The following is a 288,358-nucleotide window of genomic DNA, read 5'->3' as shown; positions in this document are numbered from 1 at the left end:
TCATTCAAATTAGATCTCTTAACTTGTGACTATATACTTCAAAATAATGAAGGGTAAGCTTGGAAGTAGCTTTAGAGTGTATTTATTTGCTTTAATTATGATTTCCAGGCTGTAAACTTCCACGGTCCCTATGTGAATGTTTGATGAGATTTTTGTAGTGCTTATCTACTTCTCTTTTTCTTGCATCACTGGAAAGATTTAAAGTTACCCTGGGTAGCTAAAGAGTGAAAGAGATTGCTTAGCTATTGTAACAAGCTCAGTTTAGAGTCTCCTTCATCCCTCATGGGGTCTCCTCTAGTCACGTAATGATAGGAGGTCAGCCTGCTGCCTTACAAAACAAAAACATAACAGTTCAGAAAGTCAAAGAAAAGCTGGATCCTAATAATCATTTATGTGAAGGATGGGTCCAACTACAGGGTATATAATGTCAGGATGGCAAAAAAAGAGAGGGTGGTGAGGGCTGGGGTGGTAGCACTTATTCATTGTCTACAGCAGACTAAATAGACAAAAGAGCTTTTAGTGAATGGTCACTGGCTCTTTCTGGGGCTCGTCTACACTTAAAAATTTACCAAAATAGCAACTCCAGAATAATTATTTCAGAAGGGTTATTTATTTCAGTAGAAACCCTCTGTGGACACTTATTCCAGAATATGAGTGCCTTTTTTCCACTGCACTTACTCCATTTTGGAAGTGATCTTTATCGGGGAGGGATTACAGGGGGTAAGTCACACTCCAAAGATGCCTATATGTGCAGGCTATAGGAGTAGCTGCTAGAGATAATGCATTTGGTATTTATCCACAGGTAGGGGCCATGGGTCTCAGCAGTAGACCACAAATAGAGACTTTTCTGTTTATCTTCTGATTACAAATTGTTTTACTTTCTTAAGTAAAAGACAATGCTGGTTGCACCTCTTTTCCCTCTCACCTCTGTCTCCCCCAGTTCAATCATTCAATCAGAAGAAGAATAAACCAGATACCTAAAAGAAAAGAGCTAGATGTCACGAAAGACAGATGTCAAATTTTGTGTCATTCTCCTTTTGGTATATTTTCTATCTTTATCTTTTTAAAAATTACCCAGTTTCTTTGTACTCATTTTTTAACGTTATATGCTTTCACGCATCACTCCCCCCCCCTCCGCGTTTCTTCACCACAGCTACTAGCCTGACTCTACTTACAGCATGGGCAAAGATTTTGTGTGTGGATATGTTCTTCTTTTAAAGTAACAGAGCCAGATCTTCAGCCAGTATAATGGATTTATGCTGATTTACAGCAGCTGATGGTGTGGCCCAGAGTCTTGAACCACAAGCTGTTTTGTTATTGTAACAGAAAATATGACAGAAAACCAGGAGACATTTAAGAAAAGAGCCCATGCACTGTTCACCAAAGCTAAGTTGGAATGGTTTGCTGATCCAAAAGAACAATGGTCTTTCCTCGGGTCTCTCTTTTTCTGCTGTACTGTGTTCACAACAGTGGGTAAGTTCTGAGGTAAAGTACACTTAACATTTGATGCTAATCTCTGCATTTAACTCATGGGTTTCATCCAATGAATTCACAAAGGAACAAACTGTATTTGTAGTGAGTAATTCAGGTTAAAATGTTATCCAGAGCTCTGTAACCCTCTTCCAATGCATTTTAGCTCTTAGATTTTTGTAATTGCACATGCAAATTAGATGCTCAGTTGCATGCACACATGGTCCTCATGACTTAATGAAACTTTTTTGTAAAAAAAAACCAAACAAGTTTTCTCTATTGTTTTGGGTCAAAATGTGCTCTTGCCCTCCCCACTGTTGTGTATTATTCTGGGTGTTGCCCTCCACCTGTGAGGATGTGATCTGATTTTAAAGAGCTTCACAGTTGTTTAGGTTGTAAAGTGTGTTATAAATATAAGGCATTATAATTAATTCTTTCTTGCGTATCCACCGAGACATATTGAGAATGGCTAGTCAAGCTTCTATTAAGTACTCCTGAAATTTTCCATTCCAGCTCCAGGTGTAGACGGATGACCTATATACAAACAAAAATGACCTGTTGTAGTCCCTTCTCTACAACACTACCAGGTGCTACTTTCCATGTGCTCCTGCTGTTCTTCTTGACACCACTCTCACACGCTGGCAAACGCAGGTGGTGACTAAGTCTTCCACATAGAACCATTCAGTTAGAATGTGCATGCCTGAGACAATGACCAAAGCCACCTTTTGTGAGGGAAGGTCAGGAGGCAGCAAGCAGCAATCCAGAGAGGCTAACAAGGAAAGGGACAGAGATAGAAGATTTCTAGGGTGGACATGTGTTTTTTTAAAGAAGGTAACGTGGTCAGATATCCAGCTGAAACCTGCATTTATTCAACTGACCAAAATTCAGTTAGACTAAATATGGGTATGAAAAGTTATCTGACATAATCCTTCAGCATAAGATATGACAGAATCCATAGTTTCCAAAAAACGCGCACACCCATTCCTCTAAAAGTGCTTGTACTCAGAATTCATCCTCATGTATAACCTCAGCTATACTCCTCCCTATTCAATTTTGCTATTAAGAAATCAGTTTCAAGATCTTAAGTTGTGTGGTTAAAGTTCCTTGCCACTCCTCAGTCCAGAGGTTCTCAAGCTGTGGTCTGCGGACCACCAGTGGTCCGCGAGCTCCATTCAGGTGGTCAGCGGATAGTTCCCTCTAAGGTGCGCTCTTGGGTGGCCACACACGAGAGAATGAAGGGCCACCCACCTAATTAGTGGAGCCGTGTAGGCGTGGCTCCACTAATTAGATGCCTGGACCCCGCAGAAGACACACATGTAAGGTGAGGTGGTGGCCTCAGGGGGAATAGGGAGTAGGTGGGAAGGGGCAGTGGAGTTAGAAGAGGGGGTGGGGGAAATGTGGGACATGCAGGGCTGTGGCAGCCAGAGAAAGAGGTGACTTTCCTCAGCTCCAGAGCTGCAGCTACCAGGGAGAGATGGCCCTCCTTCCCAGCCTCAGCTCTGTGGCTGCTGTGGCGGGGGAGCGACCCCCATCCTTTCCAGTCCCAGCTCAGGGGCTGCTGAGGTGGGGGACAGAGGGAGAGACCCCTCTCGTTCCCAGCCTCAGTTCACAGGCTACTATGGCGGGGGAGAGAGGGCACATCCATCGCATTAGAAAGGTAAGACTGCTGATATTAAAATATGAGTTGTGTGCTTTTATCTGTAGAACAAAAAAACGTTAATTATTATTAAGGTGGCTTTTTTATATAGTGCTTTTATCCAAAGCGCTTTACAATAGTTAGCTAATGGTACAAACATTTGGAAAGATCATTAAGTGATCTGCCAAGACCCTCAGCAATTTTCAAGTGGTCCACGAAAAAAAAGTTTGAGACCCACTGCCTTAGACTATTTTCTTTGGTTACCCCTTTCTGCCCTTCCCTGGCTGTTAATCTTCCTCTCTGTTACATTTTAAAAAAAAAAATCCATCTGTTTTCTTTACAGCACAGAACCAGCATGAAATCACACCAGGGTGGTTATTATACATGCAATGTCCTGCACCATTGGTTTTCTAGATATGACTGAACTACCCCACAAGTACCTCTGCGTATTAGGCAGCGGATGAGCTACAACCAGAGATGGGTGTGTCTACACCTGCACCTTTGCTTATGGGACTTCTGTGAGAGAGGCATCAGGGTTTTATTTATTTATTTTACTGACTCAGGCAAAATCCCGCCTGACTTCAATATAAGAGCTGATTTGTGGAATGGGTCTACATGGAAGTTTGGTTCGCTTCCATCTCTGCAATTTCATGTTCTTCCACAGAGAATATTTTGCTATTGCAAATGATTTAAAAAGGAAGACAAACCATAGTTTAAACTAGAAGCCATTAATTTCAATGGGAGTTTTGCTTGAGTAAGGACCAAAGGATCAGTTAAGGACACATTTTGCTTAACCATCAAACCAAACTGGCTAAGGATATAATCTAGTAAGTGCTGTAGCTGATGTTATTTTTGGAGGGAGTGCAACTTAAGAGGGTCTCGCACTAGGAATGCAAAATAGTTTCCTCTCTGGCGAGAAATGAGGAAGAAGAGGTAGCAGGTGCTAGTAAGTAGTAGTAAACATTTATGACAGGTAAATGTGTCCAAATCACTTACGTGATTTAGGATCTTAAGCCTTATTTTCAGAAGTGAGTTAGGCACCTAGAAGCACTCCTACTCCCCTCCAATGGGCTTGATCCAAAATAAGCCCTATTTGTCGACCTCCCCAGGAAGCTATATACCACATCTGTTTGCTTAGGCTCTTTGGGAGGTCTAAGATGCTTGGGGGTTTAGAGGAGGTGAGGAGCCAGGGATATTCATTTTTGTTGTTGATTGACAGCCATTTGTGTGGGGTGAGATCAGCTGTTGATTTGTTATTTGGCTGGATTATATCTGTAATAAATGTTAAAGCAACTATAACCTGTGACAGGCACTTTTATGTATATGAATCAGAATGAAAAAAGAAATCACTCTCTACATATTAATTATGGTAAATAATCCTCATCACTTACCTCTGCAGAGTAATAATTAGCATCCCCATTTCACAGATGTGGGAATGGAGACACACAGGATAAATAACGTGCCAAAGGCCACATATTGAGTTAGTGGCAGAGGCTGGATTAGAACATAAAGACTATAGCTATCTTTAGTAAGAATGAAGGTGACCTGGCAATTATACTCCAGTATTTGGTGTAATAATCTTAAAGGCAGCCCCCCAAAGTCATCTAAGAGGAAACAGTGTTCACTAAGGAAGAGAAAAGCATTTTTAAAAAAGGATTCTTTATGCCTTTTTGGAGGACAAAGAAGAGAACTTCCATTAAAAACTTTAATACAGTTTCTCTCTTATCTTTTCCCTAATGGAAATGCATTAACTTAGGGTTAGGGTTTTAACTTCACAGCCGAAGAAGCAATGGCATAACTGCAGGAAAGGAGTCCTATGTCCTAATTTAATTTGCAGTTGTATATTTTAGACTACCATTTTGTTACTTAAAATGATCATTTGGCAGTGGAAGTCTGGTAATACTTTTGCATTAGTTACATTTGATATTGGCACTTTTTAGATCATTAGAGTAAAGTGTTATTGGTTTCCAGCCATACTCTTCAATGGAGAAAATGTGTGTCCCCTAAAGCCCAGTTTTACAACTCTCCATATGTCAAATGCAACTCCTGTCATTAAAACCAGTTCTAACAAACTGTAAACAGTTTCAAATCATTGACAGTGACAATTATGATCAACAATGGCCCCGAGTCATAAGGTTTGAGGGTGTTGGGATTCATTGTTCCAAGTTATTAAACAGAATAACCAGTTGCAAAAATTCAGATTAGAATCCAGATCTGAATTTACCAAAATTCAGGGAGTTTTGATCTGGTGCTCCATTCTGGGTCAGTTTCTACATATGAGTTACCACATGCACAACTGTCTGCTTTCAGGTAAGTTTTATCGTTTGTGCATATGCTCTTTCAGAAGGAATACAGTGAAGGTCCTTCTGCTCTAAGTCACAACCACATACAACCCCCTCGCCCCTCCAGCCTAAGATGTTTTAAAAAGGATTGAGATAAATGTTAAAAAAAAAAAAAAAAGACCATACACACGATTGACTAAAATATCATCACACAAACTATTGATTTAAAACTGACAGTATTAAAAGTTCAATGTTTTGATTACAAAATAAATTGCAGTGTTCTATTTTTGTTTTGTTTTTAGGTTATGGCCATAGCTACCCTGTAACAAAGTTTGGAAAATATCTGTGTATGCTATATGCATTATTTGGCATACCTCTGATGTTCTTGGTTCTCACAGACCTGGGAGACATCCTTGCAACTATCTTATCCAAGTCTTACAATGAATTTAGAAAACTTCAGTCAAAAATGTTAGCCTCTAAACCAGCTAAACTGTGTTCTGGATGCATCTGTAAGAAAAACAAGGATATAAAAACTGGATCATCATTGCTTATGCAACACAAAATAGTCATCCAGGAACCTTTAAGTATCACGGAAGTGCTGAAAAGCCAATCTTCTGTTAAAAGGAAGTCACTGCAATACCGGAATGCTGAAATATTTGAAATGCTAATTGCAAGAGAAAATCAATACCTTATGCCACCAAGAATTAAAAAATTTGAAAGATGGAGTTCATGTCCCGAACTAGATTCAGGGAAGATGACCTGTGTCATCGAAAACTTTGGCAAAGAACTCGAAAAGCTAGATGTGCCCATCTTGCTAATGGCACTAATTGTCTTTGCATACATCTCCTGTGCAGCAGCTATTCTTCCAAATTGGGAAAACCACATGGATTTTGAGGAGGCTTTCTATTTTTGTTTTATTACCTTGACAACAATTGGGTTTGGTGATATTCACTTGCAACATCCCAACTTTTTCTTGTTTTTTTCCCTCTATATTGTCATTGGTATGGAAATAGTCGTCATTGCTTTTAAGCTGGGACAAGATCGATTGATTGGCTTGTACAAAAAGGTGATTTCATATGTTAGTAAGAAGACGTCAACACAGTATGAGAAGTATCCAGGTAAAAAATAGCCATCATTCCTCCCTGTCACATTCACTGGCGATTGCAGTCAGATGAAATTGTTCGTATGTTTTCTATTCCCTGCTTTATGGAAGGCTTAGAGGGGGCCATATTTCCCCCGCATTTACATGAGCTCCACTCGTCCTGAAATCAGTAGGAACGTGCTGTAAACTGGCGGAAGGCCTCAGGAGAAAATAGACAGGTGCAGTCAGGAAGGGTTTTCCTCAAGGGATATTATTTGTAACCAGAAAAAATAAAAAAACCCAAAACTAACATTTAAAAAACCCTCCCCCAGCTGGGATTCAGCTCTATCTTATAAGCCCTGGTAGTGGAGGTCTGTCTACCCACACGCAGTCTCTCCTCTCTGCCTCCCAAAGCGCTAAATTATGGTTCTTCCCCACAGCACCTGCAGAAGCTGAGCTAAGGCTAACCTCTAGTTCACCAGGACCAGACAGTGGCCCTGTCCCCTGTTACACACATACCCACTTTTCAATGGCAGAACTTGGCCTGAGATAATTAAGCATGATTAAGGTATGCACCCAACTAGCTGTTCATTCATGATATTAACACATCTAAGTTTCTTAATGGTCAGTGTAAGGTTAAAATTTAAAAAGGCCACATTTTCTCAAAACCCCTCCCCCCTCCAGCTGTTTTGTAGTGTTCAGGCAGTGCAAAGCAGACAGAAAACTGCTCCTAAATGGGTAGCTGGGGATTCCCCTTGGGTAGGGGAACCTGTGGGTGACACAAAGCCAGCCAGCATAGCTGGCTCCAGGGTGCCCACTTCCTGCTCCAGCACAGGGAGGAGTACACTGGACTCTGGTGATCTCTGACTGACAAAGCAGCCACTAGATGATCATTCTAGCTGATGTAACTAGTAGCAGTCTTAGGATGCTCTAAGTTATGCCTGGAGCCAAATGGGCTCTTGGCTGGCCCCAGGATCACAGAAGTGAAAAAACGGCTTAGCCATCTTTATCCCCTCATTCACTGCTCAGCCAGACCTGAGGATCTAGCCCAAAGTTTGTTACTTTGAGAATAATATTTCTTCTATAATGTTCAACATGTTTTTCCAGTTAGGAAGAGGATATTTGAAATCAAAGTTACATAAATATCATAGGTTTCAGAGTAGCAGCCGTGTTAGTCTGTATCCGCAAAAAGAACAGGAGTACTTGTGGCACCTTAGAGACTAACTATGCTCAAATAAATTTGTTAGTCTCTAAGGTGCCACAAGTACTCCTGTTCTTTTTATAAATATCATAGCTTTAGAAACTTTACTGTCTTGCACAGTGAAGCATTCTACTATAAATCAGTTCCCTGTATTAAGGATCAGCATTCGTATCCTTTCAACTCTTTGTAATCAGCGTAGTGTACATATGTTTATGGTGTTCATCAATAACATGCAGCTGCTAATCACAGTTTCTATTCTAGAGATAGCAATTTGTGGGAATGCATGCAACAAATCTGAGACTGTGTTATAACTTATGAACCTAGCTACTGGTATATTATTAGTGGGACAGTATGGTGTAAACTGACTGAGTTTGGGACTGGAACCCTAGAAGCCCTGAGTTCCAATCCCAACTTTGCCACTGACTTGCAGTGTGCCCTTGGGCAAGTCACTTCACCTCTGTCACTTCCCCATCTGTAAATAGGGAAACACCACTTACCATAGCCAAGGGTGTTGTGCAACTTACTTAGTTAATGCTTGTTGAATACTCTGAACCTGTAAAGCACAATATGTGTGCCAAGTATTAGTAATAATAGTTTTACTGAACAAAGATCCTATCATGCTAACTATATATCTTTTTATGTTTCAAAACTAGATACACACTCTATAAAGGAACTACTGCATTTAACCAACTCTATCTTAGCTTGTAAACTATAAGCATAAAACTTGAATTTGAATGAAGACTGTAAATATTATAGTGCATTTTGACCATTATGTGATGAACGTTATTTTTATTAGCAGGTTTGCCCTTTAAAGTTGATATTTTCTGAATATTTATATGGCATCTCTTGTAATCTCAATGAAGAATGGTGATTTATATTCAGTACTAATTCATAATGGTTATTAGTGGTAATTAAACACAGATGATGTACAAAATACATGCACAGATATAGAAAAATGTGTTGTATAATAAAATTAATAATAATAATAAAGAGCATGCAATTCCTGGTTAACTGTTTAAACATTAGCTCAGTTCAGGCTTCAGTGTAAAGTAGCTTCCATTCAAACAATTCTCATCTTGTGTCCGCAGAATTAAATGTGTCAGGATTAAGGTCTTGGACCTGATCCAAAGCACTCCGAAGCTCAGCAGAAAGACTCCTATTGACTTAATGGGCTTTGTATCATACCTGGACTGGCCTTTTTGTTTTTTCCTGACATTTTCTTTATGTTAGGGCTCAGTGCTGCAACTCTCACTCACAACTCTCCTTCCTCATGTGACTTGTCCCACTGACATCAAAGGGGATAACCTGTATACATAAGGATGGGCCCAGGATTAGGCCCGTATTGTTTTCTCACTAATAGAGTGCACTTGCATTTTGGCGTTTACTTTTTGTACTGATTCAGGAGCAGTTTGGCAGAGCACAATGCATGAGTCAATTGAACAGGACATGAGAAGAGATTCTAAGCGCCCAAATGCTCTGTTCACAGCACAAAGACTTGACTATATTGAGCCCTTTCATCTCTAGATCACCGGTTCAGATCTAGCCAAGATTTTAGTGGGGTAAGTGTTGATCACATCAGATGTGATCACCTTTTCAGCTTTCCATCTAGTTCCAGGAGGATGTGCATCTACTTCCTAAAAAACCACCTGTACAATTAACTCCACCAGGCACTCTTTACGGTAGCCTCAGCAAAGGCAAGAGCCTGAGAATTTCAGGTGGGAGAATTACTCTCTGACCCCTTACCTTCCATTTCCTAGAAGTACTTTCAGACCCCTGAACTCCCAGATTAGTGGGGAGGGGGGGTGGATGTTTTGTTCCACTATAACAGAGCTTTGTTCTTCAGGGCTTGTGGTTTTCACTTTTCTATTGAGAAGGACACATGATGGACACTGCATGCTGCTGGATAAATTACTACATTTTAAAGAGCCTCTACCGAACATGTTGTTAGTCTAACTTTCCCATTCCTTATTCCCCAACCCCCACACGTGGTGTAAAAAAACAAAAAACAAAACAACAACAACAAAACCATGTGCTGCAACACCAGAAACTGTATGTGTTGCTTTACACACACAGGGAAGGGGGCTCAAATTGTTCAGGATAAATTCCACTCATGTTTCTTAAAATCCACAGGCACAGCTGGTGAGAGAAATGTTGGGAATCTGGCTTCCTCACTCCCAGCAAATAATATGTGTCAGCAGCCAAAAGAACTCCTATCTACTGGACCACTTTTTTTTTTTTTTGGAGAGCAAGGGGGCTGACATCTAAATGTAAAAAGTTAGTGCACAGTTAGTCAAATTGCATCTGGAAATCAAGTTATTGCGCATGCCACTAACTAGCCATTTGACCATTCAATTGTTTGCGAAATTTTAGTAAGTATATACACAGATGTTTCTGTGCACAGTGGCTCACAGTCTTGCACATGGACCTTGGGCTCCCTTTTTAAATAATCAGTGCACTGTCTCAATCATCTCTTGAGCTCAGACCAAGTTGACACCAGCTGAAGACACTGTGGTGTTGGTAATGGTATATGGGTAGAATAAGAGCCACAGAACTTGATTTATAAATTCCTTCAAGCTGACATGACAAATTGTTGCAGTTTTAGGAAAGCAGGTGTCATATCAGCCAATGGAATTTTAGAAACAAAATACAAGGGTTACCAATGTCATGAAGAAAAGAGTTGATAGTTAAAAATTAATATTTCCATGTCAAAGATCTATTGATGAGAATTCAGGATGATGAAGTTAGTCTAATGACATTACTGTCTTACACAGGTACTTCCACAAAATCCTATATAAACAGGAAAGCTGAGGCAGGGTATACTGTAGATCAGCATATAAAACTGCTAATGCACTTGATGCTCCATTGGAAGTGAGTTTATCTACTGAACACTGATGCCTGCCATCAGGCTTTATGCTGCAAGATCTGAAAGAGAAACCCGCTGGTCTGTTAAAATAAGTGAGCTTTGACATTGCAGTCTACTTCACATATGACAAGAGAGACTTGAGAAGCAATCTAAGGTTTGGGAGCTGACACATGGTACAGGATACTCATCCTACAGGTTTGCCGTGATATTCTTTCCTTACGAGGAGTCAAGTAGATTTTGACTGAAAGAGGGATTAAAGTGGTGCAGCATGTATTCAGAAGGAAGTCTTTCACTCTTCAGACTTGTCTTATACTTGTTCCTACAGCTGTCTGAATATAGGAAAACACTTAATCACATTGGAGAATGTTCACCCACAAAAAGGAGATTATTGACCCCCATTGCTGGGTGAATTCCACCCAGCAAAAGGCATCCCTCCAAAATGACAGTGACTGCACACCTTTTCAGATATACATGATGTGAATGGCTGACATACCATAACTTACAGGGAAGTATGTTTTCTAAAAATGTTAAAAAAAAAAAAAAAGTGTGTCTACTTACTGAGATTTATAAACAAGCAAGAACCATGACACAACAGAGTCACTATATGTGTATATAGATATAAAGACGTATCTAGAACAGAGGTCCCCAAGCTGTGCGGCACGCCCCTCTAGGGGGCACAGAGGAATGTTCAGGATTGCGACGGGGGAAGGCTGGCCCCCACAGGGGAAAGGAGGGAGCACCACTCAGCCCTGCTCTGCTCCCAGTTCTGCTCTGGCCCCACCTCCAGCTGTGGCTCAGATCCCGGCCCCATGTCCTGCCTGCCCCCAGCCTCGGCCCCTGGCTGCGGCTCCGTTCCCAGCCCCACTCCCAGTCCCAGACCTGCCCCCAGCTGCGGCCCCAGCCTCCTTACCCCTGGCCGCATCCTTCCCTCTCCCAAAGCTTCAGCCCCACTCCTGGCCCTGGCCCCAGCCCCGGCGGGGAGGCGTGGACAAGGATAAGGGGGGCACAACCCTGAAAAGTTGGGGGCCACTGATCTAGAATCATGCATGGATGGAAAAATATACATTGCAAAAGATGTGAAAAGAGAAGACAAGTCTGATCCATTCTCATACAAGGTTATGCTAAAGCACTGGCAGCAGAAGCCCCATTCTCAGCAAAGTTGCAAATCTTTTACCATGCTATGCAGTAGGGCAAAAATAGCTTTCACCATAGCATCTGCAAAAGTCTGATCAGAGGGATTCAGAATGTTTTTGGCATTCTAACTGCCTGCCTGTGCACTTCATCTGATATTCTTGGTCCGTGTGGGGGGAGGGACAGCTTGGGGTGAAGGACTCAATAGTATGGAACAACAGGCAATCATACTGCAGTACTAAATCATGGACACCTGGGTCTTGTATCTGGAGTTTGTTCTCCTAGGTCAAGTTTAAAACCTAAAAAGTTGAGAAATCTTCAAGGGCAAACCTGCTTTGGCTGCTAAACTACCCTGGTGGAGAGGAGGAAAGGCTCCGATTGCTGCCTGGACGAGGTAGCGATCAGACCAGGAGACTGGTGTGTTGGACGTCTCCAATATGCAGTCCTAGGCCAAAGACAGGATCCGACATATGTCTGTCTGCATGTGTAGGTCCAGAGATTGCCTGGGGGAATCTGATGGTTTCCATGTAGGCCATGAGCTCAAGTACTACTGTATCATTGTGGATTGTCTATGTGAGGTTGAGGTCACTAAGGACTAGAAATCTGGAGGATTCCAGAATCCTAGTGGGCATTAGCTCTGTAATCCTCCAGGGGTGACAGGGTTTCCCTCTGGAGGTCTGTAAAGCACCAGGAGTCCAAGGTTCTCCTTATTCTTCACCTCACAGATAAAATGCTTTAGTTTCTTGGGTGGAACATCTTCTGCCCCTGAGGCTGGAGGAGAAGGGGAGACTGCTGTTCCACATCCTCACTTCTTTTTCCTGATGCATTCTGGAGTCTGTCTTGACTTGTTACATACAGAGTATCCCTGTGAGACCAGCTGTAAACTTGGGTTTGAGGTAGCACTGAACTAGGTCTCAGTGGTGCAGGCAAGGCCAGGTACTCCATCCAAAATGGGATCATGGATGGTGCTGGTTTTGTAGATGGATGACCTTGCATTCATTTAGTATAAAGTCACTAATTGCTAATTGGAGAGCGAATAGGTAGCTGTTGGGAAATGAACTAGTAGCCTCAGTTCAGTCCCTAGCAGACAGGGATCAACAGCAGCACAAAACACACTGACACTGTTACGGCACTCAGGCTCTACATGCACTGAAACATTCCTTATAAAGTCCTTGGGAGTTTTGCCTATATAAAGACTACAGAGCTGGGGGGCCTGCTGGGCAAAAGCACTGGTTGAAATTTTTGATTAAAAACTTTGATATCATTTTTGGTTAAAAGTATTGTCAAAATTTTGACTTTTGATGAAAAAAACCCAGGGAAAAACTTAGTTAACATTTTTGCAGAATGTTTCCAGCCAAATTAACTTTTTTAATTTCTACATTAATTTTTTTATGAAAACACAAGGGGGGAATTCATTTGGGGGTGCTAACTTTGCTTCCTCTTTTTTGACCAGTTTAATCCTAGAGGCCAGGAAATGGCAGAGAGAATAAAGTACCTTGTTTCTCAGTGGCTGTCTCTGTAGATCCAGCTTGTGACACAATGGTAATGCAGTGGCATACCTACTCTGTGGCTAAATAAGATTCTCTTATTCTCTCAGGGCCTGATCTAAAGCCACTGAAATTAATGGGAGTCTTTCTTTAGACTCCAACGGGCTTTGGATCAAACACTTGTTTTGGATTATTTCACACACACATTGATAATGATCACCTTGATTTAGAAGATGACATCAGAAATCCTAGTTTTTATTGATGGGTTTTCATGGGACTCCACAGACCAATTTGAGAAGAACAACGCTAACAGCACTGGCCACAGAGCCATTTACCGAGTTATGTTCATTAAGCTGCATGTTGTTTCCGTGCTTCGCGCAGAGCTTCCAGCTGCTCCACCTGACTCTTCTCAAAGTTGCAGACACACACCTTTACAGTGCGGCGCCATGTAACACAATCATACAACTGATTGTGCAAACACTAAAATATTTCCTTATTTAACCATAAAATCAAAGTTTAATATTTTTCTTAGTTGCTGCAAAATATCTGGAAGCAAACTATTGCTTGTGAACTGGAGCTGAAAGGAAGCACATGATAAGCTATACTCAAAAGATTAATTTCCTGTGAATAAAAATCACATGCTGTGTTAATGCTTCCTGCTAACAAAGCTTCTTTTCAAATCACCCTGCAAGGAAAAGTTAAATTGTTCCTATTGCAATTTGTTTCAGCAATGAAACAAATAAACTTTGTCCTGGATGTGATTATGGGACTATATATGTAGATATGTTTTTTCCTTTTTCAAGGAAAACAGAATAGAGGGCTGAATCCTGGTCCCATTGGAGTCAATGGCAAAACTCCCAATGGAACCAGTTGAAAACAAATGAAGAACAGAATATGTGATGACAGGAATCCATTTGATCCTAGTTTTAAGTAGCATTTGAAATTTCACTAGAAGGTCTGTTCTCAGTTTTGCAGACCTAAGGATTTGAGATGGCTTAGGTCAACAAACAGAACTTTTGGGAGCTCACCTGCGGTGAACATCTAAAACTTTTGTTAGCACCAACCATACCACCAATATGCAGCACACACTTATCGATCAGCAAAATCTTTGCAATGATTAGAGATTTGAGGCATGATTCCAATCTCACTTTCTCTATTGTAAATCAGGAGTAACTAGTGCAGGCTCTTTGAATAGTCCTGTTAATAATTAATTATTATTATTTTCATTGCGGTGACATATGGGAGTCACCCATCATGGAGCAGGACCCTTAAGTAGCTATTACCCACTCTCTAACCATTAGTTTCTAGCTGCACTTCTGCTGTAGCAGGCATCTTCTCATTTGCAAATATAGCTCAGTTCCTATCACTTTTTGTCTTTGCTGATTGGGCATGAAAGAAAAAAACTCTTTATAGCTAGTTTAAAAATATATTCAATAACCTCAAAGTCATATATATCTGGGTAATAACTGTGGTCTATCTCCAGAATGAAGAAGTCAAGTGAAATAGAGGCTCTGATCATCCCACAAACATGCAAGCCTTATGCCACACAACTGAATATTACAAATAAAGCCTATGCACAGTGATAAGTTTATGGAGGAGATGGTATGATAGGATAACATCATTTTGGTAATTAATTGATCTTTAAATATTCATGGTAAATAGGCCTAATGGCCTGTGATGGGATGTTAGATGGGGTGTGATCTGAGTTACCCAGGAAAGAATTTTCTGTAGTGTCTGGCTGGTGAATCTTGCCCATATGCTCAGGGTTTAGCTGATCGCCATATTTGGGGTCGGGAAGGAATTTTCCTCCAGGGCAGATTGGAAGAGGCCCTGGAGGTTTTTTGCCTTCCTCTGTAGCATGGGGCACGGGTCACTTGCTGGAGGATTCTCTGCTCCTTGGAGTCTTTAATCCACGATTTGAGGACTTCAATAGCTCAGATATAGGTGAGGTTTTTCGCAGGAGTGAGTGGGTGAGATTCTGTGGCCTGCGTTATGCAGGAGGTCAGACTAGATGATCATAATGGTCCCTTCTGACCTTAGTATCTATGAATCTATAAATGGTGTGTTCCAGCTGTGTTGCCTTTATCCTGCAAATTACAGTCTGGCGCATAGCCATTTGATTGGTATTTTACCTAGGGGCCAATGTCCGATAACTTGTCTGTCTATGGTCATAAATAGACATTATCATCTCTGCATAAACCTGCAGGAGCTCTCCAACTAAAACTGGGGAGAAGAATGCAAAAAGCTTATACTGTGCCACTTTCTGCATGATCTGAATCTCTCTCTCTCTTCCCCCAGGTGTTTATAAGAGTCTACCTGGATAGGAGAGCAGGGTAATTTAACAGAGAAAGAACACATGATGAGGATATATTCAGTGACATATATTTCCCTTTGCTAGCGTGGCAAAAGTAATTAGAGAAATGTGAAACATTTGTACAAATGTAAATCACACTGGGCATATTTTCCAACACTGGAGTCCAAAGTCTGTGTAGCAAGGGTGTGTGTGCACAAGTGCATCCATGATTGTACCAGATATCATCATGATTACACATGTGCGTCACTCGTTAGGTGGTAAGTGAACCTGCATTCATGAGTACCTGAGCATGGTTTGCTAAAGCATGGACCTGGTTCTCCACGTTTTGAAAATCTGCCCTGTCGTTTTGTGAGGATGAGTAAATGAAGACCATTCTTTGGCATTATTTGTATCTGAATTTCATATTAAAATGTGATCCAACAGGGAAGACGTGAAAACTGAGAAGATGGAAGCTTATTTTAAGCTCTCTCCCTCCCCCAGTTGTATAGACTGGAGAGGAACAAATGAGTGAGAATTGAGGCAAAGTGCCCTAAGCCTGGGGAAGGGAGCAGAGCAAACATGGCACGTAGACAGTCCTCTTCACCCAAACCCATGGATGCCCCAGTAGGCCTAGTCTGGCATTCAGGCCTCCATTAGGACTCTCCATTTATGCATCTGGCTTAAAGTTTTGTAAGTGGATATCTGTTAAAAAGCAGCATTAAATCTCACAGATTCCCCCTTTGGCCTTTGCATAACAGCATGGACATACTCTAGCTTCCAATGGTCCCCAGGAAGCTATATTGGGGTGAGAGTACTATAATGATCCAAAGACCAGGGTCATGAGGCATATTGTTTGCATGACATACTGGGATGGGTCCTGCTTTCCCAGCAGATACTGGTGCTCTATGCAGTTTGGAGCACGCACGCCCCTAATCCCTTCTACAAGGCTGACATGGGGAGAATATCTTTAGATTAATTATCTATTTTAACTTTGTTTTCGCCCACCAACCCCCATTGGTTTTGCTGCAGGAGGCATGCACAGATTCCTAAATTTGCATTACAAATACACCGCAACATACTCAAAACATTTCCCACTTGATTAGTCTTGTACTCTCTCTCCCATTTGCAATTAGAAGAGGAGTATTTGTGGCACCTTAGAGACTAACCAATTTATTTGAGCATGAGCTTTCGTGAACTACAGCTCACTTCATCGGATGCATACTGTGGAATTTGCAATTGTTTCTCTTTTAGCTTGCAGTATAATGTGAACCTTGGTTATTTCACTCTGCCTCAAAACATCACCATTTCAAATTGAAATCCCGGGACTACTTAGTGTGGTGCAGCATCAGTGTAATCATTAGCCTTCAGACTGTGAGAAGCTATTCTATTTTAGTTGCACTAGGTAATTGTGAGAGTTTGGAATTGCAGTGAAGAACTGTGAAAGGATTCTGTATAAAAGTTCTCTTTACTCTGAAAATTAAGAGAAAAAAAAACTACCCCTCAATTTAAGACGCTACCTTCTCAATTAACACACAAATGAGCACTAACACCCCTAAGCATTTTGCTGTAACACTAAAATTTCTGCCCTGTCTTGGCAGGTTAACTCAGCCCTTTTTATAAAGGATTACCCACAATGCTTCACTCAAAAGAATTAAAATCTATCTCTGTTTAAAAAACCTGCCAATTAACTGACATGAGCAGTCTACAGACAGTTAATTCATCTTCAGCCTTTAATGTCAGAATGTCCACAGTAAAACCACATTCATTAATCAGACAAATTACAAACATGCCTTCAACAAAATGGCCACCCAGCTACTAAACTACATTTCCCAAAAGGCTTTAGTCTAGCCTCGGAGATTATGCCTCTGAGATTTAAACAGCCTCATTGTGCAGCCACTTCATTACAAGCAGCTTCGTATTTCGCTGATCGTACTATTACATCAATTAGCCTGCAAGACAGGATACTTTTAACAATACGCAAGTCATTCCTTTGTAAACTATCCTTCTCTGCACTGCATAATATTACATTGATTTTATCATTGTATTTAATTGCTCTTACACAGAAGGATCAAACCATTTCTTCTAAGATTAAAAGTACTCAGAGGTACAGAGACCTTTAAACATTCCCTTTAACAAATATGCTATGTAAAACTTGCACAGAACAAATGGAAACAAAAAGTTCTGCTGAACAGCAAAAACAAATTAGCTATTTACACCCCTCCATTCACATACATGCCACACTGACACTGACACACACTTGCATTTCCTAGCACTTTTATCCAGGACCCCAGCAGTTACTGAACACTATAATAAAGGCAATCATCTGAACTTGCAAACCCTTACTCATGCAAGTCAGCTTCTTGTATGTATTTATATGTATACATACTCCTCCTAATCACCACAGCGTTTTCCTCCACATTTACGTGGGGCTGGGAAGTATCCTCAGTTTTACAGATGAGGAACTGAGACATGGAGCTTCAATGACCTGATTATAGTCATATAGGAAATCACAGAAACAGGAACTGAGCCCCGATCATATGAGTTCTAGTGCTGTGCCTTAAACTCAAAGCCATCCTTCCTCCCAAGTAGCCAATGGGACGAACTGCATAAGTAAAGGATGCCACTGTGCATATGAATTTGCAGAAGAATATTATTTGATCACAAGCAAATGATAGCTAGCTGATGAGCAGCTCCTGTGCCTCACAGTAATATGTGATGTCATCATATATTTTATACCTATTAGGGCAAACACTGTAAAGACTTATATTTCAGGAATTATGCAAAATTAATATTCCCTTGCTCATATCTTGTTAATAATTACTTCCACATTTTAAAAACATTTGACAGATTAATCATAATTTTTTTTATTATAGTAATGCGTAGAAGCCAAGATCAGGGCCTCAGTGTGCTAGGCACCATACAAACACATATAAAGAAGCACTCCTGCTCTAAAGAGTTTACAGTGTAAATGGACAAGGCTGTCTTGTGTCACCCTTCTTAACTTACCTTTTGTTTTTTTTAATAAGGAATAGACTAGGATTCCATTATTCTAAGCTATTACTAAATGCAACATTTCATCAATGTACTTAGATATTGAGAAGATTATTTTGAGTGAGGTGCAATAATTTATCTTATGTTGTCTATAAAATTGGGTTTGCTCAATTTATTTATTGGGTTGAACTCCTGGACTGTGAAATAGATGTGGTCCTGAGTATCAAAACATAATTATCGTGAATGTATGTCAGTATCGGGGAAAGTTAGCCTTCTCTCACTTTACCCTCTCTCTTTGATCTTGCCCAGAATGATTACAAGGGACCCCAGAATGCTGACAACATGCTTTTGTTTATCCCCAGTGCCCTGTAGTACATGACATTCTATACCTCGGGGGAGCGCCCTGTAACCCCCATAATACACATATTATGTATAATTATGATGTTGTATATAAAGCATGCCATGTAAGGTATCAGGGGAAAGGTTATGATCTGCCGAAAGTCATGGTTCTATCTAAATAGCAGTATTTCATCAACGCTTATGAAATTATAAGAATTGTGTTGTATGGTTTTCACTAAAATATGCTGTGGGTTTGGGAAGTGCCAGATACTAGCTCTCCAGAGACAACAAGGGAGGTAACCAACGCCCGGGTGGGTACCGAACAGACATCACCAGCCATTGTCCAGCAGAGAAGTTGCAATTCAATGACTCACTCACAGGAGACACACCAGGACTTGCTTGGACATGGACTAAGGGTATAAAACAGAACACAGTAGCCCCATGATTCACCTTTTCTCCTTCCCACACCTATGCTGCGAGCAACAAGGACACTGAGAAGACTGAAGACTCCAACATTGGAGACTGGCCCAGGTTTCAAGGGTGAAACCTATGTACTATGAACTGCAATATCCAGTGGGGTGAGAAAAACTGCTTAATCTAGATGTTGCCCAGTCTAATAGAGTTGAGAGTTTAGACTGCGGGCTTATGTTTTATTTTATTTTGGTAACTACTCTGACTTCTTGACTCTCACTTATAATCACTTAAAATCTATCTTTTGGAGTCAATAAATTTGTTTAACTGTTTATCTTTACCAGTGAGTTTGCCTGAAGTGTTTGGTAAATCTGCTCAGGTTTACTAAGGCTGGTGTAGATCCACTTTCCATTGATGAAGTGGTGAACCAATTAATAAACTTGCACTGCTCATCTTGAGCAGTGCAAGATGGTATATTCCCGAAGTACAAGGCTGGGAGCTGGGGGGATTTGGCTGTTGCCTTGCTCTGTGTGATTCACGAGTGGCTCTGGGAGCATACATGCAAGCTAGCTGGGTGTGGGGCTCCACATACGGTTGTGCTGAGTGATAAAGTGCCTGGAGGGGGTTGCTGCTTGTCACTAGCAAAGAACTGTGAGAGACAGCCCAGGCTGGAGAGTTAAGGGGGCACAGTGTTCCCACAGTCCCAGGCTGCACCCCAGGGATCCCGTCACAATACAGTCTCTAATTTATTGAAACTGATCCATATCTGGCTTATCAGGATGCAAGTCTGGATTATTACCTCTGTCCCATGGATGTTTTAAATCTTTATTTGGTCAGTGGAACGTTAAGTGGTTTTCTAATGGACTGAAGTCCTTCTCTCTTTATGTACCACCTTGACTCAATGATGCGATCAATTTTAACTTGAAACATCTATTGGCACCCATTAAACATGACTTGGAATTTTGCAGCCATCTCTCTCTCTCACTGTATTCTTTAAATTTATAGCACCCAACTGGGTTTCCTTTTACCCTTACTTGTCCCCTTTGTGCATGGCTAAGATTCTTCTACCAGGTGAGGGCATAAGACTATCTCCTAGTAAGGATTTGTATCTTTCAGCTAAGAGCCCATGCTATCTGTCACTGACGTTAATAATAACACTCCCATTCTCTTCAAAGGATGTGGGCTCAACCACTAAATGGGACCTCACCCCCTAAATAATACGTCTGTCATTTTACTCAAAGTCTTAAGTGAAGGTTCAGTCCTGAAGTCATTGTGTAGACAATATTCCTACTCAAGCCAATAGGAAAATTTCCTCTGTAAAGTCTTCAGGATCGGGGCCTTTATTAGTATTCTTCCCTTCATCCCCTTTAATCACATATGCAAAGGGATCCTGGCATTTCTAAACCATGGGCAGCTCTACAAGTGTGTTTCATTGCCCATAGTAGGGTTAATAAAAGCATTTGCTCCAGAAAAATATGTAGCACTTAGAAATTTCACCTGTAGATTTCAGAACTCTCCTCAAAGGTGAATAAGTATAATTATTTTAGTGAGGTATAAAGACATGAAGTGATTTACCTACGGTCACACAGCAGCAGGGCCGGGACTAAAATCCAGAGCACTCACCCCCTTGTCCTGAGCCCCATGTACTGTACCTTGGTATAGACAAGACAGGAATCTAGATCTTTGGGTTTGGCTAACCTCTACTTAACGCAGGCCTTAAGGGCTCTAGGCCTCCTTTCTGCTCCCCCAATCTTGGGGCTGACTGTGGGGAGGGCGGTGGTCCATCCTCCTGTGTAATTTAGAGACCTAAGGGATGCTCTAAATTAGGTTGGTCCCCTAGGGCAAGACACTCCTCCACACCCCTAGCCAGCTCCTTATAAGAGGGAGCTGGATGCAGGTGCCATTGAGCCAGCTGTAATAGTTTTATGCCAGCTGGAGAGTCTCCTTTGTTAGATCTATCCTCACCTTCCCCATGAGAGCAGCCTTCTGGTTGCTCTGCAGCGTCTATGTGGTGCAAAGCAGCCAGCTGGGGGGGGATTTGGCCTAATGTCTGTAAGACTGAGGAAGGGAAGCAATCCAGTGGAGGCTCTTCAGGGTAGCGTTTGGCTTGCCTGTTTGAATCAGATACAACATGCTCTTGATTGCGTGCTAGAAACTACCTCTGACAATGTTTTATCTATTCACCACTTTCAGGTGTCATCAACCACCACTAAATCAGTCTCTTCCCCCACTTTTCTATTCTCAGCTACATAAGCAGCGGGCAAATGAAGCACAGACTGATGAATACAGAACCTGTAACACTGTGGCTGCAGAATATGTATGAATACATGCCCAAAGAACATGCTAAAAACTTGCTTTGACCGTGGTGTTGCAGGTTACTCTATGCTGGCTCTGTTATACTGGCTACTATATATCACACTTGGGTTGGGCCAGTCTAATGGCCAGATTCTCAGTGAGAGATGAACATTTTTGGAAATCTGGCCCCCCAGGTGTAGCTGAGAAGGAACTCAAGTACTATGGTGATGGGCAGAAGTATAGAAACCTAAGACAAGATATTTATTTTATCACAATAAGCTGACATTTTCCTAATCCTACCACAAAATGTTAAGGAGAGGTGGGCTCCAAGCTGTGAGATACAAAAGATACACATTCTGAAATCATAATTACCCCTGTATCTCCTGCCAGAACATGTCTGATGCAATTTGAACCTCCAATAAATCAAATTTAAAAGGAGAAACTGAGAGGCTAGTCCTGATACTGTGCTGACCCTGCAGCCCTAGAATAATGTATTAATCATAAGACTATGCACTAATAGCACCTACTATAAGAGGCTCATAAAGCACTTTACCAATGATGGGTATCATTCAACCCTCGAATGCATATACAAGCACATGGGACAACTCCACCTCATGCATCAATACAAAGCACATACAGTCCCTCCTACTCCAGGGCATTGTGGCCACCAGATGTGGTTCCAAACATGGGCATGGCATGGCTAAATTGCCTATGCTGGAAGGGTTTTCATGGACTTGAAGATTTGGCCTTATATTGTCTGTTATGGTACAGGCCTGATCCAAAGCCCATTGAAGTCTATGGGAGCCTTCTGAGTACCTTAACAAATATATTCAGTAATGGCTATAACTGATGTTCTTGTGTGTCTTTCAATAGTTTTTTCCCTGAAAAATTAATGCATCTATTTAAGGTACTTATATATGGTTTCATTACCATTGTATCTGAGCCCATAACAATCTTTAGTGTATTTATCCTCACAACACCCTTGTGAGGTAGGGAAGTGCTGTTATCCCCATTTTACAGATAGGGAACCGAGGGACAGAGACTAAATGACTTGCCCAAGGTCTCACAGGTAGTCTGTGATAGAACAGAGAACTCAAACTGAGTCTCCCAAGTTCCCAGCCAGCTGTCTGGACCACCCTTCCTTTCTACACTTTTCTAGAAATGTGGTTTTCCATAAGTGCCCATCTTCACCTCTGGAGAGTGGCTGTTGACACACAAGGTAAAGAAATCAGATGGATGTAGTCTGGGGGGCAGGGGGCAGTATTGCCCCCCCAAACTGCAAGCCTCAGGCAGGCACGGTGTGGCGCTGGCCGGGTCTGTGCTTCATGGCAGGGGAGCTGATCACTGTTATCAGCTTCCCCGCCGTGAAGTGCAGCAACTGCCGGCATCGTTCCGCGTCTGTCTGAGGCTTGCAGTTTTGGGGGCGAGTGGGGCAATGCTGCCCCCTGCCCTCCAACCTATGCCCATGTTAAAAAGTGTGGGGCATGGCCCCTTGGCCCCCCTGGTTCCAGTGCCCCCCCTTCTACAACGGTTCTGGCGCCTTTCCCAGGGATGGCATGTGGCCAGAACAGCCACAGGATACAGGATCAGGTGCCCATTGTGCTAGGCATTGTACAAAGAGAGCTGAAGAGAAAGTCCCTGCCCTACAGAGCTCACAGACCTAAGAGATGAAAGGTGGGAACCGAGAAATCACACATCCATGAATGAACATGCTGATGACTGGCAACATAGGCACCAACTCCGTGGGTGCTCTGAGCCTCAAGCACCCATGGGAAAAAATAGTGGATGCTCAGCACCGAGGACTCAAAGCTTGAGTGTGGAATGTGATGAGTTCTGTGCTGCTAACAACTTCCGCCCTTGGGGCAGGGAGTTTGTTTATAAACAAAGGCAGGGTATTTAAGATAACAAAATGCTTGTCAATAAATTAAATTAAGGATCGTTATTTGTTCCTGAAAGCATTCCCAGACAATCCAGTTAAAAGATCCGCAACAAATTAATGGTCCATTTTCAGAATGGAGAGAAGTAAATGGTGGTGTCCCCCAGGGGTTTGTACTAGGACCAGTGCTGTTCAACATATTCATAAATGATCTGGAAAAAGGGATAAACAGTGAGGTAATACCAATAATACAAAATTATTCAAGATAGTTAAGTCCAAAACAGACTGCAAAGAGTTACAAAGGGATCTCACAAAACTGGGTGACTTGGCAACAAAATGGCAGATGAAATTCAATGTTAAATACAAAGTAATGCACAGGGCAAAATATAATCCCAACTATACATACAAAATGGTGCCTAAATTAGCTGTTACCCACCAAGAAAGATCTTGGAGTCATTCGCAGTACTCTGGAAGCACTATGTTTCCAGAATACTGCAAATATATAAGAATCCTTCTCACTGTGCCTGTATCATCCTGAATTCACTCTCCAGGTTCAGAAAACATAAAAATTATCTCCAGTCATCAATGAGATAGATGCAACTGAATAATGTAGTCGTCCTTAACATTACTTCTGGGGGAATTCTGCGCCACTGTGCATGCACAGAATTAATGTCTCTGCAGATATCTTTGTTTCCCCACAGAAAAATGACTTTCTGACAAGAGCAGTCATGCACCACTCCTTAGCAGCAGGTAAATTATTTCAGGCACCCGGAGGAGCCAGCCAGAGAGTAAATCACCGTGGAGCTAGGGACACCCCAGCCATGGCTCCTACCCTGAGCCTGGTTAGCTGCTAGTCCCGGCTGGGCTGGAGGCAGGAAAGGACAGGACTTCCTCTTCCCCTGCGAGCAGTGGCTGGGGCTGTTTCAGACCCACCGCCAGACACCTCCCCCAGCTGCAGGAAACTCAGCATCCTCCCCTGCTTCCTGCCCCCATCGCTCCTCAGCTGCGTGGGGAGGAGTCACTGTATGGGGACATCTGCTTTCTGTAGAAAATACTGATTTTGGGGGGGAGGGGAGTCACTGCTCCCCCATCCGCCCAACCCCCATGCATCTGGACCTCACCGCCAATCCTCATCCCATATACCCAGAACCTCCCTAGCCCTCCATACCCAAACCCCACCCCACTGAACCTCAACCCCTGCATCTGGAGCCCCCTTGCACCCAGACCCAAACCCCTGCACCCAGACCACCCCCACTCAAACCTACACCCTGATGAGCCCTCCCACATACACCACCCTGAGCCCCCACATCCAGACCCCCATGCCACTGATTCCCAACTAGCTGCACCCAGACCCCTACCCCACCAAACCCAACTCCTCCAGCACCCACACTCCCCCACTGAGACCCCCACACCCAGATCCCTTCCGCTGAGCCCCGACCACCATCACCTGGAAGCCCCTACAGACTCCCATTGCCCCTGCACTTGGAACCCCCAGTGAGCCTCTGTGCATCCAGATCCCGCCACGCCTAGACCCACACCCACACCCACACCTCTTCAAAAGCGCCCACCAGCAGAAAAAAAAGTCAGCACCTATGACCGGCAGAGTTCTGTTACTTACCAGTTTTGTTGGGTCTTGTGTTCACTTAATTTTTGTCATTGGGGTGGAGGTTAGGGTGAGAGGACATTGGGCAGATGTGGGGTACTGAGAAGAGCAAGTGAGTATAGGGAAGGACAGTCACACCTCACTATCTGCCTAACAGTGTTGGTTAAAAAAATTTAATCAAAAGCCTTTTTGATGGAAAATTGGGTATTTGACAAAAATCTGACATCTGCTTTCTTAGAAAATACTGATTTGTTGTTGTTGTTGTTGAAAAACAAAATGCCCCAAACCATTTTAGCTGAAAACCAAAAATATTACAGCTTTTGGACAAAATTTTTCAGTTTTGCTGCTCCCATCGCCCCCCAAAAAACTGAAACAAATCAATAATTTAATAGAAAACTTAGACAAAAATTTTTTTTCCATGGAGAACCCTTCCTCATCCCTCCATTTTTGACCAGCTCTACTGCCTAACCACGTTCTGCTAGCTGAACTGATGGGAGGTAAAGGCTGGGTGTGTTAGCAGAGTGAAGGAGCATCCCCCCCACTTGCAGGGCTTCTATGGAGGGAATTAAAGCTGCCCTCATGCAGTGGAAAACCAAAGGAATGGCAGGTGACAACGCAACCTGCCCTTCTGGGGTTTAAATCCCTCCCCTCAGCACCCAGGCTGACCATGGGAGCAGACACGTCCAGTTCTCTATACCACTGAGAGTGAACCTTGCTCCCTCAAATTTATTTTTCTCTTTAGGATCGTGCTTTTATTTAAATGGCAAGCTAGTCTATTTACTGATAGCTAAAAACTCCAGGAACGGAGCTATGACTATGAACTTCGGTGCATTTTTATTATTCAGCACTAGCTTATCAAATCAAATGTGTTGCTTCTGGTAAAATTATTTCTCTCAAACTACAATGAAGCCACTAGATGGTGCAGCTAGACCTGGTTTCTTTGAAAGAACAGATACCACCAGAGGGCATTTCAGAAACCTGTAAATGTTGTACAAAGATAAGTGCAGTTGTGTCTTTCTATTTAAGCCGATACGTAGAGCCAAATGCTCTGCTGTTGGGCCTCTGCTGCCAATGCACACTAGCAGACATTTTGGCCCATAGACTTCTGTAATGTTATTTTGGTAGATGGGGAAAAGTTAGAAAATTTAATGTAAAGATAGACATGGGGTTTTGTATAAGCAAAGCTAAGATATTAGTGGCCTAGTAGAGTATGGAGGGCTCATGAGGAGAAGCAGATATTGGAAGGGAAAGGTATAATAATACTTAGTCCTTACAAAGCACTTTTCATCTGTAGACCTCAAAAGAAAGTGGGTGTCATTCCCCCCATTTTACAAACAAGGAAACTGAAGCACAGAGGAAGCAGAGGGACTTGCCTAAAACTCACACAGCAGGTCAGATGTAGGTACAAGAACAGAATTCAGCTCTCCTTCCTCCGGCTCTCATGCCCCATCACCCACACCACACTGCTCCTCCTCTCCCTTTTGTGGGGGAACAGCCATGTTTGGTTTTGGGGCAATGTTTGTGGATATAGCAGATAGACTACGGAGAGTGGTGGAGGAGCAGGTATTGGGGGAAGGGGATATCAAGAATGTGGAGAGGAGGCACAATCAGTAGTTTAAGAAACAAATAAATGCAAAAAGGGACAAATTTCAAATGGACATTTTTCTCGTGGTGTGTTTGACAAACAAGCTACTATGTTGATTTATAATGTGCTATAAGTGATGCAGTTAATAAATTACCCATGATAAATTCTGAGAGCTGTTTGTGCAGTTTATATTTTATTAATGAACAACTTTTCAGTATAGCTTTTATGGTGTAGAGTTTTCACATGCAATTATAAAGTATAACTTCTATTATCTGAATGTTAGTAGGGAGGGGGCGCTGAGGAATCATTGTTTTTCAAACCAAAGTGTTTGATAAGGGAGAGATTTCTCCATAGAATTAATAAACATAGGGGAACACAACCATGCTTTGGGGGAATGGGGGCTTTTGCATAACTGAGGTCTGGATTATTGAGATTGAACTGTGTCCCCAACACCCTATATATTAGGAAATATGGGACCCATGTTACAAGAGGGACATTGGGCCTTGGCAGTGGGAGATGCTAGGACAATGGTAATAGGAAATAAGGTTTCAGAGTACAGTACCATCACATTTACCCCTACTTCCAACCCATCCTTACACACCTCTCACTGATCCCCTTTTAGGCCCATATTTGGTGTCAGCGTGTCTATTCAAATCCTTGCCTTTAACTGTCACTGTGTTATGCAAGAACATTTTGCCCTTATGTAGCACTTTTCATACACAGATTTCATAGCGCTTTTTTAGTACAGTAGAACCTCAGAGTTATGAGCACCTCGGGAATGGAGATTGTTCCTAACTCTGAAATGTCATAATTCTGAACAAATCGTTACTATGGTTCTTTCAGAAGTTTACGACTGAACATTGACTTAATACAACTTTGAAACTTTACTATGCAGAAGAAAAAAAATGCTGCTTTTAACCATTTAGTATAAATAAAACAAGCACAGAAACAGTTTCCTTACCTTGTCAAATCTTTTTAAAAGTTTCCCTTCATTTTTTTAGCCATTTACTTTTAACACAGCACTCTACTATATTTGCTTTTTTTGTCTCTGCTCCTGCCTGATTGTGATCTTCCGGCTCCAAATGAGGTGTGTGGTTGACTGCTCAGTTTGTAACTGTGTTGTGCATAACTCTGAGGTTCAACTGTACATATTATTATCCCCACTTTACAGATAGGGAAACAAATGCAGAGAGAAGCTGAATTAACTATACGCTTCCCCCCACCCCATCCCGCCCCATGACAGTATTGGAAATAGAACCCAGGTTATCTGCATCCACATTTCCTGCTCCATCCAGTAAATTATGGTGACTCGGGGGACCTGTGTTCAAGTCCAGGATTGGGCCAGGCTTCCTTTGTGACTGTAATCTCTACAGCATCAATCTTGGAAGTAGCTCTGAATAGGCAGACCCCTGCATCCATGCAGAGCCCCACTCACTTCAAGGGTCTGCCCATGTGGCTGCTTCAGGACTGGTGCTTTTACCTCTGTGCCTCAGTTCCCCATCTATAAAATAGGAATAATGATACCTCCTTTCTCCATTATATCTGTTGTGTCTGTTTCAATTGTAATAGCTTCAAAGCAGTGACTGTCTCTTGCTATGCGTCTGTGCAGTGCTCAGCACAATAGGCAGTGGCAGATTAGCCACTGGGCCAACAGGGCCCGTGCCCAGGGTCCCTGGCCAATTGGGGGGCCCAGGAAAATGGGCCCTGTGCCCTGACCTGCTCTGCTCGCTAGGCCCTCCTGCCGGGATGAGGGATCGAGGCGCCGGGGCTTACCTGAGTTAAAATTGCTGTGTCTTCACTGTTATTCAAACCAGAGTTAGCTAATCTGAGTTACTCCTGGGGGAATTCTGAGCCAAAAAATTAAAAATTCTGCACACAATATTTTAAAGTTCTGCATATTTTGTCAAAACAACGGTCTATAATCACTCAAATTTCAAATTATTTTGGTAATTTATTTCAAAATACCTGTCAGCAACTATGTCTGTTTTGTGTCTGTATTGTTACAGTTCCCCCAGGAGTAAAGGGTTAAAGAAACCCCTGTTTCTCTGCCTTCTCCCCCTCAGAGCTCAGCAGGGGGCCCAGACACCCACACCCCCTAACCCTCAGAACCCAGCTGCAGGGCCCCTCCAGACCAAACACTTATAACCCCTCCTCCCCCCAGAACCCAGCTGCAGAGCCCCCCGCCCAGACACCTGCACCCCCTACCCTCCAGCGCCCAGCCATGGGGGCACCCAGCCAAGACACCCCCCACACCAGCCCACATACTTGCACCCCCCTCTTTCTCAGAGCCGAGGAATCCAGAGGGAGAAACAGACTGATGCTGGGTCCCAGGTTTGCACGGAGTTTCTTGCACTGCTGCCTCCTTCCCTCAGGGCATGCTAGGAACTGCAGCTGCCCAGAACCCTCCAGCTCCCTCTCCCTCCGACATGCAGTGTCTTCTATTTGAGAGCTGGGCTCTGCCAGGTCCAGCAGCCCCTAGTAGCGGCCAGCAGCTCTGCAGCCCATTTCTCGGGGCAGGGGGGGCGGGGTAGAGGGGTGGACGACGACAGGGGGAGAGGGAATTCTGGGTGCACAACATTAATTTCTGCACAAATTCTGCATGTGCCGTGGTGCAGAATTCCCCTAGGAGTACCAAGTTAACACTTTCCCCCTCTACCATATAGGCATATCTTTTGCGTACTAGACATTTCAGAGTCAAAACGAGCTGTTGCAAATACCCTGTTTGATATGTAAAGAGACAAGATGGGTGAGATATCTTTTATTGGACCAACTTCTGTTGGTGAGAGAGACAAGCTTTTGAGCCACACAGAGCTCTTCTTCAGGTCTTCTTCCCAAGCCACAGAAAAATGAAAGGTGGAACAGATTGTTTAGCATCAGTAGTTAGCAAATATTGTAAAGGACTATTGAAAGTAGAGTGGCTGTTAACACCTCTTCGTAGGACAAAAATAAAGGGTTATGGGTTACCCCCATATTGTAATAAGTTATTATTGTAGTGGTTATTGTAATAAGTCATAAATCCAGTGTCTCTGTTCAGTCCTTGATTTTTGGTGTCTAGCAGAGTAATAAATGCAAGCACCCAGGCTTGTCTTTTGAAAGTGTTGTGCAGGTTTCCTTTGAGGATGAGGACTGATAGGTCAGATATAGAGTGGTCACTTTGTGAAAAGTGTTCACCCACAGCAAGCAGGGTGTTTTTGTCTTATTTTCCTGTGAGAGTTCATTCGAGAGCGTGGGTGTAGGTGTAGCATGTTCCATACTCTCAACCATCTCAAAAGGCTTCCTAATTCCGAAAACATGCAGAGAAGCTGGAAACAAACTTGCAAAACCATGGGCAACAGAAACAAAAGCCTGTGGCCGAAAAGAGAGCCCCATGGTCATTTTATTCCTTCTATTTAAATAAAGGTAATGCTGGTTGCAATGATGGACTGCCGGCAAAGAGATCCTATTTCTGTTCAGAAATGGTATGGCAAGAGTAGCAACCTATGGTTGCTCCCCATTTATTATTGTTTTATAGATGCACCTAAACCCGATTTTTTTTGGGGGGGGGTGTATTACAAAGCAAATCAAGAGCCTTGGCATGCTCCCTGCCCCAGTGACCTTGCAATCTAATTTTAGACATGATACAATTATTGATCGTAAAGGGGATAGGGATGGACGAGAGATCACACTGTTACTCAGGCTTGGTATGCACACAGCTTGATGGTCCCATTAAATTAGGAATGCTTTTAAACAAGTCAGCTCACTTCCTATGGGCCCTTTTGTCATCAGCGCTAGGGACAGAACGTACCGTCACTGCCAGCGTGGGCTGCGTTTAAACTGGTGAACCATTAAATGTCTTCAGTTTTCTTTAATATTTTTCTTGAATTTAAGCTGAATGGTGTCTTGAATAACTGTTTCACCCAATAACACAGTTCATGGCCATGGCAGCTGATTATAACTGCACCAGGCATTTCAGATGTAAACACGTTAAATGTCATGTCTTGTAAAAGAGCCTAATTGCTGAATAACAATGGCCTGACCACCCCTTTAAATACTAGTGTGACCACTGAACTCTTCCTGCCCTGAATACTCAGGACTACGCATACAAGGCACCACATTAGCTATTTTTCTGTGTGTTGAACACATTCTGGATGGTTCCTTTGAAACCAGACAACAAAAGGGACCACTGCTAGCCTAGCAGAGAAGCACTTTCCAGCTCTTCTTGAGTTTCAGAACACAGCATACAAATGTGGGACCTTGTGATACCAGTGGTGAAAAAATGGGCAGACAACATTCAAGTATCTCTGGTCGTCAGATGCTAGGCAGCATGCTCCCCCTTCTTCCCCCCAACCCCTCTCCAGCTGAATGCTGGATGTTTGAGGCTCTCTACAAGGCTTTTTTGTGGGGGGCTGAGCAGTTGCAAGGGGGTACAGAGCCGGGAAAAACGCATAGATTAAGCTATGATTTCAGAATCTAGGCTGTGTCACTTGCTAAGTAATACCAGCAGTGACAAAGAGATTGAAATATCCATGTTAAGATGTTTAAAAGAAAACAGGGTAAGCCAGTACCAGAGGGAGGAATGAAGTCAGAAGGAACTCCAACTTCACCTTTTGTTAAAGAAATTACACCTTTTAAACAAATCCTTCAAAAATTTGGGCACAGTCCTTGGACTAAACAAGCCCTAGCTGATGTCTGCACTATTTCGGACCTGGAGGATAGATTGGCTCAGTATATCCTCATATACAAACCTTCTAGTGCTGCCAAAAGAGAAGCAGCAGCAATTTGGTTGTTGTGGGAGGCATGTAAGGATTCTTCCCTCTGCTTGTCTTCATGAAAAGAGGAAAAGGCACAAATGGAAAAGGGAGCCACAATAAGTTGGGTTTTCTTTTTTTAGATTGCTGTGTGTTTTGGAAGCAGAAGTTTAAAAAGTGACCAAAACTCTGGTGAAAGTTGATTGTGTTCCTTTTAAGATAGTCTCTGAGCTGCTGATGGCTTTAAATCCAAAAGCAGGAAGCGTCTGTGAAAATGCAAATTATCTAAATGATAAAGGAAGGAAAGAACCAGCAGCACAAAGAAGCTGCAGATAAAGGACACACCTGGTCAGCAAACAAATTGTCTAAATAAAAGGCATGGGATAACTAGATAATTTTAATAAATTTAATGATAATAAGTATCCCTGTAACAACGTATAGTGTGTATGATTTTTGGAAAAACCCTTTAAGGTCGTATGGTAATGATGCTTCTCAGTTATTACCTGTAAATAAAACTTAAAGCTTAACACAGCGGAAAAACATTATAAACTTGGTCTGCTGTATAAGAAGGAAAACTCAGGGATTTAATGACTAAACAGTGGGATAATTTCCCCATAACCCTTAAAAGATAAAAGCCATTAAAACCTGGCCTGCCTATAGAACAAAAACAGGAAAATGTGGGGGCAATTCCTCTGTTTTGCCTGCAATCAGCAAGGGTATTTGTAAAAGAAATATTTTAAGCAATAATCTGCCACCCCAAAAATGGGTAGAAACATGTTCTTTTTGTCTTTCAGAAAATCAGGAAAAGCTGATGCCAGCTGAAAAGCAACCCAATACCATGAATCTACTGTCACAATAGAAATTGTGTTTTGTGTTCTATGTTTTGTCTTGTGTTTTGTCTTGTTGCTAGCACTGTTGTGTGTTTAAAAAAAAAATACTGAAGACCTGCAGGAACTTAAAAATAAATTAAGCTTTCTGTCCCAGCTACAGGACAGCCTGATACAAAAACAAGTACATGCCAACGTAGACTTGGTCCAAATTGGTCTGGGTAACCTAAAAGGCCAATGGAATCTTTGGTAATGGCTTAATACTACCACATGGCTTATCCATTAAAAAAAAAAATTAGAAATAGGAAACTACACAGCCATAGCTATGGGATGCACTGAAATGCAGATACTTGCCCTAGCTACTCTGGAACACAAAATGTTCTGGGTCATACTGGGAAATATTAAGGGTTTGATGCATTTGTTAAAAAAGAAAGAGATCATTGTTTGACACTTATCAATATGAATGGATGCAATATGTTTCCAGTATTGTAAACCAGACTTGTTAATGGGAGAAATTGTTGTCAGAATTGCACACCAACAGTCCCTGGAGGCAAAGGTATTGAAGGTTAACCCACTCCCCATATTACACATGGGATCCTTCTGGCTACCCTGGACCTTGAGCCAGTGGGCTGGGGAGGGAGGGAAGCTATTGGACACTAGAGGTTGTACCGAATGGACTCCTCAAAAGTGGGTGTACCTCACCTTGCCTATTGCCCCAGAACCTTGTCGTAAAGATACATCACTAGGATCATGTATGTGGCATGAATTGGAATCGCAAACTCAAATTGCCTCACAGTACCTTCTCTTGAATAGGCTACATAGAAAGTGACACTGATGATTATAAATCTTAGTGTCAGAAGGGGGATTATGCTGGATCATATTAAAGAAGTTCTGTATTAAAATCACAAATGAGTTTGATTCCCCATAGTTTAAATTCCAGGGTATTACTAATTAAGAGATCTCTTGGTTTTTGGTACTGTTTCTCTCCCTCTATGTGTGAAACTTGCAAGCTGCTAATTGCGTTAGTACATTCTAAGACAGAGTCTGTTCTCAAAGCAATTCACACAGAGAGAGACTCAAAGCAATACTCTGTAACAACAGAAACAGCACCAGAGACTCCCCGTCCTTTTGTTGTATTAACAATTGTGATTAAAATAGAGCTAGAGGATGTATGTGGATGGATGCTTGGTGTGGATAATAACTGAATGATCAGGGAGGTGCCAGCCTAAGAATCCAGTGTCCATCGGCTGAAGAAGGCGTCAAGTGGAAATAACCAGAGGACCCCTGGAGGGCAGACTGAAATCCACCCAACAGCCTCAAGAATGGGAGAACCAAAGAACAAGATAACATCTAGCAGCACGGAGCCATCAGGAATGTGCTATCCGCTGATTGATTCAGCAACAGCATGATGAAGCAATTCCCATAGATTGGCATAGGAAGAAATTCCTGTAAAAATAGACTTTAAAAAGTGAGAACTTTGGGGGGTCTGATTCTGCAAACCAACTTCCAGGACCATCAGATGAGCATCTGACAAGGCCCTGCTCCCTCCTCATGTCCAGGCCACCTGGCCAGTGGCTTGGCATGAGCAACTCTAAGGCTGGTAACTATGACAACAACCTTGCAGAACCTCTGTGTGTGTGTGTGTGTTTGTATGAATGAATGTGTGAATAAATATGAGATTGAATGGAATGTTATAACTATAACTAACTGCTTACTATGATTCTTTCTGTATTCACAATAAATGTGGTATTTTGCCTTTTTCCCTTTAATAAGATCCTGCTGGTTTTTAATTTATTGGTATAACACGTGGTAACCTGGCAAAACCCACATATTTCACACAGAAATTACTTAAAGCAGAATTAACTTCTGATCCAACGCTTCTCCCACTTCAGAGAAGGGCGGAGTACTGTGAAAATGTGGACTATCGAGACTACTGACAGCATGACCTCTGAGCTGATCATGGTGCCATAGAGCAAGGGAGCTCAGGACAGCACATGGAGGGGTAAAAACTATGGACTTGATTATTCTCCCCCTCACACTAGTTAATTCTATGGACTTCAGTGGCATTAATCCGGATTTACACTGGTGCCAGTGAGAAGAAAATCATGCCTTCTGTGGATTGGAGTTGATAAGGGGCCATGATTTCTCATGGATTCACCACAGAAAAGGAAGCCACCTTATTGAATATTTGGCCTACAGGTACTGTCAAAGTAAATCATGGAAGTGTGAATGTATCCATTACATGTGCTAAATGAAATGTAACCTAGAGAAGGTCCTCAAGGAATCCATTTTGAAGCATTTGGAGGAGAGGAAGGTGATCAGGAACAGTCAACATGGATTCACCAAGGGCAAATCATGCCTGACCAAACTGATTGCCTGCTATGATGAGAAAGCTGGCTCTGTAGATATGGGGAAAGCGGTGGACGTGATATATCTTGACTTTAGCAAAGCTTTTGATATAGTCTCCCACAGTATTCTTGCCAGCAAGTTAAAGAAGTATGGATTGGGTGAATGGACTATAAGGTGCATAGAAAGCTAGATCATCGGTCTCAATGGGTAGTGATCAATGGCTTGATGTCTAGTTGGCAACCGGTATCAAGTGGAGTGCCCCAGGGGTGGGTTCTAGGGCTGGTTTTGTTCAGCATCTTCATTAATCATCTGGATGATGGGATGGATTGCACCCTCAGCAAGTTTGCGGATGACATTAAACTGCAGGGGAGAGGTAGATATGCTGGAGGGTAGGGATAGGGTACAGAGTGACCCAGACAAATTGGAGATTGGGCCAAAAGAAATCTGATGAGGTTCAATAAGGACAAGTGCAGAGTCCTGCACTTAGGATGGAAGAATCCCATGTACTACTACAGGCTAGGGACCGACTGGCTAAGCGGCAGTTCTGCAGAAAAGGACCTGGGGATTACAGTGGATGAGAAGCTGGATATGAGTCAGTGTGCCCTTGTTGCCAAGAAGGCAAATGGCATTTTGGGCTGCATTAGTAGGAGCAAAAAGAAAAGGAGTACTTGTGGCACCTTAGAGACTAACAAATTTATTTGAGCATAAGCTTTCGTGAGCTACAGCTCGGCTGCTACTCTGAAACCTGTCATTAGTAGGAGTGTTGCCAGCAGATCGAGGGAAGTGATTATTCCCCTCTATTTGGCACTGGTGAGGCCACATCTGGAGTATTGCATCCAGTTTTGGGGCCCCCACTACAAAAAGGATGTGGGCAAATTGGAGAGAGTCCAGTGGAGGTCAACAAAAATGATTAGGGGGCTGGGGCACATGACTTACGAGGAGAGGCTGAGGGCTTATTTAGTCTGCAGAAGAGAAGAGTGAGGAGGGATTTGATAGCAGCCTTCAACTACCTGAAGGGTGGCTCCAAAGAGGATGGAGCTAGGCTGTTCTCAGTGGTGGAAGATGACAGAACAAGGAGCAATGGTCTCAAGTTGCAGTGGGGGAGGTCTAGGTTGGATATTAGGAAAATCTATTTCACTAGGAGGATGGTGAAGCACTGGAATGGGTTACCTAGGAGGTGGTGGAATCTGCATCCTTAGAGGTTTTTAAGGCCCGACTTGACAAAACGCTGGCTGGGATGATTTAGTTGGTGTTGGTCCTGCTTTGAGCAGGGGGTTGGACTAGATGACCTCCTGAGGTCTCTTCCAACCCTAATCTTCTATGAGTCTACATATCTACATCAGTATGGTATGCTAGGGAAGGCTGAGAGCTTCTTAACAAGGCTTTGAACCCTAATCCCTTTAGGATCTGTTAATCATGGGGTGGGGCTACTTCAGGGGAACAGGGATTTAAAAAGCCAGCTCCTATATGACCAGAGCAGCTAATGAACAGGAGCAGCAAACAGGAGAGGTTTCGGAGAGTGTGAGAGCCAGATACACCTAACAATCTCTAAATTTAGGACCATAAGTACCCTTCCCCCCCCCCCCCCACACACACAAAAAACCCCCAAAACAAAACCAAAACAAAAAAGTTGTAGGAGTAAAAATAATGCGGGCAGGAGGCCAGCAACAGAGTGGGGGCTATCCAGTTTATTGCACCGAATGCAGCATGTATGATTACCTGCCTTATACGTAAGTGATGTAGGTGTACACTCAGTGCAAGCAGCTCATGGCCCGCAGACTGACTACGGGCTCTTGCGGCCAGAGTGGCTGAACTGGAGGAGCTAAGGGAGACAGAGGTACATAGACAGGACTTTACATGATACAGCTGAGCGGTCCCACCCCAGTCTGACAGCCTCTGTGCTGCTGAGTATGAAAGTCTCAGGGACTGAGACCATCGACCTGGAGCAGAGAGAAATGATCCCATAGTTGAGACCCACTATATAAATCAATGGTACACCCACACCTTGAATATCACGTGCAGTTCTGGTCACCCCATCTCATCTTGTCGGGCTCAACGGGTAATGATCAATGGCTCCATGTCTAGTTGGCAGCCGGTGTCAAGTGGAGTGCCCCAAAGGTCGGTCCTGGGGCCGGTTTTGTTCAATATCTTCATAAATGATCTAGAGGATGGTGTGGATTGCACCCTCAGCAAGTTTGCAGATGACACTAAACGGGGAGGAGAGGTAGATACGCTGGAAGGTAGGGATAGGATACAGAGGGACCTAGACAAATTGGAGGATTGGGCCAAAAGAAATCTGATGAGGTTCAACAAGGACAAGTGCAGAGTCCTGCACTTAGGACGGAAGAATCCCATGCACCGTTACAGACTAGGGACCGAATGGCTCAGCAGCAGTTCTGCAGAAAAGGACTTAGGGGTTACAGTGGACCAGAAGCTGGATATGAGTCAACAGTGTGCCCTTGTTGCCAAGAAGGCCAATGGCATTTTGGGATGTATAAGTAGGGGCATTGCTAGCAGATCAAGGGACGTGATCGTTCCCCTGTATTCGACACTGGTGAGGCCTCATCTGGAGTACTGTGTCCAGTTTTGGGCCCCACACTACAAGAAGGATGTGGAAAAATTGGAAAGAGTCCAGCGGAGGGCAACAAAAATGATTAGGGGACTGGAACACATGAGTTATGAGGAGAGGCTGAGGGAACTGGGAATGTTTAGTCTACGGAAGAGAAGAATGAAGGGGGATTTGATAGCTGCTTTCAACTACCTGAAAGGGGGTTCCAGAGAGGATGGCTCTAGACTGTTCTCAGTGGTAGCAGATGACAGAACAAGGAGTAATGGTCTCAAGTTGCAGTGGGGGAGATTTAGGTTGGATATTAGGAAAAACTTTTTCACTAGGAGGGTGGTGAAACACTGGAATGCGTAACATAGGGGGGGGGTGGAATCGCCTTCCTTAGAAGTTTTTAAGGTCAGGCTTGACAAAGCCCTGGCTGGGATGATTTAATTGGGGATTGGTCCTGCTTTGAGCAGGGTGTTGGACTAGATGACCTCCTGAGGTCCCTTCCAACCCTGATATTCTATGATTCTATGAAAAAAGATATATTACAAATGGAAAAAATACAGAGAAGGGCAACAAATGACTAGAGGTATGGAATAGCTTCCTCATGGAGGAGACATTAAAAAGATGGGACTGTTTAGCTTACACAAAAGATGACTAATGAGGACTATGATAGAGGTCTATAAAATCATGAATGGTGTGGAGAAAGTGAGTGTTATTTACTCCTTCACATAACACAAGAATGAGGGGTTGCCCAATGAAATTAATAGGCAATAGGTTTAAAACAAACATAAGTACTTCTTCACAGAACCCACCGTCGACCTGTGGAACTCGTTGCCAGGGGATGCTGTGAAGGGCAAAAGTATAAATGGGTTCAAAAAAGAATTAGAGAAGTTCATGGAGGGTAGGTCCATCAATGGTCAACGATTCAACTCCATGCTCTGTCTGAAGCATCTGGCCTTGGCAACTGTCAGAAGACAGAATTCTGGGCTAGATGGATCATTGATCTGACCCAGTATGGTGATTCTTATGTGTTTATGTTCATATAGAATGATAGAGTGTAAGTGTAAATGATAGTACAGATCCCAGGCACAAATAATTTTGCTACCTTTGTTACATATAATCATAAGTGACAGTGAGAAATACTTATGATCACTATCAATGCCGGGCAAATTCTGCCAAGCATTTTCCACAAACGTTCACTCACTTTTAAAAATGAATTTTGGCCACATTCATGCCCCTCTAGCTTTAAAGGTCCTCTGAGCATTAAAACCAGCAAGTTCTACCCATGTAAAGTGATGTTTGAATCTTCTCGTCCAGTATCCAGTATTAAAAAAGGGAAGAAGGAGGATCCTGGGAACTACAGGCCAGTCAGCCTCACCTCAGTCCCTGGAAAAATCATGGAGCAGGTCCTCAAAGAATCAATCCTGAAGCACTTGCATGAGAGGAAAGTGATCGGGAACAGCCAGCATGGATTCACCAAGGGAAGGTCATGCCTGACTAATCTAATCGCCTTTTATGATGAGATTACTGGTTCTGTGGATGAAGGGAAAGCAGTGGATGTATTGTTTCTTGACTTTAGCAAAGCTTTTGACACGGTCTCCCACAGTATTCTTGTCAGCAAGTTAAGGAAGTATGGGCTGGATGAATGCACTATAAGGTGGGTAGAAAGTTGGCTAGATTGTCGGGCTCAACGGGTAGTGATCAATGGCTCCATGTCTAGTTGGCAGCCGGTGTCAAGTGGAGTGCCCCAGGGGTCGGTCCTGGGGCCGGTTTTGTTCAATATCTTCATAAAATGATCTGGAGGATGGTGTGGATTGCACTCTCAGCAAATTTGCGGATGATACTAAACTGGGAGGAGTGGTAGATACGCTGGAGGGGAGGGATAGGATACAGAAGGACCTAGATAAATTGGAGGATTGGGCCAAAAGAAATCTGATGAGGTTCAATAAGGATAAGTGCAGGGTCCTGCACTTAGGACGGAAGAATCCAATGCACCGCTACAGACTAGGGACCGAATGGCTAGGCAGCAGTTCTGCGGAAAAGGACCTAGGGGTGACAGTGGACGACAAGCTGGATATGAGTCAGCAGTGTGCCCTTGTTGCCAAAAAGGCCAATGGCATTTTGGGATGTATAAGTAGGGGCATAGCGAGCAGATCGAGGGACGTGATCGTTCCCCTCTATTCGACATTGGTGAGGCCTCATCTGGAGTACTGTGTCCAGTTTTGGGCCCCACACTAGAAGAAGGATGTGGATAAATTGGAGAGAGTCCAGCGAAGGGCAACAAAAATGATTAGGGGTCTAGAACACATGACTTATGGGGAGAGGCTGAGGGAGCTGGGATTGTTTAGTCTACAGAAGAGAAGAATGAGGGGGGATTTGATAGCTGCTTTCAACTACCTGAAAGGGGGTTCCAAAGAGGATGGCTCTAGACTGTTCTCAATGGTAGCAGATGACAGAACGAGGAGTAATGGTCTCAAGTTGCAGTGGGGGAGGTTTAGATTGGATATTAGGAAAAACTTTTTCACTAAGAGGGTGGTGAAACACTGGAATGCGTTACCTAGGGAGGTGGTAGAATCTCCTTCCTTAGAGGTTTTTAAGGTCAGGCTTGACAAAGCCCTGGCTGGGATGATTTAACTGGGACTTGGTCCTGCTTCGAGCAGGGGGTTGGACTAGATGACCTTCTGAGGTCCCTTCCAACCCTGATATTCTATGATTCTATCTGGACTGTAAATGGTACATTCTGTCTAAAAAATATCAACCTCTCTGGGGAGGCCTGTGTGCCCAATAAGGTTTAACATTTTCTGAATTTCCCTAATTCTGTTTATCCAATGGGGCCCGTGCACAGGGGCCCTGGTCAATTAGAGGACCCCAGAAAAATGGATGTTGGGGCTTTTCCCGCTCTGCCTGCCTACCCAGCACTCCTGCTGGAGAGTAGAGGAAGTTCCCACGCTCCAAATCCCGGCAGGAGCACTGGGCAGGTGGGACAAGCCCCTGCACCCTGACCCTATTTCCCCAGCAGGAGCGCCGGGGAGGGACTGCAGGTGGAAGGGGTAAGGAGGGGCCCCCCACTTGCTCTGTCCCAGGGCCCCTGAACACTGTAATCCACTCTGCTACAGAGCTGTTTAGTTGTGGTGTAGACATTTGGGATCAAGCTGCAGCTGGAGCTCAGAGTAGTACCCAATTCGGCTTTCATTAACAGTACTATGTTTCTATGTATAAATATTGTTTACTGTGGTATTCAGGTACAATTCAGTTCCTTTGAGCAATGAGAGAGACAATTTGTTGCTATGGATAGTGAAGTGATCCTCTGTTTAAAATCTAACTTTGAAGTTGACTTTAGCTATCTGGAGAACAAAGATACTTTGAGTTAACTATGCATGCAAATTATTTCTTTTATCCCTAATTTCTCTTTTATTACTTTGCTTTTGTCCCTTTTATTTAGTCCTGCAAGGAGAGAATCTACTCAGATATTGAGAGTTAAAAATGTAGGCAATGAAGTGAACCTATTGAAGTTTCCTTTCATATAGGTGGAAGCTCCAGCAGAGCTAAATTATGTCTTTTTTTTTTTTTTTTTTTTGCAGGAGGTAGAGGTTGCAGAATTTAAAGTGGTTATTTTTTTGTCAGAAAACAAGTGAAATATATCTGCATGTCACAAGGTACATGATCATAACACTTATTAATTGTAGCTGAAGTTAGAGATGGATTCAAGTCACAACAACTGGATGCTGAGCCAGATTCTGAACACCCCAAAATTCCAGGGATGTTCAGCCCACTCTAAAAATAAGGGCTATTTGTAAACAACTAGCTCTGGGTTTTGGATTTCAACCAAAGCTCATGTGGTTTGATTGTAGGATTTCGATTTGGGTCCTGTGAACGGGTCCACTCATCAGAAGTGCACCTCCTTTTGGCTGGATCTGGGACTTAGCTCTCACCCCATCTGCTGCTCCCTTCCATCAGTTGCTTGTGTTGTGGCCCATCCCTCTGTGACTCAGGGTATTCCTCCAGCCAGGTCACTATATAGTCTCCCCATTCTGAGGTAACGAAGTCCTGCTGGACAAGCTGTCCATATACCATTTCTTCTGTTCCAACTCCAGCTCTGGTGCCACTGTGCCCCTGGCTGGTATGGGGACCAAACACCCACCCACTACTCCAGGTACCACCCCAGCTGGCTTCATCTGCCATTAGTGCTTATCAACTCCTGGCTTCCCTCCAGGTGCAGTATGTAAGGTTAATTGGCCCCTTCTGGCCCACATTAACCCACTCAGGGCTTGTGTGGAATGGATACCGCAGCACAGGCCCCCATCTCTATCTGAAATTGTATGGGATCCAGTGGGAAGTAGTTATCTGAAAAAAAGAGAAGAGTCCCCAAAATAGCAGATACACATGTCAGGGCTGACAGCAGTGTATGCTGCTATCCTGAGACAGCCACATTTCTCAGGAGCATGGTAAAGTACTAGACCAAAGGCTGAGTGCTTGCAGCACCAACAAAATGTCATTATTTCACTACAGCTAGATGCCTAGGGCTAGGGGCTGGGGGTTGTATCTGATATACTAGCATTTAATGCTAAGTACTGTGTTATTGCAGGGCAGGTCAGATCTTTCCAAAGTGGTGGGAAAAATCCCACTATTTATCTAGGGCCTGATCCAATGTCCATTGAAATCCATGGAAGGCCTAGTCAGGGATATTAATACTGTCGGCATTACCCACTATCTACTTCCCGCTTTCCAATAGCTTTAGCAATACATCACATTGTAAGGGGGAAAGTGAAGGAAAAGATGCTGGGTCTCTTGCTTTAACCATTAGGCCACATTGCCCAGGAAAATAAAGGAATCACACAGTATTTGCTGTTGGGTTACAAACTGAGAATTAATGGAACAATTTAGTTTGATTGACAAATAGAGGGAAGCAGTGTGGAGAATTAAAGGAAGAAGGCATCGATGGTCACTGAGACCTACGTTTTCAGAAGTGGTCTCTAAGTTTGGGACTTAAGTCTGATACAGCTTCCAGTTTTAATTTCATTGATCATAGAATCATAGAATAACAGAGTTGGAAGGGACCTCTGGAGGCCATCAAGTCCAACCCCCTGCCCAGAGCAGGACCAATCCCAACTAAATCATCCCAGCCAGGGCTTTGTCAAGCCTGACCTTAAAAACTTCTAAGGAAGGTGTCAAGGTTCCTCCCCCACTCTGAACTCTAGGGTACAGATGTGGGGACCTGCATGAAAAACCTCCTAAGCTTATCTTTACCAGCTTAGGTCAAAACTTCCCCAAGGTACAAAATATTCCACCCTTTTGTCCTTGGATTGGCCGCTACCACCACCAAACAATTACTGGTTACTGGGGAAGAGCTGTTTGGACACGTCTTTCCCCCCAAAATACTTCCCAAAACCTTGCACCCCACTTCCTGGACAAGGTTTGGTAAAAAGCCTCACCAATTTGCCTAGGTGACTACAGACCCAGACCCTTGGATCTTAAGAACAATGAACAATCCTCCCAACACTTGCACCCCCCCCTTTCCAGGGAAATGTTGGATAAAAAGCCTCACCAATTTGCATAGGTGACCACAGACCCAAACCCTTGGATCTGAGAACAATGAAAAAGCATTCAGTTTTCTTACAAGAAGACTTTTAATAGAAATAGAAGTAATTAGAAATAAGAAATCCCCCCTGTAAAATCAGGATGGTAGATACCTTACAGGGTAATTAGATTCAAAACATAGAGAACCCCTCTAGGCAAAAACCTTAAGTTACAAAAAAGATACACAGACAGAAATAGTTATTCTATTCAGCACAATTCTTTTCTCAGCCATTTAAAGAAATCATAATCTAACACGTACCTAGCTAGATTACTTACTAAAAGTTCTAAGGCTTCATTCCTGGTCTATCCCCGGCAAAGACAAAATATAGACAGACACACATACCCTTTGTTTCTCTCCCTCCTCCCAGCTTTTGAAATTATCTTGTCTCCTCATTGGTCATTTTGGTCAGGTGCCAGCGAGGTTACCTTTAGCTTCTTAACCCTTTACAGGTGAGAGGAGATTTCCTCTGGCCAGGAGGGATTTTAAAGGGGTTTACCCTTCCCTTTCTATTTATGACACGCCCCCCAAATCTCAGCTAGGGTGAAACACTGGCTGGGATTTCTTCCTGGAGCTCTAGGAAAACAGAGTTAATAAGACACATGCATCTCTAAATATGCTACCAAGTACATAAAGACTAACAATATTTTCCACATCTCAAGGACGATTTTAACCAGTTGAGTCTGGGAAACTTTCACGTGAGAGTGCATCAGCCACTTTGTTAGAAGCTCCTGAGATGTGTTGGATGTCGAAATCAAAATCTTGGAGAGCTAAACTCCACCGAAGAAGTTTTTTGTTATTTTCTTTGACGGTGTGAAGCCACTTCAGTGCAGCATGGTCGGTTTGCAGGTGGAAACGCCGTCCCCAAACATATGGGCGTAGCTTTTCCAGAGCGTAGACAATGGCGTAACATTCTTTTTCAGTGATTGACCAGTTGCTTTCCCTCTCAGACAGTTTTTTGCTGAGGAACACTACAGGGTGGAATTCTTGATCAGGTCCTTTCTGCATTAAAACTGCTCCCACACCACGCTCGGACGCATCTGTGGTTACTAGGAACGGTTTGTCAAAGTCTGGGGCCCTTAGTACAGGGTCAGACATGAGTGTCGCTTTTAGCTTGTTAAAGGCCTTCTGACACTTTTCGGTCCACTGAACAGCATTTGGCTGTTTCTTTTTGGTTAGGTCTGTCAGTGGGGCGGCGATTTGGCTGTAGTGCGGTACAAATCGTCTGTAATAACCGGCCAAGCCTAAGAAGGATTGAACCTGTTTCTTTGACTTTGGGACAGGCCACTTTTGGATAGCATCCACTTTGGCCTGTAGGGGGCTGATAGTTCCTTGACCCACCTGGTGTCCAAGGTAAGTCACTCTGTTTAGGCCTATTTGACACTTCTTAGCCTTAACAGTTAGTCCTGCCTCCCTTATGCGCTCAAGGACTTTTTGTAGATGTTCCAGGTGGTCTGCCCAGGAATCCGAAAATATGGCCACATCGTCAAGGTAGGCGACTGCATATTCTCCTAATCCCGCTAGGAGACCATCTACAAGTCTTTGGAAGGTGGCGGGTGCATTTCGCAGCCCGAAAGGGAGTACATTAAATTCATACAGCCCGAGATGTGTGGTGAAGGCTGACCTTTCCTTGGCAGATTCATCTAGCGGTACCTGCCAGTACCCCTTGGTTAAGTCCAAGGTAGAGATGAACTGGGCCCGTCCCAGTTTCTCTAATAGTTCATCTGTGCGTGGCATTGGATAGTTGTCTGGGCGAGTTACAGCATTTAGCTTACGGTAGTCCACGCAAAAACGTATTTCCCCATCTGGTTTGGGAACTAGAACCACTGGAGATGCCCATGCACTTTCAGAGGGGCGGATTACACCCATCTGTAACATATCCTGGATCTCCCGTTCTATAGCAGTTTTAGCTTGAGGAGACACCCGGTAAGGTTGGACTCTAATTGGGCGAGCATTACCTGTGTCAATGGAGTGGTATGCCCGTTCAGTCAGTCCTGGGGTGGCTGAGAACGTTGGCGCGTAGCTAGTGCACAGCTCCTGGATCTGCTGTCGCTGCATACGCCCAAGGGTCATGGAGAGGTTCACCTCTTCCACACCACCAGCACATTTCCCTTCGTAGTAGACACCTTCAGGCCACTCAGCGTCGTCTCCTCCCTGGGCTGTAAACTGACAAACCTTTAATTCTCTGGAATAAAAGGGCTTTAGAGAATTAATATGGTACACCTTAGGCTTTCGATTGGAGGTGGGGAATGCTATGAGATAATTAACAGCTCCCAGGCGCTCCTGGACCGTGAATGGCCCTTCCCACGATGCTTCCATTTTATGGGCCTGGAGCGCCTTTAAGACCATGACCTGGTCCCCTACTTTGAAGGAACGCTCTCTGGCATGTTTATCATACCAGGCTTTTTGTTCTTTTTGAGTATCCTGTAAGTTTTCTTTAGCAAGGGCTAAAGAGGTTCGGAGGGTGTTTTGTAGGTTGGTTACAAAGTCCAGAATGTTAGTTCCTGGAGAAGGTGTAAATCCCTCCCATTGCTGCTTCACCAACTGCAATGGCCCCTTAACCTCACGGCCATATACAAGTTCAAATGGGGAAAACCCTAAACTGGGGTGTGGTACAGCTCTGTAGGCAAAGAGCAACTGCTGCAACACTAGGTCCCAATCATTGGAGTGCTCATTTACGAATTTACGTATCATGGCCCCCAAAGTTCCATTAAACTTCTCCACCATGCCATTTGTTTGATGGTGGTAAGGAGTGGCAACCAAGTGATTTACCCCATGAGCTTCCCAAAGGTTTTTCATAGTTCCTGCCAGGAAATTAGTCCCTGCATCTGTGAGGATGTCGGAGGGCCAACCTACCCTGGCAAAAATGTCTGCTAGTGCCTGGCACACACTTTTAGCCCTGGTGTTGCTTAGAGCTACTGCTTCCGGCCATCGGGTGGCAAAATCCATGAAAGTCAGTATGTACTGCTTTCCTCTGGGTGTCTTTTTCGGAAAAGGACCCAGAATATCCACAGCTACTCGCTGAAATGGAACTTCAATGATGGGGAGTGGCTGGAGAGGGGCTTTGACCTGGTCTTGGGGCTTTCCCACTCTTTGGCACACCTCACAAGACTGGACATAGGTAGAAACATCCTTGCCCATTCCCTCCCAGTGGAATGACCCCCCCAAACGGTCTTTGGTCCTGTTCACCCCAGCATGGCCACTAGGGTGATCATGGGCTAAGCTCAAGAGCTTGGCCCGGTATTTAGTTGGAACTACCAACTGTCTCTGAGGATGCCAGTCTTCCTGGTGTCCACCAGAAAGAGTTTCCTTGTATAAAAGTCCTCTTTCTACAACAAACCTGGATCGATTAGAAGAGCTGAGAGGCGGTGGGTTGCTCCGTGCCGCCGTCCAAGCTCTCTGGAGGCTTTCATCTGCTTCCTGTTCGGTCTGGAACTGTTCCCTTGATGCTGGAGACATCAGTTCCTCATTGGATTGTGGACCTAGGCTTGGTCCCTCTGGAAGCGATATAGGGGATGGAGCTGTTTCTGTTGACTGTGAACCGCTCTCTGCTGGTGCACTATGTTGGGATTCAGGCTCCGGCTGAGCCTCTTGTGTCGGGTTATCGGCTGCTGCCGGTTCAGGGTCGGTGGGGCCCTCTAGTGTTGAGGTTGCAAGTACTGGATTCAGGGCTGACAATGGGTCTGGTGTTGGTTGTTCAGCTGGTTCCGGTTCTGGGACTGGTTCCATCTGGGTCTCTGGGACTGGATCCACTACTGCTGTTGCAGACATTGGTCTGGGGTCCAGGTCCATCACCTCTGACCGGGTCCTGATAGAAGTTTCCGGAACAGAGCTAGGCCTCACGGCTTGTTTAGCCTGGCTGCGGGTGACCGTTGCCACCCTCTTGGCCTGCTTCACATGATTGGCCAAGTCTTCCCCCAACAGCATGGGGATGGGATAATCATCATAGACTGCAAAAGTCCACATTCCTGACCAGCCCTTGTACTGGACAGGCAACTTGGCTGTAGGCAAATCGAAAGAGTTGGACTTGAAGGGTTGAATCGTCACTTGGATCTCTGGGTTGATTAAATTGGGGTCCACTAAGGAAGCATGGATAGCTGACACTTGTGCTCCGGTGTCCCTCCACGCGGTGACCTTCTTCCCGCCCACACTCACAGTTTCCCTCCGCTCCAAGGGTATCTGGGAGGTATCTGGGCCTGTGGACCTCTGGTGCGATTCCGGTGCAATGAACTGTAATCTGTTGGGGTTCTTGGGGCAGTTGGCCTTTACATGCCCCAGCTCATTACATTTAAAACATCGTCCAGCTGACTGGTCACTGGGGCGAGGAGGGTTGCTGGAGAACGGGGTGGAGGGACGATAAGGGGTCTGGAGGGTTCTTTGGGAGGTAGGTGGGGCTTTGGGCGGCCCCCGGTAATAGGGTGTGGTCTGGGGTTGTCCCTTCTGGTCTCCGCTCCAACTGCGACCAGTTTTCTTCTTCTCTGCCACCTCCACCCATCTGGCTCCAATCTCTCCTGCCTCGATTACAGTTTTGGGCTTCCCATCTAGGATGTATCTTTCTATTTCCTCAGGAACACCCTCTAAGAATTGTTCCATTTGCATTAGGAAGGGCAAATTTACTGGAGATTCAACACTTGCTCCGGATATCCAGGCATCCCAATGCTTCACAATGTGGTAGGCATGTCGGGTAAATGACACATCTGGTTTCCACCTTAGGGCTCTGAACCTCCGACGAGACTGCTCGGGTGTTATCCCCATTCTGACTCTTGCCTTGGATTTAAACAGTTCATACTTGTTCATGTGTTCTTTAGGCATTTCAGCTGCCACCTCAGCTAAGGGTCCACTGAGCTGCGGCCTCAGCTCTACCATGTATTGGTCAGTAGAGATGTTGTACCCAAGGCAGGCCCTTTCGAAGTTTTCTAAGAAGGCCTCAGTATCATCACCTGCCTTGTAGGTGGGGAACTTTCTGGGATGGGGAGTGGTACCTGGAGAAGGATTGCTAGGGTTTGTTGGTATATTCTGCTGAGCCTTTACCTTCTCCATCTCCAGTGCATGCTTCCTCTCTTTTTCGTTCTCCTCCTCCACATGCTTCCTCTCTTTTTCCTTCTCCTCCTCCACATGCTTCCTCTCTTTTTCCTTCTCCTCCTCCACATGCTTCCTCTCTTTTTCCTTCTCCTCCTCCACATGCTTCCTTGCCTCCATTTCCCTCCTGTGGGCAGCCTCCTGTACCTCCTTCTCCAGCCGCATGAGTTCTATCTGTCTTTCATGTTCCTTTTGTTTTTCCTCAGCCTGAAATCTGGCTAATTCCATCTTTTGTTGTGCCGTGGATTCTGTCATCCTAAACTCTCTGTTTTTAACTAACTTTACACCCGAGGTTTAGAAATAAACAAACAAAACTTGGCTGTAAAATTTTGCTGTGCTGGAATAGAATACCTATTCTCTGATAGTGATTGTCAGCCTACAAAAAAAAAAAAAGGACAATTCCCTTGTCTCTGCTCTGGGCCCAAATCAAAGCAAAAACTTCCAGCTACTTTGAAACCTGTTTACCCAGCCCAAAGAAAAACCAAGTTTCCTTTTTAAACTTGTGCTCCTTGTAAAAAATCAAAATCCAAAAAAAAAACCTGCCCCTTTTGTCTCCAGGCAAATGGGTAGAACACCCCCCCTTCTATTTACTTTTAGGGAAAAAAAAAAAACTCTGGGTTGGAAGACTGTGAATTTCCCTGCAGGAGTTAAGTACCCTGCCTCCAGGCAAAGAAAACCTGCAATTCACAAAGATAATCCCCTTTTGTCTCTGCTTGGCCACAAAGCAGAGAAAAAAACAAGCTGCTTTCAGTTTCAGCTGCTTCTGGACTTCCTTTTTTTAAAATATGTATTTCTAGTTCAAAAAAATCTCAACTGGATCTCAAAATGATTTCAGGTTAATCCCACCACTATGCCACCATGTCAAGGTTCCTCCCCCACTCTGAACTCTAGGGTACAGATGTGGGGACCTGCATGAAAAACCTCCTAAGCTTATCTTTACCAGCTTAGGTCAAAACTTCCCCAAGGTACAAAATATTCCACCCTTTTGTCCTTGGATTGGCCGCTACCACCACCAAACAATTACTGGTTACTGGGGAAGAGCTGTTTGGACACGTCTTTCCCCCCAAAATACTTCCCAAAACCTTGCACCCCACTTCCTGGACAAGGTTTGGTAAAAAGCCTCACCAATTTGCCTAGGTGACTACAGACCCAGACCCTTGGATCTTAAGAACAATGAACAATCCTCCCAACACTTGCACCCCCCCCTTTCCAGGGAAATGTTGGATAAAAAGCCTCACCAATTTGCATAGGTGACCACAGACCCAAACCCTTGGATCTGAGAACAATGAAAAAGCATTCAGTTTTCTTACAAGAAGACTTTTAATAGAAATAGAAGTAATTAGAAATAAGAAATCCCCCCTGTAAAATCAGGATGGTAGATACCTTACAGGGTAATTAGATTCAAAACATAGAGAACCCCTCTAGGCAAAAACCTTAAGTTACAAAAAAGATACACAGACAGAAATAGTTATTCTATTCAGCACAATTCTTTTCTCAGCCATTTAAAGAAATCATAATCTAACACGTACCTAGCTAGATTACTTACTAAAAGTTCTAAGGCTTCATTCCTGGTCTATCCCCGGCAAAGACAAAATATAGACAGACACACATACCCTTTGTTTCTCTCCCTCCTCCCAGCTTTTGAAATTATCTTGTCTCCTCATTGGTCATTTTGGTCAGGTGCCAGCGAGGTTACCTTTAGCTTCTTAACCCTTTACAGGTGAGAGGAGATTTCCTCTGGCCAGGAGGGATTTTAAAGGGGTTTACCCTTCCCTTTCTATTTATGACAGAAGGGGATTCCACCACCTCCCTAGGTAATGCATTCCAGTGTTTCACCACGCTCCTAGTGAAAAAGTTTTTCCTAATATCCAACCTAAACCTCCCCCACTGCAACTTGAGACCATTACTCCTTGTCCTGTCATCTGCTATCACTGAGAATAGTCTAGATCCATCCTCTTTGGATTAAAAGCAGCTATCAAATCCCCCCTCATTCTTCTCTTCTGTAGACTAAACAATCCCAGTTCCCCCAGCCTCTCCTCATAACTCATGTGTTCCAGTCCCCCAATCATTTTTGTTGCCCTTCACTGGACTCTCTCCAATTTTTCCACATCCTTCTTGTAGTGTGGGGCCCAAAACTGGACACAGTACTCCAGATGAGGCCTCACCAATGTCGAATAGAGGGGAATGATCACATCCCTCGATCTGCTGGCAATGCCCCTACTTATACACCCCAAAATGCCATTGGCCTTCTTGGCAACAAGGGCACACTGTCAACTCATATCCAGCTTCTCGTCCACTGTCACCCCTAGGTCCTTCTCTGCTGAACTCTTCTCCAGAACTGCTGCCTAGCCATTCGGTCCCTAGTCTGTAGCGGTGCATGGGATTCTTCTGTCCTAAGTGCAGGACTCTGCACTTGTCCTTGTTGAACCTCATCAGATTTCTTTTGGCCCAATCCTCCAATTATGTCTAGGTCCCTCTGTATCCTATCCCTACCCTCAGCGTATCTACCACTCCTCCCAGTTTAGTGTCATCCGCAAACTTGCTGAGGGTGCAATCCATACCATCCTCCAGATCATTTATGAAGATATTGAACAAAACCGGCCCCAGGACCGACCCTTGGGGCACTCCGCTAGATACCGGCTGCCAACTAGACTTGGAGCCATTGATCACTACCCGTTGAGCCCGACAATCTAGCCAACTTTCTACCCACCTTGTAGTGCATCCATCCAGCCCATACTTCTTTAACTTGCTGACAAGAATACTGTGGGAGACCGTGTCAAAAGCTTTGCTAAAGTCGAGGAATAACATGTCCACTGCTTTCCCTTCATCCACAGAACTAGTTATCTCATCATAGAAGGCAATTAGATTAGTCAGGCATGACTTTCCCTTGGTGAATCCATGCTGACTGTTCCTGATCACTTTCCTCTCATCTAAGTGCTTCAGAATTGATTCCTTGAGGACATGCTCCGTGATTTTTCCAGGGACTGAAGTGAGGCTGACTGGCCTGTACTCTGTTCTGTTAATGTTTTGGGAGTACAGGGGAGATTCACATTTTTGATTATACGCTTCTTCAGAGCGGGATTGTTCAGACCATACTATTTAAAGCAGCCTACATTTCACAAGAAGCATTTTTAATAACACTGCCAGGCAGTTATTTGAAAACCACGGCATGGAAGCCAATTAGTTCCTTCATCAGTTTTCCCTCCTTCCTTACTCCAGGTAGTCTAGATATAATTAGTTAGAATTACAGTTATGGCTAGTTATAATTTGCCTGCTTTCAACAGACGGCTCAGATGAAAAAGGTACAGAAAGAGAAGATACAAAAAGCAGCTTTTAATTTTAACAAGCTTGGTTTTCACCTTGACGGGTAACTAAATAGTGGACAAGAACAGACTCAGGTATTAGATGTTCCTAAATAGTGGAATCCATCCTTGTGTATGGGGACTGAACAAGTTCATGCTTCCTGTAAGTCCTGCGTAAGGCCTTAAAAAGGGTCATAAGTCTGCATTGTTCTTGTGTGAGATCTCTACAGCGGCAGGAATTTCACTCATATTGAACATGACCATTTCCAAAAGCACAAAACCCTTTTTTTAATCTGACAATTCCCTTTATTAAAAAAAGGGAACAAATATTGGCCCCAGTCCTGCAAGTACTTATGCAGTATGGTTAACTTTAAGCATTTCATTAATGCCACTAAAGTCAATGGGACTACTTATGTGCTAAAAATTAAGCACGTGTAAATATTTGCAGAATAGGGACCATAAAGGCCAAAGAAAGACCTGAAGGTTGCAAGGAGAGAAGTTATGAAAATGTTTTTCATATAATTTGCTTTACTGAATGAAGCAAAGAAACAAACTTCTGTAAATGAAGACAAGGAAATCACAAAATAATTACCTACGATACCTCAGTCATTAGGACCTGAATGTGCTTCTCTCAAAATTATGGTTGATATAATTTAACTAAGCGTCACTGAAGGGCTGGAAACTCATATCTTTTACTTCTTCTGCCGTGTCATCTGAAGCTCTCACAATGCTTTGCAGACATTGATTCTGACCAACACTTCCTGCAGGAAAAACATGGGAAATGTGAATGTCTCTACAGAACAGGTAACTGAATGACAAAACAACACTAAGATACAAAGCAATGGACATGGGTGGAGCCATTTATAACTAAATAATAATTCTAAGGACTCCATTTCAGCAAAGACCGCAAGCACATCTGTAAATTTTGAGGACATGTGAGCACAGCCACTGGACTACTCATATTCTTAAAGTTATGCATATGCTTCAGTGCTTTGCTGGATCAAAGCCTAAGAAAGCAAAGATACTCTACTGCCATAGGTAGTATGCCCCTACAGGTGCTGACTTCTGTTTTTGCCAGTAATTGTTCCTCTCTGTCCCACCCCCTATCCCCCCCCATCCCCCTCCAGGGCGGGGCCTCGGGGGGAAGAGGCCAAGCAAGGGCAGAGCGGCAGGCATGGCCTCAGGGGGGAAGAGGCCAAATGGGGAATGGAGCCATGGTCCGGGCACCGGTGCCCACCAAAGATTTATTCGGCTCTGCGAGGGCTGAGCACCCCCTATTTTTTTTGGTGGGTGCTTGAGCCCGGAGCACCCATGGAGTCAGCACCTATGTGCCCCCCCCCCCGATTTCTGCCAAGAGGGGAGTCCAACTGAGCCCGGTGGAAGGGATGTGTGTGGGAAAGGCAACAGCAGCTAGCACTTCCGCTGAGCCCCACTAGTGACACCCAGAGCAGCACAGCTCTCTGATAGAGGGGGCACAGGGAAGCCTGCTGACTCCCATCCCCTCCTTGCCAGCAGCTGCAGTTACCTGCTCCAGTACATGTCTGGACTAGCCTGACTAGGGTGTGCAGAAGGGAGCTCGGGGAGTAAGGGCAATGCAGGGGGGAGACAGGAGGGCCCGGGGGCACCAGGGGTGGGGTGTGGAACCCAGGGACGCAGTGGTGGCCAGGGGCAATGTGAGGGGTTGGAGGAGATAGTGGGGCCCAGGGGTGATGGGGGGGGGGGGGATGGCTGGGGGTGGGGGAGGCATGACATCAAAAGCAACTCTAGAAATCAAGTTTCAGAGTAGCAGCCGTGTTAGTCTGTATTCGCAAAAAGAAAAGGAGGACTTGTGGCACCTTAGAGAGACTAACAAATTTATTTGAGCATAAGCTTTCCTGAGCTACAGCTCACTTCATCGCATCCAATGAAGTGAGCTGTAGCTCACGAAAGCTTATGCTCAAATAAATTTGTTAGTCTCTCTAAGGTGCCACAAGTACTCCTTTTCTTTCTAGAAATCAAAACTCCTTTGTCTCTTGAGTACCTGCCTTGAAACCTGCTGCATACTACCTTAACCTTTAAATTGTGCCCCCTCCCCCGGACTCTCAGCAGTTACCAGTTGCTTGTCTACTGCTGTGTCACTACTGAACTATCAGCTTTATTGACCATGTTGGTATTACTGACACATCACCCAATACTGACCTTTAAACTGCAAAGTCTGCTCCTACAATGCATAGGACTCAGTGTTAAAACTGGGACTGGTTATTTCTTGGCAGTCCCTCCAGGTGCTCCAAAGTCCTAATAAGGAATCTAAAGGGCATCATGCCAGGAAACTGCATTGAACACAGCTGATGCCACTTGTCTTCAGGTTGGACCTGCCAAGATGCATTAGTGTTTGCTTTTCAACAAAAGGTAACACAATGCTTAAGTGTACTATTGCTAGAGTCTAGACCAGAGGTGGGCAAACTACAGCCCGCAGGCCACATACGGCCTGCGGGACGGCTCGCCCCTGGCCCGTCCCCTGCTGTTCCCCTTCCCCCATAGACATGCCGCTGCGCAGCCAGCGCTCTGGGTGGTGGAGTTGTGTGCTCCTGCAGGGCAGCGTGGCAAGGTGTCTGGCTCGGTGTCTGGCTCCGACCAAGCGGCGCGGCTGTCAGGTTCTGAGTGGCATGGTAAGGGGGTCGGGGGGTTGGATAAGGGACAGGGGGTTCCAGGGGGCAGTCAGGGGGCGGGAAGTGGGAGGGGGTTGGATAGAGGGCCGGGTCCAGGCTGTTTGCGGAGACACAGCCTTCCCTACCCGGCCCTCCATACAGTTTTGCACCCCAATGTGGCCCTTGGGTCAAAAAGTTTGCCCACCCCTGGTCTAGACCAACTTTTACATTATCTTTGATTTCAGAACACTAAAGGTATTGTAAAAAGTAAAAAGCCTGATCAGACCAAGTGCATTTGTATATTAAGTGTGCACTTGGATCTCAGTATTAAAAGAAAAATACCAAATCCATTACCCATAACCTCTCAAACTTTAACAGGATATTGATTTACTAAGTTATAATGAGCCAACATTTCCGCTGCTGTGAACTGACATTTATATCAGATGAGGATGTGGCTCAAAAGTGTTGACAAGTGTCTGATTCAGTTTTTCTAAACTAACTGACTTTTGTTCAGTTAGAAGGTATAAAAAACCAGGATTACGTAACAAGGAAAATATTTTCCCTGCTTTTTGAAAAGAAATAAAGTCATAATACAGGTTTAATACCTTTGTTGCCATCCATTGAAAACTCCTTTTGATTCCTCCAGAGAAAACCCAACTCGCCAGCTAGTCCCAATAGCCACAGGAAATTGTGTGTTCTTGTGGGTTGCTCAATCAAGTTTAAGTCAATAAACATTTCATGACAGAAAATCTAACCTGAATCTTTTGAGAATGATCCAACAAGTTCTTAATCACTTTTTAAAGTAGATGGATAAACTACAGGCCTTTAAAATATAGTGTTTGGCAAGCCACATATTTTGAATTTAAAGGTTTCTATAGTCCCATCAGTCACATTGCATTTTGTTACATTAAAAAACCTCTACTTTAGAACTCTAGTTTAGAAAACCAAGCACCTTTAAGGATGGAGGGGGAAGACCTTTAAAGATTTAGGTTCAGGGCAGCCTTTAAGCTTTGCGGGGCCCTATGCAAATTAATGTTACCTGTTTGGCCCAAGTGATTAGCCGTATTCAAGGCCTTGCAGGGTGTTTCCACTAGGGTGAGAAATTGACTGTATCATCCAGATGTATTCTTTAGTATAATCTTGTTTATTTAAAAGAAGTCCAGAAAGTCCTGTTTCCCTGAACACCATAGAAACAAATGGCAGGCAGTTTCCTTGTTCAGAAATCCTCAGATATGCCACTCCAATGAGCTCTGTGCCCAAGAAGCTCTGTCTCAGGGTCATGCTCACAACTGCTTCTAAAGGATTTCACTGGCATTCTCCCCTAACTCACACAGGCTGCAAAACCAATATCCTAGCCCCAGTATTTGCAACCAGGGAAATCTCTCAACCCACATGGCTTAACTCTAACCTGCCATGTGCCTTGGGCAGTCCCTCTTTTGTTTGTAGGCATCTTTTCTACATTAAAGGGGTTTAATTTATCTTTTAAATCTGAAAGACCTGCTTGACTTTGGCTATGTCTATGGATTGTCTTTGGATCAAAGAACCACCTGATGGCAGCCATTTCAACAGAACAGTAACTAAAATGCAAGTTTCTGAGTAGGGAAGGGCAGTTATAGAATTCAGGGGCTGACTTTTAGAAGTACTTAGGCACCTAAAGAAGCAGAGTAGCTTCCTAATGGGATTTTCAAAGCAGCTAGACCAGTGGTTCTCAATCTGCGGCCCAATCATCAGAGCTGCAGCCCATGTGACATCCTCAGGGCCATGATACAGGTAGTATTGGATGCAGCCCACAATAGTAAATAGGTTGAGAACCACTGATCTAGACATTTAGCCCTCAATCTCTACCCATGACATACAGGTACTAGCTCAGATGGAACCGCAGATGAGAAAGCAGGGTAGGTGCTATGGATAGTGGGTTAGAGGTGGACATGGCTGCATATCATGGACAAGCCTAAATCACCACTGTTTTCCTTTAATACCATTATATATGTTCCTAGAAAATTCAGTTTGGTTGTTCAGTAATCAACCCTTTCAGTAAGTAGCCAGATAATCAGCTGTTGATTGTTTAGAAGGTCTGTGTTTGGGGTCACTAGAATCCCTGTAATTAGCTTTCTACTGGTAACTGTAGTGAGATTCATCTATTTCTTGTTTATTCCAAGTGAAGGCAGCTTTGCTTGTGCAATAACATAAGCAATGAAACACAGGGTTGCTATTGTTTCTAGTCACTGACTTTATAGGTATCATGGGCTGCTGCACAAGGTGTGAAAAATTGCATGCCACATCATGCCACCAAACAAGAAAATGTATATCACCCACCACTGTAAAAGCTCAATACACTGATAGAGAACAGAAAGTAACAGAGCAAATTCCTGTTACCTTAGCATGATATTTTAACCCCTATTTTCTCTATCATATCGGGAAAAGACAGCCTTGGTGGGAGTGGGTAAACCCCACTGAAGTTAATGGAGTAACATCCACTTAAACCAATTTTAATTTGGCTCAGTGTAGTTCATATAAGGCAAAAATCAGAGAAGGAACATAGCATATTTTAAGATTATGCTGAAAGAATATGCATTTTCATACTGGATACCTGGAATAAATTCTGATCCGAATTTCTGGTTCTACAAACAGGTAGGTATCCACTAGGGCACCAATCATGCAACGAGCTTTGAACAGGAGAAGGGTCCACCTGTGTGGGCTTCATTGAAGGACTGGGGCCTTGATTTGTATAAAATAAATGCTGGAAAAATCTAGCACACACTCAGCTCAATCAGATATGTTCCCCACAGAATATAGAGTTAATTAATCCCTGTGCAATCCTTACATAGTTTGCTCATGGCTTCATTCCTGTCAACCTAAGAGCTCTAGTTAAAAATTAACATTTATGTTTTTTCTCCCACATTTGTTTTTCATTATCAAAGTTAGACACTAATAAAATGTATTGAAAGATAATGTGTCATTTCCCTAAGAAAATCTTGATAGCTTGTAATAAACTTATTAAAACAACCCCCCACTTCCCCAAAAAATCACCATAAACACCAGATGGCCAAATTCCTTACTCAATTTTAAATCTCTGACTTCAATAAGAGTAAGAAGGATAAGTAAGGGCTTCAGAATTTGGCCCCCAAATGTCCTATGTGTGGGTCCCATGCTGAACACACTACTGGGTATAGGGCTTATCATCATGTATAAATAGTCTCATTGACTTCAATAGATTGCTCACGGTAGCCAATGGGATTACTCACAATATTACTATCTCCAGTAGTAAAGTATTTTCAGAGTCAGGACAAATTTGTTTTAGGACCCAGTTCAACAAAACATGTATGCTCCTTAACTGGGCATACATGCATAGTCTCACTCGAGTCAATGGGACTACTTCTATGTTAAATGTTAAGCACATGTGTATCAGAGCCTAAGTTTCCATTATTTCCTCCAGTTTTAATTTCCTAGTTTCCTTGGTCTCTCTTTCCTCCTACTTTGGTTGCCGTTTCAATAACCATAAAAGGGAGGAGATAAAAGGGCTTTCTATGGATAAGCGTTAGCAGGGCATATTCTCTGACATTTGCAGCCGCCGGGCACTGCCTTGAGATCAAGTCTTACATTTGTGTTATAAACTCAGACGCCTGATTCTCTTTTCTATTCAGGCTGACAGTACATTTCCTCTTCAGCTGAGCAATACAGCCAGCCAGCTGTAAAAAATTACAGGATGCTGAAATCTCACTGTGCCATTCCCTTTGCTAAGACCAAGGATATGATGTAGCTGAGCTCCCTTCCTATTCTATAAACTACCTTCCCCAGGAAACCTCTAGTTAACTGTACCCTAAACAGCTACTGTGGATTACTCATAACCATTAAAGAGATTTTCTTCAAATAAACATGTTTAGGATTTTCTAATAGCAATTTAAACCTAATCTGAGAATGTCTGGAAGTGGAAAATGACTTCTACGTGCTGAGGATAGTGTTCCATTACCAGTAATTTATTGTCTTTAAGAGCATCACTGGAACATTTATTAACACAACAAAACACAGACGTTTCCAGTTTATTGTAAAATCTCATTGCCTTTGTCCATTTGTGACTAAGTACAGTAGTGCAATTTATATTCCTAGACAGTTTTCCATTTTTAAAAAAGTGTACTTAGAACTCACATGAAGATTTCAAAATCCAAAAGTCAGAAAAAGCCTCCCCACATGGAAGCCAAGATGCAAAAAATGGAAACAGGTTTAGCTGAAGAAAAGTGAGTACATGAAAAATGCATTAGCTAAAGACTTCTTGATTATAATGTTTATAGTAATATATGTACTTACCTAAGAGATTATAGTCACATTTGATTCAACAGAGGATATTTCACAATCCTCCTAGGACACGTCTCATGTTTATGAGTTATGAATTTCAATTTAACTAGCTCTGTTTTGTTTGTATTTATTCACTCTACCCTAGAATTGTAAACGACATAAGGACATTCAAAAGGACACCATTAAAACATGGATTTTAAAAACATCCTTATCATTGTTACTAGCAACATTTTAGGACCCAGTCCCACAAACTCTTATACTTTGAAGTTAATGGGATTGTGTGCGCGAATGAAGGCTTGGGCCACCACAGTATTATGGCCTGATCCTGGCCCCAACTCCATCCTCTAATGGAGCATCCAGGAGTAAGTCCCTGGGTGAGTAAAGCCAGTGTGGCCACCTCTGTGTCATCTAATCTCTACTCCAGGCATAGGAGACATTTCTGCGTAGGTCAGAGGCATGGCTGGGGGTGGAGCCAGAGCACACTGCATTCCAGTGATTCCCTGCTGGTAGACTGGTCCCTGCAGGGCTACTCTAGCCAATGTAATTTAGAGTAGCCCACAGATGCAGCTGGGCCAAGGACCAAGGGAGTAGAAAGGTGACTGAGAGCCACCTTTCTTCCCACACCCTGGGTCCAATACTGGACCTGGGTTCTGGTCCCTTAAAATTAAATAATTAAAAATATAGTTTACTTTTCACCCTTTTTTCTGCTTTGTTCACTTTCTACACTTGATTCAGTTTAGACAATGAGGCTAGTTCTGAACTCCAGCCTGAGCCACAACATCTACACAGCTATTTTTAGTGTGCTAGTGAAAGCCCTGCTGGCTGCCACAAATCTGTGTACCTGGGCTGGGAGGTTTGCTCCCAGATGCAGTGTAGACATACCCATAGAGGGCAGCTGGTCTCTATAAAGAGCCATAGGGGAACAGAAGACAGGAGGCTGTGGCAGAGGCTGCAACAAGCTGGAAGCTTCTGAAGAAGACCCTTGACCGGGGGCAAGAGTTTGGGTCTGGAAGCCAGAAACGAAGGCAGAGAGTGAGAGGCTCCTGCAGAGGACACCCTGAGATCAGGGGAGATGCTCCAGCTAGGAAGGCCTGGGAGTAAGCCTGCTGCAGGGAAAACTGAGACACTGGGGTGTTTTCAGACAGCACCTCAGCAAGAAGGGGCTGTGCCCAGCTTAATGCTGGGCGGGCGGGGAAAGAGATGTTTTTGTGTTTATTTTGAACTTTATGGCCATAAAAAACAGATCATAAGGAGGGTTATTACTGAATAGAGAGAAGCCTTTTATGGGTTACTGAGGAATAGTTGGGGCCATGAGGGGGCACCTAGTGCCAGCTCTGTTCCAGGCCCCCAAGAGAAGCTGTCTTCAGTCTCTTGTATATCAAGTCTCACATTTATAATTAAGTATATTGTGCTTTTAAAATAAGTGTATTGCATTATAAAATATACAGACACTTAATCAAGACCTTTTATTGAAGGTCTTGTACTTTAGCAAAGGTGTGACTATGCCTCTTTACCTAGCAGTGTACGTTTCTTTGTGTTTACAGTTCGCACATTTCATAGCGGGCTAAAGAAAACTTTATTTATGCTAGTAATATAAATAAAAAGCCACAAAAGCTTTTAATCTCAAAGCTAGTCTAGCGTCTTTGTTGCCGCGTTACAGCTGTTTGATTTCCCTCATGCTCTGAATGCATCTTTGTGCTCTTATACCATAATTATTCTATTAGTATCCATAAGGCTACTGTATCAGCGGAATAGTATTCGGCACAGGTGTTGCTCTAATGCTAACACAGTTGGAACAATCACAGTGTCCAACAGCCTGCAAATCCCACTTGCCCCATACAGCTGGTTTGTTTTTCACCATTAATTTTACAATGGATTTAATCCAGGATAAAACATGTAGGTGTTGCCCTGATAGTTGATTACAGGATGCTAGTATGGATTCACAGATCACGGTGAATGGAGATTTTTTTTTTTTTTTTTTTTTTTTTTTGGAGAACACTGCTGTCAGCTGCCTTCCTGGGCCCATCTACATTAGATAAAGCAGCTGTATTAGGGAATTATGTTATAACTTGATAGTCATAGAATCATAGAATATCAGGGTTGGAAGGGACCTCAGGAGGTCATCTAGTCCAACCCCCTGCTCAAAGCAGGACCTATCCCCAATCAAATCATCCCAGCCAAGGCTTTGTCAAGCCTGACCTTAAAAACTTCCAAGGAAGGAGATTCTATCACCTCCCTAGGTAACGCATTCCAGTGTTTCACCACCCTCCTAGTGAAAAAGTTTTTCCTAATATCCAACCTAAACCTCCCCCACTTCCATCACAATACCACACATATATAAAGGAGACTATACAGTATTATAACCATGTCACACCCTGATCTTTATGATTTGATCCTTTCTACACAGACAGAACCAAACCCTGTTATAACAATGTTAGAGAACAGAAGCCACTGACTTCATGGTGTTACACCCTCTTACACAAGGGCTGAATTGGGCCTTTCATTCTATAAGATTACTTAGTTCCATACTTACAGTGTTATGTTTCAGAGTAACAGCTGTGTTAGTCTGTATTCGCAAAAAGAAAAGGAGTACTTGTGGCACCTTAGAGACTAACCAATTTATTTGAGCATAAGCTTTCGTGAGCTACAGCTCACTTCATCGGATGCATACTGTGGAAAGTACAGAAGATCTTTTTATACACACAAAGCATGAAAAAATGGGTGTTTACCACTACAAAAGGTTTTCTCTCCCCCCACCCCACTCTCCTACTGGTAATAGCTTATCTAAAGTGATCACTCTCCTTACAATGTGTACGATAATCAAGTTGGGCCTTCTCCCCCCCCTGCCCCCCAAACCCACTCTCCTGTTGGTAATGTTGAATCCTGGGCTGGAATTTTAACTTGTTTAAAGTGGATGTGTGATGGGGTGGGACTCACCACTCCAGCACCTCCTCGTGGCCAATATGGGAATTAGCTCTGGTAGCCAGTGCACCTTGCTCTGGTGGTGCTCTGCCTGTCACCTCTTCTGCTCCTGGATCCACATCCCTCCAAGGACTGCAATGTCCTCTTCAATGCCACAGCCCTCCAGCTGTGCCACACTTGATGTCTCCTGGAATGGGGGAGTACCACTGTCCAGCCACTTCTCTCAGTGGTGACTGCAGTCTACTGTTTAGCCACTTCCCCAGTGGCAAAGAGTGGGGTGGGGGAGAAGGGGACCCGAGCCTGCCCCCTACTCCAGGTCCTGGACCAGGGACCCTGTAGATAGCAGCCACTTTCTGTGTCCCCTCCAACTGCTCAGACTATTTTCGTGGGCCACTTCTCTGTGGCCCTAGCACCTCCTTCACCCTTACCTCAGGGCCTCAACATGCTAGTCTGAGCAGCCAGCCAGGAGCTCGCTCTTACTTCCCTTATCCTGCCCCACCAAGCATGATAAAGGGAAGGTGGATTATTTTAATCAATAAACATGTTATGGAAAACTACTGTTGAAAGGAATCATGAGGCAGAGTAAATACTTGTCAAGTGAGCTAAAAGAACTGCTAGTTACAGGTTTTCAAGACTTCTAGTGAAGTTACAGATTGCCACAACAGATTAGACTCTTCTGAAGAGGAAAGGAAAGGCCCCATATATGTACCATCAGAAACCTGGGTTTAATGCAGTATTTGAGGGAGCAAGTGTGTTGCCCTTTTTGGATATTTCTTCCTAGAAGCACTTGACAATTTCCACATCATCCCAAAGTGGTAGGAAGATTGGAGCATGGCCATCATTAGCATTAGCCTCACACACATGGTTGGTACCATCCCAACAACCCAGCAGGACCAGGACTTTACTGAAAGATATTCTGACCAGACAGAATCAGCTCCATCATTGACTGCTGAGATGTGAACCAAAGGTTCATGCTACTCCCCTGTCCCTGTGTGTTTCCTCTCACCTCGTTTCTATCTAATAAGTGTCCAACATAGCCATTTAGGACAAATCTAACCTTGCAACACTTTACTGTGATCAGTTTGGGCAGCTAAAAGCTAGTCCTGGCCTTGCTTCCCATAAACTAGCCAGATGAAAAACAACCACCACCTAGCTAAATATTTTCCCAAGCCAGGGGTGCATAGCTTATGTCCCAGAATGGCTAATAGGGTCTTGCATCATATGCTGGGGCTAAGATTGTCCAGCAACAGAAACTAGTACAACCTAGAGACAGGAAGTGCATTCTTATCTTTTTTGCCATTTTCTCTTACCCCCCCCCCCCCCCCGCCACCCCCGCAAAATGCATTTGTCTTGTTTTGTCTTCAGAAGAGACAGGATTAGACTTTAACAATAGACTCTGAGGACCTGAGATCTACCAAGTAAAAGTGACTTCTCTTCTTTCCCACCAAGGACAGGAGACACTATCTGAGAAACTGAAAAGTACAGGGTTTTTATACTTTAAAATGCAAACACGGAGAGAGGCCAGAAGGAATTTGTTTAAAATGAAAAGTTGCTTGACCTTCTTCACAGTAAATTTTTTACCTTTTCTCTTTTATGTGTGTTTTAATAACTACTAGCAATAAATTTTCATTTGGTGGTGTGCCACAAGCAAAATAAAGTCCCTGCATCAAAACTCTGATCCCAAAACGTCTGATGTGGCATAAAAGTAACAAATAGGGAAGCTTAAGAATTATAACATCCGGAAAGCCCATCCAATCCTTACAGCAACAGGCAAGTCCAACACATATGATATCAGAGTCGGGGGACTAGTGTGTTACATTCTACCATTTCTAGAGGTTGATCACATAAGGGGTTAATGAGTCTGTTATAGCTGGCAGCTAATGAACTTAGGCCCAAATCTGCAAAGACATTTAGGCTCCAAACTTCCATTGATTTTGTAGAAGTTAGGAGCCTAAATACCTTTGTGGATCTGTGCCTATGTCTAGCTCAAGTGGTGGAACTTTATGGTTGTAGGAAGGGATTTTCAAAGGCAGCTCATAAATTAATCTTACTTAAGAAGCTAAACTGGGAGTTGGCTATTAGCTAAACTTTTAGATAGCTGACAAAATTTAAACAAGACCAGTTACTTACAGTAAGTTTAATTTGAAGTCTCTGCTCCATTTTTTGGATACTGCTCAGCACTGCGTCTACTGTTACAGATTTGGCAGGCTCTCCATGCAGGGTGGCCACCAGATTGCTGAGAAAAGAAGTCCGGACTGTGCATCCCCAGGTGTTTTAAGGCTCCAAAGTTTGAACGGACCTCAGGCTCTGCTACAGTCTTGGGGTCCCTAGGTATACTTGGAGTGAAGACCTTCTGTTTAACATTCCCTCCTGAGAATTTCAATCACATGGCCCACTGCAGCACTTGTCTCTGAAGTTCAGATCCTGAAGGAAGAGAAACTACTGCTTCCCTTCTCCAGCCTGCCCAGCACCCAGTTTGGCTCGATGTCTCACAATGTACCCAGAGAGTACCCCAATATATAACTAATGCATGCGATAATGTGGCTTACTGCTATATACATAAGAGTGGCCATTCTTTATATTTGTTATAATGCAAACTATATAATGGCTTTACATACATTAATGTGAACTTCCTAACATGCCTGAAGGGCAGTGTTTGTTGCAAAGCCAGATAAAGGGCAACAATTTCAAGAGAAAACAAGCAGTCTATATTAACACAGTTTGCATGTAATGACTGGATTCCTCTAAGCTCCAGGGATGGGAAAGATTATTTGTCAGATGCCTTTTAGTTACAGACAAATTTCTGGAGAAATAATTAGGTTTGTAACACTGTGGCCAGCTTGTCCTCCCATTGATCAGGGAGCTAACACTGGATTGCCTTCAGGGCTGTCAAATGCAAACAGAATAGTAGCTCAGAAAGGACAGATAAAATAAGGTGTTATTTAGCGTGGTCATTATCCAGCTTTTATTGTGCTTGGCAGATCTTTTTGTTAGATCAACTAAAGATGTCAAAACTAGCCCTTACTTTCACTGAACTGTGGTACGCGACATCAGAGTGTATAGACAATACCTGCCACCAACAGTATCTGCCATCAACATCTAGCTCTCTAATGGCTTTCCTGACAGATTCTAAAGATACCCATGTTAAATCCCATAATAATGCGCCTCTTATTAGCCCTCAGTCTCAGAAGAAAAAATGTTTGGGGCACCCAAAAGCTTGCAGTGAAAGTACCCAGGTGTCATAAAGCTTCACTTGATTATACCAGGGGTAGGGAGAAAAATACTCGAGAGTCCAAAAATGGCATAACAACAATTGAAATGTTTTTGACAAGCATTTCCGCAATGATTCGTTTCTAGGGGACAGCCTGACCATAACCTTTTGCCAGAAAATGTTTAGAGTTTGAAGTCTTTAATGTAGTTCTAAGCAGGTCAGCAAAGTATAATGGCAAACCAAACAGTTTTTGATAATTGTTCCTTTAAAAAAAAATACAGTTCTAAGTTATAGCATACGTTCTCGGAAAGGTTATCTGTACTTCAAAGCAGCAAATCCTTGCAACCAATTTTCAGTGGATATTACTGGAAATAGGTCAGTTAATTCAGTGTCTGAATTATTAAGACTGAGCTTCTGTGCTTGTCTTAATTTCAATGAGAGCCTGCAAAACATTACACAAATGAATTGGGATTTATTCTGTCATTAGCCGTTATTCAGACAGGAAGCACTATATTGTTTACATAGTATAATATGCTACCTTAAATACTAGGGATCATATGTTTTTTTCAGGGACAGAGTTGCTGAATGTTTTGGCTAAAATGAACAGCAGAAAAATAGCTTAAAATTTTAACTTTAAATTGTCATCATTATAGTGCAGAGTGAAGGTTTCCTATTTCTTATATACTCAAAGAATTTCTGACTCTGCTGTAAACCTTTCCCCTAAACATCTGAAGGGTTAGCTACATGGTAGATAGAACTGGGGGGAAAAAGAAACAACTTGGTTATAATTAACACCTTTAGTTATTTCGGTTCAAGTCTGCATGTGGATACTCCTATTTCATAATAAGGGTGCTCTGTTTCAAAATAACTTAATATAGTAACAAGTGAAATTGTTAGTTTGAAGTATTCTGAAATAGGAGGGTCCATACTCAGACTTGAACTAAAATAACTAAAGGTGTGAATTACAACTGATTTAGTTATTTTGGTTCTATTTACTGTACAAGCCCGAGTTTTGCTTTAGGAGCCCTTTCATGTGAGTATGTTTTGTGAGCACAGGCTCCTCTCCAGAATGCATTAGAAGTTTACTAGATGTCTCCATAAGTCACATCACAGAATGGTTCTCACAATCACCAATTCCCTAACTACCAATTTTTTCCCTAACATTCTAGTCCCCTTTCACCACAGCCTGTCTGCATCTCTCATCTGCATCCCCACCTCTTTCAATGGCCTCCTCAGGGCATGAGAAAGGATAGACCCACTCTAATTTTACTGGAATGTACATCCCATCTAAGGGAATTTGTTACACTCTGGTCTTCCCTCCTTATGACACTGGCCTGCTCAACTGGAAGATTGGGGCAGTTGAAGATAGACCCTACTGCAATGTCTCTAGATTCTGCCTGTATACGTATGTAACCCTTCTGCCCATCAGAGTTGGCAGCAACGAGGGCTGGGTTCAGTATCTAGGGGTTCCGTTTTAATAACGCAACGCAAAACCAGCTCGAGCCCCCACCGAGTGACCTGGGACAATTACATACCACCCCCCTGGGCACCTCTGAGAGGCAATACTTCCTCTCTCGCAAGCACAGAGTCTGAGTGCAGCAAAAGCCTTTTAATAAAGGAGGGAGACAATGCGGCATTATGTTGGGGAAACACAGCAAACAGGGATTCATAACACAAACCACGAGCAAAAGACCCACCCCCAAAGTAAGTTTGACAGTGTCCTTTTCCCCTCAGGGTCTTAAGTCCAGCAACCCACCAGTCACCCCACCCACAGTCTTCTGACTGTGGTCGGTGTAACCCCCAGAGTTCAGAAGTTCCTCCACAGAGTTTACCTCCCAGCCTAGGTAGAAGTGTGGGGAGGTATTGGGGGGGGCATCTCACATGCTCCACTACTCAGGTCTACGGCCGATTGCCACGCCTCTCCATGTGACTCTGCTATAGTCTTCACCGCCCGCTGCTCCTCTCCACCAGCCGCCCTGCTATCCTCTCCACCTGCTGTCCTGCCGGCCACACCTCTCCACCAGCCACCGTGCTCTCTGCTCCTCCAGCTGTCCCATGAGCTGCTCCAGCCGTCCCACGAGCTGCTCCACTCCACCAGCCACTCCAGCCGTCCCACAAACTGTCTGATCCACCAGCCACTCAGCAACATATCTTCAGGCCCCCTCACTACTTAACACAGCACTCAGTGATTTCAGCTTGTAGTAGGGGAGCCTCAGTGCTGGTGCAGCATGGGCCCAAAGTGAATTCAGCTCAGCAGCCTGTAACTAGACTCCCAATGAAATCAAAATTAGCTCTGTTATTCCAATGAGAGAAGATGTAATTGGTGTTTCAGGCCCTCAAAAGCAGCCCACACCACCAGGCACAAATACTTCTCTCTACCCTCTTCCCCCAATCCCTGGGTTTTGGAACCCATGTCCCTTGTCTAGCAAGTGCTACTAAGTTGATGGTGAGTCCCTCTGTCATAAAACAGTTTCATTGTCCTTGATTAACACTTTATTCTTCCTGTCCCAATAACAGAGAAACTGGGGATCCCACAGCAGCCAAAGTGACCATTTGGGCTGCTGTGGGCTCATGCTAGGCTGGGTGGGTGTGCCTATGCAAACAAGATCAGACCCTGAAGTTCTTTTCCACAACTCGCCACAATTCACCACCAGATGTCAGGGTAGAGCTCTTCCTGACTCTGCACACGTAAACCTGCCTCTTCCTGCTCATCCAGTTCAGCAATTCTGGCCTCAGGATGCGGGACTTATGTTTTGAGGACTGTGAGCTGCTTGCGTCAGTTGTATACATACACCTACACAGTTGTACATTACAGACTTTGTGCAGTAAATTGGGTAGCCCACATATTGATCTGTTGTTGATCTTTAACGTCCATAGTTACCCTGGGATTTCTATTCTGTGACTGAGGACTAGATTGAACTAGTTTTTCTCTTTAAATATAAAGATGTTTGTGTATTTGTTTGTTCTGTGATTTTACTTTACTCCACTATCTACTAACTGAGCAGCCCTTCAGTGCCCAACTTCCACAGTAGTATAAACTGATTCTGTAGAAATAAATGCTCATTCTGCCAGTGCCTCTCTAGATTTGTGGATGAGCTGTGACTAGCTGGCTAGCTCTGTATTTATACCTCTCCAGCCCAAAGCAAAAGGACTTTATCCCTCCCATCCACACAATTATGATCAATTGCCACACAAGACAGTTTTTACCTTTGACTCATTCACTTCAAACCCTCACACACTCACAGTCTTCAAAGAGAGTACCCCCAAAGAGACTAGTTCAAAGAGACTGGTTTTATTAGCTGGCTCTTACAGCAGTTACATCCCTAATAATTAGATTCCTTTTGTCCAAGGGACAGTGCTAATATAAAATGTATGTATTTTCAAAAAGTCGCCTTGTCTCTGTTACTGGCATCATTTAAGAGATTTGCAGTTACAAATGAAAGCTACTGCAATATGCTGTTTGTCTAATTTTGCATTATAGTTGGTTTCGCATCTCACGCAATATGTGACAATGCTCTGCTGCACAGGTGTGCTAGTTAAGGGAAGAGAGTGTGAGGAACCTTCCTTCTCCACAGGAAGGGTTTCTAACAAAGTAAATTTCCTCATAGTAAAAATAATTGCAAATGACTAATTACTACAATAGACTCAGATAATTATGAATTATTGTAAATGCAACACACAGTATAGAAATAACTGTAAAAGATAAAGAGTGGGATCTTAAACTCAATAGAAAGATGAGGAGTGTATTTATGGATATACCCTGGGGCCACATTTCTCAAAAATATGTGCCTAAAGTAGGTTCCTCATCTGATACTTAAATAGACAAAATGACAACAGATGCAAGATGCTGCAGCAAAAAAAATGACATGAAAACACCATACAACATCATTAGATAGTTGTCAGGAAGAATAAATAAATACCAACATGCAGTTCAAGACAAAAGCAACTTAACAATGAAGACATCAGAACAATTAAATATACGGAGGCAGTACTTTAGTCAATTTCTGCATGGCGAGCCAGTGGCCAATCCCCCATATATAGCGGAAGGAGAAAATCTGGATGTTGAACTAGGACCTATCACCAGAGTGGAAGTAGAGACTGGGTAGTGAATCTGTTAAAAAGTGGAAAAGCACCAGGTCCAGAGAACATTCCAATGGACATTCTTAAGGTGGACTTGAAGAACACAGTAGACATTTTGACAGGCCCCTTATAAAAGATACAGGATGAAGAAAAAATACCAGATGAGTGGGGACAGGGTCATATAGTGAAACTGAAAAAGAAAGGAGACTTCAGTCAGTGTAAAAACTGGAGGGACAGTCAATTGCTGTCAATCCCAAGTAAGGTAAGGTAAGGGATTTACATGTATTATAGAGAAAAAAAGAAAGGTAGATTCAAGGTTACAACAAGAACAGGTAGGATTCAGGCAGAAGAAATTATGTACAGATCAACTAGTAACCCCACATATCATCATAGAACTGTTGACTGAATGGGAGTCACCACTTTATATGCTTTTTATAGATTTTCGACAAGCTTTTGATACAGTGGATAGAACAATTTTATGCTAGTTTCTTTGCCATGCCTCCAAGTTTTCTGAGCATCATTCTGAGCTTCTATGAAAATATGACATGTCAAATAATACATAACAGCAAACTAACTTTAACCATTCAAAGTTACTATGGACATCAGACAAAAATGTCACCCATGATCTTTTTATTTGTAGTGGATTGGGTCATGAGAAAGACCACAGAACAGCCAAGGGGCATATAATGGACCTTCACAAAGCAGTTAGAGGACCTTGACTTTAAAGATGACATCAGCTTATTAGCCCATACCCACAGAGACATGCAAGCCAAAACAAGATCTCCAGGCCTTTGTACAATTAATAGAGTTGAAAATCAACACCAAGACAGCTATATACCATGGGAATCACCACACAACAGAAATCACCAATAACACTTTCTGGGACTGACATAGAAGAGATCCAATATTTCACATATCTTGGCAGCTTTGTAAGTACAACAGGCAGATCAAATGAAGACGTTCAAGCCAGAATAGCCTTTGTAACTCTAAAACTAATCTGGAGAAACAGAAATCTTGCCCTCCAAACTAAACTGTGAATGTTTAACACAATTGTAAAGTTGATCTTACTATATGGCAATGAAACTTGGAGAGTTATTAAGACCTTACTCTCTGAACTCCAAGTTTTCAAAAAACAGCTGCCTTAGACAAATCCTCAATATCAGATGGCCACCCTATAACACTTCCGTGAGTAATTCTGTTTATTTCAGTGGGATTAACTGTAGGATCATGGGGTGCAGGACTTGGTTCTCATATACAGTTATTACAAATAGCCTCTCTCCTTTGTCCGGCCTCCATCTCTCCACCTGCATTTGCCCACTTCACTATACACTAGACACACAGACCAACATTTGCAAAATGGGTGCTTATAGTTAAGACTCTAATGGGGCAGGACTCACCACCGTGGTGCCTCCTGCTGGTTGCTCTGGGAATTAGCTCCTTCCAGCCCTCAGAGTGCCTCCTGCTGGCTGGTGTCTCACCCATTGTCTGCTCTGCTGTGTTGTCTCCACCACCGCGACACACGTCCCTTTCTGGACCATGATGTCCTCTTCGGGACGCTGCCTCCAGCAGTGCCCACTACTTCATTCTCTCCCCTTCCGGGGGTATATCAGCAGTCCTAGTCCACACCTGCCTTCATGGCCACCTGCCACCCTAAAGACTAGTCCCTTGCCTCAGGGACAAGGTGCAGTCCATGGGCCACACTCCCTCGTGGCAAGGTGCGGTGCAAGGGGGGAGGACCCAGGACCGCCCACTACTCTAAGCCCCAGCCCAGTGACCCTTTAGCAGCAGCCACTTGCTGTCTTCCTCCACTCCCCATCACTGCCTGCCTTCCTTGGGCCACTTCCCCATAGCCCTAGCACCCACTCAGACCTTGTTTCAAGGCCTGCAGTCTGACAGGACCAGGACCAGGACCAGGACCAGGACCAGGACCAGGACCAGGACCAGGACCAGGACCAGGACCAGGACCAGGACCAGGACCAGGACCAGGACCAGGACCAGGACCAGGACCAGGACCAGGACCAGGACCAGGACCAGGACCAGGACCAACCCCTCTTTCTACTAGGAGCCAGTCCTGCTCCCTTGCTGTCAGGGAGAAACTGTGCTCTCTGCTGTGCTGCAGCCTTTATATAGGACTCGGCCTGGCCCTGATTGGCTGTCCACAAGCCCTTTCTGATTGGCTGCTCATCTGCACAGCCTCTCTGGCCTACTTTAACCCATTTTCTCCTGGAGTGGGGCAACCATCCCACTACAGACTCCTAATACCATATTTCAGCACCTAAATTAGTGTCCTAATTTTTAAAAATTGCTGAGCACCCTGCAGCTCCCAATGACTTCTGTGTGAGCTTCAGGGTGGTCAGAACTTCTGAAAATCTGTCTTCTTATTAGGTGCCAAAATATGGACCTAAGAGCCTACTTTCTCTTCTCTTCTCTCTTATGCCTTTCTATTCCAAGCAGAACATAGGGCCTTCATCATCTTTGCTGATATCCTGCTTCAGTCTTAACTTCTTCCCATGTCATTTTGTGAGCTTTCAATTCTGCTTCTATTGTGTATTTCCATGTTATCCTTGGTCTACCTCATAGCCTCTTGCCTGGGGTTCCACTCCAATGCCTGTCTTGTTATGCTATTCAGGTCTTTCCTCCACGTATGTCCTAGCCCTCTCCTGTTTTGTTCTGTAATTTCCTGTTCTATTGGTTTCCTCCTGAATTCTTCATTTGTGACTTTTTCTGGCCTTCAGTGACTTCTTGCCTTGACATGTGTGCTACCGTGGGATTTCCCTACTTTGAAACAGAATTAGATCTCCTGGAAGAAACTAGCTTCAGACAGGACAACATTCTCCACACTTATATAATTAATAATAACTGGAGGTATTTGGGTCAGAACTGGGAAAATGCGCTGATTTCAGATCCCAAGTGTGATACACACTTATAGAATCCATAAAACACAGGCATATTTGAAATGTTGATAGGAAATTAAGAGGAATGCAAAGCACTAAAGTAATGCTTCATGATGATCCAAAATTTACCAGTTAGGCTGCTTGAATCTGTGCTGCCTTTGGGGATCCAGGGTGAACTTTAGCTACCAGAGAGGAATGACGAGAGACATGGCTGTAATATACTCCATTTTCTTTCCTTTTTTAGTTGTAACAGTTAAATAAGCCATAGGAAATAACTCAGCAAAATGACACTGCACACTAAATGTGGAAACAGCATGCCCATTGCCTAGGGCAACATCTGGCTATGCATGGATGATATGTTGCTGCAGACAAATCTTCATCTATTGTTGAAATCTTGACTACTAAATAATTAGCAATGTCAATGCCATTGCTAGCTAGGTGCTTATCTTCAGCAGCAGTTACATCTTCAGTAGCAGTAACACTGACTCTTTTCTTTGGCTTTGCTACTTTATTTGACTATTCTAACTCTATGACACTATCTGTCAAAGTCCAGGTGTGAAACCCAATGTGAGAGTTGAGGCTTAAATGCCCTTGACATCTTGGTCTTTGACTTTGTGATATCCAACCTACCTTTAGCCCACACTGTAATGACTTATGAGGTGCTGTACACATCCTCCATGTTAAACTGGTGACTCAACAGTTAATCTCTTTCCTACCACTACTTTCCTCTGCAATAAAGGAAAGGGTAAAATTTTCATAACCACTTACGTCATTGAGGAATGTAGATCCCATTGACTTACACTGAGACTTAGGCACTCTCTCAAAAATTTTATCCTGAATCTTACTGAAAGTCAATGGACTTAGGAGCCTAAGTGCCCCAGTCACTTTTGAAAATGAGACTCTTCAGTTACTTAGGTGCTTTTGAAAGTTCTACCCAAGGTATATAAACATTTTTAATAATTCATTGAATAATATTATTCAATCTGGATTGCAAAAACATACCTATTTTAATACCTTTTATTTTTTCTATTATATCTTAAGTGATAGATATTACAAAAGAGTAGAGCTAATCAAAATATTTCAAAATATGAGATTTTGACTAAATGTTTTGTTGACATTTCAAATACCAACAACTGGAGGAAAAATTCATGAAATTTTGCCCCACATTTTTCAGCCAAGCACTTCACTAAGCAGTTGCATAACTATCAAAATCTTAACAGTAAAACCTAGTCACAAACACATTCACAAATTCCTCATACCCCGTCAGTTCAACTTGGCTGTCATATTCCTTTTTGCTTGGTTTTCAGTGAAAAATGATGGCATATCCACCTTTATATTCATTGGTATTGAGTGTCTGGCAGTCAGAGTGTTAGTTGTCTGGAGGCAGGGAGAGAGTAGGAGAGTGAGAAGGGCTGTCATTTATACTCTATCAAAACTGAGTGGTCAGATGTTGTCAAGTGTGAAGAGCAGCACAGAAACGGCAGAGAGAGAAAGAGGGGGAAATGTTCTAGTACAAGAAATGTCTTTTATTTGGAGATGTTTATAACATGGTCTCATTAGAGCTTATTAAAGAAGCATCTTTCCTTCTCTCTCTATCATCCATATGACATGCAACACTGTGGGGAAAGGTCTACTTGAAGATTACGTAGGACAGCACTGCTAGAAATTAATTGTCTTTTGTATTCACAGAATTTCAGAGAAGGTCCAACTCCGCTTCTTCCTGATGTAATATTCCCATTAACATATCATTAAAATTTATCCCTTATTAATGCCATTCTCTGCTACTCGCAATACCTATAACACGTATTTCCCTTTCCCTACTCAGTTCAATGGGACTTCTCAAATGAGTAATGTTACTTGCATGTGTGTTTGCAGGACAGGATTCAGTAACTGGAGGGCACCCTCTTTCTCCTCACTAAAGTAAATTATGCTGTTTAATTTATCACAAGGGCAGAGAAGTCATTACCCCTTGTTGGAAGGCTAGGATTTTAGTCCTAAGTGTAAATGTGACTGAGTCCTGGAGTTTCTAGTTAGAAAAGCCATGTAAATATGCACAAAACATCTCCAACATCTTATACAACAATAGGAAGACTTATTGATATTCATGATCTAATAGTAGAATATATCAATTCATTCATACATCAGAATATACGTTTTGTACAAGGTACTGATAGAATATCTCAGTGTAAAATAAAAATGACTTATGTAGGGACAGAAAAAAATTGCTGGAATACTTTGAACACTATTCCATTATTATTAATTATTAGAAGAAGCTATGAATGTATAGTAAATAATATGCTTTACTAAAATTTACCCCTAACTACTGAAACCACCTAGATTTATTTTCATTTACTTCAGTGGCAGCTGGATGGTGGCCCAAGATGGCCCAATTTAGACCAAATGCATTTTCACCCTCAGTTACCTACATGAGCAAAATTTCCATCCCACGATGGAAACGTCCTTCACTGAAATATGAAACTGTATTCCTAGAAACTCCCTGATATAGAGGCACCAGCAGAAGCTTAAAACCCAAAGGATTTTGTTCAACAAAATTTCCAGCAAAATCTGCAAAATTTATAAAGACTCATCTGGTCAGAAAGGGGCACAACTTGATCAATTAACTTTGTAAACCTTGAACAGCTGAAGTGTGCAACACAGCCTAAGAAATAAACTGCTTTTCCAGTAATGCCACCAGTTTAAGTTAACTAGGGTCTGATCCAAATCACATTGAAATCAATGGAGACTCCCACTGAATTAACTGGATTTGAAACAGATACCTTGTGAAGAATAATTGGAAAAGTATATGAAAGTCCAGTAGAGTTGTTTTTTTTAAAGCAGAATATGTTATGCAGCTCAGACAGCAGTGCTACATGAAAATGCAACTATTTAACTTCTGCTGCTTGATCAGTACAATGTACAGCTGCACTGGTTAGTCTCTTAAGGTGCCACAAGTACTCCTTTTCTTTTTACTTGTATAACTGCCAACCTTTACATCTTCTCTAATATAAGATACAAAGGATCTTGAAATAAATTCCTAATTATCGTAAATAAATGCAGCAGTTTGAGAAGAAACATGCAGATGTGCCAGGGAAGTGGGTCATTTAATCTCAGATCGTACAAGTTGATCAAAGTATTTAAGAAAAGAACTTAAAATCATGGAATTTGGTCTGCATAGCCTTCCCAGCAGAGGCTGCTCGAGCTATAGGCAGAGTAGGCAACTGCTTTGGGCCGTAGAGGCAGCTGGGCCAAACCTGAGTGTGACACTGCGTGCCAGTCAGGACACAATGCCACTCACTGAGAATTAGCCCACCTGCAACCCCGTCCTGAAGTAGGGGTGGCCAGGTCAAATCTGAGGGGTGTGCTCCCCACTTCTGACATAATCACGGAACCATCAAAAGGCTTGCTGCACTGCCCCCCCACCCCCCCCAACATCTGACATCCCTGCCCAGGGGGCAATCCCCAGTTGAAAAGCTGTTTTCCACGGGAAGAGGGGTTGGGGGGAGAGGGTACACTGAAATTTTGCCTGTGGGGGCAGATTGTCTTTGAGTGCTTCCCAGGCATGCAGGGAATTTGAAGTGTTGGAAAGGTTTACCGAAAACAAACAAACACATCTCTGTGAAGCTTATTAAGGGTATTCAATTTCGCTCACTCTTCCAAGTTAATGAGGAACATGTGCCTCTTCTATGGGGATATACTTAACTATATCCTGTAATAGACTAGCTTCCCTGCCGTGACACCCACGTCCTGGGATAGATGATTCTTCCTACGCCCATGTGTCTGGTAGTTGTCTCCTTCCCAGTGGAGCACAGGCCAGCCTACCTTACCGAACCAGTTCCAGGGAGGACGAGTCCAGCCCAGTCCGCATTCCCCTCGCCTGCAAAAATGGGTCCGGTTCACACCAACTCCCACCCCCCCAGTACCGAGGGAACTTTGAGTTTTACGCACACGCGGATTTAATGAAGGGTCCGGAAAGGTCCCTTGTGCGCTAACCGTCCACATGCTGTGCCCGGAGTCTATGCCACGGATCCTGCGGGCGCCTTGCTGGACACTGGCCATAAAATCCCGGAGCCTTGCTCAGTCCCAGCCCCACCAGTAGCCCCCAGCAGGCTAAAGAAGCACCTCGCCTTCCCCTTTGTCCGTCCGCGGGGCTCCCGGCCTCCGCCAGGGCGTTAGGGGGCATCTGCAGGGAGAAAAGCGGCTGACTCTGCTCCCGGGCGTCGCGCTAGCTGGGCAGGAGCAGTCAGCAGCACGCGGTGCCTCGCCCGGGCAGGCGCTCGCTCGCTCCCCGGGGCGCTGGGGTCGAAGGGGCTGGGTGGGAGGCAGAGGCAGGGGGGCTGCGGCAGGGGCTTGGGTTGGCGGCGGGGCTGCCTGGGGCAGGGCGCGCTGCAGCCCTTGCCCCAGAGGCGCCTGGGGGGCGATAAGCATCTGGCGTGACGTCAGGGAGGAGGCTGGTAAGTGGCGCTGCCCAGAGGCGCTCGGGGCTCTCGTCGCGGCTCCCCCGGCCCAGCAGGACGCCAGAGCGGAGCCCAGGCGGGCAGGACCCGCGGAGGGCGGACAGAGACCGGCAGCAAAAGAGCCGCGCCGGGTAAGCGCCACAGCAGCGGGGGCGCCCCGCCAGGCTCGCCCGCCGGTCCCAGGCGGGGAGCGAGAGATAATGGGCGGGAGCCGAAAGTTGGGGGGAGTGTGAGGGGGGGAGGGAGCAAGGGCACAGAGTGGGGGCAGTGGCAGAGACGGGGAGCGGTGATAACGGGGGGCAGGAGGCTGTGGGGGGCAGTGATAGTGGTGGGGGGTAAGGGGAATGTGGGGGGCAGTGATAGTGGGGGTCTGTGGAGCGTGAGGGGGGCAATGGCAGAGACGGGGCACAATGATAGCTGGGGCAGGGATAATGTGAGGGGGCAGTGACAGTAGTGGGCTGTGAGGTCTGTGCTAGTGGGGAGCTGTGGAGCATGAGGGGGACGGGGAATGTGGGGGGCAGTGATAGTGGGGACCTGGGGGGGCAGGGGGCTCTGCTAGTGGGGAGCTGTGGAGCATGAGGGGGACGGGGAGTGTGGGGGGCAGTGATAGTGGGGACCTGGGGGGCAGGGGGCTGTGCTCGTGGGGAGCTGTGGAGCATGAGGGGGACGGGGAATGTGGGGGGCAGTGATAGTGGGGACCCGGGGGGGGCAGGGGGCTGTGCTAGTGGGGAGCTGTGGAGCATGAGGGGGACGGGGAATGTGGGGGGGGGCAGTGGGCTGTGCTAGTGGGGAGCTGTGGAGCATGAGGGGGACGGGGAATGTGGGGGGGCAGTGGGCTGTGCTAGTGGGGAGCTGTGGAGCATGAGGGGGACGGGGAATGTGGGGGGCAGTGATAGTGGGGACCTGGGGGGCAGGGGGCTCTGCTAGTGGGGAGCTGTGGAGCATGAGGGGGACGGGGAGTGTGGGGGGCAGTGATAGTGGGGACCTGGGGGGCAGGGGGCTGTGCTCGTGGGGAGCTGTGGAGCATGAGGGGGACGGGGAATGTGGGGGGCAGTGATAGTGGGGACCTGGGGGGCAGGGGGCTGTGCTAGTGGGGAGCTGTGGAGCATGAGGGGGACGGGGTATGTGGGGGGCAGTGATAGTGTGGGACTGTGGAGCATGAGGGAGCACTGGCAGAGACAGGAGCAGTGGTAGCAGAGGACCGTTGGGGGCCGTGATAATGGCGGGGGGGGGCTGTGGAGCGTGAGAGGGGCAGTGGCAGAGACGGGGACCAGTGGCAGATGGGGAGTAAGGCGAAGGTGAGGGAGCAGTGATAGTGTGGGGTGGGGGCGGTGACAGCGGGGGGTTGGGGACTGTGGGGGGCAGTGATAGTGGGGGGAGGGGGGCTCTGGGAGCCTGAGGGGAGCAGTGACAGCGGGGGCAGAGACGGATTACTGGCCAGCGAGTGCTGTCCTTTCAATGAGACTGTCACATCTTTTGCAAACCTCCAGCCTCCCATCTGCCTGGTGGTTCAGAATCGTGAGCGAAGCGCGAGTTGAGCCCTGGCAGCAGCAGCAGCAGCTCCTGGTGAGAGTAAAGCATTTGACCCTTTGATGGGAAGGGCCGAGTTCCCATCTATAACTCAGCCGTAGGACAGTGAATTGGGGCAGCTGAGTGAGACAGAACACTTGGAAAGGGGGAAGTTTGCTAGACGTTCTTGTTTTACTGCAGATTCACGCCAGGTGCTGCCTTCCCTCCTGAGGCGGGGCTCCCAAGAACAGTTCGGCCGCACTGTATTTGGAGGGAGGCAGGCCTGGGACGGATTGAGCCCGGTCACGGCGGTACAATGTACCAGCCTGGCTGAAATGGCCCCGTCAGTCCTTGCAGAATCTAAGCTTCCTTTAAAAAAATAAGTTTCTAGCCCTTAAGGTTAAGAAGTTCTTGTAAACATGAACCAGTGCAGGGATGAGTTTGCAAGGGGAGAGAAGGAAACCGCGCTGTACCACCTCTGTTTGTGGGGAAGATCCCAAACCCAGCGGAATGGCTGCGATTCCTTTGTGCAGAACCGGTGGCTGGGGTGTAAAGGGCACAAGGCGGGGAAACGGGAGTGAAAGGCTGAGTAGATTTGCTCCATTTCTCTGCAGCAAGAGGATACAGAGGACTAATCCTCCTCCACGTGTTGGGGGCAGTTGTGCCAAGCTGTTGGGTTGCATGAGGTGGGAATTTCTTTCACTTTATGACACATAATAATGACAATTTGAAGCCAGGATTTAAATGATCATTTTGAGAGAAACATCAGACTAGTCTAAGATTGTGGGTAGAGATCTAACTACGCCTCTGCCGCCCACCCCTGAGTAAGAAAGAAACTAAACACGGTCTACAAAATTCCCCTATTGCTGGAAATGGGGAAACAAACCTGCGCCAACTAAGTGGGTCATGAAAGCAACAGGGAGACAGGCAAATCCAGGAAAAGCTAACTCTCCTTTATATGTTTCAGCGTAGCAGCCATGTTAGTCTGTATTCGCAAAAAGAAAATAATAAAAAATGCTTATTATATATCCTTTATATGTTTGCAGTGTAAGTCATTGCCTGAGGGAGCCTGAGCCATGGCTTGGAATGAATTCAGTGTCCTCAGCTGGCTCAGAGAGAGTCGGCAGTCCCGAAAACTAATTCTGCTTATTGTTTTCATTGCATTACTCCTGGACAACATGCTGCTTACTGTAGTGGGTATGTGGAACCTTTTCTTTCCAACTTATTTTAACAATAAAACCCCCTCAATGGATGCACTGAACAGTCTGTGTATCTTCTGCAAGTTTAATTGGTGTTTCTTTCTAAATAATACGTTATCTACAATACATTTTTTCAAATTATATGAGATATTCTAGATACTGCACAAATACATACCCACTCACCTCAGTTTTGGTTTAGTTTATATTTATTTAAAAATACATGATAATTGTCTAAAAAGTTCTTCACAGAGTATCAATTACAGGTATCAGTAATTTCTAGTCAGAAAAAATTATCTGTCATTTTCTAAATTATTTTTAACTGTGCAGCATTTTCTTTCCTCTGTGGTCATGCAAACCAGAAGGACAGGCTAGATAACACTTGAGAAATATGTTTTCTCATGATAATTCTTGTCCACTCACCCCCATCATCATTGTTCTTATGAGATGATTTTGGTGGCAAAGCAATATCATTGAGTCAGACTAATATGAAGGCCTTTTAGATTGATTTCAGTGTTGTTCTGATCAAAGTTGATTTTACTAAACCAAGTTGTGAGTTATTTATCAATGGCAAAAGTTCCATGGTATATAGGAAGGACCTAACCTAATATTAGGATAGAATACTTACAGTTAAAAATGCATTTAGATTTCAAGTTTTTGAACATTTTTAACTGGTTGTTTTAGAGGTCCTCATATTAATATAAATTTGGATACAAAGATGCAAATAAAAAAAAGTCAAAAACAAGGGGAAAAGGGGAAAATACCAGTTTGTGTTCACATACTTGTATTGCATAGATATACACATTTAGCTTCTACAGATTTGACACCTTGGGCTATACCATGGCAGTTTTTAAACTAAACTCCTTATTGATTTCATTAGGGAGTTCAAATTAAAAAAGAAAAAACATGATGGCACAATATGGCCTCTAATGAAAGGCTAATATATATTTTTGGCAAGTACTTTTTTTTTAAAGGAAAATTGTTCTCTATGCATTTCATTGTTTGTTCACTAATTATGTTAGAAGACCTTTTATGTAATCTCAGTTTGCAGGTTTGCTGAAAAAATATATTTCATAACCATATATAGTTTCAGACTTTTGCAAGAGGCAATACACGTTAACAGCTGTTGATTTTGTCACTAATATTTCCTGATAAAAATTACTGTCTCACCTGCTTTTACTATTTTAAAAATACTAATTTTCCTTTATTATATATTAATCCAGTTAGGATACAGCTAATACCTTAAAACATGTACAGAATTTTACTTTTAAATTACTTCCTTTTATGTGAACTTAAAAACCCCCCACCAGTGAACAGCGTGAACATCTTAGATCTCTATTTATTTATTTATTTAATATAAAAATAATATGAAATCTTTCCCCTCTTAATAGTGTTATTCCCAGCAACATTTATTGAACATAATATATTTTTATTGGAATTTTCCTTGGTTTAAATGCCTTCTTATTGCAGTAAATGTTCTTTGTAAAAGCATCAGCCGACAAGACTACACAAATAATGTCTTGGGGCTCCTCACATGTTTTGCCCTTAAATAGTACTTGTGTAGACAGATAGTCATGCCTGTCAACATAAACTGAATATTTATGGAAAAGGCTTGCAGAAGTTGCTTATAACTACACTTCCTAATTATAATTCAGTACAGTCAGTATTTTTTTCCTGGAATAACGTTTGTTGTTCTAATTCTTTGCTGAAGGCACAAAAAAAAAAAATCAACAAACTCTTTAGCACTGTTCTATATAGCAAAGCCCTATTTTTATTTGTTCTGATGATACATTTTCTGTGATAAAGTATGCAAGCTAATGAAATTATGGCATTTACATACAACAGATGCTAAGTTACTTACATATTGTGTTTGCTTTTCCAGTGCCAATAATTCCCAGTTACCTGTACAGCGTTAAACACCAGAAAAATGAAACAGAAATCCAGACTATGAGACCTGAGATAACTACATCAACTGTGGCCAGTTTTCAAAGCATCTTCTCCTATTATGACAACTCCACAATGGATGCTGGAAGTCAGTCTGATAGGACAAGATCAAGAGATTTGTATCATACTCAGACAGAGCAAATGGTGGTAAATGTGACTAATATACCATCCGATTGCCCCACGGCAGACAAGGACTTGCTAAATGAAAATGTCCAAGTTGGTTTATTGTTCGCTTCCAAAGCCACTGTGCAGCTAATCACAAACCCTTTCATAGGGCCAATGACAAACAGGTATGTTATTGCTTTTATATTGTTAGCATTTTATACTAAGATTTTACTATAATCAGTATTTCAAACAAAGATTTATTTTCTTTTTCCCCCAACTCCCTGGAGTTCTCATTTCATTTATAGCCCCTGGAATATGTTTGACTATCCTATCTGCTTTATAATTAAAGCTTTTTCAAAGTAAACTGGTGTATTATGCTTGAACCATTTTGCTACTTTAATCATCATCCAGTTTCTTTTCTCTTCAACTCCTTGGTCTGCATATCTTTATAGAAGCTTTTACTGAAAGGGTTAGTCAAGTTCTTTGAGTACTGCTAACAAAAATACTACATTACTGGGCCAGAAAGTCAAGATGGTTCAGTAACTAAAACAGCCAGATCATTGTGAGTAAACCTATAACGTGAGAATTTGATGTTGAAGTTGTAGGCAGCATTCAGAATTTTTTCCTTGCATGTGCTGTAGAGTATTTATAGTGCATCTTGAGAATCTAGGACTCTGGTTAATGTTCCATGAGCATATAGCGAGGAAAAAAAATGCAAAGCTGTGCTTGACCTCAGTGGGAAAGGGAGCAAGACTATTGTATATATAGTTGATGCTTTGCTGTTCCATCACTGAACTACAATATAGGCTGCTAGATCCTCAGCTGCTTGAGGATCATTGAAATCAATGGTGTCACATTGATTTACGTTAGCTGATGTTCTGGTCCAATGTCTTCATACAAAATGTGCTTTTGTAGATGTCATATATATGGAAATATTGAAAGGAAGTGTGTTTAAAGGGGGCATTGCTGAAAATGTATTTGAATGGAATTAGAATCACAGCTATAGTATTCATACTATTAGTATTTATTCAATGAAATTCAAAAAGAAAATAAATGAAGCACTGGTGTTCTTTGTTTGGAGATAGTGCATTTATAAATTTAGTTTATTTTAAGCGTTTGGTGTAAGTGGAACAGACTAGAGGTTATTTTATTGATGATAGCTCAAGTAGTACAGAAATGACAGTATCATAATAAGTGACATGATGAATATGTGGACAGGAGTTCCATGTGCACAAAGTACAATACTTGTAAACTTGATAGATTTTTTTTTAAACAATTGTGGGAGTTACATTTTTAATTATAAAAATGAACATCATTTTAAAGCCCTGTTTTAATGTTAATGATTTGTATGCGTGTTCCCATTGAAGCAATTTCTTTCAATCCCTGGGCATAACACAGTGACATGTTACCTAATCAGTAAGATGTATGAGAATATAGGATCCCTGTGTACAAGGTTACTTCCGATTTTGTTTAAAGACAAAGCATTATTTTTTGTGTTTTAGATGTAAGCTGTTCTTTCAACAAACAGTTTTCTCTCTGGAAAGTGGTCTTTGGCTAGCTCTCTATTATGTTATCCTGGTCAGATGGTTTTCTTTTGTTGGAGCATGCAATGCTTATCATGCATGCCAGTTATACAAACAATCAAAACATTGGAAGTACTAGATATTTCTGCTGCTGAAGTCAAAACTGATATCCCTCTTAAATCTTTGTGCTTGTCTGTACACAGAAGATGTAACAGTTTAACTAAATTTTTAGTTTTAAACTGATATAGCGATATATAGTACAGTGGGGTTTGCACTGGTCAAATCTTCCATTAAATCTGTGCAAGTTTGTGTTTAGACTAACCTTTAAACAAGATTCTCTCTTATCTCATCTCAGACCCCCTTGCAAAATTTTTATGTAAATGCCTAGTGGATGTAAGGGATTTTTTGTTGCTCATCAGCAACTCCTATCAATTTATTCATCAACAGTCATAATTATGATAAAGATGGCATGTAGATTATTTGCCTAGATTGATACATTTTAATTATAATTTTGAAAGGATATATCCCACACACAGACACTTTCATATAAAAATAGTAATCTTTTAATAATATGCCATTTACAAGTATTCTATTGATTTTGTTAGTGGTCAATTTAAGTGGTCACACTGGTAATACAGTTTATGTAGTTTCTTCAGAAAAAATACACATGGAAGTGCCTGGAAGCAAGGGTGTGTGCGTAATTATGGGTTCATATCTGTTTGTATTTTATGAACAAAGTCCTGATGCAGCTGTGTCTTGGGAGGGGGGACATTGCTCCTGTGGAGCTGTGCTCTGGAGAGGATACTGGATGTGGTCACTGCCGGGGCACAAAACCTCCACACAGATGGCCCTGAGCTCCTATGGATCTCTAGGGATCTGTGTGGATCTCTGGGATCCACTATGTTTGAGAATGGTCCGCCTTGCTTATTATTATTATTATTATTTTTTAAACATGGCTATCCCCTCCTTCCCATCAGGCTGATGTCGGGAGAGCTTTCTGAGAGGTTGCACACTGAGATTTCCTCCCGGACACTTCCTGGACATTTTTCCAATGGGAGGGAGTGTTGTGAGCCATTTTATTACCTATCATATTGTATGCAGGCAGTGTAAAATTCATGTTGTCCTTAACTATTAATTTCCTGTTTAAGTGTTTGAGCCTTGTAAACAAACAGTATATTCTTTTTAAATATACAGAAAAGAATGTGATCGTGACACAATAACCCTAACTTTAATCCATTGAGTGTTGTGGTTTAATGTATAATTTTTACCTTGACCTCAGTATCTAAATACTTTCTTTTGAGGGATGTTTTAAGGAAAATATCATCAATTAATATATTCATCACCTCACAGCAGAGTTTTTTGGTGAGGAACTTATAATAGCTATTTCTCTCTCTCTCTCTCTCTGTAGGTTAAATAGAAAGTGTAACAATATTGATTTATTATAGGTGGAACTGGTAGCACTTCCTATAGTTGCCACAGACTTCTCCTTATAAATATCCTGTTTTCAGTTGTTAATAACTTTGCCAAACTAAATTGTTCAGCCTGAGCTTTTCCACACTGGGTGTCGTCTTCAAGTTGAATTTTTTTTGGAAAGTTTAAATAAAAATGGTTCTGCTATTTCCAAGAACGGGATTGGGGAAAAAATAAGTTTTGTCCATGTTAAAAAAAGTCTTATAACCTTTTGGTGAGAAGCTCAGCATGTTTCTTTCTCAAAAGAGTTGCATGTTATGTTTTTGTTTTTAGATTTCTGGGGAGAATGATATTTATTTTGGGTTATTGTTCAGATTGTATGAAGAAATGTGCCCTTGTAAGCACTCAAGTTTGTACTTGATGCAACAGATAATTACATTAATTTCACTTTGCAGCTGTAACTGGCTCTCTTTTGACTTGTTTTTAGAGTTTTTCAGGATTTTTTTCCATCTTTTTTCTTTTGTGTAGTTAGAGATGGTTTTAATTTTAATTACTAGATTAGTGAATTAAAGGAGTGAGTGATGCTAACTAATGGCTGTTGTACATTCCAGCATCATTCAGTGGACAGCTGACAAAATATGGATATTCCTTAGAGAACTAGGGGTATGTCTACACAGAAAAAACTGTACCTGGACTAGCTTACCTGAGCTAGTTTACATCCAGCTAGTTTGGGAAACAGTAACAGTGCAGACAGTGCAATGCAGTCAGGATAAGCCCTGTATGGATCTTGGGTACATATTCTGTTCACTAGCCTGCTCCAAAGCCTGCACTGAGCTGTCTTACCTGAAGTTGTGTCTACAATACATTATGCTTGCCTCTGTGCTCCCAGAAGGGAGCCAGGGGGAAGCCGCCCAGGGCTTCTTGCCTCAGGCAGGGAGATCCACACCCGGAGTCAGGTCAGCTGCCATGCTCCCGGCAGGAAGCTGGAACTCCGAGGGGCAGCAGGGCTCCAAACAGAGAGTGGGCTGGGAGTCTGGTGGCAGCCCAGTTTGGAGTGGAGACCCAGAGACAGCTTTCTTGTCAATTTCAGGGCTCCAGAGGAGCCCAGAAATTGACAAGAATAACATCCAACAGTGGATCTAAAGAACACAGTGTCTACACCAGTGGTCTCCAAACTTTTTACGCCCAAGATCACTTTTTGAATTTAAGGGCAACCCAGGATCTATCCTGCCCCTTCCCCGAGGCCCTGCCCTTTCCCCAAAGCATCGCCCTGCTCACTCCATTCCCCCCCTTCTCTCTGTCACTTGCTCTTCCCCACCCTCACTCATTTTCACCAGACTGGGGTAGGGGTTTGGGAGGGGGTGTGGGCTCTTGGCTGGGACTGAGGGGTTTGCAGTGTGGGAGGGGGCTCTGGACTGAGCCTGGGTCAGAGGGTTGGGGTGCAGGAGGGGGTGAGGGGTGCAAGCTTTGGGAGGGAGTTTGGGTGCTGGGGGGCTCCAGACTGGGACAGAGGGTTGGAGTGCAGGAGGGGCCTTGGGGTGCTGGCTCTGGGAGGGGGTTCAGGGCTGGGGCTTGGGGTGCAGGATGGAGGTCAGGGTGCAGGAGGGGTATGGGGTGCTGGCTTCAGGAGGGGGCTCAGGGCTGGGGTGTAGCCTCCTGCCGGGCAGCACTTACCTCCGGCAGTCCTGGTCTGCAGTGCAGCGTGGCTGCCGCTAAGGCAGGCTCCCTGCCTACCCTGGCCCCACGCCGCTCCCGAAAGGGGTTAACGTGCCCCTGCAGCCCCTGGGGGTGGGAGAGGGGGCATGTGATTCCGCGTGCTGCCCCTCTCTGCAAACACCACCCCGCAGCTCCCATTGGCCACTACTCCCTGTTCCCGGCCAATTGGAAGTGCGGGGGGCAGTGTTTGCAGGCAGGAGCAGCGTGTGGAGGGAGACCCCTGCCACGCACACTGCCTTGGGGCTGCGCTGGCCGCTTCCGGGAGTGGCGTGGGGCTGGAGCAGGCAGGGAGCCTTAGCGGCAGCCCCGTTGCACTCCAGAGATCGTGATTGACTGGGAGATCCTCTAGGATTGACCCGTGGATTGTGATCAACTGGTTGGTGACCACTGGTCTACACATACACACTGTGTCGCCCTAACTACACCAACATAAGTCCTTCGCCTCTTATCGAGGTGGTTTTATTATGTTGGCACAGTAGGGGAGTAACATTGGTGGAAGGAACATTTGAATATGTACACCTCCACTGTTTTGTCCTCGAAAGCTGACTTTTGTCAACAAACTGTGTGTAGGCCTCATACTAATACCTGTGCTAGTTAGATTCAAGCTAGCTTGGATAGGCTAGCCCAGTGGTTCTCAAACTTTTGTACTGGTGACCCCTTTCACACAGCAAGCCTCTGAGTGCAACCCCCCCTTATAAATTAAAAACACTTTTTTTATATTTAACACTATTATAAATGCTGGAGGTGAAGTGGGGCTTGGGGTGGAGGCTGACAGCTCACGACCCCCCATGGAATAACCTTGCGACATCCTGAGGAGTCATGACCCCCAGTCTGAGAACCCCAGCCCATGTGCTGCTTGTGTTGTGTAGGCATACCCATTGTTTGCCATGCAAGAGTGAATAGCGCAGTCTGCTTTCAGTCTAAATCAGGGATATCAAACTCGAATCACCACGGGGGTCACATGACGACTAATACATTGGCCCAAGAGCGGCATCAGTGACACCCCTCCACCCGCCTGCCCTGGCTCCGCCCCCACTCCACCCCTTCCATGAGGCCCTGCCCCTTCCCCACCTCCAGTCCAACCCCTTCCCCAAAGTCCCCAGCCCAACTCTACCCCCTCCCTGCCCCTATTCCAACACCTTCCCCTAATCCCCAACCCTGACCCGCCTCTTCTCCACCTCCTCCCCTGAGCTGCTCCCCGCTTCTCCTCCCCTCCTGGAAAGCGCTAAGCGCCGCCAAACAGCTGTTTGGTGGCGGGAAGTGCCTGGAGGTAGGCAGAGGAGCGGGGACGCGGCACGATGGGGGAAGGGGAGCGGTGGGAAGGGGAGCTTGGAGGCCGACAGGAAATAACTCGCGGGGGGGGGGGAGCTTGGCGGGCTGCAGGAAATAACTCTGTGGGCCATGTGTTTGAGACCCCTGCTCTAAATATTGGTAAAAGTCACTTTAAAAAAGCAAATATAGAGCTAGATTGTGGCTTTTCCATAAGCCCACAGGCAGAATCTAGTCACGCTACCTCAGGAGCAGACCAGGGATCATATAACTCAGTCACAATTGATCCCTGCTTCCTCACCTGGGTTTGGAGTGGAGTGGGTAGGGAGTCATCTGCTGCAACAGGTTTACCAGATCTGGTGGGGTTTCACCGCCCCCCCTCCTCCACCCCCTCGACTTTTGAAAAGAAGCCTAGACTGGTTTGGACATAGATGATGAAAATATTCTCCTTTGCCATGATGTTCCCGCTTCATAGACAGTGAATCATGTCCAGCTTCCACATAGTGGCAATTTCAAGTATTTTACTATTTCTTCCCTTGAAAACAGGCTCCTGCACAAGCCAATGTCAAAATCTATCTAGGATTTAAATATGACAGTATAATTTGACTTCATTTAGCAGATAGAGGGACAGAAACAAACATTAGACACCTACTGAATGTTTCAGAAAGCAGCCATTTTGAAGTCTTGCAATCTCTAACTGTTAGAATTTTAGATTTTATATAGAATTTTCTGCTGGGAAATTTCACACTTAAAATCCTGCCCTATGCTGGACAAGACAAGTTCAGGGCCTCATTAATATCCTTAGTGAAATAACACAAACTCATACACAAGATTGATAAACAAATAGCACTTGACATATTTGCAACTAACATCAACTTTTGATATATTGAACATCCACAAGTCAAGAAAGTTAAAAGTACGTGACCAGGCTATACTTATCCCTCAATGATTGCAGCTTGAAGTCAGTGTGACTTGTGTTCCGAAGTGACTTCAGAGTTGGATTCTCTAAAGCTCCTAGGGGCGTAACTTTAGGCTCCTAATTTTTGAAAAATTTGGCCCATGTGTATAACAAAATGTTTGTGAACTTTTCAAATGTATTGAAGTATAAATAATTTTTCATTGTTAATACGGAAGCAATTTTGTTTTGAAGTGACAAAGGTTTTAACGCCACCAGGTCAAAGATTTTAATGCCACTAAGAGAAAAAATGTATACGAGTCAGTTTTAGCCCCTGTTGCTTCATATAGATATGTACTGTGCTTAACTTTAAAGACAAGTAATTATTTTTAAGTCAGGGGAATTATTCTTGTGAATAAAATTACATACCTGCCTAAGTATTTGCAGGCTGAGAGCCTTAATTTTCAGTATTTTGTTTTGCCCTGTAGCAGTTTTGTAAAATTCAGGTAAGATACCTTTAGCAGTAGTAGCATTTAACCTCCCACTCCCTAGTCTTTATAAAATGTAGTACATTATAAATTTTAATCTAAAATTGCAATAGCACAAATCATCAAATTAGATTTACAAAGTCTCAACCTGAATTAAATACATGATTTTAAAAATAAGTAATTTAATCATCCCACACTGTCAAAACCAGGGTGATAAGTACTTGAAACCTTAATTATGGAGAAACCATCTACTTTCTACAACAAAGCAACATCAGGCCAAAGACTGAAACCTTTGTCCTTTAGCTCCCAAACCACAGCTCCCTAGTCCTTGAGCTGAAGGAAGTCACCATTAGCTGTCTGTTATAGAAGTGCTTTTATGTTCTTTTTAAGTTATAGGCAGCGATTATAGGGTAGTGTTCTCTCTCTCTCTCACCCACCCAGCCACCCACACCAGTATTTTCAAAAAGGGCATCAAATACTCAGTGCTTCAGTTTCTGTTTGCCCAATGAGTTAAGCACCCAAAATAAGTGGACATTTTGGAAAATCTTGGTTGTAGGAGCTCATCTTGTTCCAATTTAAAATAACAGAAACCCCAGGTCGTTCCCCACTCCCCCCCTCAAATTGACATTAATGGCAGCAGGATGGATCCCTGCAGCTATCACTTATGTTCTTTTAGTATAGCTCATGCATGGGATTTAACTATTTGGAAAAGGTAGTAGCAAGCTGTATTTGAACTAAAAAGAGAAAATGAAATGTTAAACAAAAGCCAGAACATCTCAGATCTGGATAAGTTTTTAATTACATGGTATTAACTCTAACTTAAATTTTCTTTAACTTTGTAGAAAGTCTCCTTTGCATCTGATGCACATCTAGCAATTTTCAATCCAAAACATACTTTCCAAGACAAAATTACAGGAGAAATAAAACAGGGCTTAATAATAATGGAAGCTTGTTGCTACCTTAGCTATGCAGAGTGACAGTTTGTTGGAAGAGGTAAGACCCTTAACAATATTTGGGTTTGCTTCCTGCTGCCTTATGTAGTCATTTACATAGATGTAAAGTGGGTGCAAAACAGCATTTTATATTTAGTTTACACACAGATTCATAGATTCTAAGGCCAGAAGGGACCACTGTGGTCATCTAGTCTGATCTCCTTCATAATATATGGTCACGGAACTTGCCCAAAATAATTCCTTTGGAACTATACCATCCATTCTCGATTTAAAGATTGTTAATGATGGAGAATCCACCACAAGCCTTGGTAAATTGTTGTAATGATTAATTACCCTCACTGGTGAAAAATTTATATATTATTTCCATTCTGAATTTATCTAGCTTCAATTTCCAGCCATTGGATCTTGTTATACCTTTGTCTGCTAGGGTGAAGAGCCTATTATCAAATATTTGTTCCACCACATGCATATGTATGGGCTAATCAAGTCATCCTTAACCTTCTATTTGTAAGCTAAATAGATTGAGCTCTGTCACTGTAAGGCATGTTTTCTAATGCTTTAATAATTCTTGTGGCTCTTCTCTGGCCACAGCATCACAGGAATCATGTTCAGCTGATGATCTACCATTTACATGTGTAAATGACTACAGAAGGCGTAAGGAGGTTAAGAATCAGGCCCATTCACCTAGACCAAGAGAACAGAAGTATTAGGTAACAGGGCAGCAGTGAGATGATAGACTAAATTTTCTTTGCTGAAAATGGCAGAATTCTCAGAGTAAACATGTCAAAACGCAGAACACAGACAGCCTATTCTCAGTTACACCAATACTTCTCTGGAATAATGGCACTGAAATCAAAGTATTTGCACCAGTGGGAGTAACAAAAAACACTGTTTCTGCTAGCTTTGCCTTGTTTCAATTTTATTTCATTGCAACACAAAACCCATCAATGGTTTATCTCACTACCATAAGGTAATTTCGTTAATTAGTGTAAACCAGGATCTGAATGAACTCTTTCCTGCTATCTGTTGATGAATTGGGGGGGAACCTCCCTCGGAGCAAACCAAATTTGCACAGACGCACCTGCTTTGCCTAGGTGATCAGTAGACAGACCTGCATTGCCAAAGTGATCATTTTGGGCTGTTGTGGGTTAAAATTTACTTTAGTGTTGGATGCAGGGGCAAGGAAATGTTATTTTCTTTATTGTATGACTAAAGGGCAGGAAAAAAAATAATTAAATTCATGGAGGTAAATGGTACAGGGAATGTAATGTAACATGAGTTTACCGAAAATAGATCATGCCAGAGTGACCTGTTTTCCTCCTTTGAGAAAATAACAGATTTTTTAGATAAGGGGAAATGCAGTAGATCTAATATACTTGGATTTCAGTAAAGCATTTGGCATGGTACCACATGGGAAATTATTAGTTAAATTAGGAAAGATGGGGATCAGTACAACAATTGTAAGGTGGAAAAGGAACTGGCTAAAAGGGAGAAGGCAACGGGTTGTGCTGAAAGGTGAATTATCAGACTGGAAGGAAGTTACTAATGGAGTTACTCAAGGATTGGTCTTGGGACCGGTTTTATTCAATATTTTTATTAATGACCTTGGCACAGATTGGAGGAGCTAATGATACTACATTGGGAGGCATCATCAATACAGAGGAGGACTGGAATATTCTATCGGTAGATCTGGATGACGTTGAAGACTGGAGTGACAGAAATAGGATGAAATTCAATAGTACAAAGTGAAAGAATATGCACTTAAGGTCTAATAAGAAGAATTTGTGCTACAGCCTGGAGGCTGATCAGTTGGAAGCAACAGAGGAAGGGAAATACCTGGGTGTTGGGGTGTTGATCATAGGATGACAATGAGCCACCAATGTGATGTGGCTGTGAAAAAGACAAATGCAATGTAGGATGTATCAGCTCAGGCATTTCCAGTAGAAATAGAGAAGTATTAATGCCATTGTGGTAAGGAACTGGTAAGACCACATTTGGAATACCGTGTACCGTTCTGGTCACCCACATGTGTGAAAGATGAATTTAAACTGGAATAGGTGTAGAGAAGCGCTACTAAGATAGCCTACCTGATGAGAGGAGACTGGAAGAGCTTGGCTTGTTTAGTTTAGCAAAAAGAAGGCTGAGAGGGGAATACGATTGCTCTCCATAAATACATTAGGTGGTAAATACCAGGGAGGGTGAAGAGATGTTTAAGCTAAAGGACAATGCTGGCACAAGAATAAATGGATATAAACTGGTCACGAACAAATTCAGGCTGTAAATTAGAAGATTTCTAACCATCAGAGGAGTGAGGTTCTGGAACAGCCTTCCAATAGGAGTTGTGGAGGCAAACAACATAATTAGTTTTAAGAGACAACTGGGCAAATTTATGAGTGGAATTGCATGGTGGTGTTGCTTGTGATGGCAGAGGGCAGGGCTCAAGAGGCCCTAGGGCTCACTTTCTGGTTTATGTCTTAGGTTCCAAAAAGCTCATGCTTTAGGGTTTCAGCTTGTCACCTACAGGGGTCAGGAAGAGATCCTCCCCCACCATGAATTCTGGGTGGGGGCTGACCTTCTTCTTCTGATGTATCTGGTATGGCCATGGTTGGAGATAGCTCATTGGATGGGATGGGCCATGGCTCTAATGTGGCACCGAGGAGTCTCTCTCCCAGGTGCTTGGCTGGTTGATTCTTGCTCATATGCTCAGGGGCAGGAGGCAAACCCATGTGAATGCTCCTCTGAATTCTGGCACTTCACTGAGCTAGGACAACCAACTGTGAGGGGGATGCAGCAGAGGGAAGTGGCATGTTAAAGGGACATTCACCCATTGGACTTTCACTCTGCAAGGTGAGAAACTGAAGCAAAGGACTTGTGTTCAAGATACTATGGGGCACATGTTTTACTTATTGTTACTTCACTATTGTGTACTTACTTTTGAGTCATTATTGTGGAGTTTTCCCAAATTAATAAGTTTCCTTTGGCTCTTAATAAAAGTTTTCTTTTGTCATACACAGATTTGGTACTTGTGAGCAAGAAAGTATTACTTCTTGGCACCTAGGGGTGTTTAGTTCTTTCAGATTTCTGGGTGGGGGCTTGAGCTGGATTTGTCTTGTACTGTTAAAAGGAACCCCTAGATATGGAACCTTGTTGCTGACGATGCCACCTGGCAGAAGGGTTACATGAGTGTAATCACTACCAGACAATTCTGTAATATTGGCTCCATCTTGTCACTGAATCTCAGCAATTTATACATACTTTATCCATAGCTGCCTTCCCACACTGATTAATGATAGGTATTTTTCCTGAAGTCAGAAATACTTCCGAAAGCTTTTCTAGCTGCAGAGAGCCCTTTGAAACATATTGGATTTTGTCTCAGATTTACCACTGAGCAAGTAATTCCCTACTTGTGGAATTAAAAAGAGAGTGAAAGCAAAAGGAGCAGTAGAGATAGAAGAGATTTACGGGTCTCAGGGTTTTCCTCTGCTGTATGGTGTAGAGATATCACAAATCTGGGGAGAAAAGTCATGGGAAGGGAACAGAAGCTACATGAAATGTTCTAACCCTTTGCATAGTCACAACATTTCCCTGTACACAAAGCACAACAGAGCAACGAGGGGGAGTGGCCCAGGAGAAAGGGGGAGGAGTAATTAAAATAGTTGCTATGTGGGCTTATTTACATGTTAAAAAAAAGTTTAGTAACTGATCTGATTGGAGCACATACTCCTAATCTGTGCATTGTAAACTCTATTGGAGGCGTAAGAAAACACTGCTACAGACCAGGACCTAATGGTTGCACAACAGCCAACTAATCAGTGCTGCTATTTTAGGAGGATGTGCAGGTGTATTAAGAGAGGAACAAACAGGAAGAGACACTGCACATCTGTAAGGTATGGATGAGGGTTTCCCCAAGCTTATTTGTTACCCAGCCCTTGCCTTCTAGTGAATCAGGAGCCCCATGCCGAGTTGGTGATGCTGCATCAGATCAATATCTCCCCAAACCCTGGGCAAGATTTCAGGCAAGCCTTTCCTTTCCCTGTGTAATTTCCATAGTGGAGGGATCCAGGGTTATAGTAACTTGAGCCAGCAAACACATCTTTCTTCACTGATCATCCAAACATGTTTTTCTTAGAACAACTAGTGTTGGCTTCTTATATATGGATTTCCTTCCCATCTATTCCCTTTCCTTACCTTTTTTCTTATTGCAGTACCACCAAGGAAGCTGGTGTTCAGACCACCAGCTAGGGATAGAAAAATAAAGTCCAAATCATAGGTTTTTTCACAAACTTTTGTTCAGGGCTTGCTTTATTTCCAGAAAATGTAAACTCAAAATCAGAATAAAACTCAGACTAATAGCTAATAACCCTTTCTACCTTCAGTCAGCTGGGAAAGAATAGGGGACACACCCTCCCCTGCCCAGATCAGCCTGATGGTAGACAACAACCCAGTAGCATACCAGAGCACCTATATACCTTGTCACTCTTCCAGAGACCCCATTGGACAGTGTCTGGTACTTGCACATACTGCAAAATGGTGCCTGCCCTGAAAAGCTTACAATCTAAGTAGACAAGACAGAAAAAAGGAGTATTATTCTCATTTTACAGATGGGAAACTGAGACAGAGATAGATTAAGTGACTTGTTCAAAGTCATACATGAAGCCTGTGGCAGAACTAGGAATTGAACTCAGATTTTCTGAGTCCCAGTCCTGTTACCTAATCCTAAAACTAACCAATTTGCTTTAATTGTTATCTTAATACCTAAATAATTGTGCCATATTATTTTTAATATAGGAGAAGCACTTAGAGCAAATCTCCCCCTTCCAATCCCCATTGCAGATTTTTATTTCATATTCTACATTTCTTGCATATACAGAACTCCCACGGATGCTAATGGGAGTTCTGCACATGAGTGAGTGCAGCATTTGCCTTTCTAAGACAGGTGTATTTTCTGCAGTCCTTAATTAAGGAAGATTCCTATTAACAATTAGAGTTTCATTTAATTCAGGGCCATGCCATTTGGTCCATATAACTCAGCAGCATTCTATTACTTAAAAATACAACACACCGACTGAAGGAAGTTCTACAGTAGCTGAATGAGCCTTTTAAATGCATGGCCTCTCCCTATCGCCTTTCCATCTTCTCTGCCCACTTCCTTTTCTCCTTGTCCCTTTCCCCCTTCTCTGAAGTTTGCTTCTGTTCTTTATCTTATTTTAAAAAATCAGTTTGTACATAAAATAAGGATAAGGCAGAATAAGATTTAAAACTATTTGAATTTGTATAAGCAATTTTTTGTAAACTGTAATACAAATAATTGATATTTATTTTAACTACTCATATTATATACAATCAAATGTTTCAAGTAGAGTTAAGGTTAGGTAGCAAATGGTTAACATTATGAGAAGTTTAAGTATAGTTCATTGTGTTTGTTTTCCCCCTATATATTAAAAGATTTAATAAATAGTTAATAGGAACAAAAGTTCTACAATAGAAATTCTTCCACTGTTTTGCTTGCAGTGCTAAACTGATCAAGCCTACCAGTTTAAGGACCTGATCCTTGCAAGTCATTGGAAGGGTCATTCAGCACTCCTTAAGAAACAATCAGCACTGTGAGGTTTTGGAGACCTTAAAGGATTTCTTTACAAATACATTTGAGGCTCACATAACAAGGCTCACATACCATGGAAATACTCATTTTGATGAAAAAGCCATTTCTTTGTAGCAAAACATTGCCAATGAAGAGTTTTGACCAGCTGTATTTGTATTCCTGAAGCCTCAGGAGAAGCAAAGTGTTATTTTAAGTCTCTTTGAGCCCAATCCTGCAGTTCTAGTGTAGGCAAAACTCCTGATGAAGTCAATGGAAATTTTTCCCAGGTAAGGGTTAGTAGACTGAGTCTGTCATTGGCCTGACCATATCTCACTGCAGTTAGTGGGACTGTTCTATGTGTTCTTTGTAGTCTAGTTTCAGTGTATAGAGAAGAACAGAATAGTTTCTTAACCAACAGTGAGATATTAGTAGAATATTTCAGAGTTCAATATGCAGAGCCAAATTCTGCCAGGCTTACACTCCATGCAACGTCTCTGAAGCCCAGGGGGATTGCAGAGGATATAAATATAGCAGAGTTAGACCAATAGAATTATAAGGGGCAAGTCATTTGAGATTTCTAATACAGAATACAATCTATTGAATGAGAAGGTTTGTATGTGGCCAGCATACATTGATTCAAATCCAAAACCCACAAACCGAGCTGCTAAGTTTTTGCAATTTTCTTAATACATAAAAGCAACCGTCCTTTGCCTTCAGCAAGGAATTTACCTCAACAAACCTGTTTTAAAGTGTGCATGAAAAAGTACCATTCTTAAATATATTTGTGTTGACTTTGTTTTCCAGAATAGGTTACCAGATTCCAATGTTTGCTGGCTTCTGCATCATGTTTGTGTCGACAATTAGTAAGTGCCTGTTTTTTGCATACTTCGATGCAGATGCTGCATTTTTCATAAATGATCCAGCAGACCTGTCTCTCTCAGAAGACTCCATGTTTATATGCCGGGGGAGAGGGGGACCTTATTTTCAAAGTAAAATACTGGGATGCCTGTTACAGGAAGAAGTTGGTGCCAAGATTTGAATGCATGTCTGGAGGGATTTTGGTAGGCATCAAGTAAGTGTACATGAGCTGGTAGGAGAAAAGGATGCCTATTCTTTCTCTTCATCTGAGAAACTCACCTGACTTGTTTTCTGCCACCCTGTGGATTAGACTATGGCTCACGCTAGCACAAATCATCAGTAACTCTATCAAAGTCAGTGAAAACTGGTGAAAGTACAGAATAAGGCCATAAGTGCACAGGAGGGCTGGTTCAAGGGCTTGTGCAAGGTCAGGGGAGGAGGTACTTGAGACTCATGTGCGTTCAGCCAGCAAGTTGTCAGCTTCATCAGCTCAGTGGTTGGGTACTCCTTCAAGTGGCCAACTTGCAGATTTTGTAAAACTGACACAGGAACAGGCCCTGAAAGAGTACATTCCTTGTTTTCAGGGACAAGTGTTCACCCTACACTAATGTCAGTGGGGAGTCTTTCCAGAGTAGAGTGTAGGATCCGGTGCAATACCCAAGAGGCTAGACAGTGCCTTTAAATACAGCCTTATGCAAGGGGCAGTGCACAGATGCAGTCGTCCAGGGGCAGCACTGGGAGGCACGGTGCCTCACAGACACAGTTTCTCTGGTTCTCCCCTATTAGGAGGAGCTGTAAGTTGCTAGAGCCCTTACAGGGGTGCCACACATTCCTCAGCATGTCCAGCCAACTATGTGAGGCAGAACACGGTGGGAAGCAGAGTAGAGCCATTGCTAAGCCTCCCTTTGCCCACTTACTTGTGGGAAGGAGCATCTGGGGTACAGCCCCTGCTCTCCCCAATGCTCGGAGCTGCAAATTGGGCCATGCTAATGCAGCAGTGCAGGGAGATGGGGTGAAGGCAGGGGCAGTTGCATTAGACCAGTGCATATTCTAACCCTTACTCATTAGTAAAGATAGCTTGTATACATTTTTTTTCTGTGTTACCAGGAGGCTTAGATGTGGAGAAACGATTCAACACTGACAAATCTAAATGTAATAAGAGAAAATAATGTGGTTAGCATTGAAAGTGACAACAGTGACAGAAAACACTTGGCTGAATGGTGTTTTCATGATTGTTAAAATATCTTTAACTTTTTAACCTCGTTAGATTTAACCTGATTTTTAAAATCTACCTCGTCCTTTTCTGCAGTGTTTGCCTTCTCAGGAAGCTATACATTACTGTTCATAGCAAGATCTCTTCAAGGAGTGGGTTCTTCCTGTTCTTCTGTGGCTGGTAAGAATGAAAGTGTATATGATAGATTAAATTAACTGTATTTTAGCCTGTCATTCTAGTGACAGTCATTTCCTTAATTGTGTATTTTGTCTGGCAGTTTCAATAATTAATGTAGAATTCAATTACATTCATTTTACTTTATATGCAAGAGGCTGGCTGAAAGTATCTCAGAGAAATGTCACTTCTAAATTCTTTGGTATTTGGGTCACGTTACTGTAGAAGACTAAAGATCTATGCTTTTTCGGATACTTGTGTACAAGTGTCTTTAGATTTTTTAATTCTTTTTATCAATGTAAAAGGTCAGCAAGAACAGATGTCTGCACTGAAGGCTGGTAGCTTGCCACTTCCCATTATAAGACCTTGTTTTCAGTTGCTTATAAATTTGCCAAACCTTAACTGTTTGGGCTGAGATTTCTATGCTAGGAGTCTGCCTAAGGCTGAATTTATTTATTTATTTATTTATTTAGAAAATTTTGCATCAAAATAGTGCAGAGAATGAGGGTCTGAATAAGAATGAGGCTAGGGAAAAACACATTGTTTTGACCATTTAAAAAAAAATCACGTCATCAATTTTTTAAATTTTTTTTTGTTACGAAAAGCCTCCATGCTTTGGAACAGGGACTTGAAATTTAGCAGTGAGTGGCCTTTGTGTCAGGGATGTGCCTTTTGCCATCTTCATGAAAGCCCACACAAATTTAGTCAATTTAAGTCTTTGCAAAATTGCAGTACGCACATGCTTAGCAAAGACTTGTTAAGAGGTTGGCAGCTAAATTCCATGAAGACTCCATCTGCACTGGGCATGCTTTCCTGCAGCTCTGGGCTGCTTGGGTGTTCAGGGCCAAAGTCTGGGCATGTGAATCAATGGCAGGGAAAACCATCTTTTTTATACTTTCAGTGATGCCAGCAACATCAATTGGATGAGGAGTCCAGGGGGAGGGGCACTAGGACTTGCTGGGCAAGAAGACTAGGAATGGGAGGAGAAGCCTAAGAAAGGGCTGTCTATGTGAGGAGAATGTAACTGTGATTAAGATCAAGGGATAGAAAAGAGACAGGACTGGGAGAGGAACAGGTTGGAGAGGACAGAAAGGGTCATGGTTGGCGAGGAATGAGAAGAATAGTCTATGCCAACTACAGTATACTCCCCCTCCAGAGCCTGGAACAGAATCAGCAATTCCCAGTCTCACCATTCATCTGCTGTCAGCAAATGTCTGTGAAATCCAGTGGCAAAGTGTCCCATCTGCCTTTAGTGTTGGTCTACATAGACTCTCTATCAGTTAGCTCAAGTGGCAGAAGTCTGTACAGTGGCTCTAAAGGTTCCAGCCTTGCTGGTGACCCCTTTGCTTGTCACATGCCACTTGACTCATGAAGGAATTTGTTTTTTTTTCAGTTTGCTTTTATAAAGGAAATTAGAGAAAAAGAACATTAAGATTGCAAAATCACACTCAAAAAATTAGGAAATGACAGAATTAAGATTGCCTGCATGTAAATGCTTTATGATACAGTCTTTAAGTTACATGATCACATACTATTTTTTCCACAGAAACCCTACCACATTCAGTATACAGGATTGACCTACTCTGACCCCAGCCTCACTTGTTGCAGAAGTTAGAAAATGTAGTGAATCAGACAAAGGATTTCAGGCAGACAAAGAATAGACTCATGAGTAAAGTAGTTGAATGCTGCCCTAGAGAATTGAATTCTACCCCAGCTTTTGCCACACAGTTCCTATGTGATGCTAGTCAAGTCACTTAAACCAGACTTTTCACAAGTGGTCACCAATTGTGTGTTCCTCATTTTCTGAGCACCTGACTTGAGACTCTGGGGTCTGATCTAAAGTACTGCTGAACACTGGCAGCTGCAACAGAATTCAGTGGGAGCTGTGCATTGAACATATCAACTGCTGTATAGTGCTAAGTACTCTGAAAAAGTCAGGTCCTAGGCATCTCAATTTGGGCACCCAAAATTAGCAGATACTATTGACCACAGAACAGAGGTCAGTATCCCCTCATTTTAAAGGGGTGTTCTGAAACTATATGCATTAATGTTTGTGAATTCTATAATGATGAGCACCCTTGAAAAGTCCATGAAGAAATTAGTAATTCTGTCTTCAGTCAGGATTTGAATTGTGTACAGTAAATAAGGCCGAGGACCACACATTGAACAAGGAGTAAACAACATATTGACTAGCTGCTCATTCAGTGAGCACTTGCCATGCAGTGCACTACATGGAAAAAAGTAGTATCTGATCATGTAATTAGTGACTGTATCATAATGAATACATAGAAGGGGTCCAAAGTAAGGTTGCACAGGCAGCCTTTGTTCTGGCATTTCCCATGAGTGCTTGATTTTGCAACCTAATAATGTTCTTTTAATATAGTTTTGGTGTGTGTAATGGCATATATAATGAGGCATAACCTTATAAGCCATCTATGCTTGCAGGACTTCCTTTGACTTCAGTGGGAGTTACACGTGGAGGCATGCATATATATACACACACACAGTAAATGTCTAATATCACATCTTTCTAATATTCAATAAACTGGTGTATAATGAAAATAAGTTATATTATAGAACTGCCTAATTTTTTTTTTTTAAATTTTAGGGATGGGTATGCTGGCCAGTGTTTATACAGATGATGAAGAGAGAGGCAATGCAATGGGAATTGCATTAGGAGGACTGGCTATGGGAGTATTAGGTCAGTGAGATGAAATATTAATGGGAACAAAAACAAACAAAAAAACCCCCAAACCAACCAACTACCTGCCCCAAATCCAAAAAACCCACAATGCACATCTGTAGTATATGGATGTTATAGGAGATTCCACTTGGTATCTCCCTTCTATGAAACAGGATTTTGTCATCCTATCTCCAGATTATATTAACAGTGCACACTAAAAATAGTTTTAAAAAGTTAAAATAAATTTAATATGCAGATACATTTTGCTAAAGGAAGACAAATCTTGTAACTTTCAAAGTCTGTCACCAATCATCTTCTCTGATTCAGAATGCCTCCCCTTAGCTGTGTGCTGGAGAATAGTGATTAACATCCAGAGATATTATTGTTCATTCTCAGTTACATAGGTGGCTTTTAAGCGGTGCAGCTGCAGTTTGTTTGGAAAAGCCTTTGAAGTTAGAAATACAACCACTATGGGCTATGTTCTCATCCACATAAATCTATCTTTAAATGCAAGAGTTGAACATAGATCCGCCAAAGGTTTGGGCCCATCCTGTTCCAATTAAAGTCAGTGGCAAAAAATCTTCCTGACTGCACCATGAACAGGCTCTATGATCAGTATTTCTACCAAACTCATCCTCATGAGCACCTTTCAGACCCTTTGTCAGGTTTCTAGCATTCTTACTTCCATAGGGACAAAATCCTGCTTTCCTTATTCACACAGATACTACTAGGGAAATTAGTGGACCTGACTGTGTGAGTAAAGCTAGTGGGATCTGGCCCATGCTTGACATTTTTTGTTTGAGCAATGTTTGTAGACTGCAGACAACAATCCCTGGGAAATTATCTAATCTAATCTATTCTATCTAAATATGTTCCTTATACTGAGTTACAGTGCTTTGGTTATTTTAATTAATGACCATTAAGACGGATGGGAATTTTAGCATTGAATTTCAGTGTTAAGAGAACTGGTTCTCCAATGTGCTGAAATCTTAAAAGAAAAAGGACCATGAATGTTTTCCTTGTTTTTCTTTCCTAGTGGGTCCACCTTTTGGGAGTGTGATGTATGAGTTTGTGGGAAAGACAGCACCTTTCCTTGTGCTGGCAGCATTAGCTCTGTTAGATGGAGGTCAGTAAATACTAACATTCATAATTCTGTTTAATTCATTCATTCATTTTTACTGTGTAGTATAGCCACCATCTTAAACAACAGCTACAGCATTGATTTCTTTTTGCAGCTGTTCAGTTATTTATTCTACAACCATCCAGAGCACAACCAGAAGTAAGTACCACCATAAAAAACGACTTTATATAATGGGTGATGTTTTGCCCTTCCTAACCCTGCGATTTTGTTATTTGTCTGACAGACTCAAAAAGGGACACCATTACTGACTCTCTTGAGAGATCCATATATCATTATTGCTGCAGGTACAGTTTAATTCTTATAGAGTTTAATTCTGACTGTGCTTTTTTGCTGTACCTTGAATCCCGGACTGCCTTACTCTGGCCCTGGTTACGAATAAGTTTCTACCAGTGCATCACAATTATTTGCAATGTTAATTTAAAACAAGGTTCCAGGAACAAAATAATTCATGGACGTTCAGATGGGCTTAAGATGCAAGTCTTGGATTCACGTCGGACTTTGACCTTCCTAAAGAGCAGAGATTATGGTTCACATCCATCTCTGTGTAGGACTATGTAAAGCATGCATTGTTCACCTGAGAAACTTGAAGGAAAAAATACTTATATCAGTTAGGCTTATGTCAATACACACTTCTGGTCAGCTAAACACATATGTAACTCTTTTTCAAAGCCTATTATTTACTACGATAAATGCTTTGCAATAAGGAAAACTCTAATGGAATTGCAACAGACTTGTAGATTGGAAACACTCCAACCTGTTAACAGGTGTTGGTTTTGCTGGGAAGGGGTTAAGTGAGTTCTGCTGACTCACTGAGGGTATGTCTACATTGCAACCAGGGATATGAATGGCAGCTTGTGTAGACATACCTGCATTAGCTGTACTCTAGCTAGCTCATGAAAAAATAGAAGTGAGGATGCCACATGTGGGCTTCTGTACTAGCTCCATAAGCAAGTACATACCCAAGGGGGTCAGGGTACGTTTACATGAGATGCTATTCACAATCTCATACACAATGTAGGTGAATCTTGAGTCAAGAGACAATTGTGCCACCTTGATATATGTGAAGTGTGGCTGTCTGGGGAGAAAGAAGATCCAGCATGTTGCTGAGCAGTTGTGAGGGAAGATTTATCAGAGCATCCAAGCCTGGGGAAAAGGATTAAGATGAACTTTGTTTTCATTAGAAACGGTGTGAGTTTGGATTGTACCTAGAGAATGAACTATGTTTATAGGATTTTGGGAGAGGCGCCTGCTCGCAGATAGCTCAGGGTCTAATGGTAAGTGTCATTTGCTATTACAGACATTATTGATTTGATTAACTTTCCCACAGGAAGCTATATAGCTGGCTGATATAGCTATATAGGCCACACCTTAGGCTCAAATAAGTTTGAATTTTCCATTCTCTCTCTCAGGGTGCTATCCTAGGCGGAATTGGGTGGGGATGCCACTGTTCATTGTGAGCCTACTGGGAACTGTCAGGCTTGCAATGTACAGGAAGCTTATGGAGTATAACCGACTTGTAATCAGAATTACAGAATTAGCTACCAAGGCAAACCTTTCACTGCAGCTCCAGTGGGAAGCCTTGCTAACCACAAGTAAAAGTCATGAGCATTTTAGGAGTTATAAATGTACTGACACTTTTAAAATGTTTTCTGCATTCTCATTTTGGAGGTATTAGTTTCACAGTTATAAGTTCAGACTCCAGGGCCTCTGCATGTAGGTCAAATTCTTGATTCGTAATTGTCTACTTTATAGTCAAAGGTATATGCATTTCTCTAACTAGTTTGGCTTATCTGTAGCAAGAGGCTCTATGAAAAGATCTCTTGATATTTCTAAGAGGTGCTTCTTGTGCCTTGGTTTACATCCAACAGAGCTTAAGCTCAAACATGGAAAGCTTCTCCTTGCTCCCGTTGCTGTAACTTATTCCTTTATATATCATATATTCATTTATCACTCCTTGTTGCTGGTGGGTTCAGCGCTTCTATTCTAATAAATGTCACAGCAAATAGGATGCCAATGCAGTCACTGGAGCACTGGTACAATATGGTCCTTATGGCCAGCTCTGATAAGCAACTGGGCTGTAGCAATTGAATGATTGTCAAGTCCCATGTAGAATGCATGCAAACAGTCCAGTCTGGAGATCATAAAGGCACGGATAACTGTGGTAGGGCCCACAGAGAGAAATGGTCACAATTTTATGCCAAATAAAAATGATAAAAGGCACTTCTGGGTCCCTAATTGCTTCTGAAGCTCCAGGTGGCTTAGGTAGCCAGAAGTACCTCCGGAGTACACACCCCATTAATGTGAGTTGGGTAGATCCTCTCAATCATGAGGGCAGACGCTATCTAGATGCTTTCTTCAGCTAACATTTCCATCTTGTCTGGATTAAGCCTCAGTGAGCTCATTCTATTTTGAATCCCTATTTTGGTCAGCAGCCAGGAAAGCATGAACAGTCTATACCATTGGGGTTTAAAGAAAGATCTAGAATTCTGTGTCATCCCAATACTGGTGACATCGCACCTCAAACTGCCTCAATATTTCCTGCAGTAGCTTTCACACATGGACAGTATATAGCACATTCAGGGATGACAAATTAGAGTCATATCATGAGAAAGCCCTGAAGAAGAGGGGTGTGTGTGTGTGTGTGTGTGTGAAAAAGCAAATAGATACCACCTTCTGGTATCTGTGTCAGAAGCAAAAGACTGGAACCAGACAACTATCAGATGGTCTGCAGTCAAGCAAAAAAAACTTCCTGGTCAATTATATCAATGGCTACTGACAGATGATAAAGAAACATCCATGGATGTCATTGCTTGGAAGAGATCAGCCAACACGGGAAGTGCAATCCCTGTATCATATCCAGATCTAAAACCTGATTAAAAGGGATCAAAGAAAACTGAGCACTCCAGGTGGATGAAGTTGCCTTGACAAAGTCAAGTTGCCTTAAATAACCTGGTCCAAAACCAAAATAAATGAAATACCATGATAGTAAAATTTTAACATCAAGATGTGGTTCCTTGAGCAGGGGTCTGACAATTTTCCATTTGCGGAAAGTATCTTTAGGAGGGCGTTAATGGTCTCCACCAATAATGCACCCAGTGCATCCCTACTTGATTTTGTCAGCCATGAGGAGCCAGGGTCCAAATGAATGGTAGCAGTTTGAAGTTCTCCCATCACCTACAGGAACTTTGCAAGGCCAACAGGAAATAATTCAGGAAGAATGTGGCATATGTCTTGTCCAAATATGAATCTCACCTCACCTCATGAAAGAGGTCAGTTCAGTACTGTAGAGAGATACGGATGACAAACGTTTATTATCTGCCTCCTGATAATAAGGGATCAGTAAGTTGGCATGTAAGTCTTTACTAGACCTTGCAGAATACCAGCTCAGACTCCTATTGTTGTGCTGGAATATGTCCTACCTGCGTAATAAAGATATGAAGTACCATGGTCATAAAGTAATTACAAGGTTGTTACAAGTGCTGGGTTGTGGCAAACCCTAGAGCAGCCATTCTCAAACTGTGGGTTGGGACCCTAAAAGGGGTTGCGACCCTGTTTTAATGGGGTAGCCAGGACTGACTTAGACTTGCTGGGGACTGGGGCCAAAGCCCAAGCCACACCGCCCAGGACCCAAGCCCAAGGGCTTTAGTCCTGCGTGGCGTGGCTCAGGTTACAGGCTCCTTGACTGGGGCTGAAGTACTTGGGCTTCAGCTTTGAGCCCCCTGCCCAGGGCGGTGGGGTCAGGCTTTGGGTTTGGCCCCCCCATCCAGCGTGGCAAGAGTTGGGTGGGCTAAGGCTTCGGTCCCCTCTCCTGGGGTCGTGTGGTAATTTTTGTTGTTGGAAGGGGGTCACGGTGCAATGAAGTTTGAGAACCCCTCTCCTAGAGACATTTTCTGTCATGTATTGTTAGGGAAATGGACTCAACTCCTTTATACCCATCTGTATTTTTGAATTCGATCTTTGGGTAAGTTTATGAAGACCTGAATAAGAATTTTGTTACTTGAGCTCTTCTTTGATTCTAAGGGTAGGTCTACACTACCCACCAGATCGGTGGGTAGCGATCGATATATCGGGAGTCGATTTATCGTGTCTAGTCTAGATGCTCTCCCGTCGACTCTGGAACTCCAGTTCTGCTAGAGGCGCAAGTGGAGTCAACGGGGGAGCGGCGGCAGTCGACTCACTGCCATGAAGACGCTGCGGTAAGTCGATCTAGGTACGTCAACTTCGGCTACGCTATTCTCGTAGCTGAAGTTGCGTCCCTTACATTGACTGCCCCCCAAGTGTAGACCAGGGCTAAGATAGAATAGAATTCATTCCTCCAGCTGCATTTTGTATGAGATGAAGTGGTTTTCCAGCATCAAGGTGTTCTTTCAGGCTCAGCTGACTTCTGGTTTTGGACAGGGCATCCTTTTGTATTTAATTGAAACTGCTCATAGACATTTGAAGGTTCCAAGAGCACAAAATGTAGCGGAAAGTTTACTTTAGCCGTTGTTGCTTGCCCCAGGAATGTATGGGTAGTGAGTCTACAAGTTTGTCTTAGGGGTCTTAGATGTGTAGTCTAATACACCTTGGCATTTTTGAACAAAGAATGACCGTGGTGCTCATTTTGTGCTGAACTGTGTGATGAGAGATTTCTTTCAGGAGAAATAATTTCTCTATGATGTCAGACAAATTAGACTTGAGTTTTTAAAGGTAAAAATTGACTGGTAAACTACCGTAGAGACACTTGAATGTTTCTGAATACCAGTCCAAGACTGTAAGTATCAGAAAGACTTGAGGATTACATATCTAAGGGTACTCGTTACAACCATGGCTTTAAAACTTTGTTGAAGCTCACTTTGTGGTGTATCAGCAGATAGGCATATACCTGTCTCACTATCCTGCTCTTACCCCTCACCCCCCAGATTGTGCAGGTTTTCTTGAGCAAAATGGGGTAGGCTCCTCTTGTCAGGGAATCAGAAAAAAATACCTTGTGACTTCAACCATGTAACTAGGAAAAATTTGGTGAAGATGCAGATAAGTGTGATTGGGAAATCTGGAAAGAAACTGAGTCATTCTGGCTCCTTGAATTCAACAGGTAAATTTACCACATGTTAAATTTCATAAAACATTCCACTTGGCTGTAGCTGAGGCATATTGTAACACGGTTTGGGGATGTTTGAAATACCACCACCTGCACTAGATCTCCTTTGAGCATAGACGATTTACATCTCCAAGGCTGTAAGTCCAGCCCTTATACAAAATACTAGAGGGTTCCACAGTAATGGTCAAAAGCACTGTAGCTTGAACAGTGCTATGACAGAACTTTATAATATTATGGTAGAATACTTCTGATAAGGGTTCAGAGTAACAGCCGTGTTAGTCTGTATTTGCAAAAAGAAAAGGAGTACTTGTGGCACCTTAGAGACTAACCAATTTATTTGAGCATAAGCTTTCGTGAGCTACAGCTCACTTCATCGGATGCACTTCAGAATATTTGAGACTACAGGGAGTGCCACATTTATAAGAGGCCAAGTTCTGGTCTTCTCTTACTATGGATGAAGCGTGTCACTAGTCTTTCATAGAATCACAGGACTCAAAGGAACCTTGAGAGGTCATCTAGTCCAGTCCCCTGCACTCATGGCAGGACTAAGTATTATCTACATGCACACCCATGTTGGCTTTGCAGAGAGGGTTGGAGAGGAGAGATCCTTGCATCTGATTGGGATACATTGAGCCTCTCGAGGTGTGGATAACCCATAATAATGAGCACTCCTGCTTCCTATAGAAGCCCTCAATAGATCTTGGACCTTTTCCTTCACTGTGCTGCATCTGCAAAGTTAATTGCAGCCCCTGCTGAGCTGCTGCAGTGGGAGAGTGGGGCCAAGATGGGCCCAAGTTTTACAAAGTAATAATAAATGAAAAACATATCTCTTTTCTGGAAGTGAGTAGGATGCTGTTGAAGAAAGGGGAGATTAACTTTCTATCCTCCCCAATATCCTGGCGGGAGTAGAGGGCATCCCCCATGATCACAGCTACTTTTTGCTTTAAGGGATACACAGCTCCTTTAAGGTTCTCTGTGGCTGACAGAATTATGGGGACATCACACCACCTACTGAGCCCGGAAGGGACACAGTGCCTCCTCTTAATCATCCTCAAGTACCTAGGGAATGGAGTCAGAGGCCATGCCTTGTACACAATAGGGCTAGGATTTAGCCCCAAGAGAACAGATGTAAAGACCAAAAGATTATAGTTATAACTTATCATTTGTACAACAGTCAGACCTAGTGCACTTTCTAAATGTCACCAACCTCACTGAAATCTTTGTCTCCCCCCACCCCATTATGAAAATAGCTTAACCTTTATTGTACAATTCCCTCGGAGAACTGAAATAAATAAGAAGTTGGAGACTTACGTGATCCCCCTCTCCACCATTTAAAGTTAATCAATATTTGGTGTATGACAAACAGGGCTACAATTGTTTCTATAATTGCACATTGTTTCTATAAACACTGCCCTTCTCTGTTCAGCTTTTGGTGTTAACATCCAAGTGATATAATCCCTGCATTTCCCTCCCCCAACCCCTCCTCTCTTTAAGGATCAATCTGCTTTGCAAACATGGCTATTGCTATGCTGGAACCAGCATTGCCTATCTGGATGATGGAGACCATGTGTTCAAGAAAATGGCAACTTGGTAAAGTAGAGTGCAATATATTTTACTTGAGTCTTGTATATTGTAGCATGAGGCTGTTCCAAGTGTGGTTTTGTTAGCAGTGGTCTTCTTGGGTGCTTTGATGATAGATGGCAAGATGATCATTTTTTTCGTCTTTTGGTCAACATCGTACTTAATTGTGTGATTATGTACACATATTTAGAGGTTGTCTGTTTGTGAGATATACACACTACAGAATTCAGTTTTAATTTTTTTATAATTTCAATGGATAATAGATTTTTTTATTGAAGCATTTGTTATTTTTATCCATTTAAACTGCGGGAAATTATGGAGGGTCATAATTATTTAATGAAAGTAGACATTGAGAATCAAAAGTTAAAGATTATAACTGTTAGAACACAATCTGTCAACATATGTTGAAGTTTCAGCCTAGCAGTAAATTTTTCTTACTTTGCCTAGCAGTAAATTTCAGTTATCACTGACAAATATTTTTTTCATCAGTTTGTGCGTATATGGTGAAATCAATGTTTATTGACACTTACCGATAAAAAATTAATCGTTCCAAGTCTATATATCAGCATGATGGAAGAGCATGCCAGCTATCATAATTTTAGTACGAGTATTGCAATATTTGATGTTTGACTTGAAGCCCGAGCTCCTGGAGACCAATGAGTATACAAATATCTCAATTTCATTTAAAAATAAAGTTTCTGGCTCTTGTGGTTACAGAGAAAAGTATCAAAATGTGACTTGAGTGCACCATAAATGCTCAAAAACCAGAAGACAAATAAAAAGAACCCAAGATTATTTTTTATTAAAGTCTCATGATTTAAGCCAAGATGATGGTTTGGGGGCACTTGATTCATAGTTTTGAATGGTTGGGACTGGCAGTACTACATATGTATCTGCACTGTATGTAGTACACACATGTTTATAGACATCCCAGGACTAACAGTTTACAGCAGTAATGCTGAGGGAGCTCTCGGCCCTTGTTAAAATTTTGCAACCAAATTGAAGGGAGGATTGGGAGGACCTCCCTGAGTCTGAAGGATTTCATCCTCTTCTATTACTATTAAATCATCTTTGTCAAAGGGCTTCTCCATGGAGCTCCTAATACTTCCTAAGAGCAAGGGCAAAATCCTGGCCCTACTGAGGTCAATGGGAATTCTGTAATTGAGATCAGTGGGGCCAGGGTTTCACGCCAAGTTCTTTGCCTTTGGGATGAACAAGCCTGCACCAAAAAACCAAAGTATTCAATAATGAGGACTCTGCCAAGATACCAAGCACAGTGCTCCTTCGTTCTCCTCTATATTTAGGACACATTATGAGCATTCATGGCAATATCTTGTTTTATTTTTAATACCTTTGCATTTTCTTTATCCCATCCCATCCCCTGGTGTTATTTATCATGTTTATTACACTAGTGCCTACATAGAAACTGAGAATGGGGTGGGCCCCATTATAATTAGTACTGTACAGAGATAGATTAAGAGACAGTCTTGCCTCAAAGTCTAAGTAGACAAGACAGACAAATGGATAGAGCATACAAGCAGAGCGAACAATATGATGGCAGCAAACGTATTCATTACACAATAGTTTTTTCTTTTCTTTTAAGTTATTTTATTTAAATCATTTCAGTGGAGTTATTTTAGGAGGGGATTAGCTATATGGATTGATTTACCTGTTCATTTATCTGGGCTAGTTTGCTTTCTGGAGAGCATGTTGTGTCTGACGGAGTTGTTTGCATGTCTGAGAAGGGTGAAATGATGAATCAGATTCCCTTTTCACATCACTGAAAGTCAGGAGTTATTTCATGATCTATTCAGGGAGAGGGAGGGGAAGAGAATGTGTGCAGGGGATATTGTAGAAAGATGTGCAAGCATGTGCATTTAGCTGGAGGTGGAAACTGGCTAGTACAATCTGATTATTTTGTGATGCTCCAGAGTGGGGTAAAGCAGTCAGAGTTTACAGCTTAATCTGGCCTATAAAGTAAACATTTTAAGAGGCTGAAAGTATGTATCTTCACATTATCTGAGTTATCACATGGTAACATTCTTTGTGTTTCCTCTTTAGTGTTAATATGTGACATTTTAATTAAACAGGTAATTTTCTAGTCAAACTTTGTTAAACTGTAGTTAACATTGAGCATGTTGCAGTAGCTGAAGGATAACGTTAAAGGGATGTTATAATTATCCCAAATACTATTATCTACAAACAATATTATGCACTCATAATTGTATTATTTTAGATCATCACCACAGATGACATGCAAACTATAGTTCTAAAAAAAGCACCCTCAGGAAGCCAGAAATCGAATTAGGCATCAATAATTAAAAGATTGCCAAACCATCAACCATCACAAAAAGTGCTATATTGTAATGTGAGCACATTAATATATAAGATTGGGGATTTTAAAGCCTCCCTTACAGAAAAAAACAGAATCCATCTAGTGGAAAGTTGCTTGTTTATCTGCCTCCCTCAACCAGAACATATTATTGATGTCAAAGAAATGAGGTTTGAGAACTTCCTATTTGAATAAAGATTGTTTGGAAGAGAATATCCATTCTAATTAATACTAGTTTTATCCCCTAATGATAAAAGCAGTTGATTCCATCCTGCTTTGTCTGATTTGATGGCATTAGCAGTTGAAAGTGTTTACAATCTATCTTGAACTGGAAGCTTTGAAAATGATGATTTTTATACGATTTAGAGTCTAGTTGTTTGAAGTACAATCTTGCAGTTCCTTCAGAAATCCTGATTTTGATCAGTTGGTTTTATACTCCATAAAACGTAGAAAAGGGAAAACTGGTGATTCAGTATTTCACAGCTTACCCATTGCCTTACATAGCTAACTGCAAGTCTTGGCTAAGTTCAGTAAAATTTTTGTAGTTTTCCAGTTCTCCTATAGTAAGTAGAATGATGTAGAAATTCAGCTCACAACAGGACTAGGGTAATGTTAGCCATTTATTATACGCAAAAATGGCATGTTTTTCATTGTGACCTCTGTGTGTGTGTGTATAGGGGGGTTAGTCATAAGATGCTACGGCTAAAAATTCTCTCTAAATTTTGTTTATGAACACCAAAGAGAATGATATAGGCAAGAAAAATATATGCTGGCTCCAGAGGAGAGGCTGTGGTGTACTTTAAGGGAATTATTTGAACACATACCACTCTGATTTACTTGAGTGTGAAATGATTGACTAGAATGCTAGGCATGGTCTGCATTGAATTGTCATACACTTGTTGGTTTGGTTTCAAAAGAGGTAAACAAAACAATAAATTCACAGCAACAGTTCTGCAATCCTCTACTATGTGGAAGTTAGAAATAAGGTCAGGAAATAAAAAAGGATTCACCCTAGGGGAGGAGCAACAACGAAAAAAAATGCAATGAGTATATCTGGGGAAAGCTAATCCAAAAAGCAGATATTCAGATAAGAGAAAGAAACCCGAGGAGCAATAATATCAAGAGAAACCTAGACGTGATAGCAGAGAGCAATGAAATATGAATTTGAAGGTCATATGTAAAGGCCAGATGATTTTTAGATACTTACAGTGACATCAAATAATAGGGCAGTATGTGACCATGGTGAAATTGCATTTGGAATAAGACCATCAGTTTTTAGTTCATTATTAGGAACATATAAAGAAATGGGAGAGAGCTTAGAGAATAATCAGGAGTGACAGAATTGCTTCAATTCTTCTATCCTTTCCTAAGTGGCCTTTGACAGTTACCAGGACCCTCATCTCACCTATCTACAGATATTTGAAGAATGTAAAAATACCAGAACAAAGGATAGAAAGGAATTACTAAGCCTTGTAGAAGGGGGCATAACTAGAAGTAATGAAATAGAATTATTAGAAACTTCAGGCTGAATATTAGAAAAAGCTTCTTCATAGTGAAGTTTATTAGGCTGTGGTATTACCTTTCCAGGGACATGTTGGAAGCTCCCTTGCTTGGGATAGCTGTGAATGCGTAAGATACTAATAAGTTGTTATTGTCCCTTGTACATGGAAGATTGTCCCTGAACAGATCCATAAGTACAATAGACTCTCCTTCCTTACATCCTTCCTTAAGGTCCCCTTCTGCTGTGACATCTACAAGGAGTCAGACAATTAATGTTAGGTATGTTGTGACAGTCAATGAGAGTTCAGTGTTGGGGCACTTGGCATTAAATGAGGTTAGTTTATATTTTAAAAATTAATGATTTGGAACCAAGAAATTGTGTGCAGATTTTCCTAAGTAATAGCATGAATATATTAGTTAGCCTTGTCCTCTCTATTTCCCTTTTCTTGTTTAAAATGTAACTAGTATGTCTTAAATTAGGCTCAAGTTCTGGAATTGGCTCCATATGGGTGGTGAATCCTGGGCCCAAGAGGAGTGCAGGGAAAGTTCAGACCCTTAAATTGTAAATTCTTTAGGGTGGAGGGCTGTCTTCCTATGCCAGAATTCCCCAAACTGTGAGGCATGCCCCTCTAGGGGGGTGTGGAGGAATGTTTTGGGGGGGTGATGTGGATCCAGGTCAGTCCCCATGTGGGGCGGGGAGGGAGTGGCACCCAGACCTGATCCACCCCCAGCTCTGCTCCAGCCCCACCCCCAGCCATGGCCCCGGTTCCCAGCCCTGCAGCTGGTCCCACCCAGAGTCCCCAGACTCAGATCCACACCTGGCCAAGGCTTGGCTGCCAGCCCACCACCACGGCCCAGCTGTGGCTCTGTTCCCACCCCCAATCTCAGCTCCGTCCCCACCCCCAGTCTCAGCCTCAGCCTCGTGATCAGGGCCTTTACGTGCTACTATCATGATAGGGATTAATACTGTGGATAACACTCATGTCCTGGCAGGTGGGTAAATAAATGTTACATTTTAGTCAGATATTTTCACAAACGTACTCAGGAAAAAAAATCCCACACTATTTCACCATACAAAAACCTGAGAGAAATAATAGATAGTCAATATAATCCAATTATTACCCCCCACATATAATCTCAGTATACTCCTCCTCCTCAAACCCAGGTTCTAGAGTCTCACAATGTCTAAAAGAGATAGGGTTCTGGATGAAGATGAGCTGGGTTATCACTCAGCCTGGATAAGATGAAAGTAATACTGCTCTAGATATTTCCCTATGCTGACAAGTGTTTCTCAGCCAATGGGTCACAAAATACAAATCGAGGGGTTTGTGAGGCATTGAAAATTTTGTTATAATCTAAAGCAAAGAAAAATCTCACTCTGCCACTTCCTGCACACTCTTGCCCAGCACTTATTCTCTGTCCATCTCAAAACACACACACACACACAAAAATTATGTATGGGGTTACTGTTATAATTGATACATTAATTATAAAAGTAAGTAAAAATGGAAGGGGGGTCACAAAGATATTTGACTTTGAATAAGGACCCAGCAACATGCAACAGTTGAGAAACACAAATCTAGAGGGATAGGTCAAAGATAATGGCTGTGCAGTGTATTACAAACACATACCCGACTTTGACCAACATAGTTTGCAGTCTTGGGGTCCTACTGGGTCTTTGCTGGTCCTGGAGCCCCAGACAGTACTGGTGGCCTATGATGCTCGTTATCATCTCTGAATGGCTAAGAGATTGCAGCCATTTCTATCTGATGCAGACTTTCATTCACCCTTTTTCATCCAGTCTGCACTATTGTATTGTGCACTGCTTAGAGCAATCTAAGTCTTTCTGGAACCTCCAGCTAGTTCAGAATACAGCTGACCCCCCTCCTGAATAGTGTGGACCATCATGAATACATAGCACCTGTGCTTGAATCTCTGTACTGGCTTCCTGCTTGCTTCCAAATACAGTTCAAGTATTGATTGTCCATCTGGAAGCTCCAAATAGCATAGAAAGCAGCAGTCCACCTGTTGAGGTTAGTCTATCTCTGATAGGAAATCTTCTACTGTACTCTGTAATACAATCAATCAGGTACATTTGAATACTCCATGTTTGGTGAGAAGGCTGCCTCAATTAAGAGCCCTTGTCTTTAGCACTTTTTCCCTGCAACAGACCAGTAGAGTCAGACTCTGGTCACCTTCAGACAATACTAGGCACATTCGTTTTCATTTATTATTGGATTTACTTTTTGTGCCTCCTTTTTTTTTAAAGTTATATTTGTTTATTTAAAGAGTTTAACTACCAAGGCAATAACTGCTCTAGACGTTATTAACAACTACCAAATGAAAGTAGTGTACTATACAGCTGCAATGTTCATCTTCTATATTCTCCAGCCAATGAAATATTTTCTTTCCTTATTTGTTCCAAGTCTAGAGATATGGAAAAAAAAATATATATAAAAAAAGACACAGGCAAGATATTGCAAAGGAAATCCCATTGAGCTTTCAGTGTTTCAAGCTCTGTAGGAGTGTGTCATACAGATTAATATGGAACATTTTCCCTGTTTTTTCAGCTGCCCCAGAGGGAGCCTTGGCAGAGAGCTTATGTTTTTCTGAGGCACAATTCTCTCCCTGATCTTTCTGGTATACAGGGAAACTGCTCCCCCCAGCTGGCTGGCCAATCAGAAAGGGGATGGTGCCATGGTTCCTCCTCCCCCCACCCCTTTGAACAATGTGCACGCTTCACTGCACTCCCTGGCATTGAAGAACTGCTGTAATTCCTGATCCTTGCATGGGGCCTGCAAGTTTTGTTTTTTGAGGGGCTGCATGCAAGGGGCAATGGTGAAGCAATTTTTTGCCTCCATCCACCTCATCCACTCGCCTTCCTAAGTGTCCAGGACAATCTCCCCCTAAATGTCTTCTGACTCTTTCCAGTTTATCCCCGAATTCCTGATAAAAATTTTACAAGCACATTACAGTTAAAAAATATACAGAGTTAAGATTAAACATGTCAAAGAAACTCAAAGATCTTCATGTATGAAAAGGCAGTTAGGCATCCAAACCATCTTAAACTTTATTCTCGTAGCAGTGTCTTGGAAAGAGGCCAGACATTAAGCAGCCTTACTGTTCCATAACAGACAGATCCATCCCTTCAATAATCACAAAACTAGGACACTTTACACAGTCTGATAGCAACTCTGGTGTTTATGGCTGTACGCACTTCAGAAAGAAGTGCAAATGTCCACTTAGGTGAACATCATTCTCACTCCCATTCACAAAGATACCACTTGTCATGAGCTATAAGAGTGCCATTAGATACAGACCTAGTATATCTACCCACACAAGCCTCCTAAGTTTACAGCATGATGTTATAACACTCACATGAAAAACAAAGGTTAGCACAGTCACAAAACACTACCCTGTCCTGGGTACCTACCCAGAGAAGTCAGATTTTCCCCTAACTCCCCCAGCTCCCTGCCTCTGTGGTGCAGTGGAGAGAGCCGGCTCTATAAAGCTGCTATTCCCCACTTGTGGGCAGAGAAGGGTGAAGCTGAGTTGATGCAGAGGGAGAAGTAATCTGCTAATATGAGTCAGCAGCAGATTACTCCTCCCCCTTGCTCAGGAACGGAGATCAGGGAACAGGCTTCTGGGATGCTCTTCTGGGAGCAGGGCAGTTGCACACCACTCCTTGTTCAGGGTTAGAAGGAGAGCAACAGTCTAGCTCTTAAATATCAGACTCAAATACGAAAAACATTTTAAGAACATAGCTTTCTGGTTCATGTTCAGTGCTCCACGCACAGTATGGGCAAAATACAGCATATTCCTCATGTGTACTGCAGCCACAGTCTGGACTTTTTAAAACTCTTTTGAAAAAATAAAATGGGGATGGTACATTAACTTTACTGTATCCATATAGTTGCATAGCAGCAGCTTACCTTAATCCAACATCAGGATGAATGCACTACCTCAGCTTCTGACCTGAGGCCTCAGTTGTTCTGGGATTGTTGATAACTTGCTGTTTTGGCTAGAGGACTAAAGCAAGAACCGTTCCAGGACAAACTAAGAGTCCTGTAACCCTCCTCCTCTCCTCCGCACAGCATTTTCCTCATCATCTCTCCAGGCAGCTCATGTCCTCCCTACTACAGTCTTTGGGACTCTGAATTGGGGACAATCACCTGTCCTAAGGCCAACTGTCCTGTTCCACTGGTTCCCAGAGCCAGTTCCTACAGCACCTTTTTCTCTGACTCTTCTCCTGCCTTCTTCCACAAACAACCTTCCCCAGTGTCCTTCACCAGGAAAACATCGATCCTTCAAGCATGGTACTATTTCTACCAGTTTTCCTCTCCTACTGAGGGCAGGCTTCCTCTTATCTTTCCCAGCAGGCCTGGTTCTCAGTCACCTGCTCTCTGTCATGTGGTGCAGGGGAAGAGGGCTGGAATCACCAGGCCCACTTGAACCTCTTAAAATCCCAGTTTACCCTCTAACACAGCGGTTCTCAAACTGTAGGTCAGGATCCCAAAGTGGGTCGTGACCCCATTTTAATGGGGTTGCCAGGGCTGGCTCAGACTTGTTGGAGCCTGGGGCCGGGGCCAAAGCCAAAGCCTGAGCCCCACCACCTGGGACCAAAGCCAAAGACCAATGGCTTCAGCCCTGGGTGGTGGGGCCTAGGTTACAGGCCCCTTGCCTGGGCTGAAGCCCTTGGGCTTCAGCTTTGCCCCCCCCCCCGCCACCTGGGACAGTGGGGCTTGGGCTTTGGCCCTGCCATCCGGGGCAGCTGGGCTCAGGCTTTGGTCCTCCCTGCTGGGGTCATGTAATAATTTTTGTTGTCAGAAGGGGGTCGCGGTGCAATGAAGTTTGAGAAAGCCCTGGTCTAACAAATAGTGAGTGCAAATTCAAAATTCCACAGTCATAGTCTGTGGATTGCTCAAGCCTTTAGAAAAAGTCTTTGATCAAAAATAACATATCTTATAAAGTAAGTTTGAGGGGAGATAGGAGGCTAGTGTTATTGGTTGGGTGACCTTAACTGCAAATTGCCTTAGATGACTCAGATGATTTTGTTTTTAAGATTAACTTTAACTCTGAATATATTAGCTCTCTAAATGACTTTTTAAAAAACCCGTAGTGTTCTTTTAAGATTTTTTTTACCTTTAAGTTACTGAGATGTACTCTTAACTTTAATTCCTGCCTAACAAAGGGCTAGGTTTTGGCAGGAGAGAGAGGCGCCTTGACTCTGCCCCTTCAATGTGCCTCTTCCTGCCCACCTGCAGAAGGGGGTGATGTAGCAGCTCTGTAAAGATGGCAGTTCCCTGCCTGGCGGAAGCAGCAGTAAGGCACATTGGTGTAAGGAAGTTGGAGGGAGGCACCCCCTTGCACCCTTTTACCCCTTGCTGTGGCACGCAGAATTGGCCATGATTTGGCCCAAAGTTTATTATATTTATTCTGAATATAATTTTGTTGTCTCTTTCTCACACACATACAGAGATTCTTATAGCTGATACTGAAATACTCTTTTTGAAGGCGTCACAATGGTACTGCGTTTGATGGATAATCTTGTTAGATTCCATGAAAGGGCTGGAACAAACCGGATATTTAATGCTTTGGTACAGGCACCAGGATTCCATTAGATTGTTTTAATCACAGTTGCTGTGTCTGAACTTATTAGTTTTTCACTTCACTGAAATCATTGTTGATAAAATGTTTTTTTCATATTTTCCAGGCGTTGCTTTCCTTCCAGCTAGTATCTCTTATCTTATCGGAACTAATATTTTTGGGGTACTTGCACACAAAATGGGAAGGTATGCTTAATTAAAAAACCATAATCCTTCAGCATATTCATATAGCATTTCCAGTTTTTCCTCAGGCAATTACTTGATAATAGAAATCATTAGATTTTATTAGATATTATTAACCTGAAATTTCATTTAAATAAATCATGTTACGTATTTGGTTACATAACCCTGCACTACTACTTTAGAAATAGCATTGAAAAATTCCAGACCATCTCTAACAAATCTGCATTTGTTTGATGTCTAAGAGAGAACATTTCTCCTTTGATAGGTGGCTTTGTGCTCTACTTGGGATGATAATCGTGGGAATAAGCATTTTATGTGTGAGTAAAAATTGACATGTCAGCAGAATGAACTACAAATTCCACTCAGCTCAAAAATGTATATATTAACTTTGAGTATGTATTTTGCTCGTGAGATTTTATTGAAGTTTCTGCTTGTGGTGCATTTTTAAACATCAATTTGTTAATCAATCCTGAGTGCTTTCAACAAAAATTGCCTTCTAGAGAGTGCTTATCATGTTGCAGGAGGTGATCAAAGAGTTGAAGAATATGAACTATAATTTCTTACAGTTCTCTCCTAATCAACAGCTATTATAAGCTGTAATTAAATGCAATAAGTATTTTTTATGACACAATCATGCAAAACAGTTACAATGTTTTCATCTATATTTCTGTACAAACTGCTCCATGCTTCCATACTAAACAATTAAATGAATTGTTTTGAGGATTTATTTGCGAAAAAGACAAATGATCCCATTAGCAAGATGTGATGGGTTATACTTAAATCTCTGAAATTTAATTTGCAGGTACCATTTGCCAAAAACATATATGGGCTCATAGCACCAAATTTTGGGGTTGGGTTTGCCATTGGTAAGTAAAATTACTTGTATATACATATTTTGCTGTTTATTTAGAAAAATAACGTTACTACAGAATTACATAAAAGATTCTTTTTGTTGCCATTCTCAGTGGGCAAAGCCCAAGGTTACACTCTGAAACAAATTTGGCAGTAGACTAGCAGTAGTTTTAAGGCCTGAACTCAAGGGTGTTCAACCTAGACTTTCAGCAACTGGACTAGATTCTGACCTCTGTTACCTGGGAATAACTCCATTGACCTCAATGGATCTTTTAAGATGTCCCAGAATTCTAGCAATGCATTGTTAAAAAAACAAAACAAAACAAAACAAAAAACCCCAGCACTTTACTGTTGCCTGACGTTTACATAGAAACAAACACACTCGACTTACTGCTGACCCAGCGTAAATCCCCTACCATACACATGTGCCCTCTCGTCACAGTACACATGAATGTGTTTGCTTATAATGGGCCATGTAGTGAAACTTGAGTGGGATTTTTTAATGATTACAGGGTACAGAGGTTGACAGATGGTTTAGTAATTTGATATTTAGCAGGTATTCTGAAGTGTCTGCAAACACAAAGAACTGTTAGTAAGTGTAGAAATTACAGTATGTTTATAAACCACAAATATCATGCAGCTTTTTGATCTGATAACTAATGTGGCTTTTGTATTCACAGTGAAAACAGCTCACAAATCATGCATGTGAAGTACAGCATAATAATAATGACAGACTTGAAACCAGTACAATCCTTTATGCTTATAGGCATAAGCAAAGATGTATAAGCCTGGACTGAATAGTTTGTTTTCTAAATGAATATGTTATTAAAAGCTTCTTTATATTAACAATTCTTCTAGTTTCATTTACATCTTTTTAGATCATATGAGGTTGATATATTAAGAGAGAAAAATGAAAGCTGTTTCATGAAATACAATTTTCCTCCTATCATCATAATCAGGAATGGTGGATTCCTCAATGATGCCAATTATGGGCTACCTTGTAGATCTGCGTCATGTTTCAGTCTATGGCAGTGTGTATGCAATAGCTGATGTTGCCTTCTGCATGGGGTTTGCATTAGGTAAGGGCTTAATTTTCTCCTGTTTGTAACGCATCTAATAGACGTGAAAAGAGAAACTAAAAAAAGGCTTGGGGCAAATACCCAGAGCACTATAGGCTCTATAAACTGCAAAGCTCGTGTGATTCTGCTGCATTAGTTTGGTAGGGGAACAGAATGCTGGCAACCTATATGGAGATTCCACACCTCCTATATGCCACGATGGGGAAGGGCAGGCGCTAGCCAAGAAAGTTAGGTCCCCAGTGTGGGGGCATTATAGTACCCGAAGCTAAAGCACTGGTTTCTCCTTTGCCTGGCTGGGGAAGGAAAGGACTCCATTGTCTTCCCCTCAGTGTACTGTGCCATGAAACCTTGTGTCTAGCCTATTTACTTAGGTGTGGTGCAAGAACAGTGTAAAAGAGTTCTGATCCATGGCCATTGAAACCCGTATAGGATCTCCAATTACTTCAGTGGACATAGGATTGGTACCTAACAGCATTTTGTGCTTAAACATGAATTTTAAATGCATATTTACTTTTCTTAAATGGATTTTTAGACCATGAATTTTGTATTTAAAAAATATGTTTGCCCCCAGTCATTATCATAAATATTTTGCAGTATTTAGAAAGAGCTTTTTATTTCCAAAAGGTCCCTCTGCTGGTGGTGCCATTGCAAAGGCAATTGGATTTCCATGGCTCATGACAATTATAGGGATTGTGGATATTCTCTTTGCTCCTCTATGTTTTTTCCTTCGAAGTCCACCTGCCAAGGAGGAAAAAATGGTAAGCAGAAAATGTTGTTTTGCAGTAAAATGAACAATGCCTTATTTATACTTCTCTAGCACTAATTATCCAGAAAACCAAAGGACCCAGGGATTTTCTGCCATCTCTGCCCCTCCTCTTTAGAGTAGTAACTCCACTGTTTAACTGGAACTGTATTTCCTGAGCCCCTCTACAGTATTTTAGCACTCCCTCCTTTTGTTTTTGCAATAAAATGCTTTCTTTGACTCAGAGCAATAAGGGCCCAAAAGTTGTTCCTCAACAGTGTAATGGCTGGACTCAGTATAAAATGCTGCAGCGCCTCTGGTGTGGAAACCCCAAACTCAGATTTGCTCTATCTGCTTTCCTCCTAACTCCAGAAAAGTGTTTTGCTGAGGCTCATCAAGTCCTTATTTCTTTGTGTCATTTCTACTGTACTCTTCGGGTATGTCTACACTGTAGTGAAAAAGCCATGCCAGCTGACGCAGGCTCATGGGACTGTTTAATTATGGTGTTGACATTCAAGCTTGGGCTGAAGCCCAGGCTCTAGGACCACGCCAGGTGGGAGCGTCCCAGAGCTTGGGCTGCAGCTGGAGCCCAAATTTCTGCATCACAATTAAACAGCCCCTGACCTGAGCCCAAGTCAGCTGGCACAGGCCGGCTGAGTGTGTGTAATTGCAGTATAGACATACCCTTAAAGGCCCTTTACAATGTATTTTGCTCCATCTCCATCTCCTCTTTATTCCTCCTTTTTGCAGCCCCTCTTACAAGTTAATTGCTCCACTTTTCCTGGCTGTAGCTGCGGCCTTCTCTTGAGTTTCCTTTTGCTTCTTTTTTCTCACATTATCTTATGCCTTAATCTTATCATGTACATTATCTTCAGCCTTGTTTTCTTCCAAGGCAGTTGTTGCTGGTTTCCCCCCTGCCTTCTTGTGCCGTGGCCTGCTTCTTGTTCGCCTCATTCTTTCACTGCTCTCCTATTCCTCTTGCCCTTCCACAGCTCTCTGCTCCTTGAAATCTGCTGCTCCCTCTCCCTTCCCTCCATCACTCCCTCTTCTACTGCCCCTTCCCATTATCTCCTTTCTCCAGTCACCTACATTCCTTCTGCTTGGTCCAAGCCCAAAGATCCTCTTACCACTGGGGCTGATGTACTGCTCTGCTCTTATGCTTCTTCCAGCTGTCTGGCAAGAGGTTAGGAAGGTGCAGCTGCCTGGCTACCATAGGAGACATGATACATCCCCATCATTAGCCCGAACAATGTAGAATTACCAGTATTCTGGTTCCAAGACCCAGACAACCCTACAAACCCAGTATGATACTGGCTACATCATCTCTCCAAGCCCCATGGAACTGCAGGTCTAGCCCAGTACTTCCTCCTAGGGGCCCTGGGTCCTTCCCAACGTGGAAGAATGCTGGCTCTCACCCAAGATGTACTCCTTAAGTGCAGGTGCAGTCACTTTTGCACTTAGGATAGCAAAACGTAATTATGCATGGGCCCTTGTGTTCCATGTGCAGTGACGTCTCTCTGAAAGGTAAGAAGAGAACCACCTGACGTGACTCTGTCACACTTAGTATAGGCACATGCAGAACAGAAAATACTTGCAGAAAATCTGCCAACTGTGGATTCAGCTTACATACAGTTGTACGCAGATTCTGAAGGCAATTCTCCAGAAATTTCTGCAGACTACTCATCATGACCTTTTTAGACTGCAATGATCATTTTGTACAGTGATTAGAGATAGGGACAGGCGAGGAGAAATAACTAAGAACTACTGTTGTTTGCCAGAGATACAAACTGGCAAAGCTCTATAGCTTTGTTTCAGTCTTTGTTACATGAAGATACTTGTTTCTTGGAAAATCTGTTTGAAAGGCAGTAGAAGATTTGGTGAGAGGAAACATAAGAGGGACATTTCCTATCAAAAAGAGAGCCAGCCAAGAAGAGAAAATTCAGGCACTTCAAGAGCAGGAGAGCCTAGTTGCAGCTATGAAAAAAAAACAAAACAAACACCTGGGGTTCCCAAAAAGTGGCCTGAGGAAGGAAGAATAAGCCAGAAGCCAGGGAAGTACGCAGTTTGGAGAAAAACGTATCCTTGGTGAAAGTGATTCAGCTCAGAAAACAGCCAAAGCTTAATTGCTGGAGCGTATCCATGAGGATTGTCGCCACTAGGGTAGTTATAGAACAATGGGGGGCAATTGCCCTTGTCGGTAGTTTTAGGTTCATGTATTTAAACTTACGGATGGTTTTGTTTTTATAAAACATGGATTTTTCATCCCATAAAATTACATTCTTCATGCAAGCCAGGATAGGTGATACATTTTTTTAGTTCAGTTGCCACATTAAACGGATTAAACCACATTAAAGGAAAATGAAAACAGAATTCAAACATAACATGGACAAGCAGCACTTTCCTTCTCTCTGGTCCCTTTTCCCCTTTACTCTTCTCCACTGATCTATTTGGTAAAGCAGTAAGGAGCAGATTATAATGGATGAAAAATCCAAGACTGATGAAGATATATGGAATGACACCATTTTTTCCCATTCAAGTTCGGATATTTGAAGCACTCAAAATGAAATGGAAAATGTAGCTACTCCATCACCATTAGTAAAACTACCCATCATTCATTATAACTTGTGGCATTCCACTAGAATTCAATAGAAGGGGGGGTTGGCATTTAGTTCTGCTTTTGTGAACTCATCATGACCCCGAGTACACATGTAACTAGCAGACTGACCTGTGAATGGCCTATAACCAGCAACCAGGAAACCCAAGAAAAAACAGAACTATTTTTGGGAGCAAAGAAACATTCACTGTACCTTTTAAAAATATATATATATATATACTGTGTAATTTCTAACTAAACTGAGGAAACTTTTAACATTGTATGTAGGCAAGAAATTCTTATAGCTATATTGCTCTAGTTTGATATACAAAGTCTTCCCAAAATGCAGTTTAAAAAAAATCTCAGGGACAACAAGACAAACCACAAAGATAAGCCTTGACACTAATTTGAATTTAACTCTCTTGCAATATATTTAGGAATCTTTTGTATATAAGCAGTTAGACAACTGCACCTTTTTCTTCAGAAATTATATTACTCTCTTGTCAGTAAGTAGCTGCAGTGAAACCATAGGTCAAGTACAGCATCATTGATTGGACCATTTCGTTTTCCTGTGGCAAGAACAGTAGACGAGTAGAAAACACTGTTCATGCATGAGTGCTCAAAGCCAGTTTCCATCTGCCTGTGCTATAGGTGAGCTTTAAAAAAAACAAAAAAAACCCAAAACATCCCACTGTGAAGACAACCAGCTTACTGTTAGCTGTCTTGTTAAGGGCAAAAGGCCAATTTTGGGTTGGAGTAATCCTCACACAACTATTTATACTGATGTAAAAATAGAGGGTCCCTTACCCTCAAAGGCCTTAAAGTCTTGTGTGCAGATTGCTATTTTGCAATTCTATGGAGTGAAATCCTAACCCTATTGCAGTCAAGGGGAGTTTTGTCACTGACTTCAATGAGGCCCGGATTACACCTATGATGTTTAAGTTCTTCAATCAGACATTAATACAGCACCTCATGAGGGGCCCAACCTTGATTGGGGCCTATAAGTGCTACCATAATTCAAATTAAAACTGCATAGTTCACTGTTCTCTAAGTAACTTGTTGCATGTTACTGATCTGGCACTGCTCTGCTTTCAGTTTTGATGAAGAGGACAGAAAGCCGATATCCTACCTTATTAACTTTGCATGATTAATAAAAACCATAATCAATAGAATATCATGTCAATGGTTTGTAGTGGGCTGGCCTTGCATTGCAATAACTGGATTTTTCTAGGCTAGCATTAAATACAAATAAACAGGCCACCAAACTCTGTTCTCACAGACAAGGCCTGATATTACAGTTGCAACTCACAGTGATATTACAGTTGCCACTCACAGCGGCCCAACTTCAGTCAATAAAATTTACACTGGGATATTCCAGGGATTAATTTGGGCTACCAGTTTCACTGGTAACTAAAGGTATGTCTACACTGCAATTAACCCCCACTGGCTGGCCTGTGGCAGCTGACTCAGGATCATGGGGCTGTAGAATTGAAGTGTAGACGTTTGAGCTTGAGCCCAGCCTCTGGGTTCCTCCCCTCTTGCAAGGTCACGGAGCTTGGGTTCCAGCCCGAGCCCCATGGGCCTGTGTCAGCTGACACGTCAGCTGTGGTATTTAATTGCAGTGTAGACATACCTTAAGAGCAGAATTTGGTCCACTGTATAAGACTAGAATAAATGCTACAAGTTTGAATTAGTTTCTGAAACCAGAAAGGAAAATTTTCTCCATGTGTAGGGGGTAACTGGTAATATTATGAACAGTAGTCATGGTGTGGATTATTCATATTGATTTGATGCGTCAGAAGTGGTGGGGAAATCAAGTGACCCAGGATAGAACCATTCCTTAAAGCAATGGTATTCTGCCCTCTTGTGATTCAGATTATTAACAGATGATGATGCAAAATGTAGCTGTAAATTCACTATCTGTAACATACTGGAAAGATAACTCACCTTTCAAGTTAGTGACATAGGGTGAAATCCTGGTCCCACTGAAGTCCTATATATAGAAGTTTTGCCATTGACTTCAATGGGGTCAGGCTTTCACCTATATTCTTTATGGGCTTGATCCTACTCTAGTTGAACTCAAAGGTTTTGCCACTGACTTTAATGAAAGAAGAATCAGTCCCTAAAACAGTGGCTGAAGTTGTGTGGCTTTTTGTGAAAAACAGGCAGCTGCAGACATCATTAAAATGTTTAGCAGATATGCTAATACCCCTGCTCTTTTTTCTTTTAGGCAATACTCATGGATCATAACTGTCCCCTTAAAACAAAAATGTATACTCAGAACACCGTCCAGTCATATCCAATAGGTGATGATGAAGAATCTGAAAGTGATGAATAATATTAAAAGCCATATTATTTTGGTGTACACAATGCAGTGTTTCCTGTGAAACATCTCATACAGAAATATGTTTTAGGTGTACTGTACTTTTAATGGTGAAATAGTAAAGAAACCAAAGGTATATTATTTATTTCCCATGGTTATAACGTAGATTGCCAACTGCCTTATAAAGAGAAAATAACTTTTATAGGGGTTTGTATAGTGTTGAAAATTTTATTTTATGTATTTAATTTTATTAAATATTATACAGTATATTTTTGATTAACTGTGTAGTTAAATCTGTATAAACATTTTAATCCAAACTATAATTTTCTAAATCTTATTCATGGACACTGACATAAGATTTCATAGTTTGGACTCATTAGTGGTAATGAGTTCTTGACAGTAAAATGCTTCTATTAATTATTCCTCTGATTAAAAAAAAGTGAAGTTCAAAGAACACACAACCTATCCAACTCTCAGCTCTTTTAAATGTACTGTGTTCTTTGAAGCACATTCACAAGAGATAAAGTCTAGAATTAAGACAGCACTTTATTACCAGTTGTTCAGCTCAGGGTCATACAGTGCCATCAATTTTGGTTTCTTTGCAGAGCTTCCCTGATGATTCCAAAGGTGAGCTCTGCATAAAATTGATGGCATACTGAGACCTTACGGTAAAAAAATAAAACTTTATTTTTAAAAACAAAAATTGTTTTCAGACATATCAGTGTATTGCTAAAAAAGTTAAAATGTGTTTCTGAAGGATGGGTACTGCTCTAACTCCAGTGACTCTCGCTGGCTCATCCACTAAAGGGTATTGTCACTGGCTTTAGAAGAAACTGTATATTTGCTCTCACACAGGAGATACTATGGTTTCCATCTGATGTGTGAAGGAACGCTGGGCAAATTTCAAGGCAGGAACACACTTTGGATATATAGGGATGAATTGAGAGGCCGGTGTTTGTTGGCTATTAATCTAAAATAGCACTAGGTCAACTAAAGAAATAAAAGATAAGAGTCAAGATTTGTCCTCACATGTATGCTCCCCCTTTCGAGGATTACAGTTGTATCAGAATGAAATTGGGTTTTAAAACTACAGCTGATGTAAATACAGATGTAGCTCCACTGAAATCAGTTCAGCTATGCCAATTTACACCAGCTGAGGATCTGGCCAAGGATATGTAAATGTACAACAAAACCAAAGTTAAAACATTGCCATTACTTTTTCGCCCTGTAATGTAGTCTTAGTTAACCATATATTCTAGGTGCTGGGAAAACTGGATAGAAGAGTATTTGATATCTCCTGCTAAAATTATTTATGTACAAGTGGGCTATTGTACCTTCAAGAGAGAAGGGGCAGCATGAAGCTTTGACATTTACAATTTTTATATTCAGAAGTTTTATTTTTGTCATCTCAACTTTATTTCAGGTACTTCTTACACATTCGTTTCAGGATTTTTATGATTAGTTAAGATCATTGCAGTACCACAGTATTTACATTTAACATCTTACTTAAAGGACTCCACTTTGGTAGCTTTAACTAAAAACTATTTTACACTGATTTGCCTACACTTCTAGAAATTTTGTTTGTATGTTTCTTTTATTTGAAAATGAAGTCAAATGATAAATTTAGCCAAAATAATGGAAAAGTAACAGATAGCTCATTATCAATACCTCTAGTTATTTGATGAGACTAAATCTAATGCAATGAAAGTACTGCATTAGACACTCTAGTTATCTGCACTGAGAAAAATCAAACTGTTAAAGTAAACACAACAAAAAACTGAAGTGTTTTTATCTAGTGTTGTGTACATGTAGTTTTTGTTTGTAAATGAAAATCTTTATGTGCCTTCTTTCATGTATCAGCAGATGTTTCATGTACTACAGCAGATACTCTATGTTTACATATGGTTTTGTAAAGCATATATAGTATGGTCAGAAAGTATGGAAATGCTGTGAATCAAATCTCAAGTATTGCTTTGTTGATAATTATGCAGTAAGACTACATAAAATAAATAAAAAGTAATGTGAAATAAATTCATGATTTATTGCAACAATACGGTAACTATCTCACCATTTTCTATGCTGTTATGGTTTGCACACACCAAGAAGTGGAAAGAAGGTAATCAGAATTGATCAACCTCCTTGGAAAGGTTTCAGAGGAGCAGCCATGTTAGTCTGTATCCGCAAAAAGAACAGGAGTACTTGTGGCACCTTAGAGACTAACAAATTTATTTGAGCATAAGTACTCCTTTTCTCTTAGGAAAGCAACATTTAACTCATACCTAGTCTATTTATGATTTCTAACAGGCAGGTTAAACGTTTCCACACCAGGAGACAAGAGGCCTGTGTATAACCTGCTAATGTAAAATGAGCTCCCAAGCAATCTGACAAATGACTTTCGATTCAAATTTTAATTTTTGTAAACTGTTCTAATAAATAATGCAGAAAGATGTAGAAGGGATTACAAGGCATACAGGAGCCTGTTCATTCCTGAATGGACATGTGTAAGTAAATAGTTATAAGACCACACCACAGCAGGAATCGACTTATTACAAAGTATGAAGGATCACAGCAGAGTCTGAAAACTGACTTATGCTAGTAACTACTTTTGCATGTGGCTGTCTTCTATTATATTTTATTGATGCAATAGGTTTGACAGCATTTCTGTAGCTTCCAATTCTCTTACAATACAAGAAAATGATTCTTTTCATGCCCCACAAAGTATCTGGAAGACAAACATTTTTAATACAACAGAGACGGAGATTTGGCAAGTCTGTCAACAGTTCCTTCAGTCCACTGCATTGGTTGCAACATCAACTATATGTAAAACTGCCATGCAGCGCAATATCCTTTCTACAGTTTTCTTTAATAGAAGCAGTTTGTATTTTCAAGTTTAGCATTTTTTTAAAATAGCTTCAACTGTGAGATTTATCAATGAATCTAGTTGCATGACTAGGTAATGGTACATATGAAATTCATGTTTTGATGAGTGAAATGAGTGAGAAATGTGGTCTTCATATATGACTGCGTGTGTTTGGGATTTGGATTTTTCAGTGTGCAACAGGGCAGTAAAATAGATTATTAGAATTTGTCATGACCTTGAAATTTGTTTCCAAACAATTCTCTGCCTTAAAATGTTTACATCATACAAATTTGTAGATCAATTTAAAAAAAAAAAAATCAAATGTCAGTAAGTCTTTTACTTTGTTTTTGTGAACATCTCTGGTTGATATCAATTGTTCAGTGGAATTTATTGCCCTGAAGTTGGATCTATAATACTAACATTTAAATTTTAATTAGCATACCGTATATTCACCTGGATGAAGTGCAATCACCAATTGCATTAATCAGTGTATTTTTTATGTTCATATTTAGAAACATAAGTTGCTACATTTAGAAGGGCCTATCAAGAAAAAGGTAGAATGTCCTGTTCACTGGATTTATTTTTGCATTTTTCTTGATCAATTAAGAATTTGTTTTAAAATGAAAATTAAGGGAGACATTCACATTGCTACACAAATCCCAAGTAAATGAGCTTTGTGAGAGAGACCCTCGAGGAGAGATTCAGGGGGTCAGCTCAGTCCTCTTCAAGCGAGGGGCAGAGTGCAGAACAAGTGGACTGTGGCTCTATGTATCCCCTCTCTGTGGGGTTTCTAGTCAGCGTATCCAAACATATCATAGCCCAGCTGGCTGTGCCCTATCACTCTGCCCCCAACCCACCCACATACCATGGAGACAATGGGCACAGTGAAGACCCCCTGTATGGCCTCTCTCCCTTCCTTCCCCCCCCCCGCCCATCCCCGATCCATGCCATAGAACCATGAAAATTCTGCTGTACTTTGGGTCTTCTGTGGCCATGGAGGAACAGGTGGATTTCATCTAAAATCAGTATTAACAACCCAATGGTACGGCATGGCTGTAATTATATTTACCTTTAACCACATGGGAAACTTTGAAAAACATTCTGTTTAGGAATAACTCTGCTGCTGTCATTTAGTGTATTTTTCTATCCCTATTTCCCCTAAAAAATATTTGCTGCTTAATAGCTTACGTGCTTTGCTACTCCTCCTCCTCCTGTAGTTACAAATGTCTATTTATGACAAAGTACACATTGCAGGAGAATACAGATAGGGAATTGGCAGGAGGAACAGATAAAGTGAGTTAGTAAACTGCAAGGATTCTATTTTTAAAAAAAATGTTACAGGGAATAAAAAAATAAAGCACAAGGAAGAAAAAATATAGGATAGATCAGAATTATTCTTAAACAGAGTGAGTCAGATTGTTCCCTGGTGTAACTCCATTGACAGTCATTATTACCATCATTAGAAGTAGTAGTATTTGTACAGTGCCCAGAAGTCTTAATCAAGGATGTGAGTCCTGCTGTTCTAGGCACTCTGCAAACACTGACAGAGTTACACCATGTATTTATTTGGCCCAATGTTTTTGAAAAACTTCCATACTTTTTAAATTGTGCTGAGTGTAATAAAAATGCATATGCTAAATACAGAGAATGCATTAAAGGCTTACACAGCAATCAGTAATTTTACTTTTCTATAAACATATATTCTCTTCCCCCCCCAAAGGTACTGTGCTTTCTAAATTATCATACCTTAAATAGTAATATTTTTAAAATATTGCATTGCAGTAGTTTAACAGTGCAAAGAAGTAACTGATCATTTAGCAAAACTATTTTATTAAAGCTTGTTCTCATGATAAAATCATAGCCAACAAAATCATCAGGCAGAGTTTCTGTAACTATGTGTAGCTGCCACCTAGCTACATATCACTAAATCAAATATATTCTCATTTTCTGTGGTATTCTTTATTTTCAGCTATTTACAGGAAAGCAAAGATTACATTAGGAATGCAGTATTACAGCTTTTCCTCAAAAGTCAGTGTTTATTGTAATTAATGCCAGATAAGATTTTTATGTTTTCCTTATCACTCAAATACAGCTATTTCCCCTCCCCATTCAACATATTTAAAAATATTGCACTACATTTTTTGTTTTACAATCATTATTAGCACTGTTATATGAAGAAAATTATATCCAGCTTTTCATATCCATTGTATTACACAATTATAGAATTTAAAATATGGAATATGTTTTTGTGAAAAAACAAAACTTATGTTATTTCTGCAGCTTCTTCATGCCTGGCAGAGTTTAATGATGTACTTGGATATACCTGAAAGCTCTTATGGTAATCAGATCATCACCAATGGTGAGCTACTCAAAAATAAAATGTGAAAGACATACTATGCATTTTAATCAGGTAGATGGTTAAACAACTATTTTAGTCATTAAAAGGATTTTATTCTGAAGCAGAATTTTAAAAAGTGTAATACATGCCTATTTGAGCATGGACAGTGTTTTCCACACATCAGCTAAATAATCATCAGGTGCCCCAAAACTTCACAAAAAAAAAGGGTGAGTAGTTGCATGAGTGCAAGTAAATGACTTTACTTAAAAGTACAAATAGGTTTTTCCTGCTAAAACTATTGTTTTTTGTTTTTGTCTATCACAAAATAAATTGAGACATAAATTGAACAGAATACTATGTTAGTGTCTGCCTGCCAATTAAAATCATTAAAAAAAAAAAAAAAAAAAAAAAAACAATGTAACTGTATTAGCTTCACTGTTGTTTGCACAAAGGCCTATTTGCTACAATCCATGATACAATACAGTACCTAAAAGAAAGATGAAAACAATATATCGTCTATCTACATATACAAGATGAAGCCTCAAGACACATTTATAATAAATGAATAGGAATATCATACTTAGCCAGACGATGCTAGAATCCAAAACTTCACCCAACACAAGACCAGATGGTTCTTTTCAAAAAGTGCTGGCCAAATTCCGCCTCACCTCTATTGGACTTATTTGTTTTGATCCAATGCAAAGATGTTATACTTTGCTGAATAAGATGGTCTTTTTACTCAGACTGTTTCTTCTGGTTGAGTGGCTGAATGCAGTTCAGTAATGCATGGTGACACCAGAAGTGTTGAGACATGTAGCATATAGTGATTCTGTTTAAATATGAAATTTATTTTGCACTTAGAATCTGTGGGTGGCAAAATAAATCTTAAACCTTTTGAAATCTTAAACATCCTTGCATGCCTTTGCAAGGAGAGTGGTAATGCTAATTCTAAGAATCCACATTTTAGAACTGCAATTTTCCTTTAATAGGTTAAAATGTTATAACATTTAAAAATGTGATTATATTCTATAAGGCTGCCAGCTATTTTTATCTTAATAAAAATAATATTGCTACTTTTGCGGGACTAGTCCAATAAAATTACTAAACAGTATTGGTACATACTTATGTATTATATTCAAACAGGGTTTAATATCCCAAAGGTCTAAGGAGGAAATATTTTGTTTGGTACAGCATAACTACATATCGGATTAGCCACAACTTTTCAAAAGTTATCTGTGTTTAACAAAAGTATAGAAAGCAAGCAACTTGATATGTAATACCACCTTTACTGGACAGTTATTATAAACAGACAAAATAAAAGCCACAGTGTTTGTTTTCATGATACATTTGGCAAAAAATATACATCTATTCAGAAGACATAAATCAATGCAACATGATCAAAATTTCAAAACCTGGTCCCTCAATGATTGCTGTGTTGTCATCAGTTTAGGCATGCAGCAAGCTCGCAAATGTTTTCATCATATAATGGAAATCAAACATTTCAAAAATCCTGACAATTTCCTGTTTAAATCACTAATTCAAAAACAAAAAAGGTCAATAATGCACAAAGGACACCACATATACATTAACATGAAATGTTAGCTTACATAATTTGAAAAAAGTTAAAAATAAATTATTAAAAATAAACTCCCAGTATAAACCCAAAAATGTAGTTTTAACACAACTTGAACCAGCCAGTTTAACAAAATGGTGGTACTGTAGCTGGAAAAATACCTCTGCTAACCTTACTCTTACACAGGCAAATAACTGTGGTGAAGCAGGTCATGTACATTGTACCAGTGTTTAATTAAATTTTGACTTATCTGATTTTTTTTTTTATTAAGTGCAAAGTATTCTTTTCAATCCATTCTTCCGAAAGCCAAATATGCAACTATCAGTCAACTGAATGAGGAGTATCAAGCGGTTCTTCTGATATGCTGTTGAATGTTGGGGCCTCTGTCACACTGACATCTTCATGATCCATTTCTTCTGTAGTACTAGAGTCTTCTGCATATTTAGTCATTTTCCTGGATTGCTGGTCTAAAGGTGTATTTTCCAAAGATTCTATATCCTCAATGCCTGCTCTGTAGTGGATCATAAGCAGTGTAAGGGCTTGCAGTCTTTCACCTGATTTAGCCAATGCAGCAGAAATTAGTGCTTTTTTCCTTGCATCACTTGTCTCTTTTTCTTCTCGAATGAGTGAATTATTATTTTCCAATTCTTGGTCTATTTCATTCTGCAGCTTATCCAACATGAACTCTAATTTCTGGAACCTTTCCTCTGTAGGCAAGCTTTTATAGAGATCACGGCCAATTTCTTTTACTGCAACGAAGACATTGTCATCTAGTCCTCCCTCCTTTTTTGCTAACTTTATCCCTGTGCTAGCTGCACGTTTTGAGGGACTATTTGTACTGCAAATTTCAGTGTCACTGCTTTCATTATCTGAAGTGTTTGGAGTGTGCTTTGGTGAAGGTTCTACAATGTCCATCCCTGGCTCAACAAGGCGAGCTTTAGGGACTTGACGAAGATTTAACAAACGGGTACTTGTGTTGATGATATGTCTTGTTAAACCTGTGGTTTTGTTCACAGATTTAGATTCTGAATCAACACGAGAGGATACAGCTTGAGGAGCTTCCTGCCCCTCCATCCTATAACTTCCCATAATTCGGTCAAGTCTCCTTTCAGCTCCTACACAAAATGGGGTTTCAGTTAGACATTTTTCTTGACATTTTTTATGACAAACATAAGCACAGAGCATGCACTGGGAAGCTGCTTTAGTCCAAACCTTCTTTTTGCAGTAGTCACACCAGGTTGGATTCTGGAACTGAGTATCTTGAAAATTATGCTTGTTTTCTGTAAAAATCATTTGTCCCAGATAAGGATCCTCTTTCTGAAGTGCATGAACTTCTTCTACCAAATTATATTCCTTTTCTTTCTCCAGCAGAAAACTTGAGTCTTCTGGTTCCCCTTCTTTTAGATATTTAAAGTGTAAAGTTATATCGCCATAGCAAAACTTTTCATTGAATCCCTTATGCACTGTCAAATTGCGCAAAGCAGTTCTAGTGACTGCTGCTTTCGGCGCAGGAGCGTTTAATCTAAGTGTTCTAAGGTATTCCATGGATGATGTAGCTATACAATCTAAAGCAATTTCTTCAAGTTTTATACTTACGTGTCCTAAACAGATAAGACCACCCATTTTGAAAGGGTCTCTGCACCAAAGTGCAATATTAAGGTACTTATGGTATCCTTCCACTTCAAATATACAGGAGGATGCCCTTATCCTTGCCCATCGACCTTGTCGATTGCGATAAGGAATTTCTGGTGATTCCCATGAATGATGGTCATCTCCACTTTCCTTAGAACTACGTGAATTTTCTGAAATTGTATCTTTTACTATTTCTGGTTTTGTTACTGGTGGTTTTGATATCACTGGGTCTTCCACTTGATCATTATTTTTTGTTACCTTTTCTGTGCATTTATCTCCATTGTTTGCAGGTGGAGGAGGCCTCTCTGGTTTTTCGGAAGATATGTCTCCTGTTTCTAACAGATTTTGAGTTTCACTAGAAGGCAAAGTAAGTTTAATTTGTGGCCTAGGTGGGACAGGAGGTTTAGTACTGCTCCCCTGAGGTGGTCTAACTGATTGCTGTGATGTGTCCTGACCCTCGGAACTTTTGGGCACGACCAGTTTGACTCCATCTTTTGGTTGTGTTTTTAAAGTTGTCTGATAATTTCCTAAATGTAGCTTGCGATTTAGAATTGGAGATATTGTTCCAAGTGGTTTAGTAGCAAATGTTACTACAGAACGTTTGGGACTCTGAGTTGTTGGCATCTCTTCTTTGAACTCAGGTGACTTTATCTCACAAGCTAAATCTTCAAATTCTGAATCCAGTTCTTTGTTATCAGCATCTGTTGAAACACTAGCTTGTTCCTCTTCGGGGTGTGCCAGAAAAGCAGGGTCTTCGAACTGTCCAAAACCATCCTGCAGGGCTGCACCATGCTGATTATAACCAACGGGCCTTTCATAGAACACTAAAACTCTGTCGCCAGCCTGCTTAATAAGCTTTAGCACTTGAACAGTCGATGTGATTTTAACTCCTATAAAAAAAAAAAAAAAGGAAAAGAAAAATTAGCAAACGTGAAAGAAAAAAGACACCAGTGTCCAAAATCAATACACAAATTCATTCAAATCTGTAATATTGAATAATAATATTGTTATTAATAAAGGGGAACAGTAAAGCTATTATGATAAAAAGATCCCAACTGGAAGGTAATAATAGTGGGATTCTTTTAATTATTCTTACCGAAGTAGAACAGTATTGGTGTGGGGGAAAAAGAATAATTGATAAAAAACATTTTACTATGAAACTAAAAATGAATGGGTGCACACTGTGGATTTTTAGTAGTATTTAGCACCCAGACACTAGAAGGATGGGTACCTGCCTTAGAAATATGCATAACTCAAATAATAAAGGTAGCGTTAGGCTAACAAACAAATCAGCACCAGTACATTAACAGCAGCATGTAGGCACAGTGGCCAAGAATCTCAGCTGGGCTCAGTGGTGGGAGGAGGTGAAGATGGCTCTAAGCCAGAGGTGGGTGAACTACGGCCCGTGGGCCACATCCGGGCCACGGGACCCTCCTTCCTGCCCGGCCCCTGAGCTCCTGGCCCAGAAGGCTAGCCCCCGGTGTTCCCCTTCCCCCGCAGCCTCAGCTCACTGCGGTGGCGGGGCTGCGAGCTCCTGGGGCAGCGCAGCTGCAGAGCCTGGCCTGACCCGGTGCTCTGTGCTGCGCGGTGTGTGGCTGGCTCCAGCTGGTGGCACGGCTGTAGCGCCGCCAGCCACCGGTGCTCCAGGCAGTGCGGTAAGGGGGCAGGGAGCTGGGCGGTAAAGAGGGCAGGGGAGGTGGTCAGGGGCTGGGGGTGTGGATAAGGGTCAGGGTGGTTAGAGGGTGGGGAACAGGGGGGTTGAATGGGGGCAGGGGTCCCGGGGTCAGTCAGGAAGGAGGGGGGTTTGGATGGGGGCAGCGGGGGGCGGTCAGGAGACTGGGAGCGGGGGGTTGGATGGGGCAGGAGTCCCGGGGCGGTGGGGGGGAAGGGGCCAGGCCACACCTGGCTGTTTGGGGAGGCACAGCCTCCCCTAACCGGCCCACCATACAATTTCCAAAACCCGATGTGGCCCACCCCTGCTCTAAGCAATCTATTTTCCTGATCCTGACCCCCAGGCATAGCCTAGACTGATACCTAAGCATCGCTCTAAGGCCCTTATTCAGCCAGGTACTTAAGGATGTGCTTAATTTAACTATGTAAATAGTTAAATGAAGTCAATGAAGTCCATGGGTGATGTAAGGCGGGCGATACCAGCTTCATGCCAGCCAAGAATTCTGTTGGGGTAATCCTCAGCTGCCTGTCCGAGTCAGCTTGAAATCCCTTTTAGACCGCTAGAGCAATGCAATGAGAATTTAGGCAGGGCCCAGGATCTGGCCCATTCTGTCATTCAGTTTAACACTATAATGTAAATCTGTTTATTGCTAGAGTTCCATGGGGTCACGAACAGAAGTAGACTCTGTGGTCTGAATCACTGGATGTCTTTCCTGCACCTGAGTACACGGGCATTTGATTCAGGGTTTGGCCCTGTTTGAAACCCTAGCATGCCCTCCTGCTGAAGCATGGAACTGCATTATTGGTGACCTGAAATGGTTTAAATAATTGTCTGACTTATTCGGTGAGTCTCAGGAAAAGAGTAGATGGTGACTCATGATCTGGCTCTGTGAACAAGGCCTTGTCCTGCTTGCCATAGCAATCTGAACAATTCAGCATATTATTTTACCATAACTGGATACTTCATTTTCACTTCAATGAGACATGACATTTACACATCTATTTAGAGACAACTGTAACAGCTGTATCTTCTTAATTTTCATATTGGTAATTATGAAGATAATAAATATGCAAAAGAAATGGACCGTTTTTAGATTTTCAATCAACTGCTAACAAAAACAGCATCTAGTAAACTATTTTAAAAAGAAATAGAGAGGTTACTAGAATCAGTGGTTGACCACGGTTTAATACCACAGTAGTCTCTGTTGGACAAAGAGCAGCTATACACTCCATATAGATATGGTCCATATAGCGTCAAAATCTTCCTGTTGAGAGAGTTGAATTCCATTTTTAACTATGGTCTGTGAGCCCAGGTGTCATTTTAGGACAACATACTACACTCAGTCCACACCAGGATTTCCAGTGATGTCAAGGGAGGTTTGCACAAAGATCAAGGATACGTCATGGCTTTTATGCAGCAACTAAACTTTCAATTAACATTAGCCAAAATTTGCAAATCTGGGTACCTAAAGTACTCTTAAGTAATATTTCAGCTCCAAAATAAAAGTGGGCAGAGGGTCAGACGTGATGAGAACCTACAGCTCCCAATATGGAAATGGTACTTTCATACTCAACAAATCTCCTTGGGTCACATTTGAGTTGTATGTGATTATTTTACAGTCAGAAATAACTTCACGCTCCTGTTAGCACTTCAGAGCCAACACTGGGTTTGCAGGCCTGGGAGACAGAAATACTCTATTTTGCTTTTTAAGTAAGCAGATGTTATAGTAAAAAAACATTAAAAGATGATGAACAGGGAACCCCACAATGCTGTTTTTAGAGCTGTGAAGAGCATAACTACACTTCAAATGTTTCTTCAACTGTTTGGATTTACATCAAGTATAGAATAAATGTTTTAATACGCAAGTAAATGGGTCACAGTTAAATTATACACCTTAGGTGGCCATAAATACACAAAAGCTAATGTAACAATAGGAGACTGGTTTTTGTTGTTGTTGTTTTAAACAGCATTTTACTTGAATAAAACTGATTACTGCTCTTTTGTAACAACAAACTACTGGTTTTTTAAAAAACAAACAAACAAATGACGTGATTGCTCACCTCCAATCGCTATAAGTCTATCTCCTCGTTGGAGATCAGCAGCTGCGGCAGGTGAGTTTGGTGTAACAGTTTCAACAACAACATATCCTCCATCCTCTTCCTTAGACGGCACTAGACGGAGAGTGAGTCCAACACTTTGTAAATTCCCTTTAATTAGTTCTGCCTGGAAAGAAAAGACGTTAAGTTTATTGGAATTCAGTGGCTAACTGACAATGTTTCAATAGTTAGTTACAATCAATCATATATTTATAGAATGAAAATAATTATAAAAATAGGCATTATGAAACACAGAATATAAATCATTTTTTTGACTGTATAGGGATCCACTTGACTTCAAGAGGCACTGGATCAGGTCCTATATTCACCATTTGCTAAGCCAGTTAATAGTTGGGGGAAAAGAAATAAAACCTCACCAATTCTCAAGACTATATGTACTGTAACTTCTACATTAAAAGGTAGTATAAGAAATTCCCATTTATACATATTGTACAAAAAATTAAAAATATTATACAGATATATACACACTCATGTGTCAGATCCTCAACAGCTAAACTGTACAAATGCAATTCAGGAGGGAAATGGAGCTTAAAGATCACCTTTGCAATGCTCTGATCCGGCTGAAGCTGCATGTAGGCTGCTCCCCCGTACTTATTTCTATATATATTTTAGTATGGCTTCAAGGTTTTGGTAACAGAGCATCAAAACCATTCACTTTTAGGATGCTATTTTGTATGTAACACATTATATTTGAACCATTTGGCTATCTACTGTACTTCTGCCAAAGTACTTTTCTATCCATTTGAGACATTGCAAGTTCCCCTATGTCTAGTCTCTCAGCTTGAAGGAGTGAAATTTAATTTGCTTTTTTCGAGACATTGAGACACACTGAGGACTGCTGTTTTCAGAAATCCTCTAAAGGAAACTTTTTATTTGCTTTCAATTTACTGAGTTTAGGTAAGCAGTTTCCCCCCCTTCCCTGAGCCACTATTCAATTGTCTATGTTTGAACTGTCTGGAGTTTATCCTCCTCTTTTGAGTGTGTGTTGGTTTGCTCAATATCATAAGATGACTTTTGTATATGAAGCAGATTACTTACAAGACCCTTTCCCTGACCATACCTGGCTTTATCAATGTCCCTTTGCTATAGTCATGACACTCAGGGCAGTCTTGTTTTTTGATGAATAGTTAAGTTTTGTACCATACTTTGTAGATATAAAAGTGCTATGAACTACAATTAATTTTCTTCTTTTACCTAAAAATGGTCTTGTGGTTAAGGCAGGAGATCTGGGTTTACTTCCCAGCTCTGAGGCAGACTTTCTGTGTGAACCTGGGCAAAGCATGTAATCTCTCTGTGCTTCAGGTCTCCATCTATATAATGGGGATAATATTTTCTTTCAGGTTTCAGAGTAACAGCCGTGTTAGTCTGTATTCGCAAAAAGAAAAGGAGTACTTGTGGCACCTTAGAGACTAACCAATTTATTTGAGCATGAGCTTTCGTGAGCTACAGCTCACTTCATCGGATGCATCGCTGTAGCTCACGAAAGCTTATGCTCAAATAAATGTGTTAGTCTCAAAGGTGCCACAAGTCCTCCTTTTCTTTTTTCAATTTCTTAGCTCCTCCTATTCCATTCTATGTCAGAGACAACTCTAGTATTAGTGTTGCTTAGCAACAGGCTATTCAGTTAGGATTAAAAAACAAATAGAAAAGTTTATTAGAAATATTTTTGGAAGAAAGTATAGACGTTTTATAAAAGGCCTATTACACGGAAAGAGACTCTTGACACAGTAATACACTTTTCACTTCATCAAGTTCATAGAGTGACTTTAGGTTATGTAGCTTTGCATATGACAGGATTAGAAGACTACTATTGATGGCAAGAGACTGACAAGAAAGAACTGTGTCTTTGATAAGAAAGTGACAGGAAAAAACAGGATGATTCCCATCTTATCTGCATTAGGGTTAGCAAGTTTTTAAAATTTAATTGCACTGTATTAATACTTCTTTGGAGCCTTTCTGCCATCTATTGTAATGGTCTACAGTCCTTTATTAAATCTAATTCAAAATAATGAACCTCAGTCCATGGAGTCTGGAATCAATTAACAAAATGGGATATTTCGATGTCATGGTAAGGAGGAAAAGGCTGGGGTCTGGTCTGTCAGTTTTGCGATATCTAAGGAGAAGAGTTCTGTTACCCTAGTCACAGGCGCTGGCTTCTAATTTTCCCTGAGGGTGCTCAACCCCTGCTCAGCTCCAGGCCCTGCCGCCACGCCACCCCTTCCCCCAAGACCCCAAGCCACCCCTTCCTCCAAGCCCCCCCGACCTCCCAGTGCCTCCTGCATGCTGCGGAACACCTGTTCTGCAGCCTGTAGGAGGCACTCGGAGGGAGGGAGGGGGAGGAGTTGATCGGCGGGGGCCACAGGCGGGTGGGAGTGGGGGGAGGGAGGGTAGCTTGGCTGACAGTGGGTGCTAAGCACCTGCTAATTTTTCTTCGTGGGTGCTCCAGTCCTGGAGCACCCATGGAGTCGGCACCTATGATCCTAGTCCTGAATTCCCTGATCATTGAGGTAACTGCTCAGAAAGCTTGGCTTTCGTAATATTTTGAGAGTTGCTTTTCCAACAGGGTCAAAGTGTGGATGGACAAACGTCTCAGGATTATTTCTAAGTTCATTTTGAAGACAGTAATAACTTATTTGAAAACTAGTACCTGACAAGATGGCCTCTAATACAGTGCCTTTTGGTGTGAGGTAGCAATGACCACTAAATGGACTTAATATTAGTTCTGAGCAGTTAAAATATGTGGATGGGGAGGAATGGAAATGGAGGTAACTGACTACAGTGCCTAGCACAACAAGCCCCAGTCCAGATCATGGCATTTGGACACTAGCCTCATAACAATAAAAATATACACTAATAATAATGTGTGATAAATGTTTGAAAAAAATAATTACCAATAACTCTAGCTCTTAGAGAGCTTGTCAGCACAGATCCCCATTTCTGGAAGGGGCACTCTAAAGCACTGAGTTGGAACCTTCTAGAAAGCGCTGAGCATTAGGATCACACATGCACTTCCTGGAAAAAACGGTTACCTACCTGTACATAACTGTTGTTCTTTGAAATGTGGGTGCAGACATGTATTCCACTCAGATGCTCAGCGCAGCAAAGCCAGAGAACTTTGCCTTGCAGTACCCCATAAGATGGCGCTGGTGACCTATGACTCCTAAACCCCTCCCTGGCTATTTACGGGTAGCATTGCCCTACCTGCTCAGGTCCTTCACACCAAACTTCAGAGTTGAGATTCCAGAGCAGAGTGGATGGAGGATGGGTTGTGGAATACATAACTACACATGTAGAAAAACAACAGTTACTGTACAGGCAGGAAACCATCTTTTCCTCTTCCAGTGGGTTGCAGATGTGTATTCCACTCAGGTGACTCACTAGCAGTATCAGAAGGAGATGGGGCTCGGAGTCTCCTTAAAGACTAACTGCAGGACTGCTTTCCCTGTAAGAGGAAAATCAGGTTGAACTGGCTCAGGAAGAATGAACTCAGAGTATGTCTGCAATGGAGATGGCTTGGGAAGAAAGACTGCAGCTGGGATTGGAGATCTTGCCCTGGGCTGGGTTGAAGAACTGGATCTTGCAGACTGAGAAATATCCCAGGGATTCCAAGGAAGCCATTGAGAATAAGGGTAGGGCACTGATGGCCAGCAGGTACTAGGCCAGGAGCCCCTATATCTACTGCAGCAAAGGTGACAATCTCTGTACTGATGGTGGTCCAAGGACAGTTGCAACGACTTCTGAGAGTGTTGCTTGGAAGGCAAGGGAGAGGAAGATAATTATCCTGAACTCGATCCCGATGAGCCCTGGAAGTGCCTGATGGTAGCAGAGGAGCCACTCCTGACAGAGAAAGCAAATGACCAGTCTTGTCCGAAAACGAATATGGAGATGGCATCAGTACTGAGGATGGATGAGCAGTTGACGCCTTCAGTGTCAAAACAGGCATAGCACTTCCGTGCAGTATCACAACAAAATATGGTAACCAGAGCTGAGGCCAGTACCACCTAAGATGAGGTCTGCAGTTAAGATACCTTCAGTGCCAAAGATAGCATCTGCACTGATGGACCAGTCAGTGCTGAAAAGGCAGCTGACCACCCCCCAGCCTCCACAACTCTGCACTCTGAGTCTTAGGGAATGCAGAACATGGTGCCGACAAATGAGACGACTGTGACCAGACCACTTGGTGCCAAGGGCACAGCGGCAGCAGTAGGCGTGGCAGCTGAATGTTCCTGAATTACTGGGGAATCTGAAACAGAGAGGCAATGCAGGTCTGATGCCACCTGCTATGCCAACGACATAGGGACAGTTGGTACTAACACTGACGTCAGTACTGGACTCAATGGATGCCCTGTTACTGGAGTCACTGGTACAGTATCCAACTGATCTCTGTGTGGTACTGGGGAGCAGTAAGATGGCCCCACTCCATCCTGAATATTAGAAGAATCACAGTGCCGGTCAGCACTCCTCTTAGAAGATGAAGAGGAATCTCTCAGAGTCCTAGAATGGCCTTGGTTTGTCTCGTGGGAACTCTTCCTCAGAGAGCCAGAGGCTACAAAAGGCTCTGCCGGAGCAGATGATCTGCAGAGGCGTCTGATGCTGAAGCTGGTCTTATGGCCTGCTCCAGAAGGTGCTGTTTAAGGTGTAAGTCCCTCACCGCTTGCATTCCCTTCTTGAACTACCTGCAGATGGAGTACCTTTCCTTAATGTGCCCCTCTCCCAGGAACAATAAGCAGAAAATGTGTGGGGGTCATTATTAGGAATTGCCAGCCCACTTAATGGGCAATGTTTAAAACCTGGGGAGGGCATTCCACCAGGCTAAAACTAGGCTAAAAACGGTTACTAACTACTTCTAACAAAAACCTAAGAATACTACTAAACTGCTAACTATACACACACCACAAAAATTCAGAAACACTAGACAGAAAGCAGCAAGAGGTAAACACCACAAAGAATCCTCCTACTCAAGCTGCAGGCAGTGCGAAGGAACTGAGGGGAATTTAGGTGGTACCATCCTTATATAGCTAGGGAAGGAGTTAAGGGGCCAGAAGGTGTAAGTGCTGCTCATAGGGGTACTGCTAGGCAAAGTTCTCTGGCTTTAATGAACTGGGTATGACACATCTGAGTGGAACACGTCTGCAACCACTTAAAGAAGAACTGAACATTTGGACCAAGGAGTTTATAAGGGACCAAATCAATCCCTTATCTATTGCCAAGGAGAAAATAGGTGATGCAGAGGTGACTGGGTATCCTTCCTCTTAAGTTTCTTTGAATCCAAGGACATCTCTGAGCTAGTCTTCAAGGTAGCCTTCAACAATGAAAAAGATCCCAACTGTTAATGACCAGGTCTCCACAAGGTGGATGCCAGCAAATCCTTTTTCCAAAAGCTAGACTCAGAGCTAGGGCTTCCACTCCTGGCAAGTGCAAGGGGTGAAAGCCCAAAAGACAGTACTGCTTTGTAGAGTGACTTTTACCAAGCAACTACTAGCACCAGGAACGCTAATGAGTTATAGATATCTTGGCTCAGCAAAATACGCACCACTTCTACCCAGATTTTTTTTTAAACTAGGATCTGCCATAATGAAAGACACTAAAAAGCTGAACAAGGCAGAGTATCAGAGCCAATGAACCTGCACCAAACCAAACATGGGAGCAGAATCAACCACTGAGACTTAACTTAATATCAATGTAACACTCCACCTATTAGAGAAAATTTCAAGAGAACAACCAAAAGAAGTTTGAAAGGAAAGAACTGGGGGGTTCTGATCTTCAGCTGACCACAATAAAAGGGAACTGAGGAATGTCTGGGACCCAGATATGCTTACATACAATCAGGTCTGAACAGCTGTTTTCCATGAGGGGCCGTCCACTGATTTCTAGAGGGTTCTGATTCTATTAGAATGTACATAGACTACTGATGGACCTACAGGATTCTAATAATACAGTAAAAGCTGTGTTATCTGGCACTTTACCATCTGAAAAGCTCTATAAACCAGCATTTCTGATCTTCATTGAAAGTCCTGTTTAGTCCAGTTGGCACGGGGCTGGCAGGCTCCCTACCTGGCTCCGGGAGGCTCTCTGCAATCTGTGACATGTCCCTGCTGCTCATAGATGGAGGCGCGGCTAGGAGGCTCTGCGTGCTGGCCCCGCCCCGAGTGCTGGCTCTGCAGCTCCGCTTGGGAAGGAACCACGGCCAATGGGAGTTGCAGGGGCAGCGCCTGCAGGTGGAGGCTGTAAGCCTACCCATGCCTCTGCCTAGGAGCAGCAGGGACATGTTGCTGCTTGCGGGGAGCCTCCCGAGGTGAGCACCGCCTGGATCCGGTGCCCTACACCTTCTCCCGCACCCAAACTCCCTCCCAGAGCCCAGGCCCCGCATCCTCTCCCATTCCCCAACCCCCAGCCCACTCCCAAACTCCCTCTCTCTTAGTTAACTGGAATTTTTGACTTACCAGCACCCCCTCATACCCCCAACATGCCGGATAACAAAGTTTTTACTGTACTTGAAAGAGTTATTTGAAAAGGAGAGATCCTTGGAACATGAATCAAGCTCATCCTTGGTGTGACTGCATTGAAGTTGATAAATACTTCTCATGAAGACATTAAACTGCTCTCATTTACCAAACTAAACCAGATGAATGGATTTCTTTCTGGCAACTTTGAGATTTTCAGAAAATCTAAGCAGCTCTAATGTTTCTGAATTTTTCTTTCAAGATGATACAGGTTATCATCTTGAAGACTTGATCAAGGCAGCTTTCCATCTTGGCTCATCCATTTGGGCACTTAAGAACTGATGGGTGTCTACATTTTAACTTTCTCTTCAGTACCAGGGAAGTGTAAGATATTTCTTGTTGTGGAACAATGTTAAATGTTTCAAAGGGGAAATATAATCTCTAGAGAAAACACAAGAAAGATAACTTTTAATCAGGAGGTTGATTTATATCTCTTCCCAATTTTTCTACAACTCTGAACTTACACTATAGGTATTTCTCTCACTCAAAAATGGAAAACAAGTATTTAAGGAACACCTGTTTCCAGTTTTACAAGTTTGCCAGAGAGGTCTTGTTGTCAATGCAGATTATTGCTCAAATGAGTGAGGGATGGTTCTTAAATTGTGAATAATTAATGCAAAGCACTTTCAGATGGTCCCAAAGACACAATGGTGTAGCATCCACCAAAATACCAACAGTGACACTTCCTGCTAGTTATAGCACAGACCAGTGCTCTTTCAGAGTTCCCAGGGATTTTTTAATCAACTGAACTCCCATACCGCTGTGCCTTACACGTAGCTGCTTCATGTCTTTTTTTGTTATGCACGTTTTTTGGTGTAAATTAAACTGAGATCAAATTTGTGGATGACAGCAAATTTAGAAGGATAGGAAACACTCAAAGATGGAATCAACTTGCTAAATGACAGAGCAGTTAGAACAACGAGGCTGCAGGTAACGCAAGGAAATTACATTTTTTTTTTTTTTTTTTTACTAATAAGTCTTACACCAGGGAGAAAAAATAAACTGCAGATTCTCAAAACCCATTACAGCCAAAAGTAGCTGCACTCCTCATATTAAAGTGAGTTTATTTTCATTTGGTGTCATTAAATATTAGATCTACCATTACTTTTTTTTTCATGTAACCAAACACTATAGTTCCTTAAGTAATGCATGGGATTAGATGGTAGGGAGGGGAGGTTGTCAATGAGAGTATCTCTATATTCGGAAATGGTTCACAGCATGAAAAAGTTAGAGAACCACTGCACTAAATTGTGGTATATCCTGGAATATACCATAAAAAGAGGGGCATGAATGTAAAACAGCCTCTCAAGCATCATCTTGCATATTGTTCATGAAACAATCTGATGATTAGGCGTACATTGGGATGGGAATAAAGAACTGAAAAAGAAATACACCATAAAAAGCCAAATAAAACTTGTTCCTTTTGGTTTTTTTAAATATATATAACAAAGGACACAAACTTTTTATTCAGCTTGGAATTAATAAAGCATTGTGATGTGGTGTCACAAACAAAATTTAATGGGATATAAAAGTGTATGAACATTGATTTCCCTATAAGGGTTTTGGAAGCTCATCATTACTACTACCATATGTGCATTTAAATACATCATGGAACATAACCCTAACTATCACTATTCAGTTTAATAATAGGTCTTTGTTCTGGAAGTAAATTGAAGGAGAAAAATACATTCCTTGTGACTCATAGCTTTCCCCACCCCAGTCTTGTCATTTTGAAAGTCTAACAGATGTTAGCTGCAAGTGAAAATCAAAGTGTTTAATCTTTATGAATCTGAAGAATGCATTTCTCATGCTTAACTTCATAGCTACACATTTACAGCTTAGAAATGCATAGCTTGCCAATATCATTAAAAATATTTTCAAAAGGTGTTAACCAGGATCTTATTTATATTTGCAAATACCTGCACCTATAATTTTGAACACACAATAAACTGCAGATACAAATGGAAGCTACTGGACATCTACCTCCTTGATTTACACCTGTAAAAATGTAGGTAGATGTCTATGTGCTACCATCTCAGCTGCAATTTGTTATAGGGGCAAAACCTGCGCCACTTCTGAGAAGGTGAGGAAAAATGTTTTCAGTATTACTGTAATAGCATAAGTAGGACATAAACTAACCATGTCTTTTAAAGACTCAGTTTATGAATTAAAATTGGGTACAGCTACATAGTTAAGCATCTCTATGTAAGGAATGTAAATAATGCTCACTCACAAAGGTGGACTTGGAAAACTACCTAATCTAATAAGGGCAGTAATATTAGACTTTTGCAGGCATAGTGGTGTTGTCATTTTGACTAGGCTTCCAGAATATCAAACTACACCAAAATGATATACTATGACATACTCAGAAAAAAAGAGAATTTAATTTTCAGTAACTGAAGAATTCCTGTCTCTCTTCAGTTTTACCCTATTTACATCTCTCTCTCTCTCTCTCTCTCACACACACACACACACACACACACACACGAATGACCAGTGGTACAAATTCTTTTAAGACAAAAATCAATGTAAAAAAATATGTCTGGCTTCAACCTACGTGGAGAGAGGCTCTGAAAAATCCCTCTTCAGTGGCTCTGTATAGGTTTCCTGGAAACTTGACATTTTCTTTTGTTGCTATATTGGCCCTTTAGGCTAAATAATCAGCTTTTACAAATGGTGGACATTTGAAATTAACAAAGGTGTTGTTCATTGCAGATCTGATTTTTTTTAACCTCATATAGAAAGATAGGAGCATTTTTACAAATAATTCCTATTAACTAGCCAATGGAATAAGTATTGATTGTTAACTATGTGGCATTTACTGTAATTAGAGGTAATTATAGCTTAGCTGTTATCACTACTGTGGCAAATGTGTATGTCACAAATTGTCCAAACATAGCTATCACTTTCCTTAATTTATGTCAGCTGAAAGCATTTAAGAGATTTCAAAAACTTGTTAACAGTATTACAGCTGATTCCTCTAACTACTGTTAGCATTGATAGGTGCAGCATAATGTAGTTTTAGGGAAAAAAGTAAAGAAATGTGTATAAAGAAGTCTGTAAAACTAGCATTTCTGAATGCAGAGCTGACATGGGGGAATCATATACAGAATCATATACAAGGATTTTATACTAATCATTACTATTGAAGGTCACTATTTGAGAGGCAGTTCCTTGTCTTTTGCTGCCTCAGAAATAATTGTCGGAATAAATTATTAAAGACTGTTGCAGCACATCACCCTATAAAATAAATTGTGGATTGAAACTACCATTTCTTCATCCCTATGCGTGAGTGCAGTCATCCTGGGTCCATCTGCTTTTGTGAATATATTAGAAACTTATATTTCTGGGCCAGAATGGGCTGTGGAAAGGATCAGGGAATGTGAAGCCAATGGCATACTCTCAGATTCCACTACAGCCCACAAAGTCCCTCTAACAGATGCTCTGTTGGGGTCCTGATATACAAGTTAGGAGGGAGTACAGGCTCTCCTCTCTCTGTGGCATGCTCCCAAATCTATGGGGCAAAGAGATATGAATCACTGTTGTTAGAGTCTGAAGTCCTCCTCTGCACTACAGAACACCCCTTGAGGGGGATCCAGTCTGCATGGATAAAGAAGATCCACAAGTTTAGACACGTGAGCCCCCTTCCTTTTCCAAATTGGAGAAAACTCCCCCTGAAAGAAGAACAAGGAGGAAACTACCAACATTTGACTAAATCCTGAGGGCCAAATTCAGCTCTCAAAACACTCACTTTATAGAAAACTATTTAGTACAATTTTTAGAAATAAGTTGGTTATTAGTTTATTAGGCTGAGATTTCCAAAACAGTATATGAGAGTTAGGTGCCCACATCCTACCCAAATTCAACAGCAATTGGCCACTTAACTCCAATTTGTGCCTTTCAAAAACATCCCCTTAATCTTTATATTTCCTTTAATATGTCAACAGATATTTTGTGAAAATATGCTTATAAAAATGTAATTGAAAAGAAAAAAAATGAAAACAGAAAATAAGCAATATATTTTATCTGATTGTTTTATGTATTTTATCTTATAAATTGTACCAAGATTTCTCTTCAGTTTCTGTAATAAAATGATTAATTCGAGCTAACACTTCTGTATCTTTTCTAAATCCCATTCTTTCCATTAAAAACATACATATGATAATTAGTCCGTAGTTTTAGCATACACAATGTTTGATTATTTAATACAATAGATGGTACACAAATGTTATAAAAATTAAGTATACTTTAATTGAAACTGCAGTTAGAAACCAGAGCATACTCAGAGAAAGCAAAGTGTACGGGTAACATATATGAACTCAGCAGGTAACTGAACTGTGCTTATTAAATAGGCTGTTAACAGATGATGATAAAAACCAGGCTCAATTATATGAAGCAATAACAGTGAGTCTGAAAAACAAAGGCACAAAGATATGATCAAAGCTTTCATTTTAAAATAAGGCTTAATGAGCAACTCATGACTGTGCTCTTATACTAGGCTCTTGAACTCCCTTTAGGCTGAGGTAAGAATGCCGATTCCAATATATACAGAGAATTTTCAATTTCCTCTTGTGGGTTCATGATACTAAAATAGCTTAGATTAGCCTTACAGGTATATGATGCAACTTCTACTTGCACAAGTTTCATATCAGTTGGCTATTCCAACTCAGATTTGAAAGTAACTAAACGCTGATCAGAATGAGTTAAATGCCCCAAAACATCAAAAACTAATTTCACTCGCGTATTCAACCACCACTGAAGATGAAACTGAAATGAGAGATTCCCCCATCAAGAAAAAAAAAAAAGGAAAAAGACCCAAACCTTTAAAACTCAGTTCAAGCATTATTATTATATCATTTATCTATTGTTATTCTAAAGGATATGTTCTCACATTTACTTTAACTGTACACTTAGGAACAAAGGAGACAAATCTTGGAAATACTCATCAAGGAAAATGGGACAGAGTAATGTAATGAGTCTTTCACTATTTTTGATGGCTAGGCAAGGGCAAGAAAATGGGAATTCTCCCATAATTTCTAAGATACAGCTGGCTGTGATGTTTTAAAAATATATAGAAAAAATAACTAACGTGCTTTTCTGGTTAAATGTTTCACTTCACCTGATTACTATGGGAATAAGCATCTTAGAAATATGAACAACAACAACTTCATTTTTTAATCCTCTCTTTTAGATTTGAACTCAATTCCTAAATAAGTGCAGAATAGTAAGGATCAGACACAATGCCACACAAGACTGCTACCTCTCTTGTGGCCCACTAAGATTGAATATTTTATTTAAACCAACAGTTTTAGCCCTACTAGTTGCCAGGATAAGCTTCTTCAATGTAAACCAATTCAATGCTGTCTGAATGAACTGAGAACAGAACAACTGTTAGATGGCGATCTGCTCCATTGCCCACTGGTGTTGTACAAATAAATGATACAATAAGCCCATTGAATTAAAATATCATTTTTATCTATCTCACTACTGATCATTTTAGCAGAAATATCCATCTATTTATGGTCAGAGGTTGAGTATAGAGTTCCACACTTTTCACCATGGTAGAATGTTGCATTTGAGCAGGCTAAGGAAATTAAAATTACATTATTCACTTTTAAAATTGTGAATAAACTTCATGTTAATTCATTGCAACACTAGTTTATAGGTCATAAATAATTAATAAACTGTATCTATGGAATATGTTCATAAAGTTTCTTGACTAAAAAGCTTGAAACTTTCCTTGTTTCTATGATTGGGCCCAAATCTCCAAAAGTAGAATTTTTTGTGCTAAATATTTTTTCAGGACCCATGGAACAAAGATCCACATGCTCAGGTTGCTGGACAATTCTCCCTCCATACCAAGGAAACTGACATTTGCAGTATTATAGTTGGTAGAAAATTTTCCATCAGAAAATGTCAATTCATCAAATTGAAATGTTCTTTGAGAACATGATTTTTTTCTAAATGGAAGTTAGTCAAAACCAGCAATATCAAGTGTTTCGAACTGATAGGAATAAGAATTTGGAGTTTTTGTTTCAAAATGAAAAGTCATTTTGAAATATTTATATTGGTTTATTTTATTTATTTCATACTTAATTTTAATTTTAGATTAAAATTCATATGCCTATGTTGTGGCAGAATAAAAATTATAAAATAATGTGAAAAAAGAAGATGGAAAATGTTTGTTCTTCATGTCTAAGGGAATCCCATTGTCTGTTTGCTGGGAAATTAGAGGTTCCAATGACCTTGGAATTACTTGTAAAATAAATTCTCCAATATACAAGTGGGGGGTAGCCTGAAGTAGACTCTCCTGCCCATTCTGCTTAGTGCAGAGAAAGTTTGATCAATAAGAAGAAAACCAAAATTAAAGTGCAAAGCCAACTGGCTTGTGGAAAACTAAAAATTGGGGACTACATTTTCAATTTAACTAGACTTCAGCAGTAAGAGGCATAAAAATTCATGCCAGTACTGAACTCCAGTGAATGTAAAACACCATTTAAAAAAATCAACTTATCAAGCAAGTCTTTTTCGGAAGAAATACTGTGGAATTTCTCTTGGTGCATTATTGCTCTCTTAACAATTTTCCCAATGGTACTTTCTTGTTTAACATTTTAATACACAACTGTGCATGATCCGTTATTCCATACAGTGGCAGAGTCATATTGAATCTCTGGACCATAACCACCATTCATACTTTAGCCCTTAGTGCATTGCCCTTTTGCTTTATTTTGGGGCCATGCCTTCCGTCAGTTCAGCCCTTACTCTGACTCCTGGATTAGATTCAGTGGCTCTAGAGAGGTTCTTCAATGTTCACATTAATATCCTCTGCAGATATGCATCTACCTAATCTGTCATCCACTAACACTTGAGGAAAATTAACACTTTTTGTTCACTCCCCTCCATCTAACTAGCAATCTCAGACACCACAGCAACATCTCGTATCTTCACTGGTCATAAATGAAGGGAGCAAATAACAAAACATTCAAACCCAGTAGTTAACGAGCAATACAGCACAGACCTTCTCTCTCTCTCTCTCTCTCACACACCCCCCCACCCCCGACATGGGGGGGGGGGGGAATCCACCATCAAATCATAATTTTTTAATTTATGTTTTTATACTATATAGTATTTTACATATTAGATTTATTTGGTGTCATTTTTATATATGAGGAGAGCTACAAAAATGCTAAAAGGTTTAGAAAACTTGACCTATAAGGGAAGATTTAAAAAGCCAGCATGTTTAGCCTTGAGAAAAAGACGATTTGAGGGGGTACCTGATAACAGTCTTCAAATCTGTTAAAGGCGGTTATTGAAGACGACAGTGATCAATTGTTCTCTATGTCTCCATGAGAAGTAATTCTTCCACTCTACTCTGCACGGATAAAGCTCAACTGGAATATTGTGTCCAATTCTGGGCACTAAATTTCAGGAAAAGATATGGACAAACTGGAGGAAGTCCAGAGGAGAGCAACAAAAACTATTAAAGGTCTAGAAACATGACCTATGAGGAAAGATTGGAAAAAATTGGGTTTGTTTAGTCTGGAAGAGAGAAGACTGAGGGGGACCAGATAACAGTTTTCAAGTGCATAAAAGGTTGTTACAAGAAGGAAGGTGGAAAATTGATCTCTTTAACCTTTGAGGATAGGACAAGAAGCAATGGGCTTAAATTGCAGCAAGGGAGGTTTAGGTGGGACATCAGGAAAAATTTCCTGTCAATGTAGTGAAGCACTAGAACAAATTGCCGAGGGAGGTTGTGGAATCTCCATCACTGGGTTTTTTTAAGAGCAAGTTAGACAAACACCTATCAGGAATGGTATAGTTATTACTTAGTCCTGCCTTGAGCACAAGGGACTAGACTGGATGATCCCTTCCAGCCTTACATTTCCATGATTCTACCAACTGCAATACCGATTATCCATTAGAATATCAATAAAAAAAATGACCAGTTATGCCAGTTACCAAAGAGCTAACCAAGCAGCCACCAGCAAACCAGTTAGAATACAAATTACCAATTAGAATGCCATTTACCAATTACAATACCAGTCACCAATTACAGTATTTTAATTTTATTTTATATTTTTATAATTTAAAAATGATTAAATCCTAATTTTCCAATAAAAATAAAATACAAATACAGAATAAAAATAAAGTCAAATAAAAATATGCAGTTGACATTTAAAAATATAAAAGTCAAAATAAAATTTTTTTTTATTGAAATGAAACATTTTGATTAACCCAAAATGATTTTCCCCCAGGAAATTTCTAAATTTTTGCTTTTGTTTTCCTCCTGATTTGCAACTTTTTTTTTAATGCTGGAATTTCTGTTCCATGGGAATTCTGAGTTTTGACCAACTCTATTCAGTACCACGGAATAAAAGTTGTGATATTCTTAAAGTACTGTATGTGTCCAGGCTTAAATTTAATTAAACAATTACATGACAACATTAATGGAATAAAAGTTCGTACAGTACTTATGGTTTACTGCCAATAAAGAAATACCGGGTGAAGACAAGACAGTTTTAGAACAAACTATCAAAGCACAAACCCAGATTTCATTAACACTGTTACACCAAATACAAAGAAAAGAGTAAGCTTTCAAAAGTGGCACCTTGGGTTTCTCTGAGATAGGAAGCAATCCAAGACAGCGGCCAGGCTCACTTCGTGTGGGACATTAGGAAAAATTAGAAAAGTTTTATTTTTCAACGTCTTTATTGTTTCATTAACAAGATGAGATGTTACACTCTTATCCTGTAATTGATAGCACATGGGTAGCCTTGCCCATGAAGAGTCCCACTGATATCAATTAAAGGATCAAGGCCTTTTTCTTTCTTTTACTTTTCTTTACTTTTATGAAAACTCTATTTTGTGGTCAATTAATTTTTATATTTTTAAAAACTGATCAGGACAGCTATGCAGTACATCACCATAAATTATAATGTCCTATAAAACTACAGTACAAAGAGGAACAGGAGTACTTGTAGCACCTTAGAGACGAACAAATTTATAAGCTTTCGTGGGCTACAGCCCACTTCATTGTATGCGTAGAATGGAACATATAGTAAGAAGATATATATATATATACACACACACACACGCACATACATATACAGAGAAGATGGAAGTTGCCATACAAACTGTAAGAGGCCAATTAGTCAAGATGAGCTATTATCAGCAGTAGAAAAAAAACTTTTGTAGTGATAGTCAAGATGGCCCATTTAGACAGTTGAGAACGAGGTGTGAGGATACTTAACTTAGAAAAATAGATTCAATAAGTGTAATGACCCAGTCTAAATGGGCCATCTTGACTATCACTACAAAAGTTTTTTTCTCCTGCTGATAAAAGCTCATCTTAACTAATTAGCCTCTTACAGTTTGTATGGCAACTTCCACCTTCTCTGTACGTATATATATCTATATCTTCTTACTATATGTTCCATTCTATGCATCCGATGAAGTGGGCTGTAGCCCACAAAAGCTTATGCTCTAATAAATTTGTTAGTCTCTAAGGTGCCACAGGTACTCCTGTTCTTTTTGCGGATACAGACCAACACGGCTGCTACTCTGAAACAGTACAAAGTAGTGCATATTACAAAATAAGCAGGTACAATTCCACTCTGGAATGTGTTTTATGCTTTAGATTGAGATTTATAGAAGCAATAATTCACCAAAACCCTAATTCCTACAAATGTTTATGGACATGCTTAATTTTTCTACTGAGAGTTGTTCCCTCGAAATCAATGTGACTACTCATGGTAATAAAATCAAACATCTGCAGGATAAGGACCTAACCAAATAAAATACGGACAGACTAGTCAGGCTGATTGGTCTACCATTAAGCAAAAAAAGGGTCTGCAAATTATTTTTTCTCAATATTTCTGACAAGCTTGCAGTAGCAGTCTCAGCTTTACTGAACACTATAAAATTGTACAGAAAAACAGTTTCTGTGACATGAAAAAAATAACTCGTTTAGCAATTATCATGAATTGCTGACACACTCTAAACAGCAATTACAGGAGTTGAATGGAGGAGTTAAAGACAAACCAGGAAGCAGGCAACCTGCATTTAACTTCACAATAATGTCAGAAGCAGGTAAAAAGCAAACCTTCAGTTTTACATGCAGCTCTTCCATGGAGAGCAATTTAGCAGAAACACCAATGTAGCTCTTCTTAAAATGCTCTTACGCATTGACATCCTTTTAGTGTTTATTAAACCCCACTGTGATGATTTCCCTCAGCCCTGAAAAATGGAAAACATTGATTTTTTCCAACTCTGATATCACCTTTTATGTATTTGACAGAAAGAAGGCTTCCTCTAATATTACTTGAACATGACTCAGCTATTATACGAATATTTTGTAAAAACCTCAGGCAAATAGTCTAACAACGAATATTGAGACAGGTTTATTGACACTGGGTATTGAGAAGAGGAAGAAAGTTGAGGGAATCACTTTGGACCACTAATATTATGTGTAAGACAGGACAACTAAATTTGGCCTACTAGGAATTCTTCTTGAAATGAACTTCTTGTGGACTCTCGTGATGGAAAATGTTGATGCAGCAGCTAATTACAGGGGACATCAGAAACCCTTTCGGAAAAAAAAAACTGAGATGGAGAAGGAAAACACGTTCAAGTACATATACAATAAAAATCAGTATAAATTTCAACCCATCCAAACATAGCTTGTAACTGTCCTGATCTAAGAACCATTCATTTTCCAGAAAGAGAATTCCAAAGTCCTCATACATTCAAATCTACTAGAAATATGAAGTCAATACGCTGTACTATGAAATTCTAAGCGACTCAGACAGGAATCAGCACATTTTTCTTTCTACACAGGTAAAATACATTGGTTGAAAATTTTGCCCATACACTTCAGTAGTGAGAATATATATCCTGATCACTCACAGAGGCTTTATTTCAATAGGTCTATTTTTAATAAGGTATTTAGTTACCATTGTCATTATACCAGCATGTGACACAGATACAACTTTCCAAAGAAAAACTCACCAAAGCAGCATTGTGAATTTTTAAAAATAGCTTTAATAGTAAACAGATTTCCAAATGCCCTTGAATTTTTCTACTTTGTTTCTGTTGCTATATATAAACCCTTTCCTTTGTATGTATAAGAACATAAGAATGGCCATACTGGGTCAGGCAGAAGGTCCATCTAGCTCAGCATCCTATCCTCCGACAGTGGCCAGCACCAGGTGCCCCAGAGGGAATGAACAGAACAGGTCATCAAGTGATCCATTCCTTGTCGCCCATTCCCAGCTTCTGGGAAACAGAGGCTAGGGACATCATCCCTGCCCATTCTGGCTAAAGCCATTGATGGACCTATCCTCCATTAATTTACCTAGTTCTTTTTTGAACCCTCTTTATAGTCTTGGACATCACAACATCCTCTGGCAAGGAGTTCCACAGGTTGACTGTACACTGTGTGAAAAAATACTTTCTTTTGTTTGTTTTAAACCTGCTGCATATTAATTTCATTTGGTGACTCCTAGTTCTTGTGTTATGAAGAACAAACAACACTTCCTTATTTACTTTCTCCACACCAGTCATGATTTTATAGACCTCAATCATATCCCCGCTTAGTTGTCTCTTTTCCGAGCTGAAAATTCCAAGTCTTATTCATCTCTCCTCATATGGCATTTGCTCCATACCCCTAAACATTTTTGTTGCCCTTTTCTGAACCTTTTCCAATTCCAAGATATCTTTTTTGAGATGGGGCAACCACATCTGCACACAGTATTCAAGATGTGGGCATACCATGGATTTATATAGAGGCAATATGATATTTTCTGTCTTATTACTATCCCTTTCTTAATGATTTCCAATATTCTGTTCGCTTTTTTACTGCTGCTGCAAATTGAGTGGATATTTTCAGAGAACTATTCACAATGACTCCAAGATCTCTTTCTTGAGCGGTAACAGCTAATTTGAATCCCATCATTTTATATGTATACTTGGGATTATGTTTTCCAATGTGCATTACTTTGCAGTTATCAACACTGAATTTCATCTGCCATTTTGTTGCCCAATCACTCAGTTTTGAGGGATCCTTTTGTAGTTCTTTACAGTCTGCCTGGGACTTAACGATCTTGAGTAGTTTTGTATCATCAGCAAATTTTGCCATCTTACTGTTTACCCCTTTTTCCAGATCATTTATGAATATGTTGAATAGGACCGGTCAGCACAGAGCCCTGGGGGACACCATTATTTACCTCTCTCCATTCTGAAAACTGACCATTTATTCCTACCCTTTGTTTCCTATCTTTTAACCAGTTAGCAATCCATGAGAGGACCTTCTCTCTTATCCCAAGACAGTTTACTTTGCTTCAGAGCCTTTGGTGAGGGATCGTGTCTAAGGCTTTCTGAAAATCTAAATGCACTATATCCACTGGATTCCCCCTTGTCCACATGCTTGTTGACTCCCTCAAAGAATTCTAGTAGACTGGTGACAGAGTAGCTCAAATAAATGTGTTAGTCTCTAAGGTGCCACAAGTACTCCTTTTCTTTTTTTAGTAGATTGGTGAGGCATGATTTCCCTTTACAAAAACCATGTTGACTCTTCCTCAACAAATTATGTTTCGATCAGTTTGCCCGGTACTGAAGTCAGGCTTACTGGCCTGTAACTGCTTCGATTGCCTCTAGAGCCTTTTAAAAAATTGGCATCCCATTAGCTATCATCCAGTCATGTGATACAGAAGCTGATTTCAAGGATAGATTACATACCACAGTTGTGCAATTTTATGTTTGAGTTCCTTCAGAACTCTTGGGTGAATACCATATGGACCTGGTGAATTATTACTGTTTAGTTCATCAATTTGTTCCAAAACCTCCTCTAAGGACACCCTAATCTGGGACAGATCCTCAGATTTGTCACTTAAAAAGAATGGCTCAGGTTTCGGACTTTCCCGCACATCCATGAAGACCGATGCAAAGAATTAATTTAGTTTCTCCGCAATGGCCTTATTGTCCTCGAGTGCTCCTTTAGCATCTCGATTGTCCAGTGGCCCCACTGGTTGTTTAACAGGCTTCCTGCTTCTGATGTACTTAAAAAGTAATAGCAAAAAAAATTTTTTGAGTCTTTGGCTAGCTGTTCTTCAAATTCTTTTTTGGCCTTCCTAATTATATTTTTACACTTTATTTGCCAGAGTTTATGCTCCTTTCTATTTTCCTCACAAGGGCCAAGTCTACACTACCCGCCGGATTGGATCTATCGCGATAAATCGATAAATCGATCCCCGATCGCTCTGCTGTCAACTCTGGAACTCCACCAGGGTGAGAGGCGGAAGTGGAGTCGATGGGGGAGCGGCGGCCGCCGATCCCGTGCTGCGAGGACGCGAAATAAGTGATTCTAAGTCGATCTAAGATACGTCGATTTCAGCTATGCTAGTCTCGTAGCTGAAGTTGCGTATCTTAGATTGATCCCCCCCTCCAGTGTACACCAGGCCTAGGATTTAATTTCCACTTTTTAAAGGATCCCTTTTTGCCTCTCACTGCTTCTCTTACTTTGTTGTTTAGCTACGGTGGCACTTTTTTGGTTCTTTTACGATGTTTTTTAATTTGGGGTATACATGTAAGTTATATCTAAGTATATTTAAGTATATCTTACTAAGGGGCTTAAAATTGCTTTTATGAAGAAGAGGATAAAGTGGATTCAAAGAATAGCTTGAATATATGCTAGTTCAATTTTATTTTGTACCACTAATGTTTTTGTTATACTACTAACATTGCTTTCAGGAGGTTGTTTAATTACTGTAAATTCTTCTCTTTTAAAAAGTAGCTTTACAGATTTTGCTTCCCTGAGAGCCTTCACACAAACCCACCACTCTTTTCGAGGTCCCAGTCATGCACCCATTCAGACCAATAGGAATTTTGCCATTACATTCAATAAGATTGTGGACAGAGCTGACTCTCAACTTGAGCCCATCTATTTCATGTGACAAGCCATAACTACCAACGGTGTTATCAATTCAAATGGTTGAGTACCACTGGTCTCGGACATTTCATGTATTAATAATCTCATTAAGCATTTGTGACAGTTCATTTACTTCTAAAACTTATACGGTGCCATGAAAGAGCTTGAACACGGGAACAAAATGTTCCCTGGTAAAAACAACATTTTTCAGCAATTCATAGGAATAAAATTCTCAGCAGTGTGGTAGTCAAAGTAATGATCTGCCTACATCTGTAAGAGAGAGGCAACATGACTATACAAGTTAATACTGTACACCACTGATTAATACTGTTTTTGTGATTTTTACAGTACACACATCCTACTTTCTCACCTCCCGATGAAAAGCTGCACTCTACTATAAATAATGAAATAGCCACAGTAATACTATAGAAAATAAAGCAGCAAACCTAAATCTCCAACTGACCTGATGATTTTTGCATACTGTTAAATTCATACTGAACTAGTCACTATCAAAAGTAATGAAAACATGTTTAATAAAATTAATCAACATTATTATGATATTAGAAAGTCTATCAATAAACACTGGGTATCAAAATGAATAGTAACTTTAAAAGCTTTTCAAAAAAAGAATAAAATACCCCGACTTTTGAAATTTTGCATGGCTAAAATGACCATAATTATAACTGACATTCTGAAGACTTATATCTAACTATACTTTCAATAATTACTGTTAAAAGGTCAAGATTTGCAATAAACTGTTCACTTTGCATCAATTCAAAAAAGAAAAGACAGAGACCAATGAGTTTCTGAAGATCTTGACTTGATACATACTGCAGTATATATACACACACACAGTAAGAGGTATCTTAGTCAATGGTTGTGTGCCTATTTTTGGTTATTTCATCAAATACAACATGTCAAATCAATTTGCTTATGGTTATAGAGCACAAGTTGCAGCCAGGCAATGAAACAGCAGCTCGCTGTCACTTTTAATTAGAAGCAACCAGAAACAACACACCTGGGGCCAGAGTTTCATATTGTTACTGTCTGTCACTTATAAAAGTTGCAACAACTATATTTGACCTTTACGTCAATCCAATCCTGAAAATTCATTATGTGATGAACAGATTACAATCCATATGAATATTTGCTTTAAAATGCCTTAAAGCATATTTTGGTAGCCATTTCAGAAATTTATTTCCAGACATAAAAAGCACCCTCCAAATTATCAGAAAAACTATTTAAAAATCGAACTTCACATTGGCTATAAATCAATACGCTGTCAAACTTTCTGCCTAACTTCTACAAATACAACCTGAAGAGTTGAAGACTTGCACCCTTGATTTCCCTTGCACAAGTGGATCTTTCTTTCTGAATCATCCATTTCACTGTATAACTTGATAAACAGAAATTAGTTCCCCATAGCGAGAAGTCTGACTGGCAAGAAAACAAAGCTGACATAACTTCAATGTGTTTGAACAGCTGAATGTCATACATATCTAGGATATAGAAAACATTTATTTCAATACACAATCAAAAAAACCCAACTATGTCACAAACTGTACAACCTTTTTTACTTGGGTGTGGGACAGGGCATAACCCTGAAGCTGAACAACCTGAGTTCTGGAAGGAATTCTAAAATAAATATCATATTTACACCACCAATAACCTGTCAAAATAAACCTCTGGAAGTGGTGGAGAAAGGCTATGTTCAGGAATCCCTTCTATGACCCAGATTGTTAGAGCTAAAGGGCACAGAAGGTGGTCAGAGAAGCAAGAAAAGTGAATCTTTCAAGAATATCCTAATCAAGGAAACCCCCAAATCCTAAATCTGCCTACAGCGAAAGTAATCATTCATCCATTATGACTTTTTTTTGCAGTACATATGGGCTCAGGTAGAGTGCAAGGGTATGTCTACACTATATTGTAAGCCCTGGCTCAGACTCAGGTTTGCATCCAAACCCCCTACCATCCACATACAAACATTTTTTACTTGGGCCAGTAAGCTCTCAGGACCAGAGTCCTAGGACCTGCTGGGGGGAGGGTGGGTCTGAGTCCAAGTCCTACTGGGATTTGGGTTCAAGTCCTATTTTTCTGCAGCATGAAAGCAGCTCAAGCTTTGGTCCCTAGATTCGTGTCCGGAGACTCCACCAAGACTATCTTACAACCCCCTTGGCCAGTGTTTCTCAAGCCTTTCTACCCCCAAACTACCCACTTGATTTCTAGGAACTGAAGCAACCCATCCAAGCATTCCAAATGCTGGAAACAAAGTTTACCATCTCCTGCATTAGCTACGGCCTGCAACAAGAAGTGGTCCTACGCCAAACGTGCTGTTAGCTAGCCACAGGAACGCAGCCAGACTCTGGTTGATCTCTGGTGTGAGGCAAGACAGACACTTCAGCAAAAGCACCAGAAAGTATGTTTACCAGGAAATCTCAGAGACAGCTTGTGGCATTGGGGATTCACCGGACCGCTGATCAATGCAGAGAGCCAATCAAGCAGCTCAAGACCAACTACTCTGAAGTTAGGGATAACTACCACACTTCTGGAAACTTCCCATATACCTGCCCCTTCGATGAGGAATATGACTGGGTGCAGGGAACCAGGACAAGCATTGAGCCCACAGTAGTTCACGACTATCTGCTGACCAGAGCTGGCACCCTTATAAACCGCAGGTCACAATTAGCACTGGAAGAGAGCCAGCAGCTGTTAGATCAAGCTCAGGAAGTGACTCTGGTGCTCATGCCAGTCCCTGAGGAGGCTCTGCCAGTGGAGCAGCTACAGCACATCCTAGGTCCATACTCACAGGAGCTGTTTAAGGATGCCCCGGGGGAAGCAGCCCACAGTGAAACAGGCAGCAGACGCAGAAGAAGTGTCTGAGCCTGGTAGGTTTCTACTTCCATATTTGTTAATATACAGATGGGACGGATTTCCAGTTTATGACCCAATGATATTATTAATACAAGCCCCCTGCCACCACTACCATGTGGAATTCCAAATGGATACAGGAAAGCGAAAACAAAAGTTAAACAAGCAGTTAAGAAGGAATTTTTGTCACTCACCCATTGTTAGAAAGATGTGTGTGCGTGTGTGGGGGAAGGGGGTGTTAAAATTAAGAGCCTTATATTGCTTTCCCTGATAGTACACTGTACAAATCAGCCTCGCCAGAGAGTCAGGACTCTAAACTGTAATGGAGGGAAGGGGAGAGATAGGAATATAGTCCACGCGTGCTGTATTAAACATCTGAAATGCACTGGGGGGTTGTATGTCGTCCATGAATACCATATAACGTGTCCAGAAATGTGCTGGGGACGAGGGTGCTCTGTAGTCCTTTATTACAGAAGTATGATCCCAGGGGAGAAAGAAGGGGGTGGTTATTTAGGTGATCGATGCCCTATTATGAGATCTAGCTGTCCCTCAGATCTATATATAGAGCATGGATGCTGTATTATGAGTCCAAATTGTCCAAGAGTATATAGTCAATGGGGGCTGCATTATAGGCCCAAGCTGCATCAGGTCACTGCATGAATGCAGGGACCTATCAGGAAGGCTGTAATACATCTGCAGGCTAACACACCATCCTGCTGATTCTCCCACAAATTTTCAGCCAATCCTATTTGCTGATGATTGCAAACTTTTCCTGAAGCAGGAACTCCAGATGGATGGTCACATTTCTGGGCACTGCCTTCTTATTAGGGCTTCCTCTGTACCTCACTAGACTCCTTGATTAATAGATGTGCTGGTCAGTCACTATAAACCTAAAAAGCTCTTTAGTATACATGACTGGGGTTGCCCCTGCTAGCTTGCGGCAGAAGATCCCTTTGCCATTCAGGAATCTCTTGAACTGTTAGGTTCTCCAGAAAGTTGACTCTTTGAAAGGATTTTAAGACCATAGATAGTAAAACCACAGCAAGTTGTACGCCCCAAGCGGGAAATGGTTTGGAATTTTATAAATAATTTAAATTGATTTTGTAAATTGGACCTTACCATAATGCCTGATGGCTTCCTGCTCTGCCTCTCAGCAGCATCCAAGGTGTGTCTGAGAACTGAATTATTTTTCTCAGAAAATAAAACCAAATGATAGAAAACATCATCTTTTGACCTTGAGATTCCATAGCTACTTTTGCTACAAATAAGTCAAACTTCTTTTTGACATTACTTAGACAACAATGTATTCTTTCATTTGTCTCGGCAGGCCCTTCCACCTCAGCAGGCACTGTCAACCAGGAGCCTGGGGCAGCAGGGGGTGGGAGTTATTCACATATAGTGATCAAGGAAGAAGGGGGTATGTGAAGAATTAATAGTGGACAGCCTGGATAAAGCCAACCAACAACAGCAATACCAACAGGAGGAGGATGCCGGCCAGGCTGATAGACACAGGATGGTGAGTGTAAGGAGAGGCTGGCAGTGCAGTTTCTGGGAAACGAGCAGTGCTTGATGAAGGAAGACCGCACAACAAAAATAAATGATTGAGAGGCTGCTTGTGCTCATGGCAGCAAGACTGCAGGCTCCAGACCCAGCTCCACCTGAAGCTCCCACTCCAGCCTCTGAGTTCCCACCATGCTACCCTGTCCTGAACCATTTGAACAATTTTGTGGTTGGGTGGTCTATGCCACAAGGAATAACACTAGATGGAATGGGCAAATGTACCCTGTTAATTCCTCCACTCCAGTGCCACAGTGTGCTTAAAATATGCTCAAAGGGCCAAAGAGAAGAGGAGCAGGTGACATTCAGAATTAGTTAAACAGAGCTAGAGTGTTTTACATGTACTGTTCACTGTTTTTGTAGTGATTTCACAAGCACTGTTCACTATTTGATGTTTGTAATAATATTTTTTTTCTGTCTTGGGAGTTTGATGGCAGCTGGCCTGGCTATCAGCTTTTCAATATCTCAGTTTTTATTAAATGCATGTCTAGAAATGAAGTGTTTTGTTCACACACAGGTATGGTGTCCGGAGAGCTGTTTACTACAGCTGAACTCCATAACAGCTATCCATAAACAGTGGTTTGAAGCACATGCCCATTTTACAGAACAAAGATAAAAAGTGCCTACAAGGCTCAATATATTCCATCACATCCATAAGTTCAAATTAACAAGAACCATCACCTCTGGTGGGAGGGTGAATGGACACCCCCCTCCCCCCCAAACTGGTAGTATTTTACCCACTCTGTTTTACTGTATTCGTACATGCATCATACATGTACTTTCCCCCCTCATCCATGGGGCCAGGCAAGCACATGATGTGGGTGCACAAAGCACCCTTGATTTCCCTTGCACAAGTGGATCTTTCTCCAATTATGACGTGCACTTTCTGGCTGTGCACTGGTCTAGCAACCCTGCAGTGTCCTGAGCCCACTTCTGACAAAATGGCTCACCTTTGTCCTTGAAGACATTGTGCAGACACAGCAGGCCACAATAATGTGGATGGCATTGATAACACTGGAATCCCAATGGTTCTGCAAACAGCACCACTGGGATTTGAATCTGCCAAATGCCCAACCAACCACCATTCTACAGCTATTGAGGGTGTAACTAAACCTTCTTTTGCCAGGCCCTCTGAGATCAAGGTACAGTTTCATAAGTCATGACAAAAGGGAATACACAGCGTCCCCTATAACAACACTGGGAATTCCATTTATAATACTGTATTTCAGTGGGAACAGCATCCCAGACTGTCCATGAAGGTAAAGTCCCAATCCTCTGAAAACGCTGGCATCAGCTCTTTGCCAATACAGCCCATATTAGTGTCCACGAATTGGCCTCCGTGTCTGACCAAGGTCTGCATAATAATGGAGCAGTACCCTTTAAGGTTTATATATTCATGTGCTCCTTAAGGAGAGCAAACTATGGGCACGAGTCCCACTGATGGCCCTGGAACGCGTTGGAAAGCCCATTTTCTCAAAATCAACAATTACTTCAGAGACACTATTTATATCCACTACCTTTGAGTAAATCACAGCCCTGTTTGCCTCACAAACCTATGCTCCCACAGCCCTCACATTGACTTGCCAACACCAAACTGGTTAGCTATAGACATGTAGCAATCAGGGGTAGACAGCTTCCAAACGGCAATAGCAGCTTGCTTCTGGACAGGTATGGCCTTTCTCACATGTTTGTCCAGATGCTCACAAAGCTCCACAAACATCTGCCTCTTTATGCAAAAGTTCTGGAGCCACTGTTGGTCATCCCAAGTCCACATGATGAAGTGATCTCACCAGTTTGTGCTCATGGACCTACATATAGGTAATGAAGTATCAGCCTACTTATAGGTAATCTGTGGTTATAGCAAGAGTCATGAGCAGGATCAGCTGGTTGGAATCAGACTATCCTCTCCGAGAGGTGCCTTTGGTCAGAAATTAACACTGAAATGTACACCAGCATCTCAAGGATATTCTGTCTGTTTCCTGAAACAGGAGTGTAAGTGCAAGCTGGACAAGTTCTTCCAATAGTGCTTCATCCATGTTCCTGACTCTGGTTGCTGGGAGTGTAAGGACCCAGAGATTGCCTGGCTGGCTCAGATAACTTCCAGTCAAGTGCATCAGGATGGACATTCAGTTTTCCCACAATACACCATGAACCAAGGCCTAGAGAGGCTACAGCTGAGGAGGGCACTGTCATAGTTTCAGGATTAATTGCACTTTTGACCCTTCTCTTGGTCTTCCTCAAGGCCATCCTCTTAAGATTTCCAGATCCCTGCCATCACCTCTCTCGGGTGGAAACCTGTCCCTTTCTTCCTCCAGACTGGGGGCTTAGGCTTACAGTTGCTCTGCATCTCACTATGGTTTTCCCAGCAGGTCTGACCACGGTCCAGCTCCTGTGATTTAACCTCTCTTCAAGGGCTACTACAGTGTACACCAGTTATCAATCAGCCCTTCAACAAAGCAAACTGCATTTATTCTTAAGGTAAAAGCATTACAGAGGAAACACAGAAGAGACAATAAAAGTTTCTACACATGCTAAAAGCTTACCAGAGGTCACCACAACTCCAGCCTAGGCCTCTGGTAGGTGTCAGTCTTTCAAACCTCAAAACTAGGTTTGCCCACTTGGTTACAAGTCCACGTCAGCTTTTAGATCAGGATCAAGAACCCCAATTGGACAGTTCAGCTGTCTTTTTATACAGCTTGGGCCTTTGCATTCTAGTCTCTGAGAACAAGTAATCACCAGTCAATCATCCTCTCCTTGGGGCGTAGCCTCAAAAGGCTGGGTTTCTGCATAATTGGAGTTGTGGAATTTGCCTTAACACACCCCACAGATTCCCCCACTTTAACACTTGTTGTCCCAAAAGTCCATTCCTGTCTGGCACATCTCAATATTGTCTTTTGAACTCTTTACACTTCCTTGCATCCGTGACAGATGTGAGTACAAGGAAGTCTGGGATATGCCCCCACAACCAGGTTTGACTTGTGTCTGTGTAGTGCACCATGGATCTGTTAGTAAGGTTGAGACACCCAGGTCCAGAACCTGTAAACCTGGCCTCACTATACAGCGTGGATGCAAAAGTGTGCATTTAGAAGCACCAAGTCTGCAGACTAGTGTCTCACAGACCAGGGTTTACAAAGCAGTGCAGACATACCTGAGGTTGCACGCTCCAAGACCTTGAAACACTGTACCCAGGCAAAACTGAAAGAGTAGGAAAACCGTGCCGGATTTAAGACAGATGTCCTTTTTTTGTTTTAGTACTTAACCACTGTTTCGTATAATCTAGTCTATGAATATTATCCTTAAAGTAGCAACAACTCTATTGATGATTGTCACATTTCAGGGTGCAATCCAGACCAGTGAGGGCTTATGTCACCACCTGCCCCACAACCTGGAGTGCCTCACAATGCTTTGCTATTGTAGCTCCCAACCTGGGCTGCTCACAAACAGCTCACCAGCATTCAGGTCACACCCTAAGTGTCTGTGTATAGCTGTAGCCCTGGTCCAGCAGTTATGACCCCAGCAGCCTGTCAGCATCACACCAGTCACAGTTTGGCTTCCACCAACCACGTTTACTACTTATAGGGTGACCCCACATGCTCCCAGTCCCGAATTTTCCCCAAAACATGTGTTTTTTCCACTGTCCAGCCCTTTCCTGGACAATTCAGATATGAAAGGTCCATTGCCTCTGTAAAGGGTCAATATTCAACAGTTTGCTGCTTTAACTAGAGTTACCAAACGGTTCAGTTTAAACATAACTCTGGGTTTGTTTAGATTAAAAATCAAATGAGTTTATTTAACTACACAGAGATCGGTTTTTAGTGAGTATAAGTATAAGGTATTATAGTCAGAAATGGTTACAGGAAAAATAAAGATAAAAACATTTTCTAGTAGCTATAACTTAACAAGTTAGACTTGGTTCAAGGTAAAATCCTTCCCACAGGTTCCCAGCAACATGGCTGACCAAATTCTCAGGTCAGGATCTCCCCGCAAAGTCAAAGCACTGGTTCCTTTGTCTTCTGAGGTAGACTAGAGAGAGTGCAAGTATCCTTGGGCTGTTTTTGCCCTTCACTTTTATAGTCCAGTCACCCTTTCAAATGCATTTCTGAGGGTTACCCCTAGATAAAATTCATTCCAGCTGTGAGGATGGGCACAGAGTCTCATAGTGAAAGAGGTTCCATGTTGCTGTTTGCTAAACTGTAGATTGATCTGTTCCTGCCTCCTTTGTTGCCAAAGAATGGCCACTTGACAAGTGTTTGCCAATCAACTTTGATGACATCTGGCTAGAGGTGTCGACTTGTCCTTTTTCTTTGAGAAACAGGCTTAATCCCCTACCCCGACTTGTCTAGTAAACACATTTTAGTCATAATTTCAGCTTATGTTCACAACTCTTAATATGCATTTGTCATAAATATAAAGGGAAGGGTAACCACTTTTCTGTATACAGAACTATAAAATCCCTCCTGGCCAGAGGCAAAACCCTTTCACCTGTAAAGGGTTAAGAAGCTAGGATAACCTCGCTGGCACCTGACCAAAATGACCAATGAGGAGACAAGTTACTTTCAAAGCTGGAGAGGGGGAAACAAAGGGTTTGTCTGTGTGTGTGTGTGATGCTTTTGCCAGGAACAGAAAAGGAATGGAGTCTTAGAACTTAGTAAGTAATCTAGCTAGATATGTGTTAGATTTCTGTTTTGTTTAAATGGCTGGTAAAATAAGTTGTGCTGAATTGGATGTATATTCCTGTTTTTGTGTCTTTTTGTAACTTAAGGTTTTGCCTAGAGGGAATCTCTATGTTCTAAATCTGATTACATCCTGATTACAGAGGTGATTCTTTTACTTTTTCTTTAATTAAAATTTTTCTTTTAAGAACCTGATTGCTTTTTCATTGTTCTTAAGATCCAAGAGTTTGGGTCTGTGTTCACCTACGCAAATTGGTGAGGATTTTAATCAAGTCTTCCCCAGGAAAGGGAGTGTAGGGCTTGGGGGGATATTTTTTGGGGGGAAGACGTCTCCAAGTGGGCTCTTTCCCTGTTCTCTGTTTAACACGCTTGGTGGTGGCAGCATAGGGTTCAAGGAAAAGACAAAGTTTGTACCTTGAGGAAGTTTTTAACTTAAGCTGGTAAGAATAAGATTAGGGGGTCTTTCATGCAGGTCCCCACATCTGTACCCTAGAGTTCAGAGTGAGGAAGGAACCTTGACAGCATTTCATACTTAAAATATGCAAGAACATTAACGATAAGTGTGTTGTTTTAAAGGATACTTCACAAGGCATATTTTGCACAAAGATTATTACAATAACATGCAGAGTGTGACTAAAGGGGTGCTTTCAGTCACAATGATACCCAAGGAAAACGTAATAAAAATAACTACAATACTATGAAGGTTCAATAGCAAAGTGTTCCGATTTAAAACATCTTTTCATTTCTGATTTTTTTTCAGATAGAACCAGGACTTCATAGCTATTATTGACTAACTCAATTACAAAGATTCATTTTTCAAAACTAAGTCATTTTGGGGCTAGCTTGTGATAAAATTCAAATGGAAACATGAGAAATTACCTTAATCAATGTATCATTTAAATCCTAACTCCATCACTTAAGTCATTTTAAAATGATCAAAGTAGTAGTAAAGATACTCTAAGGATAACCTGCAATGAGGAGTCTGATTTGAAGGTTTAAGAGATTACCTCCCTCAATTTCTAAGCGCTACAGTCTGGTCTCAGTTACACAAGTACAAATCTAGATGAAGCCCACTAAATCAAGGATTTACCCCAGTGTGCCTGAGAACAGAATCTTGCTCATACAATTCAGTTATACAACACAAGATTGTGCACAAGTAATAAAAAGGAGAGCTGTCAAATTACATTAGAAAAGTATCTACATGTATGTATTGCTAAGTTTAAAAGCAAGCATAATTTTAGTATTTATTGTTCCAAATATCACAGGACTGATATCTGTATCAGTTCTCAAGCCACTATTTGCTTTATGTCTTGGTTTGAACAGTTCAATTTATCATCTTTTGATTGCAAGACCTTTATCAAAGAAAAACAAAACAAAATATGCTTGTGGCTTGCTTTTATTTTTATGCTGAACCTCAGGCTGATGGTTGATCATCTCTGCAAGTGTGCCTGTTGACATTTAAGGGGGCAGACAAAGTCAACAATACAGCTCCAGCATCAGTCTAAAAGGCCCAGGTTGCACCTGTCCCATTTTTGTCATAAGCTAAAGGTTGCAAATTTGCAAAACGTTGCTATGTGCTTAAATTGCTGTCTTTACAAAGTCCTGAACTGCAGCCCTGAAATACTCTCTCTTTCAAAACAAACATGATTCATAGTTCTTGGATATACAATATATTCAGGTTTTAAATATCTGCTCTTGCTCACTTATAATACACTAAGGTAAAATAATTTCTGTTTTTAAAAACATTCAGGATAGTATGCTTGGTAAAAAAACATGTATAAGGTGCCTAAAATATAATATAAACCACAAAAAAATTGATCTGGGGCTTCTGAATTCAAAATGAACTTTTTTCTGTGTGATTTTCCTGTAAACAACAGTTTTAATACATTTTTGACACCAAAAATTGTGCTATTAAAACTCTTAATTAATAATATAAAAATGTGTTGATAAACCCTGCAAACTGATCTTGGAATGCTACATCTCTAACAAAGATATGCTTCTACAATGTAATTAATATTGAAGAACTCCTGCAGTCAAACTTCAAGATACACAATTAGACAGGATCACTCACCAACTTTCCCGTAACTAGTTATACAACTGCCCATTCCCCCATGGTGATTTTGGGAGAACAAGAGTTGTGTAGGTTAGAGTCTGGACAACTGGGGTCAGTTCTTCTACAAAGCAATCCTTTTCAACACAGTCTGAAACACACTGAAGAACTAGTAAAAAGAAAGTATTTGAAAATGACAGAGATAATAAGAGTTCAGAGGAAAAAAAGATGGTAAGGACAGTGTAGGGGAAAATTCCCAGAATCATCTGGGAAAATTTTGCAAGCCACTCTTCTCACTATTCTGTCCCCAACTCCTTCAGTCATTAAAATTTGCCAATTACATCCTAAAAAGAAGAGACAACCCCACCTCTGACAGCCGGAAAAGTCATAGTTGGGAGTGCACACAGATTTTTAGACTATGGATTTATGTAGAGGGATATGCTTAGTCTCTGAGGTGATGACAGCTATAAAACATACTCTCCTGGATAAGGTAGGAAGCAGCACTTGTGTTTGTGCTGTTAAGATAAAAACAGCTTGAGATTTAAGAATTAAATATTAAACACAAATCCAATTCCTATTTACCATCAAGTTAATCAGAGACACGATAGTAAATTGTCTCACTTAAAAAAAAATCTGAACAGAAAAAATAGAGAAAGTGGATGTATAACAGATGAGTATGCTTTGTAGAAAAAGTACAGAAACCCAAATTTGTTCGGTTAAATTCTAAAGTTAAGGCAAAAATATAGTATCTTTGTAGTTAGGCAGATGTACAATACAATACAGCCAGTTGGACTGTGCACAGCACAGAAAATATAACTATATAAGAATACTTTTTAGACCCTTAAGGGAAGTTGTAACAATGATCACATCATTGCTATCTGAGCTCAAAAGCCTGTGAGGGGGAAAAATTGTATTTTAATGATTGCCCTGCAATACACTCATATTTCATCTTTCATCTTTTTAAATCCTATTGAAGTCTCATTTTGGCTTTTTGATTTGCAGCTAATTTAAATTTTATGTGAGGAAAGGATATAGAGGCTGGGGTTGTTATGGAGACAATAGAGTACTGCTTTTGCCCCTTTTTTGTTTCTACTCCCAATCAGAAAAAGCTCTATGTTCCTGTATCATCTAAACAACACTCATCTCTGTAGGTTACCATAATGCATCAGTAAGGGGTTTTACTTCCTACTGAAGAAGTTTGCTAGCCTTCAAATGTCAGCAGTAAATCATGAAGAGTAAACCCATGTTTTCATCATGCAGAGCCTTTCCTTCTCGCTGAACTCTTGGGGTTCATAAAAATATCCATTGACTTACATACTTTAATACCATCTAAACAACAGCACTGTAAGACAATAAAACTGAAAATTCTACGTTATATTGTATTTAGATATTTATATGATTTAGTGGCTTAAAACCTCTGAGTGAGGACAGGAATGTATGTTTATGACTTTTTACTGCAAAGACTCGTTTCTGGGTTGAACGAGAAACATTAATGTTTTGCATATAGTGTGGCAAGGTTAATGGCAGTGTGTAGCATCAGGTTTTTTTTGCATATATTGATGTGATGGAGAAGTGCTTTGTTAATAATTATTTGTACAGCTACAATTGAATTTAATTTTATGTAGAGCATATGGCCCATCTAAATGTCTCTCTCAACAGTAATTGGTTGTATTGTACTTAAATGCTTACATTTCTATTTACCGAACTATATTTGGTATAGTTTTATGATTCACCCCACTTTGCTTCCTCTTCAAAATGTGATTAGATATTTATATTATGGCTGTCAATTAATTGCAGTTAACTCACGCAATAAACTCAAAAAAATTGTGATTAAAAAATTAATCACAATTAATCGCAGTTTTAATCGCACTGTTAAACATTAGACTACCAATTGAAATTTATTAAATATTTTTGGTTTTTTACATTTTCAAATATATTGATTTCAATTACAACACAGAATACAAAGTGTACAGTGCTAACTTTATATTATTTTTATTACAAATATTTGCACTGTAAAAGTGACAAACAAAAGAAATAGTATTTTTCAATTCACCTCATACTAGTGCCGTAATACACTTTATCGTGAAAGTGCAACTTACAAATGTAGAATTTTTTTGTGACAGAACTTCACTCAAAAACAAAACAATGTAAAACTTTAGAGCCTACAAGTCCACTCAGTCCTACTTCTTGTTCAGCCAATCGCTAAGACAAACAAGTTGGTTTATATTTATAGGAGATAATGCTGCCCGCTTCTTATTTACAATGTCACCTGAAAATGAGAGCAGGCATTCGTATGGCACTTTTGTAGCTGGCATTGCAAGGTATTTACATGCCAGAAATGCTAAACATTTCTATGCTCCTTCATGCTTCAGCCACCAGTCCAGAGGACATGCTTCCATGCTGCTCATGCTCATTTAAAAAAAAAAAAAAAAGCGTTAATTAAATTTTGACTAAACTCCTTGGGGAGGAAGAGTATGTTTCCTGCTCTGTTTTACCCGCATTCTGCCATATATTTTGTGATGATGACTCAGCACATTTTCGTTTTAATAACACTTTCACTGCAGATTTGACAAAATGCAAAGAAGGTACCAATGTGAGGTTTCTAAAGATAGCTACAGCACTCAACCCAAGGTTTAAGAATCTGAAGTGCCTTCCAAAATCTGAGAGGGACGAGGTGTGGAGAATGTTTTAAGTCTTAATAGAGCAACATTCCAATGTGGAAACTATAGAACCCAAACCACCAAAACAGAAAATCAACCTTCTGCTGGTGGCATCTGACTCAGATGATGAAAGTGAACATGTGCCGGTCTGCACTGCTCTGGATCATTATCAAGCAGAACCCACCATCAGCATGGACACATGTCCTCTGGAGTGGTGGTTGAAGCATGAAGGGACATATGAATCTTGAGCACATCTGGCACATAAATATCTTGCGATGCTGGATACAACAGTGCCATGCAAATGCCTGTTTTCACTTTCAGGTGACATTGTAAACAAGTGGGCAGCATTATCTCCTACAAATGTAAACAAACTTGTTTGTGACTGGCTGAACAAGCAGGACTGACTTGTAGGCTCTAAAGTTTTACATTGTTTTGTTTCTGAATGCAGATTTTTTTGTACATAATTCTACATTTGTAAGTTCAACTTTAATAAGGAAATTGCATTACAGTACTTGAATGAGGTGAATTGAAAAAAATTTATTTTTACACCACAAATATTTGTAATAAAAATAAAATGAGCACTGTACTGTGTTGTAATTGAAATCAATATATTTGAAAATATAGAAAACATCCAAAATATTTAAATAAATGGTATTCTATTGTTTAATAGTGTGATTAATAGTTCAATTAATCAAAATTAATTTTTAATCACTTGACAGCCCTAATTTATATAGATATCAAGAATATTCAGAGTTGTCATAAATAAATCATAACAAATATGGTACAAGGGGTGCTAAACCCCATGCTTCAGGGCCCAAGCCAATCTCTGACTGTTAGAGATCAGGATGAGACCTAACTCGGGGACGGGGGAGGTAGAGCAAGAGGCAGATTATCCTATATTAGTCTGTGGTGGCGTTTTTACGCCTTCCTCTGAAGTACCTGCTAGTGGCCACTGCCATTGACTACAGGACTAGATGGACTTTGGGTCTAATCCAGTAAGACAATAATGATCCACTATGGCAGTGGTTCTCCATCTATTTACCATTTTGGGCTGCATATGCAGCTCTCTCTGCGTTATGTGGGTCACATCCACAGAATATACCTGTATGGCCTGAGGCTGTCACATGAGCCACAGCTGTTAGCTGATTAGGCCGCAAGCAGCCCACCTATTAAGAACCACTGCACTACAGCAATACTCCCATATTTAGGTTCCACATTTAAGATGGCCTGGAAAAGTCTAATCACCCAATTATTCACAGTAATATATATTTTGCTGGCTAGGTGACAGTATATATAATTATTTTCATTATCCTCATTATGGGGCATGGGGTGAGAGTCTATTTTGGGCTTAGGCTGGTCAGTTTTCATATTGCTCAATTAACTGACTCAATAAGGGAAAATAGGGTATTCATTTTTCAAAATGTTAAGATGACTACGTTGTGCATTTTTAAAAATCAAGGACCTGAAACCCAAGATTTACAACTTCTTCCTTTAGAGTAGTTACTGGAGCCCACTATGGCAACTTGCTTTCTTCCTTGGAATGTTACTGTACTCCAGCTGTAGATGGCAGCTGAAGGTACAATGTAGGAAATGAAGGTATTGTCATTGTAATTTGTTCAGTCTTTGTATTGCTAGACTTTCGATATTATGTTTAATTAAAATTCAAACCAAAATGTCAAAAAAAATGTAGATATCATAAGAGTGCACAAGATACTTAAACATATCAGCACTGGAAATAAATATAGCTAAACTTTTACAGGTCAAATATTCAAGGGACTGTCATACAGCTTCTGTTCATGAATGCACAATTTTTGCCCACTCATTTTTGCACAGAAATTATGGCTTTTGTGTGTATGAAGTCTATTTGTTCTCAGCTGCTGGATGCCAAGCATGCTACCTTTGCACAGCATGCACCATTTTGAAATGTCTGTCAGCAATACGTCATCAAATGCCTTGCTCATTCTAAAAGCTTAATAGTGTTCTTCACTGCTGTTCTTTTCTCCACATAGTCACCAGACAGTATGGTGCAGATTATTATGTACCACATAATCAAAGAATACAACTACATTTTGTGCCCTTTACATGCATAGTTTTATTTAGTAATTTACTTGCCATTCTTTTACAGTATAAACAAGGGTCACTAATCAATGCTTTCTTATTTTGGCTTTCCACTCTTATTAGGAATTAAATTGCTTTTATTGAAATCAAATTGTTCAAATCAAAATAGATGATTTTTCTTTTGCTTCATCCAAAATGAGATGGGGAGCAGTTCGGTCCTTTCCCCAAGCCGTCTTCCCCCCACCGGGTCTCCCTCGCTCTCAGTCTCTTCCACACACTACATCGGACAGCTCTGTCCCATTCTGTGCACAGGTTGCCCCATGGGAACCCAGCCGTTAATGCAAGGAGGGTTCATCTTTGTTTTTTTCTCCTGCCAGGGAAAACCTCTGCCTGAGGCAAATAAATCAAGGAGCCGGAATCAGAGGGCTTGGGAATCACCCCCACGGGAAACTTCCTGTCTCTCTCTGCCGGGGAGAGGTCCGTGGCAAGCCATGGCTGCTCACACTTTATCACAAGCCTGTGCCCTGGACCTGAGACAGGGCGCATCTTCTCATGGGTGAGCGGGGCTGGCTCTCTGGCTACCTGCCTCGGTTGCATTTCCCAGGCACTTCCCTTGTCTCTGGCGAAGCAGGAAAACGCTGGAGGAGGAGGAGGGAAGGGGGGAGAGGATGCAGGGGACAGGGAACGTGGGGAGGGAAGGGGAGAGGTGGAGCGTGCAAGGCTGACCCTCCAGGTGCGCCTCTATTCCCCCCCACTCACCTGGCCTTCCCTCCCCCTGGCGCTCTGCTTCTCTCTATTTCAGCAGCACTTCTGTCCCCCCGCCCCCTCCTGCCTGGAGCTCCCCAATGTGAGGGGAAGAGCCTCTCTAAAGCGAGGGAGCCGCTGAGGTCCCTGCGCCTTGTCATGGGCTTCCCCTCTCTCTGCCAGGGCGCTGCACTCCATCCAATCCTGCTTCGCGTCCAGCCCGCCCTCGCTGCTGCTGCAATCTTGCCAGGAGAGGGAGAGGGAGTGTGTGAGAGAGTGCTTGCCTGCCTGGGCTCCTCAGCATGACGACACTTAAATTTGGTGATTTGTGTGTAATCAACAGCACAAGCACTAACCACCACTGCCTCTCCCCGCGACCCCTCTCCCCCTTCACCGCACGGCCAAGCAAAGTTCTCTGGAGAGGCTGCACTGCGCGGTTCTGAGCGCTCCCTTTACTACTGCAGCTCTCCGGGGCGCAAGGTGGAAGTTTCACCTAGGGCGCAAAATATCCTTGCACTGGCCCTGCCTGGCAGTAGAGGGGAGAAAAAGCATATAATGACTGGCTTTCAAAACCAGATGATCTGGCAGCTTTTCATGTCAGCAGAGAAATTCCTTTAATAAATTCATGAAGTTCCTGTGAAATAAAACACATAAGCCAATGTTCATCCCAGCTTCCTCCATCATATAAAAATGTATTTTCTAACGGTATGGAAGACAGGCAGTTGATAAATTAATACTTTTTCCCTTTGTAAAGATTCTTTGATCAAATAAAAAAGGAGTACTTGTGGCACCTTAGAGACTAACCAATTTATTTGAGCATAAGCTTTCGTGAGCTACAGCTCACTTCATCGGATGCATATGAAGTGAGCTGTAGCTCACGAAAGCTTATGCTCAAATAAATTGGTTAGTCTCTAAGGTGCCACAAGTACTCCTTTTCTTTTTGCGAATACAGACTAACACGGCTGTTACTCTGAAACCTTTGATCAAATACTCTTCCAAAACTATAGCAATGTAGCTGGCTATCTAAGGTAATGCTAAGATTCCTAACACCATGGTATTTAAACAAATCAGTTTGATTCATTTAGATCTTGTCACAACACAGGAGTTCTTAGCATGTAGGAGAGCTCATGCTTGTACTTTCTATTTAAATGACATGATAATCCACAATATAGATGAAACAGTCACAATTTGTAAATACATACAGTAGACCCAATGCAGGGACATAGATGAAGTGCCACTGTTTTGCTGGTGCTGGGGGCCCATTGTGCAGGCAGACCAGAGTAACCTTGGGGCTATATTAGCCTGTCCCTCCTTCAGCCATAGCCCAAAGGGGTCCTGCATCAAGAGGGAATTGCCAGTGTGCTGGTATGTCCTAACCATTCTTCTCTCTCTTCCTACATGTCCTGCTCTACTCCATCTACTCTACCTCTGGTCCTCTGCCGCCCTGCCCTAGAATGCCCACTCCACCATGGTTTCAGTGGCACAAGTTATGCACTGGTAATGGACCCATGGAGAATCTACCAGGGCTGGCTGACTGGCCCCTTTGTGCCAGCTATGATATTTCTTGAATTTGCAGAAGGATGGATTCGGTCGGTATGTCTTTTTCTCTATCTACTGTTAAACGATATAGTCCCACAATTCCAGCTACCAAAAGAAGTCCAACAGAGACACTAATTTCTGTGAAAGTAAGAGGGAGGTGCAGCAACATGGCTAAAAACTGATAGTTTATTTTATGTTGGCAGTTTACTGATGAGAGGATAAGTCTTTAATGAGCTTTTTGTATTTTCTGGTAGCTGTATTTAAAGTCTGTAAATTAGTGATGTTAAAGTAGCCCTACAGCATGTAAGCAGATTGTTGTGCCTAAACTTTAATACAGCTCAAATGATAAGAGTTTGAAGCCTGATGCCTATGGTTAATTGCGAGCAAGGCAATTTTTACAAGCTTATTTAAAAAAAAATATTGCAGGCTCTCCTTGCGATCTTTGAAGCAATAACTAATGCAGCACAAATATGGGTAAACTCTATTCTAGGTGGAGTTAAGAAATTTATTACAGGCAATACAGCATATTTTATTGTCTTACACTGAGCAACAGCCAGTTGTATAACACTTGGCATCATACTATGACTAAAAATTATGAGGTATTCAAATAGACAGATTACTTGATGAATCTTCAGTTCCAGAGCTTCTGAGAACTAAATGTAATACAAAGCATCTCTGTAGTTAACTACATTTATAGGACAGTGGAAGAAATTACTCACCTTGTGCAGTAATGATGATTCTTCGAGATGTGTCCCCCTATGGGTGCTCTGCTGCAGGTGTGCTTGCATCCCTGCGCTGCTGATCGTAGAACTTTGGCAGCAGCGTCTACTGGGCCCACAAATGCGCTGTCTTTCCTCATGCTGCGCCGCGAGGCCTGCCAGCATGCATGGGCTAACCCCCTCAGTTCCTTCTATACCGCAGAGTCATTGACAAGAACTCTGAAGTAGAGGGGAGGAGGGCAGATTGTGGAACACCTATGGGGGACACATCTCAAAGAACCATCATTACTGCACTAGGTGAGTAACTTCGAGTAATGTCCCTATGGGTTCTACACTGTAAGTAACTCCCGAGCAGTACCCCTTCAGGAGGCTGGGACTTTGGAGTTGGGTCAGATACAGATGACAGTACTGGGGAGCCAAAGATGTCATCGGAGGTGGAGTCCCCAGTAATCGCATAATGTTATGCGAAAGTGTGGGCTGACGCCCATGTCACCACTTTACAGATCTCTGAGATAGGAACACACTTGAAGAAGGCGACAGATGAGGAAACTGACCTTGTAGAGTGTGTACGAACAGAGTCTGAAGGGGACATATTGTGAGCTTGGTAACACTATTGGATGCAAATCGAGACGCACTTGGAAAGCCTTTGGGATGATATTGCTGAGCCCTTGGATCTTTCTGCAATGGAGAGGAAAAATCTATGGGATTTCCTGAAGGACTTTAGTTGGAATCCCCCACATTTCAGAGTTACGAACAACTTCTGTTCCCGAAGTGTCCGTAACTCTGAGGTTCTACTGTAAAAGGATCCTATTACTAAATACTCTGTGAAACTCTGGCTTAATGTCTTAAGTAATAACTCTAAATTTCTACTATTTCTTTGAAACATAAGAAAGAATAAAACCAAAATATCTCAAAAAATATAGACCCCTCACTATTGCACAGGGATGGAGTAACTGGAAAAGACTGCAAAAGCAGAATCATTAACAGTCTGACAAACTGTTCATAATTGGTGATTCCTTAAAATACCCGGAAAAAAGATTATGACTTATACTTGTGGAAATGAACAGTTTACTTACACATTATTTTTATCTAGCCATCATCTTGAGTGTATCTGCAGTGTAAGCAATTTTATATAAAACAGACTGTGGCATGATGAAGGGGATAATTCTCAAGATGCCGCTGATTATCTTCTAACATGGAAAATTATTTTACTATTTCTTATAAGAAATTCTTGCAAGTGTTTGTGACAAATCCATAAAACAAAAAGACACATTGAGTGTTGCCAACTCTTGTAATTTGATTGTGAATTTCACAATATTATGAGTTTTTCTTAATGCACCATCTCCTGGAGTTCTGTGAATGCATGAGAATCTCATCTTTCCTTTTTCTAAAAAAAGGTTTTAGTCCTCATGGTTGTGAAGAAAAATTTGAAAATGTGACCTGACTGCACACTAAAAAAGATAAAATCCAGGAAACCATGTTTTATAAGGGTCCTGACAGGATTTTTGAATGATTGGTGTTGGCAATACTTTCAAATTTCACTACTGCAGGTCAGCGCCAACACTTTTCTAGCCACATTTTGGACAACTTGTGTTGTAATATATAAGATGTTCTGGTCACGAGAATAACTTTCCAGCACGAAAGAAAGTAAAAGTCACCAACTTTTTGCTGTTCTGCTTCCTTCTCTTGATCATGCTGAATTTAATAACCAAGTAGCTAAATTCCATAAAATTTTACTGTCTTTTGTGAACTTAGTGGTTCTCCTATTTAAATCTTATTTATAATTTACATATAAGCACCTTGAGACAATTATTTAACATTTGTAACCAACACTTGTCATACTTTATAGCTGGAATTAAATAATCACATATTTTTTCCTATGATTTTCAAAAGAAAGTTAGATAATCTGACTGCTAAAAGATTTCATGTTAATTGAAAAGTTAGTTGCTCTACTCCTATGACCTTATTACCCAAGTGACTTTGTTGGCAGTGACAATTATCCATGTTAGATATTCTCTTTCTGTTTACACTACTAAATTAATGCAATCTTTCTCCATCATCACTCCTGGTCTTCAGTGCCAAGTTCATAATCGGTATTTGACTTTCCTTCCCACATTCCCCTCCACCTCTCCTTTAATAATTAACAGATTTTAGATAAATTAAGTAAGTGCTGCTGGTAAGAGGTGATTTGGTTAAACACCAAATCTCATGCCATCTAGTTTATTTTACTTAATACATAATAAGCATATTCATTTTGATTAACATGTAAATCTTGAACAGATATTCTTATTCTTACTGAACTCCGCATCAAACAAGGCTTTATACTATGTGTTCATGCACATACAGATTAATTTCATTTGTGTCAGTGCATAGGTCTTAATTCCAAAATATAGAGATGACTACATGTTGTGCAAGTTGTGATAGGTCTTCTCTAACAAGCTGAATACAAATAAATTTTCACTATCCAGATACAGAGTATTCTGTTTATGTCAGAAAGTAATTGTTATGCTAGGTTTTTCATTTTAATCCTGCAGATTTTTTCATGCCCCCTAGAAACAGGCTGTGCAGATCACAAAGGGATTCTCATTGCAAGTTTCACAGCAAAATTATTTGGTCCAACAGCAGTTGATAATGTTGGTGAGCTGCTTGTTATGAATGTGGATTTAGTAGTGTACATAAAGTGACAGATTTATGAATAAATGTATTTTTGTCTTTAATTACTGAATGTGTAACAGACTTGAGGAAACAGAATTGTTTTGTAGATATCACTGATGGGTTGGAGAATGTGTGTTTGTGCAAGAAAAGAATAAAAATATTAGATTGCTAGTTGTCCCTTCATTCAAAATTCACCCTGTGTCTAGGTTCTTCTCCTCCCCACCCTACCTTTTTAGTACAGTGAGAAAAGGACATTTCCAACAATAGGGAACTTGAGGCATTCTGGTGCTGTCTTTTTCTCTTCTGTCACAATTAACCCCTCCCCTCCCCTCTTCCACGATATACCAAAACTAGTGGCGAACATGGTCACTGGCTTATATTAATTCTAGAAGCCCTTGCAAACCACATTAGATGATATTCCCAGAGAATAACAGAAAAATAGATTACTCTTCTAACTGGCATCATTGCCACATTTTAGAGGGATAATTCTGAATACTTCAGCACAGAAGGATGGTTTGCTATTGCTATTCATATGTCAACCATGAGATCTGCACTAAGCTTCAATGGAAGTGATCTGGTAAAGCTAAGTGGGTGTAGCCCAAGGTCCAGTGTGCTTCAACAGCAGCCATGGGAACAACAAGTTGTGGAATACAAACTGTGGCATGTTGGGAGAACTTCCTGGTTCCTGCTAGGATGTATCCTCTGCTCTCCCAGCAGGAGGTCTCAGCACTGTCTGAGCTGGGAGCACGTAGCAGGCAAGCAGAGAGGAGGCTGCTGGACTGTAATCCTGTTCTATGTTATTTACACATAGGACCAAAAAGGGCTTAAAGAGCCCCCTGAAAGGAGTTTAAATGACATAAAAAGAGAACATGGGCTTGTTTGTTTTGGGGTTTAGTTATTGTGGGAATTAGAATATGTTTGTAAGGCGGGGGAGGGGGAGGAGTGTTGTACAGTATACCCTCTACTCTCCCAGGAGGAGGTCTCAGCACTGACGGAGCAAGGAGCACGTAGCGGGCAAGCAGAGGAGGTGGCTGGTGGACTGTAATCCTACTCTATGTTCTTTGCAGAATAAAGCCTTGTTCATGGTGGTTTGTCTGAGTGGGTCTGGTGCGAGGTGAACACAAGCTGACACACAATGCAGAGCACACAAAGGAGCCTCAGGCCCAGTTCCCCAAAGTTGTATAAAAAGTCGCAAGGCAGGTTTCCCCTATCTTGAACAACCTCATACTGGGCCAGTGAATGGGGTGTGGGGGGGGGGGGGGGGGGGGCTATATATGTTGAGAGGAAAGTAAACCAATAGTGAGGGAAGAAATGAGAAAAAACATACACAGAAGGAACACACCTGCACCAATGACAAGTCCCAGAATTTTCGAGTGCAGCACTAAGAGCCAGCTGGGGGATTACTCAAAGAGAGCTGCTAGTTTAAAGGACAAAATTTTCAAAATGGTTCTACTAATTATGAGCACCTCTGTTTTTGAATGGCCGTCCAATTTTTTTAGACCTATTTTTAATTAGGGTCTGAGGTTTTCAGAAGTACTGAAGATATATTGCTCCCATTAATTTCAGATGGAGCTGGGAGTGTTCAGTCATTATGGAAATCAGACTACAGCTGTTTTAAGTTGGGCATCTAGAAATAAGGGCACCCAAAATTAGTGGACACTTTTGAAAAATTCAACTAAAGTACTTGTGAAAGTGATTCAATTTATCTGCCTGGAAGCTAGGGGAGACAGCTTTCTGAGAGCATAAGGCAAATGCTCCATTTTCTCTCTCTATTCACTATACACACAGGTTTCTTTTACATAACCATCAGTTGTCCTAGCTCCAGCCCTACTACTCTGGAACAGACTTTTACCCATCCATTTGCACTGGAGGTATCAATCTGTCATTCAAATTTCTGACTCCAAAAGTTTTCCCAGGGTACCAGCTACACACACACACACTCTCTCTCTCTCTCTCTCCCCCCCCCCCGTTTGGCACAATTGTAGAAGATCCCAAGAAACATGCACCCTAACTTCACTGACAAATGCCTGATTACACAGACTGAAATATGTATTAGTCTGTGACTATCTTAAATACTTATAAAATGTCTGGCATCCTTCCGTATCTTTAACTCCATGAAAAAACGGGTTGGTAGATCATCGTAGCCTTGTGAAAAATTTACCAATCACTAATACACGGGATGGATTTCTGACTGCACACTGTAGCTAACATCCAGTGATACTTCCCTTCTGCTTTTCTCCACAGACAGAACAGCCACAGAGTTCCAGCTGGTGAAAATGACACTGATAGAAAATACTTCAAACACAATCCTCTCTCTGTTTCCTCTATTCTGTATGTCTCTCTAAATGTTGACTTCATCCCCCAAGAACAAAGTGAACAGAAATTAACCTCAGGTTGCTGTTTCACATAATGGTTAAATAGGGAAAGGCAAAGAGAAAAGTGAATAGTTTCCTTCACCAGATAAGATTAGTTAAACCATCAGCATGTTTGAATTGATCGGCTGTGACAATGAGTCTACTTTTTTTTTTTAAATTACATTAGTTTAACTCTGCAGAAGGGTAAGATCCAAGCCCTGCAACAGCACTGTATTACCTGGGTTTCGGGAATCAGAAATAGATTATTTAATTAACTGAACTAATTTTTTTTGTGTTACAGAAAAACAAACACTCTGAAAAGGCAGGCAAATAACTACTTGTAAAGAGAAATTTAGATTAAAAGTGGTTCTAAAGATTCTTATCAGAAAATGCCAGGATCACTATAGAATAAGGCATTCTCCCTATTAAGTTTACATTTTTCTTCCCAATCAGAAAAATTGAAGTTTTTCCAATAGTTTATACCTCAGTACTTAGGACCAATACTGGACATAGTGACTTTTCATTGTTATAAACACTACCTGAAGAAAAAAATCTAACACCATAGGTTACAAATCATTCTGCTGCGTCATGGTCAGTGTCAATAGGACTGATTTCTCTCCAGCTGTACAGCAGGAAATACGTATATTAAGAACTGATGATATCTGGATTAAGAATAAGACAGAGATCCTATGGATCAAGCTTATCCCCGAGGTAAATTCACTTGTGCTGATGATGCTTTCACTTACAGCAACATAAATTTACATTTGTGCCAGTGTAAATCAGCAATAAGTGAGAGAAGAATCAGTTCCAAGTACAGGTCAATTCCACTTATCCAAACAGCCCTAGTTATCCAAATCAACAGTGTCTCCCCCATGTAGTTATGTTAAATACCAACTGATTAACTAACATTAAGGCTATGGGAAACTGTGATTTGAAAGGATTTCCAGAGTTAAGGATGAAGAAATGAGGAAGGGAAACCAAGGAAGGCAAACAGGAGAGTGGAAGAGAGAAACGGGGAAGGAAAGGTGGAAGAAGACACAGGAGACAGGTGTCTCCTTGGTGCTACTTGATTGCTTCCCAGCACTGACAGCCCCGGGTCCTGCAAGTGTCAGTACGAATAGCTGGCTGGCTCTCTCCCCCAAAGAAGGCTCCTGTCTCCTGCAACTCCTCCTCCTCCTCTCCTTCTCCTTTCCTTCCTCTTTTCTCTTTTCCATCATTGGGAGCCAGCATCATGAAACAAACTGCAGCTTAAAATCACTCTTCCATTTATCCAAAAGCCTGGTTATCCAAAAGGTATTGGACAGCCCCCAGGCTATTTAAATAAAATTATACCATACTTGAAACTTGTACTACCAGTATAAAAAAAACCCAAACAGCTGGAAAAGATATTGACAGTATAGATATTCACTTCTAGCTGCAATCCTAAATAATTTGTGTCATTAAAACCTACTGAGCAGCAAGTTCATTATTTAATATCCATCAATATGAAATAAATGTTAAAGAAATCATAAAATTCTTTCAAAAAATTCACCAAAAGTAGTGTAGCGGGCAATCATTGATGAAATACAGGCAGAAATACAACTACTGTATGTAGGGCCATCGATATGAAGATGAGAAGACTGAGGCCATGTCTACACTTACAGCAGCATGTACAGTACAGGCACCAGAAGTGTAGCTACACCATCCAGCAAAAGGCAGGCTGGGTCCACACTTGTCACTGTGGTGTGTAGCTACAAGCCTCAGTGAAAGGCTCCGGCAGTAGGGAGGCAGCTGGGAAAGGTCCAAGCTGCGGTGAGCCGCTGGAACCTTTCCTTGCTGCCTTGTCCCTATTGGAACTTTCCCTGCTGGAACTTTCCCTGCTGCTGGAGTCTTTCACCATGGCAGGGAAAGGCTCTAGCAGCAAGAGGCAGTGGGTCACTACACTGCTAAAAATAGCAGTGTAGATAGCCATGTAGGGTATATATGCAGGGTGTTTGGGCATGTAGGGCACCCTAATCTACTCACCTAAACTGTGCCTCACCATCTACACTGCTATTTATATCCAAGCTAGCTGGGCATGCATTGTCTGTACTCAACACACCATCGTAAGTGTAGACGTATCTTGAAGCTGATACATGGCTAGAAAAGGGACTCTTGAGGTTTGTCTATCTTTAAAATTGATTTAGTTAAATGGTGCAAGTTTTCTAATGAAGATCAAGCCTTTACTACATTATACACACACACACACTGCAAAAACAGTTTTGTAGGTAGTGCCATCTTGCCTTCAGTAGACCAAGGGCACATTCCACTATCATTCTGCACAGTGTGCAAGAACATAAGAATGGCCATATGGCATCAGACCAATGATTCATCTAGCCCAGTATCCCATCTTCTAACAGTGGGTGGTATCAGATGTTTCAGAGAGAATGAACACAACAGGGCAATTTATCAAGTGAGAAATTGTTGTTCAATCCCAGCTTTTAGCAGTCAGAAGTTTAGGGACACCATAGCATGGGGTTCCATCCCTGACCATCTTGGATAATAGCCACTGATAGACCTATCCTCCCTGAACTTATTTCATTATTTTTGGAACCCAGTTGTACTTTTGGCCTTCACAACACCTCCTGGAAATGAGTTACACAAGTTGATTGTGCATTGTCTGCCTATTAATTTCATTGGGTGAGCCAATGAACAGTTAAACAGTCTTCTGCCAGGAGCCTGCAAATCATGGTAGGACTTTAGGACCCAGGGAAGTAGATAGGTTGCCAAAATACCAGTGGGGATGGACACCCCATTGATATAATTATTTTTAGGTAAGAACAAAGTGCCTCGTTGTCATATTCAGATAGGCTGGTTCTCTGGAATACATCTGCATGGTGTTCTTTGCTGGTGCATCCAATGTAGATTGTCCATGTACCTCCCTTTATGGTCCCCCAAGGCTTGCATAATGAGTGAATAATATCTTTTCTTGTTTATATACTCATGTGTACCTTGGGGGATGTAGGCGTAGGCAAGATAATGAGCAGACTGATGCTACTGAAGAACTCACCAGAATTTAGGAAGCCTATTAGCTGAAACCCTGAAATTATTTTGGGCACAGTGGATCATCCATGGTAGTGAAGATGGTCAAAGCAATAATTAACTTGCAAATATCCATAATTACAAAACTGGTGTTGACAAGTCAATTGTCAAATTGATCACTACATATCTGGGGTAGCTAGTTTGCAGAGGGCTACAGGAACCCACTTCCATACTGGTATGGCCTTTCTCATCCTCATTCTTGGTGTTGAAAGGCCAAGGAAAGCTCTTCAAGCAACTCAAGGGACGTGATTTTCCTTATACAAAAGTTCTGAACCCACTGCTGGTCATCCCACATCTGAATGATGGTGTAGTGCCACCATATTGCGCCTGTGGACCTGGTCTAGATCACTTGGCATAGGGCGATTCATCTGCCATAAGAAAATCAATCAGCTGTCCCCACTCCATCTTTGCATGTCGCTTGTGTACTCTTCTTAAAACATGCTGCTGCTTTCTCATGGCACTAAGCAGCTGTTCTGGGCTCACAATTTACCTCTTGAAGGGGCATGTGAATAGTGCGATACATATAAAACCATTGCTCTTTACTTAATTGCAACAAGAAATACTCAAATTGATACAAATTTAACAAGTCCTTCAGCCATTTCCCTGTTTCCTCACCATTTCAGAACATTCACTGGATTAGGGTCAGTGTCATCTGGGGCCATTCTGAGTCCTTTTGCAGCCATGCATGGCTTGTGTTCCTCCCACATTTCACTGCAAGGACATTCATAGAGCAACGTAACTTAATATAGTGCTACAAACCATTTGATAATCCCTCAGAAGTCTTGGTATGCCTACACTGAAATAAAAAACGCATGGCTGGTCTGGGTCAGCTGACTTGGGCTCAGATTGCAGACCTACAGAACTGCAATGTACCTTAGGCTTGACCTTGTGGGGTCTGAGAGCCTGGACTCCAGCCCAAGCCTCTACGCTGGAGTTTTATAGCCTCACAGCCAGAGTCCCGCAAACCCGAGTCAGACGACCCAGGTCAGCTGTGGGTCTTACCGCAGAGTAGACGTACTCCTAGTGCCACACAAGGATTAGTAGTGTGGACGTGGGACATTAGTGCAATCACTGCACCACTCCATTAATATTCTGTATTGTGGCTGCTCTTCTGCGTGATAGGCTGACTTGAAGGAAGTAACTCGGTAATGCTGGAGAACAGATGCATCTTTTAGACCTTGTCTTCACTAGGAGAAATGGTGTATTGTTAACTCAAGTTAAAATTCTAGTGAAGACAAGGCAGTCTGTAATTTTCACGTGAGTTAAAGATTAGAATCCCCTGCAGTTTCTGACTCAAGTCTTTTCAGTGAACATGAACACACACACACACCCACCCCTCTAGATTTAAAATAAAAAATAAAAATAAAGAGGCAACATTTTAAAGTGTGATTGTATCCTGATGAAGTGCAACAGTTTCTTACAATAGTCTTACAACTCTTATAGATGGCAAAAAAGACTGAGCTTATACCTCAAGCCCTGTATCTGCCAGCCTTACTCACATTAAATATTTCTTTACTCCACGATTAGTCCCATTGACTTCAATTGGGCTATTCATGGAGCAAGAGGTTCAATACATGTAAGGAGAGAGAATGGGCCCACAAGTAGCAATACTCCCCCTAAATTACCTTGGAATGGTTTCTTCTAGATGTGTCAGTATTTCAGCAAGAAAAGAGATTTCTGATGGGAGAAATTCGGGAACATGAAATTCATGGACAAATATTAATTAGAGGAGAGAAACTGAATTTGGGGGAAAGGGGAGTTAAAAAGGCTAGCACTGTTTGCTGATCATTCTATGGCATGACAGGTAGGGAATCTACTTAGAATCCTAACCCTGCCACCTTTCCCCTGAACTAGACTGTAATGGTGGCACCATGATCAAAGTTGTGGGAAAGCAACGGAATAAGATTTATATTATCATATTTACTGCTGTTGGCTGAAAAGTTATCAAAGGTCTAAGCTACCCGTCAACTAAGTCAGAAAGTAACTGTGATGTTATCTTAAAGCAAGCAACATTGAGTCAGTGGTGGAAAGGGAGGCAGAGTATTTAACCAAGCACACCCATTTAATAGACCATGGATTTTTAATTTAATTGCAATGTTTCCCAAAGCTCTACACAGAAAAGAGGCTTAAGTGAATCAGAAACAGAAGGCATTATCTTTCTGACCTGAAAATAATGGGTCATTTGCTTGGTAATTCAGGGTCAGCTTTACAAAATGTTTTGTTTTCCAAACTGATGAACTGGCATACTGCTATGGGTTTTTAGTGAATACCTGAATTGAATCTCTTCCATAGAAGTGTTTCTGTATTAATGTTTTTAAAGAGTAAAATGTGCATGTTTCTAAATAAAAATAAAAGTGACGTCTATGCTAACTCACCTGTCCTAACAAACAGAAAAACCTCAATCTGCACAAGCTTTCATTTTAATTGCATGATGTGGAAACCTGGTGTAGCACCTTTCTGCCCCACCCCCCAAAAATCCTTATGGCCCTTGTATTGTTTCGATAAAAGAAAGCAATCTAACCCTTTAAGGGTTTCAGGATTACAATTATAGCATTATTCCATAAAGTTTTCTTATCTGATTTAAATGCTACATACAGTTAAAATCATTTAAAGAAACCTGATGCTTATTACTAATTAAAAGTTAACCTGGTATTCCCCATTCGCTAAACACAGAGTACTGCAATTACTGTATAAGGTAAATACTGTTGTGCAATAAATATTAAGATTAAAGGCACACACTGAAATGTTGTATTACTACTACTTAAAAACAAGGCAGTTCTATTAATTTTATTTAAATAGCTACTGTGGCTCAATAGATACAAGTAACTAAGGGTATGTCTACACTGGCAGAGTTACATCGCCAGCAGTTACATCGCCACTCAGAGAGCGCTGAAGGGAAACTGCTGTTGTGTGTTCACACGGTCAGCTGCCTGCACAATAGCATGTTCACACTCGTGGCACTTGCAGCCGTATTCAAAGCAGTGCACTCCGGGCAGCTATCCCACAGAGTATCTCTTCCTCTTCTGCTGCTAAGAGTTGTGGGAAGGTGGAGGGAGTCATGGGGCATCTTGGGTCTTGTTCCAATGCCCTATGATGCATTGCTTCACACCCCAGAAATCCCTGTGCTTCCGTCAGCATTTGGCGCCATCTTTCAATGGTTTGTGTACTGCGCGCTCTGCCTCTTCGGTGTGCAGGAACGGATTCCACACTGTTGACCAATACGCTGCTCACTCTCACTAACACGTCACAAGTGGCAGTGGAGCTATTCCTTAAACTACAAAGGCAAGAGGAGTTTGACATTGATCTCGCCACGCGTAGCAGCTACGACTTGAGATTGCTTGTGGCATTCCTGGAGGTGCTGACCACAGTGGAATGCTGCTTTTGGGCTTGGGAGACAAGCACTGAGTGGTGGGATTGAATCATGATGCACGTCTGGGATGACGAGCAGTGGCTGCAGAACTCTCGGATGAGGAAAGCCACATTCATGGGACTGTGGGATGAGCTCGCCCCAGCCCTGTGGCGCAAGGACACAAGAACGAGAGTTGCCCTGTTGTTGGAGAAGTGCGTGGCGATTGCACTGTGAAAGCTAGCTATTCCAAACTGCTACAGATCGGTCGCTAACTGGTTCGGAGTGGGAAAGTCAAACGTTGGACATGTGTTGACGGAAGTGTGCAGGGCCACTAATCGCATCCTGCTCCAAAAGACCATGACTCTGGGCAACGTGCGAGACATTGTGGATGGCTTTGCACAAATGGGCTTCCCTAACTGCGGAGGGGAGGGGTACGCATATTCCAGTTCTGGCACCAGACAACCTAGCCATCGCGTACATTAATCGGAAGGGGTATTTCGGTATGGTTCTCCCGGTACTTGTGGATCACCATGGGCGTGTCACGGACATTAACACAGGCTGGTCTGGAAAGGGGTATGACGCATGCATTTTTTGGAATACTGCCCTGTTCAGGAAGCTGCAAGCAGGGACTTTCTTCTTGGACCAGAAGATCACCGTAGGGAAAGCTGAAATGATCATTGTGATCCTGAGAGACCATGCCTACCCCTTAATGCCATGGTTTATGAAGCCATACATGGGGAACCTTGACAGCAGCAAGGAGCGGTTCAACAACAGGCTGAGCAAGTGCAGAATGACTGTTGAGTGTACTTTTGGCCATTTAAAGGCCCACTGGCTCTGCCAATATGGGAGGCTGGACCTGGTGGATGACAATATTCTTATGCTTATAGCCGCGTGGTGTACGCTCCATAATATTTGTGAAGGGAAGAGTAAAAGCTTTACTCAGGGCTGGACAGCTGAGGCTCAGTGCCTGAATGTTGAATTTGAACAGCCAGAGACCAGGGCTATTAAAGGGGCATAGCATAGGGCCATAAGGATCAGGGATGCCTTGAGGCAGCAATTTGAAGCTGAAAGCCACTAATATTTGTTGCTATGCTCAGGAGTGCAGTGCTTGTAATACTGGGAGGTGACTGTGATTGGTGCAAACGATGCACTATGAAGGTTTAAGAAAAGTGCCTGTTGCTTTGCAGGGCTCTGTGTGCTTTCAATTAATGGAGTAAAGATTGCTTTCAAACCAAAACAGTTATTTTATTAAAAAAACAACCCGAGGAGAGAGAGAGACAAACAAAAACCCCCCCACATCATCGCTGAGGGGGATGGGGGAAGGGAGGGGCCCAGGAGGAGGTGGGTCCTGGGATGGTTAAAGATTTGTGTATGTCCAGGTATCATATGCAACCTTGTCCTCTGGAGTACAGTGCAGCGGGTACTGTACTCCAGCAGGGCTAAACTGCAGAGGGACGGGTGCTGAGCGCAGTGGGTACTGGGAGTCCGCAGAGCTGGACTGTGATGGCACAGAACTGCTCAGTTTATAGTGCTAGCAGTGTCTGGAGCGTGTCCATTTGGAGATCCATAACGTTTAAGAGCCACTCTGTCACTTCATTCTGGCGTTCCGCATTCTCCTTTCAATCCCTCTAGTCGCTGTCCAGCCACTCCTTCAATTCTTGTTTTTCGGCCACAGAGTGCATCATGACATCAAGCAGAAAGTCCTCTTTAGTTCTTTGTGGACGCTTTCTAATTTTGCGCAGCCTTTCAGCCGGAAACAACAAAGAGGGAGGCTGGGCTCCCAAGTTCATATCTGTGAAGCCAAAATGCAACATTTTACTGAAGCAGTATTGTTTGAAACACACAGACCACTGATTCAGTGATTTAAAACACTGCCACTATTCACATACCTGTCACTAACTGGCTGACCCCAGGCAAGCACACGTGAGCCACAAGACCCCCAAAATGGTGAGTACCCGCAGAAGCAGGGGAAATCAGTGTTCCAGGGCCTTCCTGTACACTGGGCACGTGGCTCTTGGGGAGAGCCAGCACTGTAGAAGGGGCCTTATAATCATTACTGTCCCCACATTTTCCACAGGCTGTGTTAATTATGGAAGATATCTCACTGCTGAGGCTGAGCAGGGAATCAAGGGAGGGTCTTCTCAAGACTGCAGCTTCCGCCCTGGCCCTTACGTGGCTCGCCTGTGTGCAGTAATGCCCCCCACAGCGATGGCAGAGTGGCGCGGGAAACTTACCCTTAACGGGGCAAGAAACAAAGCAGCTCTGCTGAAGAACCTGCAGCAGCGGATTGCCCAGTATCTCCATGAGAGTTTCGTGGAGATCTCTGAGGGAGATTCCCGTGGAGAGGGGGAGTCAATCAACACCCTGTTCCGCCGCTCAGACTAGGCATGTGTTGGTACGCGCATCATACACACACAAGCCTGCTTTCTGCAACCCTCCTGCCCCCAACAACTCGCTTCAGCGATTCCCAAAATCAAAGACACTCACCAGGGGCTTCCTCTCCTGTTTGTGCTTTGCCAAGCTCCGACAGCTGTGACTGACTAGCCTCTTCTGGGATACAGAAGAGCTCCTGGCTGGATGCATCTCTGACCTCCAAGTCGTCCTCTGTATCTGGGTTCCCCTCCCCATCATCATCCAAGATCTCCTCCTCCTGGCTAGTCTACTCTCAACTGGCATGTGAACCACTGAAGTATCCACAGTGGCCTTCGCAGTGGAGATGGGGTCGCCACTGAATAACGCGTCCAGCTCTTTGTAGAACCAGCAGCTCGTGGGCCCAGCACCGGAGTGGCGGTTTGCCTCCTGTGCCTTGTGGTAGGCGTTCTGCAGCTTCTTCACTTTGACCCTACATTGCAGTGTGTCCCAGTCATGGCCCCTTTCTGTCATGCATCGTGAAATCTGTCCGTTGGTATCATAATTCCTATGGCTGGAGCGCAGCTGGGACTGCACAGCCTCCTCTCCCCAAATGCTGATGAGGTCCAGCAGCTTGGCACTGCTCCAAGCGGGGGATCGCCTGGTGCGTGGAGCAGGCATGGTCACCTGGAAAGATGCGCTGAGACCACTGCACGTGTCACCGAGCAATCAGGAAGGGGACTTTCAAAATTCCCAAGGAATTTAAGGAGTGGGGCTCACCGTTGGTCACCTGTTGGCAGGACACTGGAGTTCAAACCGATGACCAGAGAGGTGAGAACAGGCATTGTGGGACACCTCCCGGAGGCCTATCGCAGCGCTGTAATCGACCAGGGTGTCTACACTGGCACCATAGCGCTGTAGCCCCAGCGCAGAAAGCTGTACGCCTCTCGTCAGGGTGGGTTTTTTTTACAGCACTGCAACTGCGCAGTTTCTGCGCACTAAGTGGCTAGGCAGCGTGTACACCCCGGGAGTTACACCGCAGAAAGATTCTTTACTGCGCAGAAACTTGCCAGTGTAGACAAGGCCTAAGATAGTTTTAAGGTCTTTAATACCAAGCAGAGGGTTTTGTGGTGCAACTATAAAAGGTGCCAGGTTTCAGAGTGGTAGCCGTGTTAGTCTGTATTAGCAAAAACAACGAGGAATACTCGTGGTACCTTAAAGACTAACAAATTTATTTGGGCATCTCTAAGGTGCCACAAGTACTCCTTGTTTTTTTTTAAATAAAAGGTCGATAAGTCAATACAGTAAAAAATTGACAAGATCTTAAAATTACTTCTCTCCAATGAGCTATTCCAATGTTTGTTTTCACTAACTGATAATGAGATTTCACAGTTATTGGGTACAGACTTTATTTATTTATTTACTTACATTTGACAGTGAAGCCTCAATGGAGTGAATTAACTGGTGGTCTCTCTCCTCTCTTTAAGACAGATGCGGATGGGGTTAAATTCTTTGTTTTTGCCTATTGTACTCTACTATTCAATCACACCTATAAAAGCTGATGATCAATGCACTACTGTACAATAGAATTTTAACATGTCATGATCTTCACAGTGTTTGGACTGTCAAGATAACAGTCTTCATTTGTGTCATGGCACAAAATGCATATTTCATTACCTTCAGATACTGAATATGGATGGTTGCAAGGGTAACTTGTTAATATTTTACTATTTAAAAAGGTTTCTTGTACCTTCAGTAATGCACAAAGTCTTAAAAAAAAAATCAGACTATGAACCAAGGTCACACAAACAGTGTGGTGTCAAGTGACTCCCTGCTCATACATACAAGTATGACCCACTTTCAGCAAAGGCAGACAAAGGCCAATACTGCAGAAACAGGCTTCTCTGTAGCAGTAAGTTTGATTAAAAGTTCAGTGGTGTGGGGGCTGTTGTGGATGGTTGTCTTCTGACAATAAAACAACAGAAGGACCATACTTTGATGTGGAGTTTAACAAACTGGAACTTACAAACTGGCAGTGTATCTGTCATTTTTTTTTATTATGACACCAATTTTATTTATATGTATTAATTTCCTAGCTCGTGAAGATGGCAAATACAAAAATCTTGATTTTGAATTCACAGGATTTCATGAACAAGAGTACATAGAAGTGAGTAAAAGAAAAAAATGTTGGATCATACAGAGAGGTGAGGTGGGGGCAGGGAGGGCAGACTAGCACTATAACAGCCATGTTCCTTTATTTTTTGTTAGGTACTTATACTTGTGGCTGACTGTCCCTACTCAGATCTCTTTTGTATTTATCTTGATTTGACGCTTTTCTTATTTGACTGAGCTTTTTCAATCAGATGGGGAGGAGGTGCTTGGGGAGGAGGGTAGGGAGATATAAATTACTTGCAACAGAAGCCACCAGTCTCATTCATGGCTATTAGGGTCTGTTTGGTCAGGTTCTGATGTAGTAAGGGAGCACTGCCGACAGTTAAATTCTGTCATGGTGGTTGGTTAGTCTCCCTTGCGCATCATAGCTTTGACACACTGGGTATTTCAGAGACTCTTCTGAAATCTCTTTATAGAGCTGACAGCAATTGAATTGATGGGAAAATGGTTCAAGAGCAAGTGGATGCATTTGCACCATAAGTATCAAGGTTTGAGAATATAATGAAAGACAATGAGGAAAAGCTATTCCTAAAGCACGTTTATAAATTTAAATACTGTCATGATTAGCACACTAATACATAAGTACAGACTAAGGAAAACAGGCCTGATTCTGATCTCATGTACACCAATGTACTAAGGAATAACTCCACTATAGTCAACCGAGTTACATCAGTTCATATGAAATCAGAATCAGTTCAATGTGTTATTTAACATCAATACTGAATATACAGCTAATCAAATTAAATCTAAAACTTTGATTGTGTGCAACTGTGAAAATGAACAGGTGGAAACACTCGGAAATTAAGATTACATTTAGGAATAGTGTGGCATGGTAATCACTCTGCTTGTGGATTGGCAATTTTAGATGGAGTGATTCTAGCATCAGGCCCTAATTCTGAACTGTTTTTGTGCACTGAAACGATTTTTCATATTTCTTCTAAAATCCATAGAAATTGATCTAAGATTAGCAATAAATTTTTCATTCAAAATGCAGAACTATTTTCTCATTTACAGGCAACAAATAAGTTCATGATTTGATAAAGAAAACAGAATTCTCACTTTAATAAGAGATTAATGTTCCCAGCGGTGACCAGGAAAATGCAGCTAAAAGGTAGCAAGTTAGAAGCCCTGAAGCTGAAAATGCACACATGGGCTTTGATGTTGTCATTTTACCTCACAACGTGAATGACTTTGATATTTTATATGTCTGCTGAAGAAGAAGAAGAAAAAAGGAACCCAAAAATATGAGACTTTTGTTTTTGGATAAGAACTGTTAAATGCTTGGCTAAGATGAAGAATTTTTTTAAAATTCATGTCAAAACTTATATGAAAGGACTTTAAAAAAAATATTCCAGCCTTGCAGTATTGTAATTAATGCTTAAAGAGATTTCTTTATTGGGTAATTTAGCTAGCTAAAATTCTCCAGTAATTAGGAGGCTTTCTAAAACTAGATACATTTATAGTTTATGGATTTAATCCAAGTGTTTCTGATTTGGATATTTTTGGTATATAAGAAGAGTTAAACATTTGCTGAGTGGTTATTTTTTGATCCCCTTGCTCCATAATTGAGCACTGTATACAGAGAAGTTTTACATCTACTCTACCCTTATCAGCAGCACTGAGAGAGAGAGTCTCAAAGAGACCATATAAGTTGTTTGTTTTATCTTGATATTAAAAAAACAGAAGTGTTTCTTTCCTAAAATATATAATAAGCTATACATGAATTCTACCTCTCTCTCCAGTACTCCCTTGTAAATAAGTAATTATGCCAGATCTTAAACTGGTATAAATCAGCATAGTTCCCTTCACTTCAATGGAAGTGCGACAATTTATACGATCTGAAGATCTGGCCCATTGTGACTCAAGTATTTCTTATTAGACACCCAAAAAGCCACAATCCCACACTCAAGGAAGAGAGCCATATTGCTTAAAAAACCAACCTGGTTTAGAGGGGAAGTGAAGGCAGCTATAAAAAAAATAAAAATAATAATATACAACAAATGGAAGAAAGGGGAAGTTGATAATAATGAATATAAATCAGAATTTATTTTTCTAAAATTCCTGAGGGAAGCAAAGGGACACACAAGGAGCAATCTATGGCCATCAGAGTTAAGGACAATATGTTAGGAACAAGAAGAATCCTGACAATAATATTGGCTAATTACTATCTGGAAATAGTAGAATCATCAATAGTAATACAGAAAAGGCAGAAATGTTCAACAAATATTTCAGCTCTGCATTTGGCGGGGGGGAAAAACAGATTATATTTCATCATATGGGGATAACATTTCATCTTTCCATTCCACTAATATCTCTGGAGGATATTAAACTACTAAAGTCAGGCATTTTAAAAATCAGCCGATCCACATAACTTGCGTCGAAGAGTTTTAAAAGAACAGGCTGATGATCTCGATGGACCATTGATGCGGATTTTCAGTAAGTCTTCGAGCACTGGTGGAGTTCTGGAAGAAAGCTAATGTGCCAATTTTTAAAAAGGGGTAAACTAAATGATCAGTGTAATTATAGGCCTGTCCGCCTTACAGTGATTCTTGGCACAATAATAAAGCAGCTGATACAGGACTCGATTAATAAAACATTAAATGTAATTAATGCAAATCAATAGGAAAATAGATCATGACAAAACTAACTTTATATCCTTTTTAGGCGAGATTACAAGTTTGGTTGATGAAGGGAACAGTGTTGATGTAATAGACAGACTCATGTAAAGCATTTGACTGGGTACCACATGACATTTTGATTAAAAATAGAACATAAAATTGACATGGAACACATTAAATGGATTTAAACTAGTTAACTAATGGGTCTCAAAATATTACTGTAAATGGGGAATCGTCATTGAGTGGGGGTATTTTCAGTGGGATCTCACAGCAATTGGTTCTGTGTCCTACGCTACTTAACATTTTTATTTATGACCTGGAAGAGAACATAAAATCGTCACTGATAAAGTCAGCAGCTGACGAAAACTGGGGGAGGGGTTAAAAATGAAGAGGACAGGTCACTAATTCAAAGTGATCTGGATTGCTTGGTAAACTGGGCACAAGCAAATAATATGCATTTTAATACCGCTAAATGTAAATGTATACATGTAGAAAAGAATGTAGGCCACACTTCCACAATGGGGGACTCTATCTTGGGAAGCAGTGACTCTGAAGAAAACTTAGAGGTCATGATGAATAATTAGCTGAACATGAGCTCAGAGTGTGACATTTGGCCAAAAGAGCTAATGTGATCCCGGGATGCATAAACAGGAGAATCTCGAGTAGGAGTAGAGAAGTTATTTTACCTCTATATTTGACACTGGTGCAACTGCGACTGAAATACTGTGTTCCGTTCTGGTGCCCACAATTCAAGAAAGATGTTAAGGGGTGACCTGATTAGTCTATAAAGTATCTACACACAGAGGCGGACTAATATTTTTTGGGGCCCTGGGCACAAAATATTTGGGCCCCCAACACCACCAGGCTCTGCCCCCCAAAACCCTGCCCCCTGGCCAGGCCAGAAGGGGCTGTGGTAAGAGCTTTCCAGGGAGCCCTGGAACATCCACCCGCCTAGGTGGTGTGCCCCAGGGGGCAGGGACATGGGTTGGGGGCTGCTCTCAGGCACCATGGCTCCCTGCCCAAGGCAGGTGGAGGGGCTGGGGCTCCCCACAGCGGCCTAGTCGCCCTGGGTGGCTCTTACCAAAGCCTAGGATAATCATCCTGTTTTGGCCGGTACAGTCCCCTTTTTAAGCCCTGCCTGGACATACTGACTTGTTTGGCAAAACTGATGATCAGCTGGCAACAACAAATAGGATAAATGCCTAGTTTTGCCAAAAAGGGGCTTTGGGGGTGAGCAACGGGGCTCGGGCCAAGTCCACGCGCGGGTTGGGGGTATAAGAGGGGCATGGGCTAGGTCCATGAGGGGATATGATCAGCCTACCATAGCCCGGCTTCTGGCCTGACCAGGGGGTGGGGTCTCAGGGGAAAGAGGAAGAGCATGGCGGTGGACCCCGAGGGGGAGAGAAGAGGCAGGGGACATGGCTACAGGTCTGGTACCTGTGGCCTCCTGCTGACAGGGGCTCCCAAATAGGCCGGGGCCCATGCCCTGCCACTCTACCCATGGGGAACAAATATTTAATAGCAGGCTTTTCAGTGTATCAGAGAAAGAAATAACATGATCCAACAGCTGGAAGTTGAAGCTAGACAAATTCAGACTGGAAATAAGGCATACATTTTTTAAAGGTGAGTAATTAACAATTAGAACAAATTACCAACAGTTGTGATAGATTCTCTATCACTGACAATTTTTAAATCTAGATGTGATGTATTTATAATATATATGCTCAAGCAATTATTTTGGGGAAGTTCTATGGCCCGTTTTATACAGGAGGTCTGTCTAGACGATCACAGTGGTCCCTTCAGACCTTGGAATCCATCAACCTATGAAAGTGTTAGACAATTTGGCCAAGATTTTCAGAAGTGACTAGTGATTTTGGGTGCCTAACTTGACACATTTCAGAGGCTGTGATTTTCAGAAAGTGCTCAGCACCCACTCTGATCTAAGGTGTTTCACATTGAATGCTCCAAAATTGAAGCACCCAGAAAAAATCATTTTTTGAAAATCTTGGCCTTTATAAACAAACATGGAATATAGGGGCACTAAGGGGAAGTGTGGGTGACAACTACTTTTTTAAAAAGATTGTTTTGTTAGAATGTATTTGGAAAGGTTTTTTCTCATTTCAACTACAAACAACAGACATCAATTTGAGTACAATGGCTGCAGCACTTCACAGTAGGACACCACACAAATAGTTTGGAAAGTCATTCCAGAAATGAACCAAATTACCCAGAAACCATCTGTTTACCCTGGTCAATAAAACACTGTTATCTCTCTTACAATAGGCCATACTGTTTATATAAACAAAGTTAGCTTTCATGCCTGGGCCACCTATTTATTTAGTGAGATCAGCTATCACTGTAAATCAATTTCTTTGCAAATGAGAAACACAGCTGTCTGCAAAACCTACTTAAAACTCCTTCCTGTGTCCAATATTTGTACGTGTAGCAGAGCAGATTACCATGAGAATACAAAAAGGATTGTCAGCAGAATACATCTGTGGAAGCTAAAATAGAACAGCTCTTCTTGGGTTTTACATCTGCTTCAAGGGGAAAGATCATGTTCAATTTACTTGCCTTTTTGTATTGCTTTATGAGAAACTTGATTTGTTTATACTATTTGCATAATGACAACTTAAAAATTTGACCAGGAAAACCGTTACATTTGCTATTCAGAAAAGGAGCCTTCAGAAAGACTTAATTAAATCAGTCATTAAAAATGCAAAATATAGAACTTAAAGATTTACAAAAAAAATTGTCATCATGTCACTGACCTTTATAAAGTGTAGCTGCATTGTTAGCATGGATTTTGCCTTTAATGAGTTTAACAGAAGTATTAAAAGAACAGAAGGCCCAAACTACCCATCTGTAAGAAGCCTCTGCAAGGTTTTCCTCATGGAATACTCAGAGGAATCATCTCCAAGTGGAAGACCACTTACCTCAACCCCATAAAGAAGAGATGGCACAACTCTCACCCCCAGAGACCTCACAGATGTGTTTGGAACATATATGCTTCTTGTGGGATCAGTGAGAGGCCAGTGCCATCCTTGCAGAGAATGTAGCACTATGAAGCATGGGCTATACAAGATCCCATCACCTTTTGTAATGACAACATGAGCAGCAGCAGCAACCCATTAGGGTACATAATCCCTTAAGCCCCCACGTATTTTCAGTTGCTTATGAACTTTGACTCTTTCACTATTTGGGCTGAGCAATTTTTATTCGCTTTGTTTTTGGCTGGAAATGCATTTTCTTCTCAGATGCTGAGTAAAACTTGAGTTTCGTTGATAGCGTATATGGAGTTTTTTTTTTTTAAAGTACACTTTTCCCACTAGAAGATTTTCTAACTTCTGAGTGCTTCACTTCACAATATTAATTTTAATTCAGTTTTTGTGTGGCATATTATTTTTCAAATCTAACAGGCTAGATTGTAACCTAAAAAGCCCTTGGTTTGGGGTTGTATAGAGCTGCAGCAGGGAAAATCTTGGAAGGACTCTGCCTCAGAGATTGGGTTTCATGACACATGAGGGAAGGGGGGGGGGGGGAATTACATATTTGCACATGATGCAGCTGTCCTGTTCTGCCAGCTAGTGTGGAAACTGAAAGACACAGCCATGGAACCTGCCTCCTCCCCTTCGGGCAATGTTTGTCCTCAAAACAATGAGGAAGTATCCCCAACATGCCCAAGCACAGGGTCTGCAATTGTCCCTGATCCTGTCATAGGAGGGCAGAGGAGGCAAAGGTTTCTCCAGTCACAATATGGCCTAATGTAATCATATTAAAAACTATCCTAAAGTGCATATTCAAGAAGGTAGACATAAGTTTGGACATGCATGAAAAAAAAAACTAGTTCCAACATTGTTACAGAAAAATATATACATACAGTAGAATTTTATGGAAAATCTCTGGTTAAGCAGTAGAAAAGCTATCTGAAGCCTGAAGTTAAAAATGTTTAATGCTCAAGAGTAGAGGAAAAAAACCTGATGGCCTTCAAGTTTATTTGAAAGACAGATTACAGAATATTACGTAAAGCGCAAATCTCAGACCTATTCCCCATTGTATTTACAAATATTATCAAACTTTATAAGACCATGAATTTTCATAAAAAGTGACATTTTCAAAAACCTTTACTTACTTTAATCCTCCTCTTTTCTTTTGATAGGATTAAACTCTCAAATGGCAGACTGTTAAATAAGCACACCAAAATGCTAACTGTGAGGCATTTGGCTTTATATATTTATAAATTAGTGTTTCACAGCCACTTCAAATTTGACATTACGGTTCAGTATCTCCAGGCAACTCATTTCAATGGGTGTTGAATGTGATTTATATGATTTTTCTCATTTTAATATCCACATGTTCCTATGCCAGATACCTTTAAATATAATTTTTTTTAAAAAAAAATCTATAATTTATTTAAATGAAGCTCCACAAAAAGATATGGCCTGTTATTTTTAAAGCACATCAACTGTCTTGCCTAAAACAATTTTTAAAATTGCATACAGATAATTCACCGAAGGCCCTATTCAGCCATAAAATCTACCAGAAAGGCTGCAAATCTTGACAAATCCATTCAACTGAAAGATTAGCTTGCTTTGAAGCCCCTAATTGCAGAGCCTTTTCCCTGCTATAGTAATCCTAGAAGGTATCTATTTGCCAGGTAAGAGGACAAGACCTGCACACTGAAGCAGCTAATCTTCTTCCCTAAATATGTAAGTGTTCAGAGGACTGACTCCCCGAATGCTCAGTAGAGTAAGTGCTTGCTGGTGTCTCTTTGGAAGATGAGGATGCTGGAAAATTTACCCAAATAAATTTGCAGTTTTCTCCACGGCTGTCCTGTCTAAAACTCACAGAAACCTTGTGAAACCGCTGGAAATACAAAATTCTGCTGGATGGGGTATTCTAAATGCATTTCTTTAACTGAAAGTATTTATTTAGCGAAACATAAAATAGGAACTCTGTGCTGCTTAAATTTATACATACCGTAGGGATTTGTTGTTTATATGTTTTGGGACTTGTGACAGGGTTGGGACTCATCACCGCAGCACCTCCTCCTGTTCACTCTGGGAATTAGCTCAGTCCATGTGGAGAGCCCTCTGCTTGTGGTGTCCCGTCCGTCTCTTGCCCTCCATTGGTGTCTGGACCCACGTTGCTCCCCGCTCAGCGGCGTCCTCTTCAGGACACTGCCCTCTGGCCGCGCCCACTGCTCCGGTCTCAATCCCTTCTGGGGGTTTGGTGTGGTCAGCAGTCCTTTTTGCCCCAACCACAATGGCCAAACACACCCCAAAGTTTAACCCCTTTTGGCAGGGGTCTGGTGCAGTCCGTGATGGCCACTCCGAATGGCCAGGTGGAAGTGCAAGGGGGGGGACCCAGGCCTGCCCTCTACTCTGGGTCCCGACCCAGGGACCCTTTGGCAGCTGCCTTCCTGCCTGCCCCCCTTCTCGCCCTTTGTCCGTCTCTCTCCCTGGACGTTTCCCCTTCGGCCCCTTTGCATCGGCTAGGCCCTTTTTCTCAGGGCTTGCAGCTCAGCAGGTACCAGGCAGGAGTTCCCTTCTGCTCCCCAAGCCTGCCCAGGATTACGCTGTCCCTGGTGCTAGTCTCCTCATGCAGGAAGCAGACCTTCACCTTCTGAATGCCTGGGAGAGACTGCCTGCTCCCTTCCTGGGCAGCCATTATATAGGGCCTAGCCTAGCCCTGATTGGCTCTCTAACAGGCTCTCCCTGATTGGTTGCCACCCTGCACAGCCGCTCTGGCCTATTGTAGCCCAATCTGGCATGGGGGTGGGGCACCGCCCCACCACAGGACTCAATGGTCAGATGCAAATTCCTCTCCTAGCCTATTAGGAGAAAAACTATTCCTTTATTAATACAAGCACACAGGCATACTAAGTATTGTCTGGACCTCACTGTTGGCTGAAAATAGAGCTTTCAAATTATCTACTTAACTATTTTCAGAACAACAACTGTCTTCTCTTTTCTGTGGTGTTTGACCTTTAAATTAGAAGTCTGCTTTTTAATCATGGAAACAGTGGATAGGCCAAGATGAATTTCTTTCTACAAGTCTTTAAAACAGCGTATATACCCCAGTAAGTCAATACTTTTATACAATTCATAATGCCAGTAACAGCTGAGTATTTGGTGACATGCAGATTATGAAATACAATCAAAACAGGAGGAGACAGGCACAAGCTAGTCTCTAGATTCCAGAGGCACTGAATCCAATTTGTAAAAGTCCCAAGAAAAATGGAGGAGGTATTAGTCTATCTACATTTCCCCCACATTTGGCATTATTTAATAAGTTAATAAAATTGGCAGTCTCACTCAAAAGGTCCAGTACTACAACAACAGCAGAAAAATATGTAGATAGTAACTGAACTAATGATGCACACTACTATTTCTATTATTTTACTTTCAAACAAACAGCAAATGCAAAAGTTATCCAGTTTAAAGTTTCCATGCTCATATTGGGCATGAGACACCTAGAAGACAACAATCTATAGTGGTTATACATAGGCTGAACTATTCAGCCTAAAGACTGTGCAAAGAAAGAGAAAACACTATTTCCCTCCCTCCCCCCACGAAGTGTTGCAGAATTACTTATATTAACAAATCCTAACATCCTAGGAACTTCAAAGCTCAGTTCTAGGTTTGTCCTGCTCTACTCTGCTGGGAGCAGGCACAGAAATGCTGCTATTCTTAGAAAGGTGTGGTGGTACTATATGGCCATTTCTGGGGGTTGGGAAGGATACCCACTCAGAAAAGGCATTCATCTCCACAGCTGATTTTGAACTAACAAAACTCTATGGAATAAAAACCTAACACTTTAGGGTCCATTTCTGTAACTCATACACTTGTTATCCGGAGTTATTTTCATTTTATTTCATAAGATAATTAAAAGTCTGGATAGAAAAAAAACTTTGCTAATCTTACACATTACTGTGGGTAAAATTCTGGCACTAATGAAGTCAGGGGCAAAATTCCCATTGATTTCAATGAGGCCAGGATTTCACACTACGTGGACAAGATAAAATGTAGCATAGGACAAATTTTTCTTTTAGTATGTACCCACCTAATTGAAAAAGCTAGTTTCCCTTTTAGTGGACAACTTTCAAAACATCTATATAAAAAGCTATGACCCTTACACCCCATACAAGGTACAGCTTCTAGTTAATATCTGTATACTAAAAATAAAATAAATAAATGTGTGAAGTGTCGCAAGACACCCATCTTTAATGATCTTCCCTTCTAAGGTACAGAATACTATTTATGTATAATTATGACGCTACAATACTATTTATCCATAATTATGACATTCAGAAATTAACATTAATTCCACCAGTCTGTACTATTCATGTTTTTAGTAATGTGTGGATTTTGTATGGGAATGTGCCAAATCATTGCTCAAATTATTAATTTGAGCTATGAACATCATCTGATAAATACCTTGGAGGCATCAGACCCCTTTCTATTATAACAGACATTTCAGTAACACACTGGATATGTTTAATAACAGCATCATTTTTCAAAACTAATTGTGACACCTACTAATATTCCATAAATAAAGGGATCAGATTAGAGTCTCACCACCATTCATTATGAAGTATTAAAGCTGTCTAATCTCTTATCACTGCTAACATAAAGAATGAAAATGCCAATAACTACAGAATATGAGTATTTTTCTTATGAAAACAGTAGAACATAATTCACAGTCCAAATCAGATGCTGTGCCTTCATGTGGTTATAAAGCTCTTCTGAATTAAACAATTCTAAAATTGAACATATGTAATTTTTTCATTTGCCCTAAGTTGTCTATTTTCATTTTTTAAGATTTCTGGACTCTTGGATATACATTCTAACAATTTTATCTCAGTTGCTACTGGATTGACTGGAATTAAGAGGAGGCTTAAATGTTAAAGAGAACCTAGGAGTAATACAAAATCCTCAACTTACCAATGAATAATATCTCCCCAATACAGCCAAAAGTCAACTGCATAGACTAATGTTGGAGCTCAGGAAGCTTCTCTTGTTCGGAGGAGCAAGCAATTCTGAGTTACAACTTCCCATCCAAATATTCAATCAATTATTCCTATTGAGTGACTTGTCATTACTATATGTTAAGAGATTTAAGTATACTGAATAAATTCGTGTTATTTGTTTTATTGTGTTGTCAACTCTTACGATTTTATCATTATTCTTGCAATAATCTGGTGTTTTTCTTAAGGCGACAACTCCTAAAGGCGTTTGATTAGGCGAGATTTTTTTTTTTTTTTTTAAAGTAGTATCTAGCCCTCAAGGTTGTGGAGAAAATTCTGACCTGAGCAAACCCTAAAGACTCTACCAAAAAAACCCAACCCCCCCCCCCACAAAAAAAAAAAAAAACAACACCACACAGCAAATCAATAAAGAGCCAAATTTTTTAAATTAAAATAAATCTCATGATGTTTTGTTGTGTGATTCATGATTTTTGCAGGCTTGGGGTTGGCAATACTGGCTTTCATCGTGCCAAATTCTAGCCAAGTCTCAGGAGTACACAATGGAAGGAAGGGTGCAACAAGCCTTTCCTTGACTCTTGCATTTCTGAACAGGGGTTGGCCAGAATTTGACTGAGCATTACAGTTCCTCCTTGTGTTCTCTTTAGGCCAGCCTTGAGGAACCCCACCACCTTCACAAATGATCTGCAGATCTGGCTGAGCGACAAGCATGCTACACTCTTCAAGGGTACTGGAGCAACTGTTCTGATGTGTACTCCCAGGAATCCTCAATTGGCATTCTGACTGCTTCACCCAGAATTTTTACTGTGGGCTCGAGCCACACCACAGAGCCTCAGGGCATGTCTACCCTACAATAAAAAACTCACAGGTCCAAGTCTCAGAGCACTAGTCACCTGACTTGGGCCATGGGGCTATAAAACTTGAGTGCTGACACTGGGGCCAGAGCCTTAGCTCTGAGATTCACCCCACTTGTGGGGTCTCAGAGCCTGGGCTCCTGCCTAAGGGTTTACACTGCATTTTATTAGATTCACAGCCTGAGCCCCGTGAGCCCAAGTCAGCTAACCTGGGCCAGCTGTGTTGCAGGTCTTTTATTTCAGTGTACACATACCCTCAGTCCCTCCTCTGGCATGCACAGTAGAAACTGGTACTTCACATCTAGTCTTTTCTTAATCTGTCTTGTCTACACTACAAATCCATTACTAGTTTAGCTATACTGGCAGAGCCTCAGTGTTGATGCAGCATATGCCAACAGGAGTTTCACTGTCAGCATAACACCACCACCTTCCCAAACACCAGATATGCTAACAAAGGAGCATTCTTCTTAGAGCGTGCGCCATATTTGTCCACGCCTTGTATTAGTATACAGCTATATAACTCACTTACAGTATGTGTCCAAGATCCAAGTCTCACGAAGTCACTGAATTTTATTCCTCTTCCCATGTATCCTTTGGAATTTTGATGATGAGAGAAATTCACCCCACAATAGTACCTCCCAACTGAATTAAGAAGCAAGTTTTATTAGGAATATTTTCTATCCAAGCCATTACTTTGTCAATTAAAATAGCTTACTTTAAAACAAGCAACAACAGGTTACTAACTGTTCTGTAACTGATGTTCTTTGAGATGTGTTGCGTATGTCCATTCCACGTTAGTTGTGTTTATGCCCAGTGCACTAGAATTGGAGATTCCTCTTAGCAGTACCACTCAGGACAGCGCACACACCCTCTGTTGCCTCGTGCTGTTGAGTGATGGTATAAAGTGTGGAGCCAGCCCCAACTGCTGCCCCCGACCCCCCAGTCCTTTTTATGGGACAGACTCTGATATAGAGGGGTAGGAGGGTGGGTTGTGAAATAGACAGGTGTAAAATATCAAAGAACAACTATTACAGAACAGGTCAGTAACTGTTTTTCTTCTTCAGGCGATTGCACATGGCCATTCCACTTCAGGTGACTCACAAGCAGTTCAAGCCGGAGATGTGTTTCGGATTCCAGTCATTGTTCAGGTAAAGGACTACTTGTCCAAACTTGGCAACAGTCTCTTCTGGAATGCTGATATGGCATAAGGAGTTATAAAGGTACATATTGATGACCAAGCTGCAGTCCTACAAGTTTCTGACACAGACAATTGAGCTAAAAATGCTGCAGAAGCTGCATGAGACCTTGCTGAGTGTGCTACCATCCTGTTTGGCAGGGCTATGATGGCAATTTCATAGCACAGGTATATACAGGAGGAAATCCAGGACAAGATCTTCTGCGCTGAGGTAGAAAGGCCCTTCATCCTGTCTGCAACTACCACAAGAAGTTGAAAGAAGAACAGGAGTACTTGTGGCACCTTAGAGACTAAAATTTATTTGAGCATAAGCTTTCGTGGGGTACAGCCCACTTCATCGGATGCATAGGAGGGAACATATAGTAGGAAGATGTATATATACACACATACAGAGAACATGAAAAGGTGGAGTAAGAGGCTAATTAATTGAGATGAGCTATTATCAGCAGGAGAAAAAAAAACTTTTGTAGTGATAATCAAGATGGCCCATGTAGAGACAGTTGACAAGAAGGTGTGCGGATACTTAACATCGGGAAATAGATTCATGACCTGGATCAGGAGAGCCAACACCCTTCTAACATCCAACATATGGAGCCTCTCCACATTCTTATGAGAACGGGGCTTAGGAAGAGAGTCAATTAGTATACTGTTTGATTGTAGTGGAAGTCCAACACTAAACCAAAAATCTTGGATGTGGACTTAAGTATACTTTGTCCCTATAAAAGACTGTGTAAGGAGGTTCAGCTACCACCGGCCTTAATTCCCCCACTCTTCTCGCAGAGGTAATGAATACCAAAAATTTATAGATTAAGAGGGGAGAAATAGCATCTGCCATCTGGGGATATAAACTGACCAAATGGTTTAAGAACCTAATTGACACTGACCAACAACTAGAGGGTGGAAAGCAGAGATAGGTGAACTCTGATAGAGCTAATAAGATAGGACTTGTTATTTCAGGTAGAACAAAAACAGTCCAGAATATGTTGTATACAGGCCCAGACTGGCAAAATACTCCTTTGCTGTGACCATATGGAAAATAGTCTTACCTGTTGAAGTGGAAATTATCTAATTAAAAGGCTGTCTATTCCCAGAATAGTCTACCTTCTGAGGCATTAACCCTGGAGCATCCAGGCTGTACGACGAAGAGCATCTGGACTACGATTTAACAAGTGACCGTGGTCCGGGAGATCAGGTCTGGCTCTGGAGATAGTGTCAAAGGAGCCTTGGCTGAGAGAATCAGCAGACTGGAAAAACAATACTGTCAAGGCCACACTGGTACTATGAGGATCATGTGAGCATGATCCTCAGCAACACTCTGAAAAGGAGGGTAAACATAAATCAGATTGTCTTTCTGGGATAACATGAAAGCATCCGTCAGAGATCCCTGACTGTGACCTGCCCTTTAACAAAAGGGTTAGAATTTCTTGTTGTGGCAAGTAGCAACCAGGTCTATTTGAGAGACCCTCAACACCAGGTCTGAAAAATAAGCCTTAACTGTATGTGCCCTGAGAGACTACTTGCAATCTTTGTTGAGAAATCTGCCAAAAATTGTTCTGAATCCCCAGGACGCTTTGAAATGAATTGCATTGGTGACACAAAATACCCAAAGCTGTATTGCACCTTGACAGAGACTGTCCTACCTGGCCCCTCCCTATCTCTATCCTCCATCTTGTTTGCTTGAGGACTGTTCCAAGGACATTGATTTCTTGGAGGAGGTTGGCTCCTTGGAAGCATGCTACCTATGCTTTTTCCTTGGTACTGAAGAAGGGCACAGAGTCCCTGCAATGTTTGAATGGGCACTTCTGACAGGGGCAGAAGTGCTCAGTACCCATCCTAAGTGGGAAGGCTTTGGCAGTGGACACCAGGCTGCCTCCATGAGGAGATGATGCAGTCTTACCTCTCTATCTTTCTTAATCGGGGCTTGAAGTCTTTACATATTTGATACCTGTCCTGGATGTAACCCTCACCTAAGCACTTCAGACACTGAAAAGAAGGTCACTTAATGGCACAGACTTCTCAAAGCCAGTGCAAGGCTTAAAAGTCTGGAGACAGAGGATTTCTCGGTACCAAGAGTTGGTAACCAGAACAAACAACAGCTCTCTAAGTAAAACCAATTAAATTAAAAAAGCAACTTATTCTAAAGCTCTAACCAACTATTGATGAGTACACTAACTATAATAAAAATAAACTAACACCCCAACTACCAATCACAGACAGTAAGAAGAATCTGAGGGAGATCGGTGGCAACTGAACGCTTTATACCATTTAGCAGCAACACAAGGCAGCAGAGAGCGCATATACTATCCCAATGAGCACCTGTGACAATTCTCATGGTACACAGGACTGTCACCTTGTTACCCACTGCCTCTAGCAAGGAGTAGACCTGCCTGTGGTAACTGGGTGTTAGGGAGCTAACACCACCAGCCTAACCTACCTGTTAGCCACTCAAACACTCTCCTCTGGGCTACATGGGCCCTGTCTGTGTCTTTCAGGTTAACAATAAATGCACTCGAGTCCCTTTGAATCATTCCCACATAATATCCAGCCCCTGACATTGGCTACTCACAGAAATCCCAGACCCTCTGTCCCCAAAGGAGCAGTGTGCCCCAGTTTACTAGCTTTACCTTAAATCACCACTCTTGTAAAAAATCATACAGCACTTGTGAGCAGTTAAAACAAAAACAGGTTTAAGAAAGAACGGAGTTTAGATTCAAGAAAGTGGTAAAAACAAATGGTTATAATACAACACAAAATCATAACACACAAACCTGGATCTACAGTTATTACTAGTTATCTTTCCTATCTAATAAAGTGGGTTTCCCTGCCCAAAGTTCAGTCTCTGCTGCAGAGCTGGCTGGCTTCACAGGAACCAAGATCCAATTTTTCCATTTGAACATCCCTGTTCACCAAGATGTCTCCTCAGTGAAAGGATTCAGAGTGCTTTTCCCCACCCTGTGTTACAATGAAACAGTCTTTCGTCACTATTCATAGACAGGGCAAACCTGTCTTGTTGCAATGTTCCTTTACCACCTCCCAGTGGTTTTGATGGTTTGCAGTGGTCTCTGATAATTTTGGAGTGGAGCAAGGCTAGACCACTGAGGGGTAACAACTCTCTCATACTTGAATGGGCCCATAATGAGACATTTTATCCCCTGGTGACTAACTTTTACTCCAATATCATAAAATGTACTTTCAATAAATTTGATATTCCTGAAACTATAACCTGTACATACTACTTGCAATGATTCTGAGTCTTGCTAAGTTACAAGCTTTCTGTAGGAACCTTACAACACAATATCCATTATGGATAGTCTGTAAGACATGTGTTTGATGTAGTGATTTTGTCACGTCTGAGACACGAGTTATTTGCAAAGAACAGGGACCCTTTGCCAAAGGGTCTCCATGTGACAATACTGCAAAGGGAAAAATCTGACTGGCGCACTAGACGTGCACATACCTGAAGTGGAATAGACGTTCTATCACCCAAAGAACATGTGGTTCTTACCTTACAGACTTGTAATATACACACACCGAGAACATACTTCAGTTAAATTAATAGATTTCATAAACTAGCTAAGTTGTGTGAAATTTCTCAAAGTTAAATTGCTGTGTGCAGTATTTTATGTTGAAAGCCATACAATACTGCACACAGCAGTTTAACTTTGAGAAATTCCACACATAAAAACGTTTAAAGAGCTTCCAGTGCTACGATATGTGCTCTCTAACATACATCACCTCCACCTTACGTGACAAAAAATGTTCCTAGTTTATGCCAACACTAGTATTGTTCCAATAGAGTTCTTTTCGTATTTATCTTGTTTAACATTCAAAGGATTGCTATCAATGTACCAGAAACATTTTAACAGCTCAGCTGTAGGTAATTCACAGTTTGCACTGTGTTTACTATGGCACTGAAAGTTATCTACATAAATTTTTTTTTAAACACATTATGGGACAAAATTTCCAAAAGTGTTCAGGTGCTTAAGTATGAACAGAGCTCTTTTGAAAATCTGAGGTCCGAAACTATTTCTCTCTCTCAAACTGGCCATCAGTTTCACTATACTGCCACCTGCTGTCAAAAATGAACTACTGCAATGAGAATTAGTCATTTTCAACTTCTACAGCTAATGAAGAAGCACGAGAAAGGCAGGCATAACAATATTGCTGCCCATACCGATTTTAAAGAAAATATTTATTCTTTGAAAAGGGCATGAATTTGAATGTCCTTATTACCACATGCTGTCAGCATAATTTTGTGTAAAATCAATGTAGACACAATTGCTAAGGCATAGATCAGGCAAATGTCATGCAACTTTATACATATCAACAAGACCATGCAGATAAGGACCTACTGGCAATATTGGGTCCAATCCTGCAATCTCCTCACACAAATATGGTACAACTCACTTCACAAGGAATTCTGCCCGCAGAACTTCTAAGGAAGTATATTAGCAGTTATGAAGAGATGCAAGATGGGTTTACTGCTTGCTCATATTGGAAAAAATATTGATAAGCAAAGATCAGTAGTACTGAAGAAGCAGAATGTACTATTCTTGTTGAGCAGAAAGGAGAGGGGAGAGGATTGGAGCACCTTAACCTTCTTCTCCCCCCTGCCGCCCCGAACAAGTACCACTGGGCTCTAAACATAACAGAGAAAGATATTTAAACAACTTTTACAAATATTTATTAAAATGAAGGTTTTTTAAAAATTCACTTTTTCAGCAGAATCCCAACACAGTTTGATTACTACTATCATCATAGTATCTGAAATTACGACTGTTTCCATTTTTTGAAGGCAATATATATTTCAAAGACACTATATGTTTGAGAAACTCTTCCTGACAAGAAGAAAAAGTAGTTTGTGGACTGTGTGCTGCTAAACTAACAGAATAGCTCAAATAGGATACATGATTCTACATTACCTTAAAAGTCAGGAGTACTTCTGTTACCCAAACTCTTATTAATTTGCAGACTCTTATTAATTAGTTCTTTAGGCATGTAATGTCTTCATCACTTTTCCTGTACATTTGGACTGTTAAGCATTTCAACGGTCCAATTTTTAACGAATGCATATGCACAGTTGTGCACTTCATTTGTGTGTTGAAATTGGGTATTATATGAACAAGCAGCACTGTGGTGGTAATTGCTCATGGAAGTCATTTATGTGCGTCTTTTTTGATAAGCAGGCCTTTAGCGACAAAAGTTGGTATCTAGCAGTCCCTGACTGCACTTGATGTACCAGTTATGAATAATGAACATATATAGTCTAGAAAGAGTATATGAGAGTTTAAGTCATATAGTAATACAATATGTATGCATCTTACCGTTTTAATGGAACTCCGAGATTTTTCTTCCCAGACATTACTGCTCAGCTCAAACGTGCAATGAACATTTGTTTCTCTTTCATAGGATCCAAAAATCAGTAATCTGAAATACAGAAGTAGTAATTATTTTTAATAATAATCTGGGCTGTGTAATCTGTAGGGTATATATTTATTACAGAATCACATCTTTTCTTTTTAAACTCATTCATCCTTTTTATATACACTGCAATATGAAACCAGGAGTTCTCCCGTATTAAAATTCTCTCTCTCTCTCTCACACACTCACTCACTCACTCTTCTTCTACAATTCAAGCACAGCTCTCACTCAAAAGGGAGGTTTATAGAACACTTGCACCCTCTAGTGGAAGAATTAAGTAAATAAAATTGGCCAGAATTCTTATTTCCGTCTATAAATATTTTTTCCTGTAAAATGAATAGAAAAACAATCTGTATTTACAGATAAATGTTTTGAGTCTCCTGACTTCATTTCTCCCCCCCAGCCCCACCCCAGCCCACTCTCGACTTGCTTGATTCAAATAGCAGACCATTATTACAACATCTAGGATAAGATTTTGTTTTGTAGCGATTTGTTTCATTACACAGAAGTTCTATCACCCTTGTGACTTTTCTTTACAATAGTACTAACACACACCTATTTCATGTATCACATCTTAAAGCAAAAGATGATGAAGAGCTTCTCAAACTTGATAACATGCACAATAAATGAAATTCAGTGACCTCTGGGGTGGAGTACAGCACTCAAGCCTGCTACACGAGAGCTTACAGATGGGACATTTTGGGACGGAAATTGGAGCTGTCTTCTGAAGAGAACGATGGATGTTTACGGTTTGTGCAGAGCTGACAAGAACGCTGTCTCCAAGGTCTCATCCAACAGATCTTACTTATAGTAAGCTTCAGAACCCTCAATATATACGTATCTAAAGGATGGACAGCTCAAACAATCCTGGGATGCCAGCCTGTTCTAGGAAGTGTAGGTACTTCTGATCTAGGGTTGCCAGGTGTCCGGTTTTCGACAGGAACGCACAGCTGACTGGACCATTAAAAGTCTGGTTGGCAGGGCTGGCAGGCTCCCTACCTGGCTCCACAGAAGCTGTGACAAGTCACTCAGCTCCTACTGGTAGGTGCAGCCAGGGGGTCTCCACATGCTGCCCTCACCCCAAGCGCCAGCTCCGCAGCTCTCATTGGCCAGGAATCACAGCCAATGGGAGTTGTAGGGGCGGTGCCTGTGGACAGAGGCAGCATGCAGAGCCCCATGGCCGCCCCTCCGCCTAGGGACTTGTTGCCACTTCCAGGGAGCCGTCAGAGGTAAGTGCTGCCCGGAGCCTGCACCCCTCACCCCTCTAGTGCCCCAAACCCCTGCCCCAGCCCTGAGCCCCCTCCCACACCCAAACTCTCTCCCAGAGCTCACACCCCACACCCCCTTCCATACCCCAACACCCTGCCCAGAGCCCCCTCCTGCAGCCCAAACCTGTCATCCCCAGTCCTACCCCAGAGCCCGCACCCTGAACCCCTCATTTCTGGTCCCACTCCAGAGTCTGCACCTAGAGCCTGTACCCCAACCCCTGCCCAAGCTCTGAGCCCTCTCCCAGAACCCAACCCCCGCCTCAGCCCAGAGCTCCTTCCTACACTCTGTACTCCTCAGACCCACCCTCCCAGACCAGAGCCCCCTCCTGCACCCCAAACATCTCATCCTCAGCTCCATCTCAGAGCCTGCACCTCCAGCTGGAGCCCTCACCCCCTCCCATGCCCCAACCCCCTGCCCCAGATCAGTAAAAATGAGCAAGTGAGGGTGGGGGAGAGCGAGTGACAGAGGGAGGGTGGATGGAGCAAGTGGGGTGTGGCCTCGGAGCAGCGTGCCCCTGAATGTACCTGCATCTCAAAGAAGGTACCTGCATTTTAAATTAGTGAACTGTGTAACACACACACACACATCTTGGATTTTGATCAATGCAATCTTGAAGTTGGTGAAAGATACACAAACGTAACGTTTTAAGTGCAAGTGGGGAGGAAGGGGAACAAGAATGAAGACAAAGGAAGTTAGAAACCCACAGCGGAAGTTATTTCATAGCTAAAATTAATATTTTACCACATTCACATATCTCCACTCATCCTGAACAACCAACACTTCTGAACCATGGTTATCGGTTAAACAGTCATGTTCAAGAAAGTGTCTAAAAAGCACCTCTCTGTCTGAAAGCTAAACTACATTCTCCTAAAGCCAAAAACCTGTTAGAAAGGGTCTCACTAATAACTATTCGTATCTGAATGGCCCTTGTGCACCAATCCCAGAAAAACCCTCTCTAGCTAACCTCTGAGCCACAACTTTTAAATTGGCACTCATTTTCCAATACCTTTAATAGTAATAACTTTATTACAGCTTCTTCATATGAAGAATAAGCTTACGAATCTTATCAGGATCTGGGGAGGGGTGAAGGGGGGCGGGGAAGATGTGAGTAGCACTACATAGGATAATAATATTTCATCTTTTTACCCCGTAATAGTGCTATACATTGCCAGATATCACTTCTTGCAGTTAGTCTGTAACAGTCTCTCACATGTTAAGTTTGCTTCATACTTCTCTCTCTTCTGGGCAAGAATTCTAATCTTTATTTCAGGGACAAGAGGATGACATCAGGACACTGGTTTACTTGCTGATATTGCTCTTCTATCTCCTTATTCTTAAATAATGTATGTATACATGTCAGCACTGACACTTTCACACAAACTTTTATCAACCAAAAATACCCTCAAAATGAAAACACAAAGAGAAATGTAACATTGAGCAATGCCAACTTTTTAATGAGGAATGCCAGTTATTAAAAATATAACACATTTAGCTTATAAAATTGCAAATATAGAAATAAAAGAGTTGAATATGGCTCTAATTTACCACCGGAATAGATTTAGAGTAATGCCATTAAAGCCAGTATTACCCTATTGCAATAGAGCACAATGCCGTCACAAAATGACAATTTCTTAAGTAACAGATGCTGAATTACTTCAGTAACCAGGCTATCGGAACATAACCCAACACTGCATATGATACATTTGTTAATAGGTTCTAATAATTTAGATGTGGAAAGAAAGTTAAGATCTGGACCAAGGTCAGCCCTGGTGTAACCAGTCATAATTCCCATTTGCTTCAATGGGAGGTTCACATGCATACATCCAAGCTCATTTTGGTCTGTAATCTTGTTTCTGTAAACAGTGAGGCAAAGAAAATTTAAAAAAAAAGATAATTCTGCTAGAGATTTAGGAAAAGCAAAGAAATTTTCAGCTAACAAAATAATGTTTCGGTAACTAGCCAGTACCTTCAATATAATAATCACATAGAGCATATTATTTATTGGAAACTAACACCTCCTCCACTTTAACAAACATTTACTTAATTCACGAACTTCTCCCTTTCACAAAAGAAAGTCAGTTTACCAAGTCCAGATTTCTGTTTGAGTGAACAGGTATGCCATTATTTCAAAGATATATAAATACCAATCATTACAGCTATTCTTGAAGCCTCCGGTATCAAAACAGATTTGGTTGTTTCCTTTAAGTTACAGATTTATTAGGTGGCTTAAAATAAGTGATGAATGAAAAAAACATTTTAACCCTTTATAGATCACTTTTATTTGGTATTATTTATAAGCAAAGGAGTTCAAACGTGTTTGTGCTGTGTTCATCCACCACAATTTTTCCCCAACTGCCTGTTTATGTCTAGCAACTGTTGTCATAACTCACTTGGAGTTCAACTTTAACACTCACTTGTCTAGACACCACTGATTTGATTACCTCCCCTGCTCCCACGCCCAAAGTTCAGTTGATTAGTCCTCCTTTGATTACACAATACCCAGTTTATATCTGGGCAAAGGATTACCTAGACCCATGAAGTCATGCCTTGTTTGCCCCCCCCCCTTTTTTTTCCTTAAAGCCATCCAAAGTAAATCATTGTGTTTGTCTTCTGTTCCCGTTTCTAACTTCAGACGTTAGTGGATATTACAGGATCTTAGTCCTTTTTTGCTACTTGTTAACTGTTAAAAGCTGAAGATATATTTTGATACTAAAGCTTTTTTTTAAAAAAAAAATCAGACTTAAAAATCTGAGCCACTGTCAACAACTGAAAAGTATTAGGAACTTACAGAGAAGTCAACTGTGAGTTTAAGTAGAGAGTCAGAGTCATACAACAGGAGCCAAGCCCATTCCTACTGTCTTTGGAGTGCTTCGTTATTTGTACAGGCCAATATTTTTTGAATATGAATGCCTAAATTCAGCACTTGAATATATAAATCTTATTTTTCAGAGGAAACAAGCACCACAACTTCCGTCACAGGGTGGCTGGGTCTTTAAGAGCAATCTATGCCCAACACTTGCCTATATATTTCCTCCCAAGTTATACACTTGTAAGCCACAAAGATTGATGGGAAGAGGAAAACAAGATATAAAGGGCAGGTCCAGTTCCCTCACTGTGGGGAGTGATTGGCTCTTCACTTGAGGTTTGTCTACACTTCAATAAAAAACCCGTAGCACTGAGTCTCAGAGCCTTTGTCAGCTCACTCATTCTCACAGGGCTCAGACTCTGGGACTAAAAATAGTGTAGACATTCGAGCTCAGGCTGCAACCTAGGCTTTGAGACTCTCCCCCCATCACACAGGGTCTCAGAGCCCAGGCTCCAGCCTAAACATCTACACTGCACTTTTAAAAAACCACAGCCCGAGTCAACTGATGTGGGCCAGCTGCGGGTCTTTTATTGCAGTGAAGACATACCCTAAGGTATGCTTTCAAACACCTGCGTTTGGCCCATGTCAGTTGACTTGTGCAGCTGGGCTGTAAAACTGCAGTGTAGGCATTCAGGCTCAAGCTAGAGCCTGGGCTCTGGGATCCTCCCTCCTCACGGGGTCCCAGAGCTTGGGCTCCAGCCCAAGCATCTACACCTCTACTTTACAGCCCCACAGCCTGAGCCCACGTCAGCTGACAAGGGCCAGCTGGGGGTGTTTACTTGCAGTATAGACATACCCTTAGAAGCCTGAAGGAGAACAGCAGTGGCTAAGGTTTCTCTAGAGAAAAGCTTAGGGTTAGGTTTAGGATTAGGGACAGTGACTGCCTGGAACCTCTGTGCCAAGAAGTGGACTTCTAAAACATAGGAAAAGGTATTGGGGAAACCATAATAACAATGTGAAAATTAGTAAATACTTGTATAAGTTTTGTTTAGAAGAAATTTTTGTAGTCCCTAACGAGGGTCAAATGGGACAGTTATCCTACAAAGATGTTGGGATATATTTTGTACATTAGGCATTAAACCAGACCTAAGGAAGGAAGACTGGTTTGGAACTTCAGTCTGTGTCTGTGATTGATTACAAATGCAGGAGGTAAAGGCACAGCCACATCCAAATGTCAGAGAGAGGAGTAGCCCCCTCACTCCTGCTGACTTTGAAAATTTTGACCATGGTGTCTAACATGTCATAGGTGCTTTGCAGGAGGGAGAGAGGGGAAAAAAAAGTTATGTCCCTTCCCCAAATATCTCACAACTGCAGTTCAATACAGCACAGCAAGGGAAAGTGGGAGACAGGGATGGAGCTAGGGAGAATGAAGTTGCAAACTTTTTCTTAAAAATAGGAAGGTTAGGTTTTGTTTTATTTTCATAGGCAAGGCTGGTAGCACTGCCTATTTTTAAAGTTACCCAACACTTCCCAATTTAAGACCCTGTTACCAGTTGCTCATAACTTTGCCACACTAGCCATTTGGTCTGAAGTTTTCCATACCTGGTGTCTTCTTCAGTAGAATTTTTTTGGAAAATTTCAGCCAAAACAATTCAGCATTTCAAAGAATGAAGACAGAGAAATGTAAGTTTTGCCCATGTTAAGTTCTGGCAACTTCTTTATTGAAAAGCTCCCGCCCACGACCACCCCATGCTTTGAAGAAGGGATTTGAAATTTGGCAGGAGGTGCCATGTGTGAGGTTGAGCTCTTTGCTGTCCCTGTGAAATCCACCCAGATTTGGCCAAGTTATAGGCCTCTGAAAAACTGCAGTTTCAGTAGAGATTTCAGATTTTTAGCAGCTAAAATCTCCAAAGATTCCATCCTCACTAAGCATTCTACATCCCCTCACAGCTCCTACACAGTTAACCAGTTTGTACATGTGCCACCTCAACAGAGTAATTGAGAATGTTCCCTCCAGCCCAGGCCTAAAGGGGTGAGGCTTGACCTTCCTTGTAATGGCTGCTCTGGGCTGGGGTGGAGCCTGGCATTGAAACTGAGAGCAGGCAGTCTGTCCTATGGTACCAATGACCTCTTCCTAGCAGCCTGGCAAGGTGGAGGAGAAAACGTATAATCAGTATAGGTTTACTGGTTGTTGACTGAACATGTGGAACATATAAAAGTTTGTAGATATTTCTTTTTTATTTTCCTAATTTTCAGCTACAGTAACTTTTAAACCCATAATATTTTAGAAATAGTAGAATATTCCTTGGATTATAATAGTTTCAAAGTAGATTCAATTTTTGTTCTAAATTCTTTAAAAAGAAGAACTAACATGTACTTTGTATTGATGCCACATGCTACTGTGTTTTTCCATTGTGGGGCTGTTTTGTCAAATAGGCCCATCCAAGGGTCATATACTTTAAACAACTATTTTACATAGCATTATATATATTCCAAGATAATGAAAGGTAATCATTTAATCCTGTTTGCTTTACAAAGGTGACCCTATGTAGATAAATGTTATGTTTAGCAGATAAGTCTAAAAAGATTATTTTCCCTATAATAAAATCAAGTTAATATGTCTTACTCGTAAACTAGTCTCTACAGTTTAACATGAAAATATTCACAGTTGGAGAATTAGAGTTGCTTTTCACCCTCCAAAGAAAATATAAAAATAATTATGAAGTAGTCAGTGACTTATTTGCTCTTCCAATTCTTTGAGAACATACTCAAACATAGATAACACACTGTTGGTAATCTTGCTTTAGTCTTAAAACATTAACTAGAATGTTTATCAAGAATATATTATTTTTGCAGTAGTAAAAGATTGTATTGCCCTGTAAACATTAATTTACAACTTTTATTATCTATTACCTAGCACCTAGGATTCCCATTTACTGAAGTATTTTTATAAGCAATGCTTAAATTGGGGAAAAATAATCTTGCATATTACTACTACAACTTTGGCCCCTCCTCTCTTCTTTGGCCTCTCCTTTTTTAAAAAAAATGCAACATTTAAAAAATGCAATTTTTTTATGCGCCTTTCAAGTGTTTCGGGGGGGTGAATACTAAGCTCAGCTCTAAATGGAGTGCATAAGTGCACACACACACACATAAAAAACTAATTTGGATGAAAGCAGTGTTAATTACTAATCTGCAGTAGAGAACAAAAATCCTTTGATTTGCAAAATGTCATCCCAAAACTTTATTAATGTAGTTTAAAGATCCAATTCTTACTAATACGTAAAGAAAACTAAACATTACTGATCTGTCACTAGTAATAAGAGGGTTCTTTTAAAATTTGATGGAACTGCATCTCTCAGAGAATTGGTAATGAGGACAACAGCATTCTGTGTTTGAATGTGATCAAGATTGGTAAAGACCTGTATCACGGATGCCAGGCAGCGTTCAGCACTGAAGCCAAGCGACTGTTAATAAGGCTCGGGGTCACAGCCAAACTAACAGAGAGGGAAGGTGAGGAGAGCAATGGTTCAAGCAGGCAGGTTTTAGCTAATGAAACAACCTAGGATGGGACACTTAACACATGTCTTCACATGACAAGCTGAACAATTTTGGAAAAAGCAAAAAATAAAAAAATTTAAAAAAGCGTTCTGAGCATTCCATACAAACTGAGACTGAATTTGGAGCGTTCCTGACCCCACTACAGTGTTAAATAAAATTCAAAAGGGTGGCTCTAAACAGAGACCTGCCGCAGAAGAGAATCATTCATCTTGCAATAAATGTTATTCTTTGAGACACTCTGTCCTTGTGGATCCCACTACTGGTGTGCTTGTGACCTTTGCACAGGAGTTGGGAAGTTGTGTCCCATGAAAGTTACGCATATGCCCTTCATGTCCTCTCTCTCCCCTGAAGGGAATAAAAGGCAGAGCGACACTGTCCACCATTCAAATTTCCTTTGTCATCCAAAGATCCCAAGAGAAGTCTCTGAGCTGTGGGGACTGAGAGTAGGCTGTAGGATCCGTATGCACAGAACATCCCAAAGAACAACAATTACTGCAAACCGAGTAACTGATTTCTCTCCTTTAAATTCCTGTGCATCTGTTTCCCACTTATGGTGATTAGCCAGTAGTTCGACATTCCAGGCAGTGGGGACTAGGAGCCTCATCTTAAATTACTGCAGGACTGTTCAGCCAACCGGTGCGTTAATTCTAGAAGTTGATATTAGCAAATAATGGTTGGTGAACAAGTACACTGAGGACCATGTTGCCTCTCTACAATCTCTGTGATCAGAACTCTAGTGAAGCATGCCACCGACGAGGCCTGCATTCTGGTGGAATGGGCAGTAACCTGATCAGGGAGTTGCAATTTGTTAATAATCGGAAGTTACCCTGATACAGTCTACAGTGCATTTCAAAATTCTTGAAGTAGAAAGAGGTCTACCTGTAGATGAACTGCCATATGCAATAAAAAGTCTAGGAGATCTTTAGCCAGTCTTTGTCTATTAAGGCAGTACAAAAAAGTGTCCTTTTCACATCTAGGATATGCAATTTTGTTTCATCAGGAGAAAAGCGACGTCTTGGAAAAAATACAGGTAACTGGATATGAAAGTCCATAAATACTTTCAGAATAAATTTTGGGTGAAGTCTCAGTTCCCCTTACACAATTTTTCATATAGACAGTGTGGTTTGTCATGACAGCCTGGATTTCGATTACTCCGCATGCAGAGGTAATAGCCACCAAAATTAAATCTCAATTGAAAGTGGTCGAGGGAGCAGGATGATAGGAGTTTGAAGGAAGGTACCATTAGAGGTAAGGACTAGATTCATGTTTCAAGAAGGTGGTATTTTCCTTACCAGTGGAAACACTCAGTAGGACTCAAACATTTTGAGCACTGGGTGAGAAAAACTGAAAAACCATGAATATGAGAATGAAAGGCTGAAATTCCTGTCAAGTGAATTTTAATGGAGCTGTGAGAAAGGCCAGATTGTTTAAGAGATAATGGGTAGTCCAAAATTACCAAAACAGATGCATGAAAAGGGTCATAATGTCGTCATCTTCTGCCATAATGAGAAGCACTTCCACTGAGCAATATACGTCGTCTTAGTGGAATGCTTCTTGCTTTCCATAAAGATTCTCTATACATCACTTGAGCATCCCCTAGCTGCTGGCATCAGCCAGAGTGTCTCCATGATATCAGAGGAAAGGATGTGGGATCTGGATGAAGTATATGACTGGCATGCTAGGATATTATGTCCACCTGAGGTGGTAGGGTTATGGGTTGTTGACTGGAGAAAGGTAACAGGTCTGAAAACCAAAACTGATGTGATGGAGCCACTAGGACCATCTGTGCCTTGTCTTGCTTTACCTTCTACAATACTCTTGGGATCAATGAAACTGAGGGAATGCATAAACTAGATGGCCTGACAATGGAATCAGAAAGACGTTTGCCACTGAACCTTGTCCCAGCCAAAAAGAACAAAAACAGGGTGTGCACATCCTGGTCACAAAAAGGTCTATCCATGGAAATCTCCACATCTGAAAAATCTGCATTAGACTGACATACTCCAGAGACCATCCAGGACAGTATGAAATTTTCATGTTTAGTTGATCTGCTAAGACACTTGTCTCTCATGGGAGATGTAAAGCTATGAGATCTGTGTGATGTAGAATGCACCACCTCCCATAGTGAAATGGCCTCTTGGAAAGGGGAGCCAATCTTGCCTCCCTTGGCCTATAAATTCATGGCTGTAGAACTGTTCATTTAAATTGGTACTAGAAGAGGAAGAAAGAACTTAAGAGCCAGACCATTACCTTCAGTTCCAGAACATTTATGTGAGCCAACAAGTCTGCTCTTGACCAAAGGCCATGAGTTCAGAATTGGTCCAAGTGAGGCTTCCCAGCCTCTCCTGGATGTATTGGTAACTAAATGTCCTGGTGGGAGCTGGTGGAGTGAAGGGTATCCCCCGATGAATACTGTCTGGGCCTAACCATCACTGGAGGGAAAACAGGACTGTCTGGTGAACAGCAACTCACTGATTCACCCACTGAGTGCTTGGGTGATATTCTGATTTGATCCAGGATTGAAGAAGTCGTAGTCTGAGTCTGGTGAAGGGAATAACTCGAATACATGAACCCATGTGACCCAGTAATTTTAGGCAGATCCTTATTGATGTATGTAGGTGCAACTGGAGCTCTGATATTAGGTAACATATTCTGGAACCACTTTTCTGGAAAATAGACTTTTGCAGTTCTGGAGTTCAGTCACACCCCTGTGAATCTGACAGACTAAATCAGAATCAAATGTGATTTCTTTTGGTTGATTTTGAGGCCTAATTTCAAAAACAGACAGAACCAGCACTCTCGAACCTGAGACCTGCTTGCTGATTTGCTTGGATTCTTCCCATACCTCAACAATTATATACCCTGATACCCTAAATAAACTGTTACCACAGACATATAGTTTGTGAATACATGAGGTACAGCTGAAAGGCTGAATGGGAGGACTCTGAATTGAAGGTGGTTGCCCAGAAGCTTCCCTTGTGACGGATGTATCAATACATGGAAGTATGAATCCTTTAGGTAGAGGGTATTGAACCCAGTGAGGGGATTATAGAGGCAAGAGTCACCATGAGAAGCTGGCATTGGAAGCATACACACTGACAAGTCAGATCTACTGTAGGCATCAGTCCTCCTTTTTTGGTATGAAGTAGTAAAGGGAGTAAAATCCTTTCCCGCTGAAAGTTGGTGGACCTACTTCTATTGCTCCCAGCTCCAGTAGAGAATTTCTTTCTTGTTGCATGTGACTCGTGTGAGATTGGTCCCTAAAAAGGGACAGGGAGGATATGGTATATAATTGAAGGGCATACCCCTCTTGGAAACCCAGCAAAAATCACCATCAGTCCGATGAAATTATAGTGCAAGCTTTTCTGAAGAAGAGAGGTAGGAACCAAACAAGGGAAGAAAGGTATAAATGCACATACAATCTCTCAAAATTGCTGCTTCTGTGACTGAGATAGACAATGAGGATGGCTCTAACCAGTCATTTTATGGAACCTCAATCTCTTAACTTATCTAAATGCTTGCAATGCAAGGAACATGAGGAAAATTCCAGTTGAGATCTTTGTCTGGAACTAAACAGGTCTATAATGCTTCCTCTAACAAAAAATGGTTAGTTACTTTCTCATAACTGTTGTTCTTCGAGATGTGTTGTTCACATCCATTCCACATTAGGTGTGCGCGCGCCGCATGCATGAGCATCGGAAACTTTTTCCCTTAGCGGCTCCCGGTGGGCCCCCCGAGTGGCGCCACTGCATGCATATATACCCCTACCAGCCCGACCCCCTCCAGATCCTTCTTGCCGGCGACTCCGACAGAGGGGTAGGAGGGTGGGTGGTGGAATGGACATGAACACCACATCTCGAAGAACAACAGTTACGAGAAAGTAAGTAACCGTTTTTTCTTCAAGCACTTGTTCACGTCCATTCCACATTAGGTGAATTACAAGCTTACCTCTGGAAGAGGGTAGGAGTCACAGAACAACTGCTCGGAGGACTGCTCTGCCAACTGCCACGTCCTCTCTGGCCTGCTGGTTGACCACATAGTGGGTCGTGAAGGCGTGCACCGAGGACCAGGTGGCTGCTCTTCAGATCTTGTCACAGGTCCCAATCCAGGAGAACGCTGTGGAAGTTACCTGCGCCCTGGCTGAGTTGGCCGTGACCAGAACACCTGCAAGCTCATAGCACGCCTGGATGCAGCTTGTAATCCAAGACGAAATCCGCTGCGCCGACACTGGGAGGCCTTTTATCCTCTTGGCTACAGCCACAAACAGCTGTGTGGATTTGCAAAAGGGCTTGGTGCGCTCCAAATAGAACGCCAGCACTCAACTCACATCCAGGGTGTGCAAGCTGCGGTGACTAGGGTCCGTACGGGATTTCGGGAAGAACACCGGTAGACAAATGTCCTGGCCCAGAAGGAATTGGGAGATCACCTTAGGGAGGAACTTGGGGTGCAGCCAGAGCTGCACCTTCTCCTTGTGAAATACTGTGTACGGTGGCTCAGAAGTGAGGGTCCTCAGCTCAGACACCCTTCTGGCCAAGGTAACGGCAACCAGAAATGCCACCTTCCAGGAAAGGTGGAGGAGAGAACAGGTAGCGAGGGCCTCCACGCCGTCAGGTGCAGCAACTGCAGGTCGGGGTGGAGAAGCCGCCCACCGTCCTATGTAATGAGGTCCCAGTGTAGGGGCAGGACTACCAGGGCCTCCACCGACAGCTCTAGGAGGGATGTGTACCAGTGTTGGCGGGCCCAGGCTAGGGCGATGAGGATCACCGTCACCCTGTCCCTGCGCACCTTGAGCACCAAGGGGAGCAGGGGAGAAGGCATACATCAAGTCCTCTCTCCACGGGATCGCAAATGCATCCGTGAGTGAGCCCGGGCTGCGGCCCTGGAACGAGCAGAACCGCAGGCACTGGGCTTTGGCCCTGGTGGCAAACAGATCTACCTGGGGAAACCCCCACCTGCAGAAGAGCAAACGCACGACGTCCGCCCTGAGAATCCACTTGTGCCTGCGGTACGACCTGCTGAGGGAGTCTGCCAGTTCGTTCCGCACCCCTGGGAGATAAGATGCCTTGAGGTGAATTGCACGGGATATGCAAAGGTCCCAGAGAAGGAGAGCCTTGCAACAGAGTGGCGAGAAACGAGCCCCGCCCTGCTTATTTATATAAACATGGCAGTAGTGTTGTCCATCAGAACTGTCATGCTGTGACCACTCAGAGTGGTGTGAAAGGTCTGGCAGGCGAGACGAATCACCCGGAGCTCCTTCACATTGATATGGAGCGACTGCTCTACCTCAGACCACAACCCCTGTGTCATGAGGTCCCCCAGGTGAGCCCCACATCCGTGGTCTGACGCATCCGCTACCAGCATCAGGTCCGGAAGTGGGATGGCAAAGGGATGCCTTCGCAAACCACAGGCTGGGACTGCCACCACAGCAGGGAGTCCAGCACATCCCTTGGGGCTGTCACTACCAAGTCCAAGGGGTCCCTGCCTGGGCAGTACACCCGAGCGAGCCTCGCCTGCAGAGTCCTGAGTCTCAGTCTGGCATGCCTGACCATGTGCGTGCATGCTGCCATGTGGCCCAGGAGCTGCAGGCAGCACCTGGCTGTTGTCATTGGAAACTGGCGCAGGGAGGCCACCGTTTGCTGGATAGCCCGGAATCGGGATACTGGAAGGCTTGCACCGCGTCCAGGACCGCCCCTATGAATTCCACTCTCTGCATGGGTACAAGCGTGGACTTGGGGACGTTGACCAGGAGCCCCAGCTCGGGGAACAATCTCAGGGCCACCTCCACGTGGCCCCGCACCTCCGCCTCAGATTGGCCCGCCAGGAGCCAGTCGTCAAGGTACGGGTACACCCAGATTCTCTGCCTCCGTAAGAAGGCCGCCACCACCACCATGCACTTAGTGAACACCCTTGGGGCCGCGGCTAGACTGAATGGGAGAACTGCAAACTGGTAATGTTCTCAGCTCACGGTGAAGCGTAGGAACCGTCTGTGTGCTGGGAAGATGGCGATATGAAAGTATGCGTCCTTCATGTCGAGGGCAGCGTACCAGTCCCCTGGATTTAGGGAAGGGATGATGATGCCCAGAGAGACCATGCAGAACTGGGCCTTGACCAGGAACTTGTTGAGCCCGCGCAGGTCTAAAATGGGACAAAGGCCCCCTTTGGCCTTGGGGATGAGGAAGTACCGGGAGTAGAACCCCTTTCCCCTTAGACCGTAAGGCTCCGCCTCTACCGCCCCCGCCTCTCGCAGCGAGCGAACCTACTTCTCCAGCAGATGCTCATGAGAGGGGTCCCTGAAGAGGGATGGGGAAGGGGGAGGGGAGGGTGGGAAGAGAATCGCAGTGAGTACCCATTCTGTACCGTGCGTAAGACCCAACGGTCCGACGTTAATGCTGGACCACGCACAGGAGAAATGGGCCAGGCGGTTCAGGAAACCAGGAGACGGATCCAGTGACTGGTCTGGTACGCTGTCCTTGAGCACACCTTCAAAAGCCTGGCTTAGTACCCAGCTGGGATTTGTGCTGACCTTGGTTCTGACCCGGCACATTATTGTTATTATTGCACTGTCACCTGTTATCCCTGCCTCGCCTACAGTAAGGCTCATGCCTGTGACGAGGCTGGAACTGGCTCTGAGGGGGAGGCTGCAGCTTAAAGGGCTTCCTCTGCGTCACCAGGGCGTGCATACTCAGCGACTTAAGTGTAGCCCTCGAGTCCTGGAAGCTATGCAGCCTCGCGTCTGTCTGGTCCAAAAAGAGCCCGGACCCTTCAAAAGGGAGGTCCTAAAGTGTACTCTGGACCTCAGGCGGCAGACTTTACTCCTGCAGCCATGCCGAGCGCCTCATGACCCCCCCGATGCGACTGTTCTGGCCGCCGCATCTGCTGAACCCAGGGAGGCCTGGAGAGAGGTTTTAGCTACTGCCTTGCCCTCATCCACCAGGGCCGTAAACTCCTGTTAGGAACCTTGCAGGAGATTGTCCTTAAATTTCCTCACCGCTGTCCATGAGTTAAAATTATGCCTGTTGAGGATGGCCTGCTGGTTAGCAATCCTCAACTGAAGGCCCCCTGACAAGTACACCTTTCTGCCAAAAAGGTCCAGGCGTTTTGCCTCCTTGGCCTTAGGTGCCGGGGCCTGTTGTCCATGGCACTCCCTTTTGTTCACCACCGAGACCACCAGGGAGCACGGACTTGGGTGGCAGAACAAGAATTCTTAGGCCTTTGATGGGGCAAAGTACTTGCGCTCCACACCTTTGGCTGTTGGAGCGCTGGAGGCCGGGGCCTGCCATATAGTCTTATAATTCGATTGGATGGTCTTAATGAGCGGGAGCACTATTCTAGATAGACTTTCAGGGCTCAAAATGTCCACCATGGGGTCCTCCTGCTCAACCGTCTCCTCGACCTACAACCCCAAGTTCTGGGCGACCCTATGCAGTAGCTCCTGGTGGGCTCTGTGGTCTATGGGTGGAGGGCCAGAGACCGCTGTTCCCGCCATAGCCTCATCCAGGGATGACGAGGAGGTTAGTAGCTGCTCAACCCTCTCTGGCTGATCTTCCTGCTCCCCTTCTCCCATGGGAGCGGCCTCCAGCTCGGGCCAGGGTGGGAGACCTCGGGGCGGCACCAGACTCGGTGCTGGTCTCTCCGGTTTATCCTGGGGGGGATGCTGGAGGCCTGGATACCGTAGCTTCCGGTGCCGGCAGGCGTCGGTGCGGGGACCGGGACCGCTGCACCAAGTAGCTCACCCTGGACGGGGCACCTTGGCACTGTTGATAGGCCCAAGGAGTCCAGAAGGGCCAATGACCTGGTGGCCCCCATTGGGGGTGCCACCCCATCTGAGGGTCCCTGCTGTCTGGAGCATGATGCGAGTAACTGTAACGGCCTGAGTCAGCGCCGGACTGCGGCAACACCGACCACGAAGGCCACGGCGGTGCCGACGATCTGTGCCTGCGGGAGGTTGACGAGCGGCTGCTAACGGAATGGGAGCGAGACTGGTACCGATATCCCCAGGAACGGAATCTGGATCGGGACCGGTATCGGCGTCTGCGGGAGTCCTCCTACGAGGGCCGTCTCAACTCCTCCTGGTGCTGGTCTCCAATTGGTGCCGGAGAGCATCATGCCTCTTCCGTTACTTCCTCACGCTGACCCACTCCTGGCACCGTGACTTCCTTCTGAGTCGTGGGTAACTGGGAGTTTGCAGACGCGGAGCTCGACCAGGACCAACTCCGGGAACAATGCCGGGACGGTGTCCTCAAACGGCACACCATTGCTGGCTTACCCCTTGACGGCACCTGCGGCATGGGTGCCGGAGGATTCTCCCTGTATGGAAGGGGGCTCGTCCCCGACAGCTCAGTGAGGTCCTTTGCCAACTCAAAAGGTGCCAGGCGTGAAGGGCTGATCCATTAAGTCCTCGAGCCCATCGTCCACACTGAGCTCACTTAGGCCTGGGCTCGGTAGGACTTGTGGTGCTGAAGCCACAGGTGCCAGCGCCAATACAGCGGCCTTCCCACTCTTATCGGTGCTCAGGGCCTTGGAAGGCATTGGCCTCCTAGGAGGGGAACATCCGCGCCTTTCTTTTGGCTGCACCGTGGGCCTCACCAGGGAGGATGAGCGGTGCCAGTGCCTAGTCTGGCGCTCTGGGGCCAACAGCTTTAGGTGTTTAGCCGGTGCCGGGTCTCCTGACGGCTCCGGCACACTACGCACCAAGGAAGCTGGAGCCGAAGTCGGGCGCTTCAGGGCCGATGGCTGCAATGCGGCTTCCATCAACAACTGCTTCAAATGAAAGTCTCTTTCTTGAAGCCTCCAAGCACCTAATCACTTAAGTGTCCACAACAAAGGTATGCTAACTAACTGATAACAGGAATCTATCAGAAAGGCTAAGGGACCGCTCTCATACAAGAGAGACAGGTTGTTCCAACGCTGCCACGGACGGTAAGAAGGAACTGGAGGAGGTCAGGTGGCAGGGGTATATATGCAAGGCGCAGTGGTGCCACTCAGGGGGCCCCGCTGGCCCAATGGGAGCCGCTAAGGGAAAAAAAGTTTCCAACACTCGTGCACGCAAAGCGCACACACCTAATGTGGAATGGACGTGAACAAGCTCTTGAAGAACTACTAAAAACTAAAGATGAATTAAATACTGGACTTAAAGTAGGTGGTTGCCTACCTTGGGATCAGTGATCATGAGGAGTTTTTAAACTAAGGGCTGGGAGAAAACTAACAGATGCAAAGGAGCACACAGTTCAGGCAGAGACATCCCTTAGTGGAGAATCTATTAATCGGGATTCTTTATACTCTAGTAAGGAAAAGAGGATGGATGATGATAAAGTACAGGTAGGACGTGATGAGAAAAACAGTCAAATGAAAAAAAGGCCCATTCAATTACATCACATAATGGCAGACAGCTAAAAAGTGACAAATTCTATAAGTGCTTATATAAAAATTCTAGAAGCCTAAAATACTAAGATGGGTGAACTTCGGTGCCTTGTATTAAATGATCATATTGTTATAATAGGCATCCCAGAAACTTGATGGAACGATGATAATCAATGGGACACATTAATACCAGGGTACAAAATTCTCACGGAGTGCACAGGCTTGGTGCTCTGGTATGACTCTGAATGAAGTCAGACAGGACCCTCTGGCAGGGTGACTCCGCTCAGGGCAAACTCTCACTAGGGCAAGCCTCCTTGGCTTCAGCACCTCCTTGGGTCTGACCTCAGAGCATTCAGCATCCCTATTCCATGCCGTGAGCTCCCTGCAGTGAGTCCACATGGAAAGGACACCTGAAGAAGTCTTATGTGCCCCCCAGAGGGCCCATGCACCCTCAACTTCATAGTCAGCAGTGACTCTCACGAGCAAGATAAAACAGAAGGGTTTATTAGTCATAGAATCATAGAACTGGAAGGGACCTCGAGAGGTCATCTAGCCCAGTCCCCCGCACTCGTGGCAGGACTAAGTATTATCTAGACCACCCCTGACAGGTGTTTGTCTAACCTGCTCTTAACGATGGAGACTTCGCAACCTCCCTAAGCAATTTATTCCAGTGCTTACTCATCCTGACATTAGAAAATTTTTCCTAATGTCCAACCTAAACAGCCCTTGCTGCAATTTAAGCCCATTGCTTCTTGTCCTATCCTCAGAGGTTAAGAACAACAATTTTTCTTCCTCCTCTTTGTAACAACCTTTTACATACTTGAAAACTGTTATGTCCCCCCTCAGTCTTCTCTTTTCCAGACTAAACAAACCCAATTTTTTCCATCTTCCATCATAGGTCATGTTTTCTAAACTATTAATCATTTTTGTTGCTCTTCCCCGAACTCTCTCCAATTTGTCCACATCCTTCCTGAAATGCGGCGCCCAACATTGGACACAATACTCCAGCTGAGAGGCCTAATCAGCGCAGAGCAGAGCAGAAGAATTACTTCTTGTGTCTTGCTTACAACACTACTGCTAATATATCCCAGAAAGATATTCGTTTTTTTGTTTGTTTTTTTTTTGGCAACAGCATTACACTGTTGACACATATTTAGCTTGTGGTCCACTATGACCCCCACATCCCTTTCCGCAGTACTCCTTCATAGGCAGTCATTTCCCATTTTGTATGTGTGCAACTGACATTCCTTCGTAAGTGGAGTGCTTTGCATTTGTCCTTATTGAATTTCATCCTATTTACTTCAGACCATTTCTCCAGCTTGTCCAGATCATTTTGAATTATAATCCTATCCTCCAAAGCAACCCATTACAACCCCTCCCAGCTTGGTATCATCCGCAAAACTTTATAAGTGTACTCTGTATGCCATTATCTAAATCACTGATGAAGATACTGAACAGAGATACCCAGAACAGGACCTCCGGGACCCCACTCGTTACCCCCTTCCAGGATGATTGTGATCCACTGATAACTACTCTCTGGGAATGGGTTTCCAACCAGTTTTTCACCCACCTTATAGTAGCTCCATCTACGCTGTATTTCCCTAGTTTGTTTATGAGAAGGTCATGCGAGACAGTATCAAAAGCTTTACTAAAGTAAAGATATAGTAGTCTGGAAATCAGCTCAGAACAGATATTAGCAGAGAAAGCAGGAAGTTATAACAAAGTCCATCTTGGGGGGTGGGGTGGCGGGGAATCCAGAGTCCAGAGTTCACCCCACTTGAGTCCCAACCAGAAGACAGATCAGCTTCCAGAAACCCAGCCTCAGTCATGCCCACCTGCCCTCCTCCTTCCTTTGTTTCTTTCTCAGGCCACCTAGCTCCTCCACCTCTCACTTTGTTCTCCTAGACCCCTTTGCTAATCCTTACAGAGGATAGCCTTGGCCATCAGTTGCCAGGTTACAGAATGTTGGCCAATGTCTTTACCTAGGCAGCCAGACCTGCCCTCTAGGGGTCTCTGCAACAATCACACACCGTTATCTCACCACCTAGACACTTGAACAACATATAGGAGAAGCTGAGGCGCGCACACAGTATTCAGACAAAACATTAAGAACATTCCCACTTTGCCACAAAAATATACAGCAATGACAGAATAGGTCATGCTGGCAATGGAGTGGCATTGTATGTGAAAGAAAGCATACAGTCAAATATAGTAAAAATTTTAAATGAACCAAACTGTGCTATAAAAACCTCTATGGATAGAAATTCTGTACTTCAAAAAGAATACAGCAGTAGGGATATACAAGCAATCACCTGATCAGGATGGTGATGATGACTGTGAAATGCTCAAGGAGATTAGAGAGTTGATTGAGTATTCTATTTTTATAATGGGGGATTTCAACTATCCCCATGTTGACTGGATACATCACCTCAGGAAGGGATGCAGAAATCAAGTTTATTGGCACCCGTCATAAATATAAAGGGAAGGGTAACCTCCTTTCTGTATACAGAACTATAAAATCCCTCCTGGCCAGAAGCAAAACCCTTTCACCTGTAAAGGGTTAAAAAGCTAAAATAACCTCCCTGGGACCTGACCAAAATGACCAATGAGGAGACAAGATACTTTCAAAGCTGGAGGGGGGCGGGGGGGGGAGGACGACAAAGGGTGTCTGTCTGTCTGTGTCATGCTTTTGCCGGGAACAGATCAGGAATGCAGCTCAGAACTCCTGTAAAAAGTTAGTAAGTAATCTAGCTAGAAATGTGTTAGACTTCCTTTTGTTTAATGGCTGGCAAAATAAGCTGTGCTGGATGGAACGTATATTCCTGTTTTTGTGTCTTTTTGTAACTTAAGGTTTTGCCTAGAGGGATTCTCTGTGTTTTGAATCGGATTACCCTGTAAGGTATTTACCATCCTGATTTTACAGAGGTGATTCTTTTACTTTTTCTTTAAATTAAAATTCTTCTTCTAAGAACCTGATTGCTTTTTCATTGTTCTAAAGAGCCAAGGGCTTGGGTCTGTGTTCACCTATGCAAACTGGTGAGGATTTTTATCAAGCCTTCCCCAGGAAAGGGAGTGTAGGACTTGGGGGGATATTGGGGGGGGGGAAGACGTCTCCAAGTGGTGGAAGCATAGGGTTCAAGGACAAGGCAAAGTTTGTACCTTGAGGAAGTTTTTAACCTAAGCTGGAAAGAATAAGCTTAGCGGGTCTTTCATGCAGGTCCCCATATCTGTACCCTAGAGTTCAGAGTGGGGAAGGAACCTTGACAGCACCATACATGACTACTTCTTGGATCAGCTAGTCCTGGAACCCAAAGGAGAGAAGCAATTCTTGATCTAGTCCTAAGTGCAGCACAAGATCTGGTCCAAGAGGTGAATATAGCTGGACTGCTTACTAGCGGCAGCCATAATGTAAATTAAATTTAAGATCTCTGGAGGGAGCAGGGGAGAAGCCCACTACAGTAGCATTTAACTTCAGAAAAGGGAACTACACAAAAATGAGGAAGCTAGTTCAACAGAAATTAAAAAGTACAGTCCCAAAAGTGAAATGACGGCAAGCTGGATGGAAACTTTTTAAAAACACCGTATAGAGGCTCAAATTAACTGTATACCCCAAATTAAAAAACACAGAGGACCAAAAAGGTGCCACCATGGCTAAACAAAGTAAAAGAAGCGGTTAAAGGCAACAAGGCATTATTTAAAAACTGGAAGTTAAATCCTAATGAGAAAAACAGAAAAGAGTATAAACACTGGCAAATCAAGTGTAAAAGTATAATTAGGACAGCCAAAACAGAATTTGAAGAGCAACTAGCCAAAGACTCAAAAACTAATAGCAAAAATAAAATTTAAAGTTCATTGTTTAGCAGGCTTTCTGCTTCTGATCAGTGAGGTCACTGGATGATCAAGGTGCTAAAGGAGCACTCAAGGAAGAGAAGGCCATTGCGGAGAAACTAAATGAACTCTTTACCAGTCTTCACTGCAGATGACATAAGGAAAATTCCCAAATCTGAGCCATTCTTTTTAGGTGACAAGTCTGAGGAACTGTCCCAGATTGAGGTGTCACTAGAGGAGGTTTTGGAACAAATTGATAAACTAAACAGTAATAAGTCACCAGGTCCAGATGGTATTCACCCAAGAGTTCTGAAGGAACTTAAATATAAAATTGCACAACTGTGATATGTAATCAATCCTTTAAATCAGCTTCTGTACCAGATGACTGAATGATAGCTAATGGGACGCCAGTTTTTAAAAAAGGCTCTAGGGGCAATCCCAGCAATTACAGGCTGGTAAGCCTAACTTCAGTACCAGGCAAAGTGCTTGAAACTATAGTAAAGAACAGAATTATAAAACACACAGATTAACACAATTTGTTGGGGAAGAGTCAACATGACTTCTGTAAAGGGAAATCATGCCTCACCAATCTATTAGAATTATTTGAGGGGGTCAACAAACATGTGGACAAGGGTGATTCAGTGGATAGTGCACTTGCACTTTCAGAAAGCCTTTGACAAGGTCCCTCGCCAAAGGCTCTTAAACAAAGTAAGCAGTCATAGGGTAAGAGGGAAAGTTGTTTCATGGATCTGTAACTGGTTAAAAGATAGGAAACAAAGGATAGGAACAGTCAGTCAGTTTTCACAATGTAGACAGGTAAATAATGGTGTCCCCCAGGGGTCTGTACTGGGACCAGTGATGTTCAACATATTCATAAATGATCTGGAAAAAGGGGTAAACAATGAGGTGGCAAAACTTGTAGATACAAAATTACTCAAGATAGTAAAGTACAAAGTAGACTGCGAAGAGTTACAAAGGGAATCTCACAAAACTGGGTGACTAGGCAACAAAATGGCAGATGAAATTCAGTGTTGGTAAATGTAAAAGTAATGCACATTGGAAAACAGTCCCAACTATACATATAATACGATGGAGTCTAAATTAGCTGTTACCACTCAAGAAAGATCTTGGAGCCATTTTGGATAGTTCTCTGGAAACATCCACTCAATATGCAGCAGCAGTCAAAAAAAAAAGCTAACAATGTTAGGAACAATTAGAAAAGGGATAGATACTAAGACAGAAAAAAATCATAATGCTGCTATATAAATCTATGGTACATCCACGTCTTTAATACTGTGTGAAGATCTGGTCACTCCATCTCAAAAAAGATATTAGAATTGGAAAAGGTAGAGAAGGGCAACAAAAATGATTTGAGGTAAGGAACAGCTTCCATATGAAGAGAAATTAAAAATACTGGGACTTTTCATCTTGGAAAAGAGAAGGAATACGATACTACTAAGAAGGAATACGATAGAGGTCTATAAAATCTTGACTGGTGTGGAGAAAGTGAAGAAGGAAGCATTATTTACTCACTCTCTTAAAGACAAAAACTAGGAGGTCACCAAATGAAATTACTGAGCAGCAGGTTTAAAACGAACAGAAGAAAGTACTTCTTCACACAACACACAGTTAACCTGTGAAACTCGTTGCCAGGGGTTGCTGTGAAGGCCAAAACAGCGTTCAAAAAACAACCTAGATAAATTCATGGAGGATAGGCAGGATGATCAAGGATGCAACTCGGAATTCCATGCTCAGAATGTCCCTAGCCTCTGCTTACCACAAACTACAACTAGGCAACACGAGAGGGATCACTTGATGATTACCTGTTCTGTTCATTCCCTCTGAAGCATCTGGCATTGGACACTGTCGGAAGACAAGACACACATAGGTTGTGCTTCAAAAGGGCTAATTTCCCAAACTGAGGAAATTATAAGCACAATTGATTGGAAGGAAAACTTCAGATGAAAAATGTGAATGAAAATTGTGAGTTCAGGAGGAGTTTCTAGGTGGCCAAAAAGGCACAAATTTCACAATCCAGAATGAAGACAACTGTGGGTAAAAAACCATGCTGATTCTGTGGTGAACTGAAGGCATAAATTAGAAATAAAAAAGTAACAAACAGAAATCAATATAAATTAGAAATTATGAATTGTAGAAAATTGATAAGGGGAGCTAAGAACATAAGGGGAAAAATCTATAGCTGGCAGGACTAAGGATGATAAAAAGGAATTTAAGTATATAAGGAACAAGAGAAATCTTCGCAATGGTATAGGCCCATTATTAGATGGAGATGGTAAAGGTATTAACAGTGGTGCAGAACAGGCAAAAGAAGTGTTCAATAAATATTTCTGTTCTGGTTTTAGAAAGGAACAGGATGATGTACTGATATCACATAAGGATGAGGAAGTACTTTCTAGTCCATTAGTCACTATGGAGGATGTTAAACCGCATCTATTAGGGATAATCATTTTAAAAATCAGCAGGCCTGACTAACTTGAAGCCAAGAGTGCTAAGAATGTGGGGTGAGGCGATCGCTGGCCCACGGATATTAATTTTTAACAAACCTTGAAATACCAGGAAAATTCCAGTGACTGGAAGAGTGCTAATGTTGCACCAATATTTAAAAAGAGCAAGGGGGATGACCCAGGTAAATATAGGCCTGTTAGCCTGATATCAATCCCAGGCAAAATAATGGAACAGTTGATATGGGATTTAACTGATTAAGAATTAAAGGACAAGAATACAATTAATGCCAGAGCCAGTCAACCTACTTTGTGGAAAATAGGCGTTGTCAAACAAATCTGATTTCATTCCAATGAGATTATAAATTTGGTTGATAAATGTAATTGAGTAGATGTAAGAAGGCATTTTGTAAGGCACAATATTCTGATTTGAAAATTAGCAGGATACAATATCAACAGAGCACACATTAAATGGATTATGAACTGGCTAACTGACGGATCTCAAACTGGGGAATTGTCATTGAATGGGGGTGTTTCTAGTGGGGTTCCAGAGGGATCCATGTTATGCCGAATGCTTTTCAACATTTTCATCACCAATCTGGAAGTAAATATGAAAATCACTGCTGATAAAATTTGCTGATGAGACAAAGATTGGAAGATTGATAAACAAGAACGTGGGCACAGCAGATATGCAGAGCAATCTGGATTGCTTGGTAAACTGGGCCCATTCAAACAAAATGCATTTTTATGCAGCCAAATGCAAAGTTACACATCAAGGAACAAAGAATGAGATCATAACTAGAGAACTGGAGACCGTCTCCCAGAAAGCAGTGACTCTGAAAAGGATCATGGGGCCATACTGAACAAGCAACTCAACATGAGTTCCCAGTGAGATGCAGTCAGTGGCAAAAAGGACTAATATCAGCCTTGGATGAACAAACAGGAGAGTAGTGAGAGTAGAAAGGTGATTTTACCTCTGTATACGATATCAGTGAGACCAATACTGGAATACTGTATCCAGTGCCCACATTTGAAGAAGGATGTTGAAAAACTGGAGAAGGTATGAGAGAGCCACAAAATTGATTTGAAAACTGGAGAAAATGCCTTATGGGGAGGAGAGACTTAAAGATATCAACCTGTTTAGTTTATGAAAAACAAGATTGAGAACTGTCTTGATCACAGCATATAAATGCCTTCATGTGGATAAAATACCAGATACTAAAATATTATTTAATTATTTAACCTAGCGGAAAAAGGGATAACAAGAATCAATGTCTGGAAGCTGAAGCCAGACAAATTCAAAGGAGAAATCTGGTGCAAATTTCTAACAATGAGGGTAATTAACCACTGGAAAAAACTACCAAGGGAAGTGGCAGATTCTTCATCTCTTGATGTCTTCAAATTAAGCCTAGATGCCTGGCTAAAACATATTTTCCCAAAAAACAAGTTATGCTTTAGTCTTCTTTCATATGGCTTGGGCAGGTAGCAACAACTACAGATTTATATCTAAGTTTGATAGCCAGCACATTGCTGCAGCAGTGAGCTGGTGAATGTTTTAGTGAAACACAGAAGTTACTGGGTTCAATAGCGGGGAACTGGGTGAAATATAGGAGGTCAGACTAGATCATTTAATAATCCCATCCAGCCTTAAATTTTATGAATTTAAGGACATTTTCACAAAAACAAGTTTTACTTGCTTTGGACTTTTGATTTTGTTACTCCTTTTTGTTTTCAATGTTAAAATCACTTCCACAGCAACTAAATTATGAAATCACCAATAAGCTTATGAACCCATGAATTCTTACTTGATGGGGGGCAGGGGGGGAAATAAGCAGTAGGAGCAGATTAACACTTAAGCAACCAAAAGCAAAGAGGACGAAAAATCATTATACATAGATACACACATCTACATACACCCACAGAATCATCTAAACAGCTTAGAGTGTGTTTTCCATGTTTCAACTGATCATTGAGAGAGAATTTTTAATTTTAAAAAAAGCTATATTATAGTACGAGTTCAACTAGGAGAGTGAAGTTGCAGCGTTCTTGTACCAAAACAGGCTTAGCAATAATATCACGTACTTGAAAACCACTAAGTCCAGAAAGAGTGAGAGGGCAAAGGACAGGACATACCTTGTACATTCTATTAAGGTAATTTTAAGTCGGCCTTCTGTCAATGGAAAATCTTGTATGTTGAGATCCCGATCTTCATATTCCTCAGGTGACATAACTTGAAATGGAAAAAATGGCTTGAACCTGATAAAAATAAATATAAAGTCTCACTTTTTCATAAACAGGACTATTTTACTAGTTCAAAATACATTAACAGAACTATCAGGCATAAAGAATGAAAGCAATATACTTACAGGGCAATTTGGGGGGGGTGGGGGGGTGGAGTGAAGGGGCTGTTTTGCTGTTTAAGACAATTAAGGACAGAAAATCTGATTTCTACAAGTCTTCCAGCCCCCCAAAAATAAAAAAAAATAAAAAAGCCTCTCCAAGCTACTAAAAATTCTTCCATGCAAGAAGCGGAGGAGTGTATAAACATAGCAAGAATGTAAACACTTTGTTTTCCCTGGAATAGATTCTTTGAATGCCATATCCCAGTGTGCCAGTAATTTTGGATAAAGGAGATTATAAAAAATATTCTCGGAGTGAAACTGTGTAGCTGTCTAATATGTTAAAGAAAAATCTTGTGCTATTATGTTGTGTAAAGAAACTGTACTGTAAGCTTTCAATTTACCTATATACTAAAGTATTTAGATGATTAAGGACCAAAGAAACCTACAGACAGATATTTACATACCACAGTATAGGTTTTCATACAATAGGATAGGCATAGCTAGAGATGTGCACTATTAAACAAGACACTGTTAGTTTTGTTATCCATGCTAGTACTTGGGTTCTTACAACATTGAAAGAACTTTTAGAGCATTATTTTGCTGAGAATCCAATACATAAACTTTGAAAACATTAACTGCCTTCTTCAGTTTCTTATGTATAAATTCTGAATACCTTGATTGGGATTTTAATACTTCTTTACAGTCTCAAAAAATGATTTCCCTCATTTGCAGGGCATGGTCTGGTTTTGCAGTCATGTTAGTTTAACCAGCGCAACTTGTGTTTTTGGACCAGGCATAGGATTTACAGAAGCTCATAAACTGTCATTTGATGGAGAATGACACCAGAGGAAGAAAACAAAAAAGCTTCCTTCTTCAGTTCACCAGCGAACGCATCATTTTTTAAATTAAGAGGTGGTAAGTAAATGCGGTGATGAAGATGTCAGCATTCCTAGAGCATAGTTTCAGCACCTATCCCCACACTACTCACACAGCCTGCATGAAAGAAGGAAAAGTCTAGTTTTAACTATCTTAAAAATAAAGAAATCAAAAGGAAAAAAGTTATGACTAAAATTTCTATCAGAATATTGCAAACGTAAAATTGAGGAAATTCAGAGGTATGTTTCTATAGCTCTTAAGAACCACATTGTACATACAGTACCGTGCTTTTAGATACCATGATGATAGCTACCTTAGAAATAATTTTAGCAGTGTATTTTAGATATAATTTTATCAGCTAGAGTGAGGCAAAATAGTATACGTTTGAATTTCCTGACCGTTGAGAGTTTAAAAATATCAGTCATAATTTTGCATTAATGCAAGATGACTTACAAAGACCATTCCAAATTCTAAGAACTCCAATACAGTATGTACTGAAGTATGCAAAGCAGTTAAGGTTTTCTTTTCAAGTTGAACTTGAGTTCTGTAGTATTTGTAGATAATTGAGTTATCCGATAATATTCTTTTAATATGGAATTAGAATACAGAAGTACATTTAAAACCAACAAAGCTGCGAATTACAAAACAGCAGGCTCTGCTGTCATTTTTCTTGCCTAATGGCTTCAACATGCTTTTGGAAATAGATCCTTAAAGTCCTAGGCCAAAACAAGTTTGGATTATACTTTCGTTTCCACTGATACTAGTAGATTACAAATAAAGAAATTAAATTTGGAGTATTTAGTTAGTTACATGTAACTGATTCTTTACAACATTCAATTTTCATAACCCAGCAATTACCATCTATTTAATGATAATCTATTGGATGTTTACAAAATTAAATGTAAAACCTCAATGCACTATTATTCTAAGTAGGGTTTAATTACTTGTTAGTTAATTAACTGAGCAGTTTACAGACTGTTCAAGTATGAGATAACCCAACTACATCTATTAAGTAAAAATGTTTGGAAAGATTATTTCCTATTGGCAACTGGTGACTGAATACACAACTTAAAAGCCTTATTACTTTAACTAGCAACATTTAGCCACCTTGTGATCTTACTGTAAAATCCATACATGGGCTATCTGTAATAAAAGTGTATGATGGTTCACAGATGCCCAGTTCCTCCAATTCCCCCTCCCCCCCATAGGGATAGGGACATCCTTTAGGTTTCAGAGTAGCAGCCGTGTTAGTCTGTATCCGCAAAAAGAAAAGAAGTACTTGTGGCACCTTAGAGACTAAAATTTATTTGAGGCTAAGCTTTTGTGAGCTACAGCTCACTTCATCGGATGCATGCACTCTCTCACTCATTCTTGCAGACAGTCCCCCACAACGAACGCCACTTAGTAGCAACATTCCCTCCAGTGAAGAGTGCTCCCTACAGAGCTGTCATTGCTACTCCTTTGTTCCACTAAACAGGGTTGCTAAAGAACAATACCAGGTACTCCAATTCCCAGAAGCCAAGTTTACTCCTTCCATAATGGCCTTGCAAAATGTCAGCTGGGAACACTGCTTAGGTTATGAAGCAAGATAAACTACATTAGTTTAATACAACATTTATACAGTAGTATGAATAATCCAGCCACACTTAATGAACAAGTGGATTTATTTAAAATATTGTACTTAAGTATTACTTTAAAATACTAACTTACACTGGTGTTTTAGAAAAATGGCTATTCTTCATTAAGGAGACAAGGTGGGTGAGGTAATATCTTTTATTGAACCAACTTCTGTTGGTGAAAGAGACAAGCTCTCTAGCTTACACAGAGCTGTTCTTCCAGTCTCCAATATCCTGGGACCAACACAGATACAACACTGTTACAAACATTCTTCATCAAGCTAATTTAATGAGATTTAGCCAAGAGATCTGGGTTCTATTCCCAGCTCTGCAACAGATTGTGTATGACCTGTACAAGTCAACGTCTCATTGTTCCAGTTTCTCCATATAAAAAGAGGGGACAATATTTTCCGTTTTCAGGAGTGTTGTGAACTTAGGGTATGTCTACACTGGCACTTCGTCGGAAAAACTTTTGTCATTCAGGGACGTTAAAACACACACACCCCCGAATTACAAAACTTTTACCGACTAAAAGCGCTGGTGAGAACAGCGCTTTGTAAGCAGGGGCTCTCTCCTGCCGACAAACAGCAACTACAAATGTGCGACTTTTAGTGGCACAGCCATGTCACTAAAAGCTGCGCAGTGTAGCCAGAGCCTTAAGTCAGGAGTCTGCAACCTTCGGCACATGGCCCATCAGGGTAATCCGCTGGCGAGACCTTTTGTTTATGTTGACTGTCCGCAGGCACAGCCCCCCGCAGCTCCTAGTGGCCGCGGTTCGCTGTTTCCGGCCAATGGGAGCTGCGGGCAGTGGTGCGGGCTGCAGATTGTCACTTTCTACAGCTCCCATTGGCTGGGGACGGCAAACCACAGCCACTGGGAGCTGCGGGGGGGGCTGTGCCTGTGGATGGTCAAAGCAAACAAAATGTCTAGCGGCCCGCCAGCGGATTACCTTGATGGGCCACATGCCGAAGGTTGCCGACACCCGACTTAAGTAATTGGAGTTTGTAAACTGCTTTGCACTTCTATAATACTGTCAGAGGATTTCAACATCTACCATTATATTTAGTCCATCTTTAATACATGGAATGCCTTTATACAGCACTTAAAGAAAAACTGTCCAAACATTTATCAGATATAAAACTAGGCCAATCAGCCAGAGGCAGATGAATGATGGAGCATTCCTCCCTCTGTCCAGAAACATCCTGAAACAAACCTTTGTGCAAAACCAAACCCTCATGTCACTCAGCCACTACAAGGAGCAACTGAGCTGGATTCCCCTCAGGATTCTGTCCCAGGACCTGGCTTGAAGTTTCAGTCTTTCACATCAGCCTCTGGTTTGTACAGTTCTTATAAATTTGAGGCTCCAGCCCACTGCAGCTGCACATAAAGGAGCTCTTTCTGTGAGGTAGAGAGTTGTACCCTCTATACAACCAAATACTGTTGTAAGTAGCCCACCAGTATTTCTATGACACTGTTAAACCTCAGTCAGTAACCAAAGACTGGGTCCACACTATACACTTACATCAGTATAACAACTCAGGCATGTGAAAAATCCACACTCCTGATTGATGCAGTTATACCTCCCTAAGCCCCAGTGTAAACAGCGCTATGTCTATGGGAGAGCTTCTCCCATCAATATAGCTTCCGCCTCTCGCAGAGGTGGATTAACTATGCTGACAAGAGAAGCTCTCCTGTCAGCAGAGTAGTGTCCTCACTTAAGTGCTACAGTGGCATAAATGCAGTGCTGGAAGTGTAGACCTGTCCAAAGACAGTTTCCATTTTGTTATATATGTCATGCAAGAATCAGAAAATGTTTTGATAATAGATAGAATTTTACCAAAAAGCACTTGCAAGTAGTACCATGTTCTTCTGAGTATTGCTGTGCCTTCTCACCATATTTCCCAATGCCAATTTCCGATATATCTTTATTAGTTCACCTCCTAAGTCTTTCTATAATGCCATCAGCCTGTTCAGCAAGACTCAAGTCACTCGTCAAAGTGAATACTCTGCTCCAATTTTGAAATTGGTCAGTTATATCCTGAGATGAGATTAGGCTCTTTTAAGTTAGCCTTTATCATTCATTACTGTTTACAAGTGTCCAACCTTGAAGTAAGGGCCTTCCCTTCTCCACTCCACTGCCTACTAACAACTAGGGATTTGTCTAAATCCTTGTTCAATTGTTTCTTCAGAGACACCCCCATAGTAGACATAGTAGATTTAACAGGTTTCATCTCCTACTTTTTTCCTTTATCTGAACCAGAGTTTCAGAGTCACGTGATCATAGGGGATTGATAAGTACTCGAGTGAATGTCTCATTGGCTGGTCATTTTACACTATTTTCTATCATCAGTTTGCTGAACAAACTTGTTCTCGGTCTACTCTCTCCTCTTAACCAAAGAGTAGTCACATGATACCTTGAAAACAAAGCTGCTACATAGTGTTTCTTCACTGCGTTCACCCCATAGCAGCCAGCTAGCATAACAGAAAACAGGCACGCTGCTAAAGTATTTGACAAAGTTAGAGATTAGAGAACATACATTAGAGAACCAGAATTGTCAGGAATGTGTGAAGTCCATCCTTTATTTAAAAAAAAAAAAAAAAAAAAGTGTTGAAGCCCTTACTGCTTCTTTGTAATCTACAAAAGGCAGCTGAAAAAGGTTGGGGGGTTTTCCGGTCCATTAGGTTTTTTTTAAAATAGATTTCTGTTTAATATCAGAAATACCATGGCTTGTCTGCAAAGAAAGAAAATTTAGCAGGTGAGCTGGGAAGACTGTCGTAACTTTCTAAAACTTTGTTTGTTAACTATTTAACTCAAACTCCTGACAGATTTGGGTAAAAGCTCACTTTGAGAATTCAAAAACCCCAGCCCCTTCAACTGAAGATTTCTACTTCTCCAAGGAGACCTTTAGCAAAACTATCACAAAGCTTCATGTTTCTGATATTTCTAAGGTTAAACTCCCTCCCAAACACTTACATCATAAAGCAACAAAAGAGGCACACATTTTTCATTGCTGTTGTCATAAATATAAAGGGAAGGGTTACCACCTTTCTGTATACAGTGCTATACAATCCCTCCTGGCCAGAGGCAAAACCCTTTCACCTGTAAAGGGTTAAAAAGCTAAAATAACCTTGCTGGCGCCTGACCAAAATGAGGAGACAAAATACTTTCAAAGCTGGGGGGGGGGAGACAGGGACAAAGGGTCTGTCCCTGTGTGATGCTTTTGCCGGGAACAGATCAGGAATGCAGCTCAGAACTCCTGTAAAAAGCTAGTAAGTAATCTAGCTAGAAATGCGTTAGATTTCCTTTTGTTTAATGGCTAGTAAAATAGGCTGCGCTGGATGGAATGTATATTCCTGTTTTTGTGTCTTTTTGTAACTTAAGGTTTTGCCTAGAGGGATTCTCTGTGTTTTGAATCGGATTACCCTGTAAGGTATTTACCATCCTGATTTTACAGAGGTGATTCTTTTACTTTTTCTTTAATTAAAATTCTTCTTCTAAGAATCTGATTGCTTTTTCATTGTTCTTAAGATCCAAGGGTTTGGGTCTGTGTTCACCTATGCAAACTGGTGAGGATTTTTAATCAAGCCTTCCCCAGGAAAGAGGGTGTAGGGCTTGAGGGGGAAAGACATCTCCATATGGGCTCTTTCCCCCCTGTTCTTTGTTTAACGCGCTTGGTGGTGGAAGCATAGGTTCAAGGACAAGGCAAAGTTTGTACCTTGAGGAAGTTTTTAACCTAAGCTGGAAAGAATAAGCTGAGGGGGTCTTTCATGCAGGTCCCCACATCTGTATCCTAGAGTTCAGAGTAGGGAAGAACCTTGACAAGTGTGCAGGCCATCTTTAAGTTGGTTTATTTTGGTTTCAACCAGTTATTTCCAGTTTTATCAACAATGAGAACAGTTTTTCTCCCACTTTCAGTAACCCTTTAAGTATGTACATAGTTAAATTCTATCTCATAGCCAGTTTTTCCAAGCTGTATGGTTTCCTCAGTTCTTCATAACCCACTGCCTCCAAAACCTCTCTCTTTACAGTAATACTCCTTTGCACTCCTAAAAGCTGTCCTTTACAGCAGTGGTACTCAACCAGGGGTACACGTATGCAGAGATCCTCCAGGGGGTGGTTAATCAACTCATCTAGATACTTGCCTAGGTTTATAAACAGGCTACATAAAAAGCACTTAGCAAAGTCAGTACAAACTAAAATTTCATTCAGAAAATAACTTGTTTATACTGCTCTATACACTAAAATGTAAGTACAATACTTCTATTCCAATTGATTTATTTTATAATTATATGGTAAAAAATGATAAAGCAAGCCATTTTTCAGTAATCGCGTGCTGTGACACTTGTGTTTTTTGCCTGATTCTGTACACAACTCGATTTTAAATAAGGTGAAACTTAGGGGTACTCAAGACAAATTACTTTCAGGAGTCTTGTCTGGAAAGGTTGAGAGCCACTGCTTTACAGTCTTTTCATTTTATTTATATTCTTTCGATACTGTAGTGCTTAAGTTTGTATTCAGCTGGTCAGCTGTAATCCACGCAATATAGTGAATAGCGATCAATAACTTCCCCTTTCCCTTAATTTGGTTAAAGTAAGTTGAATAGTTTAACTGCCTTCTAAAACTGGCTATGTCCTCACCCTACAATACAGTAGAACCTCAGAGTTATGTACACCAGTTACGAACTGACTGGTACACCACACAGGTATTTGGAACCTGAAGTATGCCTCAGGCAGCAGCAGAGACAAAAAACAAAATAAAAAACACAAATACAGTACAAAACTGTGTTAAATGTAAACCACTAAAAAATAAAAGGGAAAGTTTAAAAAAAGATTTGATAAGGTAAGGAACTGTTTCTGTGCTTGTTTCATTTACATTAAGATTGTTAAAAGCAGCATTTTTCTTCTGCGTGGTAAAATTTCAAAGCTGTTTTAAGTCATTGTTCAGTTGTACACTTTTGAAAGAACCATCAATGATTTGTTCAGAATTACGACATTTCAGAGTTATGAACAACCTCTATTCCCAAGGTGTTTGTAACTCTGAGGTTCTTCTGGACATAGTTTTACGATTTTTATACTTTCTCACCAAGTCTTTGACAAAATACATGATGTGAAAGGCAGCACATCCCTGTATAACTCTAGTAGATGCAAGTTTTCTAACTGAATTCACCAACATTTAAAACTACCCTCTGGCTTACTGTCCTAGCTTAATACATGGTCAAAATTTATAAGACCATTCCTAAGCTGAAAGACAAAACCAAAAAAAGTTCTAAATGTCTCCACCACTACTTCAAAGAATCTTTGTACACCACAAAGCAGTGACAGACATAAAAAGCCATTTCATTTTCCCTGTGAAGATTGCTTAACTATGGAGTTGCCAACATGAATTTATTTCAGTTGACTTCTCTGCAACTGTTCCCAATAATCAAATACTCCCTCTACAGAATGAGGAAAGAGAGTAACCCAATATCAGAACTAGTTTTTAAAATTTTAGTGTTTGTAGTGCTGTTGTCTAAACAATGTGACTTTTTGCTTATCTGGAGCAACTATACAATGAATTTCAAACTCAAGTCACCAGTAAATCAGATACATTTTAAACATACTCTGGTTAGTTACCTCTCTTCAAAAAAACTCATCAACATTCCTCCACTAATAGAGCTGTCAACTTCCATCCATGCAAAGAATTTCAAATTTGTGCTGAAGTAGAACATTTCTAAAATTGCCTTACTAGTTAGAAAAAAAATTGAGGCATTTCAAATTAAGATAAAAAGAATGTACTAGTTGGCTAACCCATTCCATCAGTGTCTCTGAATAATCTTTGCAAGAAGAATGCAATATATTTTTCTTTTTCAGTGTAAGTCAGTCCTTAAATAGCAACAGTATATTTCAATCAAATACAGTAAGACAGAAAACAAGCAGCAAAAGCATGTTTTCACAACACTAGGTCAGATGATGTCATCAAAGAAATCTTGTTAAAAGAGATAACTACTCAGCGAATACTTAAAGATATTACACTTAAAATTGCACAAGACTCAGTCCTTCTGTACATAAAGCCAAAAAAGGAAGAGAGAAATTTGTTTCAAATACTCTACCTAAAACTACTTTAGTTCCCTTTATGCTTAAGAATCCACACTCTCCATCCAGGGTTCTCCCATGAAGCCTTGAAGGGTGACAAATCCAGCACACTTGGTATTTTATCCCCACCTTTAACTAAAAGAAAACCCAAACCAAAAATATCTTATAAACTGCTGTAGGAAAAAAACAAAACAAGAAATTCTGCACTTCTCTCATGGGGGTATATAGACCACATAATCTTCTGCTCCCTCCTTTTCAAATTTTGGGAAAAGCCCTATCCATCTAATTGCAAAACACCCTGAATTAATATTTAATGTTTTAAAAAGTGTCTGGCCCAAACTAGCATCTATTTGTATTAGCTATTGTACATGGATTGTTTTGTGGGCTTTAAGCCAGGTTTTCTTACTAGACAAAATAAAGACAGGAATAGTCTTTTATACTGAAGAGGGAAAAAAAAAATAGAGTGTCAGCTATTAGCTAAAATTATCTGGTCCCATCACAGTATCTACTCATCTACAATGTATTCAGGAGCACCAAGAAACAACCCACCACCAAGCTCTGCCTGGCCAAAGACAAACAAGGACTTACGTAATTCTATTCACTCTATCTGCCAAGGATATCCAGAACCACAGTGCAGAAACAGACACAGGCTAAATACCGGGAGAGACAAACTAAAATATCAACAGCAGCTGGACTGCTTTTCTGCTCTTCAGAAAAAGGAAGAATTAGACTGGCTAAAGAGAACCAGACCTTTTTCATTGCACAGAACCGTTATAATTTGCAAACTAAGTCAGCTTGAGCTGAAAAGGCAAGAGCATGATCATATAACATGTTCTGAGAAAGGAAGGAAAGGAAAAAAAAAAGCTTTAAATTATTCACCTGTTTGGTGAAGGGAATTTAATAACAGCGTTTTCCAAAAACAATTACTCAGATTTCTCTTTACAACCACATCATCACTTTGGGTTATACAAGTTTCAGTGCTACATTACTTCCATAGATGAACAGTGTCAGGTTTACAAATTCCTAGTCAAGTTACATACTTATTTTAGAAGATATACATTAAATATTCAGTTAATCACAATACTTTAAAACTAAAATAGGCTTTAAATTCAAATGCCAACAAAACAAACAGTCGAAGCTTAAAATGTAACAGACATTATTTACAAATTTAAATTTTTTAGTGCAGTTACGCTGAAGGGTTTTAGAGAGATATTTCAAACTGTGTTTGCAAGAAGAGTAAACAAGCAAGAACCAAGTTCCTGAACGGAAAGCGAAAGACAGCATCTTATAAAGATACCTGTATTTAACAAAACACTGATTTATTCTAATAGATTGTACCATTAAGGAAGATATTCAGGGATGACCATTACTAATTTGCGTTTGGAAAAAATAAGCCCTGCACTTCTTCCATTTGGGGGGTACAGAGACCATTTAACTGCCTACGGGAGAAATCCAACAAATAAACTTTAATAAAATCATTTAAAGTTACTCTGATTTAGCAAAACCAGATAAAAAGTCATGCTTTTGCTACTTAAAAACATTTAAATTATCAAATTTTTTTGTTTCAAGCTTAAATACCATTTAATTTAGGTTTATTACACTGTAGGCAAATTTAATCCTAAACTGCCTGGAAAAATTCTAAAACCATTATAGGCCATTCCTAAAAGTATGAAATACAAGTTTTGTGATAGTCACTTTTTTTTAAAAGAAATTGTCTAACAAGTTACATAATCCTACCAATGCCTTTGCTGAAAGGTTTTATAACTCTGAAAGCTCCATTACAGATCATCTGTGAGAGACAGAAAATATGAGCTCATCCTTACTTAAAAGCTAAACAAAAAACCAAGGTCTATTTTGCAGAATTCACTTTCTTGCCCACACTGAAACCAATGAAAGCTGTACTGAGAGAGCATGACTGGCTCTACAACCAACTGATTTTAGCAAATCAAAGCATATTTCTATTTGATAGTCAGTCTCAAACACGATCAAAGCATCTTAGCTTTACCACATCCGTAAAAATAGTTCAATTTAATTAAAAACGCCTCATTATTGGAGCATGTGGGACTTCTCAGGAGATTTTATGAAAATATGCAAAATCAGTTTTCTGACATTTTAGCACTCCACCCACTTCATGGATTCCATTTTCCCATTAATGCAGGAGGATCACATGCATAAATTCTCAGTACCCTGAGGGAATTAGTCAAATCTACGAAAGAAGAGGAAATATAGTACCTGTTATTTTTCTCTTAAAGATCCTTCACTTAATCCATATGCATACATTATGCTCCTCCCATTACTTTGAGGGATAATATGATATTTTGATGACATAAGGGAAGATAAGGATGGAAATCACTATCGCGGAATTCTTCACAAGGGAGTTTGTAGACGTTCTACCCCGGCCAGATGATGGAAAGACAATATTTGTACAATCCTACAAGTACCATATGTTTACTCCAAAGTAGCTTTCAGCAACTTTCTGCATCATCTTTGGACTCAAAGTCTATGACTACATTTTTCACGAGTAACTAGTGATTTTGGATGCCTTATGCGGGGGGGGGGGGGGGGGGGGGATCTTTGCGGTGTCTGATTTTCATAAAGTACTGAGCACCCACCCTCTGAAAATCAGGATGTTTGTTACTAGTAGTCACTTTTGAAAATCTGAGCTATAGTGCCTGGCAAAATATGCACCAATACTCAGTTGGCTTCTTTGCAGGTAACTAGCACAGATGCTTTACCTCTTTATCAGAAAGTCATAAATCTGGTAGAGAGTCCTGAAAACACTTAATACTTCTGTCAGTAATAAACAAGCTGAAAAATCTTGCAGTATACTTCTTGAACTAATTTCTTTATTTAACCAGAGAAGACAGGCCTAAGAATGGCCACATTTCTGTTTGGAAGTAGTTTCCACTGCAAGGAACTCTCCTTCGTGCCCATATTCATGTTTTCTTGAAGAAAGCTAAAAGATCTGGATTTTTTTAGAATCTCAGAGGGAGAACAACTTCCACAGGATGGATTATGCCCAAAGTAGCGTGGATGAGATGACTATTGGAGAAGCCTCTCCCTTTTTGCCTTTCCTATTCAAGAAAAGTACTATATAGGCAAAATGCACAGGGGTTCCTTGTGTTGGAGTGGGTCTTCCATCTCTGTTGCTAGTCGCCAAAGTGGTTCTTTGAAAAACAGGTTGATCATCTTTGAATACAAGTGACCCAGCCAACTGGAAGCTATTACTATTTTTTCCAGGCCTGCTCATCTTCTGGAGCATATCTTTCTATTCTCATCTTGATGAGCAGAGCAGCATGGCAGTGCTACTTGCTATAGGAACACTATACCTGCTAAAGAACTTGGGGCCCTTTTTATGCATTTGCATGCTGCAAGAGCAGTTTGACTTGCCTTATTACAAATCTGTTTGAATACATGGTGGAGTTGTTCTGAAACAGATCAAGGGAAACTGGAGCTCAGTCAGTTCTCTGACTGTTCTCATACAGCATTGATTACGGATATGTATACTACGTTTTTTACTGCTTACTTTAGCGTAGAGGAAATTTTTTCTCCCTGAATATGCTCTTGCTCTCAGTGTGCTCCTCCTAGTTTATGCAAGGCTTTCCTGATAATGTTGTGCAGTTGACCACTGTACCCGGCTTGTAACCTGAGAGACTTCTGAAGGTGATTTAGAAAACTTTGGAAAACCACTTCCCCCATGCTGAGCACTAATCTATTATTCATTTTCTAATCTATTTTTCATTTTCCACTTACCTCTCCACAAGGAAGTTCTTACACAGATTCTCCACAGTTTGCCCACTATATCAAGGACATTCTGACAGAGGGCCCAATTCAAGAAAGCATTTAATCAAATATTTATCTCTAAGTATGTGCTTAAAGTTAAGCATGTACTTAAGTGCTTTCCTGAACAGGTTCCAGTTGGAGGTATTCTCACCAGCCTGTTGTAGCCTTGAAACACAACTTCCATTGCAACAGGAGAAAAGTTGGAGGGACTTCACATGAACTGCGCTTCCATAATTACAGAGGCACACTGCCTAATCTTTGATGCCTGTGCTCTGCTGATCACTCGTTTTGACTCTGAGATTGGTTGCATATTGACAAAACAGACCATAGCACTATCCTATTGGTACTATCAGTGGAAAATTGGTTAAAAGATAGGAAACAAAGGATAAGAATAAATGGTCAGTTTCCAGAATGGAAAGAGGTAAATAGTGGTGTCCCCCAGGGGTCTATTCTGGGCCCAGTCCTATTTAAATTATTCATAAATGATCTGGAAAAAGGGTTAAACAGTGAGGTGGCACAATCTGCAGATGATACAAAACTACTCAAGAAAATTAAGACCCAGGCAGACTGCAAAGAGCAACAAAAGCGTCTCTCAAAACTGGGTGACTGGGCAACAAAACGGCAGATGAAATTCAGTGCTGATAAACGCAAAGTAATGCACACTGGAAAACAATCCCATCTATACATATAAAATGATGGGGTCTAAATTAGCTGTTACCACTCAAGAAAGATCTTGGAGTTGATGTGGATAGTTCTCTGAAAATATCCACTCAGTGTGCAGCGGCAGTCAAAAAAGCAAACAGAATGTTGGGTATCATTAAGAAAGGGATAGATAATAAGACAGAAAATATCATATTGCCTATATATAAATATATACAACCAACATCTTGAATACTGCGTGCAGACGTGGTTGCCCCATCTCAAAAACGATATATTAGACTTGTAAAAGGTTCAGAAAAGGGCAACAAAAATTATTAGGGGTATGGAACAGCTGCCATATGAGGAGAGATTAATAAGATTGGGACTTTTCAGCTTGGAAAAGAGACGACTAAGGAGGGATATGATAGAGGTCTATTAAATCATGACTGGTGTGGAGAAAGTAAATAAGGAAGTGTTATTTACTCCTTCTCATAACACATGAACTAGAAGTCACCAAATGAAATTAATAGGCACCAGGTTTAAAGCAAACAAAAGGAAGTATTTTTCTACACAATCCACAGTCAGCCTGTGGAACTCCTTGCCAGAGGATGTAGTGAAGGCGAAGACTATAACAGGGTTCAAAACAGAACTAGATAAATTCATGGGGGATAGGTCCATCAATGGCTATTTGCCAGGATGGGCAGGGATGGTGTCTCTAACCTCCATTGGCCAGAAGCTGGGAATGGGCAACAGGAGATAGATAACTTGATGATTATCTGTTCTGTTCATTTCCTCTGGGGCACCTGACATTGGCCACTGTCAGAAGACAGGATACTGGGCTAGATGGACCTTTGTAAGGTATCACTAAAAAGCTTATAATCTACTGAGAGTGTGGTCATCCTATTTGCATAAATGTATCATTCCTATATCTGAAACTAGAAATATAACTCTGAGGTCCTATTGTAATTATGCAAAGTGTGGGCCATTAATGGTGGTTTGGAATCTTGATGGCTCCCATTAACCAGGACAATTGGTTGTAAATGGCTCTGTTTACTTGTAAGCCTTCCTGTAAGTGTGTGCGCCAGCAAGTGGGTACTGAAGTCTTACAGTGGCATGTGATCATGTCATCTGAACTGGAATCCATCTTTAACCTGGTGCTTTTCCATTTAGAAGAAGGGGTGGGAACCCAGAGAGAGACACAAAGTATTCCCGCCTTGTGCCAAAGATATAAAAGGGGGTGGAACAGAACAAAGTGGGCTGCCAGTCATGAGAAATCCCCAGAGTTACCACCTGAGCTGGAGCTAACAAGAACTGTACCAAGGGAAAAGGATTGGGCCCAGACTAGGAAGAAGTCTAGTCTGTGAAAGAAGCTTATTGGAACATCTCTAAGGACATGGCTACATTTGCGAGTTAGAGCGCACTGGGCTGCTTTAATGCGCTCTAACTCATGACACGTCCACACTGGCAATGACTCCGTGGCTAGAGCACTCCTGGTACTCCACCTCGGCGAGTGGAATAACGTATGATGCGCCGCCACAGCACCAGTGTGGACGCCCTGGTCTGTTAATGCACTCTGATCGGCCTCCAGAAGTGTCCCACAATGCCTGTTCTAGCCACTCTGGTCACCACTTTGAACTCTACTGCCCTGCCCTCAGGTGACCAACCGTCAGACCCGCCCTTTAAATTATCTGGGAATTTTGAAAATCTCCTTCCTGTTTGCTCAGCCAGGGGTGGAGTGCTCTCAGCGAATCTTTCCAGGTGACCATGCCTCCATGTGCCAGGCGATCCCCCGTATGGAGCAATGGCGAGGTGCTAGACCTCATCAGTATTTGGGGGGAGGAAGCTGTCCAGTGCCAGCTGCACTCCAGCCGTAGGCAAACGGCCACTCTGGTGCGGCCCCTGCAACCTGCTGTTTTTACAAAGAGCTGGACACGATACATGGGGGTGACCCCACCTCCACTCCGAGTACCACCATGGACACTGCAGAGCACAGTCCAACAAGGGAGGAGGAGGAGGAGGAGGAGGAGGAGCAGAAAAGCAGGAGCGAGGGTGCTGAGGAGGAGGAAGATACCCTGGCATCCCTAGATGCATGCAGCCAGGAGCTGTTCTCAAGCCAGGAGGAAGGCAGCCAGTCGCGGTGGCCAGTGCTTAGGGAAAGGACAAACACCAGAGGAGGTTCCCAGTAAGCGGCTTTTATTTTGGGAAGCAAGTTATTCGGTGCGGGCTCTTGGGGCAAGGAGGGTTAGGGCTTCATGTAGGGCTAAATTTTCAAATTGTACTATAAGAATTGATGTAAACTTTGATTTCATTCAGCCAGCCACCCATTTTGAATAACAGAAAGGAATGACTGTCTGAGACTCGGATCCTGTTTCCCATATGTATTACAATTAGGACCTGTTATAAAGTTTAGTTAGTAAGAGACAAGATTTTGTATTGTGTCTATGATAAATAGATTAGAGAAATGTTGAGGGCCTGAAGCCCCAATGTGAATGGTTTTAGTTATAAAAGATTTAGCAAGACTTAACTTACAATGTATTCTGTATACCTTTGAAGATTTCTGTGAGAGACTGTTTGCATAAATAAGGAATGCATGCATCAGGAAAAGATAAGGTGCGAAAGCCATCACAAATGTCCAGATGGTCAAGAAAAAGTGAGAGACTTGGAAACACCAGGAGACAATCAGAAAATATCCATTGTATCCGAGGCTAAACACGTTGGCAGCATTGATGACCTCAGAGGTGAGGCAGGCACCCCCGAAGGCAAAACAACAAATAAATGATAACAGCAGAAAACCCCAAGATTAACACCACTTAAGGACTAATGATTACAGGATGACATTGCAGAATGCATGGACTCAAATGGGAATTTACAACTATAAAGATGGGGTGTTTTGCCATGGAACTCTGGGTTCAGTCCTGCAAAGCCTCGGAGCATCGGATTGTGACCAACAGAGCCTAGCTCCTCACTCGTGCTCAATCTAACTGACCCAGTGGGGTCAGAGGGTAATGGCTTGTAGAAAGTGGTGTTGGAGAGCTGCCAAGCAGCCTCTTGTTCATATTCCGACCTATTCATGATGACAACAGCAGATTCTAGGTGGACTCCTCCTGAAGGTCGAAACAGCAGACTGGACTTCTACATAGAGTGCTTCCGCCGACGTGCACAGGTTGAAATTGTGGAAAAGCAGCATCGCTTGCCCCATAACCTCAGCCGTGTGGAACACAGTGCCATCCACAGCCTCAGAAACAACTCTGACATCATAATCAAAAAGGCTGACAAAGGAGGTGCTGTTGTCATCATGAATAGGTCGGAATATGAACAAGAGGCTGCTCGGCAGCTCTCCAACACCACTTTCTACAAGCCATTACCCTATGATCCCACTGAGAGTTACCAAAAGAAACTACAGCATTTGCTCAAGAAACTCCCTGAAAAAGCACAAGATCAAATCCACACAGACACACCCCTGGAACCCCGACCTGGGATATTCTATCTACTACCCAAGATCCATAAACCTGGAAATCCTGGGCGCCCCATCATCTCAGGCATTGGCACCCTGACAGCAGGATTGTCTGGCTATGTAGACTCCCTCCTCAGGCCCTACGCTACCAGCACTCCCGGCTACCTTCGAGACACCACTGACTTCCTGAGGAAACTACAATCCATCGGTGATCTTCCTGATAACACCATCCTGGTCACTATGGATGTAGAAGCCCTCTACACCAACATTCCACACAAAGATGGACTACAAGCCGTCAAGAACACTATCCCCGATAATGTCACGGCTAACCTGGTGGCTGAACTTTGTGACTTTGTCCTCACCCATAACTATTTCACATTTGGGGACAATGTATACCTTCAGATCAGCGGCACTGCTATGGGTACCCGCATGGCCCCACAGTATGCCAACATTTTTATGGCTGACTTAGAACAACGCTTCCTCAGCTCTCGTCCCCTAACGCCCCTACTCTACTTGCGCTATATTGATGACATCTTCATCATCTGGACCCATGGAAAAGAAGCCCTTGAGGAATTCCACCATGATTTCAACAATTTCCATCCCACCATCAACCTCAGCCTGGTCCAGTCCACACAAGAGATCCACTTCCTGGACACTACAGTGCTAATAAACGATGGTCACATCAACACCACCCTATACCGGAAACCTACTGACCGCTATTCCTACCTACATGCCTCCAGCTTTCACCCTGACCACACCACACGATCCATCGTCTACAGCCAAGCTCTGCAATACAACCGCATTTGCTCCAACCCCTCAGACAGAGACAAACACCTACAAGATCTCTAGCAAGCATTCTTACAACTACAAGACCCACCTGCGGAAGTGAGGAAACATATTGACAGAGCCAGAAGCGTTCCCAGAAGTCACCTACTACAGGACAGGCCTAATAAAGAAAACAACAGAACACCACTAGCCATCACCTTCAGCCCACAACTAAAACCCCTCCAACGCATTATTAAGGATCTACAACCTATCCTGAAGGATGACCCAACACTCTCACAAATCTTGGGAGACAGGCCAGTCCTTGCCTACAGACAGCCCCCAACCTGAAGCAAATACTCACCAGCAACCACATACCACACAACAGAACCACTAACCCAGGAACCTATCCTTGCAACAAAGCCCGTTGCCAACTGTGCCCACATATCTATTCAGGGGACACCATCACAGGGCCTAATAACATCAGCCACACTATCAGAGGCTCTTTCACCTGCACATCCACCAATGTGATATATGCCATCATGTGCCAGCAATGCCCCTCTGCCATGTACATTGGTCAAACTGGACAGTCTCTACGTTAAAGAATAAATGGACACAAATCAGTTGTCAAGAATTATAACATTCAAAAACCAGTCGGAGAACACTTCAATCTCTCTGGTCACGCGATTACAGACATGAAAGTTGCTATATTACAACAACAAAAAAAACTTCAAATCCAGACTCCAGCGAGAAACTGTTGAATTGGAATTCATTTGCAAATTGGATACAATTAACTTAGGCTTGAATAGAGACTGGGAGTGGCTAAGTCATTATGCAAGGTAACCCATTTCCCCTTGTTTTTTCCTACCCCCCCCCCCCCCCCAAGACGTTCTTGTTAAACCCTGGATTTGTGCTGGAAATGGCCCACCTTGATTATCATACACATTGTAAGGAGAGTGGTCACGTTAGATAAGCTATTACCAGCAGGAGAGTGGGGGTGGGAGGAGGTATTTTTTCATGCTTTGCGTGTATATAAAAAGATCTTCTACACTTTCCACAGTATGCATCCGATGAAGTGAGCTGTAGCTCACGAAAGCTTATGCTCAAATAAATTGGTTAGTCTCTAAGGTGCCACAAGTACAGACTAACACGGCTGTTACTCTGAAACTTGCCTGTGATAGTAACCCTCTTGGCATTATAGGTCATTTGCTACACATGTGAGTTATGACAAGATTAATTTTCACTAGTAAAGTCACCACCTATTTGATTTTTATTTTAATGCTTACATCACAACATGGAATTCCATACTCACCATCATCATCTTCAAGTCTCACTCAAAATGGAGTGGTACATGGGAACAGACAGATTTTATACAGGGGTACCAAGGTTTTACCACCATTCACAGTAAACAAGACCAGATGTACAAAATGCTTAAGTGTTTTAAATTACATTAGTGACACTGGGAAACAAAATGTGATCCTGTTTTAACACATCATATTACAAAACCAACATGAAGATCTTAGTACTTATATACAGGCAACCTTTACCATGAGAACATATTGTTCACAGAGTTACAGTGATGTTTAAAACTGACATAGGAAAATAAATAAGTTCACCACTAAGGAAAGATTCAGAAATTCATACAGATGATGTATGTAAACTTGCAGATAAGTATTGTAAATCATAGTGAACTTTCTCCTTGATTTTCTATCAAGGATTTGGATATATTTTAGACCTTTTCTTTAAGCCAAAACAGGCAAGAGTGTACACATTGAGAACCAAAGATTCGCAAGACATTGCGGTTGAAATGTAAAATATCTCCCTTGGCCCCATACCACACAGTATTTTTAAATATAGAAATTCAAAGACCAAAGTATTATGATGCTACCTCTTTTTCCCCCATTTCCCTCACAAATGTTAAAAAAAAAAAATCTAGAGATCTTCTATTGTAAGAAAGAATTTTAGCTGGCGACAAACCCCTGAAAATAGGAATTAAATGCTAATATAATTCAAGTTATATTCTTTAAAACATCATATTTGTAATCTAAGAAGTTAATGTACTCAGGGTGTCAATTCTATCATTAATTGCCCCATAATATATTCTTCACTAACACCTTGTAAGATTCAGAGAAGATGAGACACGTATTTCACTGTTGTGACCCCGATGTATTTTTTTTTGTAAACAAAAGATACAGTTTTTATGTACGGGGAGGGAGAATTGTTCCTCAAGAACACCAGGCTGGTTTATAAAATAGTTAAAAATCTAACAATGGCACTCTGTGGGGGAAACTCTCTCTATATTTTAATAAGACTATTCGCTACCATCCTTAGATCTTAAAATAAGACATCCAGGTAGCAGCTGTCCAAACTACTACTACTATAGATAACTAAAATCTATCTGAACATAGTACAATTTTACTGTTGCGTAAGTGAGTGTCAAACTAACATCATATCTGAATAAACTATTCACTGAATTTAGAGTGAAGATACTGTATACACAGACCAAATACTTAGGTAGCATTTTTTCCTACAACTCTGAGTGCTATTTAGAAGAAACATGTGGAGAATTCAGTCAGAAGGTTATTTCCCATTCCATGTTTTACCTGTAATTCAACCTACGATTTAGATTTTCAAACACGATTCATTTTTTGATACTTTGCTACAACCTGTGTGGCATTTCAGAGATACAGTTTGTTACCATGATTTCAAGTTTTTTAAAAAAAGGAGTTGACTTTTTCCATTGATCAGAATATAGCAAGCTATACAAACATGATCTGTTTAAATCCTTCTCATCAATATTTGAATACTCCTGTTTATCTAACAGTATTGTTCCTCCCTGTTACGTGGGAGAGACTGGTTTGATTCTTTGTGCCAGCTCCTGTAAGCCTGAGGAATGAAAGGCTAAGGAAGCAGAGATCCTCTAGGCTCTAACACAGATAGGAAGGATCTTGCCCTTCCCCTCCTCCACACTCTACAGCACCCAAATATCAAGTTCTACTTTTTACCTTTGCCATCCCTTGCACTCTCTTTTCAGTTCTCTATCACTCTTATGTAATCTCGGAGTTTCACAAGTCTCTGTTAAACTGGTCTCATGTTCTATTATTTTTGTCACCATCTAAAATAACTAATTTAAGGTGTCCACTGACACTTCAACAGTGCTGAAAAGCCACAACACTCCCCCCTTCTGCTCCCCCCAATGCACTGTTAGGCTAAAATGGAGTTCTACTCTGAAAGAAAAAACACAAAACTCACCTTACTGTTTGTAAACTAAAAATATCTGAGATGGATTCAGTGACACACTAACTATGGAATGCCACAATAAGTTTTTAAAAGCAACAAAAAGAGTAACAGCCCTGAAAAATAAACCTGAACTTAATAGTGAAACTGGGAAGGTGTCACACACATCACCGATAATAGTTACTGCAGGCCAAACTTTGCGCTTGGTTAAATCTTTGCAACCCAAAAATACACAAAGCAATATGTTAGTGCTTAAAGTAGTTAGTCTATTTAGTTTTACAAAGAAAATGTTGAGATGACGACTTATAGTCTATAAGCACCTACACAGAAGGAAAATATCTGATAGTAGAAGAGTCTTTACGCTGGCAGACAAAGGCATAACAAGATCCAATGGCTGAAGTTATTCTATAAATTTTCTATACCACACTCATCACGGTAGTATCTGAATGCCTTTCAGTAATCTATTAACAACATGACTAACAGCTATCACACATTTGTTCCCTCATCCTCTCGCTAGGGGAAGAAATGTGTGCAGTGGAGTGTTCTGGAACATAGTTAAACAAAAACTCAGCTATATATGTTTGTTGCACCTTGTTCTTGGAGTGGAAAATGGTGAGGTCTGCAATAGTCCTTAGTGTCTGTGAGACTTTGTTCCACAGTCTTGGGCCAACCCCCAAATAAGTTGTCTCCTGCACCAGCAAGCTTTGCTCTTAATTGTAGGAAGTCCCATTGCACTAAGAGAGCAAAGCTGTCAATTGGGGTTTATCTTAGAGCTTAAAGGCAATCTTCTAGATACCCTAGTCACAGAGTACTAAGCACCTTGGAGATAAGGACCAAATGTAGAAGCTAAATAGATTCAGACTAGAAATAAGGTTTTGTTTTTTGTTTAAAAACAGTGAGGGTAATTAACCTTTGGACAAAATTTACCAAGGATTATTCATTGCTTTAAGACTTTAAATCATGAGCATGTCTTTCTAGAAGATTCTCTAGCTCCATCAGAAGTTTTGGGATTGATACAAGAACCCTTTAGTGAAATTCTGTGGCCTTTTATGCAGGTCAGATGAGATGACTAGAATGGTCCCTGCCTTCTGGCCTTAAAAATATGTGAATTTATGTTTTTACTCAGAAAAAATCATGACTGCTTATTACTCCAAAAATGAAAGTTAACCTAATTCTAGACCCAAATCCACTTAATTGCTCAGAAGCCATAATACAGCAGTAAAATAAACATCCACTGAATGCATCCAATGAAGTGAGCTGTAGCTCACGAAAGCTTATGCTCAAATAAATTTGTTAGTCTCAAAGGTGCCACAAGTACTCCTTTTCTTTTTGCAAACATATTTAGACACCTTCGGTGATGCATTTTTTAAAATGAAGCACACATAAGGTGACTAGTGCTTTCTCATCACTTACGTACTGCTGTTCTTTATTTTATCAAAGCTGTCCCATTCAAATACAAATCTCACTTGACTACCTTCAGGAAAACTTGTAAGTTGTTCAAAAAAAAATATATATATATATGTATATACACACACACAGAATAAAACTGTTCTGCTTCATAACTTCATTGGTCCAACCTATCACTTGTAATGTCGCTGGAAAAAGGCACAATTCAATGTTATACTATTAACATTTTGAAAATGGAACCATTAGTAGATTATTAGTCCCTACTGACACTTCTTTACTGAATTACCGAACCAGTCATTTGAGTATCTAATATTTTCCCCCAAATGCTTCTTCCACTCTCTCAAGTATACCCCCTATTTTATTTTGTTTGCCTTGCAGTACAATTAATAAATTCTCTTATTGTTCAATGGAGAGTGATGAAATGTTGAAACAGTTCAAAACCAAGCAAGCGTGAACATGAATTATATACAGAGACGAGTGTTGGTGACTTGAGGCAATCACTGCAGGAATGTTGAATAAGCAGTTTACCACAGTCACTCAATAACATGAAATGACTAGCTACTATAGTGAAACTGTCAACATGAGATTAAGTTCCATAGTGATTAGAGTGCAGCATTCTATGACACCACATTGCTGAAACTCACTTTCCTCACTCAAATTGCTTTCTAAAAGCTTAACTTTTTATTTTGTTACAAAGATTTACAAGATCTAAGACCAACTTATGCAAAGGAATAAGTCTTTCATGTGTGCATGTTACTTTCTATTTGAGAATGTCTAAGTGCTATACATTTGCATAACACCCATATTATATAGCAGAGTATCACCCCTATTTTTAAGTATGAAAACTTAGGCAAAAATTAAGTGATTTACTCAGAGTCTCAATGGGAAGCTGGACTCCCAGTTCTGAACCTTAACAATAGGCCATGCCTTCTCCCACTTTAACCAAAGCATTAGGTGTCGTATATTATCTTAATCTGAAAAATAAACTTGAGTTTTCAATGATAAGATTAGTAGTCAGCTGAAATAAACCCGAGAGGTTTTACTGAAAGCCTTGAAAATATGCAAGTTATGACAGACCAGTTAGAAAAACACGAAAGTTTGTTGGAAAATAACAAAGGCATTTGTCCTCACTGAGAACAAAGTTTGAAACAAGTCTTTTTTGAGATATCAGAACACATAAAAAAGCAAACATTCAAAACATTAAAGTTCCCCCCCACACACACACTTTGATATCAAACTGAAGATGTTTGCAACAGAACTTTATCAGATTTCCCCCAGGCTTTCACCCCATCAGCATCTACCTACCCAAAAAATACAACACTGGTCTTAAAGCAAGCATTTTTTAAAATCCACAATTGTAAGAAAGGTAAGCCAGTGCTGTAGTTTTATTTTCATTTGCAATTGTGTCAAGGAATCTCACACACATCCTTTCAAACAGGAGGTAGGATTGAGGGTCAACATTTTGAGAAAGGAAGTGCCATTGCCCACAAAACCAATTAACTCTAATCCTTAAATGGATCAGTTTTTGAAGCAAACAAATATAATTACCACTATAAATCTATTCTCTCTTTCTCTCTCACACACAATTTTTCAACTTCCATTGATTTTATGATTTTTTTTTTTTTTTTTTGGTATTCCCACCATCCTTTGCATTCAACAAGATTTTCTTGGTCCCCATGTAATTCTCCTACACAGGATTGTGTCACACAGAACTACATATATTGCAGGCAAGGCACAAAAATGTAGTATTTGGTTATCATGCACATGGCAAAAAGCTTATGCCCTCACTGATCCAAAAAGCACACCAGTAACCTACTACTACATTTTAATTTAAAAAAAAAAAAAAAAACTTTTAGAGGACAAGAGATTCTGAGATTTACCTTCTGACTGTGAGAACCCATAATTAGACAATAGGAGAAAAAAAATAGGAAAAAACATTTTAAAAAACACTTTTCTCTGCTATTCTGAACCAATGGCCAAAATCATCAATACCAACAGAATTAAGGCTTTCATTTTATCACACACTGAATTTGGTGACCTTCCGGGCACACTGCAAAAGACATCTTCTTCAACAGGATTTTTGGAGTAGGCAGAGGGAATGATGAAAGGGTGGAAAGCAGCTTTTTAGTTGGTGGCAGGCTAGCCAAGTTCCTTTCTGAATAGTTATTTGATGCTGCTGGGGTTTTGTTTTGCTGTAATATTAATTACCTGTCAGGGTGCCTAGAGCTTTGTATAAGCTATTCCAATAAAAAAATAAACACGATTAAATAAAAAGTTATTTGCTCTTGTGGCTATGAAGATCTTCCAAATGTGATAAACTGCAGTGTCTACAGAAAGCTCTATTAACTGTTTATCACAGTTTGCCAAGCAATATAGTGAAGTCTCTGGTCAGTTTCACTGGTGCTATTAAGAACCATGTGAGCAGCACTGAAACTGTCATGAATGATGACAATGTCATAATGATACCTCTACCAACAGAGGCAGGCCTTGGAATTTTTCCATGGGGAGAAGGACCCAGAAAATGGAAAAAGAGGGAGAATAGAGTAGCAGAAACTTTTTCACCTGGGTTAGGTGAGCAAAGGATAGGAGATAATAGATGCCTCTTTTCCCTTCTGGCAGCTACAGCAAACAGAATTTCAAATCTGTAGCAGGCACCTGTTTTTCAAGAAAGGGGAAATATAAAAATATCAGTAGGCTCCAGAAACAGCATCTTAGTAAAAGTCTCATCATCTTCTCTCTTTCCAGCTGAGGAGAGCTGGGAAGTGGGATTCTCAACAAAGTACTGCTCCTGGACATCACTGGTGCCTCTAATATTGTCTTTAAAAGGTAATTCTGGCTAAGAAGTTTAGACTTCCAGGTAGATGTTCACTACATTTTTCAAGACCTCTGTTACCTGATTAGGTTTGTCACGTCAATAGCAAAGAACCATTTTATGCCAACGTCTTGCTTACATTACATTTTTGGCTTATACTTCTTGGAAAATATGGAGTCAATTTAAAAGCTATATAACAAGTTCTGTAATGATGAATTAAAATAGGTTAAACTAAAGTTTTTGGGTCATACTGTCAAGAGTCAAATCACCTGCTTTATTTTGGAATCAGTTATTGTTTGGCTGAACTCATTAACTAACTAAATGTAAGTCATAAGTGATCAATTGTGGTATTTAACTTCCGATAACAAATCATTACTAGAAAGTAGTCTTTGTAAGACCCTGCTTCTCTGAATCTGTTTAGCTTCTGCATTTGGTTCTACCTCAAAGTTCTGGTGCATTCTTAAGAAACTAACTGTGAATCAAGCTCCTGATAAATTCTTCTTTAGCTAGTATCACACATGCGATGTTTGGACAAAACTCTATGTTACTTTAATAACCCAAAATACATGTTAAAAGGTCTGCCGTGGTTGTTAACGTCAGTTTTAGCATTAAAAATAGTCGATGAAAAATTGATTGTAAAGGAATGTGCTAAATGGCTTAGATTTAAAAGTAAAGGTATAATTTTACAGTTAATGTGTCTAATTGCCTGGTGGTTGCAACATGAGAATAGATATGAGACAAACTGGTTTCTTTACCTAGGTACCACTGGCTGGCTCTGACACTTTGAACCATTCTTTCAATGTCTGTTTCTTTATACGTTAAATGAATTGAGGATGCTACCAGTTACTCACAATTGTAAATAACTTGAAGATTCTGATTAGTGAGATGTATTGTGCATTGCAAGTAAAAAAGTCTCAATTTTCAGCGGTGTATGGAAAAACTACCAAGGCATGTTAAAGAGTTATTTAGAATTTGAGTCAGATTCTTCTTCCTTACACTCAGTTCTACATTGCTTTTACTCCTGATTTACACAAGTGTGAATACAAAATTGTGCCCTCTGAATCTTTTAGGCCTTTCTACATGGGATGCTGTTTAAAACCTAGTTTAGGATAAATCAGTGCAGATTTAGCTAACGTGGTGCAAACCCAGGTGGATATTCTTATTTTAGTTTAAGTTAAAACTGATCCAAAATTCAGCTTAAAAATTTCCCACGTTTAAACTGAAATAAGTGTGTCCATACAGATTAGCACCAGTTTAACTAAATCGATTTAATTTCACACCTTAGTTTAAACTGATGCAACTTTCTCACACAGACACAGCCTTAGTATTCTGGTAAGTTCCATTATGAGACATCTGTAGAGAATGTAGACATGCTTCACTAGATAGAAGATGCAGAAAGTTTCCTTCATGTGCAAGAAAGACACCCATTTTAAAGTCCTTTAGTTACCTTCTCCTCCTGATTCTACCACCACTTACTTCCACAGTCACAATATTCCAAATCTGATATCTGTTGTATTTCCAAATTCAAGGTCTTGAAAATTCATCCATTCTGATACTGTTTTAGCTAGAATAAGCAGATTAAGTATGGGAGTTCTATAGAGTAAGGACATGAGGTTTTTCAGTATGTTAAATAAAAGAAAGCAATAGCTTTTTTATTATTATTTTTACCTTACCTTAGAAACTGTATCCGATTCTGTTTTATATGTAACTATTTGTTTCCAATATTCTTTCTATCACTTAAATCTTTGATAATAAACTTATTATTTTCACTATAATTACATCTCAGTGATGTGGTATTGAGTGAAATGCTGATTGTGAGTTGACTCATTCAAGCTGATGTGTATACTGTTCTTTTGGGAACAGCAGATCTGGTATTTCTGTGAGTGTTCCGTGGTTAAGGGGCTGAATACTATAAGGGAATGTTTCAAAGGGACTCGGGTGCACCTACTGTTAACTTACAAGATAAAGTAAGGGTTGGCAAAGCCCAAAAAAGTGCTTGGGTGGTTAACAGGCTGATGGTGTCAGGATGCTGACACCAAGTTAAGTACAAGAAAGTCTCCCTCATGCTGGAAGTATGGGAGGTAACAAGATGACTTTCATACCTGGATTCCCCAAGAACCATCACATCAGTAGATAATTAAGGAAAGAAAAACTTAGGACTTAGGTAATACTGTGGCCTCGTTCAGAGAATTTTAGCCAACTGGCTCTTAATGAGATGGAAGCTCTGTCCTTGAATGACAACTGTAACATCAAAATAACTGTTTTGTTAAATCCAAATACTCTTGCTCAAGAGCCAAGGAAAAAAAGAGACAGGTATTTTCGAAAGTGTCAATGGTATATATAAATAAGAGTTTGTAAGTATTTCAGCATAAGCTCTAACTGCATGTCAAAATCTTTATCCCCTTAGCTTATGGATTGCAAAATTGGAATAAATCAGATCATGAACATCTGATTCAGTGTGATATAATCTATACAGGAACATTTCAGGAATGTCACTCTGAAGCCTCTTATGTCTGCAGAGTCACTGTGCAGGATGGAAACAGCTTCAAACAGGGTTGAGGGCTCTTTTTTTTCAGAATATCACCAGGTTCAATCATTATTGGGTTTTGTGGTCTGTTACCATGCAATTAAGTTTCCAGCCATTCTGACTTACAAGTTACACCTGTGCAGTGTACAGCTACAGTAGAACATGTATCTGTGCTACGCCAAAAGTCCTTGACCATTGTGATATCAGAGGTAACTCACTCTCCCTTCTCTACAACTAATTTGCATGCAACAATTTCATTGGTTGTACGCAGGAGACAGATGGATTGATTGGCCCAACTGCCACCTGCACAAATCAACACAACCAGCACACACATACAAAAATACATACACCCCTCAGCACAGCACATGCCCCACATCTGCCACCTGCGCAAACCTTCCAGGATAGTCTCTCTGTCTGTGTCACTCTGAAGACCAGAATTGAGCCAGTTGATGCAGTGATGGAAACAACTACAACCATGGTTAAGAGCCTTTTGTTTAGAATATCACCAGGTACAATCATCTCCAGTCCCTGTGATTACCAGATAGAATGCTGGAATCCAAAGATTCTCCAGCAGTTGGAACATGACAGTTTACCAAAGAAAATGGGAGTAACATTCACATGGCGTAACAAAGAGGTGGTTGTTCCTCCAGCTGGAAGGCAGGTCTCTGGACAAGCTTTGGGTGATATGTACAAACAGCAACATTTCTGACTACAACACAGCACATAGAAACAAGAGCCCCTCAATTCTGGCTTTTTTAAACACACAAGACTTTACAAATTACACACACGACAGTCCAGGCTTTCAGTTACCTTTAAAATAAGTCTGTCAACCTCAACCTTAAACAATTCAACATTAGTATTTCTTATGTGCCAAATTATGCTCTTGGTGAATAAGCACCACAGTGATAAGCCTTAATAAAACTGCAATTGTCTGCTGGACAGTTCCACTTTTTTTCTGGATGACAATCTAGAGTCACATCCAATAAAGAATAATCAGCCTAAGAAATTCAACATTAAAATAAACTGTAAAGTTATGAACAGATTGGTAAAGTGACCTATCTGTTAAAAATCAGAAGAGAATCAAAGACAGGCACAACCCTTTCTTAGATTACAAGTCATCTCTCCTCTTATGTAAAGAGTCTTATCAATCACGGTTCATTACAACTTTATTCGTATTTGGAAAAAACAGAAGTAGGTTGTGCAGTTATCTGTCTGCAAAACATTTAGTATACTATATACATTAATAGTTCTATAAAAATGTAATCACAAAAGACTAAGCAAAAATAAATGGAAATGTTTAGTTTACCCAAGCTTTACCAGGAGTGTCAGAATAGACACCCAGACTACCACAGGGGTTCTCAATTTTTGTCATGGGGGGCAATACCTTAAAAAAAGAGATTGTTTGAAGGAGCACATCATCAACCCATTAACAATTGTCTAGACCTCCTCTCTTGCCATTGGCCATCAGATAATATCTCTGTAGAATCTATAGCAGTTGCTTACTTACAAATAGTAATTTTTTTAAAAAAAAAGTGTACTTTTAGCTTCTTTAAATGTTATTTAACAGCTGGAAAAAAGATAGGACAGTTTTGAGGCCTGCAATTTGGAAATTATTGAGCCAAAATGATGTCCCCTTTTTAAATGGTTCAAAAGAGAACTCCTTGTATGCCAACATCTTCTCTTTCTAAGGCCTGGTTTAAACCTAAAACTTAAGCCGACCCAGCTACATCGCTCAGGGGTCTGAAAAATTCACACCCGAGACACACAGGGTATGTCTACACAGCAATTTGACACCCACGGCTAGCTGCTGGCAGTTGACTAATGGTCAGAATAAGGGGCTGTTTAATTGTAGTGTAGATGTTCGGGTTTGGGCTATTACCCCACCTTGCAGGGTCCTAGAGCCCAGGCTCCAGCCCAAACTTGAATGTCTACACCACAATTAAATAGCCCATTAGCCCAAGTCAGCTGGCATGGGCCAGCCACAGGTTTTTAATTGCAGCATAGACATACCCATAGTTAAGCCAACCTAAGCCCAGGTATAGACACAGCTGGGTTGACAGAAGTAGTCTTCAGTTGACATAGCTGCTACCTCCTGAGGGGGGTGGATTTATTACAGGAAGAGAAAAACTCATCCAGCCTGTAGCAAGTGTCTATTACAGTGGTGTAGCTGCAGCACTGCAGCTGTGCTGCTATAGGGCTTGTAGTGTAGACATGGCCTAAGACTATTACAACTATTCAATTATTTATTTGCAAAACTCCTAGAGTGAGGGTGGGGCGGGGAAAGCCACAGAAAGGGCTTGAACTGAAAACAACATACAGCTTGTTAAATATTTAACCAATAATATTTGAAATGACAGAAAAGAGAGGTGGGGACAAACACATTCCACGCAGATGAGAAATTATTGAATGTTTACGTCAGGAAACAGGTTGTTTAAAGGGTGTAAAATTTATCTGGCTTCCTCCCAAACACTGAAAAATTGTATAAAAGAATAAATTAGCATGGCTCTAAAAGAATATCTGAATCACAGGTTCAGTGTTTTGCCTTCTTTTAAAGAAATTTAAAACATGCAATGCCTAGTAAGAAAGATTACCTTTCCAAAACCGTTCTCCTTGAGGCAGTGGGGTTTAGAGTTGAGAACAGTATTAGAACTCTGGGGCTCCTGTCCCAATAACCACTGACATTGTGCTACCTTGGGCAATCACCTGTGCTTCAGGTTTACCCCTCTCTATATGGGGGTCAACACTATACACACAGGTTTCAGAGTAGCAGCCGTGTTAGTCTGTATCCGCAAAAAGAAAAGGAGTACTTGTGGCACATTAGAGACTAACAAATTTATTTGAGCATAAGCTTTCGTGAGCTACAGCTCACTTCATCGGATGTATGCAGTGGAAAATACAGTGGGGAGATTTTATATACACAGAGAACATAGCCATCAGAAACAGTATCCCCGATAATATCACAGCAAACCTGGTGGCTGAACTTTATCCTCACCCATAACTATTTCACATTTGGGGACAATGTATAACTTCAAATCAGCTGCACTGCTATGGGTACCCGCATGGCCCCACAGTATGCCAACATTTTTATGGCTGACTTAGAACAACGCTTCCTCAGCTCTGGTCCCCTAATGCCCCTACTCTACTTGCGCTACACTGATGATATCTTCATCATCTGGACCCATGGAAAAGAAGCCCTTGAGGAATTCCACCATGATTTCAACAATTTCCATCCCACCATCAACCTCAGCCTGGTCCAGTCCACACAAGAGATCCACTTCCTGGACACTACGGTACTAATAATCGATGGCCACATAAACACCACCCTATATCGGAAACTTACTGACCGCTACACTTACCTACATGCCTCCAGCTTTCATCCAGACCACACCACACGATCCATTGTCTACAGCCAAGCTCTACGATACAACTGCATTTGCTCCAACCCCTCAGACAGAGACAAACACCTACAAGATCTCTATCAAGCGTTCTTACGACTACAATACCCACCTGCTGAAGTGAAGAAACAGACTGACAGAGCCAGAAGAGTACCCAGACATCACCTACTACAGGACAGGCCCAACAAAGAAAATAACAGAACACCACTAGCCATCACCTTCAGCCCCCAACTAAAACCTCTCCAACGCATCATCAAGGAACTTCATATTATCCTGAAGAATGACCCATCGCTCTCACAGATCTTGGGAGACAGGCCAGTCCTGGCTTACAGACAGCACCTCAACCTGAAGCAAATACTCACCAGCAACCACACACCACAATAACCCAGGAACCTATCCTTGCAACAAAGCCTGTTGCCAACTGTGTCCACATATCTATTCAGGGGACACCATCATAGGGCCTAATCACATCAGCCACCCTATCAGAGGCTCATTCACCTGCACATCTACCAATGTGATATATGCCATCATGTGCCAGAAATGCCCCTCTGCCACATACACTGGCCAAATCAGACAGTCTCTACGTAAAAGAGTAAATGGACACAAATCAGACGTCAAGAATTATAACATTCAAAAACCAGTCGGAGAACACTTCAATCTCTCTGGTCACTCCATTACAGACCTAAAAGTGACAATTCTTCAAAAAAACTTCAAAAACAGACTCCAACAAGAGACTGCTGAATTCAAATTAATTTGCAAACTGGCTTGAATAAAGACTGGGAGCGGATGTGTCATTACACAAAGTAAAACTATTTCCCCATGTTTACTCCTCCCCCCCCCACACACACACTGTTCCTCACACGTTCGTTTCAAGTGCTGGAAATGGCCCCCCTTGATCATCACTGCAAAAAGGTTTTTTTTCCCCCTCTCCTGCTGGTAATAGCTCACCTTACCTGATCACTCTCGTTGCAGTGTGTATGGTAACACCCATTGTTTCATGTTCTCTGTGTATATAAAATCTCCCCACTGTATTTTCCACTGCATGCATCCGATGAAGTGAGCTGTAGCTCATGAAAGCAATTTATTTGAGCATAAGGTTAGTCTCTAAGGTGCCACAAGTACTGCCTGACTATACACACACAATGTGCTCTAAGTTTTAAGTTTCAATGTCGACAAAGCACATTCAGATCTCTTGAGGAAACAGTCTTATATACAGGAGTGGATATTTTGTTACCCAATACCTACTAGCCTGTGTACTAAGTCTATAAGCCAGGGTAAAAAATAGCTATGCTACCATGACACTTTCAAAGCCAAACTCCCTGCTATTTAAGGGAATAACTATTTAGTTTTTAATATTTTATTGGATTGTATTTTTTTTAAATTAGCTTACAAAATTTCTTAGACTTTCTTTCCCTAGAATTCACTCTCTTCTTTCCTATAACATATCATGCTATACCTTTCCGTATCAGTTACCTTCTCTGCCCCACCCCTTCTCCACACTCCTGTCTCTTTCTTACTAAGTTTTGTGCTCTACCTCTGCCCAGTATTTTCTGTCACTCAGAATTCTCTTTTTAAAATCCATCTCCCCTCCACCACAACATACTTTTCTTAACTTATCACTCTCTCTCTCTCTCTCTCTCTCTCTCACCCACACTCACAATCCTAACCCAGTAGTTCTCATGCACAGGATTTGAAAAATTTACAAGACATCAAATATCTTGGACTGAATGAGGAGAGAGGCCTCCACTATCCAGGGGCACCTTCCAAGTGAGATGCAAGATCCCTTCCACAACTGCTTGAAGAGGGGAGTGATCCATCACTGACCTACACACAGACACGCTGCAACTGGAAGGAAGAAGGGAAAAGAATGTTCCCTCTCTCCCTCCCCGCTTTGCTGCAAGCGGTTGTTGAAGTCAGTGAGGGTCTTGCTGTCCTAACCCTCAGAGACTAAGGTCAGAAGGGATCATGATGATCATCTAGTCTGACCTGCACATTGCAGGCCACAGAACCTCACCCACCCACTGCTGAAATAGACCCCTAACCTCTGAGTTACTGGAATCCTCAAATCATGGTTTAAAGTCTCTGGTTTAGGTCCTTTTCCACAACCAGTAGCTCAAGTCCCTTTCCCAAACTGCAACTGTATGAAACTGACCTGATTCTTGTGAGTTTCACAGTTGTCCACAATGTTCTGAATAGCAACCCTTAAAGCTGACAAGTGTTCAGTCAGTTTTCATTTTGCTGCACTATGGGAATGCTATGAGTAACACCTGAAGTACTTGAAGTGTCTGTGTGAAGACTCAGGAAGACCCAACCACACTGGTTTAGACTTGAGTCAGACTTTGTAAGTTATATTCACAACCATAAAGCCTCTAAATTATTAAGAGAATTAAGATTCTGAAATGACATCTCCCTGAGAAGCTTCTTACCTGCCCTGCTTTTGTGGCTTTTCCAAGCCCTAGATCATTTTCTACACATGCAGATATATATATAGTCACACAAGCTTAGCATAATTTGTAACAAAGAATAGACAGGAAAGACTTTTAAAGCCATCTCCTCAACATAAAAATTAGATATACTTTAGAATTCAGATAGACCTCTTCAATGATTCCTTTGTGTGGCTTCCCCTGAAAGGAACTTTACCGAGTCTTAGTGCTGAGGAATCAAGTAAACAGAGTCACATTAATATATCTAGCCAGTGATCATGCAAACTATAGAGAACATACAGGTGGATGACAGGACAAATGTGTTCCCTGAGACTGGTAAATTACTGAATACTTATAGTCACAGACCAGCCAGCAATTAGGCAGCGAGGAATTCACTTGGATTCTTCCACTATAGATAAATCACTGGACATCCCATTATATGCAAAACTGCAGCATGTATAAATCAGACAGAAGGTGCTCTTCACACTCCTTTACTACAATAAAGACAAAGTTGGCACTAGAAAATTCCATGATTGCAGCATGAGTAGCAAGCAGCTGTCGCCAGCTAGCTCTTAGGTCTGACCAAGGGCAGATGGAGAGGCTGGAGGAGCAGCGGGAAGCAGTAATGAACTGGGGAAAAAAAGATAATTTTTGTACTTTTACAGTGCCTTTCGGAGCATATCAAAACACTTTACAGTGAGTGAATTAATTCTTGTCTCATGTTAGAATGACTGTCCCTGGTTTTTTTAGATAGGAAAAGTGAGGCCAAGTGACTTGCCCATGGTTGCACAGTCAGTCAGTAGCAGATCCTGGAACAGACCCCACATATCCCAACCCTGCATCCTGTGCTTTAGTGACAAGGCCATCCTTCTACCTTCCAAAGAGGTAGCATGGAGCAAGTGGATAAGGCACTGGCCTGATAGTTGGGATACCTGGGTTCTAACACCTGTTCTATCATTAATTTACTATCTGATCTGTGTGCTTCATGTTCTTCACCTGTAAAACAATGAAAGTGATACTAATTCACCTTTACAAAGTGCTTTGAGATCACAAGAAGAAAGATACCATATAAGTGCCATTATCATATGCCTGAAAAAGTGCCAATAAAAACCTTTCCTTTTCTACCTGAGAGTACACGACAGGCATTTGAATGCATCCTGTCCCAAGGTAACCCCAGGGAAGAGGGAAATATGGCACCTTACCTGATTTTATAACTGGGTAAGGTGTGCTTACGCTTGATGACCTTCTTGAACTGGTTGACGATGATAGAAGTGAGCTGGGGCATGGGCCTCCCCTCAAACTGGGACTTCACTTCAAAGCCTATCACAGGATCATCCATGAAAGCAAAGGACCAGTGTGTGAAGGGCAAGCGGGTGAAGACCAGCCTCAGCTTCCCCATCACCCGAGAGATCTTGACGAAGAGGTACGCCGACTTGCCAAAGACCAGGTCGGCATCGATGGCTAGGTGGAAGCCACCATTATACTCCAGGTCCACCTCGAAGCCCAGTTCCTCGGGGCAGCCCTCGTCACTGCAGATCACTGGCCGGATGAGCTTGATGGATTTGAAGAGGGGCACCACATCGCCCAGCGACACATCCCTGAGGCTGAGCCCCTCCAGCACCTTGCCCGTCATCTTGGTCTGCAGCAGCTCCTCGAACTCCACCTTGATCTTCTTGGTGACCCAGTGCCTGACCAGGGAGGTGTCCCTGAGCTCCCTGAAGAGGAAGAGGCAGATGGCATTGAGGAAGTAGCACGTCTCCTCTCGGGAGGAGGGGGGCGCAGGGGGCTCTTGCTGCTGCTGCTGCTGCTGCTTGGCGCCGGGTTCAGCCTGGGGCTTGGCGGCGCCCGGGGAGGGGGTAGCGGCGGCGGCGGCAGGGGCAGGCTCCTGGGGCGGATGGCTGCCCGCCGGGTCCGAGCCGTGGAAATAGTCCCTGAGGCTGTGGTCGGGCAGGACCCTGGGGAAGAAGAGGCCGCCGGAGGCTCTCGCCACCCCGGGGGGCTCGGGCTTCCTCCTGTAGAGCAGCAGCAGCTGGAGCAGCAGCGTGATGAAGGAACCGGCCAGAGCCGAGATCAGGATCACATAGACCAGCAGCATCTCCGCCTCGACGCCCGCCAGGCGCGCACCTGGGCACGGGCTCCCCCCTCACACCAGCGCCGCCGCCTCCATCTTGTGGGCATGGAGCTGGGGCAGGTGCGGAGGGGCTGGGAGGGGGCGCAGCCTCCGCCTCAGTCCGCCCGAGATACCCGCGCGGTTCCTCCGCGGTCCGCTCCGCCTCACACAGCAGCAGCCAGCTGCCGCCTCATCCGGGTCTCACCTCCCGCCCCCCGCCGGGCGGAGAAAGCGACGGCCGCTCCCCACCCCGTCCACCCGGATTGGAGGAGAGAGGAGGTCCTTACCCCTCACGTCACAGGGCACGGCGCCCTGCGAGGTGACGTCATAACACCGCCGGCAGGAGGGGTGGGGGAAGGAGCGGTGTGTTTGCGCGCGGCGCCCGAGAGTTGGGCAACTTGCGCGGGGGGGGGCCTGGCCGCCTGCTGCTGCTGCGGACAGTGCAACCCGGAGGGCGCTGCAAGGGGGGAGGGGGCAAAGCGGAGGCTGGAGCTGCACGGACGGCGGGGGCGGGGGCTGTTTGCAGAAGCTGCCCGCGGCTGCTGGGGGTCCCCAGCGTCTTTTCTCAAATATTCACCCCGGGGGGAGACTCGGATCCCCCTCCTACCCCGGGGCTGTTTCTGCAGCCACCTGCTGAAGAGGATGAATGGCAGGCGGAACGGAACTCTCTGCCATGTTTATTGCACCCATGCAGTTACTTTTTGCACACTTTGCACTATAGAAGGGCCAAAATGCTATTTTTTCAGTGTTCCTTTGCCCCCCCTCTAGCCTTTGCATCCACCCTTGAGCAGCAGATCTGAGCGCCAGCTGGGCATTGCCTTTGCAGACACTGCCCGGAGGCTGGGCTGATGTAGACTGGACTGGGCAGCTCTTGAAAATGGCTAGAGAATGATGGTGTGGGGGGGACCTACCTCTTGGTCTCCGACCGACCAGAGTTTTTAAAATGCTCTCACTAATAAATGAATTGCAGTATCCTAGCTTTTGAGAAACTATCTCTGAAAACCCTGTTTCTAGTCCCTTTCTCACCTAGCAATGGAAAGAAGAAAAAAGTTCCCACCAGGACAAGCTACTTCTGTGATAGTTAGAGCCCTGTGTAGATACAAAATTTGTGTCTGCATCTGATCCGCAAACATGGTCTGTGGATATCTGCAAATTTGCAGGGCTCTAGTGAGAGTTGATCTTCTTCCAGTGGGAAATCTTGAAAACAGTTCTCTTCCTCCACCAACCCACAACTATTCCCAACTGCCATGGAATCATCTGAGTCTGACATTTTGATCAGTCTCCAATTAAAGGGGCTCCCCAGTTGTCATGGAACCTTCTGGTTTTAACAGTCTATCCTGTCCATTATTATTTTATTATTTGTATTCCATTAGCATCCAGAGACATCAACCTAGATCTCGGCCTCACTATGTTACGTGCCATATAAAGACCTTCAAAAACACAGTCCCCGCCTTAAAGTGCTTACACTCTAGTTTGATTAAAGGAGTATAACTTAAACATACTTCTGTCTGTTTAAATAGCATCAGAAATGGCTATCACTACATACAAATCTAATCACACATGCAGAAATTTTTCTGCTCTCTCACAAGCTAACCGTGGAAGTGGGCTACCCCTTGATACTATATTTGCAGCAAAAATATCAGTTTGGCTGTGAGACTGGATGACCACCAGAAGCTGGATTCTTGCCATAGACAGCAGTACTCAGTGACACCTCCATTCCACCTTAGAGGCACCAAGAAGGAACTGCTCTGTCCCTCAAATACGTATCAGGTTTACACAGATCCTGACTGGGGCCAATAATGAGACATTATATCAGTGCAATAACTCAATACATTTTAGGCAAGTCAAATAAAAATCTTACTGACAGGGAGAACTCAAGACATAAATTAGTAGATCTTGAAAGTTCTGGATCAACACCAAGAAGATCAAATTCAGATCCTGCCCTGCAACATCTATCTGCAACTGCTACATCAGTCCTGCATAGTTATTGCCAAATTACATGGGTGATTTTTCATCTGTTTGCCTTATGTGGACCCATATTCATCAGGAACTAGAATGAGACCACCATCCTTATATGGAATCAATTGCAGTAGCCCAGTAATGTCCTTGGGGAGGGAGCGTGGGGGCAAATGTGTCAAAAATTGGGTTGAAACAATGGAAGGGGGAAAGAGCAGTTCCACTTTACAAGATACTCCTTTCCTGAGAGCCTACAAAAGTCACTTAGTAGGACCACTGCAGTGTCTAAAGTTTTGGATAAACTTTGGATAAAGTTTTGATGGGGGTGAAACTGAAAAGCAACTGTTCTCTGAAGCATGCTCCCCTGAGGACCTGATGGATTTCCTGACATGAATCAGTTTGGGAGTTAATGATGCTACTAACAATGTTTACTCCCCCACCACAACTGCCAGCCCCTTTGGAGGGAGGAGTATTAGATATTATGGTAATCGGCATAGCACAAGAACTTAAATAGCACAATGGAATAGAAGAAAAGGAGTAACGGAAGTTATTACAAATGTAAAAAAGCTGTAATAAAGTTGGTTGTGGACAAGGAAGGAATGTGAAAATTGTAAAGAGAATGAGGGAAAACCAAGAATTCTAGATGATGTAGTGACATTTTAATTTGTGATGTATACATCATTGAAACTATGAGGAAAAAGAAAGCAATCCACACTTCACTGAGCATATTCTTCTCAAGGAAGGAAACAGATGAATCCTGTACAGATGGCATGAGTTACATCTAACAATGTGTTCTTACAGAAAGAGTAGACATTTCTAAGGAGTGCTTTAAATCAGTGTTGCAGAGAGATAAATGGCATAAGGAAGCTAAAAGAAAGCATATTGTGTATGAGGCATGGCTAAAAGAGAGGAGGAAAAGACATGCAGCGACTTTTTGAACAGAAAGTTAGAGAAATTTTGAATTTTATGAAGGTATGTAACTCAAAAGAGCCATTTATTTAATTTGTTTCATCATAAATGAAAAGTTAGCAATAGAAATAAAACACTACATTATTGATGGAAAAGATTATATACGAATATGTTTATAAAAATCTATTAATCTAATAGGGCAAACTGGTTTATAGGATAAATCTGGGCATAAATTGGCCAGAAACACAGAAAGCGTGGCCTCAGTACATTCTCCAAAAATTGCTATTAGCTGCTATTTATAAATTATATTTTACCAGCTGCTTGCCTGTGCTATGGATTAGTCACTTGCCTGTCTTTTGTACTTAAAAAGTTTTTAAAAATAGCTTTAAGTTTGTAAAAAGAAAAGGAGTACTTGTGGCACCTTAGAGACTAACCAGTTTATTTGAGCATGAGCTTTCATGAGCTACAGCTCACTGCATCCGATGAAGTGAGCTGTAGCTCACGAAAGCTCATGCTCAAATAAACTGGTTAGTCTCTAAGGTGCCACAAGTACTCCTTTTCTTTTTACGAATACAGACTAACACGGCTGTTACTCTGAAACCAGCTTTAAGTTTGTTACTCACAAGGATTTTTGGCCCAGACTTCAGTGATGAAGGGTATTTTTTAGAACTTGTTTTACACTTTAATCCACCTTGCTGCATTTTAATTAATAAACTACAACGCTATAGTATTGATCACACAGGCAAGTTTTTGATATCACACTGTATTTTACCCATTTGTATTTTGGAATTTATGCAAAATAGACCTAATTTTGGATTTATTTACCCTTTTTAATTTAGAAAAGTCAACTTCCGGACCTGCATTTTTTAAAAATACCATGGAAAACAAGAGGTACAATTTTTTAGTGCAGGTAAGTATTAGTCCATGAAATACAGGATTTTTGGGAACCTGGTAATGATATAAAGCCATGGATTGAGACTAGAGATGATTCAGAGTGTGAACTTTTTATAGAGCCCATGACTGACAGTTGAAATGATTGGATGTTCATGATTGGATATAAGAAGGCCAAAGAGGTCATAATGGGAGATTTTAACTACTGAAGCACAGGGGTATATAAAATAGGAATAGATAATAGGAATGGATTGTGGATTTGAAATTGAATTGCTGTTTAAATAGGAATTAGTCATAGAGTTTATGCATCCGATGAAGTGAGCTGTAGCTCACGAAAGCTCATGCTCAAATAGACTGGTTAGTCTCTAAGGTGCCACAAGTACTCCTTTTCTTTTTGCGAATACAGACTAACACGGCTGTTATTCTGAAACCAGAGTTTATAGTAGATTTGGTTTTAGGAAAGGAAAAACACCAGAAAGTACAACTGCAGATTTCTACATTACGGGGCATATCCTTTCCTCTAGTTTTGTGATTTTGTGATTTTGGTTCCAAACTTGGCATAAACCATTAGTAATTTAGTTCCATTGGGTTTCCTGTAGCTGCAACTGGGATGCACCTTTTAGAGTTTCCAGGGCTTACTTATCCTCTCCTGAAGGTTTTCTTGTGGGAAAGAATAGCATGGTCTAAAAGGAGCATTAGGAATCAGAACTTAGTGGTTTTAGTTTTCTTAAGAATGAAAGAATGAAGGGAAACACTAAGCACCAAATATGTTAGAATGCAAACTGGCCGGATGTGCCTGAAATTTAGAGTAAAATGGAACAGGATGAGAATCTGATGGGAAGGTAAGGAAGTCTATTTAAATTGTGACCTGTAAATTGCAAAAAGGGGAGAGGGGATTGCATCGTTATATTGTATCAAGAGGGCCTGAAGTGTATTTTTGTTTTGTTTTGAGATTAGAAATTCAGCTACGGTTAATTTTTCTGGAAGATTCTATGGACGACTGAACCAAAGAAATGAAATTTGAGCAACAAAGAGGAAGGAATTTTAAAACTGTTTAAAATGCTCTGGTCTTGGTTATTTAACTCAACACGCTTAACAGAGGTAGGACAAAAGATCTTTCTTACAAAACCTAAACCTAATTTCCCCCATACTAATTTCCCCCTACTGTTATTCACACCTTCTTGTCAATTGTTTGAAATGGGCCACTCTCATTATCACTACAAAAGTTAGTTTTCCTCCCTTGGTATCCTGCTGTTAATTGAATTGTCTCGTTAGACTGACCTCACACTTGGTAAGGCAACTCCCATCTTGTCATGTATTTATACCTGCTCCTGTATTTTCCACTCTATGCATCTGATGAAGTGGGTTCTAGCCCACAAAAGCTTACGCCCAAATAAATTTGTTAGTCTCTAAGGTGCCACAGGGACTCCGCGTTGTTTTTGCTGATACAGACTAACACGGCTAGAGCTACCATTGTGAAACCTTTCTTAGAACCAGTGGGCCAGGTTGAGGAAAGCACATAAGCACATACTTAACTCTCATTGAAATCACTGGGGCTGCTCTTGAATAGGGATGGATTTAAACTTACGTTTAAGTGCTTTCCTGAATCAGGGCCAATATCACTATTCATTCAATAGAAAGCATAGAAAGCTAACAGTCCAGTACTCTGGTCCTCCAAAGAGACCTTCAAAAAGAAAAAGGAAGACAATAGGCCTGATTCTCCAGTGTCTTGCACCTCGTATTGTCACTTTACAAAGTGGGTATAAAACCTATCCATCATGCTTTAGTCATATTTTGCACACTCTTTGAACAGGTATAAACAACTGCCTAAAATGCAAAATCAGGCTCTCTCAATATATATATTCCTGATAGTTCTAAGATTAAAAAAAGTAAGGAAAAAAATATTTTTCTTCTCTAGGATAAAAACATGTCAGGCCTCCGTTATACATCAAAAAGAAACAAAAAACGTCATGTCCAATTCTTTTTCCTTGCAGGTCACCTTTAAGACAAACATGTGAGGGGCCAGAATATTTCAGGCCTATAACACTGATTTCAGTGTTCTGCAAGACACTGGAACAATGATAGAGGAGAAGATTGCAAAACACGGCAATGCATAATTTAGTATAGAGCATTCGGTATGAATTCATGAAAGAATGAATGTACTTGAGCCAATTCTCATATGTAATAAGCAAAAGAATAGCAAGCACCACGAAACACAAGTCCTTTGTTCATATAATTCACCATTGATCGGGAGAGATCTCTAAATGAGGAAATGTTGAAGAGGCTTTTAGTCAATTTACCACAGTGTAAACAGTTGATAAGCACATGTTGGAGTGTGATGTTTGTCATGGGGTAGAGGGGAAAATATCAGGGTCACAAGCTTAAAAAAAAGAAACGATACGAGATAAAAATATGACTCGGTGTTTTTTTTAAACAGCAAACGCGGATAAATGGCAAATGCCATTTGAAATGAAAAAGTTGCTTGAAAGCAGGAAGTACTGGATTATTCTGTAACAAGTAGTTTGGGGTGTTTTCTTCATAAATTATTAAATTGCCATTACCATCCACTTTTTTAATGTCTTTAGGACAGACTGTCTCTCCCAGATTCTCTCCCGTGCCTCCTTTTTAATGTAGTGCATCTCAAAGACAGATCAAATTAGAATATTACCAATCTCAGTGGGTTGCATAAAACAAAAGACAGATTATTTACTTTAATAATTAATAAAATTTTTAAAAGGAAGAAAAACTGTATAGAAGAAAATACTCTTGTCAGAACTATCTCTGATTCTCTGTTTGGATGGTGCCTAGCATAATGGGGCTCCATTCTCAGTTGGTCCCTAGGCCCTACCATAATAAACATGATAGATACATCAAGAAATTAGGTAAACAAATGCACAAACTTCACTTTGATACTATTGAAATTCCACACAGAGAATCTTTCTTTAATTCTGCAGCATTAAGGATTAGACTGACATAAATCCACCTCCAGTGCGAGAGAGATTGCAGAGGGATTGCTGCTTTGTAACGGAAGCCTCCTCCTCCTTTTTCCCTCCACCCCCGAAGAATTCTGCTTGACTCAGCAGGAAATACTGGATACACTGATCTACAGTTCCCCTTCAGAGCTCACACTTTGAGCTGATGGCAAAACACACCTTCCTCTGGCTCAGGTTGAACTCCAGATCCCTCTAGCACAGGGGTTCTGAACCTTTTTCTTTCTGAGGTCCCCATAACATGCTATAAAAACCCCATGGCCCACTTATGCCACAGCTGTTTTTCTGCATATAAAAAACAGGGCTGGCATTGGGGGTAGCAAGCAGGACAGTTGCCCAGGGCCCCACGCCACAGTGGGCCCCACATAGCTAAGCTGCTTGGGCTTCAGCTTCAGGCCCGTGTGGCGGGGCTTGGGAAGGTGGAGCTTTGGCTTTCTGCCCTGGGCCCCAGTGAGTCTAATGCTTGGCGGACCCTCTGAAACCTGCTTTAGGCCCAGCAGGGGGCCTTGGACTCCCGGTTGAGAACTGCTGCTTTAGCAGTTTTTACTGTCACAAACTAAAATTCCTCTATCCCAAAGCACACAGAAATGCATTCTTGGTGATTCTTAACCACATTTAGAATATCTTAGTGCTGTAGAGATCCATGGGCAGATCCTCAGCTAGTGTAAGTTGTCATAGCCTCACTGAAGTTAACAGTGATGGCAATTTACATGCCTCGAAAATCTGCCCCCTTTCATTCTCGAAGGGGTTGCATAACACTGTTATTGTTTAAGGATTGTGATTGCGAATCTTTTAGGTTTTATTCCTAGTCTGCAACTGATTCACTGTGGGACTACAGACAGGTAATTTAGACCAATGCTTTCAGAAGTGGAACTAATTTTCAGAGCCTCCATTTTTGTGCATCATACTTCAAACACCTAGGGCCCGATTTTCAAAGATGCTGAGCAGTCACAAATTCCTTTTACTTTAGAATGACGAGTGCTTAGCAAAAAACGTTGTCTCAACTAGGACACCCAAAAATGTCGTCACCATAATGAATGGCTTCGTTAGAAAATGTGAGCTTTTAACATCTTCATGCCTCTGTCTACCCATCTGTGACACAGGTCCAATATCACCTATCTCATAAGGTTTTGATTATTTATAAACAGATTTGTGATGCTTGAATCAAAATGCTACATCAGAGGTGGGCAAACTATGGCTCGCGGGCCACGTCCGGCCCGCGGGACTGTCCTGCCCGGCCCCTGAGCTCCCGGCTAGGGAGGCTAGCCCCCGGCCCCTCCCAAGCTGTCCTCCCTCCCCCGCAGCCATGCCAGCAGTGCGGCTTGCGCCCGCCCACCTCCCAGGCTTTCCAGTAAGCCTGTCCTGTCGCTCTGAGTGGCATGGTAAGGGGGTGGGGGGAGTTGGATAAGGGACAGGCGGTCCTGGGGGGCAGTCAGGGGACAAGGGACGGTTGGATGGGGCGGAGGTTCGCGGGGGGGGGGGGGGTCAGGAGACAGAGAGCAGGGGGGTTGGATAGGGGGTGGGGTTCTGGGGGGGGCAGTTAGGGGTGGGGGTTCCCGGAGGGGGCAGTCAGGAGACAAGGAGTGGGGGGGTGGATGGGTCCTGGGGGGCCTGTCAGGGGGTGGGAGTGTGGATAGGGGTCGGGGCAGTCAGGGGACAGGTAGCAGGGGGGATTGGATAGGGGGTGGGGTCCCGGGGGGGCGGTTAGGGGCGGGGGTTCCCGGAGGGGGCGGTCAGGGGACAAGGAGCAGGGGGGTTTGGAGGGGTCGGGGGCTCTGAGGGGGGCAGTCAGGGGGCGGGAAGTGGGAGGGGGCAGATAGGGGGCGGGGCCAGGCTTTTTGGGGAAGCACAGCCTTCCCTACCTGGCTCTCCATACCATTTCACAATCCTGATGTGGCCCTCGGGCCAAAAAGTTTGCCCACCCCTGTGCCACATGCCATAAATGTAAAATAGTCTAGTTAGTTCTATTACTAATGATGGGCTAGAGCCACACAGTTTGTATCTGGATTCTGAACCTGCCAGAATATGGAGATGTTTGCATCCAAGATTTGATCTGGCCCAAATACAGATACAGGCCTAGGTCTTGGTATGGATGCATATCTAATTTTTACATGAGGTATTTTACACAGTTGGAATGAAAAATGTCTGTATACAGTGTGTTAGATGCTTATTTTAAGAGGATCACATTCAAATTTGAAGTGTCCCATCTTTTAATCATGATTTCCATTGCTATGTGAACACTATTTAACTTCTACTGCACCCTGAAACTAGATCCCTCACTTGGGAATTGTATCTCTGCAACTTCTTTTCTTGGGTAATAAGAAAAAAATGTCATTTTTATGTAACAAATTGTGTGTTTCTTTATATATATATTTTCCACTATTGTTTCTGATTGGATATATTTCCCTCTGTAGCATCTGCCTATTGTTGTAATATCAAGAAATCAAGAATCTTTATTCGTTCCAATAAGCAGTTGTAGGTTGGCATTTTATACTTCTTTTCCTCCTTTAATTGTCGGTTTAACTTGTTCTTACTTATGGTACTCATCGTCTTCATCTTCCTTTTCAAATGTGTAGTATTTTGGTTCATTATTACCATGTTTGTCTGTTTAGAATTCATTGATGTACAAATCTATCCACCATTTCTCTGAGTATGTCCCACTCTTCTCTGAAATAAATTCACCGTACATCATGAGAGAATTCCAGTCAGCCTCCCTGAGGGCATTTTGCACGCTCCTAAATCAGCTTTCCTAGAGTCAAAATTGTTTTAGTTACTTCCCCTAATACATTTCAAGTGTAATTACACTGTGATCAATAAGTCTTAGATGTTCCACAACCTCAGATGTGTTTTTCATACTTGGCTCACTTCCTGGATTAGTCCAGAACAGCCTCTGATATAGAGTGTTCAAGAAACTGCATAAAAAAGCAATCCTGCATTTTCAGTTCATGAACCTTTTTATAGATATTATCTCATGCTGCAAATTCAACCTTCTGCAGGGGGCCCACACAAGACTTTGGGCACCACTTATGTACCACTTAGACCCTATGTTAAAGGTGAAATTTAATATTACCATATAAGGCTAGAGTTCTTGGACATTGATAGGGTGATGTGTGGATAGACTGTGGAGTATTTCTCCAATCTGCAGTGCAACCTTCCCCTTCTGAAACATCTATTCCATCCTGTGGTCTCTAATAGCAGCTGCAACCCCTTAGGGCCACTTGTGCGGTGTGGTAGGGTGGCTGCATTCATATTTGCCCCTCTCCCAGTCTGCTTCTTTGTCTCCTTTTATATTGGGCCATGCAGGTTCCACTCATACAGAGCACAGAGGAGATATCAAAGCATCCTTGCCTGGCAGCTCCATCAGTGGCCTCACAACCTCTTCCCCTTCAATATGGTGCTATAGTACAGTGGAGGGCTTTGTGTTGGCCCCTTTACAGCAGCATGAATTTCACCTAAATAATGAAGTACAGTTTAAGTGGTGCTGATCAAAGAGCCCTTTTCACATTCGCTGCACAAAGATGAATTTCCCTCTATTTAAGCAATTAAAATAATCTGTGAACATGATCAATATTCCGGCCTTTAAGCAGACCTTTCTCACCTGTGAAAGTATTTCCTAATCTTCTTTTGCCAGCTACTCTTACCTTGAGGTCTGTGACACAAAAATCCAAGAATCATTTTGCTATCATTTTTGTCTTTACTTTGCATTGCCATTTGGCTCCATTCCTAAATTTAGTAACCGATATCAAGCCAGACATAAGGAAAGTCATTCAAAAATACTGGTAAAAGTGTTTTCATGTTAACCCGACGATGTATTTCATATCTCAATATTTTAACTTCCTAGTCAGTTTTCATAATTACTTCTGTTATTCCAGTAATATTGTATGTACTGTGTAGCTGCATTCTCATACCTTGGTAACAACCATCTAGATCCCCCAATCCTTCAAAAATTTGTTCATGTGCTTAATTTTATGCACAAATAGCAGTCCTGTTGATCTCAAAGGTGAATTTTCCAAAGATGAATGTCCAGTGGGACTGCTCATGTGTAGTAAACTTAATCACGTGCATACATTTTTTCAGAATCTATGCTTTAGTATACGCAATGCTAGCATCTGTAAAGATACCTTTTTTGTTGCGTTGTTTCTGCTTCTCGCAATTTCCTAGTGTTTGCTTTTGAGCAAATACATTATGTTCCTTAGGTTCCAACAAATTATAGTTCATAAAACCCCACCAGAAACAGATTATTTTGACTGAAATCCAGAAAATGGAGAAACAGAAGCAGAACATCTCTCCTTGCCCACAGAGGAGGAAAAGGAGCGTGGTGGCACAGAATGAGGGGGAACATGACACACAGAGAGAGGTCTTGTTTGGAAATGGGGGGAGCCTGGGACTTAGTGATGAGGGGCTAAAGGGGGAGCAGGAGAGCTTGGGATATGGTAAGAAGGGGGAAAGATGAAAGCAGATCAGCTTTTATTGGGTGATGGGGGTGGAGGAGTAAGAAGCAGAGTGGAAGGGGACTGCCTGTTCATTTTCAGAAGAGCTGTGGTGGGAATAACAGCAGAGGAGCTATAGGTGAGGCAGAATTTATTTCCTGGCAGAGGGGAAGAACTGCAGTGTGGTTAGCTGGCTCGTTTTATTCATGGGATCAAAAATATGTGTGAAGGGGGAGGGAGGGAGGTCAGAAATATTTTTCTGTGGAATACAGGAAAGGGGAGAGTATTTTAATTGCCAGCCCCAGCCCTCATCACTTATTCTGGGCCTCAGCCTTCGTGGATTCCAATATTAAGGTTGCGAGTGCAGCATTAACTCAGCCACAGAAACTCACATTCCTAGGTATCTATGCCTAGACAGCTACCCTCTGGAATCATCGTGAAGTAACTCCCACCCCTGTCACTGTTCCCTTTTTTCTAAACAGTATGAAAGATAAGACAGCCTGAAGACACATGGAATGTGGAGTCCAGCCAGGGGAAGCACATGGAGTGTAGATAAATAAATATACATATTTACTATGGCAACTACAGTTTGATTACTTTCCTGAAGGAACGTACAGCACTTTTATTACAAAGTTGTCTGTTTGAGGCCATCAACAGAAATAATGTCTGTACACTGCTCATGAGTAACATGGGCATATACCACACAAGGAAGTCTTGTATTTCATTAATAATGTATAAGTACAAGTCATTGGGTGGGGGAAAAAAACACCAACAACCTGCTCTTGTTAATTGACTTCTGAGATGCTAATCTGTGGCTCATTAGCTTTAAACATAGCCTGGCAACACTGTTTGTGCCATGTAGAAATAATCTACTTTAGAGGGAACACAACGCAGTAAATGTAAGAGTATATTCATCCATTATTCACTCAGTAACTATACACACCCCTCTGTTTGTTCTCTGGAGAAATTTAGGAATGAGGGACATCAAAGGCAAAGGAAGAGCAACTGCAGATAAACACGCATAATAAAGTGCTGAGGAGAATGGGAAGAAGAACTGGAACAAGGCATGCAGATGGCACTGAGGCTTCAGCTATGGGCCCTGTCCGGAATGAAGTACCCATGCACACCCAAGCTGTTGCAGGTCATGTAGGCTGGCTCCATAACAGGCCAACATCTTCAGGAGAGAGGTCAGAGCTTTATAACAATAGAGATAGAGAGAGAAAAAAGCCAGCCTGTGAAGTGATAGAATTGCTGGTAGGGAGGACAGTTCCTTGCAACAAGCTCCCCTCTTCTTTTTCTCCACAGTTATGCTCAGAGATTCCATCTCTCTTCCCCACTGGGGAGGCACTTGCACAGCCCCATTATTGCAGTAAACTGTCCTAGTCTGTCAGATGGGGCTCTCCTCTCTTTCCCCCCTTCTTCCCTGACCAACCAATTGACCATATTGCTTTGTGGACGAGGAACCTGGTGAAATCTCCAAGACTGAGTCCCTCCATTCAAAACAGAGCTATCAGCCAGGAAGGAACCTGGATCCACTTTAAGCTTTGTCCCTGGTTGACTCACTGTCACTTCCCTGAGAAAGACTGTCAATGGGAAGCTGATTGAGCAGAGTCTGTGAGTGTGTCTCTAGGAAGGGACAGCCATCAGCAGCAGTGTAATGCATAAGGCAGCAATGAATGGCTGCTACCAAGGAGGGGAAATACCTCTTTGGATTTAGGACGAGCCTGCAAATCCCCCAAAGCATTCATGGATAGCTGCTGGGTAGGCTGCTTAGAGGCTCAATTAAGCCATGTATGTGATAGGTTACTAATCTTAAGGTAATTGTCTGTGTTTAATTTTACACTAGAGAATTGTAGGCGTTAATGCTACCTCCACACCAGCTGTTCAGTGTATCTGATGCTGTAATGTGAGCTTACGTGCTACTTTCTGATTGGTTAAAGGGCATTGTCAAGTAAATTTTTTATGTATATGCTCAGTTACCCTCTCATAAATTTGAAAATTATACTTCTTTTTCATATGACAAATATTACTTCTTCCCCCTCTTTGATTCTCACTTGTCAACGTGGCTTTTCCTACTGTAGTTACTTCCTTGGTGTCAGATACGCTGGAAGGTTAAATAAAAGAAGAATTTTAAGGCAAGTATAAAAAAGGAGATAGAGGTAACTTGACACACAGGGAAAGGATGGCTGCATGAGTGTACAGGGTGTCATTGAAAAGGGTTCAAAGGTGAGAGGAGGAAGAAGTTTATGGGTTCATTGAAGAATGATTACATTTTAAATCATTATTGCCTCCCCATTCTTAACCATCTCTACCTCCTTCACAGGATTGCTAAAGATGATATTTTGTACTCTGGGTGGTTTTTACCCACAATCATTAGCTATACAAAGAGGGTCAAGGCACAAAGTTCTGATCTGATACCGTTATTACACCTAAAGTTCAGTGTTCTGATCCAGGGTTTTGGTTTGGCTTAAAGTTCAGATCTGGATCTAAACTCACACAGAGTTAAGGGGTGTGTGTGTTTAATCATTTGGTTCAGACTCATCTCTAATTATAATATTGTAGCACAAGTGATGCAGAGAAAGGAGAGTGGTCCAGTAGTTAGGATGCTAACCTGGATTCATGAGATCTAGGTTCTGTTTCTTACTCCACTACAGACTTCCTGCATGCCCTTGGGCAAGTCATTAATCAATGGGAGTTAGGTGCCTTTGAGGATCTGGGCCACAGTGCCTCAGTTTCCCATCTATGAGGTGGAGATAATAGTTCTTCCCTGCCTCACAGTGGTGTTGAGGGGATAAATACATTAAAAAATAAGCTTGTGAGCTGCTCACAAACTACAGTAATGGCGGGGTCTATCAGTACCTAAGATAGAATATCTGTCTTTATTCCTTGCCTACATTAGTGAAATGAATATAGCTCGTGGTTACGGAACACAGCTAAGGGAAGCTACATCATGTGATATCTAGGGACAGTGGGGCCAAATGAAGATGCTGTGGTTGCTTGCATACTGCATTTCCTTGCTCTGTGGTTTTATGAGTCAGCTTTCTCATTTCCTTACCATTCTGTTTACTGACAATATACGAATGCATCTTTCTGTGTTCGAATTGAGGTGCCTTTTGAAGGTTCAACACAGGTTTTTTGTGTGAGTTTTTTTCCTTTTTGGTAAATGATATAAAACCCACTCTCTCTATTATATAAAAAGTACTTGACTTCCAAGTTTTGCTTCATAACACAGATGAAGAGGGCATTTCTCTCCAGACAAACAAAACACTTCAGAGAAACTCACACTCTTCCATATATTTTATTCCTTATACAGGGCCCAAACTTGCAAATACTTACTCCAAAAGTAAACTAGTTATATTCCACAAGACTGCTCACCTGCTTAAAATTAAGCACATGCTTAAGTGCTTCACTGGATGAAGGGCTCTAATTGGTAATAAGCGTTTGCAGGATCATGCCCTTGTATTGGAAAGTAATGTGTAAAATAATTTCTATACCTCATCAAAGAGCATTGCTTTCACTGACTTTCACTGACATTGTTTTTACTTCCCCCTTTTTGACTGTCACTGCTTAATCATTTTGGTTAATCAAAAGCTGACTTTTTGATAGGCTATTATAGTAGATATGTTCTTACTTGGCAATATAAAGGAATGGGAAAAAGGTTCCATGCACACAATTCTTTATTTTGCAAATGCAATAAGAATACTGGATATATGTTAATAGGATCTGCCAGCAATGCAGGTCTCAGCAGGCAATTCACAAATAAATCTAGTACCGTAGCACAGTTAAATGGATTACTAGACAAACAACGGCAAAAAGATGAACATTATTACTGAAAATACTTTTTCCTAGAGGAGAAGGTGGGGGAACCCTTTGTCCTCTCTTTAAATAAACATCTCATTGATTTTTATAATATTATTTTCTTCCGGTTTTTAGTAAGCCTGAAATATAGTCTAAGGCATTACTTTAGGGCATATTTAGCCACACAGTGACTTAGCTCTAACCCTCAGGCTTCCTGTGCTTATGCTTCAGTAACATTAATAACCTCTCTGGCTAATCAATGTGACATAAATATGTTCGTATACTAACGTCTTTTCTTGGGAGGTACAGTTAAGGTCTCAGATTTCACTACAATGGATAGCGTAATCTCACCTCAGTAACAGAAGCTGCAAAACCAGCCCAGATACCATCCCTGCAAGACAATGGACATTGTTGGAGAGTTCATCACAGGAATGAGTCAGTCAGAGAGTGGACAGAATGGAGGGGAGTATCCCATTATATGAAATAAACTTGAATTGTTAAATCTTGCCAAGATTTTAGTCTGACCAATATTAGATAAAGGAAAGCAGTAGGTTAACACATGCAGGACTGAGTGTAATTCTTTCTAGAATCAGGGTATACCATTTATTCTCCAAAGCAATGGAGCCAGTCCTGTACCCGTCAATGTCAACAGGAAAACTCCTAACGACTGGAGTGGGAGCAGGATGGAGCTAATTATCAGTTACTGTACGCAATGTATCTTCGGTCTTCCTCTTTCTGCTCCCAAAGATTAGCAAACCCTAAACAAGTCACATCACAAGAGAACTTGATTTTGTTTGCATGTAAAGAAATGTTGCTTCAATTATTCCTTTTTTTCATCATTGGGTTATATTGATGCAACATATGTTTGTGTGAAAATGTGACCTTCATTGCTCAACACTCATTTAAAACAATTACTAAATCTGGGATTGAGTCTCCAGCCGACACTGATCACTGCACAGATTAGTTTTCCCTTAGGTGCTTCACTGTGGCTTATGCTACTTGTTTTCCATTAGTGCCTTTTGAGGAAGTAGCTGAGCACCCTTAATTTTCATCAGCACACGTTCCACTTCCCTGAGTTCTGAGGAGTTTGCGCATTCTTGCAAGGGAGGCATGAATGTAGCATTCAAGTAGACCTCTCTTCCAATCAGAATGGAGAGCGGCAGTCATTTTAGTCTGTGATGAAACTATCCTGGTCATTCTGCCCGCAATACAACAGAAGTAACATCAACTTCCCTAATATTCCGAACAGCTCCAACTGCCTATTCTTGTCAGACACAGTAGGTATTTATATCGTACACTTCATTGTGACATCTGGGCATCTATTACAAAAATTAAAATAAAAACCTGTTGCCAACCATTGATACAAATTAGACTCACACCAGTTTTTGTCCAGTCAAAGGATGGATAAAAATCATCCATCTAGATGCCAGAGTACATAAATGTATCTTGCACTATGTCCTTCTACTGACTTTAATGGGAGTTGGCTTTGTCTCCTGTCTTTGGGCTGCAAGAAAGAATGAATTCCAGCTCGGAGGTCCCTCCCGCAAGAACGCTACATATCCTATGGAGTTCAGTCTTAGAGACGGACAGCAGGAGCTTTCCAGTGGAAACGAACTCCTATGATAAGGTGTAAAGGAAAAGATAATGCCTGAACTACAGGAAAAAAAAAAAAAGAGGACACAACATCTTGCTTCCTGAACCTTTAAGATTCAGGAATTAAACACAACAGGTGAATTCCTGACCTCATTGAAGTCAATGGCAAAATTCCCATTGATTTCAGTGGGTCCAGGATTTCACCCATTCTGTCCCAGTATGGGTGAAATACACTCTGGAATTCCTGGATGTTACTGCAAAACTGCTGTGACATAACCAGTTCAATAACCAGCTGGCTATGTCTGCGGCAGACTGACAATATCCTGTAATATCCTGGACAAACCTTTTGGAATTAAGATAAACTTCATTGAATTAAGTTAAGACCTATTGAATTAAGGTTAATATCTTTGGGGATCCATTGGCTTAAAATGCAAATGTGTACGTATTATTGTGGAATTATATGTATCTTCTCTAGTAGGAAGGGGATGCTAATGTATTTCATCTGTTATCAGCCCATTGAAACCACCCCCCTGGAGAAATGTGCATACATTAGTTCAACCTGGATTCTCCAGGGACCTATAGTCAAAGAAAGGATTTTTGGATATATAGCCTGGTTTTAAACTGGTTCAGGACCTTCTTCCTGATCCAGCAAATGGTCCGAACCCCTGGTCCATGGAGAGCCCCAATTCCTAAGGGAGGGTTGGAAGCTCAGGGCCTATTGAGGCCCCATATGAGTGGGTTCTTGTTCTGACCTGAAGCTCTGATGGACTTGTGACCACCAAGAAAACCCCGTGGATGGGGTGTTGAAGGACTGCTCCTGCCAGAACCTATGTTATTAGTGCGGCCCTACCAAATTCACGATCCATTTTGGTCAATTTCATGATCCTAGGATTTTAAACATCGTACATTTCATGATTTCAGCTATTTAAATCTGAAATGTCACAGTGCTGTAATTGTAGGCGTCCTGACTCAAAAGGAGTTGTGGGGGGGGTCTCAAAGTTATTGTAGTGGGGGTTACAGTACTACTACCCTTACTTCTGCGCTGCTGCTGGCGGAGGTGCTGCCTACAGAGCTGGGCAGCTGGAGAGCGGCAGCTGCTGGCCAGGAGCCCAGCTCTGAAGGCTGCCAGCAGCAGCGCAGAAGTAGGGGTGGCCTGGTATGGTATTGCCACCCTTACTTCTGTGCTGTCCTGCTGGTGGGGCGCTGCTTTCAGAGCTAGGCACCTGGCCAACAGCCGCTGCTCTCCAGCTGCCCAGCTCTGAAGGCAGCGCAGAAGTAAGGGTGGCAGTACTGCGACTCCCTTTAAATAACCTTGTGACTCCCTTTTGGGTCAGGACCCCCAGTTTGAGAAACTCTGGTCTTCCCCGTGAAATCTGTATAGTATAGGGTAAAAGCACACAAAAGACCAAATTTCATGGGAGGAGACCAGATTTCCCAGTCCATGATGTGTTTTTCATAGCTGTGAATTTGGTAGGGCCCTAGTTATTAGCATGCAAGTAGGTTCTTTTATTGTTTTCACTGTGCTTTCTCTGTAGTGCTTTTACTTTAAGAATAAAATAGTCTTGCAAAGAAAGAACTGTGT

At 41.8% G+C, this 288,358-nt stretch overlaps 3 protein-coding genes and 1 long non-coding RNA gene across 6 annotated transcripts in view; 2 read left to right on the top strand and 2 right to left on the bottom strand.

Annotated features, from left to right (window-relative positions):
• Positions 1-6,722, top strand: part of KCNK18 (potassium two pore domain channel subfamily K member 18) — a 6,994-nt gene extending 272 nt beyond the window's left edge. Inside the window, exons 2-3 of the mRNA XM_007056315.3 lie at positions 1,327-1,473; positions 5,691-6,722. Of these exons, the coding sequence (XP_007056377.2) occupies positions 1,327-1,473; positions 5,691-6,517 (974 nt within the window). The 3' untranslated portion in view covers positions 6,518-6,722. The remainder of the gene's footprint in view (positions 1-1,326; positions 1,474-5,690) is intronic.
• Positions 6,723-75,414: 68,692 nt separating this feature from the next.
• On the top strand, positions 75,415-125,994 carry SLC18A2 (solute carrier family 18 member A2). 3 transcript variants are annotated; one of them, XR_005226271.2, is made up of 18 exons: positions 75,416-75,569; positions 76,929-77,004; positions 77,994-78,144; positions 80,026-80,377; positions 94,832-94,890; positions 96,195-96,278; positions 98,881-98,973; positions 99,992-100,081; positions 100,191-100,234; positions 100,320-100,380; positions 106,671-106,766; positions 116,303-116,381; positions 116,644-116,695; positions 117,181-117,244; positions 118,190-118,309; positions 118,934-119,067; positions 123,875-124,635; positions 125,391-125,994. XR_005226271.2 is itself a non-coding variant. In XM_037905470.2 (17 exons), exons 3-17 carry the CDS (start codon positions 78,024-78,026, stop codon positions 123,980-123,982), a joined length of 1,557 nt encoding a protein of 518 aa, XP_037761398.1. In that variant the 5' UTR covers positions 75,416-75,569; positions 76,929-77,004; positions 77,994-78,023; the 3' UTR covers positions 123,983-125,994. The 3 variants fall into 3 exon arrangements, 1 of the variants encoding a protein (XP_037761398.1); XM_037905470.2 differs by having other exon boundaries at positions 123,875-125,994; XR_005226272.2 differs by lacking the exons at positions 123,875-124,635; positions 125,391-125,994 and having other exon boundaries at positions 75,415-75,569; positions 117,911-118,309; positions 118,934-118,962.
• A 2,645-nt stretch (positions 125,995-128,639) lies between these two features.
• On the bottom strand, positions 128,640-270,505 carry PDZD8 (PDZ domain containing 8). The gene is made up of 5 exons (XM_007064224.4): positions 269,302-270,505; positions 234,888-235,010; positions 209,372-209,474; positions 136,103-136,265; positions 128,640-133,260 (listed from the first exon to the last, which is right to left on the bottom strand). Exons 1-5 carry the CDS (start codon positions 270,192-270,194, stop codon positions 131,060-131,062), a joined length of 3,483 nt encoding a protein of 1,160 aa, XP_007064286.3. The 5' UTR covers positions 270,195-270,505; the 3' UTR covers positions 128,640-131,059.
• On the bottom strand, positions 173,227-193,025 carry LOC122466477. Its single transcript, XR_006292001.1, has 3 exons — positions 193,013-193,025; positions 178,840-178,847; positions 173,227-173,475 (listed from the first exon to the last, which is right to left on the bottom strand). It is a non-coding gene; the product is annotated as an uncharacterized LOC122466477 (long non-coding RNA).
• Positions 270,506-288,358: the final 17,853 nt, after the last annotated feature.

The sequence above is a fragment of the Chelonia mydas genome, chromosome 7, assembly GCF_015237465.2.
Source record: "Chelonia mydas isolate rCheMyd1 chromosome 7, rCheMyd1.pri.v2, whole genome shotgun sequence".
In the NCBI taxonomy this organism is placed as follows: domain Eukaryota; kingdom Metazoa; phylum Chordata; order Testudines; family Cheloniidae; genus Chelonia; species Chelonia mydas.
This window is presented reverse-complemented; position numbering and strand designations above follow the sequence as displayed.

Excerpts from the sequence above, each read along its gene's own strand:
- SLC18A2 (XM_037905470.2), top strand. The coding sequence starts at position 78,024 with ATGGCTTGGAATGAATTCAGTGTCCTCAGCTGGCTCAGAGAGAGTCGG. Across the intron at positions 106,767-116,302 it reads TTCAAGAAAATGGCAACTTG|GCGTTGCTTTCCTTCCAGCT; the intron begins GTAAAGTAGAGT and ends CATATTTTCCAG. Across the intron at positions 116,382-116,643 it reads CTTGCACACAAAATGGGAAG|GTGGCTTTGTGCTCTACTTG; the intron begins GTATGCTTAATT and ends CTCCTTTGATAG.
- PDZD8 (XM_007064224.4), bottom strand. The coding sequence starts at position 270,194 with ATGCTGCTGGTCTATGTGATCCTGATCTCGGCTCTGGCCGGTTCCTTC. Across the intron at positions 235,011-269,301 it reads TTACCCAGTTATAAAATCAG|GTTCAAGCCATTTTTTCCAT; the intron begins GTAAGGTGCCAT and ends TATTTTTATCAG. Across the intron at positions 209,475-234,887 it reads ACCTTAATAGAATGTACAAG|ATTACTGATTTTTGGATCCT; the intron begins GTATGTCCTGTC and ends TCTGTATTTCAG.